This window comes from Chenopodium album, chromosome 6 (assembly GCF_948465745.1).
Source record: "Chenopodium album chromosome 6, dcCheAlbu1.1, whole genome shotgun sequence".
Classification (NCBI taxonomy): Eukaryota; Viridiplantae; Streptophyta; class Magnoliopsida; order Caryophyllales; family Amaranthaceae; genus Chenopodium; species Chenopodium album.
The window spans coordinates 77,698,761-77,973,919 of NC_137839.1; the positions used below are offsets into that span (position 1 = coordinate 77,698,761).

General features: G+C 33.1%; 27 protein-coding genes, 2 non-coding genes and 1 pseudogene across 42 annotated transcripts; 11 read left to right on the forward strand and 19 right to left on the reverse strand.

Moving 5' to 3' along the window:
- Nucleotides 1-16,856: 16,856 nt before the first annotated feature.
- On the reverse strand, nt 16,857-20,786 carry LOC145636448 (putative WRKY transcription factor 31). Its single transcript, XM_081688013.1, has 6 exons — nt 20,257-20,786; nt 19,360-19,458; nt 19,072-19,242; nt 18,403-18,801; nt 18,200-18,313; nt 16,857-17,896 (listed from the first exon to the last, which is right to left on the reverse strand). The coding sequence occupies exons 1-6, from the start codon at nt 20,677-20,679 to the stop codon at nt 17,189-17,191; spliced, it is 1,914 nt and encodes a 637-aa protein (XP_081544139.1). The 5' UTR covers nt 20,680-20,786; the 3' UTR covers nt 16,857-17,188.
- A 22,676-nt stretch (nt 20,787-43,462) lies between these two features.
- On the forward strand, nt 43,463-44,719 carry LOC145637337 (F-box/kelch-repeat protein At3g23880-like). The gene has a single exon (XM_081688795.1). The coding sequence runs from the start codon at nt 43,463-43,465 to the stop codon at nt 44,717-44,719; it is 1,257 nt and encodes a 418-aa protein (XP_081544921.1).
- Nucleotides 44,720-46,948: 2,229 nt separating this feature from the next.
- LOC145635408 (LEAF RUST 10 DISEASE-RESISTANCE LOCUS RECEPTOR-LIKE PROTEIN KINASE-like 1.5) lies at nt 46,949-50,573 on the forward strand. Its single transcript, XM_081686684.1, has 4 exons — nt 46,949-47,450; nt 47,736-48,139; nt 48,254-48,298; nt 50,214-50,573. The coding sequence occupies exons 1-4, from the start codon at nt 47,032-47,034 to the stop codon at nt 50,336-50,338; spliced, it is 993 nt and encodes a 330-aa protein (XP_081542810.1). The 5' UTR covers nt 46,949-47,031; the 3' UTR covers nt 50,339-50,573.
- Nucleotides 50,574-51,320: 747 nt separating this feature from the next.
- On the reverse strand, nt 51,321-52,396 carry LOC145635409 (uncharacterized). Its single transcript, XM_081686685.1, has one exon. It carries the CDS (start codon nt 52,318-52,320, stop codon nt 51,838-51,840), a length of 483 nt encoding a protein of 160 aa, XP_081542811.1. The 5' UTR covers nt 52,321-52,396; the 3' UTR covers nt 51,321-51,837.
- Nucleotides 52,397-56,872: 4,476 nt separating this feature from the next.
- LOC145635410 (pentatricopeptide repeat-containing protein At4g04370 pseudogene) lies at nt 56,873-61,447 on the forward strand (annotated as a pseudogene). The gene is made up of 5 exons (XR_014113841.1): nt 56,873-59,403; nt 59,517-59,575; nt 59,680-59,757; nt 61,219-61,239; nt 61,344-61,447. The product of XR_014113841.1 is annotated as a pentatricopeptide repeat-containing protein At4g04370 pseudogene (transcript).
- On the forward strand, nt 60,242-61,672 carry LOC145637338 (uncharacterized). Its single transcript, XM_081688796.1, has 3 exons — nt 60,242-60,449; nt 61,219-61,239; nt 61,344-61,672. Exons 1-3 carry the CDS (start codon nt 60,242-60,244, stop codon nt 61,670-61,672), a joined length of 558 nt encoding a protein of 185 aa, XP_081544922.1.
- A 2,019-nt stretch (nt 61,673-63,691) lies between these two features.
- LOC145635411 (peroxidase 29-like) lies at nt 63,692-68,493 on the forward strand. Its single transcript, XM_081686687.1, has 3 exons — nt 63,692-63,807; nt 66,705-67,050; nt 67,954-68,493. The coding sequence occupies exons 1-3, from the start codon at nt 63,730-63,732 to the stop codon at nt 68,352-68,354; spliced, it is 825 nt and encodes a 274-aa protein (XP_081542813.1). The 5' UTR covers nt 63,692-63,729; the 3' UTR covers nt 68,355-68,493.
- Nucleotides 68,494-75,990: 7,497 nt separating this feature from the next.
- On the reverse strand, nt 75,991-85,982 carry LOC145635412 (glycosyltransferase BC10-like). 2 transcript variants are annotated; one of them, XM_081686689.1, is made up of 11 exons: nt 85,714-85,982; nt 85,241-85,551; nt 84,324-84,440; nt 84,139-84,239; nt 83,883-83,954; nt 83,612-83,705; nt 81,874-81,954; nt 81,591-81,632; nt 76,974-77,033; nt 76,663-76,809; nt 75,991-76,512 (listed from the first exon to the last, which is right to left on the reverse strand). In XM_081686689.1, exons 2-11 carry the CDS (start codon nt 85,514-85,516, stop codon nt 76,369-76,371), a joined length of 1,134 nt encoding a protein of 377 aa, XP_081542815.1. In that variant the 5' UTR covers nt 85,517-85,551; nt 85,714-85,982; the 3' UTR covers nt 75,991-76,368. The 2 variants fall into 2 exon arrangements, with proteins under 2 accessions (XP_081542815.1, XP_081542814.1); XM_081686688.1 differs by lacking the exon at nt 85,714-85,982 and having other exon boundaries at nt 85,241-85,558.
- A 1,101-nt stretch (nt 85,983-87,083) lies between these two features.
- On the reverse strand, nt 87,084-95,704 carry LOC145636449 (leucine--tRNA ligase, chloroplastic/mitochondrial-like). 4 transcript variants are annotated; one of them, XM_081688015.1, is made up of 21 exons: nt 95,275-95,704; nt 94,070-95,035; nt 93,041-93,185; nt 92,874-92,930; nt 92,546-92,665; nt 92,360-92,464; nt 92,016-92,239; nt 91,857-91,923; nt 91,618-91,772; nt 91,191-91,455; nt 90,851-91,045; nt 90,581-90,660; nt 90,333-90,395; nt 90,136-90,217; nt 89,778-89,855; nt 89,604-89,705; nt 89,302-89,474; nt 89,002-89,179; nt 88,651-88,728; nt 88,225-88,356; nt 87,084-87,674 (listed from the first exon to the last, which is right to left on the reverse strand). In XM_081688015.1, the coding sequence occupies exons 2-21, from the start codon at nt 94,456-94,458 to the stop codon at nt 87,432-87,434; spliced, it is 2,931 nt and encodes a 976-aa protein (XP_081544141.1). In that variant the 5' UTR covers nt 94,459-95,035; nt 95,275-95,704; the 3' UTR covers nt 87,084-87,431. The 4 variants fall into 4 exon arrangements, with proteins under 4 accessions (XP_081544141.1, XP_081544140.1, XP_081544142.1 ...); XM_081688014.1 differs by having other exon boundaries at nt 94,070-95,165; XM_081688016.1 differs by lacking the exon at nt 95,275-95,704 and having other exon boundaries at nt 93,529-94,212.
- A 3,020-nt stretch (nt 95,705-98,724) lies between these two features.
- LOC145636451 (lysine-specific demethylase JMJ26-like) lies at nt 98,725-104,442 on the reverse strand. Of its 5 annotated transcripts, none has more exons than XM_081688021.1 (12): nt 104,246-104,442; nt 102,908-103,590; nt 102,591-102,806; nt 102,347-102,482; nt 102,204-102,267; nt 101,451-102,102; nt 100,212-100,541; nt 99,764-100,033; nt 99,521-99,593; nt 99,350-99,435; nt 99,141-99,272; nt 98,725-99,045 (listed from the first exon to the last, which is right to left on the reverse strand). In XM_081688021.1, exons 2-12 carry the CDS (start codon nt 103,586-103,588, stop codon nt 98,965-98,967), a joined length of 2,721 nt encoding a protein of 906 aa, XP_081544147.1. In that variant the 5' UTR covers nt 103,589-103,590; nt 104,246-104,442; the 3' UTR covers nt 98,725-98,964. The 5 variants fall into 5 exon arrangements, with proteins under 5 accessions (XP_081544147.1, XP_081544146.1, XP_081544148.1 ...); XM_081688020.1 differs by having other exon boundaries at nt 102,347-102,479; nt 102,908-103,603; XM_081688022.1 differs by having other exon boundaries at nt 99,141-99,260; nt 102,908-103,603.
- A 2,662-nt stretch (nt 104,443-107,104) lies between these two features.
- LOC145636452 (large ribosomal subunit protein eL15y) lies at nt 107,105-109,547 on the reverse strand. Its single transcript, XM_081688024.1, has 4 exons — nt 109,427-109,547; nt 109,165-109,331; nt 108,017-108,214; nt 107,105-107,549 (listed from the first exon to the last, which is right to left on the reverse strand). Exons 1-4 carry the CDS (start codon nt 109,428-109,430, stop codon nt 107,304-107,306), a joined length of 615 nt encoding a protein of 204 aa, XP_081544150.1. The 5' UTR covers nt 109,431-109,547; the 3' UTR covers nt 107,105-107,303.
- Nucleotides 109,548-110,604: 1,057 nt separating this feature from the next.
- On the reverse strand, nt 110,605-120,192 carry LOC145636453 (hyperosmolality-gated Ca2+ permeable channel 1.1-like). 2 transcript variants are annotated; one of them, XM_081688026.1, is made up of 12 exons: nt 119,846-120,192; nt 118,596-118,948; nt 117,688-117,834; nt 116,868-117,003; nt 116,071-116,172; nt 115,859-115,978; nt 115,691-115,771; nt 114,520-114,860; nt 113,629-113,874; nt 112,899-113,223; nt 112,261-112,494; nt 110,605-111,134 (listed from the first exon to the last, which is right to left on the reverse strand). In XM_081688026.1, the coding sequence occupies exons 2-12, from the start codon at nt 118,907-118,909 to the stop codon at nt 110,886-110,888; spliced, it is 2,295 nt and encodes a 764-aa protein (XP_081544152.1). In that variant the 5' UTR covers nt 118,910-118,948; nt 119,846-120,192; the 3' UTR covers nt 110,605-110,885. The 2 variants fall into 2 exon arrangements, with proteins under 2 accessions (XP_081544152.1, XP_081544151.1); XM_081688025.1 differs by having other exon boundaries at nt 118,596-118,999.
- Nucleotides 120,193-125,093: 4,901 nt separating this feature from the next.
- Nucleotides 125,094-129,606, forward strand: LOC145636454 (vacuolar iron transporter 1-like). Its single transcript, XM_081688027.1, has 4 exons — nt 125,094-125,576; nt 126,103-126,188; nt 126,973-127,087; nt 129,147-129,606. The coding sequence occupies exons 1-4, from the start codon at nt 125,341-125,343 to the stop codon at nt 129,442-129,444; spliced, it is 735 nt and encodes a 244-aa protein (XP_081544153.1). The 5' UTR covers nt 125,094-125,340; the 3' UTR covers nt 129,445-129,606.
- A 1,784-nt stretch (nt 129,607-131,390) lies between these two features.
- Nucleotides 131,391-133,258, forward strand: LOC145636457 (chaperonin-like RBCX protein 1, chloroplastic). Its single transcript, XM_081688030.1, has 6 exons — nt 131,391-131,671; nt 131,847-131,941; nt 132,374-132,491; nt 132,587-132,603; nt 132,688-132,750; nt 133,015-133,258. Exons 1-6 carry the CDS (start codon nt 131,524-131,526, stop codon nt 133,081-133,083), a joined length of 510 nt encoding a protein of 169 aa, XP_081544156.1. The 5' UTR covers nt 131,391-131,523; the 3' UTR covers nt 133,084-133,258.
- Nucleotides 133,259-133,299: 41 nt separating this feature from the next.
- LOC145636456 (uncharacterized) lies at nt 133,300-140,116 on the reverse strand. 2 transcript variants are annotated; one of them, XM_081688028.1, is made up of 15 exons: nt 139,762-140,116; nt 139,442-139,551; nt 138,879-138,969; nt 138,650-138,776; nt 138,379-138,559; nt 137,295-137,439; nt 137,116-137,206; nt 136,223-136,281; nt 136,058-136,135; nt 135,809-135,892; nt 135,410-135,597; nt 134,585-134,713; nt 134,330-134,402; nt 134,022-134,107; nt 133,300-133,437 (listed from the first exon to the last, which is right to left on the reverse strand). In XM_081688028.1, the coding sequence occupies exons 1-15, from the start codon at nt 139,834-139,836 to the stop codon at nt 133,350-133,352; spliced, it is 1,605 nt and encodes a 534-aa protein (XP_081544154.1). In that variant the 5' UTR covers nt 139,837-140,116; the 3' UTR covers nt 133,300-133,349. The 2 variants fall into 2 exon arrangements, with proteins under 2 accessions (XP_081544154.1, XP_081544155.1); XM_081688029.1 differs by lacking the exon at nt 139,442-139,551 and having other exon boundaries at nt 139,762-139,894.
- Nucleotides 140,117-140,965: 849 nt separating this feature from the next.
- On the reverse strand, nt 140,966-141,038 carry TRNAV-UAC (transfer RNA valine (anticodon UAC)). Its single transcript has one exon. It is a non-coding gene; the product is annotated as a tRNA-Val (tRNA).
- A 7,964-nt stretch (nt 141,039-149,002) lies between these two features.
- LOC145635413 (protein STRUBBELIG-RECEPTOR FAMILY 8-like) lies at nt 149,003-155,885 on the forward strand. Of its 3 annotated transcripts, none has more exons than XM_081686690.1 (16): nt 149,003-149,258; nt 150,185-150,317; nt 150,441-150,512; nt 150,592-150,657; nt 150,760-150,831; nt 150,926-150,997; nt 151,145-151,216; nt 151,309-151,374; nt 151,474-151,539; nt 151,616-151,935; nt 152,419-152,675; nt 153,115-153,386; nt 153,474-153,609; nt 154,075-154,214; nt 154,304-154,460; nt 155,213-155,885. In XM_081686690.1, the coding sequence occupies exons 1-16, from the start codon at nt 149,165-149,167 to the stop codon at nt 155,363-155,365; spliced, it is 2,148 nt and encodes a 715-aa protein (XP_081542816.1). In that variant the 5' UTR covers nt 149,003-149,164; the 3' UTR covers nt 155,366-155,885. The 3 variants fall into 3 exon arrangements, with proteins under 3 accessions (XP_081542816.1, XP_081542817.1, XP_081542818.1); XM_081686691.1 differs by having other exon boundaries at nt 152,428-152,675; XM_081686692.1 differs by lacking the exon at nt 149,003-149,258 and having other exon boundaries at nt 150,211-150,342.
- Nucleotides 155,886-157,114: 1,229 nt separating this feature from the next.
- LOC145635414 (O-fucosyltransferase 15-like) lies at nt 157,115-162,086 on the forward strand. The gene is made up of 10 exons (XM_081686693.1): nt 157,115-157,569; nt 158,363-158,452; nt 158,567-158,666; nt 158,761-158,822; nt 158,944-159,032; nt 159,603-159,723; nt 159,811-159,954; nt 160,072-160,406; nt 160,839-161,079; nt 161,505-162,086. Exons 1-10 carry the CDS (start codon nt 157,294-157,296, stop codon nt 161,811-161,813), a joined length of 1,767 nt encoding a protein of 588 aa, XP_081542819.1. The 5' UTR covers nt 157,115-157,293; the 3' UTR covers nt 161,814-162,086.
- A 598-nt stretch (nt 162,087-162,684) lies between these two features.
- Nucleotides 162,685-167,084, reverse strand: LOC145637339 (subtilisin-like protease SBT2.4; the record flags this gene model as incomplete). The annotated part of the gene is made up of 9 exons (XM_081688797.1): nt 162,685-163,097; nt 163,347-163,619; nt 163,943-164,210; nt 164,320-164,660; nt 164,747-165,029; nt 165,351-165,420; nt 165,518-165,613; nt 166,175-166,581; nt 166,878-167,084. Coding segments are annotated over 9 exons (2,358 nt in total), but the record flags the coding sequence as incomplete, so codon positions are not given.
- Nucleotides 167,085-169,582: 2,498 nt separating this feature from the next.
- On the reverse strand, nt 169,583-174,032 carry LOC145636458 (chromatin remodeling protein EBS-like). Its single transcript, XM_081688031.1, has 5 exons — nt 173,767-174,032; nt 173,298-173,640; nt 173,068-173,136; nt 171,730-171,868; nt 169,583-170,210 (listed from the first exon to the last, which is right to left on the reverse strand). The coding sequence occupies exons 1-5, from the start codon at nt 173,837-173,839 to the stop codon at nt 170,184-170,186; spliced, it is 651 nt and encodes a 216-aa protein (XP_081544157.1). The 5' UTR covers nt 173,840-174,032; the 3' UTR covers nt 169,583-170,183.
- A 9,832-nt stretch (nt 174,033-183,864) lies between these two features.
- LOC145635415 (homeobox protein knotted-1-like LET6) lies at nt 183,865-190,287 on the reverse strand. Its single transcript, XM_081686694.1, has 4 exons — nt 189,815-190,287; nt 188,813-189,095; nt 185,167-185,411; nt 183,865-184,392 (listed from the first exon to the last, which is right to left on the reverse strand). Exons 1-4 carry the CDS (start codon nt 190,181-190,183, stop codon nt 184,171-184,173), a joined length of 1,119 nt encoding a protein of 372 aa, XP_081542820.1. The 5' UTR covers nt 190,184-190,287; the 3' UTR covers nt 183,865-184,170.
- Nucleotides 190,288-194,326: 4,039 nt separating this feature from the next.
- LOC145637340 (uncharacterized) lies at nt 194,327-206,583 on the reverse strand. The gene is made up of 5 exons (XM_081688798.1): nt 206,381-206,583; nt 197,271-197,391; nt 196,586-197,204; nt 194,555-196,533; nt 194,327-194,335 (listed from the first exon to the last, which is right to left on the reverse strand). The coding sequence occupies exons 1-5, from the start codon at nt 206,581-206,583 to the stop codon at nt 194,327-194,329; spliced, it is 2,931 nt and encodes a 976-aa protein (XP_081544924.1).
- A 3,280-nt stretch (nt 206,584-209,863) lies between these two features.
- On the reverse strand, nt 209,864-214,194 carry LOC145636460 (plant UBX domain-containing protein 4-like). The gene is made up of 4 exons (XM_081688033.1): nt 213,876-214,194; nt 211,119-211,401; nt 210,912-211,010; nt 209,864-210,559 (listed from the first exon to the last, which is right to left on the reverse strand). Exons 1-4 carry the CDS (start codon nt 214,034-214,036, stop codon nt 210,185-210,187), a joined length of 918 nt encoding a protein of 305 aa, XP_081544159.1. The 5' UTR covers nt 214,037-214,194; the 3' UTR covers nt 209,864-210,184.
- A 4,198-nt stretch (nt 214,195-218,392) lies between these two features.
- On the reverse strand, nt 218,393-224,955 carry LOC145636461 (uncharacterized). Its single transcript, XM_081688034.1, has 14 exons — nt 224,565-224,955; nt 224,243-224,394; nt 223,891-224,052; nt 223,030-223,139; nt 222,675-222,819; nt 222,239-222,501; nt 221,737-221,861; nt 221,557-221,600; nt 220,518-220,649; nt 220,143-220,220; nt 219,417-219,499; nt 219,176-219,298; nt 218,873-218,933; nt 218,393-218,744 (listed from the first exon to the last, which is right to left on the reverse strand). Exons 1-14 carry the CDS (start codon nt 224,677-224,679, stop codon nt 218,568-218,570), a joined length of 1,770 nt encoding a protein of 589 aa, XP_081544160.1. The 5' UTR covers nt 224,680-224,955; the 3' UTR covers nt 218,393-218,567.
- Nucleotides 224,956-233,259: 8,304 nt separating this feature from the next.
- LOC145635416 (uncharacterized) lies at nt 233,260-234,631 on the reverse strand. Its single transcript, XM_081686695.1, has one exon. The coding sequence runs from the start codon at nt 234,419-234,421 to the stop codon at nt 233,468-233,470; it is 954 nt and encodes a 317-aa protein (XP_081542821.1). The 5' UTR covers nt 234,422-234,631; the 3' UTR covers nt 233,260-233,467.
- Nucleotides 234,632-242,611: 7,980 nt separating this feature from the next.
- Nucleotides 242,612-242,684, reverse strand: TRNAK-CUU (transfer RNA lysine (anticodon CUU)). The gene has a single exon. It is a non-coding gene; the product is annotated as a tRNA-Lys (tRNA).
- Nucleotides 242,685-243,931: 1,247 nt separating this feature from the next.
- LOC145636462 (pyrophosphate--fructose 6-phosphate 1-phosphotransferase subunit beta-like) lies at nt 243,932-251,809 on the reverse strand. The gene is made up of 16 exons (XM_081688035.1): nt 251,452-251,809; nt 250,691-250,852; nt 250,447-250,568; nt 248,589-248,642; nt 248,381-248,487; nt 248,089-248,194; nt 247,887-247,950; nt 247,655-247,743; nt 247,223-247,354; nt 246,944-247,114; nt 246,735-246,850; nt 245,591-245,702; nt 245,202-245,286; nt 244,636-244,680; nt 244,442-244,510; nt 243,932-244,322 (listed from the first exon to the last, which is right to left on the reverse strand). The coding sequence occupies exons 1-16, from the start codon at nt 251,639-251,641 to the stop codon at nt 244,246-244,248; spliced, it is 1,701 nt and encodes a 566-aa protein (XP_081544161.1). The 5' UTR covers nt 251,642-251,809; the 3' UTR covers nt 243,932-244,245.
- A 1,654-nt stretch (nt 251,810-253,463) lies between these two features.
- Nucleotides 253,464-256,536, forward strand: LOC145635417 (putative pectinesterase 8). Its single transcript, XM_081686696.1, has 5 exons — nt 253,464-253,881; nt 254,352-254,523; nt 254,667-254,873; nt 255,442-255,701; nt 256,145-256,536. The coding sequence occupies exons 1-5, from the start codon at nt 253,469-253,471 to the stop codon at nt 256,332-256,334; spliced, it is 1,242 nt and encodes a 413-aa protein (XP_081542822.1). The 5' UTR covers nt 253,464-253,468; the 3' UTR covers nt 256,335-256,536.
- Nucleotides 256,537-260,025: 3,489 nt separating this feature from the next.
- On the reverse strand, nt 260,026-263,592 carry LOC145636463 (light-induced protein, chloroplastic-like). The gene is made up of 3 exons (XM_081688036.1): nt 262,949-263,592; nt 261,398-261,593; nt 260,026-260,565 (listed from the first exon to the last, which is right to left on the reverse strand). Exons 1-3 carry the CDS (start codon nt 263,392-263,394, stop codon nt 260,254-260,256), a joined length of 954 nt encoding a protein of 317 aa, XP_081544162.1. The 5' UTR covers nt 263,395-263,592; the 3' UTR covers nt 260,026-260,253.
- A 4,220-nt stretch (nt 263,593-267,812) lies between these two features.
- On the forward strand, nt 267,813-268,839 carry LOC145635418 (uncharacterized). Its single transcript, XM_081686697.1, has one exon. It carries the CDS (start codon nt 267,833-267,835, stop codon nt 268,601-268,603), a length of 771 nt encoding a protein of 256 aa, XP_081542823.1. The 5' UTR covers nt 267,813-267,832; the 3' UTR covers nt 268,604-268,839.
- Nucleotides 268,840-275,159: the final 6,320 nt, after the last annotated feature.

Here is a 275,159-nt window from a genome sequence, read left to right on the forward strand (position 1 = left end):
TATACAATTAATCGAGCTTAATAAAAAAAAATCTCACATAACTATTTTTTTCTTACAAGTTTAAATCACCATAAATAATGATAATAAGGGTGCAATCTATATACTTAAATTTTATTTACTACATATTTGAATTCATTAATCTAATTTTAACTTATACGAAATGATTAACTCAATCAAATTCGAATAAGTACCAAAGTAGAGGTGTACTCCAAAAAAAAATTCTCGTGTAAATATTACAAAAATCAAACAATGTGTTTTGTATACATTTGATCACATATAAAAATTGGTGAAATTCAAATGTTTTAGCTATAATAAAAGAAAGGAAGTATTTTTCAACATAAATTCAATATACTTAGCACTTAAGGTTATATTAATACATCTATATTAAAATTACAGAGTCATTTTGATGAAAGTGCTCCAAAACCTAAATGCTCAACTTTCATGCATATAGTTTTTTTTTTTAAGAACAAAATAACTACCCATCCCACTACTTTATTATTATTATTATTATTATTATTATTATTATTATTATTATTATTATTATTATTATTATTATTATATTATTATTATTATTATTTTATCATTTAAAAAAAATCAATAACTACCCATTCACTATTTCCTTTTGTTTTTTTTTTTTTCAAGGAACTACTAATAATATTTCACTTTGGTACAATAGTATAATATATGTCATGCATTAGCACGAGTATACGGTTCCTTTATCAACAATTCACTATAGTACTCTAAATCCCCAACCCTTCAATTATATGCAATTTTTTAGGGACTACCCTCCAAACATTTTCCACTTCTTTAATCATCAAAAAAAAAATATACAACATGTTTTTGTGCATCTAGCCTCAACGAATAACTACTTGCAACAGAACAAAGTATGTAACTCCTAGAGCAAGACACTAACCCATATGACACTAACCGAGTAACACGAGTAACCCCTATAATACTGAATAGGTAACCTCTATAACTTTGAAAAAGTAAACCCCATAATAGCATTGTGTGGCCACCGACATAAAAGAGTAAGATCCTTTTTTTTTTTTAGCTTCTAAGCAAATCATAGAATATCATATTTCAGCATAGCACATCAAGTGTCAGCACATTATTAATACAATTATTAATACTCAATACAATAGAGCTAATTAGGGTTCAACAAAACCGGTCAGTCCAAAACCGACCATTACAGCTCAAGTCTAAATTACAACATCAAAATCAACTTTCCATATTTTAAATATATTTTTTCTTATATATCCCGTGCATTTTGCACGGGTACACTCTAGTGATTGCAAATTCATGGGCATTATCTATCACTGTTTTTTTTTTTTTTTTTTTTTTTTAACATCTAAAATTGTTTGATTAATGACGTGGGAAATAACTTTCATGCGAATTTCTACTTATCTAAGGGATTAAGTAAGTAAATTCCTACATTTTGTGGAAACTCAAAATTCCTATAAAGTTATATTTCACTTTCCCTCTTTCACTAAATTTTTGTCAACCAAACGACACACAAAACTTGCCCTTAGTCACCTGTTGGTATACATCACAATCAAGACATAGTGAAAATAGAATAGTACACTAGGGTGCGCCATGTGCGTGGTGCACCTAAAAGGCAGAAAGAACATATTATTGTTTGACAAAGAACATACCGTGTTTAACAAAGAGCATACTTATGTTTGACAAAGAACATACCTATATATATGTTTGATATTATGTTCTTTTATTCTTATATTTTTTAACATCTGTTGATTAAACATATTTTTTTGGGTTTTAATGATACAAAGTATGTTATTTGAATTTGGCTCGTATGTTCTTTGAAGTAATGAGTGATGCACATGACAAATTCTTCTTTTTATTTTTTTATAATCATATGTTATTTGAGTTTGATTTGTGTATTCTTTGGGTATGAACTATGTTCTTTACATTATAACTTATGCTCTTTTCTTTGTTTATTTTTTTTATAATCATATGTTATTTTGAATTTTGGAATTTAATTTGAAAATGAAATCTTGAATTATTTTTAGTTGAAAATAATTTTAGAGAGAGAACTTAAATTACTATGAAAAATTGAAGAGAGAGAAAACTATTTTTGAGGAAATATTATATTTGGTAAAGTTTATGTGTACCTTTCTATGGAATTTTAATAAAGTTTTTATCACGTTCTTTTTGTAATGTCTTCATGTTCTTTTTTTTTTTTTGAAATAAAATTGATTCATAAACACTACAAGAAATAGGTCGATTTCCGACGGAATTGTTCCGATGGACACGAAAATCCGTCGCAAATCGCATAATTTCCGACGGAATTAATACAGCACCGACAGAAATTTCGTGGGAAAGTGTATTCCGACGGAAAATTCCGTCGGAAATTATTTACTTTCCGACCGAAATTTCCGTCGTAAAGCCATTTGAGTATTTAAAAAAAAGGCATATAAATACCTAACCCTAAAGCAGCCCCTTATGCCAAACGTTCTCCTTTTTCTTTCTCATCCCCTTATAGCCGCACTCCCTCTCTCTCTTCATCTATCTTCTCTGTTTCTTCCTCTCTTCTCTTTATCTCTCCTCTCTCGCTGCTATTCCCTCTTTTCTCTCGCCATACTCCATATTTTTTTTTAACTTCCGGCCAAGCTAGCCCATGAAGCATCATCCCCATCATTTTTTTATATCAAATTTATGGTTTTAAGGTCAAGTTCGACCATGGAAACGCTAGATCTAGCGTTTTCATGGTCGAATTTGGCCTTATATAACCATATTCAAGGCTAAATTTGGTTGATTGTGGTCGAATTTTTGTGGTAAGTGTAGATCAATTGTTTTTTCATTTATTTTCAATTTTTTTGTTCTGAATTTTTTTTTATTCAGTTTTTAGTTTTTTTTTTAAATTTATTTTCTGGATTTTGGTTTATGGTACTGGATTTATTTGGTCTGAAAATTATTTTTTTATTTGTTTTTGGGTTTGGGTTTTGTGTTGGGATTTTATTTTATTTTTCTTTTCTTTTTGTTAATTTCTGGGTTGTAATGGTTTGTTCGGCGGTGGAGGTGGTGGCTTTAGGTGGTTGGTGGGGTGGTTCACGTAGGTGAGGTGGTAGATTTGGGCTTGTTTGTGTTGGTTAGGGACTTAGGGTTAGGTGGGTATGGGTTCTCGTGGGTGTGGGTGTGGGTGGTGGATCGGGTTACGGGGGCTGGTGATACGGGTTAGGGGTGGGCATGTGGTGGGGGGTGGTAGCTGGTGGTTTGGGCTGGTGGTGGGGGTGGTGGGATGCCTTTTTTTTGTTTATTTTTTAATAATTTTCCGACGGATTTTCCGTCGCAACTTTCCGAGGAAATTGTGTCCGTCGGAGATTTACGACGGATTTATACGGTGCCGGAAAACCTCTTCCGATGACCGAATTCCGTCGGAATAGTGTTTCCGACGGAATTTTCCGTCGGAAGGGTCCGTTTTCCTATGAACCATTTTTCGACAACCCGTTCCGACGGAATTCTGTCGGAAACGAGTTTTCCGGCGGATTTCGGGGTTCTTCCGACGGAATTTTTCCGTCGGAAACAGGATGTTTTTTTGTAGTGAAATAAGTCATACGATATCTACAAAGAGATTTAGATCTAACAAATACATGATAATTGAATCAAATAAAAACATTATGTAATCAAAGCTACGATCGTTGTTGCAAATCGTACATTCTTCATACCCTCTTTCATATCGCTGTGATTTACAGCCTTCTTCGGCGAGGGGGTCTATCGATCTGTTGTAGCCGTGCAGAAAATTTCCGTCTGATTCGTTCGATGGTTGTCGAAATATTAATCTCTTTTTCAATACCGCACAAAATTTTACCCATGAAACAATTACAACTCTATAGCAATCCATGAAATAAAAAAGCAAATCCTCCCTCAAAAGAGAGAAGAAAAACCCGGTCTTTCGAAGGAGCCAAATCCTCCTAAAGAGGAAGAAAAACCCTGTCTTTCGAGGGAGAAATATTCCTCCTAGAAGAGGAAGAATTATTATAAATCTAAAGCAAGAGAAAAGGCACAAAAGAAACAACGATTGGGGCTTTCCACCGGTAAATCCGATGGAAGCCCCTTCAAAATTCAACAAAGGAGGCTAGGGTTTTAGAGAGAGAAGAGAGGAAAGAGATGCTAGGGTTTTATTTTTGTTCTTATTTTAACTTTTATGTCTTCATGTTCTTTAGTAATGCATATTCTTTGACAAACATGAACATGTTCGTTTTCAAATAAATGAATGTTCTTTTCGCCTTTTTTTTATTTAACCGGGTGCACCATGCGCATGGTGCACCCTGGTCATGGTGCACCCTGGGGCACAGATCATGCATTAATATATATGGTATCGATCTGACTCAATCTACATTTGTTCACAATCAACATGATACTTTGCAAATAGTATATATTAATTTCATATTTTATTATTTGCAATAAAGTAATATTTTATAAATCACATATAATACCCCTTTCTTTCAAATAATAAGAAATTAAGGTAGTATATAGACCTAAGTCAATATTCATTTTGCTTATACGACACTATATATGTGGCTTTTATAGTTTTCACCTTATTTTTAAGGCCCCGATCAACATATACTTCGCAAATAGTATACAGTACTACCTCCGTTTCTTATCATTTGCAACAATGTACTCCCTTAATTTTTTTTTTATTTGCATCAGTTTTATCGGCACATTTGCCGATTCGCAACTTTGACTATTTCTATCTTTAATAGTCTATTAGTAAAAATTGTAACAAAATTATCTTATTAAATTAGACCTTATGACTAATTTAATGATATATAATAACATTTTTTTTTATTTTATAAAGGTGAAAAAATTAAGTCAACCATATTATGTGAATAGTAGAAAAATCAAAGTGATGAATTTTTTTTTTTTAAAAAAAAAAAAACGGAGGGAGTAATATTTATGTCTTACACAAATAATGCTCTTTTATTGCAAATAATAAGAAATTAAGGTTGATATTGACGTGAGTCAATATGCATGCTTATACGCACTACACTATGTGATCGTGAATGTTTTCACCTTATTTTTAAGGCTCCATTTGATTTGATGTAACATATTTTCAATAAAAATTAGTTTTCATGAAATATATATTTTCAAGGGAACCACACTTGCAAGATAGTTTTTGTTTGTTAGGTTATTATAGGAAAATTAAAGAGTCATGTTAAAAAGAAAAGTTAAAGAGAAATTAGAAATAAAGTGAAAATGTGGGATAGATTAGAGGAAATGTTTTGTAAAGAAAAATGTTTTCCACCAATTATTTTTATCCCTTTACAAACCAAACAAAGGAAAATGGGAAATAAAATCATTCCATAAAAACACTTTAAATCAAAGCAAACGGATTCGAAATTTATGAAGATAAGATAATGGTTAGTACTAGTACCAATCAAGTCCAAATAATACTTTCTCGGTTATTTTCTAATCGCAAAGTTTGGAATTTAGCACTACTTATTACCACACATTCATTTTGTGATTTATATGTTGGTAAAAAGGGTTGAATTTTCTAATCGTAAAAAGGGTTGAATTTTCTAATTATATTTAGTTTTGGTTCGTTAAAGCTGCTTAGTTTACTAGGACTAAGACTTGAGCTATATGTTCTTTGATGCTGTGCTGCGTGCTTCTTCTTTTTGAAATTTCTACACTTAATAGAAGAAAATTATCCGATATAAAGTTCACTAACAAAGTAACAAGAGTTTCTTCAGTAAATTTCTACACCTAACGAAGAAATTAGTTGCTACTCCGTACTTTTATAGTCACCTTATTTTTAGTAGATCACATGGTCTTCAATCTAGCTTTAATTATGTTAAGAGTCCTTGTGTAGTTGCTAGTTGATTTTTTTTTTTTCCTTATAATAGAGATAAGAGAAATCAAGACATAATTATTGACAAGTGTGTAAAATTTAATTGTGTCAATATTAACAACAAAATTTGGCTACTCACTTGTTTGACGCGTTAAATATACTACCTCCGTTACAGGTTATGTGCAACGATTAGACATTTTCCCTCTCTGTTTTATGTCAAATCGTTGCACATAACTTGTAACGGAGATAGTAACTAATTTCTTAACAGATAATTAAAAGAAAACCTCCCCCCTTTCATCGACCAATATGTTTGAAAGGCAGTTTATGAGTTGTATATGTTTTTTTAATCCCCAAATGATTTGAGTGCTTTTTTCATATTCTGTAACTGAATTTGCATTTCTCTATCAAGGAATGGGTGGGGGAGGGTCATCGGCGTCGGGGGATGGGAGGGGGAGGGTGGTCGCCGTACGCCGAAAAGTGGCTAGGTAGTGGCGGTACGTGGTAGTGGGTGGGGGATGAGTGTGTGCATTATAAACCGGACTCACGTAAAACGGTGTCACGCAAAACCTTCTCTTCATACAAAATACGACACACATGTCTAAAAAATCACTACTTACTTTTTAACTTTCCCATCTAATATTTTCTACTTTTTATGATCCCCATACAACATTCTTCACCTTTTTTTCTTTTCCATATAATATTCCTCTACTTTTTCCATTCTTCTTAAAATCGTACTTTTTAGAGATATTTGCTTGTAATTATAAGACGAATAGAGTAAAAAAAAAAATAAAAAAAATAAAAAATATGTATCAATTATTATTGTACAACCAGGGTAGTACATTTTGAATTTTCAAATTGGTACATCCAAAAGAATAATGACATATTCGCGGTACCAAATATAGTGACGAGATGAAAATGCAAAAAAGTTTATGTTTGTTTGAGTATTATTTGATTAACACATATGCTAATGTGGAATTATAATCAATAACTTTGTTATATAAAAATTAATTTTTCTGATTTTTTTTTTAATTATTATTTGACCTATTTCTTTTATCATGCTTGACAATTTAAAACTTTAACAATCAATAATTTTAAGTCTTCGTAGATAAAAATTATAAAATGTATATATTATGATAATATTTATTGAGACGGATTCAAAAAGACAACACATGAATAAGTTTTTCCTTACATGTTATTTGCAAAAGACAGTCGAAAAAATAGTGGTGAATAGCATAAAAGTCAAAACAGGTCAAATAAAAAAGAATAGAGGAAGTACAAGAAAGTACTACATCATTTTCAAAATAAAAAACCTTATGGTTTGTTCACTTCCCCTTAATTTCATTTTAGTTCAGTTCGGTTTAGCTCCTAATTTCCTTCTCTTATAAAATATTGATTTCATTTCAGTTTAGTTTAGTTCAGTTCAGTTCAGCTTAGTTCAATAAATGTGAATAGGCCCTTAGTTTAAATATCCTTAAGTGTAAACTACTCCCTGCTTTATTCTGATCTATAATAACTAGAGAGTAATTGATATTGTATAAGTATATACAAAAGGTTATATATATATATATATATATATATATATATATATATATATATATATATATATATATATATATATATATATATACTTCTTTTTTGAATAGATATACAAAAGGTTATATTAGTATAATATAAATACCTTAGTTTTGTAAATTTTAACGTATTAGCGGCTTTATAATGTTTGATACTTGTTTTGTAAAAAACATATAGTTGTTATGTAAAGAATTTATAGTTGTTTTGTAAAGAACATCCAATTTTTTTTTTTTAATATCTAAATAACATCTGTGATATTAATAAAGAACATGATAATATTATATAATGAACATTATTTATATATACGATACCCACCATAATTTTAAGACAAATTCACCACTAAGCAATTAACATTATGTCACAAATAAAGTACATTACACTGACAATCAAAGAACATGGACATATGATGTTTTCACTCTTTTTTGGTGCAAATATATTATTTTTACTTTAAGTATATGTTCATTACATTTTAATAATATGTTCTTTTCAATACAGCCGCAACTGTATGTTCCTTACATTTGTATAATATGTTCTTTATTTTCTGCAAAACGCATGCGCATCGTACAGACAATAGCGGATCCAAACATTCAAAGTTGGTGGGTCACCAATTATACTGAATATTGTTTTAAGAGAGCAATTTGTTTTTAAAGTTTTAAATAATTTGAACATAAAGTTATAATTGTAACATATGGGTTTGAAAACTTCAAATGTACGACAATTATGTCTATGTATGATAAAATTTAATGTCACAATCCAAGTTTCAATCATAACCAATAATTCCAGGGAACCATTGCATTGTGAAAAATTTGTTTGTTTAAAAATATATTATAAAAGTTGTTATTCTTTCATCACAAAATGTTGAAAATTAAAATTTAATTAATGTAGAAACCAAAATTATAGGAAAAGTGAAAAGTAAAAAGGTCAAATGATAAGAAAAAAAGGGAAAGATTTACAAATTCACAATGGCTATGTACCATAAGTCCATAATGGTAAAAATATAAATATAGGGAAGTGAAATTAAAAAAAAAAAAGAAAAAAAAGGGTGGTTGAAATTACAAAAACTAACAGATCGAAAATAAAAATATACGAAATTGTGAAATATTAAAAAATATTGAAAGAGAAATGGGGAGAAAAAATAGAAAAGCGAGCGCAACAACTACAAACATAGGGAAGCTAGTTAATAAAATGCCAAAAAGTAACTTGCATGTAATGTAGGTCGTTCGTTCTAAAAAGTGAATTGATCCTAGCCGTTTGATTAGGATAGAGTGGAATCGTTGTTTGAGTTGCGTATGTCACTCAGAACTCAATGAGTCGTTTTGTTTAGAGGGGAAGATCATGTGTGGTAAGGTGTAGAGTAACGGGACATTGAATTGAGTGTGATGAACGGTGAGGATGAAAGATGAAGTGAGAAGTGGGTTTGTGGAGTGGTTGTTATATATACCTGGGTGTATCATACATCTACGAATATTTGTCTCATTTTGATAATTTTTTTCATTTTATCATCAAATGAAAGCAAAAACTAACCTTAAATTAATTGGGTGTAAAATATACCCGGATGTATATACAGGTTTGTGGGGCCCACTTTTTTGGAGTAATGGATTTCGTGGGTATTGTGAGTGAACGACAAGAGAGTGCGGAATTTAGAGAAAAAGATTGCAAGAAACAACAACTGAATTTAGATTACAGATTACGTGGCTTTGAAGGGGGGTGTAGTTCGTTTTACAAACCTTTTTTGCACTCGTCATATTTCATATACCACTACCTTTTATATTGTATCAAGTCGTTTCCTTGTGTACACTTTACCTCACAATTAATATTCCTTGTGTACACCTTTTATATTATAACAAAATCGATTAGCTAAATACATGTGAATTTAATAGGGTAAAACAGTATTAAATAAGGCTTGGGGTAATTGTAAAGTTTGCATCTCACAAATCACAATATTGAGGTTGTGGGAACAAATCCCACTATTAAAGACACTAGCTTGCAAACTTCAGATGTGTGGACCTGTGTACACCTTTTATATTATATCAAATATGATTAGTCGAATACAGTACATGTGAATTGAATAGGATAAAACATTATCAAATAAGGTTTGGTCTAATAGTAAAATTTGCATCACTCAAATCACAATATTGAGATTCCACTAATAAAGATAATAGCTTGCAAATTCGAGATGGGTAGACCTTTGAAAGTTAGTTTCTGACATAATTAGGTCATTTTTCTTACCTATCGAGAATAGGATAAACACCAATATGAAATCAAATAAATTAAAAAAATAAACAGAGAGAGTATTATGGAATACTTGTAGTAGCTTAGCTAGTAGGAACGCACATATGAAACGGTTGGCATATCTTGTCATGCACATACCCAACAAAAAATGTAGTGTTGCGCTCGAAGTAAGGTGTAGAGTGCAAGGAACACGTAGTTTTAGGTAACACAATGTTGTTTGCACGCTTTGTACTTAGCAATTTGCTATCATAGCTAGTAGTGGAGCCAATTCTGATGTTTAAGCCTTTAAGTAGAGGATACCTTCTTGTTTTTCAGTTATCTTATGTACCATATTTGTGGATGTGTAAACAATTTAAATGTGTTTATAATTAGGCCACAAGACAACATCATTTAGCGTTTTAATTTTTCGCCAAGCATCGTACCACGTTGGATAAATATAGATTGACTTTGTAGAAAAAAAAAGTTAATTTATAATTCTATTTTCAATCAAATTGAATTATAATAGTATAATTTTATCTTTAAAAAAGTCCATAACTACCCGGGCATCGCCGGGGCACAAAACTAGTGCTAATATATAGGAAAACATACATTCCTTTTTTTAAAGTTGCATATGCATCGTACCATATGCCTAAATCATTTGTTATAATTATTTGCAAAATAAATAATGTCCACAATCCTTACGACCTAACCTATACAAAAAGTGGTGAATGATTTATTTTGCACACTCATCAAGTATCATTCTCTCTTCTTCCAAATTTTAGGGTTCCATTATCAACCATTAATAGCTTATACAAGTATTAATATAAATGTAAATTATGTAATTGTTAGGATTAGGTTTGAAACCAATTGGTGAGAGAGATAGTCTGTACAAAGTCCCTTACTCTTAACAAGATTTTTAAATTTGGTTAACATGAGACAAGATGACATGTGCGAAATTTTTATTAACTCCGTAGAATTTTCTCTAAAATTAAAAATAAAATAAATTTTGGTGACGGAGATGGGCTGAAAGGTAGAGTGAGTTTAGAGTTTAATGAGCCCAGTCCAAAGACTGTTAACTAAAATTTCAGTAAGAAGCCCAAAATACTAATTATTGGACTCTTAATTTATTGGCCCATATATGCATGGCCATGTAAAAGAGCCCAAAGAAAAACCAACAGAGCCATGAAATGATAATCTATAAGGCTGCCTATATCATTTTTTTTTTTTTTTTTTTTTTTTGACAAGTGCCTATATCATATGGGCTGGTCAATAGCTCATTGCATAATGGAAGAAAATTCAAATAAACATTAAACTTGTTTTTTGTGAGTAAAATGTTCTATGTTGATCCAACTTTTCATCAAAATACTACAATATCCATATAAATACTTTTCATAAGTTATGTTTCTTGGAAAAAAATAATAATAATAAATAAGAGAGAGAGAGAGAGAGAGAGAGCAATGTCCAAAAAAAAAAAAAAATATTCTTCGAGTTATTTATTGCTTCATATAAACAAAATACGAAGTATTAAGCTATGTTGTAAAAATTCCGTAAATAGCTATTTGGAATTAAATACTTCATACACTTCACATATCAATAACTTATAAAGAAATGGAGATTAGTTAATTTGAGATTGGATAGCTAAAGTTATTTAGTCATTACTTTCTTCATCTAAACTATGAGTGTGTTTCAAAATTATTTTAATTTTTTCTTATAATGTATTATTATTCGGTCTTACCAGTCTTTAGAATTTAGAGTGTATAGGCAAATATTCCCTTCAAGTTAAATGGAAAAAAAAATGTTTTTCTCCGTCTTTATTTTAGAATGGAAAATTCTATTATTAAATTTATTTTAGTAACAAAAAATCTTTTTTTTAGATATATTATAAGGTTATTAGCCCTAAGAGGGAAGTAGAAGGTTATTTTTCATTTTAGCCTTTCAATACAAGTCATATTTCTTTTGAAGGTCTTAACCATTAATTCATAACTTCAAATCTTTACACAAATCAAAACACCCCAACGCGAAACGAAAGGCTAATTCTATATATTGTAGTAATTAGCATTTCCTTAATCCTAAAAAGCCATAAATTCTGCAGACTTTTTCTCACAATTGCAACATTAGTATTATTTTTTTTAATATATAATTTTGTTTGATTTCATTTGTTGATTAGCTTTAGTAACCTTCAAGAGTTCATGATACATATCATACATTACATAAGTTTCTATTGTACGTACTCGTTTCGGTGATAGAGATGCAAATAGCGATGATGTAGAGTCTGTAAACTGTCAACGAGCTAAGTTCCGAATACAATAATTAATTTAGACTTCAACAACAAACCTAGTTGACATACATCCACGGATTGTTACGTTGTAGATATCTAAGTTCTTACGTTGTTCTATTTACCATTTTTTGTCAATTTTAGACAGTTGTAATATGATCAACCTAAGACATTAATTTAAATTGGTTAAAAATTATGACGTATAGATTATGATAGCATGATGCAAGTAAACTTGACAAACATACCAACATTTAGTCATTGCTGTGTCTTCTAGCAACGTCTTAAACCAGCTGTTTTTTTCTCAATCACTTGTCAATTACAGCTAGTTTTCTAACCATAATATAATACTACGTAGTTTATATTGTACAAGAAAGTGAGAACAAGAAAGTATATAATTAAGTTTAGTTCTAATAAATTAAGACTAATTGGAATCCTTAATTTTGATTAGGGGTGAGATATGCGTGGACCAAAGACTCCTATCGTCAATTAGATGATAAATTTTTATATTAAGCGTTAGAAACGCTCAATGTTCGTTGAAAATGTTAATGCTTAAAAGGAAGTCCTTCACATTCAGATAATCTAGCAGGCAATCTAAATGTATTTCATTTTGAATAATCGGTACTTAGCTTATTTTGAACAAGTTTAAATTATAAATAATATACGCTTGATGATATGGTTATACACGTGTATATGAGTACGTGCTAAGTTGTTCTATACTAAATTTCGATCCATACATAGATCATTCTATATGTAATAATATTATGAAACTTTTGGGCATTATTTAAGAGACAAAAAATATTCCAAAGTTGCAACTAATATTTAACGAAGGGTTATATACTAAGAGTGTTGGAGTTAATATGTTTTTGGTCGAGTATTGATATTAGTCTGTTAAAGCCTTTAAACTGTTAACTAATCAATTGATGCTTTGACGTACGTGTGAAACATTTGAGAAATTAAAGTCTCCATTGATTTATCTTTACTTGGTGATTTGGATAAAATTGAATAATTAAGCTATATTTCAAACTACACAATCAAATTGTCAACACCTTTCGATAACTCTATGAATAAGTTGTCTAAATCAGTAGTATAGTAGTCTAAATGAAACACTGCACCTTGAATAGTAGAAAATTAAAAGTTGGAAGTAGAGTACATACAAATAAATCTAATGCAGTAGTTCAATTCATGTGTTTGACAAAAGTTTGATTGCATGCAATACTCATATATTTATGTTGAGATTTCTAAATTATAATCATATCATATACGATATAAACTAGTAGGTTCGTAAATACTGATTTACACATTGTTTGACCAATTAAGTTATAGAAACGCTCAATTATGCTAACCCTAGCTTGAAAATAATTTCTTGATTTTTTTGTTGAAAGCATGTTTAACTTGTCGTTATAGTTTGTTTATTTATTAGGTTCAAACTCAATTGTACATACCGCCTTGCAACAATTCTACCAAGATTCAATATGTATATAGTATGTTTATTTGAAAGGTTCAAACTCTCTAGATCAACTGTACATACCTTCTTAATTAGCATCGATCAGATTGTTTATTTATTTTATCAGGGATTTTAAGGACTACTAAATCGTACATACCTTCATATATATATATATATTAATATATGATACCGTTTTCCATAGTCATGAAATTTGGAACATAAGCAAAAATGTTAATATGATTATTGAGGGATGAAACTAGAAAGTGGTTGGGCAGCTTATAGGGCCAAGTGTTTTTGGGCTGTTGATAATATGTCGGCCCAAACTTGAATGAAGCAAAATCTACAAGAACTATAACAATACAAGGCTTTCCTCTTTTCTTTCTTTTTTTTTTTTTTAATTGTAATATTAAAAATTATACTTGTACGTAACATTACTAATATAGTATAATTTTATTTGATAATGTCTTTAATTATCAATAGGTAAAAACTATTAAAGATGATATTTTAAAATTTATATCTTGATGAATTATAACTATATATTCCTTATGTGTGAAATCACCAAGCATGCTCCAAGCATTTGAATAATCTTGATATTGTTGTACTAGTAATTCACGTCATTAGCATATACTATGTATGTGTTTCCTATTCAATTTTCTTATATATATTTATATATGCATAAACTCCATCCTCAGCTCCTTAAATCCTTTCAATTATCACTTCCTTCATCCCTAGTCGTGAAATTTAATTATTTTTAACTATGTTCCGCTAATGAGGCCGCCACAAACTTAGATTCACTATTGCAGAGTTCTCAAAGATATAATACTTTCAGAGTTCTCAAAGATATAATACTTTCTATACGGAGTACCTTAAACTTAGGCTTATTCTTTTCAGCTTAATTTTAGTTCATTTTAATTCCTAATTTTCTTTCTCATAAACAATTTAGTTTAGTTTAATTCAGTTCAGTTCAGTTTAGCTCCAATTAGTTTAGTTTAGTAAATCAGAACAGGCCCTGAGTCTAATAAACACGAATTTTTTACCGAACATATACTTTGTATTTTATAATATTATAAATCTATTATTTATATTGTATCGGCTATCACAAGAGACACAAAACTAATTAATCCGTACTACTCCCTCCGTGTTTTTTTAAGTGATACATTTTTCATTTCCGGCCGTGTTTTTTTAAGTGATACATTTCCTTTTTTGGCAAAACAATACATTAAAATATTATATCTCTCTCCTCTCATGACCCCCACCCAAACCCACTACTACTTTTTTATTATATCTTTCCTCTCACATTCATTACTTTTCAATAAACTATTAACCCCACTATCTTTCTTTAACAATTTTTAATACTCCACTACCCCACTTACCTCTTATTTTATTTAAGTCAATTAAATTGCCTAAAATTATGTGTCGGTCAATATGTATCACTGAAAAAAAACACGGAGGGAGTACGTATATGCAACGTAAATCCACGTAATAGAAAGATGATTAAGGTAGGTATTATTGCAAAATTACCAAAAACTAGGGCTACTCGTAGTATCGAAATATCAATATCCACATGCAAGCACGTGTAGAAGTTGACTGAATGTAGAAAAAGAGACATGGGGAGATGAATGTACGGTTTGATTAAGTACGGTTTCCTAAACTCCGATCCCAATTCTTTTTTTTTTATTTTCAAAATCCTCCACTACTATTACACGTTCACCTTCAATCCAATTTTTTTCATTCTTTATTCATCACCAAAGTCCTAACTCCTACGTACTCATCATTGATTAGGCTGAGCAGGTATTCGTTAACGTCAATTCTTGCACGGAAAGTCAACATTTCTTTTCTTTCTAGCTTGCTTCTTCCAATTATATACTTTCTTCGTTCCTTAATACTCGCTCCATCGTTGGGTAACGATGTTTACAACTCGCACATATAAATTTATTGAAACTCGAAACTCAAAATACGTTCTATTCACCTGATTTTTACTTATTTAAATTTATCGTATCTTATCTTAACTTCTTTTAACTTACTTGAAATTATTTTATTATAAATTAAAGTTGGATAGTTTTGATTAACCCTTATCACAACTTATTTGAACTTATTTTTCTTAAACTTATCTTATTTGAACCTATTAACCCTTATCTGAACTAATTAACCCTATAAAAAGGAAAATACGATGAACAGAATCGGGCCTCAAACATCTGAGGTAAACAAGCTTACCAAGTGAGGTAACATTGTAATTTATGGATAGCAATTCATAATTTATCTAAAAAGAAATACTATGTATAGAAAGCGTATAATTATGCTAAGCACTCACTAATCCTAACATAAACTAATTTGGCAAGATAATATACATAAACGACTATTTTTGTGGAAAATTCAAAAATAATTTTGGCCACTTTTAATTTTTTTGAACCAATGCAAGAGAGTGTTGTACTCAATCTAATACGAAACAACTCTTGCAATTATTGAATACATATGGTTAAAAATAAAATTATATTAAAAACATTTTTATAATTAAGAGTCCATGACTTGCTACGAAACCTCCTCCTATCTACCTTACGTGTCAAAAGACCATTAGCCGGTATTGTTGACCTTGAAATTCAAGAATATACCTTAGACTTGGCCTTTTCTTACTTAAACTTTTTTCCTTCTTTAAAACGTCTACTATCTTTCTTCGTCGGTCTTCGATATTGTTTGGGACCACACATATATTATATACCATATTAAAATATTGTAATATGACTTAAAAGAAATCAAGAGATCAACATTGAATTCTGCCTCGTCTTATATCTTAATTATTTTTTAATTAATCTTGATTTTACACTAGCTAATTAATTTATTTGATTAAACAAAATAATATCTTATGTATTGTAAGAACGTGAAAGGTTCATATTTTCATACCACACGTACGTATGTAATGTTGCATCTCTCTAGTTGTAAGTTGACACTTCAACAAGTTAGTTCTTACTTTATTAATGCCTCTCTCATTCAAATAACTTTCATGACAAAAATTATACTCCCATTACGTATCTGTATAAAATAAAATAAAAAATTTATGGCAAAACATATTTTAAAAAAAAATTAAAAAAATAAGTGTCTTAAGTCGTGTAAAGACGGAACCAAAATGAGAATTTGCGAATTTATAATAATAATAATAATAATAAAATTTGTGAATTTATTGTAGAAATCGTATTTGGTTATAGGCCGACTGTTGTTATAGGTATCATTTGGAATAGCGTATACTCATCATCTATATCAAATTAGATTCTATATTCAAAAAAAAAAAAAAATTTAAACCATATTCAAAGTATATTTAAAAAAAGTAATACGAGCAATAAAAACTATTCGTAATTCTTAAATTTAAATTTCCTAATTTTTATGATGATATTCATACCTTTTTCAAAATTGCATCATCAGCTAACAAGTAATATATATACATATAAAGCTAATTAGAAGTGGAAAGTGTATAATGCGTGAGGAGTAACAATAAATAAAACACTGAAATGAAATGACAATAAACTTAAATTTGTATCTCGCCCATATATATCTATCCGAAAATGGATAAATTATTCAAAAACAAAATAATGATGTGATTAAAGAATGAACTTGTCTTCTGTAAGTCTTCTCAAAGACCTACTAGAGAAGAGAAAAAAAAAAAAGGAAAAATGAAAAAAAAAGTATATGAACATTTTTTTTTTACCTCATTCTTATCCTTTTCCTAAGAGCTACTATGATAAGTAATATACTAAACCAAAAGATATAGGCCCAAAAAAAAAAAAAAAAAAAAAAAAAAAAAAAAGTTTTAGCTAAAAACAAAGCAACATATTATGAAGGAAATAATATTTGTCTATTTGCATAACTGCCTCCTTTTGTTGCCTTTCTATTGTTGTTGCATGCTACTACTTGTAGTGACGTTATTTGCATTGTTTCCATTAGTAGTGGCATCACTAGGCCCATTATTGTTATCTGCCGGGCCACGTGCCCCACCGATGATCGACGAGATGGCAGCCGCCAGTGCGGCTGTGAAGTTCGGGTCGTTGGCGATGGCAGCCGTGGCTGCGCTTAGAGTGTCGGCGAAAGCCGGGTTTTGGTTAGGGTGTTGCAAGTGTGAAGCGTCCAACCCTTGGGGAGTCGTAGTTTGTAGACCAGAAAATTTTGATTGGTTATTATTATTAGTAGTAGTAGAATTTAGCAAAGCTTGACCAAATATTTGAGGAATTGAGCCCAAAAAATTGGGCCCCACTTGGGAAGTTTGAGGTTGAAAGGGTACTTGAAAAGGTCCATTTGTTTGAGAAACTGATTGCCTCATTTGAAGAGGGTTTGGTGAATGGGTTAAGTCCAACGTTACAGTTGGAAAAGGTGCTGATGCTGAGATTGTAGCCATACTTGATGAGCATGGAAGTATGGTCCTAGCTAGGAAATTCGGGTTCATTAACCCGTCCCCACTCGGCATTGAACCCGAGAGGAGCATGCTCGCCGCTGCTGAGGTTGTCGAGGCCATCGCCATCGCGGCTGGTGGTAGTGGGTGGTTGTGGTTACCTTCATATGTTGTGATCAGAATTGACCTGTCCTCCGCACACCTTTGAACCTATACAAAAAAAATTGTTGACAATGCTCATTATTAGTCTTCAATTTCTATGTAAATATCTATGAACGTACATGTTGTTAGTCATTATGGATTTGATAACTTAGATATGCCCATATTGACCAACATTTAAGAAGAAAAAAAAAATTAGTAACAAACAAAAGTAACTACTACCTCCATTTCATATTTTTTGTAACTGAGATATTATTTATGAAATAAAAAATATTTTAAAGTTGTAAAAAAATGTGAAACGGAGGTATGTAGTAATAACTCTTGCAATTTGGAAAGATGATGATGATTACATACTTGTTTTCGAACAGGACAACCAACAGCCATTGTGCAACGATAATAAGCTCTAGGGCAAGGGTTACCCTTTGCCATCTTTTGTCCATACTTTCGCCATTGACATCCATCGCTTATCTACAATAATTTCCATACATATATTACATTTCGTAACACTTTCAATCCATATACGTGCATGAACACTAATTAAGTAATTAATAACTAACCATGGGTGCTTCAGATCGTGCTCGAACTGATACACGAGCTTTCCTCATTGTAGCCTCGGCGGCTGCTTGATCAACAGGAGGACTAGTAGGCTTGACTACATTGTTCATCAACTTAGGCACCTTATTATGCCCCCACCCTTGCGCGTCCGAACCTTCCGGACTTTCTTCCCTTATTCTCTTCCCATTGTCATAGTTAGCAAGGTTCAACTCCTTATTATTGTTGGCCCTTGACGCTACTTCCATTGAGTTTAACGGTGAGCCAGAGCGGTCCACCGTCCTCTCGTCATCCGACAAGGTTTGAGACGTTCGCTCATCGGTCTCCGTATTTGCACCCGAAACCAAGTCTAAGAATTGACGTGGTACCATTGGCTTCTCCTCGGCCTTTCCTTGCATAATTGCCTATACATATGGAATAAAATCATATCCTAAGTAAACTTGCAAAATGATAATTAATAAAGGCGAGTAAATTGGTAATAATGATATACTACCTCCGTTCAATGTTATGTGCAACTTCAGAATATTTTATATCTCACAAATAATACCTCAAAGTTACACATAACATTTAACGGAGGTAGTAACTGATTTAGTACAATTTTTTTTTTTAAATGAACGACATAACATATAACGAAAAACAAAATCAAATGTACGATCGATGGTTGTTGTACATACCTCATGTTGCGAATTTTCGCCCTTTCGAAGGTTTTGTTGTTGTTGGTGCTGCATTACATTTACGAGGTGCAATTGAAGAGAATTGTAACTGTTGCTCATTTGATTTAACATGGATTTCAACTTTTGATTTTCAGTATTCATACGTTGTAGCTCAGCTTGAAGTAAAACTAGCTGATAATTAAAATCATACACAAATATATGATGTTAATGAATTAAGATGAAAAGGTATTAATGGTTGTTAAATTTTATACATAATTATATTATTAATGATAGTACAGTATTAATTACCTCATTTTTGTTTCTCTTGTCTTCTGCATCCGAAGAAGCACCATCATCTACCGTAGATTGATCGCTTCCCGTATTAGTGGTGAGAAGATGTAAACCAGTCTATACATTGAAATAAAAATTACTTTAATAAATATATATGAATGAACTAAAATTATTAGTTAATAAATTATAAATTAAACCAATACATGTAATTTCTTAAAATAAAATTTTACTAGACTATATGGATATATTTACGACTCCGTATTATTATGAAGATGATTAACATATTAATTATATAAAATTAAAAAAAATTAAGCATATACGGAGTAATTTTAATTTTATTAACTAAGACAAAATATCTTTAATTCTTAATTTATTATAAAATTTGGGAAAAAAAATAAATTATATACAATGGGTGTATGATATATGATAGACTATTTTCTTCAAAAAAATATATACTTGTATGTATGATAGATTAAATTTTTAACACGTATATAATATATCGCAATTCACCTAATTTTACCCCCAAAAAAAAGTCTCCCCCTTTATTGCAAATTTCGACTTTGTAATACTCGTAATAAAATGAAAATAAATAATAGTCCGTAATAATAAATACACTGTCATAACAAATAAATAGGATCTTAAGTAGTAGCTCCCTCCGCCCCTAAATTACAATTCTTCTTGTACGTCTAAAGTTTATTACTCCTTTATTTAATTTAGTGAAATTACGACCTTCGTTAAAGTAGGAAAACATAAATTTAATTTTGAGAGAAAGTAGAACAACAATTAGTTAGACAACAAGGGAGTAGATTTAACTCCGTAAAACATTTTATCATCAAGAATAAAAGATTAGGTAGGATCTGCAAATAGCAATAAATGAAGAAATTAAAATAAAATAAAAGAGAGAGAGAAAGTTACATTAACATTATTATTATCGAGAGGAGGTGCGGAATCAGGAAGAGCAGTAATAGCAGATTGATGATGATCACGAGAAGAAGCTTCCTCTTTCACACGATTTAGAGGTGCACCAGAACACGATGTACTCCTATGTACTGTATTATTATTATTATTATTATTATTATTATCAGAGAAGAAATCTACTTCACCAACAACTTTCTTCTTATCCTGATTTTGATCATCATCATCATCATCATGTCTTTGATCACGATCATGTTCGGCTGATTGACGGTGGATATTCATTGGAAAATCTAGGCTTTGGAACACCGGATTATTATTAATATTATTCTTATGTTTTTTGTGATGAAGAAGGTGGTGGTGGTGGAGAAGATCGGACGGTGACGATGATGATTCAAGAGCAAGACCCCATCCTCTGCCGTCCATTTACGAGATGATTTTAATTTGATTGGTTGGATCAGTGGATTTTTATTTTTATTTTTATTTGGAAATAGGAATGAAAATGAAAGAAATGGGTTTGGGTTTATAAGAGAGACAAGAGAAAGAGAGGAGAAGAAGAAATGTTTGGAAGTCTCAAGTCTTTTAACTGATGAGCCTATAAAAAGGGTTTGGAATGAAGACCAATGACTTTTTTATTATTATTATTATTATTATTATTTTCATTTTCTTTGTTTTGAAAAGAAAAATACTTGTATTGGTAGGTGTAATAAAAGTGTAATACACTAATACTATGATATATAAATAAATATATATGCTATAATAAATAAGTACATACGTTGGATTTTTCTAATGATTATTTATCTTACCTTGTATTAATATATACCAGTATATAAATATAAAAATGTATATATATCTAGTAGGTTTTGTTATCGTCTGAATTTTTATGGTCTTGACTGCTTTTTATTTATGTTTTGATTCGTTATATTTATATCATACAGAGTGTTGTGAAATTATATGCCCTAGTCTAATCTAATCTTAACAAGATTTAGAAATTAATGATCTGATGAGAATAAGTTAAAGTCAATTGAACAAAGTTTAAAGATGAAAGTTGGGTTATTAGATCATCTAAAAGTAAGGTAATTTATACTTTGTAGGTGATGAATTAATTACGTTGTTATCGATTAATTATTTGATTTGGTTTAGTTGGTTTGGATCTAATTAAGTCATATGTAGGTTTATTTTGTGTCAATTTAGCTTATTAAATTATGATGCATGATGCGTTATATTAAACATTGTATGCTCATATCAAGTTGAGTTAGTTCATCTATTTAAAATGTGATTTTAGGTTGATTAGGGCTCATATAATTTTTTTCTACGTTTGATATTTTTATGTTAAGACATTAGTAAGAATAAGGACAAATGATTGGGATAAATTCAATCCGTAGATGCATAGTCATTAATCAAATCGGATGATAATTTGGTTTACTTCATAACACAATCAAAATAGAAATATGATACAGTGTAGAAAAAGTCTATAAAAGTAAAAATACACGACGTATTTATCAAAAATGAAAATGAAAGATATACGACGTATAAAATATTATTATTAATAGTTTTCCTTTAGTATTATCCTTTACTGTTTAATAAGTTTATGTCCACACACTACATACATTGAAAGATTTTTAATTTAGAGAAGAAATACAAAAGAAAAAAAAGTCAATATTTAACCAATAAAAACGTCAGCCTATGCGTAAGAGTGAGAAATAAAATAAAATAATTAGTCATAAATAGAAGAAGAAAAAAACAAAATAAAAATAGGAGAGTTTCGTCTACATTTCGTCAAAAAGGAAGTTGACTCATTCTTTCTTCAAAGAAATACCACCGCCCCGTGGGATGCGGCGCCTTCCACGTGACGGTATTCAACTCTCTTCTTCACTACTCCAAAACACGACCTTCTTTCTCACCTTAGCTTCTTACTACGTCGTATTATTATACCTTCTAGTATTTTTGTACTTGATTCTATATGTATAAAAGTATAGTACACTTTTATCAAGAAAGATATCGGATAGTACACATTTATTATTGTTGAAACCCATTGTATATACAATACCCACTTGTGACTTTATGAGTGTCCTACGTTAAAAAAAAAAAATATGGTTCGATTCATCTATTTATAAAGGTAGAGGAGTTATTTTTATTATCACTAATTAATTTCAGTAAAAAGCTTCTTGTGTCTTGTTTATGGACTGAACTTTTCTTCTTTTATCGAGTAAATTGAATAGTTTCAATGTTTGGGGTGATGGGAAGATCTTATACTCCGTATATTTAATCAAAAAAAAAAAAAAAAATCATAGATAATCTTAGCTTATACTCCGTATTTAATTTCGTAGTTACAAAGATGCAAAATTTTATATTTGAAATTAAAGTGCAAAGATTAAAAAAAATAATCATAGATAAATCTTAACTTATAATTTGTATTTAATTTCGTAGTTACAAAAATGCAAAATTTTTATATTTGAAATTAAAGTGCATAAATTACAAATTTAATAAATTTTTATTTGATAGTTTTATTTTCATTTTATACTTTTTTTTTTTTTTATGCAAAAAGTGGGCAAAACCTTATAGAAAACGAAATTAAGCAATAAAACGAATTACTCCTCTAACATCCTCCTCTAACAGACAATTTATTTCGATTGGAGGCGCATCGAAATAAACTATACCCTCGCTAAAACTAATCCCTTTATTAGCAAGCCGATGTGCTACCACGAAAATAAAAACCAAAAGGGTTAATAAGAATACGACAACTATTGAGGATGTTAACGCATTTCTGGATTTTGGATAGATTCAATACATGCCTTATTGTCCATTTGCATCTCAAGCTTGTTGATACCATAAGCTATAGCCATCTTGAGCCCACGTTCTGCTGCTAGTAGCTCTGCTTTATATGTCATACATACTCCAAAGTTAGCAACAAAAGTTCTAATATGTCTGCCATGAACATCTCTAATAACTCCTCCTCCTCCTGCTAGACCAGGACTTCCTTTTGCAGCCCATCAGTATTTAGTGCAAACCAGTGTGATTAGTTGATTAGATTGGTGTACAAATAGAATCAAATTAGTTTAGTCAAATGAAAATCGAATTAGTTGATTAGGTTAAATTAAATACAGTGTAAATATAATTGCAAGAATTGATTATATTGGTTAATTGAGGTTCGCAATGGAATCTCAAGGATTTAAGTATCTAAATTCTTATACTATTATTAGATAAAAAAAAATCGTGAAGGTTGATATCTAAATTAAAATATTTTTCAATTAATATTATCTTTGATACGAATAATTACTAAATATTTATCACAAGGCTATATGGATCAATTTTCATTAAATTAGGTTGTAAGTTAGTTGTAACTAATAATATCTTAGAAATAATACTCCGTATTTTAAAAAAAATTTTATCGTCACACTTCTATGCATAACTTATTTCCTTTTCTGGAGTTTTGACAAGTTATTTTAGAGTTCAATCTAAAACATTATACGCAACTAGGTAGTATTATTTTCATACAAATGGGTTAAAGTACGCTCTCAATCCAATTTTATTGTTTTGAGAAAAATTTACATATTCTCATTCGATATATACTTTGAAAAATATGAATTCAAGCAACCATTCAAGATTCTCTTATGAAAAATGATGCCTATTCAATTTGAATATCACCTCTATAACCCATGATATCACCAACTTTTTTTTGCACAATTCAAACTTCTCTATATATATTCAATTAACAATTATGTTACAGTTATTGTTTGACTTTTACCCAATTCACATTTTAACTTTAATTTGAACAATTGATTTTGCAATATTATTATTATTATTATTATTATTATTATTATTATTTGTTAAGTATTACTTATATTTCAATAGGTTCAATTGTAATAATTTTTACAAATAAAAATTAAGATAATAATGGTCAAAGTTGTACATTTCAATTTCAATATTAGACTTTGAGGTTTGTTGACTTGGTACCAAGAGAGCGATAAACTAAAGGTCTAATACAAAAATGGTAAGAGTTGTATATATGATAATCAAATTGTTAAACTAGTAATTTTAGGAAGGATCTTGCTAACGAACGCCCCCGAAGCGTTAAATACCCCTTTAAAATAGTTCATAAATTGGTTTTAATTTAAAAATGCACGTCCAAAATTACACGTTAATTAATATAATTAATTTTAATTTCAAGTTAATATTTCTACTTTTAGTAATCTCATTCAAAACCCCCGAATGTATTTTAGCTTTTGTCAAATAAAATGGGGAAAGTATACCAAGAAAATAAAAAATAAAAATTCATGCAATAAGTGGTAGTGTACTAGATACATGTAGAAATGTGGGGAAAAATAAAGGAGGAAGAGTTGACTGGGCCCACAAAGAAGAAGAGGTGCAATGCAAATGCAAGTATGGAGAGTTTAAACAGCACGTTTTCAGATCTTGCGTGACAGGAAACAATAAGACGAGGATTAGCTGATTACGTTGACTGTTTTTACGGTTTATGCTGTGATATTTTTTTTGTTTTTTTTTTTTTTTTTTTAATGTGGGACCCGCTCATTCAAAAAAAATAAATTAAATACTGTATATTTTATTTTTTGAGGAAGAGAGGTGGGCCCATCTAGACAAGCTGTTGACTAGGGTATCATACACATTGATGCCGGTATTAATTTTTGTTTGATTTTTCTTGTATAATAAAAATTTAGTAGTAGAATATTGTAAGGGAAGTTGGTTATAACTTACAGCTATATACACGAAATAGAAAGAATAATACTATTCCCTAGTCATGTTTATGACTATATTCTTCTTGAAATTTTGTAACAAATTAAACTAATTTGACATGTGTTTTGGCTATTAAGACGGTGTATTTGTGTTTTGGCATTTTATTAGCGTTTGGCCAATTAAAACTTTACAAATTTCGGAGTCATATAATTTGACCAATCTAGATATATAAAAAAAAACTTGTAAAAAAAAATTACTCTCATTTTTCTAGGTCTTGTTATTCAATTCGTTACTAGAAAATTAAAGAATTAAGTTATATTTTTCAATCTGTTGAGATATGCTTGATATCATACGAAATATTCGCAACGATTATACCAAATTTTTGGGATCCATTGATGAACTCTAAACTTTAGTTAATTAGTGAATTCAATTTCTAAGAGGCACATATAAATAATCTAACTATTTTTAGCATTGCGTTATCTTTTCAAGCACAGTTGCACATAAGTACATCACTTGTCACTTGATGAAAGGATGTTGAATATTTGATCATACTTTATATGAAATGTCATTATAAAATCAATAATTTTCTATAAGATATTATAGTTAGGCATATAGAGTCGAACTAATTTCAACTCTTCATTAAAGTCCACTAATCTTAACCATTAGGAGAAAGCAACAGTTTTCCCTATGTGTACGCAATTTATCCCATATGTAATGACTTCCATGTTTGGCTGTTTAGGGATGAGATTTTTAATTTTCTACAAATTGAATTATTTTTAGTCCAAATCTTTTTTTTCTAAATCAGTCTATTTCATCTTTCATCATAGATGTTTACTAATTTTTATTTTCTTGCCTAGTCACTTAATAATTTTCGTTGAAATTTTTGTAAATAATACGAGATTATCAGATTAATTATCATGTGGTCATTTTAGTCCCTAATTCTATTAATAAGACGAAAATGTCATTTTAGAAAGTCTTATAATAAAATAAAATCAAATTAAAGGGATATGAATTTATGTTTTTTACTTTTAATTTTTTCATAACTTTAATAGATTGCTTAAAGAAACATAATTTATCCTTTTAAGTAAAATTAGAGGTGTACGTTCTTATCTTCTTTGCATGGCCACCAAATTCAAGTATTTGACGTCCTTTTATTGAATTCTTTCTTGGTTTGTCCACACAAAAGCTTCTTTTCTTTACCGTGAGTAGCTAGAGTCTTCTAGGAAAGAAACTTCAACATCACATACCAAAAGCATAAGAATTACTATGATAATAAAGAGTAATTGAAGAAAGGTGGCTTGATGAAATTGACCTAGTTAAAGCCCTACAACTAATATCTCACATTTATTTGACCTACTACCATTGGCTAGTTATTGTCCTTAAATTGAATTAAAGTGTCACAATTCCTCTTCGATGAGCTAATAATAATAAATACTTGTAGTATATATATGTTTGTGTTTTTTTTTTTTTTAATAATTATTATCTCAAATTTGGCCACAAGAATAGTAATTATCCCAAATTCCAATATGAAATTAAAATTGTTTTCGGACAGTATACTATATTTCTATGAAGTAATTCCTCTATTCCATAATACATGATTCAGTTAACATTGCAAATTAAACATGCTAATGCATTGCTTTAACTTTATTTTGTAAATATTAATAAAAATTTTGTAAAAAATTATATTATAAAACTTTTATTAATACCTATCGATCTAACAGTATATTTTATGATTAAATATATTTTTATTATGTTAGTAAAAAATTATGGTCAAAGCTGATGCATAAATAGCGAAAAAAGTCCAATGTCTTATGTACTTTGGGACGGAGGGAGTAATAACCATGCCTAGAGCATAGTAGAATGGTTCGCGCCAATATGCAAATTAGGCCTTGTATTAAGTTGGTTAGACACAACATGCAAGACATACACGTTGGGGCCCTTGGGGGTCATAGGCCATACATGGACATCATTCTGTATATGAAATTACTATGAGGCCAAACATGCTAATACAACACAATCTCACATTGCTTAGCATGTTAATGGGATTGTGTACGTATAAACTTCCTTTATGATAGATCAACATGAGCCTGACTTTTCCTTGACTCAAAAAAATAGGCAAAATTTGGAAATCACTTTTCATGTGAAAAATCTATCAATATAATACATGTCTAATACCATTATACCAATCTAAGACGCACAATAATGCATGTAATCATGGAAAACAGGAAAGTGTAAAGAATTAAACCATCCTCTTTATAGAAAAATGATGGAGAAATACGTAGTTGAAGAAAAGACGAAAGCAAATTAAGAGAATTCAGTCAGAATTTTGTGTGCATTCAAACAAACGGCGCCCAAAGAAAGCGGTAAAAAGGCCAAGACTCTTGGTTATATTACGTTACATAGTCTAAAGTTGAGATTCTGTTCTTACTTTTTATTTTAAACAAGTAGGAGTATTAATTTGGTCCCATGCATTTACCAAATACTGTATATACTACAGTACATTTTAGATATATATTACCGACGTGGCCTGATTTAGCTAATTTTTATGAATACTACATTTGTTAATACGGAATTTTGACCAATTACTAATATCTTTAATTATCAATAAATATAAATTATAACACTTGATATGCATTCCTTTTAAAGGAATTGTACCACATAGCAGTATTTTATTAAATGCGCCATGTCATAATACCACGTCAGTATCTAAAGTATATACGCCACATAAGCTTTCCACTTCAGTTAACAAAATAAATTATGCTTTGAGCATGTATTCGAACTCGTAACCTTCGACACATAAAGGTCATATATTACCATCTCAACCGACTTTAATTAATTTTTAAATATTACATAGCACTATATATTCTAATCATTTAATAAGCATTTTAAATTAAAGAGGAGTATAATATATTTATTTTTCACAAGATTAGAAAGTAAATACGTATGAGGTAAAAAAATAAAAGCTAAGAGCAACTACAATGGTTGACTAATTCATATAATAGCTTGTTGTGCCACATCATCTTTTTAAGCTACAACAATTCTAGCTATTTGTTGCTCCAATGGTTAAGCTAGTTATAATTTAATTTATTTTTAAATTTAAAATATTTTTTATCTAATAAATATTTACCAAGCTAATTAGCTCTACAAAGCTAATTTGCTTGCCAAAGCTAATCAGCAAGATGTGCAACAATGGTATAGCTATTGGTTTTTAAGTTTTAATATTTGCAAGTTAGTCCCTTTTTTCAACCATTGGAGTTGCTCTAACACTCGAGGCAGTGTCTAGACCACACACTATCTATACAAACAGTCGAACAGAATGGTCAAATTAAAAAAGTACAAACTAGCAACTTGGGGCATCACATGCACCACACACTGGGTATATTTAATACTTCCTCCGTTTTTTAATTATTACACTATTGGGGTTGAGTACAAATATTTTGGTAGTGAAAAAAAAATAAGAGAGAGGAAGGTAAAAATACGATATTGCACATGTGATATATTGATAAATTAAAAAGTAAGTGTGAAAAAGCAAGGGTATGTTGGGTATTTGTAGTGTGAACACAAATAACTTTTTTTCCTAAAGAGGAAATGGTGCAATATTTATGAAACTTCCTAAAAAGACAAGTGGTGCAATAATAAAAGAACGGAGGAAGTATTATGTAATTTAACTCGTTGTTAAAACTACATTCGTTGCATATTATTTGTAATTTGAGGTAATATTTATAATATATTAAATAATCTAAAAATTAAAATAATATACAATTATTATGTTATAATAAGTATGTTATATGAAAAGGAAGGGGAAAAGGCTTATTATAATCGGTGGCATGATTATTTATCATTACAAAATTTAAGCATGTACATAGATTCAAGTCATTTAACACGTGAGGATATAAGGATATTGTTAGTGGGATGATTGTATAATGAACAAAAAGTTGGTAGTTCAAATATCAGAAATCGTAAAATAAAATTTATCATGTGTGATATTGTTGGATTCGTTTTAAACATAGATTACAATAAATTTGACGTTGCTAATAAGGTTTGAAGAACTTGACTTCATTTGCTTGCACGGTTGCTCATTGTCTGAAACCGAATTTTAACAACACTACTTATCATGCTTCATTATCATAGTCAACATCTTTCAGCTGCAAATATCAATTTAGTAACTGTTAATTTTAATGTGTATACTTGTATAGTTGTATGTATTATACTACTATGTATATCCGACTCGTGCTAGTTTTTGGACCACATTGTTTCATTATTGCCAGTAATTACTAGGAAAATCAGAATATATAGGTGCAAAGGAAATTCGGAGTATTGAATCACGAGTATAAATATTTTCCAACTTTCCAAGTAATTAAAGAACAATCATATAAACAGATGATGCAATGATCGATTGAAATATCACTTCACTAAACATACAAGCACAAAGTAATTTGTAGAAAAAAAAAATATCATAACCTTTTTTATTGAGTGATTTTAATTTGTAAGAAAAGAAGTCGACTAATTTAGCCAAGCATATATAGACTAACAAATTATTGGCTCTTTTAGTAAAGTTTTTGCCTCATATAGTCATATCCTAAATTCCTAATGACCAAATCTTGGTAGAGGCTGGCAGAATTCGAACCTCAAACCAAGCCTCCGATTAGGTCAAAATATATTCTTAATTCCTTATACTTCATAACATATATTTTTTTGACATTTGTATTTTGTAAGGCTTATGGAGAAAATTCCTTTACCAGTTGATCCAAATATGTAATGGTGCAAGGTGTGATAGGGTCCACAGCCTGGTCCGTTAGAAAGGATATTTCTCAAGACTAAAATTTGGATGGCAAGGCTGTCTAATTCTAAAGCCCCGTGCAATATAGATGAATATCACACATCTAAGGCTGTGTTCACTTTATCTTAAAAAATAATATTATGTAAAAATAATTTTAGTACAATAAAATTATTTTTAATTCTGTAAAAATAAATTCTATTCAGTAAAAAATAATTTTAGTCCGGTAAAAATCAATAACTTTAAAGAAGAAATATAATAAAGAATCAGTAAAAAATAATTTCAGTTCAACAATTATATATAATTTCAGTTCAGTAAAAATAATTTCAGTTTAGTAAAGTTAATTTCATTTCAATAAAATAATTTCAATTCAGCAAAAATAAGGTTAAATACATAGAGCCTAAGACTTAAAAATACGAAGAAATTGAAATTATTAGAACAGGTGAACAAACATACTGAGTCAGCAATTACAGGTAGTATTAGCCACATGCGCAAATCTGACTCCACTTTTCATTTCAACGTTTAAAAGACAAGTACTTTTCTCCTCATAAAGGTCCAACCAACGACCTTATTAGTCACTTAAAGAATTTAGTAATTACTCTATAATTTTCTAATGATACCTTATAATAATCACTTGTGACTTGCCCCACTCATATTTGTACCATTAATCACCTAACCTAGCTACCAAATTATTAAATTATAACCTAAAAACTATATACTATACATGATGAATTATGTAAGCTTATCATTTTGTGTAGGAATTTTCAATGTTGAAATCACATATTTTGTCATTAAGTGCACAAAATTTTCTTTGTTATCACTGTATATTGTTCTTTTGGCTGCCATGATCTAGCTAGTGACAGTGAAATTGCCAATTTTAGTGATATAAAATCAATCAATCAATCAATCAAAGCCTTAATCCCAAAAGTGGGGTCGGCTAACATGAACCAAATTTGATTATTCCGTGTAGTCATCAACATAAATCTTTCTCCTCCATCCCTTACGATCCAAAACTTCATCCTCACGTAAATCCATGCACTTCATATCCTTCCTCACTCCTTCCAACCAAGTCATCTTTGGTCTCCCTCTTCCTCGTTTAATCCCTCCATGGTCCCACTCTTCCACTCTTCGCACCGGTGCACCCTCGGGTCTCCGTCTTACATGTCCAAACCAACGCAGACGATTTTCCCTTAGTTTATCTACAATGCCCGCCACACCTACTTTCTTGCGAATAACCTCATTTCTGATTCTATCTCTTAAAGTGTTTCCACACATCCACCTTAACATGCGCATTTCCGTAACCTCCATCTTATTAATATGCTCTTTCTTAGAAGCCCAACATTCTGTACCATAGAGCAACACTGGTCGTATGGCAGTCCTGTAGAATTTTCCCTTCAACTTTAAGGGAATGCTGCGGTCGCATAACACTCCCGTGGCCGCTCTCCATTTAAGCCACCCTGACTTAATCCTGTGAGTCACGTCTTGATCAATGTCACCATTCTTCTGGATGATCGACCCTAGGTACTTAAAACATTCACTCATGGTCAAATCCTTTCCATCCAAACTCACCACTTCATTGCGTGTCCCCCTCTGAGTGCCAAAACGACATACCAAATATTCAGTCTTACTCCGACTTAGCTTAAACCCTCTAGATTCCAACCTTTGCCTCCATTGCTCCAACTTGACATTAACCCCATCCTTAGTCTCATCCACCAAAACGATATCATCTGCGAACAGCATACACCATGGAACCTCATCTTGAATTGGTCTAGTTAATTCATCTAGAACCGTTGCAAAAAGAAAAGGGCTTAGTGATATAAAATATATCTTTAAATTGCTAACAAACAAAATACATATCTTTAGAGGTTAAATCTATAGATTTAAGTCTAAATAATTCACTTTAAGCTAACAAACAAATCACATTAATCCATCAATGATGTAGTTGGGCTTGAAATTGGGTCGGGCGGGTGCTCAATATATTTGGGAAAAGTTGAAAGTTAGAGCTAAAGCTGATTGTGTTAGCTGATTTTAACTAGCTGATTCTATTAACTGATTTGACTAACTTATTTTATTAGCTTATTGTAGAAAAGTGTTTGGTAAATAGCTAATTGTTTAAAGCTAATTGATTATATGAAATGACCAATAAGCTAATTGTGGGGTAGGTAGTTCATATAGGGTTTTTAATTAAACGGAGGTATAAATGTCATTTCACCATTAGAACTGAATAATTTAATTAAAAAAGCTCCTTTTAGCTCTTAAAAGAGCGAACAAAGCTTATTTTAGTGGAATAAGCTCTTTAAATAAGATTTCCACCAAACACCTTGAATTAGCCTATTTAATAGTCAATAAGCTAATGTTGGTCAAATAAGCTAATTTTGCTCAAATAATACCTAACTTAACAATTGATTATGAACAATAGTACTATTTGACAAAGTAATGGAGGATGAGAACTTTTACTTTGTGCTACGACAACAACTTACACTATTATGAATATATATATATTCGCCGATCTAGTAATATTACAAAATATATTTTGTATGTTGAGTATTTATAATTATATAAAAGTAAAAATTATAAAAAATTGATATTGTGAAAGTATTTTATGAGACGAATTTAACAAGATCTCATATGACTGACTATATTTTACTTAACATATATGAATCATATCATGTGGTCAAACAAAAGTGTTGGATAGTATAAAAGTTCAATTGATGCAATATTATTATAACTAATTTTACAATTGTAATCACATATTGTTAGAATTATACTCATGGTAAAAAGAAAATCCATTTAACAATGTGATGTGGGAGCAATATATAGTCTAATATGGATTGTCTTGAATATTCATGGAGTTTTTGGAAAGCCTACACTATCTTTTATTTTTCATTATTTAACAATGTCTAAGCAATTTTAAAAACGAGAACTAGAAAAAAAAAATGTATAATATTTTCCAACTTCCCTCATTTTGCTAACTTTTCTAACTTAGGGCCTATTCTGATTTACTGAACTGAGCTAAACTGAATATTTTATGAGAGAAGGAAATTAGGAACTGAAATGAGGTGAACTGAACTAATTGAAGCTGAACTGAAAATAAGTTGGAGAGAACATGCCCTAATTTTATAGTCTCTCACATGGACTTGCAATACTAGCCTTCCACTGGAAATTATATCACTCCAACTTTTTAATTTGTTACCTAAAAATTGAGAAAGAATAGGCCAATAATATATAAATTTGTTCTTTTGTTTGGAGGCTTGTCATCCTCTTATTAATCCATTATTGCTTATATCCTACCAAATTACTCCATAGTAATTACTCCTTTCGTCCCCTTATTTAGTGGCTTATATTTCATTTTTGGGTAGTCAAAATTAGCTACTTATTTCTATTTAAAGAGTGTATTTTTTGACAAAATCTCTTTTTTATGAGTTGTCATCATTTTTCTTTTATGTTTATGTATTTTTGACATAGTTTTCCAACATATCTCTCTCTCTCTCTCTAATACTACGTAATTACTAATAACCAACTACACTTTCTTTCTCTCTCTCTTTCTAACCCCAAATGCATATGCTTTCAAAAAAAACCTCATATGCATATTTGTACTCCTAATCATTAGGTTTAAGGAATCTACAACTTTCTTAATTCCTGTGAAAAAACCAAATAGACTATTGAATAAGGAACAGAGGAAGTATATATATTATTGATATTAGTATCTTATTCAAGCTATAAAATGTACTCCTTCTATCCCTTAATTACGTGCCTATTTATCTTTTTATTATGTGAGTAATAAATGTTATAAATAGGCACATATTTAAGGGACGAAGGGGATAACTATTTTATTTAAGTGGTCCAATTAAAACTTAGAATTTTAGAGAGGTATGGAGCTGACTGAGATTGATGGGTGTTGACTAAAACACCAACTACTCACGTGGCTTACTTGCATGATTTAGACTTTAAGTTTATTTTATTAGGTTAGGTTAAGAACTTCAATCAGTTAACTTTGATTAACCAACAAAGAATAGAAACTCCAAAGACTTCTTAGATGAGATACCTTATTATTGAAAGACCCCAACAGATAAAGCTAGATAATTTATGAATATTTACATCAATCAAAACACATTTTCACACAGTAACATACATGTGAAACATTTTTATACAATGTCTCTATTTGTGAATTGTTTTATCAACGTTGTACCTTTTTTTAGGTTTAATTTTTCAATGTAAAATATTTAATAAGATATCATTTGAACATAATTCCTAAAGTATAAATTGCAACTGCTACTCAAATTAAATTAGGGTTTGTGAACAATGACAAAGGACAAAAATGTTAAGAACTTGTAGAAACCAACGAAGTATAATTAAATTTATTGAAAGTTATATTAAACTACTAAATACGGAGTACTAAATTTTAAATCTTGAACAATGTAAAAAAAAAAAAAAGAAAAAAAGAAATTTCTCTTTTTTAGATCTACTATATACTCTACTTAACTAAACAAGTATGCACATGATTAACTCGATCCATTTTAGCTAATAACAATAAATAAAAAATAAAAAATAAAATTGCAACTTTGTAAGTACATATAAGAACATGACAAAAAATCTTTAGAGTTATCTTCATAATTAGAAAGTAATTTAGTAAGTTAACCACATATTCACATCATACTTTATATTTATATATACGTTCACACCACCTTGTATGGTGCCTTGGTTGTGGTAGACATCTTGGATACTTCCTTCACCAAAACAAGGCATCTTTTGTTGATTCATGTTGGTCAATAATAATAACAATAGTAGTAGTATGTACTAACATATTTAATTTATTAAGTGCCCTTATATTATAGCTTAGAATTTCACATAAAACTATCTTTGAACCGACAAAAAATAATTCATTCATTGTCATACCGATATATACTTGCACCTAGATATATTTTCTTAAAGTATTTATACGTATTCTAGTGAAATTAACATTTGTTGAATATAATTTAGATAATTCACAAGATTGTCAATGTAACAGCTAGCTTGTTCCTCGTCTCACGCTCCTTATTTCACTCAACTCATGCATGTATGGTAGATATTGAACATTATAATTGGTTGAATTTAGAAGTTGGAATATGACTTTGAATTGGACCTTTAACTTGTTTTGTGGTATAACCTTTTCACAAATCAAACTTATTAAGGATGTCTAACAATGGGAAATCATGGTTGGCAATGAGACTTATGAGTTTCTATTCACTCAAAGTCATTGTTTTTTAGCTTTAACTATTTGAATGTTTGTTGGTTTTAGTCAAGATATGATATTTATGACCCGTTTTGATATTATTATTTGTCTTCCTATGATTTTATTAAACTAAAACGATATTATAAATCTATTTTTTCCCTAAGCTAATTAAAATACATACTTTTTTTTCCCTAACACGCGGTTACCCTATGTAGACTATAGAGGTTCCGTCCAATCAATCAATTCCTTTGATAGGGTATAAAATTAATCATGAAATTTCATTCAACAACTATCAACTTAGACTTTTAATTGAATTGTACAGTTTTTCTGACATGGTATCAAGAACTATTACGGAGTATATAAAAGGACACAATTTCAAAGTGGAGGAATATTAATTCAGAATTGGGCTCAATAATCATCTTCCATTTCAAAGTGGAGTTCTATTAATTCAGAATTGGGTATGAGAAGGTCCATGCATCCTTTAATCGGTGCTGATCTGATAGATCGAATACGAAACCATTCTTACAACTGTAACCATCTGTTTAAAACGTTATTGGTTAATTAAATTGATCGTTTGACCTTTTATTTCTTACACCCTTTGATTCGAGTCTTTGACAATATTACTGTATTAAATGTGTGTTTTTTCTATTTAATTAACCATTTTTCATTGATCTTAAAGTAAAATTTTCTATAAGTGTGTATCATAGTACGTATAAGGCCTTGTTCTTTTGAGATTCTGAACAGAGTAGAGCAGATTGACACAAAAAATTGAGTCCAGAGTAGAACGAAATAGTTCAGAGTAAAGTAGTTTCAGCAATGCAGAGCTAAAAAACGGAGGAAGTAAGTCTAAGTGTATAACCATGTATTCTAGTGAGGGTTTGAGGTTTCCCTGCCTAGCTTACCACAATTGACCTTTGCGTTTTTGCGTTGTTTATTAAACATGTGCATGGTCATCCTATTCACATTTTCCTAGGACATGTGGTTACAGAAGTGTACATCGACTATGGTTTTGAATACTTGTAATAAAATGTTACTTTCTCTCTCTAAAATTAAAGAATAAAACGAGTTTAATCTCCTCAACTCATTTCCAAAATTGCGGCATATACGCGCGTAGTACAATATATTCTATGCTTTTGTCTCTATACAATTATACATAGTAGTATTACATTATTGTACTAGTATTGAAGTATAATTATTGAGTCTGAAACTAATACTAGGTGGCGCTTGACTTGTTGACCATTGACTTTTCATTACTTTGTCAATAGTTTAGATTACTTTTGAGCAATAATTAGTTGAAAAACATCAAAAGTTTGTTCTACTTACTTGGATTTTACTTATAGAAATTTTATTACTCCGTATATTGTAGATGTAGATATACTTGGGTGATTTTCATTGGACATTATAATATTATATAACTTATTGATATCAAGTTAAGTTTGGTCTAGTGGTAAAATTATCATCTTCTAACCTTGAGATCTAGAGACATTTTGAGGGTAGGGATTTCTTATCCTTCCCCCTCACTCTCAAATTGTTTGACCTACAAATACTGGACCAAAAAAAACCGTGAGAGTTGAGGTGCGATCAAAGTCTTTCTTCTATAATATGTTAAGGGCCGATCTGTTCTCATAAACTGAACTCAGCTGAACTAAACTGAACTGAACTGAACTGAAATGAATATTTTATAAAAGAAGGAAATTAGGAGCTGAACTGAACTGAACTGAAAATAAACGTATGAGAACAAATCCTTAATTGGTTACTATTTTGACTCCATCGTAAAACACGTAGGAAGCATATTACTATTTTTTTCATAACTATCTGTAAATTGTGAATAAGAGTTTAAAGCTTCATTTTTTTATCAATGAATTTTTTCATAAATTGAAATATGGAGCAAGAGTTTGAATATACATGATTGAATATAAATGATGAGATAATGTGTATGATATGCCAATATTAGGTAGAGGAATAGATGGTGCCAGTTGGAAATATATAAAATGAGTAATACCTTTTAAAGTTTTAATCAGATGTTTTTCGGTAGTAAATGTAAACACATAGTTGTCAAAATATGAAGTGAGCTTAAAAATCATGCATTTTAATTCAAAGATGAAACATGACATTCATCAGTAAAAATAATTTTAGTTCAGTAAAAATAAGTTCAGTTAAGTAAAATTCAATTTTCTTAAAGAAGAATTATAATATAAAATCAGTAAAAAAATTTCAGTTCAGTAAAAATAGTTTCACTTCAGTAAAATTAATTTAAGTTTAGAAAAAATATTTTAAGTTCAGCAAATATAATTTTGTTTTAGTAAAAATAATTCCAGTTCAGCAAAATAAGATGAAGTGAACAGAGCCCAATTATGTGATTTTTTTTTTTTTTTTTTTTTTTTTTTTTTTTTTTTTTTTTTTTTTTTATAGTAATTCATTTGTAATCTTCTCTTATCTATATTAATTGAGTTATTGTGAATACCCCCTCCCAGCCTTCAATAAAAAGAAAAAATTGTGAACAACATATGAAATCTAATTGCTACATGTACAATTTTACATTGAATTATTGGTAGGTCGGACTTGACAAAATGATATATTGTTTGAATACATTTCTCCGGAGATATAAATATTATATAATATATAGGAGCGGAATCACAGAGTTCACAGTTTATATCTTTGAATTCAACGAGGAAGATCAATCCTTTAAAGGATCATCAAATTTATGTTGAAAATTAAAGCTAATATGGTTTAGACAAACTTGTGACAGAAGGTTGAACCATGCATTCCCAGTTAATAAGCCAGTCAAAATACTCAAATCCAAGAGAAAGCTATAGACTTTCACGTTAATAGAAAAGGATGTTCGTGACATTTTAATTAGAATTTTAATGAATTGAAAATGGGTTTTGCAAGTAGAATGATGCTTTTCACACTCGTCAATGATCAAAGATTCAAAGAGAACAACATCTCTTTTCTTTAAAATTAATGCCAAAAAGTCTAATATTCTATAACAAATATTTTCTTTAAAATTCATGCCAAAAAGTCTATAATATCCATTTTGATGATTTGTTGAAACTCATACATACATAATTAATGAATTTCTTTTAATTAGGTGTATGTATGAATATTCAACATATTGCAGCTTTAGATTTTGAAAGTTAACCTTTTTCCCCCTTGATTCTAAATAAAGAAAAGTAAGTACCCTGATTTAATATAGTCTGATTTATTTACGAGTAGTACGAGTAGTTTACACTAATTTAAATTTAGACTCATATAAGAAGTTTAATTGGTCGAAATGATATAGATCCAAACTAACTCATACTTATTTTGATGCTCATTATTGTTGCTATCACAACCCGAAAAAGTATTAAAAAATCATAGAATTTGCCCACAAGGTTTGAAGGAGATAGAGATATACCACCTCCAAAAAGGAATGAAGACTATTTAAGTCACAAAATTAAAGTGTAAGAGAATTAAGTGCATGCATGGGCAATTATCTATCCCAATTTACACGACGACGAAGACTTTGTGTGGGTCGTAACATCGACTTTTTGCTACAAAGTTATTATTATGTCTTCTTTCTTTTTCTTCTCTCTTTCTTAGTGGTTTCCATTATTGTTGTTGTCAACTAACCTTCAAATTTAGTCCAATGCTAAATGAAATGACATTATGATTTATTTTATTGAGCATGTAATTTACTTATTGACTTGTACTAGTTATATTCTATATAGACCAGACATTTTAATACCAAATACTTTAGTCATTTAATTATTAATCTTACATAAATAATGAAATATAATTTCCTCCCTCAATCCATTTTGAAGTATTTTATGCGTTTGTTAATGTTAATGACATTGCTATATTGAAAAAATAAAGTTAAACCCCAATTTGTTTATGTATGTATAGAGTTGGCTTCAATTCAGAAACAAGGTTTTTTTTATTTTATATTTTTTTTATTTTTATTTATTTATTTAATTGAGGTTTGCACTTTTGACATTTATAATACCCAAAATCTAATCTAAATTATAATGTCTAACATCATAGTATTTAATAATTAACAAATTAAAATTAACAATTGTGATTTGCACCTTTTTTTTTTTATATTATATATGTAAACCATAAAAATTCAAACCTACAATATATAGTTAAAGAGGTAGAAAAATATACGGGAACAATTATTTCATTTATAATTTGTGTGTTACAACTCTTGTAGATCTCTTGATTCCTCTCTCCAAAGGGTTAGGTTTTGATATTTGTTTATAGTACGGAGTCTTATTGGCTTAATCCATACTATGTACCATGTTTGGTAGTAGGGAGGAGATGGGGTCTTTGTGACTTATTCCATCTGAGCCTCTTTAAACCCTATAAACGACCTTCTTTATATAGAGTGTCGTAGAGTAAAAGATAATAATCTATGAGATTCTGAAGATAAATATCTTATAATTTTTGATATTATCTCCTTATTTACATATATCTGACACCTAATAATAATTAACAAAATTTCGGTGTCAACAATATATATAGACAATCTTGCTCATGAACATAATTTCGTAAGTTGTTCATGAACTCATATGAGTGTATGTATGTGCGTGCGCGTGATTTCATGTTTACACCAATTTATTAAATTCTCAACATTTGTCATCAAGCTTGACTCATTTATTAAATGAACCAGCATAGACAAATTTTATTCAAGCTCGAGCTTGATTTGCTTATTGAGTGTCTTATTGGCTTGTTTGCATCCCTAATTTTTACAATAAGGTCCATACAATATACAATTAATATTGCAAAATTACGATAACCATCATAATAATTCATGTTAAAGTATTTTCTATTTTATCAATAATTCAAGTTGTCATAAGACTCGTAACCAACTTCCAAGGACTACTACTTGCAAGAAAAATCGAGTGAAATCAACTGTAAATCTATATCTGTATCTATACTTAGTATTTAAAAACTATAACCAAGAAACTAAGAAAGACACATGTCTCCATCCATTCTATTACACTTCTCTAACCATAGTGGCACATGTCATCTTACACTATTAATTTTTTATTATACCATTTTTTTAATTCTTTCATTAAACTTATATTTCATCTTTTATACACACTTCATCTCTCCCATTTAATTCAACATTTTCCTATTCTCTCTTAATTTAAGCCCTTCCACTTTCTATTTAAGCCTCTTTTTCGATTAAAGTTCCAAAATTTTAATTTCTTTAATCATGTTTCCGATTACATATTATACCCTATAATGATTTATTGATATTTCCTCACTTATCTCTCAATACAATTTTATATGAATAACCCGTGCATTGCACGGGCCAGAAGGCTAGTTATACTTTTAATTAAGTAGTTGAATGGCCAATTATTGGCCACTAAGTCTATATGGAAGTGATATATAGAAGAGTAATGACAATTACTATACCTCACCAATTATGCCATAATCATGAAAACGAGAAACCTTCTAATTTCTAAACAACAATTAACTGAAAACCACTACAAAAATTGCAATAAAGTTTTATTGACTTTTAAGAGGCTCGCTAAATATATCACTCTTCTATAATCTCTATTGCTCATATATACGGAGTATTATGCTATTATCTATATCATTTCTAAAATTCAAGACAAAGAAATGATATCCCATCCCTTGTCGCCGCTCTCTCTTTAACTAGGGGCTTTCAACTCTAATGATTCTTTTAAATTCGAACCACAACCTCTAATTTAATAACAAAAAAATTAAACTACATATCAATCACAACAAAACTATGTGCTTTCATCAATATTAGACAAAATAGAGCAGTAATTTGCATAAATGGTTTAATTGGTGATTGTACAATCACTAAAAGCACAGTTTCTTGTGTATATATATTCCATCTCACTACTATTCATTTTTTATTATGTTTAGCATCACGCAAGTTACCAACTAACTAAAATCCAAATTAAATTTTAATTGATTTTGATCATGGGTTGAGTCATCTTTAAATCGAATTATAAATATTCAGTTCAAACTCAGCTCGATCATTTAGAAAACTAGTCAAGATGAAACGAACTTAAACATATTTTATGTCTACAACGATTAATTTTGAAATTAGACAAAGAAGTAGAGATAAGATCTCACCTTTTTAAAGCCAATATCCAACAAGTCCATTCAAGTCAATGTAATCAACTACTACACTACATACTACTTATAAATCTACAATAATAATGTTAACGTAGCTTTCACAATTACATGCATGCATGCTTCATAACCTCAAGTCCTCAATGTAGGGATAATGTTTTGGACTTATATCATACATACAGTATCTTATTTCAATATGACATCAATTACAACGTATATCTTCCGGCATTAATTTGATTAGATGGTTTTAAATTAGGAAAGGTGAGGTCCATTATGTAGTTGCGTTGAGATTTAATGACTATTTGAAGAAAAAGTTCCGTCTTTTTAAGTCCCACCATACATACAAGTACTATATAACTTCGAGAATTCCGTGACCTTATTCGATTACAACTTGCCAATTTGAGTATTGTTTAATTGTTTGATTACCACAAGTATTTGGATTGTCACTCCAAATATTTATGAAATTAAGTGGAAACCATAAAGGTGGGCCATTTTCTTAGACTATTTTGTACTCATATTCATACTCTCCCCCGTTTCAGTTTAGTTGACACATTTTGATATTCGCCACTATTTAAATAAATTGATTTGACATCATTTTGTAATTTATGCTTAAGAAAAATATAATAAAGCGGCGCTTTGTTGTATTCGTTTCAACGTTTATTTCTCAAATATCAAATTTACTACCTTTGTTAATTATTATGAGCAACTTTGGAAATTGATCGTGTCGCACAAATAATACCTCGATATTGCACATCCTAATTAATGGGGGTAGTACTCCCTCAGCTCTGTCCCCGAAAAAACGACCTTTTTGGGTTGATTTCAGGGGTATTAATAAAGTTAAATAAAAAGAAGTAAAAGTATATTGGAAAGATAAATTTATATGGGGTTTACAAAAAAATAGAGAGAGATAGTAATAAAAGTATATGGAAAAATAAAATTTTATATGGGGAAGCTAATTTCGCACAAATATTGTTGCAAATTAGTGGGTATTTTAATGCTAATGGGTCATTCTTTTAGGGACTAAAATTAGGCCAAATGGGTCGTTCTTTCGTGACGGAGGGAGTATAAATTTTGGTTGTATATAATTGAGAAAAGCATTATTGAAGTTTTTCTTCGGTAAACTAAACGCGTTTAAAAGAAATGTGTTAGCTCATACTTCCTCTGTTTTTTTTTTTGACACATTTCTATTATCATGCTTGCCAACGCATGTTTTTAACGCTTAATAAGTAATTATCAACATTGTAAAATTATAAAAAATGGATATTAATAAAATATACATATAGACGATTCAAACAAGATCACACAACTATATTTTATTTATCATATCTATAAATCACAAAAGCGAGTCAAAGTGTACTATGTGAATAGTGTAAAAGTCAAACGGTGTCAACTAAAAAAAACGGAGGAAGTATAAAACGGAGGAAATGTTAGCGATCAAGATATTTAGTCAAGAAACGTGTGGGTCAGGTTATCACCCTGATGTTAGAACTTAGAAGGTCAGAAAGAAAAGTGTAATAATTTGAGTGTCAAAAAGTCGTGTCGTGTCATGTACGTTAGTGTTGATCTCGTGTTGTTCACAAAGCCTCTCAAAAACTATGTACTCCATATTATGTAAGACAATTGCATTATTTGACCAAATTATTAAAGCGATCGTGTTTGAGTTAGTTTGTGGCGATTTCGTGTTTTCTCTCATTAACTTTGTCTTTTTGTTTATATTGTGTATCGGTTTCAGCTGTATTGTCGTCTCAGAGATTGTTAGCTCTAGTTATGAGCTTTGAATCATTAAATGAGAGAGTTTTGGTCGATTATGATTGGATCGGCCTAGATCAAATGGACCCAAACATGGATTATTAAGGCGGGTTAGAACGTTTGTAGAGTCGTACTTGTCATTTTGTCCAATTTACAGTATTTAAAATTTGCTTAAGTGATGCATTATATGGGCCGGGTCAAACTATTTAGGCTGAGCCCAAAAAGGCTTTGACCCACCCAATTATTGCCCAATTCTTACTGTAGTCAATCCTAATACATTTGTGGGTTTAAACCAATTTTCGATTTACACGATCATAACCAAACGACTTATTTAAACCATTGACAAACTTCATACGAACTCTAATACTAAGATAATTTGGAAACTTCTCTTCAAAAAAAAAAAAAAAAAAAAAAAAAATAATTAGGAAACAACAAGGAAAGTACCAAAATTATATCCTAATTGATACAATATATCTCAATATCTTTCTAATATGATAAGTGAAAAACTTTGTGTTCTAATATGTATATGAAATTTATCCTACAATTAAAATTTTCTTATACTAAAAAATACTCAAATTAGACGCCATTTATATATACGAAGTATATTAATCAATTTAAACCATCAAAGTTGATAATCACACTTTCTCCAAATTTAATTGTATTTGTTTGCTCTAATAATCATGGCGGACAAACCTTATAGCAGTGGACGCCTTCCTTTTGATCTTGAATCAAAAATTCTTGAAAGGTTACCGGTTAAATCTCTTCTCCGTTTCAAGTGTGTTTGTAAGCGTTGGCGCGATGAAATCAACACCACTTTTTTCATAACATCACACACTCGACAAGTTCGAATAAACGAACCGAATTCTTCTACACTCATCTTCCGTTGTCTTGATTATTCATCAAATGAAAAGAGGTGGTGGTCACGGGACATTTTCTCACTAGATCTCCAATCTTCTTCATTAGAGGTCAAAAAATTACCTCATTATTATCCTTCATCTTATGAGAGTAGCTACTATTCCTCTTTTAATTACGCGTTTGTTGGTTCAAGTAATGGCTTGGTTTGTTTCCGAGAAAAAGAGTATGAGCCACAATATTCGATTTACAACCCGGCTACCGGTATCGGTTACACCCTACCTAAGTTGTATCCAAATCATCAATATTCTTCCCAACGCTATATGATGGGGTTTGGTTATGATTTTGCTAATGACGATTACAAGATATATGATTACAAACGTCATAACAAATCTGGTTCTCTTTATAGCTTGAAGAATAATTCATGGAAAATCATTGAACCTCCTCCGCCAACTCGTGATGTGCGGGAGGTAATACGCATGGTTTTTTCGAATAACGCGTTGTATTGGATATGTTATCCAAATCCTTATTATACATCTAATGCAATTAATGCATGTGTAGTTAGTTTTGATCTAGGGACCGAAAAGTATCGTGAAATACCTCTACCACAACCCTATAGTAATTTGCTGTCATGGGCTAATTTGAGTTTAGTTGAATTACGGGGACGTTTGCATTTCATAAAATATAATTTTTACCATACATCATTAGCTAATAAACCTAGAATATATAAGTATAACATCCGTATTTGGGTTATGACCGATAACAATGACGGTTCGAGTTCGAACGAATTGTGGGTTAAATTGGTTGATTGTATTTCACTCAAACAATGTTTACAAAGGGAATTGAGATGTAGTGGTTCCTCACATCCAAGTTGTTATCGTCCGCCACGACCTTGCGCTTATTTAGAGAACGGACGAGAAATGTTAATAGATTTAGGGGGAATTATCATTGTTCAATGTGATCTAAGTACTGGTAAGGTTAAGAAAGCCGAAATTCGTGGTTTACCGATTGATGGTCGCCATTTTGTAAACCCTAAATATGATCTTATTCCATGGATTAGTTCTTTTGTTTCCCCTTGTACTTAATTCTTCTCAAATAAAGAATCAAGGTAATCCCTTCTTTTGTTTGATTTTTACTTGTTTATACTATTTTCCTTTGTGTGATTAAGAGAACATAATACCATTATTATTGACCTTGTTTTTAAAAATATGTTTACTATTGTAATTGAAATTAATTGCACCGTCATATACATATCTAAGTTACAAATTTACAATCGATCAATAATATTTTCTATTATCAATTCAGGCGATTTGAATAAGTATCATAAGACTATTTTTTTCGTAAGGCTTCCGGCTAAATCTCTTCTCCGTTTCAAGTGTGTTTGTAAGCGTTGGCGCGATGAAATCAACACCGCCTATTTCATAACATCTCACAGACGACAAGCTCGAATAAACAATCCGAATACCCTTGCCCTCCGTTGTCTCAATTCAAATAATTTATTATGGTCATCAGATATTTTCTCACTAGATTTCCAATCTTCTCTAAAGCTCAAAAAATTAATTCGTTATTCTTCTACCCATAAGATGTACTCTCCCACTTACTCTCGCGGGTCTGTTGGTTCGAGTAATGGTTTGCTTTGTTTCCTCACATTTTTAAATAACGGCGTAGGCAAATCAACAACATTTTCAATTTATAACCCAATTACCGGTATCGGGTTTGGTTATGATTGCGTTGGTCACGATTACAAGATTTTTTTACTATGTTCTACGTGTAGACGGCGGTAAAACTTGTTGGCTTTATAGCTTGAAGACTGATAGAGTATAAAAACACATTAATGGGCCTCAACCATCAGTTTAAACTTTTGGTTGAATTGGTCCTCTAACATGGTATCGGAGCCAGCGTGACACAAAGGTCACGGGTTTGCCGCCCCTCCTTCAAAGTGGAATTAATTCGCACCAGGTATGGGTGGGTCTGTGTTGCATCCACATTTCATGCCCAAAGGGCCTTTCATGTGAGGGAGCGTGATAGAGTATAAAACATATTTCTGGGCCTCAACTATCAGTTTAAGCTTTTGGTTGAGTTGGTCCTTTAACATGGTATCGGAGCCAGCGTGACATAAAGGTCACGGGTTCAAATCTCATCCACCCCCCACTTTCAGGTGGAATATTAAGCACTGGGTATGAGGAGGGCCCATGCTGCATCCACATTTCTAGCCCAAACGAGCTCTCGTGTGAGGGGGCGTGATAGAGTATAAAAACATATTCCTGGGCCTCAACCATCAGTTTAAGCTTTTGGTTGAGTTAGTCCTCTAACAAAGACTAATTCATGGAGAGTCATCGAACCACCTCCACCACATTCTGGTTATGCATGTAACAAACGCATGATTTTGTCGAATAATGCGTTACATTGGATATGTGATAATCATAACCCTAGTGCATATATTATCAATTTTGACCTAGGATGTGAAGAGTATAATAAAGTACCCTTACCACAACCTAAATATAGTTTAATTATGGAGAATGATTGGGTTTTAATTGAAGTAAGGGGTTGTTTACACGTCGTAAATTACAAGATGCGTTATGGATTTTTGCCTCATGTACATGTGCCACCCGAAGTATACAAGTATAGCATGTGCATTTGGGCTATGAACGAGAATCATCATGGTTCGGAACAATTGTGGGTTCAATTGGTTGATCGTATTTCACTCAAACAAGTTTTAGATAGTGAATGGAAGCGTTATTATCGTGTCCACCGGTCATGTCCGTATAGTCTGCCACGGCCTTGCGCTTATTCGGAGGATGGACGGAAAATCATAATATTTTTAGGGGAGTGATCTTTGTTCAATGTGATATACGTAGTGGTGAGGTAAAAAAAGTTGAAATTCGTGGTTTACCTAAGGGCAAGGATGCATACCTTACATGTGATCTAATTCCATGGGATGCTTCCCTTGTTTCCCCTACAAGCTTAAGCACTTAATTAGGTAGAACCGTAGAAATAATGAATCTTATGAATGTTTTTTTACAAATGTAATTGAAATTTACCGCACCATACAAATCTTACTAAGTTATGTAAAGCTAGGCTGCTTATATTATGTGCTCACTTCTGGCAAAAATAAAGCAAAAGCAACAAAAGTTGGTAAATTAATAAAGAATTTAAACATTTGCAATGCAATAAATTAAATCTAGAGAACAAAGAACAAAAAAGTGAATAAAGAGAACTAAAGCAAATATATAACACAAATTCTTAGTACTATTAACTAATAATGGTGCTAAGATTCTTTGCTTCTAACTCTCAAACTTGACTCAAAACCCCAATAACACTCATGCTTCTCAACTTTTTTGTCACACCAAATTAAAAACTAAACCAAAATTTTCCCTTCACACAAATAACAACCAAAATGAGTCACCCTAAAAATTCTACAACCCAAATACTCACTCTCTTAATACTAACAACCTTAGTTGTGTTAGTCTCTTCTCAATCATCCCTCTGCAGGTCATCCTGCGGAGGGATTCCGATTAACTACCCTCTAACCATTGATGATGGATGCGGTAGTCCATACTACCGCCACATCTTGGTGTGCTCCGGAGATGTCCTACAGCTCCGGACCCCTTCAGGCCGGTACCCCGTGAAGTCCATTAGCTATTCGGATCCCCATATTTTGGTCTCGGACCCTCTTATGTGGGAGTGCAAGGATGAAGACCGGTTTCGGCCCACTAGACCCTTTAGCTTGGACAGCAGCACACACTTGTCTCTATCCAACCAGAATGAGTATCTCTTCTTCAATTGCAGCCCGGATAAGGTCATCATGGAACCTAGGTGCGGCTTACTTATATTTTCGACTGATCTTTATTTTTTTTTTCCAGCGTTTTGACTTTTATACGTGTCAATGCACAACGTTACATAAGTTAATAATTTGAAATTATATCATAAAAATAATAAAGTATGTAACAATTTCCATATTATTGTACATGTTTCCCTACTGTATAATTTCATATTACTAAGTATGTAAATAGTGCAAAAGTCAAAATGTTATAGTCAAATTAACAAACACGAGAAGTACATATATAGTTAATATTTACAATTGATTGTCAAAAATTTCAGGCCTATGTTTTGCGAGAGGTTCCCTGATCGTTGTGACACTACGTGTGATCCCGCAAGCTACCTATGCCGGCATTTCCCACAATGTGCCCCAAACAATAAGGCCTTAAGAGACCTCTCTTGTTGCTCTTACTACCCTAAGGCGACGGAATCCTTAAGGATGATGCTCAAGCATTGCGATACTTATACTAGTGTACATTGGAAGAGTGTTGGCGGCCTAGGCACCTCGCGACCCTACGATCAAGTGCCCGAGTATGGCGTGAGAGTCGACTTTGAGACCCCGCTCACGTCGAGCTGCCTTCGCTGCCAGGACCGTGCTAAGGGAGGAGGTACTTGTGGGTTTAATACCACTAACCAAGATTTCTTATGTTTGTGTGAGGAAAGAAATGTCACTACTTATTGTAAAGGTATGTCCAATATAGTAACGTACATAAAATATGTATCACAACAAATTAAATATATATTTTCTAACTCTTTAATATCATTAAGCATGGTTGCCTATTTGTGATTGTGGCATGCAGATCATCGAGTTGAAAGACATGGTGGACATACTAAGGCCGTCGCAGGTAAATATTTTAATCAACCACTATAAAATAAAGTGTATTATTCATTTTTATTAGATTTATTAGGTTTGATTGCCAATTTAGATAAATAAAGTGTATTATTCATTTTTATTAGATTTTGCATTATTTACATATTACCAAAACTTATATATATAGGTATAAATGTCTATCATATCAATCAATCAATCAATCAAAGCCTTAATCCCAAAAGTGGGGTCGGCTAACATGAACCAAATTTGATTATTCCGTGTAGTCATCAACATAAATCTTTCTCCTCCATCCCTTACGATCCAAAACTTCATCCTCACGTAAATCCATGCACTTCATATCCTTCCTCACTCCTTCCAACCAAGTCATCTTTGGTCTCCCTCTTCCTCGTTTAATCCCTCCATGGTCCCACTCTTCCACTCTTCGCACCGGTGCACCCTCGGGTCTCCGTCTTACATGTCCAAACCAACGCAGACGATTTTCCCTTAATTTATCTACAATGCCCGCCACACCTACTTTCTTGCGAATAACCTCATTTCTGATTCTATCTCTTAAAGTGTTTCCACACATCCACCTTAACATGCGCATTTCCGTAACCTCCATCTTTTTAATATGCTCTTTCTTAGAAGCCCAACATTCTGTACCATAGAGCAACACTGGTCTTATGGCAGTCCTGTAGAATTTTCCCTTCAACTTTAAGGGAATGCTGCGGTCGCATAACACTCCCGTGGCCGCTCTCCATTTAAGCCACCCTGACTTAATCCTGTGGGTCACGTCTTGATCAATGTCACCATTCTTCTGGATGATCGACCCTAGGTACTTAAAACATTCACTCATGGTCAAATCCTTTCCATCCAAACTCACCACTTCATTGCTTGTCCCCCTCTGAGTGCCAAAACGACATACCAAATATTCAGTCTTACTCCGACTTAGCTTAAACCCTCTAGATTCCAACCTTTGCCTCCATTGCTCCAACTTGACATTAACCCCATCCTTAGTCTCATCCACCAAAACGATATCATCTGCGAACAGCATACACCATGGAACCTCATCTTGAATTGGTCTAGTTAATTCATCTAGAACCGTTGCAAAAAGAAAAGGGCTTAATGCAGACCCTTGATGCAATCCGATTGTAATAGGGAAATCTTTTGTCAACCCTCCGCATGTCCTCACATTTGTTGACACATCCCGATACATATCCTTAACTAGGTCTACATACCTTCGTGGGATACCTTTCTTCAACATTGCCCACCAAAGTATCTCTCTTGGCACCTTGTCATATGCCTTCTCTAAATCAATAAAGACCATATGAAGATCTTTCTTCTTTACCCTATAAAACTCCATCATTTGTCTTATCAAATGGATTGCCTCCATAGTAGATCTCCCAGGCATAAAACCAAATTGGTTATCTGAAATGCTTGTGCATGCCCTCAACCTTTGTTCAATCACCCTTTCCCACAACTTCATAGTATGACTCATAAGCTTAATTCCTCGATAGTTAGAACAATCTTGAGCGTCTCCTTTGTTTTTATAAACCGGGACCAAGGTGCTCTTCCTCCAATCTTGTGGGATCCTTGTAGCCGTCCATATCTTGTTGAAAAGGTTTGTTAACCAATCAATACCAATCTTACCCAAACACCTCCACACCTCTATCGGTACCCCATCAGGGCCAACCGCCTTCTTAGGTTTCATCTTCCTCAGTGCAATCTCCACCTCTACTCTCCTAATCCTTCGCACATACTCCATGTGTCAAATTCGATTAGGACAAGAATTATTTGTGCTCGTGTTGTATTCGATTTGAATTACCATGACTAGCATCATCTCCGTTTTATGTTTTGTTTTTTATGTTGTTGTGTCGTGTTAGAGATTGTCAACAGCTCCAATTTGACCGTAGATATATAATTCTAATATATGTGTGGTGGTGTGATAGGCACGGTGACAGCAGCATCAATAGCAGGAGTAGGAATTGGGGCAGGCATATGGTACTTGAAGAAAGTAAGAGCAACTGCACCAGTTACACATGGTGTCCAAACCAATGAGAATAGAATATTCTAGTATAAATTTTAATTTTTAATAATTATTACTAGCTTTACACATTATGGTTCATGGTTTTTATTGTGCAGCAAAGAAAAAACCACATTTTTGGTCCCTTCTACATCACTATATGTACCTTTTTTTTTTTTTCTTTTTCTTTTATTTATTTATTTTTTTACTAGCATTACACAATATGGCTTCAATCTTTTGTTGACCAAACATAGGCGAAATATATTTTGGATACATATAAAGTTAAGTTAATAATGCATATCTATATAATAATAATAATATATCTTGTGATTTAATAATTTAGTTAATGCTTCACCTTATAACATTTCACAAACAATATTGTATATACCAAATCAATTCCAACCCAAGGCGTATAGTCAACGTAAAGTTGTATTACAAAATAATTTTTAGGGTCAAAAGGTCAACGGAGGATCGCATTTTTTTTGTTGATAATTCAATTGATTTAGAATGATTACAATCTAATTCATTTATCATTTATGTGCCTTTAGCTATGTTTGGCAATTTGGGGTTAGCTATTATCACATGTAAATTTTAGCTGATTGTATTAGATGTTAGCGATGGACTATGTTAGCTGCCTAGCTGGCCAGTTTTATCAAAGATTTCGTGAAAAAGTGTTTGATAACTAGATAGAATGACCAAAATATGGCTAATATGATCGATAATCACAATTAATATAGCGAAGTAGTCATAAATTTAGCGAATTGTGATATGATAAACTTGAATGTTACTATGAATTTCCTCTGATTAGAAATAGTTGCAACTTTTGATTTACATTATATTCACGGTACGCACACTATATACTTTTATTAGTTTTAGTGATTTACACTTAATGGAAAACACAATCATGTAGAATCTTTTAGACGTGTCTCAAAATATATTTTAAATATCAGTTTTATTTTATTTTAATTTTCCTTGATAATTATATATATACAAGTATATACATATTTTGAAACTATGAATTGACAAACACATACTTGTATAAAAATAAAAATGTTACAACAAATTCTAAATAGAGGAAGTATATATAAATAATACTTGTAGATGTTTAAATAAAAGAAGTACTTTTTGCTTCAAAAAAAAAAAAAAAAAGTACTTTATTACTTAACCAAGTACACATCACACTGAACAACACTTCATTAACAGAATATAGTTAACTATAGTATACATAAAAATTTTATTTAATTAATTCATAGTATATAATATAATAAAGTAAATACAACTGAAAAAAGAATATAACCAATCTTAATTATTTGCTAGAGCTTCCACCAACCTAGCTAATAGCCAGAATAGCTCGATCGATCACCTTTATTGGCTCCAAGCAATTTAACAAATCAATTAATATCCAACATGTATGAAAATTATGAACATTAATCAAAACTTAATTAATTAATTATATGCATCCATATTCTTTACCAAAATATGATATGTAGCTAGGATATAGTTGTGTTTGATAATTAGCCCTCATCTTCTTCATATATGCTTGTATCATTTTAAGCATAGCTACACATGCCATAGTAGCAAAAGCTCCCTTTCTTGCATTTATTCTTGCAAGCCCCACAATTCTTTCTATCATACCAAAGGTTAATACATCTCCCATTGCAACAAACCTCAGGAAATCTGCATTTTCGTCCACACATTCCACAATTTAGGTTATCGGTTTTGACATTAACACACCTCTTACCACAACAATCGCGCCCTGGACTCCCTTTAGTATGACAAACCCTAGGGAACTTATCACATGTCAAACGGACACGTGCACCATAAGTACCACCAATCACTTTGTATGGGCTAAATGGATGTTTTTTCTTTGAGTTGAGAAACTTACTCGACCCTTTATAGGAATCAAATCTTTCTAATTCTTCACTTTTCTTATCGTTTTTCTTATTCTCTTTTTTGGTTTGTGCCGAGGAAAGAGTGATGAGAAGGGCCATGAGAACGGCTAAGACAAGCGCAATCTTAAGGGATGACTTCATATTTTCTCGACAATTTGAATAAGAAAGATAATGTTGATGGAATTTAAGCTCTAAGAGGAGCTATTATAAGATAAAAGATGAATGTATGTTTTGTGATTTTTACAATTATGTGAACTATGTATATATAGGCAAGAGATAAAACACATGCATGCATATAAGTTGTACGCAAAGGGAAATAAATTCAAGCGTTTTAGGCGGCTTGAGCAATTAGTGGAGTGGTCTTAGTCATAATAAACCAGAAATTTGGTTTGTGGAAAATATATTTGACCTTATACGTCAAACCTACTAAAATATGCCAAGTAATTATCAATCATATAATATCATATATAAGTAGGAATAATATAATATTAATCAATATCTAACTAGTATACTCTATGTATCTATATATTTTTAGTAGAATCATAATAATGTCATTAAACTATATGTTAAACTTTGACCTATATATTATTGGTACTAGTTCCAACACAATCCAAGGAGTAAAGTAGAGCTAAATGATGCTTACAAATTTGTGGTTAGAACATTAAGAGAGGGAATAAATTTCTTGTACACTAATTAATTAAACTTATACCCTATAGAAATGTAGATTTTGATAGCTAGCAAAACTATTCTTTTCCCCGACAAACAAGGTATTATTATCTAATGTGATTTGATCATATGGCAATTTTAAAAGGGGGAAAATGTGCTTCTTGTGATTTGGAATGTGGGAAAAGTAGTGAGAATGAAGCTAATATACGGTAGATGGTTATGAAGCCATAGAATACACGCACACCAATTTAATTAATAATTTCATTAGATTTAATATCAAGTAATTAATCACACACTTAAACATGTTCAATAAAATAATTGTTAGCTGTAATAATGGCTTTGAAATAAGAAAAAAAAATGATAAACATAGCCCTAATGGTTATGTATAAGGGCCTGTTCTCTTACGTTGAAATTCAGTTCAGTTCAGCTCAGTTTAGTTTAGTTTAGTTCAGTTCAGTTCAGTTCAGTTCATTTCATCTGCTAATTTCCTTCTCTTATAAAATATTCAGTTCAGTTCAGTTCATTTTAGTTCAGCTCAGCTCAGTTCAACTGAGTTCAGTCAATGAGAATATGCCCTAAGAAGCTAAAAAGGAAAATAACGAGGATAGATTAACATTCATTATACCAACCTGCGCGTGATTTTGTCATGAATTCCCAACTTAATTCTATTTTAGGAAGTATATTTAATGCTTATACATAGCCTAAAGGCTACTTGTATCATTATCCTAAAAATATTTAATCACTTTACTATGTCAAAGAATTCAAATATAAATAGGGCAATTTAAGATATTAAATGTAACCATTCAAAATCTAGATATTTGTTAGATAACTAATTACTCGATTTTGTCACTATCTAGTTATTCAAAGCAAAGGAATATCCAAGACTTTTTGATGTGAACAAGAAAATATAATTGTCAATTGGCCAATTTAACAGCTTGGATTGAGCTACTAGTTTCACCAATGGCTATTAGCCTAATTTAATTAGTTACGTGGAAAACTCTTTTAAACTTCCTACTTAGTCGTTTTCTTAGCCGTTAGCCAAGCACTTTTGTGATGTACTTGTCAACGCTTTTTGTTTGAAATTTCATCTTTACTTTTCTACTGCTGTAATTTTATTTATTTGACTGCTAATTTTATAAACATAGATAGTCAACTCGTTAGACACTTGGTAATATTAATAAACCGATTATGTTCAGCAAAGGCGTTTATTGTATATTATCAATTAATGAGCTTATTATAATATACATTTTATAACTTAAGTTGATAAAATTAACTACTCCATAGTAGCCATGTTTAATCTAAGGGTCTATTCTTTTCACTTTATTTTCAGTTCAGTTCAACTCAGATCAGTTCTGTTCAATTAATTTTTAATTTTCTTCTCTCATAAAATATTCAGCTCAGCTCAGCTCAGTTCAGCTCAATTCAACTGAGTTTAGTAAATCAGACAAGCCTTAAGAACTACGTATAATAAATCATCATGTCATTCATGTGAGTAATGTGTTACTACCTTCCTTAAATTTATATTCTAGCTCTATTTATCTTTTAATCTTAGTAGCTATTGTGCCTATAACCAAGAGAATCAAAAAGCTAGAGAATTAAAGTATTTGAGCCCTCTTTGTTTTCAAAATTTGAAAATATAACTACTCCATATGTAAATTTAACATATATATACCAATTCAATATTGTCAAATTAAACATATTAGACATTAACTACAAAAGTTAAAAAAAATAAATAATTAAATAAAAGCAAGAGGCAAAATTCACTAAAATATCTAAATAGATAATCCTTGATCACAAGCTCGATCAAAACCTGATTGCAAATATATGTTAACGCAATGTTTGCATGATTGTAGAAGATTTGCTATACAATAATTCAAAGCTTAGTTACAAAAGCATATGTATAATTGTGATTGTGCATGCATGTGCAAATGTGCTTTGCTTAGAGTTTTTGCATACATCTCTATTTCTTTCTATTTTTATGGCCAGAGTTTGATTACGTATTTAATTATATTACATATATATCTCGTTTGACTTTATGATTCTCACAATTTTTTTTATTCGGAATTAATTTATATAAATAGCATTAGCATATCTCATGTTATGTTGCTGTTGATTGCCGTGCTTAAAAATTACAGTTGTGCTCAATTATTCATGAAAATTGAGTTGGTGTAGCGTTAAGTTGAAAATTTACGAATATCTATATAGGCATGTATTGGAGAAAAGTTTGATCGCATATGATTATTTTTTTGCTTGTTTGCATTGGACTTTCAATATGAGTTTGATTGGATACCACGAAAAAAACTACTACTGCCATAAAATATTGGTTTAATTATGCAAGTGAAATGGAAGATATGATTCATATGAACTTATATGTCTCAATTCAAGTGATCCGATTCACAATTTCACTAATAAGAAATCCAAAAAATCACGTTTTGCTTCAAATTGCTTAGAGATGAAGCTAATGGTTGGCTATAGTTTGAGCAAATTTATGTATTATTTTCCATATATTCATCTGGAAGCATGTTTGTTAAAGAATAATAAAATGTGATTTTAAGTTACTAAATTGAGCTAACCTGGTCATAAGTTTCATTGATTGACTACCAAGTCATAACATTGTCAAATACCACAATTAGAAATTGTTTCTTGTATATTAAATGATCTGAAAAAAAAAAAAAGGGTTATGATCTAGATCGAACAAGAATTTGCATTGTCTAATTTCCAAAATAATTTTCCCTCGAAAAAAAAAAATTCCAAACTAATTACTTCTTTTGTCCCATAATAAATAATTTGAACACTTGTTTGAGCACGACATATTAAGCAATAAGTTGTTGAAATGTGATAAGGGAAATTAAAAATTATTTTTGTTAAAAATGTAGATGTGATAAAAGAAGGTCAATCGTATTTACTAAAGTCTAAAACAGCAGGTCTTGTATAATGGACCCGATCTACAATAAATTATTGCAGACTCAATATTTGATACACTTAAAATAATATGCTTATATTTTGGATGATATAATCACTTTTTTAGATGCTATAAAAATGTATCGATTTTTATGCAACTATTTTTTGCCGTGAAAATTAGGCAGTTGCGTTGATTTTTTTTGCCAATCATGAGCTCAATTTGGTTCCTTAAGGCCTAAAATGACCCCTTAAACTTTGACGGAATATTTTTCGACACATAAACCAATGTAAAAATTGATTTGGGCTACAATTTACAATTTATTTTTTAAATGGTTGCAAATTACAAACTTTAAATGGCTGCAATTTGCAAATTTTCCTACAATAAAATACTTCGTATAATATAAACAATCCGAACATACATCAACGAACTTTAGGAGTTAACTAACCCCTAACAATTTAATGTAATTTAGCCTTCTGGCCCGTTCCATGTAATGTGTTGCTTATTTGTGTTGTATGAGTCGACATTGTTTTATTGTACTCTATATGTTTATGTAATGCAGACTAAGTAGCTCATTTTTTTTTTATTTTTTTAAAATAAAGTTTAGGAGATTAAAAGACTACGACTTTATTTTACTATGGTGTAATTGAAACGCTTAATATGCTTACCTAAATTTGCAATTACGAATGCATAACGACATGAACATTATTTTTTGATAAAGAAGATGGCATGTAGAATTAGCGTATGAGTGATTTGTGATGACATGTGGCAAACGAGTAATGTGTGGTTTGTGTTTTTAAATACTACTCGAAAAGTCGCAAGTATAGGTAGATATTCCAACACAATTGCGTTATTACGTTTAGGAAAAATTGATTTTTGCTACCTATCAAACACATCAAATTGAATTTTGCTACCTATCAAAACTTTTATTTTATTTTGCTACCTAACATATGCCCTTTTTTTAAATTTTGCTACCTATCAAAACTTTTATTTTATTTTGGTGGTTAGGTAGCAAAATTCAATAAAAGTTTTGATAGGTAGCAAAAATCAATTTTTCCTTACGTTTAACTACATTTTAAATTTTAACTACCGTAACTAAAAACGATCATTCTTCACTATCCTAGGCCAATGAGCAGGCTCAAAGCTCACATAAGACCGCCGCCGCAATCACCACCACTGCCGCCGTCCTCCACCGCAACAAAATCCTTCAATTCAACGATTAACCGCCTTTCTTCATCGGGTTCTCACCGTGATGTACTCACCACCTTCTCTTCAATGCTCAACTCCCACACTCCCTCAGATGCTCACACTTTCCCCTGTCTTTTTAAAGCTTGCACTTTTCTCAACAAGTTTTCACTTGGCATTTTGTTACATCAACGTGTTATCATTCATGGGTATTCTTCAGATTCCTATATTTCTTCTTCTTTGATCAATTTTTATGCGAAATTTGGTCGGGTCAAGAATGCACATAATGTGTTTGATTTAATGCCTGACAGAAATGTAGTTCCTTGGACTGCTATAATTGGGTGTTACACGCGTTCTGGGGATGTTTATAGGGGGGTTCATTTGTATAATATGATGAGATATGAGGGAATTTCACCTAGTTCTGTTACCATGTTGAATATTCTATCTGGGGTTAGTGATATTTCTTTGTTGGAGTGTTTACATGCTAGTGTAGTTCAGTTTGGTTTGTGTTCTGATCTTAATTTGGCTAACTGTATGTTGAATTTGTATGGAAAATGTGGGAGAATTAAAGCTGCTAGGGACTTATTTGAAGTGATGTTTAAGAGGGATATTGTTTCGTGGAATTCATTGGTTTCGGGTTATGCTCAAGCAGGGAACTTTAAGGAGATATTGAAGCTGTTTAAAAGAATGAGGAGTGAAGGTATCGGCCCTGACCAGCAGACATTCGGGACTCTTTTGAGTGCCTCCGAGTCTTTGCAAACTGATGTTGATTTGGGAAGACTGATTCATGGACAGATTGTAACATGTGGATTGCATGTGGATGCACATTTAGCGACTTCACTCGTGGTCCTGTACTCGAAATGTGGAAATTTCTGCAGTGCGTTTAGAGTATTTGAAAGGGTTTTAGAGAAGGATGTGATTCTTTGGACTTCTGTGATATCTGCATTTGTACAGAATGATAGTGCATACAATGCATTGATGGTCTTTAGTCAATTGCTGGATTCTTGTTGTACTCCTTCTACATCAACAATAGCTACAGTTCTTGCTGCGTGTGCAAAAATTAGTTCACTACGACTTGGGACTTCAGTACACGCGTACCTACTACGTCAAAGAATGACTCTAGATATTCCTGTTCAAAACTCACTGATCACTATGTATGCAAAGTGTGGTCTTCTAAGGCAAAGTTATGCCATTTTTGACAATATGAGTGAGAGAGACATAGTTTCATGGAACGCAATTGTTGCAGCATATGCACAAAATGGTGATCTGTGGAAGGCATTGTGCTTGCTTAATGAGATGAGATCAATGCTCCAACAACCTGACTCTATAACCATTATTTCCCTACTCCAAGCCTGTGCTTCCACAGGGGCTCTGCAACAAGGGAAGTGGATCCACAATTTTCTCACCAGAAGCTTTTCTCAGCCGAGCATAATGGTTGGTACAGCTTTAGTTGACATGTATTCAAAATGTGGTGACCTTAAAACAGCTCACAAGTGTTTTAATCAGATGCCGAAGCATGATATTGTCTCCTGGAGCACAATTATCACTGGATATGGCAGTCATGGAAAAGGGGAGATGGCTTTAAAGCTTTTTTTGGATTTTCTACACTTGGGGTTTCAACCAAATCATGTCATCTTTCTTTCTGTTCTCTTCTCTTGCAGCCACAATGGACTGGTTTCTGAAGGTCTAAGGATATTCAATGCAATGATACATGAGTTTGGAATTAAACCAGAACTGGAGCACCGTGCTTGCATTGTTGATCTGCTCTGTCGAGCTGGAAGGCTTGGAGAGGCATACAATTTCATAAAGACAATGTTTTCCAATCCCACGGCTGATGTTTTGGGCATACTTCTTGATGCATGTCGGATAAAGGGTGATGCTATACTTGGTGATATTGTCGCAAAAGATATCATGATGCTGAAACCTGCTTGTGCTGAGAATTATGTGCAGCTGGCTCATAGTTATGCTTCTATGAAGAGATGGGAGGGGGTGAATGATGCATGGACTCAAATGAAGGCTCTTGGACTGAAAAAGCTCCCAGGTTGGAGTTATATTCAGCAACAAGGGGAAATTACCTCATTTTTTAATGGTCAGAGTGATCATCCTCTCAATGAAGAAATGTTTTGGGTCCTGGAAATATTGGGTTATCAAATGGATGAACTGAGGTTCAACCTGAGTAACAGTAGTTTGAATGACAATATTTATGAAACTAATGTTTTATTTGGGTGAACAAGGTCCTATAACCAATTTACTTTTGATGATTAATTTGAGGACAAGAGTGTGATTATTCAGCAATTTACAGCTTGTAGAATCATTTTCCAGCTGCTGTCAGACCTGCATACCAAAGCCAAGGTTATAAGGCCGGAGGCCCTCTACTGGGAACTGAAATTCTGGGACCAATATCCTATCAAAGTACACTGATTGAACATATGGATGGTTAACTTATGCATATATTCAGGGGACGATTTTATTGTGTAAGTGATTCTTTGATCAGTAATTGCTACAAATATAATATGGCATGTATCTTTGTTCTACAATTTCATTCACTTTACATGTTGACATATTGATAGTTTATGCACATATGCAGGTGTGATCGCATTTTTTCTGTAACCGATTTTTTGACCATTAATTGGTACACATGAGCTGGTATGTGTCTTTGTTTCAAATAAAAACCATTCATTTTGACTGATTCTGGTGGCTGGATATGAGTATGATGGGTTATTAAATGCATCCTTTCTACACTGATGCAGACCAGCCATTGCTCTAGGCGTATGCTGGAGTGGCGTGAGTAAATGGGAGGAGACAAATGTGAACTGCTCTTCTGTGATGTAAGTATCCGTCTATCCCAAAAGCTTATGATGAAAAGAGTATTCAAGTATTATTCCTTGTCTATTGTATGATATAGCATCAAAAGTCTCTAGTGACTAATCTGACTTGGCCCAAATTTACCGGGCTTGTGCCAACATTTTCGGGTCGGCTGTACCCGGCATTGATCATTTTTAGTTAGAATCTTAGAACCAAACATAAACCATCAAGAAAAAGAAAAAAGATGTACTTTTTATTTTACTAAGACAGATTATAAAATTTTGGCTCAAGATTAGGCATTTTGTTAGCATATACATTTGACTAGGTAATTTCCCATAAATTCAAATTTGATGCCCATAACTAAACAAAAATAAAATCAATAAAATAAAATAACCGCATTAATTCTATAACAAATCCAAAAAATAACTTTTTTGTGATTAAAATCCGAAATTTACCAGTACCATCATTAGAAGAAGAGGAAGCAGCAGCATTATGATTGGTTAGAAAATGGTACATCTAAAGAGAGGAAATGGGATATTCAGCCCAAGAGTGGTGAAAATGGCAACTGGAATTCTTGGGATGTGTGTTGTTGGTTACATTGTGGGTCCCCCACTTTATTGGCAAGGCCTTGCCGCATTTTCTCACTCTTCCTCTTCTTGCTCTCCTTGCCTTTGTGATTGTTCTTCCTCTTACCCTTTTCTATCTCTTCCTCAAGGTATTTTTTTTTTTTTTGACGGATTCCTTGAGGTAATTTAATCATTCTTATAACCCTAATTAATTGGTTTGCATTGCATTAGTTTCTACAAATCATGATCGATTAGACGGTTAGGAGTTAGAATGTGTAGGTAAATTTGTGACTTAAATTGTGTCAATGTTGCCCTTGTAGCTCATTCGGACAAAAAATTAATGTCTAGGATAGGATCTACACTAGGTGCTTTATATAAACATTAAGTTCCGTATTATTTTTAGTTAATTATCTTGGCCTCCATTAATTACTCTAGTAATTAATATGGTGTAACCTTGATGATCATGAATGTTGCATATTTTTGGATTTAATGTTAATCACTATATGTTAATCATTATCATAGCTTTCTAATTTTCTATATAAATTTTTTATTTCCACACAATTTGGCTCTCTGCACCAACAGGCAACAGGCTTCTTGGACTGGCACTCCTGTGTATGAAAGAAATTGTCCAAAAACCCATACAATATACACACTGTTTTATAAATGGAATACTTTTATTTTCTATATACTAGTAATAAAATGCATCTTGTTTCAATAATGACCTAAAGCATACTTAATATTCTAGAATATGGCAAGCCACCATTTACCTAAAATTTGCTCTAAATTATACTACATTATAACCCTAATAGGAGTATTAGTTAAGCTTAATAATACATTTCTCAAGAAAACTGATTTATCTGTGACTCACTTGTAACTCGCGACTCTCTAACCAGATTCATCTGTTTGCTTTTGTTACAGGACTGAACAGATCATTTACAGGTTAGGGTTTTTTAAAGTTATGAAATTCATGATGTACTTCAAGCCAAGGGGTGAAATTATATGATGATATGCTGATATTCTTCTGGATGTTTTTACTCTTTCAGATTGTATGAAGCATGATCCTGAGGTTAGTGAAGAAATGGAGAAGCACTTTGCAGATCTTGTGGCAGACGAGCTGAGACAAAAAGAGGCCGAAGCCTCAGAAAACCAGCGAAGATCTGATATGGGGTTGCTAGAAGCTAAGAAGTTCGCGTCTCAGTATCAGAAAGAGGCAGATAAGTGCAACTCAGGCATGGAAACTTGCGAAGAGGCAAGAGAAAGAGCCGAGGAAGCCTTAGAAGCACAGAGAAAGATAACCGCAATGTGGGAGCAAAGAGCACGCCAGAAAGGATGGAATGAAACCGTTGCTAGAAGAGCTCGAGAAAAGAAATGATTAGCTTCAAGTTTGTAAGTCCTTGATTGCTTTCCTAGTTGATAGTGCAGAGCACAGTTTTATTATTGGACAAACATCTAGGCTTTAGCTAATTTACTAAATTTTGTTTACAGTAATTCTTAATAATAATACTAGTACATATGAAACATTGATGGGATGTGTATGCTGGAAAATGAGCTGGTTGAGTAGAAATCTTATTATCATCCAACCAAGAAATTGCTGCTTGGTCATTTTTCAATTGGTTGCATATACAGAATGGGGCAAGTTATTAAACATTGTCATTTATAATTACAGAGCCCACAATTCCATAAAAGGACATTCGTAAGTACATAATTATCAAGGACGCGTTCTACCACTAAGCTTATTGCCCGTTGTTTAATCTTAAAACTCGGGGATTAAGTAATGCAGTAGAAACAAATCAATTCACAAAAACTTGGCTCCTTTACACTACAGCCAGTAACTTTCGTGTTCTTGCCTTCGTGATCTATCACATCGATCTGATCGAAACAAATTATCCTTTTCACGGAAGTAAGTCTTTACCTAGATTAAATCACCAATATACTGTATTTCCTATCTTTTTCATGAACTTGTATTAGAACTTGTACTTTTAAGTTTTAAAACATGACTTCTTCAACTGTAAAAGACAAAGTTGAATGTCATGTGAAAAAGAAAGAAGGAAAATAAATGCACAACAAATCCTTTATCAGTTAAACCAACGACTAACCAGTTATAATTGGTGAAATGTGCATAGTATTGAGGCATATTGGTTGAAAAGAGGAAAGACCAAATTAACAACAATAAATTTTGACATACAATTCATAATCAATTTTGCTCAATTTGTGGGTGTTTTTGCTCTGTTTTTGGCAGGCATATTGTCAGAAGTTCTGATAGCAAACCAACCTCTAATTGTTTGAGTCGGTCACTAAATTTCAACTTTTTTTGAATACCAAAACTCTAGAAATTCTTTTGCAAACTTTGCATTGTCAATTACTACACAACCCAAATTAGCAGCCAAGTATAGTACATACTACATACAAAGGAGTAACAGATATGAAGTGGTAAGTGAAAAGGAATAACAGATATGAAGAGGACAATGGGACGAAAAACTACTTTAATACTTCGTAGCTTAAGGTCATGTTCATCGGTAACGTTTGAAGTAACGATTAGCGTTTTGAAATAACGTTTGAAGTAAATGTGTTTGGCAAGTTAGCGATTTTGTAGCGTTAATGGTACAAGTAGTATTTGGGTAGATTTTTTTAAACTTTAAAAAAACAATGAACAAGTGAAATTTTAAGGGTATATGGTGAAAAAAAAAAAAAACCCTTTAATTTATACTACGATCTTACTGTAAGTTTGTAACCATAAGTGAAGTATATGAATAAGGCTTAAGTCTACAACTATGTAATTCTAATCCTTGCTAGATAAAGATAATAGTCAAATGATTTTTTAATTTTATTGCTGTCTCATGGTTATGTATATATGTACTAATTATTAATTAGGTATTTGAATATTATTGCATAAATTAGACAAATTTTCATCACAATAACAACTACATTAGACTAGTCTTGACACTTTGACCCTAAAAAAAAAAATCATGAAACATCGAGACAATAAAGAACATGTAAAAAAAAAAGTAGTACTGTAGTTTTCTAGACTTGTTTGGGGTAAGATAATTTTTAAATGACAAAACACAAAAATATTGAATAAAAGGCATTTACTTCCCCTAAAATGTGACATAGAGCACAAATTTAATAATGTATCAATTTAAAAAATAAAAAAAATATAAATATATGCTTCATAATAATTTAACGTACCACTAGATGAATGGACTGACACCCTATATATATAATAATAATATATACATAACTAACATACCAAACTCTTTCAATTGATCTTGGAAAATAATTTTCAGAGAGAAAATGGAAAGTTGGAGAGTAATACATCTTAGTATTGTGATACTTAGTTTATGTGCTACAAAAAATGAAGCTTATAATCAGTTAGATTACAACTACTATGAAACTTCATGTCCATTTTTAGAAGACACTGTTAGAAAAGAGATGTTAAGCATCTTTGCAACTGATGTTTCTTCTCCTGCTGCCTTTCTTCGCTTATTGTTTCATGACTGCCAAGTTCAGGTAATTACATATATACCCCTTCTATATTAGTTTATTTCATATATAATCTTTTTGTATTTGCGATTGTGATGCCAAATTAATCATCGTGATATATATAGATATATACTTAAAATGCATATAACGGGAATGTTTAGGAATCTCGGGAACTTATAGAGGTCATTGTTATAGAAATTTTAGGTTAGTTGTAATTCTTGTAAATCATATACGAAGTGCGTACTACTAGCTCAATAATATCTTATTGGTTCGTTGTTGATTTCATTAGATATCTAATTGCTTAAATTAATTCAGTTGATCCACTACTTTAACCACCCCAATGTCATAATTTTTCTTACTAGTAAAAACCACCCTTTAAAAAAAAAAAAAAAGAAAAGTAAAATACACTTTGATTGCTCATAATATCAACGTACGTACTCATAGTTAGTTCACTTAGTTGTCATTGTTTGTGATATATTCAAATATTGGTATGTAGTGTTTTCCGTTTGAGAAACAAGGGTACTTTTAATGTATACTTTGTTTTTTTTTTTTTTTTTTTTTGAAAACTCAGGTTTAATGTATACTTTGTTAGTAATAGGTGATTTTATTAAAATTTAATTTATTGCAGTTATTATGATATATGCAAACTACTATTACAAATAAACAAGTACAAACTATACTTATAAACGAATGTCAACTTGATTCAATTCTTAAGGTGATCAATATCCAAAACATAGAAGCGAATCTTGTTTGGGTGCACTAGTCTATTTTTCGCGGGATTGTATACATAATTTTCAATTTCTTTTTATACATACGCCTACTTTATTTCTGTTTTTAAAAGTCTATATCCATAGTACTTTATATATATGTATCTATCGTCTCATTTTACAGTAAATATTATGTCACATACCAGGGTGAAAAGAGTAGTTAATTAAGAATACGTAATCTTTCCTGACTACGTGACAACTAATTTTGAAAGAAGCTAAGAAATATACTGTACTATGAATATAATTTTTCATTTTCTCTTCTAGAGAATTTAACCTTTCTATTGTCATGTTGTTCTTGCTTTCGTCACACTCCTATTATTATCCCTTGAAAAAAGGAATTCCTTTTAGAATTGAATTGCCAACTAACAACTGAAAAATTACAGTCTCAAGTACTCTATAGAATTAATAATGAAAGCATTGAGCTATGGGCTTATGGCAACTTAGCAAGTACTTTGTTGCTCAAAATTAATGGAGTTAGAGTGACGTGTAACTAAACTTTTATGGGTTAACTAATTGTCCTAGTAGTGTACTAGCTAGCCTCTACTAAGTATATCAATCTAGCTACACACTCAGGGCCTGTTCTGATTTACTAAACTGATCAACTGCACTGCACTGAATTGAATATTTTATGAAAGAAGGAAATTAGGAACTAAACTAAACTGAATCGATTGAAGCTGAACTGAATTGAACTGAAGCTGAACATTGGAGCTTATATTATTTGAGATAATTTATACATCATAGCAATTCAAACTTTTTCAATAATTTTAGGGTGGGTGAAGCGTAAGTAATTACAATGTTACCTCCATAATTTATTTTATTTTTGGCCTGCCATTGGCTGAAATAGACATTACATGAAATTAAACATCTTATCTACACTTAGGTAGACCTAAAATTTTCATTTATTATGAAAAGGATATGTCTCTCTAACTATGGAGTAGCAAACAAAATTAATTTTATAGGTTGACTTTTAATAAACATGTCATCATACACTTCTAATACTACTTCGTTTTCCATGCATTTGATGGCAACTCAAATAACACTTCATTTCATATATTATATGTCATCAATGAATCAATGTTAATATATTTAAAATTAATAACATAAACACGAAGATTAACACCTTGTAAATTCTAGTGCACAACCTTAAAATAATAACTTTTTTAAGGTTACCTTAAAACAATTTAAGTGTATGTTAGTGATGGCTTATTGTATTTAGTGTAAAAAAACTCAAATAAACAAAATTAAAAGATACATTTTTCGTTCTTTATAGTTACATCATTTTAACTTTTACATATTTCTAATTCCTTCTTGACATTAAAAAAACATTTATCTAAGCGGGTGAAAAATGATACGTTATGGTCATTAATTTTATTGTTGATTGTTGACTAAAGGTCGTGCTTCTGCATTAGAATATTAGAAGGTCAATTATTCAGAAGAATATATATTTGTAATTTGTGGTCCGAAAATAACAAATTAAAAGCTCCGATTTCTGATTGTTTTACGTCCATACATTCATGTACATAATTTCATAACTCATCATGCGCTTTCGGTGAATTATTAATAATAAATTATGACATTATATATCATTTATTTACGTAAGTTAGTAGATGAATGATTTCCTTTCCTTTCAAGTTTTAACCTCATTTTTGATAAATTGCTTTATGTTTTTACATTATCACGCTATTTTCATGCCATATTTAACACCGCCACTTTCATTCATTTATTATTACCTTTCACAATCAATCATGATTGATGAAGACCTAACTGTGTGATCTTTCCTCGAATAGTAGTCCACCAAATTTAGTTCTAGCTATAGTATATCACTGCTATTCTCGTGGGTTTTACGTTAAGTCGTTTTAATTTTCACTCTTGTCAATAAATTAATATACTAAAATTTTAACCGTCGTATACATTTATTTATTTATTTTTTTTGGGTGAACATTAATATGTTAGATGAAAGTACGTACGTATAATAAGATATATTACACATATGTGTTTCTTATGAATAAACCATCAATTATAGGCAAAATAAAAGAATACGTGCATAGTGTAAAAAGCATCCGTTGCAAATGAAAATATGGAGAAAGTATAATAATTTGGTTTAGATTGAACCAAAATTTTAAAACGAATAACTCAATAACTTTGAATTCTGCTTAGGGATGTGATGCATCAATTCTACTGAATTCAAAAGACTCGGAAATGAAATGTTCCAAGAACTTCGGGATCAGAAAATTTGAAGCAATTGGTAAACTAAAATTCGTCTTGGAAGCCGCATGTCCAAGGCAAGTCTCTTGTGCAGACATAATTGCTCTAGCAGCAAGGGACTCGGTCGCGCTCTCGGGTGGACCTTCAATACAAATTCCTCTTGGAAGAAAGGACTCTAGGACTTGTAGCACCCAACAAGCTGATGTTCATCTTCCTTCCACTGGCATCGACGTCGATCAATTACTTCAAATTTTCATGAGCAAAGGAATGAATCTCCGAGAGTCTGTGGCAATTCTAGGTAATCTCTTCTTATTAACTCTTACAAAATCATACGCTAATTAATTAATTAGTTATATATACATACAGCAAAACCATTGTACGGAGTATATATTTATTGTATAACTCTCTTTAATACATAACGCATGCAAAAACGTAACAAAATAAACATCAACGTTATTCTCACAATAAACAACACATTTATTTATACATTAAATATTCATAATTAGAAGTTTAGGGAATTATGAGCAAAATAATATTTGGAAGTTTTTATGTGATACGCATTGTAGTAGTACATTCCAAATTATAGCCTTACAATATGTAACATGAAATATATTGGCCTTTACCAAGTAGCGGTGCATTCATATAATTATCGTACAATAATGGATTATAATTGGTACAAGTCCTTAATTGCCTATACAAATGTGGAAATATAAATATATATATATATATATATATATATATATATATATATATATATATATATATATATATATATATATATATATATATATATATATATATATAAAACTAATAAGTGTCACCAAAATTTTAATAGTTGTCAATTTAATAAGAAAATAACATTGATTGTTGGTACGTGGATGTCATTACTATAGTTGACACGTATTGTAATAGTAGTAATACTAAATACTAAATTTCGTCAATATTTTTTTTATTGTGGATTGTGAAGTTGTGAACTAAAATCTTGTTTAGTGTAATGAAACACCTAAACCACAAAAGATAAATAATATAGACGGAAACTAATCATATGTTTTGGATCATCCCCTAGTAACATATATAACCAAGCTACGAGTAGTTGACATCCAACATGAAAAATTAATTTGTTGATTGGTGTTAGTTCTGCATTGTCTTATATATTATTACATGTTATGCCGTCATAAAAAAATTTGTTTCATCTTTGTAGGTGGACATACACTAGGAGCAGGGCATTGCATAAACATTGTGGACAGACTGTACAAGCCAAATCCAAGAGATGAAATGGATCCCAATTTTCAACTTGCATTAAAATTTGGTTGCCCTACTAAAATTCCTTTGACAAACTTAACAGCAATACCAAATGATATAACACCAACTATATTTGATAACCAATATTATAGGGATATTATTATGGGCAAAGGCTTGTTTAGCATCGACTCCACTATTTCAAGGGATCCTCGCACCATTAATATTGTCAATCAATTTGCTGATGATCAAGAGTTGTTTTTCCAAGCTTTTTCTTCTGCTTTTGTTAAGCTTTCTTCGGCTAATGTTCTTACTGGGAACATGGGTGAAGTTAGGTTACAATGTGATCAAGTAAATCGATGACATTATTATTAATAATTGTCGTATTTTAAACATTTTCATGTCTCATATATGTTTATATTATATATGTATATGAGTTTCATATGAATTAGAATTGTCTTTATAGTATTTGGACCTTTTTTTTACCACTTACTATAATGCTGTTTATCTTCCTGTGCTTTGTTTAATTACTTCGCTTGATTTTTACTTATTAAACATATTACGATCGATATTATATTGTAGATCTTAGCTACTTAAGTTGGCAAGGTCATTGCTCAATTAGAGCTGTCAAAAGTTGACCCGACCTGAAATACCGACTCAAACCTGATTATTAAACAACCCATCTGAACCTGAAAAATGGTGACCCAAACCCGACCCGAAACCAACCCGAGTATGTGAAACACAAACCCGAACATGAACTGACCTGGAGATGACCCGACCCGAATGTAACCGGTAAATTATTGACCTGAACCGAACCCAACTTGAACCGAAATTGACCCAAACCCATTTTAACCCGCCAAAACCCGAATTTAACCCGACTTGTAACTAACCTGCCCCAAATTCAACCCGATCCGTTCCAAACCCAACCCAAATTTAACCCAACCTGTTACAAACCCGACCCGAAATCAACCCGACTTGTTATTGACCTGATCCAAATTCAAACCGACTTGTTATTGACCCGACCCGAATTTTACCTGACCTATTACTAACCAGACCCAAAAATTCAACCCGATATGTTACTAACCCGACTCAAAATCAACACGACTTGTTATTGACCAGACCTAAATTCAATCCAAATTGTTCCCGACCTGATTTCAAATCATGTTAAATGCAATTTAGACCACCTTATTATTGTTGATCAAAGCATTTTATCTAGGGAGACCAAGTCGGTCCAGGCCATCAAAAGAAATTAAAGGAGCATCATCCTCAAATTTAAGAGTTAAATATAGTATATATTTGTTGTATGGTCGAAGGAGATAATTTTTTGACTTTTTTTTCGCCCGGATATTAAAATTGCCGAAATGTTTACCAAGGTCCCTAATACCCTCCGAGAGTCCATTTGGGCGGGTGGAACTATCCAATTTGCCTTTAAACGACCAATTTACTGGTTTACAACTTGCACCGATTTCATTAACTCAAGCCTACCACGAACATTTATGACAACAAATAATGATCGTATATGGTTCCAAACGACATTATATGAGCCCGAAGTGTATTCCCTAGAATTTCAAGACTTTTTGACACCGGGCTCGAAGACTCCAAAATTTCTCAAAAAGCCTGGATATAGCCTTCAATTTATGAATTTTTTGACTTTTTTCGCCCGGGAAAAAAATTCCGAAATGTTTACCATGGTCTCTAATACCCTCCGGGAGTCCAATTGGGTGGGTGAAACCATCCAATTTGCCTTTAGACGGCCAATTTACCGGTTTACAACTTGCGTCGATTTCATTAACTCGAGTCTACCACAAACATTTATGACTACATGTAATGATCATATATGGTTTCAAACGGAATTATATGACCTCGAGATGTATCCCTTATAATCTAAGGGTTTTCGACACCGGACCCCAAAACCTCCAAAATTTCTCAAAAAGTGTGGATATTAGCCTTCTTATTTGGATTTTTTTCACATATTTTCACCCGGAAATAAAAATTGTTGAAATGTTTACCATTGTCCCTAATACCCTCCGGTAGTCCAATTGGGTCGGTGGAACTATCCTATTTGCCTTTAAACGGCCAATTTACCAGTTTACAACTTCCACCGATTTAATTAAGTTAATCCTACTACGAACATTTATGACAACAATTAATGATCATATATGGTTCCAAACGACATTATATGACCCCGAGATATATCCCCTAGATTTTCAAGACTTTTCGCCAGTAGGCCCCGAAACCTCCAAAATTTCTCAAAAACTGTGAATATTAGCCTTCAATTTTTTAATTTTTTAATTTTTTTTCGTCCGGAAATAAAAATTGCCGAAATGTTTACCTTGGTCCCTAATACCCTCCGGGAGTCCAATTGGGTGGGTGGAACCATCAAATTTGCCTTTAAACGTCCAACTTACCAATTTACAACTTGCACCGATTTCATTAATTCAAGCTTAACTGGAACATATATTACAACATATAATGATCATATATATATGGTTCCAAACGACATTATATGACCCCGAGATGTATCACCTAAAATCTCAAGCCTTTTCGATGCCGGGCCCCGAAACTTAAAAAAAATCTCAAAATGCGCGGATATTAGCCTTCGATTTTGGATTTGTTTGAATTTTTCTTGCAAGGAAATAAAAATTGCCAAAATATTTATCATGGTCCCTATTACCCACAGGGAGTCTAATAGGGTGGGTGAACCATCCAATTAGCTTTTAAACGACCAATTTACTGGTTTACAACTTGCACCGATTTCATTAATTACTCAAGCCTACCACAAACATTTATGACAACAAATAATGATCAATTATGGGTCCAAACGACATTATACGACCACGAGATGTATTCCCTAGAATTTCAAGACTTTTAGACACCGGGCCCCGAAAACTCCAAAATTTCTCAAAAACCGTGGATATTAGCCTTCAATTTTTAATTTTTTTTGACTTTTTTTTCGTTCGAAAATAAAAATTGCCGAAATGTTTACCATGGTCCTTTATACCCTCTAACAGTCCAATTGGGTAGGCGGAGCCAACTAATTTGCCTTTAAACGGTCAATTTATCGATTTACAACTTGCACCGATTTCATTAATTCTAACCTACCACGAACATTTATGACAACAAATAATGATTATATATTGTTCCAAACGGTATTATATGACCCCCGATATGTATCCCCTAAAATTTCAAGGCTTTTCGTCAACAGGCCCCGAAACCTTCAAAATTTTTCAAAAAGCGTGGATATTAGACTTCAATTTTGGAATTTTTTTACTTTTTTCGCATGGAAATAAAAATTGCCGAAATGTTTACCATGGTCCCCAATATCCTTCGTGAGTCCAATTGGGTGGGTGGAACTATCCAATTTGCCTTTAAACGATCAATTTACCGGTTTACAACTTGCACCGATTTCATTAACTCATGCTGGCCTACCACAAACATTTATGACCACAAATATTTATGACAATATATAATGATCATATATGGTTCCAAACTACATTATATGACCACGCCCGAGATATATCCCCTAGAATTTCAAGACTTTTCGCCACCAGACTCCTAAACCTCCAAAATTTCTCAAAAAGCGTGGACATTAGCCTTCAATTTTAGAAATTTTTGACTTTTTTCATCACTAAAAAATAAAAATTGCAGAAATGTTTAACATGGTCCTTAATACCCTCCGATAGTCCAATTGGGTGGGTAGAACCATCCAATTTGCCTTTAAACGACCAATTTATCGGTTTATAACTTGCACCGATTTCATCAACTCAAGCCTACCACGAACATTTATGAAAACAAATAATGATCATATATGGTTCCAAACGACATTATATGTCCCTGAGAGGTATTTCCTAAAATCTCAAGGCTTTTCGATACCAATCCTTAAAACTCCAAAAAATTTCAAAAAGCGTGGATATTAGCCTTTATTTTTAGAATTTTTAGACTTTTTTCGCTAGGAAATAAGAATTGCCGAAATGTTTACCATGGTTCTAATACCCTTCGGGAGTCCAATTTGGGTGGGTGGAACCATCCAATTTGCCTTTAAACAACCTATTTACCGATTTATAACTTGCACCGATTTCATTAAATCAAGCCAACCATGAACATTTATAACAACATATAATGATGTTATAATGATCGTATATGGTTCCAAAAATCATTATATGACCCCGAGATGTATTACCTAAAATCTCAAGGCTTTTCAACACCATGCCCCGAAACCTCCAAAATTTCTTAAAAAGCGTGGATATAAGTATTCAATTTTGGATTTTTTTGCTTTTTTTTTCGCCCAGAAATATGAATTGCCAAAATTTTATCATGATCCCTAATACCCTCCGGGAGTCCATTTGGGTGGGTGAAACTATCCAATTTGCTTTTAGACGGCCAATTTACTGGTTTACAACTTGCACCGATTTCATTAAATCAAGCCTATCGCGAACATTTATGACAAATATAATGATCATAAATGGTTCCAAACAACATTATATGACCTGGAGATGTATCTCCTGGAATTTCAAGACTTTTGGACACCGGGCCCCAAATCCTTCAAAATTTCTCAAAAATCGTGGATATTAGCCTTTAATTTTGAAATTTTTGTCATTTTTTTCGCCCGGAAATAAAAATTGCTGAAATGTTTACCATGATCCCTAATACCATACGGGAGTCCCCCTGGGTGGGTGAAACCATCCAATTTGCATTTAAACGACCAATTTACCGGTTTACAACTTGCACCGATTTCATTAATTCAAGCCTACCACGAACATTTATGACAACAATTAATGATCATATATGGTTCCAAACAGCATTATATGACCGCGAGGTGTATCCCTGGAATTTCAAGACTTTTCGACGCCGGACCCCGAAACCTCCAAAATTTCTCAAAAAACGTGGATATTAGTCTTCAATTTTGGAATTTTTTTGACTATTTTCGCCCGGAAATAAATTTTGCTGAAATGTTTACCGTGGTCCCTAATACCCTCCGGGAGTCCAATTGGGTTGTTGGAACCATCCAATTTGCAATTAAACGGTCTATTTACCGGTTTACAACTTGCACGGATTTCATTAACTCAAGTATACTACGATCATTTATGACAACATATAATGATCATGAATGGTTCCAAATGGCATTATATGACCCCGAGATATATCTCCTAGAATTTCAAGAGTTTTCGACACCGGGTCCCGAATTTGCTAAAATTTCTCAAAAAGCGTGGATATTAGCCTTCAATTTTGAATTTTTTGACTTTTTTTCGCCCGGAAATAAAAATTGTCGAAATGTTTCCCATGATCCCTAATACCGTACGGGAGTCCCCTTGGGTGGGTGGAACCATCCAATTTGCATTTAAACGATCAATTTACCGGTTTACAACTTGCACCGATTTCATTATTCAAGCCTACTATAAACATTTATGACAACAATTAATCATCATATATGGTTCCAAACGGCATTATATGACCCCGAGATGTATCCCCTGGAATTTCAAGACTTTTCGACGCCGAACCCCGAAACCTCCAAAATTCTCAAAAAACGTGGATATTAGTCTTCAATTATGGAATTTTTTTGACTTTTTTCGCCAGGAAATAAAATTTGTTGAAATGTTTACCGTGATCCCTAATATCCTCTGGGAGTCCAATTGGGTTGTTGGAACCATCCAATTTGCATTTAAACGGCCTATTTACCTGTTTACAACTTGCACGAATTTCATTAACTCAAGTATACTACGAACATTTATGATAACATATAATGATCATAAATGGTTCCAAACGACATTATATGACCCCGAGATAAATCTCCTAGAATTTCAAGAGTTTTCGACACCGAGTCCTGAATCTTCTAAAATTTCTCTAAAAACGTGGATATTAGCCTTCAATTTTGAAATTTTTGACTTTTTTTTCGCCCGGAAATAAAAATTGCCGAAATGTTTCCTACGATCTCTAATACCGTGTGGAAGTCCTATTGGATCGGTGGAACCATCCAATTTGCCTTTAAACGACCAATTTACCGGTTTACAACTTGCACCAATTTCATTAACTCAAGCCTACCACGAACATTTATGACAACAAATAATAATCATATATAGTTCCAAACGACATTATATGACCTCAAGATGTATCCCCTAGAATTTCATGACTTTTCGACACCGGGTCCCGAAACCTCCAATATTTCTAAAAAAAGCGTGGATATTAGTCTTCAATTTTGGGATTTTTTTTTTACTTTTTTAGCCCGGAAATAAAAATTATCGAAATGTTTACCATGGTCCCTAATACCCGCCGGGAGTCTAATTGGGTTGGTGGAATCATCCAATTTGCCTTTAAACGGCCAATTTACCGGTTTATCACTTACACGGATTTCATTAACTCAAGCATACTACGAACAATTATGACATCATATATTGATCATATATGGTTCCAAACGGCATAATATGACCCTGAGATGTATCCCCTAAAATATCAAGACTTTTCTACACTGGGCCTTGAAACCTCCAAAATTTCTCAAAAAGCATGGATATTAGCTTTCAGTTTTGGAATCTTTTGACGTTTTTTTTGTCCGAAAATAAAAATTGGCGAAATTTTTACCATGGTCCTTAATATTCTACGGGAGTCCAATTGGGTGTGTGGAACCATCCAATTTGCTGTTAAATGGCCAATTTACCGGTTTACTACTTGCACCGATTTACCGGTTTACAACGGCCAATTTAATTAACTTGCACCGAACCCGACATGAAACGAAATTGACTCTAACCCGTTTTAACCCGTCAAAACCCGAATTTAACCTGACTTGTTACTGACCTTACCTGAATTCAACCCGACCCGTTCCTAACCCGACCCGAATTTAACCCAACCCGTTACAAAATTGACCCGTAATCAACCCGACTTGTTATTGACCTGACCCAAATTCAACCTGACTTGTTATTGACCCGACTCGAATTTTACCAGACCTATTACTTACCCGACCCAAAAATTCAACCCGATCTGTTACTAACCCGACTCGAAATCAGCACGACTTGTTATTGACCCGACCTAAATTCAACCCAAATTGTTCCCGACTCGATTTCAAATCACCTTAAATGCAATTTAGACCACCTTATTATTGTTGATCAAAGCATTTTGTCTAGGGAGACCAAGTCAATCCAAGGCCAGCAAAAGAAAGGAGCATCATCCTCAAATTTAAGAGTTAAATATAGTATATTATTTATCGTATGGTCGAAGGAGATAATTATCTTCCTAAATTATAGACTATGGTTCCCTAGTATATTGACATATATATTATAGTCAAAGGAAATAATTAGCTTGATAAAAATGATAATTATCTATTTATAATTAGTTGAACCCGAATATGACCTGACTTGGAAAGACCGGACCTGATTGTTTCCAACAAATTATTGACTTGAACATAACCCGACTTGAATCCGAGAATGACCCGACTTGGAAATGACCCAAACTGATTATAACCCGCAAATTATTGACTTGAACCGGACCCGACTTAAACCCGAGAATGACCCGAACTGATTATAATCCGAAAATTATTGACTTGAACCAAACCCGACTCAAACCCGAGAATGACCCGTCTTGATTCTAACCCGCAAATTAATGACTTGAACCGAACCTGACTCGAACTCGAGAATTACCCTAACCCCTTTTAACCCGTGAAAACCCGAATTAAACCCGACCTATTGTTCACCCGACCCGAATGTTACCCGACTTAAACCCGACCCATACCCGATAAGAAGTATGACCCGACTCAAGCATGACCCAACCCAAACCCGACCCGCATAGGTTATGAAATTAATCTGAATTGACCCAACCCGAGTTGACTTGACCCACTCTTACCCGACCCAAAGTCGACCCGATTACCCGAATTGACAGCTCTATGCACAATTTCTCGGAAGTCTAGGTATAAAATCCTGTCAACAAACTGTTAATAAATGAAATAAATAAATAAATAAAAATAAAAAATAAGTATAAAAATTCACCAAGATCAAAATATTAAGATGGTGAAATATAAATGTAAGCATTAATTCTTGGCATTAGAGGAATCATTCTCCAAAACAAGCAACGAAGTTTCATGTAAAAATGTCTTAATAACTTTGTACATTCAAAGTAAGATACATCTATTTATGTTTATTAATATCAAAATTAAATCAATAAGAAAACAAAAATCTACAACCTAATTGTATAGTTCTCCCGATAGTTGGGTCACTATATATGCCTCTATAAACTTCTCTACATAATCGTGTTGAGTATAATTAGGCATCATACTGCCCACAGCCTGCCACCAAGAGTCCAAGATCGTGTATTGTTGGAGTTTAGGTTAGACATGTTACAAGATCTACAAATTTTGCATAGGGATAACCATGGTACCCTAACGAGCAACAGAGTACTATTGTAACCATCTTTCACTCAAAAGCCGCATAGCAGCCCCCTGCGAGAATTTCCTTGCGAATAGAAAGCAAGGAGCAGCTGTAGAATTAGTTCGGCACCACTCTGTTCTGAACTCGGTTTCATAATATACATGGTTGATATCCTGTCAAATACAAAAAGTAGCAGCTTACACAAGGGGCTTATAATTCATAAGCGAAGGGGGGAAAAAAAAGTAGCCCAAAAAGAACTAAAGCTTAGGGCAATCACCCAATCGAGGGAGTAGTTTCACTTGAGCATAGAAAATAATACAAACCTTAATTTCTTGAATACGTTGGGCAGTTGCAGATGCATGACTGAAGGTGACAGGATGCCAACCTTTCCCTTCCATTTTCGAGGCAAATTCATTCCATAGAGTATAGGTCAATGTCCGACGTTCAAGTTCTTTATCAAGCCCCATCATCTATTAAGAATTAATCAATTTTAGCATGCATTTTGTCATATATAAGCAAAGCAGAAAAAATAGATAAAACAAACATTAATGACGGCAGTAGCTGCTGGAATATCACAGACTAGTTGGAAAGGGATAAAACTCTAGCCAATAATAAGATAGGAGATGCTACTCACAGTAAGCAATGTCTGCAGATAATGCTCATCTGGAATGCAATTGTGCTGCTTCTGAAGTTTCTGTATTGAACAAAATAATAGTACAGAATTAGATGATAGATCAACCCAATCAATCAATTTATAGGTGTTCGATGGGGAAAGGAAAAAGACTTAACTATATATTCACTCAATATAAAGTGGTCAACAGTCCAGTCGTCCAGGTGTGGTTCATATGGTTTTTACAAGCTGATTCTAGACAATCTTTGCACTCTGAAATGCCCCAAGGGTTCTACCATAATGTTTGACAAGGGAAATTAAGCTGACGCTAGAAATTAAATAAGTACGCGTTACAAACAATCGCTACTTCAAATCAACAAGCATTATGACCTAAACATAATGGAATGTGCAGGAGGGCTATGCTAAAGAACTAAATTGGGCTGCAAATAGAATTAAAGCATCCACCTTCCATGCCCAATTGGCCCTCGAAAATGGATTCAAATGACCATACCACAATTGAATCATTCTATAACATCCAACTACTACGTATTACTTTTGCATTTATCACATATTCACTTAAACTATCCTTGGTACTTTTTACTTGAGGCATAACATAATCGTATGGGATACTGTTAGTTTGTCTTAACATAGATTATCAAAATATTAAGTTTTCATAGTTCTTACTTATTGATAGTTAATAATATTAATGGTAGAAGTCATTCATTGCCAAGTGTGAAAGCCAAAACAATACATCCTTAAAAAGGGAGAAAGTAGAATTTAAGGTAGCACCTTGCATAAATGACCAAAAATAATCAACAAGAAAGGATCAGCCATTAAAAAGATTCTTAAGAGACCACTTCTTTAAAATCACTAGAGTAAGACTGCTTTGCTCATTAGAAGCACCAGGTACTGGTAAGTGCAAGAAATTAGCTATAATTTTGATGATGTCCTCAACTACTCCCAAAAAGTTCAGACAATCAACAGCACATAAATTGATACCAAAATGTATACATTTTGGAGTACAACAGAAATGTAATCTTAGTATTATACTTGTCCAAGATAGTCAGCAGATCATCAATCAATAAAGAATATTCTATTCTTGTTAACAACCATGAAATGAGATGAGGTGCCATTCCATTATGAGGTTATGGATACTTTTCCATCTTGAGATAAAAAGGTATTCATGTTCCAACGAATGAATAATTCTAAACAATCAAACATTAATCGGTGTTGCATAACAAACACAACATCAATGCAATATAATATAGACACCCATGTTATATATTGATGTTACTGTAAGAAATGAATTTGGGAATAATCAACAATATCAATGAAGATGAAGGGCTCCTGACGCCTCTATAGGACACCCAGGATGCCATGTTGGTTATATAAATGACTCTCTTGAAGCTCTTCACTAACAACTCAACATAATTCCACAATGGTCAGCTACATCAAACAAACTCATTCCAAGGACTTTATATGACTTTTGGTAAACTTGTCGCGGCTCCAAACCAGTTAATATGACCCCACGAGACATCCTGCACATTCACTTCAATTTTGAAAAAAATTCAAAAATTAGCCGAAAAGCGTGGATTATAGCCTTCAGTTTTGGACAATTTTTAACTTTTCTAGACCCAGAAAATAAACAAGTTGAGGTTCTTCCCATGGACCCCACAACACCTTGGGAGTCCATTTAGGTGGTTGAATCAGTCTTCTTTGCCTGTAAACTGACAATCTAGTCATTTACTACTTATGCCTCAGTTCATTAACCAAGCCACCATAGTCCACGGGACTTTATATGACCAAATAATTGTCATATACAGTTCCAAACAATATTATTTAACCTCGGGATTCATCACCTACAATCTCGAAAGTTTCGATAACAGGTTCCAAAGCCTTTGAAATGGGTTCGATTCTATATTTTAGTATATTATAGCCTTAGATTTTGGACATATTTGTTTGAACCCAAAAAAAAATAAGGTTGGGTCCTTTCCATAGAGCTCACGACACCTCTTAAGCGGTTGAACCATCCACTTTGTACAAGCCTCCCTTGATTAACTAAGGCCACCACGAGCTTTTATGTGACAAATTAGTGGTCCTAAATGGTAGCAAACAACATTACATGACCTTAGAATATATCCCTTACTGTACCATGAGTTTTCTGGTCCCGAAATCTCCAAAATTGGTCCAAAAGCGTGCATTATAATCTTCAAGTTTGGATATTTTATTACTTTTACGGACTTGGAAAGGAAACAAGTCAAGATGCTTTTCATGGACCTCATAAAACACCCGGGAGGCCATTAGGGTGGTTGAAACAGTCCCTTTTGCCTTTAAATTACAAATACAACTATGTATACAACCCAATGCCGCCATTGGGATTATGTGACCAGCTAATGGCCGTATATAACCAAACAACATTACATTACCCCGGGAATCCTAAGATGCTTCCCTTATTTTCTAACATGGATTCAGAAACCTTTGAAATTGGTCTAATTTCATGTGTTATAGCCTTCAAGTTTGGCTTCAAGATGATTTTTTTTACCCAACAAGATTATGCATCCAAGATATTCCTAGGGGTCCAAAAGGACAGTTGCACGTCAGATGCATCTCATTCATGCCTTGGCCACCCAACCCTACATTAACAAGTATTGTGATGCTTTGTCTTGGCCTTTTGGTGCCTTGTCTTGGCCTTGTGGTGCCTTGGCTTGGCCTCGTGTTGCCTTGTCTTCCTAGGCCTTGCATTGCCTTGTATTGACATTAAGGCAAGCCAAGACGCTAACCTCGAGTGCCAAAAATAGGCGTTTTTATGCCTTGTCCTATTGCACGTGCCTACAACACACGGGCATACGCATATCTTAGCTGATCACCGTCCAACGCTCCACACTTAGGCATTGTGCCTTGGTCCTTCCTCATACTCAGCATTTTTTGGTACCAAAATTGCAGTGCTACCCTCATTTAGCAAAACAAGGGTGTTTTAGGGTATACGGGTGGGGTGGGGTGGGGTAGAAAGCTACCAACTTACCATGTTTCAGGAGAGTAATACCAACGTTACATGGGACGGGATTCGATTCGAAACGTGGTACGGAAACGAATACACGGAACGCTACCCGTGGTGAATCCGGTACAATTGGGTATGAAATAATTAAATTAATAAAAAAAAATTATATAGGTGATTTTTATTGATAGATTTTTATATCTAGGTGAGTGGATTGCTAAAAAAAGTAAATAAAATAAAAAGCCCAAGTTGTTTATTTAAAATAAGCCCAAGTTGTCGATAGACAGATATATGTTTAAGGCCTTTAAGCTTTTTACCAAGTAAAACAAAACCCTAGCCGCCACCCTTAGTGTGCACAAATAAAAAAAAAAAAAAACGTTACTGCTAGGTAAATCAGGAGAGAGGAGGGAGAAAAAAGTCAAAACTTCAGAAATTAAATAAGTAAATACACGTGAAAGAAGAAAGAGAGAGAAAACTACATTGAAAATGTCGGGAAAAAAGCCATTAAAGGTTGCAGAGGAAGAACAACCGTGTTTGGTCAGCCACAACTAGGAGTCGCCACCTTCAGCGTTCTGGTTCGCGACCACCAGCGTTTGTTCCGCGTTCCGGTTCGCACGAATCAGATCGCGATTCGTGGCTCCGTACCAAGCTAAGCACCAAATCCTACCATGGCTTTCTAATTGTAGATTGCATACAACTACTATCTTCATATTATAGGATGACCTTTTGAAGTTTTTCTGTGTTGCGGTCACAGGGAAAGGGTCTCTCCATTCTACATGCCAAGATTTTATCATTGAAGCCTGTGAACTTTATATCTGGTAGGGTTGTAGGTCTTTTCATTCATTAATTAAACCTACCTTCACTCCTCAACAAACTAATTATGGCTGATGCACCATGCATCCTTGGTTTTAAAAGGCGCAAGGCGCACCAAGGCGCAAATGGTCCTTGCAGCCTAGGCGCGAGGCGCAGGGCGAAGGCGAGCGCCTTTTGTATGCAAGGCGCATGTATTTACATATTTATTTTAAATTATTTTTTACTTTGATTGTACTTAATACCAATTAAAAAGATTCATTATAAATTAAATAATAATAATATATGTAAAGCTAAGGTAGTCTAAATTTTAAAAAGTGTCCATCATTCTTCAATTTATAATATTTTCCTTGAGGCGCAAAGGCGCACCTTACCAAAGGCGCTTTGAGGCGCACGGGCACGCGCCTCCCGTAGGTGACTGAGCCTCGCCTAGCTAAAGCCCATTTCCTAGAGCCAGGGAGCGAGGCGCGCTTTTTAAAACCAAGCATGCATCAACCTTTACTCTGTTAAAGTATTAGTATATACTCATAAAAATCAATACATCTCAATTACACAACTACAGCAACATATGCCCAGTAAAGATTACCCAATACAAGGAAACCTTCCACGAGATATGCCCATATATAAAGGGCATTCATGTAGTTATTTAAAATACATCCTAGTTCCTGCATCATCACATTGAATACAACAAAGCCCACAACCCTTCAGTGAAATTGGCATAGGTCCTCAAGATCATATTAACAAAATTTTAAATGAATTACGCATAAATTTCTAAGATTTAAAACATCCAGAAAAGTTCTGAAATGGGAAAAATCAATTCATCGTAAGAAACTAACCAGATTCAGCTTTCCCTTTGAATCATCAACTGGTGGGCGTCGCTGCAAAACAACAACAGTAAAGCATTAGTCCCACAATGATTTGCGAAATATTTTAAATACACTTTTTATTTACAAAGAAACAACAGCGATCTTATGTGAATGTTAAGAGAAACCAAAAGTGATGCAGAAAGATATAAGCGAGGAAAGGAGATGGAAAAGTACCAAGATCACTAAAAGACAATACAAGGAAAATAGAGAGTGTATAAGCTATTAAAACATCTACAATTAGCATATTGTGTACCTTGCAGTATTTTCTGAAGACAGGAAAGATAAGCTCATCATCAACTACAACTTCAGCATGTTTCCGGATCAGAGTGAACCACTGAAATTTCCAAGTATAATAAGCAACAATATCACTTAACTTTCAAGTAAAATAATCATCATGACCAGCTATCCAGAAAATTCCCACTGTAAGGCACTCTAAAGAGGCCCAGCTGCCCAAGATGGCAACCTTCGACATAATACGATAAAATTGTCCAAACATGACATGAAACTGTACAGAAAGAAACACAATTTGAATAACCTGAATAACCTATATTAAAAATTCTTTGATCAACTATCAAATCAAGGCGATTGTCTAAAATCACAATAAAGACATATCCAAGCACAAAATGTTTTCTTTACCCAAATTACCACTTCACTGTGTAGGCATAACCCCAATTATTATGTCATGCACATAGGACCACAATGAGCATCATGATCCCGAATGAAAAAAAAGTTCTAAAATAATGACACATAGTTCAAAGAATATGAGTTTATTTGCTAATTGCTATGTTCGTAAATTTTTAGCTACTTGTACTGTTTGGTGTTGAAATATTAAAAGAGCTAATATCTGAAATATATGAGCTAAATGTTCATACATATTATTTGAATTTTCATAATTTATAACTAGATGTTCATATCTGTTCATTCGGGGCCACAATATGCATTGCATTGAGGTCCCAAGGTCAAGATATAATCTTAGACATCTCTACAGCCCAACTCAAGCAGATCAAATTCTCCAGAATATCTGTTAGAATTTAGCAAAGGCAGTCAAGGGGAAGCCTCCTGTGTCACTAGTTGTCTATGATCTTCTGTGACTGCTTAGGACCATTATAGTCCAACATGATGCATGGCATGCAACAACCAAATTGGCTAACACCCATTGAACCCTTTTTTCTGGCAAACAGAATCAATCAAATTCTTAATCCCATAAGTGGGGTCGGCTACATGAACCAAAAGTGATTACATAGTAAATAATTTTGGCAAACAGAATGTCTTCATATAATTTTGGCCATGATGCATAATCTGAAATCCCTAACAAGAAGTCAACTACCAAGATGAGTAGATTACATTCACATAGAACCCAAATTACAATCAATAAGACCCATATAAAGTTTAAAATTATAACATACACAATAGAGAGTCTTTAATTGTTTGTAAGACAAATGGCTAAAAGAGGCTCCAAAGCTCACTCGATGTCCTTGGTGGCTAATCAAATGGAGATGGGCATACCCATTTTAAAGGTTAGCTCCTGCTAATTAGATGTCATAATGTTATTAGTGCTAACGTAACATAAGGCATGTGGAAGATCCTTACAAAAATACATTAGTACAACATGTTAAAGGGAACCTTATTTATTCGAAAAAACTTTAGGCAAAGAATGTTTAAGAAACTAACTAAATCATTGCTCATCCCCATAAGAATAAGCCCCAAAGTCCCAAATGCTACACACTGATGTACTTCGCAATTTCACATCAATCAATCACAGCCTTAATCCTATAAGTGGTCATATGCGAAGTACATTAGTACTAATGTACTTCGCATATGACCAAAAAAAATTGTCATTAAAAGCTACTCTAAGTCCAAATTATATGACTAGTGCTCTTAGACTTCTATTAGCTAGTCACTATCATTTAAGACCCTACCAAAGATCGTAATGCAGACACAAAGTAGTAGTCAGTCTGCTCAGTCAAATAAAAAGGTAATGACTATATTACCTGTGACCCTTTCCGCCATTTATCCAACTTTATAACAGGTGCCATCTTCGGGTTAAAGCGTCCTCCCTCTTTACCTTCCTTTTTATCCAAAAAGCTAACACAAAAGAAAAGCTAGTATGTCAGTTCAAGAGCTTAGAATGATCTTTTCCACAGCAAATATCTTAAGAAATTAAGCAAGATAGACCAATAAAAAGTACTAAACCAAAAGTGACAGAGGAATAAAACTAGAGAATTCTAATAAGATCATCAGTTTCAAAGATTTCAGATTTACCTGTCTACAAAACTTTTAGGAGATTTCATAACATAATGGTATATGTAGCTAAAATTATACAGAGGAACGCAGCTGCAACAAGAGAAATCAGCATATAAGCAAACCAATCAAACTAGATATGAAATCTAGCAATGTATTCTGAAAAAGTAAGTACTAAAAAATATTTTAACTGAAAAGACAGTTGACTTGATCCTATATTGCATTAGTTATTAAAGATGCCACATCATTGTATAATACACATAAGCAGCATAGTTACCTATCTGAAAGAAGTACAAATCTCTGATTAGCAGGGTCCTCAAGTGCGGCATTAAGCAATAACCTCTCTGCTTCAATCATACTCGATTCACCCCATGCTACCTAACACCTCACTGGTTTATTAAACCAAAAAAAAGCAATTTCACCAATATATGAACTAAGAAGAGCATTATCCAAACCACAAACCTGAATGCTATTGCTTAACTGCCGACCATAAAACATAGGCGATCGCGTGGTTGATTCGTCAAATACAAAACCCGGCTCTGAGTGAATGTATATCGAATAACTTGTTGCATCAGCTTCCTGGAAATACCCCATTCACCAACACATTAGAAAATCCCACTCCCAAATTACACAATCCAGAAGCAAAGTTCTCGAATTTGTTTTGATTTTGGCATTAGTCACAAAATCAAGTTCATGTACATGCATAATAGCTGTCTAATTCTCTAATACATAGTCAAATGACTAAAATTAGATCTCCTCTACTTTGAGCAAAGGATAATTAACCACTACTGTATATATCTGTGAGAAAATTTTATGTTAACAAGTATAGACGTTTAGTTAAGCAAGTAATACATCACAAACATTCTTTTTCTTTTGCATAATACTATTGAGTTTTATAATCAGAACAATTCAGCTAAATTTGACAAAATCAAACAATATAATTTAAGCATCAGAAAGAATATCATTACTTTGAGCAATTTTACTCTTAAACACAATCCTTTCAGCAATTAAGAATCGAGACGAAAACCTCAAAAAATCATTTCAGTGAAGCTGAACAAATTATACAGCATTACTTCCTAATTCCTATGCAACTTATATCAAGAATTATACAGCATATAATCAAATTAAAATAAATTTAGATACAAGTAAGCAATTAAAGCCCAAAAACTTCCAATAATTAATTCATATCAGCTGTAATTAGAAACAATAAAAATTTGCTTATAATTAATTCTTCCAAAACAATCGGAAACACTTCTACATTAAATTAATCAACACAAGTTCCAAAATTAACCAAATTATTGAAGCAATCATATTAATAAATGCAAAATTAAACCAAAACACAAAATTACTTAAACAAAAAAAAAATTAAAAGGAAAAACCTCGAAGAAGCTACCCCAGAGAAAATCCAGAGGAAGATGCCGGCGAGTGAGGAACAAAAACGCGATTTTACGGGGACCGACGAAGAGCGTGGGACCCACGCGCCGTGATAATTGCGCAGTTTTCGCAGAAGATACAAATTGAGATTGAAATTTCCAGAATCCAAAGATGCAGAGTAAAATCGATATCAAAATTACGCCCTTCAAATTCTGTCGAAAATGGCTAAATCTAAGCTTCTTCGTTGACGTCATCGTCGCCGGTGCTGACGTCATCGTCATCTTCTTCTTCGTTGGGAGAAGAATTCCTCCTCTTCCTGCCATAATTATTTGCAGCAATTTTTTTGTTTATTTCAACAAATTAATTACACTAATTACAAAATAATTAATCAATTCAAAGTAAGAAGAATATTATAGAAATGATGAATTGAAGAAGAAGAAGAAGATGAGGAGAGAGAAAGTGAGAGAGAGAAAGTTACATTGAAGTGGAGGTTCATCAATGGAGGTAAAAGGAAGTGCATGTGATGAGTCAGTTTCTCTCTCTACTTTCTCTCTCTTCTGGTTGCTACGTGCTGTGTTGTGGGAGGATGAATAAGAGAAGAAGGAAGAAGAAATGAGAGAGTTTGAATTATTTTGGGAGTAAAGTTTAATTAATTGAATTTGAATAATAATAATACTACTAATAAGGTTTCATAAATGTTTTTATTAAGGGTAAAGAGTACTCTTTTTGTACTTTTTTTTGGCATTTGGAGTTTGACAATAGATGAATAGACATGCTCCTTTCACCAATTCACCAACCTTGCCAATATATATAGTTTGATAATTTGATTGAGTAATAATAACCTTGGTAGGGTCGTCGTTGTGGTCCGTTAATCGAAATGATACATACTTTAAGCTCGAGAGTTCAAATTTGAGCCATTTAAAATTATTGTGCTCATATAAGTTAAAATTAGGATTGAGTTTATTTTGGATTAAGTCGAGTTAGGTTAGTTTTTAACACCTTTGATTAAATTCTTATTTGTTTGATAGTGCAACATAGATATCAATGGAAGGGAAGGTTATCAATTTCAAAACAATGCTGACCAAATAAAATAGGCACATTTGTTCATGAAGTTGTCCAAGTAAAAGGAATTTAGACATCCAAAAGAGAGAATAAAGGCATCAAAGATTGTGTGAATGCTTGTATAAATAAGGTTGTCAATGACAATGTTTTATAAAACGGTGCCGTCCCACGTGGAGATCACTAATTAGAACAGTAAGGATTATAGACTATATCATACCTAATTAATTTAGTCATTATTCATTAAGGAGTAGCATTGAATCCAGAGAGTATTAGTGTGTGTTTAACCTAATAATAATCTTAACCCTTTTTTGACTTTTCTATGGATACATTTTGAGAGTGTCACCAGAATTTCTCCTACTTTTAACTTGGAAAACCCAAAATGTATGTGTGTAAGTGTGGAGTGGTCCATCAGTCAAATTCAAGATTGCGAAAATAGTTCATTCCACTATTTGAAAATAATAGTCACACATGCGATTTTTGAATATCCTAAAAAGCTTAGTCACATTTCATAAAATCGATTATACGGAGTATATCAATAAAATGAAGCAGGGAAGAGAGATCTAAGGAAAACAGACAAGTTTTATAAGATATTTCGATGAAATCATAGATAATATTTAATTACAGCTTACGGGGGTTGAGACAAGGACAAGGTGAGTACTAATTCATGATGGAGGCATAAATCTAGTAAAAGCAATACATATACAAGTATTATACGTAATAGATTTTTACACAGAAAACGTAAAATGACAGTTATATCTGAACGAGAAATTTTAAGTTCATAGCATATACACATAATAATAATCATACACAAATGAATCAAAATTTATAGTAGCTCAGCATTTGTATTGTGTTAGAACTGGAAAAGGAGAAAACTTTTGAGTAAAGAAAAAAAAAACCTTTCAAAGATATGCTTCTAACGCACCATTTGCCGTCAGAGAGCACATCATGCAGAATCTACTCAGAAGTAACAATCCCACTAAACAAATCTAGTAAAAGAAAGAAAAATTGATGAGATCATACTGTATTCCTGTGATATAGTGAGTTAAGCTTCAGACTGGCTTTGTAATTCTGGAATGTGATGCGCTTCTGCTCCAACTGAGAAGGATGTTTCAACAAAGGCCGAGGAAAAGGGGTTCATCGCTGACCAACCTTGGCGTTTTCAGGAACCACGATCACATTCAAGATCTTACCAGGAACGAAGATCTTCTTTTTGATGGTTTTGCCATCAATATACTTTGACAGCTTTTCGTCTGTGGAGGCTAATCTGAAAGCTTCATCTTCAGTACATGTTTCTTCTACTTGTATGGTTCCTCGTGTCTTTCCATTAACTTGAACGGGGAGGACTATTTTGGAGTCTTTCAAATACGCTGGATTAGCCTAGAATCAAGAACTTTCACAAGTAAGAATTTAGAAGAGCTAGTATCTGTTCACAGCTAGCTTTGTTTAATTAGGGCCATGTATAAGTCTGAAGCACCCCAGTTTACGCTAAGCACCTCTATAGCATGGAGTTTCATGAAGAAATTACCAAGAAAAAGTAACTTGTACAATGAATTCTTTGGCTATCATAAGCAAATAAGGTGCAATAAACCATGCAAAATGCAAGTTGTGAAGCATAATACTTCGTAGTTGCTATGAACTTGAAAAGAATAGTATTCCTTCCGTCTCTAAATAAAAAAATAAACATTAAGATACAAAGACTGTCCTTTCTCTGTTTTAATTTGTACATCTTCATTACACCAATATGGAAAAATTCCAAGTTCAACTAACTAGTTTCCAAAATTGACTAATATTAGGACAGCCTAAATTAACTGTGTCCTATTACTAAAGACGTTGAGAGCATTGATCATTATGTGCATCATAGTTGCAAGTAACAATGTACAGAGTACATAATTTTGAAAACTGAAGACAAGGGAAGACTTGATTTTACCTTTGGGAAAGGCTCATATGCAAGTGAATTTGAGTTTCCAAGGCGAAACCAGAGTTCCTCAGCCATATGAGGTGCATATGGTGATAGCAACAGAACAAATGCCTCAAAGATTGACCTTGGATGTCGGTCCCACTAATAAGAAGAAAACAATGAAGTCATGAAAAGGCAATAACAATCATAAATTTAACTCAATATATATCATGCTTGAAATACTATTGTTTGAAATTGGATCAAACACATCAGAACCACTTTTTTTAGGTTAGGTCAGATAAATTTTGGTTCATAGAAACAAGAAGGTGAATTTTACTTATCACATAAACGACGTCCAATCCTAAATGTTAAACTCAAAGATTTTCCACCTAAGTTCCAGAAAGAAACAGATATATGCTCACAGGAAAGAAGGGCGAGGAAGTAAACCGGTCAAACCTTGTATGCTGCATTAATGAACTCCATCATTGCCGAAATACCAGTGTTAAACCGGGTTGCTTCAATTTCCTCAGTGACCTACATGAAAGCCAATAATGCCAGTGACTATTTCATACGAATAAACAAGTTTTTTAGCCATTATCATATAGATTTCATGAGACCAGCAAACAAATGAAACTCAGCTTATAGAGTAATCGGAACAATATCATTTTTTAATATGTATTGCATGTTTTTTAATTTTGACAACATATATTCCATTTTTATCTTTAAACATGATTCTTCTGCACACTCCCATCAGAAATAAACTAATATATCCATCATTCCAAATTACAACAGAGAACAACTTTTGACCTTTTCAATGCATTTATGAAGCGAACGAAGTTGTTCTATGGTAGGATCTTCATCCACGGCAATTGTTCCATCATTAAATGAACCATCAGATAGAGGTGAGCCCACAATTAGTCTCCATACTCTCCCCATAAATCGATAAACACCTTCGATTCCACTAGTATTCCATGGCTTTGAGTCTCTGAAAGAATCAAAATGGATTTGCTAGTTAATACATAAACTTTTTATCAATCCCCTTATAAAATCCAGATTTTTGACAAATGATTAAAAAATGACTAAACAATTTCAGTGACTAAAACCAACCTTAATGGTCCCATGAACATCTCGTACAAGCGGAGTGAGTCAGCACCATATTCGGCAACCACGTCCTCTGGATTAATGACATTACCCTTGCTTTTACTCATTTTATAAGCTCGAGCAATAAGCCGAATACTTGGATTCTCTTTCAACACAAAAAATTCACCTGACTTCATAACCTTAACCCAAGCAAAGAGATTCTATCATATTCTGATTGTTTGAGGAATAAAAAAAAAAATGGCAAATATATTTTGATGAGATACTAAATTGATTGAGACAACTAGGTCTATGAATACAAAAATACATACTTTTTCCTCAGGAATTTGTTCTTGACAAAGATCACCGGACATGGTAGCTGAATCTGCAGATATAAAATTTCCATTTGTGTCCTTTAGTGCCGTATACTGGACCTGGAAATTTAGACAAAAAAATAGTGAAACACTGGAGCAACATTATGTCATTAAACCACTGAAGTTTCATACCTCTCCTAAGATAATTCCCTGGTTTATGACACACTTGAATGGTTCCTTTGTAGACACAACACCAATATCATAGAGAACCTGACAAATGAAAAAGATAAAAGTTGCAATCAAATGACACAAGGACAGAATCAGATATGATACTTCAACAAAGGATGAAACCATTTCTTCAAGAAACTTACAACACTTTCTACACCTCTTAGATATAAACATATTATTTAAGTTAAATTGGATAATATTCTCAGATCAAAGTAGTATGAAAAGAACTTTATCAGCATCTAAAATTTCAAAACAGAATTCCCAAGGCTCAATATCTAAGAATCTCATAAAGCATGAACTTAGCCAAAGAAAACCTTGACACCTTGTGCCAAAACCTCGCATAAAGTAAGTGAAGGACTGCATGCTCAGCACCACCAACATATACATCAACTGGGCCCCAATACCTGCATGTTTACAACTGCCAGAAGGTAAGGCCATGGAGTATTCTTCATGCAATTCAAAACATGCATTTTTTTTAGATTATATTTTATTAAGTACTACGTATCATAAACACCTGACCTTTCTTTTTCTTTGTTGACTAATTCCTTTGAATTTTCTGGATCCATAAATCTCAAATAATACCTGTAAATAGGACAAAAGGTTATACCAAAGAGTGAAAACATAACAGTAAAGTCACGCTAGAATTTAACATTTTAAAATTTGCTACAACTGAAAGTCCTTTCATTGTTCTCTATGAATCATATAGAATGCCAACCAAATAAGAAGGCAGATACAGAAAATAAGTGCAAAAAAAAAAAAGACATTACCAGCACGAGCCAGCCCACTGGGGCATGGTGTTTGTTTCTCTTCTGGCTGGCTTTCCTGATATGGGGTCTACTGTTTGTACCTGTTACAAATCAAAAAAGAGCTTATACCTATCAGGAATGCAAAAGTGGCTGAGACTTGTTCATTTTATGTGGAGAAAATTTCACATGAATGGAGAAAATTATAGTCCTACACAGACTATATTTTGCAAATCAAACAACTTACAAAAGGGAGTCACATGATAAATTATATTAAGGCAAGTGAACTCATACCCAAGATGTCGCTTTGGATAATGGCGGATCACCCGTCCCAGTAGGAGTAAAATCATCCAACTCAGGAAGTGTCAAAGGTAATTCACTTTCAGGAAGAGAAACACTCTCACTGTTGTCATCCAAAAATATTACAGGTATAGGCTCCCCCCAATAGCGCTGCCTAGCAAAAAGCCAGTCTCTTAACTTATAGTTCACCTGAATAACAAGACCGGATTACAAAAATTAAAAAGAAATCAAACATAAAATTTGTCTGTTTCAGCTTTCTCAGAAATGGTGACAGCTTTCCATTTATAACTACTACAAGTGACTAGGTGATCAACTTTAGAGAAAGGGAACAAACCTTTTTGTTTCCATTTCTAGTTTCCTCAGCCCACTGAATTACTTTTGCAGAGGCTTCTTTGCTAGACAAGCCATTGATATCAAGCCCTGTTGCCGAACTAGATGAGTTCATGATAATACCATCTCCAGGATAAGCCTTACCTTGACTGCTGCCATCTTCATCATCTGGCTTGACAACCCAATGAATTGGTATATCATACTTTGAAGCAAATTCATGGTCACGTGTATCATGCGCAGGAACAGCCATTATAGCTCCAGTACCATAGCTGCAGAAACGACCATGCATGGCAGCTAACAGCTAAGTATACAGATTAAAGTATATATAGCAACATTGACAAATGCACAACAAGATCCTCAACGACTGCAGTTACCACTGCAATTTAAGTGAGGCCTAAAAAATATATTATTGAAGGAAAACTCGGCCACACCTTCCTAGAACATAATCTGCCACCCATATGGGAATGGCCACTCTGTTGGCAGGGTTCTTTGCATAGCAACCAGTAAAGACTCCAGTTTTCTCTTTTTGGAGCTCAGTCCTCTCAAGGTCACTCTTTCTTGAGGCAAGCTCTTTATACTCCTCAACCTATTTTAAGAGTAATACAACTCAAACTTTAAATAACAAGTAGAAGCAGATATTTTATTCAGATAAAGAATATAACAGGCATACATATTTGGCTTGGTCTGTGGATACTAGTGATTCCAACAAGGGATGCTCCGGTGCCAGCACAAGATAGCTGCAAATAAAAGATAGATCTATCCAAATGATTATAAATCCTTATAGTATATGATTAGAACACTACTAGAGGGATAACTTCCGGATACATACGTTGCTCCAAAAATAGTATCTGGCCTTGTTGTATAAACAGTAATTCCAACCCCTCTTTCGCGTCCATCAACAGCAAGCACCGGAAATTCCAGCTCAGCCCCTTCTGACTTCCCTATCCAATTTCTTTGCATTTCCTTTAAACTTTCGGGCCAGTCAAGCTCTTCCAGATCACGAAGAAGGCGGTCTGCGTACTCAGTGATCCTGAGCATCCACTGCCTCATTGGCTGCTTGTAATAAACAATGATACTGAAATTATGAAAACATTCAAAGGAAATAGAAGTAAGACAACATAAGAAGCAAACACAAGGGAAACTTAGCATTCTCGACTTTTGTTTCCACTATACCTTTCGTATTACTGGATGACCCCCACGTTCACTGACACCGTCTATTACTTCCTCGTTTGCCAACACTGTGCCAAGAGCAGGGCACCAATTGACAGGAACTTCTGCCTGAGAATCATAGTTACCCCATAAAAATCATCTTGTGGGAGGGGGCTATACATGTGTAAAAAGTTTTGGTATGACACTAACCTGATAGGCCAATCCTCTTTTCAGGAGCTGAAGAAATATCCATTGTGTCCATCTATAATATTCTGGTTCTGTTGTAGAGATTTCACGATCCCAATCATATGAGAAGCCCAATGATTTAAGCTAAAAAGCAGCAAGCGTAAATAATAGAAGAGTTACAAACAGCTAAAGACAATGCATATTATCTAATAAACCTATTCTTGAGAATTTGCAGTGTTAAGCATCAAAATATTTAAGTCAACATTACATGCAACAACATTTGTTATATTTTCAGGTGACAACACCCTGAACAGGTGTGGTTTCCAAAGTACGATTAAAGAAAGTAACTGACCTGTGATCGAAAACGTCCAATATTCCTCATAGTTGTGATTTTAGGGTGGGTACCTGTCTGTCACACATTTAAGCTGATGACCATAATTTGTAACAAAAAGGTATTGTAAACTAACATGTGATAAACCATGTCCTAGGATTTAAAATAAAATCAAAATCAAAACATACATCAATAGCATACTGCTCCGCTGGCAACCCAAATGCATCCCATCCCATTGGATGCAAAACATTGAAACCCTGCATCCTTTTGAATCTGGCGAGAATATCAGTAGCTGTATATCCAAGTGGATGGCCAACATGTAACCCAGCTCCGCTGTAAAATGTAATATTTCTCCATGTAAAATTCAGCAGAAAATCAAGATGCAATATATTATGTCACAGGGATATTCATACATTGAAAGACAAAAGAAGTTATCTTAGTCCAAAATAACAGGTTCAAACAGAAGCCAGTCATCCTGAGTAAGAAATTAAATTCAATACCTAATAATACCATTAAGATAGCTAACCATTTATAATCTAAATTATTACAAGTGACATCAAATTTCTAACTAAGGAGATAGTTTATAAAGACAACTTATCATTCAAATGTATGAGAAATTAAGTATTTCAAACAATCTACAACTCCTCAGCTCCATATAATTGATTACTTAACTAACATTTTCCATTCCGCATTAAACCCATGTCATCATTTGTTGTTTGAAATAACAATGCACTATTACTCCGGCTCATCATTTCTACACAGTGGTAGCTTCCTAGAGCCAAAGCGATGCCCATACAGCAAATCAAGCTTCAAGGATCATACCATAATGTGAATACTTTCAATCACTACCTTAATGAACAATATTACCAGCTAAAACCAACTACAACTATTGCACCAAGAAATGTCATCAGTATCAATCAATCAATCCAAATTCTTTCCACATTATCCCAAAAGTGAAAAACAATTGTCAAAATGTAGTCTTACACCCATGTCAATTAACAATTGTCAAGTGCCAAAAATGAAACAGTATAAACTAATTAATTCAAAGTAGAAGCTCGTCCCATTTCAATTAATAGTCCAAATTACAAATTTTTAACCTTCAAACAGTCAATTAAAACTGTATATATGATCATTGCATTTACCAAAAGCATTTACACAGTAGCAAATTACAAAAAAATCTTACAAATTCAATAAAAAGATAAAGGAAAGGGTTTTACCTGGGGTAAGGAAACATGTCAAGAACATAATACTTAGGTTTAGAAGTATCAACATCATCTGGGGTTCTAAAAGTTTTATTATCCTCCCAAAATTGTTGCCATTTGGGCTCAATTTCATGAAATGGGTATGCCCTTTTAACTTGTTGCTCCTTAACTGTATCTTTCTCCTCTAATTTACCCAATTCACCTCTAATTTCACTAACACTTCTTCTAATTCTACTTCTAAGCTTCAATTTAAGACTTTTTTTACTACAAAAACCAAAATTAGTAGAAGAATTGAAGATGGGTTTATGAAAAAATTGATTTTGAGGTGAAAAAAATGGTGGGTATTTTAGAGAAGATGGTTTTAAGTGATGAATTTGTAAAGGTAGTTGAAGATTTGTCTCCATTTTTTTTGGGTGGAAGAAGGGTGGAGTTTCAAAGTAAGAAGATAATGCAACTTCCTTACATAGTTTGGTTTTTATTGGCGGGCTTTACATTGAAAGTGTATGTATGATCTTCATAAAATGGGCTTTGGGACTTTGACATGAATTTGCAAAGTTTGTAGCCCAGCAATTGTGGAGGGAGGTGAAGCATTAAGAACAAAGGTCTTTTTTTTTTTTTTTTTTTTTTTTTTTTTGGGTGAAAATGATCAGAATTTAATTAATAGTTAAACCACCCCTCTGATGTAGCAAAAGCGTGTACAAACTCAACATTATACACATAAGTTAGATTGGTGACACAGCACCCAAATAGTCATGCCATTTCTGGCCAAAAGAACTACAGTTTCCTTTAGATAAACTATCACTAGGATTGGGAGGGGGGTTACAAAGGATACATTTTGATAACCAATTGCTTCCATCTTTCCTTCTAATCTGGGTAGGAGTTAGACTCGACTTGGCTCGCCTGGCTTGGAAATCTGCTTCCCTGACTTGTGTCCTTGGAGCTTTCAGAATACTGCTGCTCCCTGATTGTGGTATTAGGTCCCTGCACCAGATTGAGAATAGGTGGCCTTCATCAGGAGGAGAATTTATATCACAAATACTGTTGACAGATCTCTAACAGTCAGATAGGTTAAGAAAGTTCATCCAATTGCTCTCCCTGGCCCAATGGCAAGCTGCCAAAACAGCAAACAGTTCTGTCATGTAAAGAGTTTGGGGCAAAACAATGGCCAACTAGTCCCTAAACCCATTCCCCATAAGGGTTCCTGCATATACAGGCTATACCTGAAGATAAGGTGTTGGGAGAAAAGGAGGCATCCACTGAGATTCTTGTCATCTGACTAGAGGGGCTGGAGAGGAGGTGGGGGGTTGGGATTGATGGTATGGCTGGTCCAGAGTTGTTGGGGGGAAAGTAGAAGAGGTCTTTGATGATGTAGGTGGTAGAGGCCCAGAAGCTAGTAAGGGGTTTGGATTTGTTATTAAAGACCCAAGTGTTCCTTCTTAGCCATATGTTCATTAGAATGATGGGAAAGGAAAAGTTCTAGGGGATCCCAAAGAGACGCTGGGAGGTAGTGTTTAAGTTATGAAGAATCCAGGATTGTATGTCAGGTTGATCAAAGCTAGAAGGGGGGTTTTTCAGTCCCCATACTTCTCTTGCCCTTGGACAATCCCTTAGAACATGGATACCATCCTCGATGGTGCCAGGACATAAGCAATAGAATTGGGAAAGGGTTATGTGTTTGAGGAAGAGATTATTGCATGTAGGAAGTCTATCCCATAAGCATTGCCATAGAAACATTTGTGATTGGGGGTGGGGGATGTTGAGGTTCCACAGTTTATCCCATGGAATAACAGGGGCTGAACTGACCTTGGTTTACGGTAGTGTTTTAGGTAGTGGTTAGCGTTTAAACCAAGTTAAAACATTTAGGAAAAAATAAGTGTATTTGGTTAGATAGGATTCATGTAACGGTTAGTGGTAGAGATAGAGTTTATGTAGCATTTGTCAAACATTAATAATATTAGTGTTTGAAAACAGGTAGCTAGTAGCATTTGACAAATTTTGTTTACTTAAAAATATTATGCCTATTTTTATTGATTTTAATGTTTCAACCGCTATGGTTGTCAAACAATCATACGAGTACAGTTCGCTACTCTAACAACTAGTAGTAGCATGATGGTCACTAGAAATTAAAAGTTTTGTTGTTTTCCTAAGCGCTAGTTATTTGACAAATATAGGTTTTGTTCACTTCACCTTTAAAAAATAATATCAGTAAAAATTATTTCAGTTCAGCAAAAAATAATTTCAGTTTAGTAAAAAAAATTTTAATTTAGTATAATTCAATAACTTTTAGAAGAAAATATAACAGAAAATTAGTAAAAATAATTTCAATTCTAGTAAAAATAATTAAATTTGATAAAAATCATTTCAATTCCTTAAATAAGGTGAAAAAAACGGGTATAGAGTAACAAACTAGAGGGAGTAAAATTTTGTCAAATGATTCCAGTTGCTTTCCACTAGGCCACTACACGTTCTTTTTTTGGAATATGGATGGTTAGCGAAATCCCCGTGATATTTATACGTAGAAGTCGGTGAGATTCCTCAATTGAAATAAGTGGTTGCTTGATCTTATCAAATTAAAGTTTTAGCTTTGGATGTTTGTCGATCAATGTTAGTTTGATGCAAAAAGACCAAAAAGCATGGTTGATGTGACATACACTTGTCATATTTATGGGAATATTCATTACTTGACAAAGGGTAATCTTGTCTTTTCACTATGAAAACCCTAAAGTTATCCTTGCTTTTGGGTATAAATAGGTTGAAATAAACAATTTTCTTAAAGGTGTGTTGAAAGAGATGGAAGGTGGCTCTAGATCTATGAGAAAGCAATTGAGAAGCATAGGATTTGGGTGGTTTTTCTTGAGAGTTGTAAGTTATTCTTCTTATTTGTATTTGTGATTGAGAATTGAAATAGTTATGAAACTATTATGATTTTTCAAACAGATCTATATATATATATATATATATATATATATATATATATATATATATATATATATATATATATATATATATTTTTGAAATTTTCAAATAAAAGTAAAAATGATTGAAAAGAGTATTGAAAAGAGTATTGATCTATGGGAATGATATAGAGAAACATTATATTAGTGTTGAAATTTATATTTCTTCTTTTTTTTTTTTATATATAAATAATTGAAAGCTCTTATTCTTTGATTTGTTAAGTCATCTAGATCTCTATCACGCTTGTCAATGCATAACTTTAACCATCGATAACTTTTAAAAAATTATAAAAGTTATATGTTGTAACACATTAACATTTAACGGAGATAGAGATGGTAATTATTTAGACGATTCCATTAAAATCTCACATAACCATAATTTTAAGCAATCAAGTTTAATAAGAGAATACATTATTTTGATATATTTTCTATATGAAGGTAGTACTATTTAAGTAATCTACTATTATTATATTTTAGTGATATTCTAAAATAGTAATGATATTCTAAGATAGTTTAATGATATTCTAAGATAGTTTTATGATAATTTAATATTATATATTGTTTTTTATAAACTATAAATATTGTCTTTATACACAAATGGTAAATGATTTCTTTTGGATTCAAGAATTAGGTTGTGCAAATGATTTTTAATCTATGCCAATCTAGTTTTCTTACTATTATTTGAAATGTGCTATTATATAAGATTAGAAAAGTTAAGTTATAGTAGAGTTTTATATTGTTTAGTTTATGTTTTGTAAACTCACAAATGGTAAATGAATTTCTTTTGCCTTCAAGAATTAGGTTGTGCAAATGATTTTGAATTTATGTCAATCTAGTTTTCTTACCATTATTTCACCCAAAACCTTTCTTTTATTTGATATACTTTTATAAATTTTTTCATCATATTTAAGTTTAATAGGACAATAATTGGTTTTTATTTTTTTATTAATACCCTAACTTTAATTTTGACCAATTTTTTTTTACTTTCTCCTGCCCTAAAAAGGAAATATGTGCTCCCATGAACCAAATAACACCCCAAGAGATCATTTGACTGGTTAGAACCATCCACTTTTATTTTTAAAAAGATCTATGAATAAAATTTTCGTTAAACATGACCAACTTTTGTCGAGCAATATACTATCAACAACTATTTCACAGCCAATCTTTATCAGGTACATACCAAGGTTGTCACGCATATGTTTGACCTAGTATAATAATAATTTGGAAGAGGTTGAGATGATGGAATAGTGACATCGCTTCCACCTCGTATTCCTGAAGTTAGGATCAAGCCTCATGGGACACATTTGAGGGATTTCCCTTATCCCCCTCAAATGAGCCCCTTTGTTCCTGTTTGTTTTATCGCATTTTGTAATTCTCCAATGCATATGTTTGAATGTTTGATTGATTATATTTGGATACCATGCATTGAAATGGTTCTAAAAAAGTTACATGTTAAGTAGCAATAGACGGTATATGCATCTTGTTGTATAAAAGTCTTAAATAAATGCATGCAACTCCAAGGGCTGTTTATGTCAATTTTTGTGAATAATTTGTGTTATAATGAAATGTAAAGTATGATTTATTTCCAATTGTATATCTCATGTATTGGAGATTTGGAGAGATGAAATTAGTAAATAGGATGATGACTTGTATAGTCAATTAGTCTTCAGAAGTAATCCGTATATTAACATGTGGAACTTTTTGAAAGAATTTATGTATGATAATGTGAAAAAAATATTCAAATCTTATTAATTTGATTTTGTTCTCATTATTCTTATAACATATCATGAAAAAGAAATATGTGTTCTTTTCTTCATTTGTTTCATCTTTACATTATTTCATGTCAGATTACTGATCAAAAATTCGACTTCACAGACACTGCTGATTGCCCCCTATATCTTCTGCTGTACAAAACTGGGGCTCGAACGCAAGGATACACATTGCTTGCCAAGAAAATCAATTTGGCTCCTGTTTTGATTGCAACTCCTCTAGATGTCTTATTGCTTGATTAGCTGCATGAAGAATCATCTTCTTGATCTGGTTAACATTGGAAGAGAAGCGTTAGTGACTTTGTATGATGAGATAATCTACATACAAACCACAGGCAATAAGAAGAAACTTGACTTTGTTACCTCCAGCTTATCTTCCCGAGCCTTGTGGAATTTTGGGAGTTTCCGGAACTCTTCTGTTAGCCGAAAACACTCTCCAATGTTCTCTGGTGAAACAAAATCTACAGCTACCTTTGTGCAGGACTGCAAAACGACCTTGTTATTAGGTACACGGTACATCAACAAATGCCTCCTGTGATTTTGAGTTAAAAAAATTGGGGCAAGTAGTTTACCTTGAGATTTCGAACCTGATGTGGACAACCAGCAGGTATGAACACTGCCTCTCCAAGCCTTTGCTCAAATGTCCAGGGTTCAATACCTGAAAAGTTTGAGATGAGCATTTGTCTATATATTCTGATAAAAAATTAATATGTAATAATATGAAAATTGTGTGGCATACTAACCATATTCCTCCTTCAGCTTTTGCTTGTGCTCTGAGGTCAAGTAGAAGGACTGATCATGAATAGGATGGATGACCTGATCACATGAAGAATTAGAACTGTCATTTCCATATCATCATTGGGGCTGGTAAAGTGGTAATGCAAATTAATGTTGTGTTTAGTGAGGTTTAAGTTCTATGGTTTTCATGCAAAGAAAGAAACACAAAGCTCGAGATTTAAGGGAATGACAGAAGTTTTGAAGATTACCTGTTCTACAGGATTACAATAAGCATGTCTGAACTCCTTGGAGTGTTTCCTCAAATACATCTCTAACTTTGGTACATCTTCCCTCCTAAAAATGTCCCAAAGAGCAGCACCCTTGTCTGTTATGCCACACGTCTGAAGATCGAATTTCTTGGAGTCTGATAACTGCAATTCTCTTCGATCTTGAGTTTTGTGTTTCTTTTTGAGCGTCTCAATCGCAGACAATTGATCCTCACTAAAAGAAACATCAGCCGTATGCATTAAGATGTTTACCTGCACCAATGAAAAGAATTATAAAAATATATAAGCATGTAAATTGTCAATTACTAGTCTACCCAAGATTTCCCTTTGACCAAATGTAGACAGGGGAACTCTGTTTCTATAGATTAACATTAAGTTAATAATATCTTTTGTTTCCTTTCAGAAAAATTAAGCAGGTGATGTAACATACCGCATCAGACATGTCACAGTGAAGCTTTGTCACGGAATCTCCTCTTCCAAGCTCTTGAGCAGTACCATAAGCTATATACGTCTTTGGTCCTAAGTCAGGTTTGAGGATGCTCGAAGGTAAAAGGGTAGCAAGGTTCAGGATACCATTTCTAGGATCAGTATACTCTTGAAGTGGTAATGCACTAATAAACTCATCACAATGCCTTGGCAGAAGATTTTCAAACTTGTCGGATGGAGGCCAATCTTTCAGCTTTAACATCTGAGGCCAGAAATTTGCGTAGTTTCTACCTTTCTTGTACCCTCTGAAAAACTCCCTAGTACTAATTTCAACCTGCATGCGTTAAAATTTGATGTCAAGACTTCATGTAGTGCACGCATCAGTTTGCTTGTATATTAGTGCTTATTTCCATACAAAGTAGGATGTATAGACTGAAAACAAACTCCGAAAGCAAACTACAGTCTGACCACAATAAGTGTAAATTTCAGTCAAGAGCACATATTAAGGTTTACATGTTTGTCTTTGAACACTAGCAGTACAACCAAAACTGTCAAACATTGCAGATTACGATGACACAGGTCAAACAGCAACTTCCATTTACTTGGGCTTCCTAGAGTCAATTACTAAATGTCATCTCCAGATCCATTTTAGTAGAGCTTTAGGCAAACTAACTGTGTTTTAGAGGTCGGACAATATATAAGCACATTTAGCATCCTCTTACAATAAGAAACTCATGTTTAACTCTAAAAGCTACAAGCTTTTTTGTTCATTTTGGTGCCTGATCTATCTGCTGAAACAAACACCAACCTTGAGCATCAATATTGATCCCAACATACAGAAACTTTCGGAACCCCTTTATTGTTTAAGGCCAAAGCATAAACTGCCAGACTCGAATATATTTTATTTATACTGCCAAGTAAAATGAAATATTGATGTTGATCGATTAATGTTTTACTCACTTATTGTTACTAACTTCCTACATCTTGGAACGTTCATTGAACTCTCTCCTGAAATCTCATACGAATATCACATTTTCGTACCTTGATTAACCATTCAGCCAAGAATTTCAGAAGGGTTGACATGAAATGCAGATTTTTAACAAGTCAGCATGGAATGGATGAAGGCAAGTGCAAAACTATAAACATAATATAAATGAGCAACCATCAAAAAGACAAAATAACAGATAGATTTAAGTAGGAACAGGAACATGAATTATAAAACTTAGATGATGTGAATTGCTACCTCACAATTAGCTAGACAATCAACTGCTTTGATCTGCGAGTCCACATTTTCACAAAGTGCTCGTGACATTACCATTGGCTCCCAACTCAAACCTAGTGTTTGAGACAAGGTGTCTTGAACAATTATTGGTTGACCTTTCCCCCAATATCTTCTAAAGTGTATTCTTCCATCATTAGTAAGCATTTCTTTAGCTAATGGGCAATATAGGTAATTATCGCCAGAATATTTTCTGGATGCTGCTTGTCGAGTAACCTTCAAATTACTTTTAGGGGTTGGTTCAACAAACTTGTCTTTTACAACCTTTTCTGCCCTTGCTTCCAAGTTCCATAACCACTGTAATGAAATAATCCTCCTTAATTCTAAAATTCCAACACCACAACCTCCTCGGTCCTTTGAAGGACAGGGAATTACATCTTCGTTAGCTGTCCAAGTACTTAATTTATGTGGTGCATCATATTGAACTGAACGGCATAATAAAGGATCGCCCCCATGAACGTAGTCATATCCCTTGTGAGTATATTTATATTGAGTTATTTCAGGGCCACCCGAGAGCCTCCCTTGACGAATTTCTCGACAACAGCTCAAACACAATTCAAAAGAACAATTAGGGCAACATCGATGAAGATCAAATATTGAAGTTGCACATTGGTTGCTGTAAGAAACAAAGAACATAAGAGTTAAAACTTATAAGAAATGGTAATGCAGCACTATTTTTCATTAATCACTAAGATATTATAAACAAAAAAAAAGTACCAATAGATCCGCTCATCATCAAAGCTAGAAGACTCTTGTATATCCTCTTCATTGAGAATTTTGCCTGGACAAATATTATAATTAGCAAGATTAAAAAACAAAAAGAGTAATATTGCCTACGAAATGTAGGTATCATTGCATACCTAATATCTTGGATTCCAATATTAATTCTGAACGTTGTTCGTGTTGAATTTGTCTTATGAATGGGAGCAGCTTTGTAACCAAGTATGTGAGGTGCTGAACCTTTTCGTGGTCAACACTTTCTCGATTTAATGTCTGCTTAATAATATAAAACTTATTAGTAATATAAATAAGTATAACAATATGTCAATATGAATTCATATAAACTGTAATGCTATAATTGCTCATAACAGCATAGGTACTCACAGTGATCGAGTTCAAGGAGTGTAGACACTCGTTACAATTGCAAATTTCCCGACAGAAGGGGCAGGACAATGCAAGTTTCACCTCTGAAATGTGAGGATACCACTGCTTGATGCATCGCATACAATATTGCTTTTCCTTACAGTTTAAGCATGGAACGACAATTGGTCTATCATTTTTTTTACATTGATGGCAATTGAGCTTCTTCTCCATTTTTTCCTGTAACACACAAAAGCAAGTGATATTATATTTTGATTATTGCCTTATTGGCTAACAGAAAGTACGGATTTAAAACAAGTTATGAACCGACTTTAACTTACCCTTGTATTTCTCTTTACATCATATTTTGCGTTCAATGTTGAAATAGGCGAGGGTTGGGAGCCTGATGTGTGGGAAGAATGCAGCGAGTTATCAGAATCTTCAGAACAAGAACTCGACAAATCAATTATGTTCTTCCCCCAATTGTTAGGCTTACACTGCCTTGCTCTACCAGTACTTCTAGTTTTCTTAACCACAGGTCGAATTTGGTTCTTCCTTGTCAAATTTCTCTTTACACCAGTAGTCCTTTTCCTCGACCTCCTACACATCGAAATCTCAAAATCCTCATCATCCGACTCTTCCTCTACTTCAACACTCGCTTCATCATCATCATATGACACTTCCTCTACTTTAACACTCTCTACATCATCATTTGACACTTCCTTTACTTCAACACTCGCTTCATCATCATCATACGACACTTCCTCTACTCTAACACTCTCTACATCATCATCTAACACTTCCTTTACTTCAACACTCTCTTTGTCATCATAACCATCATTTCCACAATCGCCAAACAAATAATTCTGTATCTCTCTACACAAACGCCGTTGTTTCAATGAAGAAACAACCTCGTCTATTTCCTTCTTTTGTTTCTCATCGGAATGCAACAGATCATCAAAACTCCTTTTAACCTTTCTCCTTTGCATACCTCTCCTCAAAGGCCTTTCGTTTGCAAACATCACTGACATTTTTCACTGAAAAAAATAAATCATCAATCACTTTAAAGTACACTAAATATCATAAAAATAAATTTAACTACTTTTACTTCATTTGTACATTAACCAGAATATAAGTCAATTTTAAGAATCCGAATTTAACTATTTTTGTATGGTACAGAAAAATAGCATATGATTCAATAAATTTATATTCTATGCTAAATTGATTTTATAAAACGACTTACATTTTTGTCAAAAACAATTATTTTAATTTGGATCGAACACAGAACATCCTAACACTATCAACATCATGAATAACAATAAAATAATATTCAACATCAAAAACAAAAATCAATTAAGATCAAATTTATATCTAATCAATTCGTTAATCATATTAATTACATCAAAAAATTCCAACTATTTAATCACAAATTATTCAATAACAGCTATAATCAACAAATTTCAATACATAAAGTTAATAAGAATTGAATAAAGATAATCCGAATTTCAATCAATAAATTTCTTCACGAATATTAAAAGCTAGAACTTGAACCAAAAATTCATCTGATATCAACTATAATCACAATAAAAAAAAAAACAAGATAATCATACAGCATTAATAAAAAAGATTAAAAAAATGTGAATTTCAATACACAAAATTTACAAGAATTGAGTTTATACCATTGAATATCAAAAATCAGAGTGCGATTACGATTGTTGTGAGTCGTCAGCTACAAAGCTGCCGCCTTAATCGGTTTTCCGACGATTGATCGGCGACTGCGACGGCGACGGCGACGGAACTCCGTTAGGCGTTGATTGAGAAAGATTATTAGATGTTAGAATAGAAAGTAGGTGAAAATAGAGTAATACAGAGGAAAACTGTGGTTTATATATATATATATATATATATATATATATATATATATATATATATATATATATATATATATATATATTAGGAATTTAGGAGAAATAAAATCGCATCACTATTTTTCCTCAGAAAAAAAATATATAATAAAGATTTTATCTTATTTTTGTTTTGTATAATTTTGTAAAGTTCGTGTATTACAAGATTATTTTGTATTTGATAAGTATCAATGTATAATATCTGAGTAATTGTAATTTTGAATAAATCTTATCTAATGTAATTTATAGAGAAATTAATAGAGTTAAGCTTCGTCGAATTAAAATCTCACGTGGTAATTAATACTAAGTTACTTCATATGAGTTATTTGTTGTACTTATTAACATTCTTGGAGTAGTCCTATATTAACAAGGATCTTGCTAACGAACGCAGGTTGTTAATATGGAGTAGTCCTATAATAATATGGAAACTTGAGAACGTGAGAAAAAGGTTAGCTTGACTAAAAAATATAAAGTCTTTGCAAGCTGTTTAGTTTATTGAATTTTCCTAGTTTGAAAAGTAAAACAAACGGTGTGATGAAAACAATGTGCATCACAAATCCTAGTCAAGAGCGGAATTGTACTAGTGTTGTTGTGTATTAGGATTAGCGTTTAGGTGAAGCTGCCTTATGCCAACATGTTGCATGTGTGCTCCATAAATAGAGCATATGTATGCATCATATGGTTGTTGCACGGATTATGAGAATTTGTATACATCACGCAGACACGCACCACTTGCATTCTATGGACGGTATATGGTATTTTCACGTGTTTTGCTTGTGCTAGCGTGTGTGATGGACTATATATGTCGTGGTAGCAATCGGGTTATTTGGATCGAGTTGGTTAATTCCTCTAATAAAAAAATTTATAAACTCAAAAAACAAAATAAAATTATACAAAGTATATATTTATGGTCAATGTGGTAATCCTCTGAACTTTGAAAGATTAGAAAGGTTTTAACATCATTTACCTAAAATCCTATGATTTTCTTCCCAAATAAAGGTTTAGTCCTTTAGGGTTCATTTGTGGCACCGGAGTACCAATCCGTAAACCCCAATTGAATTTAATTGTTGATGACTTGATGATGGTCCTAATATTGAAAACCCAAAAATATTGCCAAGTGGTAAAATTTTTATAAATCATGCAGAGTAGAAGATGCCAACTTGCCAAGGATCTTGAATAATAAAGGAAAAGATAAAAGGAAAAACAGCATTTATTCTTTTATTTATTTACTATGGAAAGCAAGAATAAGAGTAATTAATTGACAAATTAGGTTATGATCTTGTGAGAAGACATTCCTAATTTTCCCTGTATTTACTTTTTTTTTTTTAAAAAATGGAAATAATATGGAGTACTCACTAGCCTTATAAAAAGAAATATTCCTAAAAATCATTTCCTGTCAAAAAAATGAAATGTGCCAAATAATTATCAGATTTTTTTAATTTTAATTTTCAGGATAGTGTGTTCCCAAGCAATAGAAATGCAGACTACACTACTACAGAGTGTTTCCTTACAAAAATCTATAGATGATTTATGGTAGAATTACATGTCAACCAATTACCATGTATCGCCACATACAAATGTAACCCTAATACGATTATGTAGTGTTTGGATTCAAGTATTTAATTTCAAATCTGAAATTTGAAATTTGTAATTTCAATTACTTACATTTAATTCCAAATTATCTGTTTGGGAAACTTGGAATTTCGAGTAAATCATTTCAAGTTTACTTAGCATGACCATCTCTACTTAATTAACTCTTCCCTTACATTTCTCTATTTTCTCTCTCTTCCCTAACATTTCCCCTTCCCATTCTCTTTCCTTCTCTACTATTCATCCTAAATCCCCAAATTATCGACCAAAATTATGGAAAAAATAGGTCCCTAGATCTGCATGTCTTTTGATTTCTCCTTTTGTTAAACTCAATTGACGTTTATAGTGGATAAGAGAGAGAAAGTTAGCCATTATTAATGGTGACAAAAGATCGAGTAGTCGGCAACCGTTTTACAATAATTAGGAAAATCAAAATGAGGAAGATAAGTAGAGAATGGTTTAAAGAATTTGAAACGCCATCAATTGCTATTGAATTTCAAATTCTATAAACTGAACTTGATTATTGAAGGCTAGAATTTCAGGCAAATCCAAATGCAAATTCTCATAATTCCCAAACAGGTTATTTGGGACAAATCCATCATTTGAAATGAAATGATGGTTTCCAAACAAGCCATTAAGGAATTTGGCAATAGCTAACGGAATTTGCCAATGCATAATAAAATTATGTGCAGCCCTTATTCGATTAAAGGAATTTAGCAATGCATAATAAAATTACGTGTCGATGTCAAGCTTAATTTTTAACTTTTAACTTTCGCATTTTCCCTGATTAACTGATATATATATGTTGTTGCAAGTGTCAAAAGAGCAGATAGAAACACCATTTAGAACACAAATGCACAACAAGCCCAATGGGCAGTAGTCAAGATCCGCAGAAGCACAGCGCATAAGACATCTACAAAGTCTGGCAAGCCAGAGGCATCACTAACAGTCTCAAGCCTCGGCTTCTCTATTAGGTTATCCTAAACTGGTGATATGGCAACGTGAAAAGTGAGTTGAGATAAAAACAGTAAACAAGCACAAAACTAATAAGCATCCAGTATTAATATAAAATCAAGCTGAGTGCAGACAGTTTAACTAAAAGATATCAAACATAATTCTCGGAACAAAATTTTTAAAACCATTCAGAAGTCTAGAACTCAAGGGCAGAAATTTCAACATAGCTAAGAAGTTCTCCAAATAGAATTCCATATCTGATAACATAAGCAACTTTGATTGAAGACAATTATCGGTAACGGCGAAGGGAGAGTGTTTGGTTCCTCTTCCAGGTTGCACGGCGAGAAGGCCTGGCCTTGTGGTAACGGTGTCCTCTGCCACGGAGACCTCTGTTCTTCTTTCCTGCTGAGGTAAGACCACGGAGCTCTCTGTGCTTGTGCACTGGGTTGCAGACCCAGTTAACCCTTGGGTCGTTCCTGATGGCACTGTGTGCAGTGTCAACAAGAATGACTTCGAAGTACTTGTAGGTGGAATCCTGCAAGACAAAGGACATTACACAAATTTTGTAAGTAATACAAGAGCAATTTCAGTTTTAGATTGCTACTCTCGTAGATTAATACCTTTTCCCCCTATCCTGAAACGTTTTCCTTGGCAAGATAATATGGCCCAACTTTAGAGAGTTTTATATCACAATTTCAAGCAAAGTCATTCATCTACAAGCCTATGTCAAGTCTATTTTAAGTTCAGGCATACTATTACATTCTTCAGCTAGTGAATTTATAAGCACTATGAACATCATAGAAAACCTAGTTATCACATGGTTCAAGCGATAAATGGGAATCCGATTCTCAGGGGTGAACAGGAATGAAAAACAAAAATATGACGAAAAAATTACAGATCAACAGCTTACCAAAACAAAAATTCAAGCATAGATGCTTGAAATTTTACAAAACCAAAATCAATAAAATTGAGCCATAAGATTGATCAAGAGGGGGAACAAACCTCATTGATCCAGTAAGAATTGAGGACCCTGAGACCTCCCAATTTGCGACCAGCACGCTCCTCAGCAACTGACCTCTTACTGCGCTGGAACTTCAATTGGGTAACTCCCTGGTTGGTGGGCTTACCATAGACGATACCCTTTGGAACTGGCCTCTTGCGACCACCTCTCCTCACACGCACACGGTAAACAACAAAACCCTACAATTGTGACAAAAGAACTTTCATAAGTAATGATGTAAAAATAAGACCAATTCTAGTGACAATAGTAACAATTCTAGTGACAATAGTATCAACTCTGCTCAACACTAGTAACAATTATAGTGACATCGAAGCACAAAGCTATAAAGAAACAAGCTTGAGACAAAATAAGACCAATTTCCCTAAAATCAAACCATAATAACACAAGATAATGTTCAATTTAACTAATAATTCTATTGCATTGATCAAAAGGGGTAAGAAATATGATCATTATAACAAGCTTTACAACTACCCTATAGATGGTGCAAACAAACTGGTGTTTGAAACAAACTACAACAATGCAAAATTCAACTAAAGAAAATGCTTTTCTTATTAAAAACTAATCATATTTGAGTTTGAAGCAGCATTACCAACTAACATGTAAATGCAATGAGTCCATACATATTAGCTACAAAAAACCTAATTCAAAAGAATTCCTGAAAAAGCCCTTTCATTTACAATTTCTAATGGCTAAATATTACTTCGCAATAGAACAAAAATCAATTAATCTGCAAAAATGCAGCAATAAAACCAAATTATTATCACTATACTTCTCAAAAATCAGTCTTCAATGCACTCTTTTTAATCCAACCCAACATATATAATCATTCAGAAAAATGACACCTTCATCAACATCATTTCCGTCCAAACAAACTACATTCCTCCAAATCCACATTAGGGTTTAGAACACTCTCTCCTAAAACCAACTCATATTATCAATTAACACAAAAAATCGCGCTAAATCCAGACATAATAACATCATTTCCAATCAAAAAAATCAACCAAAATTCCACATTTCAAATCAAGCATTCAAAAACAACAATCATTCATCACAAAATACAACAATCAACTGAATAATCAAAGATCAACAAATTCAAAAATCATTCGAAAACAATAAAAAGAGGGAAAACCTGCTTGGCCTTGTAACCAAGACGACGAGCTTTGTCAGGGCGAGTAGGGTGAGTAACACGAACAATGGAAGGAAGCTGACGATACTCCCAACACCTAACTCTTTGAGTGAACCTCATCACATCGGATTGTTTCTTCCTCCATAGCTCTTGCATATACTTGTATGCACCTGCAATTTCATCAAATTTCCAGAATCAATAAGAAAATCATGAACAAGATTGAAGATGATAATCGAGATGAAAATGGAGGAGAGAGAAAGTTTACCCATGGCTGCTGCAACAGAGAGAGAGAGTGAGAGGAGGAAATTAGGGTTTTGGTTGTTCGGCCTAAAAATGAAAGGAGGAGGAATAAAAGGGGGTTTTAAGAGAGAGTTAGGGTTTTCTTTGTTGTTCTTTGGGCTTTCCTTTAATGGGCCAGACTTTTTTGGTCCATCCTTTTTTTTTTTTTTTTTTAATTGTTTTTGAAAATCCGTTCTTATTTTGTTTATTTACTCTTTAACGATGCCAAATGTGCTAATTGAGCCTACGAGTAGTTATTTTAAGTTTGGAGTGGACAAATTTTTTAAGGTTTAAGAATGAAAATAATTTAGTAAAAAAAATTACGAAGTAATATTGAGAAGAAAATACTTGTAGCGAATATATAAAAATGAAAAATATGTTTTACGAAGCAAGATAATACTAAGAGAACATGACTTCTTTCAATTAAAAAAAAAAAAAGAGACAACCGTAAAAATGATTACGATTGTTGACCTTACTTTTGACTAAAGGGTGAGTTTCATTATGTAACTTTTGAAGATTTTCACTTTATAGATATGTTATTGTCGGAGATTGTATATTAATATGGTGGTCATTTCATGTTAGTAATATATTACGTTAACATGTAAATGGATTAAGAATTTCTTATACTGGATTTTTATACTTAAGTAAGTAGTAGGAGTATTTATTTGTAAGCATTTTTTTAGCACTTGTGCATAGAAGTTCTATAAATCATTGCACCAACAAAAAAAATTGAAAAACATAGCTAATATTTGATATTTATTTGTTTTATGCATTTACTAAGACAAATTTTTATTCTAATTATTATTAAAGTAAATAAATGACAATATTGAAGACAGTCAATAATAGGAGTTTTAGGCAATGTTGCAAGTTTATTTCTATCTTTTTACTCAATAATTCAATATCCATGTTCTTTTGCAAGATTAAACCACATACTCCCTCCATATTGTTCTTACTTGACCATTTGTCTCTCAAAAGGATTTCAAGTAGAAAATAAATAAATAAAAACGAAGGGAATACCATAATTGATTTCATAACACCAGTATATATAAGGTGTTTGATGGTAAAAAATTATCATTTTAACCGCTAATTAATCATAACATTTGTAGATTTTAGTGCTTCACAAATTCAATTCAGGAGTATATCACATAAAATAGAATAAAAAAATTGCAGCAGAAAATTACCAGCTTGAAGCAGGTTTTGACATTAATAGACCAGAACAGCTGAAGTAATTTACATGCAAGAGACAGTCAGTGCTTTACACATGAACACGAGTGAACGAGCAGGGAGAAACAACGATAGAGAACCATAAGATCTACCATACTACATTCCCTCCCTAAAAAGTACAAAAACAGACCTACTGGTGCATTTGCCTGCACAATCTGACTACAATGCTGTAATTCTTTGCTATGAACTAAGCTCATTACCCATGAGTTTTCTCACACTCTTCATAGATCGACGTGTTTACTTGGAGAAGTTGAAGATGATTTGCTCATTTTGCTTGGCACTGGAGTGTTTCTTCTTGACTGGCGTCTAGTAGGAACAAGCTCGGCTTCCATCTCCAACTTGTTCTGAACAGCATCATCTTCATCACCCTCGTCTTTAAACACAGGATGAATATAGGCATTCTGAAGGTAGGCTTTCAAGTTGAAGCCGGGATCCCTTGCACGTTCTAGCGTATCTTTCATCATTGCTTCCTGAAAATTCCAGGAAACACAGTATTAGTCATTCTAAAATAATGAAAAGTGTGAAGACTACTGACGATTGAAACATATCATATGAAATTGCCATAGTAAACAAAATAGCTATTTGAATTACTCTTTCCTAACCAGGGGTTCCTGCAGGGAGGGGAGAGGGTGGGAGGTAAGTACAAAAGTACACAGATGAAGGGGACGGGCCAAAAGGCAGGGAAGGGGAGCTGTTGGTTGGACACAGTTACATCTCTAAGCATCAGACAGCTCTTTTATGACAAGTTCTCAAGGCTTTGATATTTAATGAAGAGTGAAGTCTCAAGTATTCATACCCATGTGCCATGTCATAGTCTCAAAATCTGACGCGAACACTTAGGTGAAATGAAGGGTCGACTGTGCCCAAGACCCTGACCATAACCCAATAAGTGCCCAATTTAATCATGTCATACAAACTCCACTATCCGCACCAAAAACCCATGACAGTATGTGCCATGATACTTGGATGCCCTAGCTCCTAACTTAGACCAATATATATAACCGGCCGCAAATATAGAGGAACTTAGAACCTTTCTCTCAATTCTATTTGTAGCGAAGTCCAAGAGCATTCTTCATTCAAAGTTAGTTTTCCATTCAAAGGAACTTAAATACTTACAGCCAGTTCAATTGTTTGCAGTTTATATGAAATATATTGTTTGGCAGAGGGGTTATAAAAGTACAGCTTCTTTGAACATTTAATCCTACACTTTATTAAAAGAGAGGGAGTAGAACTTAGTAATTTACGCATGTGCCTTCCTGCTCTAATTGTTCTAGCTTGCACTTGTGCAAAGGTAGATTTCTATGCAGCCAGACGATGCTAATTGATGAGCTTATCCAAACTCTAATGAGTGTTCAGTAGGAAAACGAGGAATTGTTGAATATCCCCGCCTAACCAATACCACACTGCAGACCCAGATCAAACACAACTACCTAGAAACTATTAAAGAGTCCAGAGTTTCTTAAGCCATTAAAAAAAATTAAAAACAAGTTAAATGAAGGATGTGTATTATATATTGGCTTAAATCATCTATGTTAAGCAAAAGTGGCGCAATCGATTATTATATCATTAATCAATTATCAATGTTCTCTGACTGACCTGTAGAGGATAAGTCTTGAATGCTGGCTCGAATCGACCCTTGCAGTACCTATGAAACCATATGGTAAGAATTGGAAGTGCAATGAGAAATGGTGTTGATGAAGCAGCCCTCTTAGTGCTCAACAATCCCATCAGAAGCAACTGAGAGAAAACCATTGCAGTAATAATTCGTCCATGGACAGCAGGCCAGAAAGCACCAGCACTTTCATACTCCTGGTTGTAAACGTTTATGATCTGCAATCATGCAACCAATCACTTAAAATGACACATTAAAGATTTTGTTCTTTTCACCTAAAGAAAACTCTGAACCACACCCAATTTGAGCTGGTAACAATTAAGTGCATGCTAAAGGGATAAGCTCACATCATACCACACATTAAGGATTATGTTCTTTTCACCTAAAATGTAAGCTTCAGGAGAGACGAGTTTACCACAAAAATATGTAGAGACATGAGTTAACAAAATAAGGGCTAATAAGCTCATTAAAGCAGCCTTCAGTTTTTTTAAAAATAAAATGAAGCCTAAAACACAGTGAATCTGACAAAGCTTTCATGAAAAAGTTTCTTGTAAAGAATAATACATGAATTTGTGTTCACTTAATGTTACTGGATTTTAAGAAAACAATAATAATCACTAACCTGATGTCTGTACACAAGGTAAGAGAAGCCAAAGAAGACCAAAATGAACGGCAATATAATTGGAGAGACCACAGCATAAACAAAAGCCAACAATATATACAATTGTATCTGAGGCTCCCCAGTGTCAAACCCAATGCTTCCTGCATCCATTGCTGCCTCCCTGTCCTTCTCAGTCTTCACCAAGAACCAATTCTTCAAGTGGTATATAATCAAAGGTTTTAATCTCAGTATCTCACCAGCAACACCAGCCCACCCATCAATCATTATGTAAGTTATGAAGAAAGTTGCTTTCATTGGAATCCCGATACCGACAATCTCAAAGATCCTGTTAAGTCAGAGCATCAAATGGAATTTCACATAAGATGATCTACACTACATAACTGATTCAAAAGAATCTATATAAGCAACCAATAATATTATTGATAGGAAGTTTCAATAAGGTAATAGGGTCAATTATCCCATTTAATTCTTGTACAACTTTGTTACAATCAATTAAAAGATGAAAAAACAATTAAATTACCAAACACAAGGACAATATGCAAGTTCGATCTATAAATTTAAGGTACACAAATTTATATAGGTTTATAAATGTATACATGCAGGATTATATGTATGTGGAATAGATTTGTAATATATGTACAGATATAATATATTAGTTACGATATTCTGCATTCATCCACAGGATCACAAAAGAACAAGTCGGATAACACATAGATTGAAAGTCACATACTTATTTGGTGGCGATTTAAGGAATGTCTTCAGTTGTTGCAATGCAGTACCAGCTAAAACACTAACAAGGAATACATTGACAAAGTTGAACAAATAATATCTCGAAGCCGATCTTCTTTCTAGAATGGATAATGCTTCATAGCCTTCAAATTTAGACATCATCATCAATATTGCCGGCAGGAAGATGAGGAAAAGCTTTAAAACAAGTCCAGGTAGGAAGCCCTGAAGGAATGACTTGATAAAGTCCCTGCATGGTGAATAATTCCCTTAATCAGCGAGGAAGGAATAATGGTTTTCAGACAACAAGTCATTACAATCAACATTATTTCTTAATCAGAGATGAAATCAATCACATGTAAAAATTCATACAAAATCAAAGATGTTAAACGGTTCATACATGGTACGGTGGTACCTTAACAATGTTTGTGCCTATTTCTATAATACTAAATTTGTTACTTCATCAATTTTATAATAAGATGTGAGATATCACAACTATCAATATTATTAAGAGTTCAAGAGAGAAGTACTATAGGAAGGAGAAAGATGTTTATTGATGCAGAATTCAAACAAAACAAGAAGCTATTCAGTCTATCAGAGAAACAATTTTGCCTACCGGGAAATAATTTGAAAAGGCAGCAAGAGAAGTACATAAGGTAATAATAAGATAACACACGTACAATGAGCAAGAGGGTAACTACAGCAATTAGCATCAGACCAATGTTATCAGGTAATAATCAATTAATAAGATAACACACGTACAATCTATGTCGAACTGGTTGAATTAAAAAATTGTTATCTTTTAAAAAAGAGTTCATCTCTTTCTATCAACATGGTTTAAATCAATTTAACATATTCACAGAACGTAATTAATTTACAGGCTAAGCAGACTTACCGCTTTACAATAAAATTTAAAAATGGAGCATATTTCTGAATTCCCTCAATGCTTGCCAGTGATTGTACTAAGGCAATTGGGATCATGAAGAAAAATGTCAGAAAGAAAAATGCAACAGACATTATCAGCCTTCGGATGCTGAGATGAACGTATGGAATAGCTAAGTTGGGCCAATAGACATCACGTGGCTCTGGGGCCCATCCAGTCAACCAAATCGTTGGATTTCTGGTTTGATGAGTCTGTGCACATACAGCCGCACCCCATCGAGTCTTAAAGGAAACAAAAGCAGCAGGCATAATAGACTTTGCATCATTTTCAACTCTCTCTCTTTCTTCAGCAATCTGGCATGAAGAGATTCAATCAAAACAAGTGAACTCTATGAAAATACGCGATAAAATAGGGTCCATTAATCATTTTAAACAAACTTATATTAACTTATGCTGCAAGAAAACATGGACAAGCACCAGCGATAAATCTATCAATTAAAACTGCCAGATATAAAATGGCAAAGGCAATTAAGCAAAGGACGAGAAAGAGAGAGTTAGGGAGACTCATGCCATGGAAAGGCTGACTGGAAAGCTAGTGATCCAGCCCCATGGAGCTCGGTGAATCAGCCACTGGCAGTAGATTTACAACCGATTTGCAGCTCCTTCTACTACTTTCTAAAAGGGAAGGGAGTGCACAACCAACACAAGTGAGGGCATTGCTGTTTCCGATATGTCCCCTAATTTTCAGTCATCCCCTTCCAATACTTACTGTCTCCTGACTTACTAAGATGTTCCCAAGCCTTAATGACCCTCCCACCCAATACTAGGAAACATATCAGGTACAGGGAGGAAGCACTTATTGACTTCACTGGATTCCAAAAGCATATTTCAGCAAAAAATTTCTCTGTTTGGTACACAATTTTCTTCACACAAATAATATTCTCTCATCAAAAGCAGAGTGGATAGATAATAGCATGGTACAACTAATGACAATGTTCAAGCTCATGTGCCTCGCTTGTGTGATTGCAAAAATTACTATCCTTTATTAAGATTCTTATTGTAAAAAACTAAAAAATGAAGAGCTTGAAAGTAGAAATCATATTTGCTTCATATCTTGTATAATTTTATTCAAATGTACAAATTAGACAAACAAAAGAACCAGAAAAGCTAAAAATGGAACTCACTTCTTTATTTAGTCTCTCAATTTCAGAAGCATTATAATCTATGGCATCAACTTTTTGTCCAAATAGGCCAAGAAATCCAGTCTGCAATATCAAGAAAAGAATTTGCATTAGATGTTAATATGTGTGTTAAACGAACCATTGCATGGCTGCATATTGCAGTAATAATACCTTCGTCATGGGCCGTTGATCCGGCTTTCTAGAAAACTTTAGTTCGTAGTAATCCAGCCAATTTTGCTTCTTTTTCCTCTGTTCAACTAAATCTGACAGCTTATTTGCATTATGAACCACCTGAATTTCAAAGTTGACCCCTCGTGAGCATTAACACTTAACGTGCATAGATTCAATAAATAAAAGGGAGCAAGAAACTGAAGATGCCTGACCTGATGCGTGAGATAATGATCAGGGTGATTGACCAGAAAAAAGTGCTCCACAAGCTCACTAATTGATTCATCAGCATCAGGGGGAATATTCCGTACAAGGACCTGGAAATAAATCAATCAAGATATCATCACAGAAAAGGAAGGTTGACGAAGATAATTGGTGATAAATGGTTCAAGTTACAAATCAGATGCATGTATTATGCTTGAATAAACACAAATCAGCACGGCACTAATTGTAAATCATTTCTTTCACTTCTACGAGTTCTACCTTCACTCACTTTCATTTCTTTCCACAATGCAAGTAAAAACCTATTGATGTTACATTCTACAAATGATATCATTTTCAAAACTAGAAATTAGTTATCTATAGAACATGGGAACATAATTGCATCCTATTCTAAACTCAATGAATCGTCATTAGTCTCGTTACACAAATATTCAGTTTACAACTACAGTGACTATCAAAAATTTAAATGTTCCTAAAGAATGTCTTATAGCTCTTGTTTATTAGGGAGGAAGACCGGTAGTCAATGACTATTTCTCAGTCATTTTATAGTAAGAGAAGTCTCGCTGCAACTGTAGGGATCTGGACATAAGGAGGTGTGACTCACATAAGTTAAGAGCTAAAAACCGAATCGCAAGAGACTGAAGATGCTATACATTGCTATACATGCTAGTCTAATCCTTTAACATCATATACATGGTATATATCCACGTTGACCACGTAGTCCACATCATGACACACAGTCAAAAAGGCTAACAGCTAGAAATTTCATCTTGACAAAAGATGATCTTACTGTAAACTGATCAGGACGACGTTTTTCTGCTGCCATAAACTGCAGTCGCATAGCTGTAACCTTTGCATACTCTTTATACAGAACATAGCATGACCAAAATGTAATGGCATATTCCACGACTAAATGAGCCCAAAACCTGTAATTTAAAAGCAACTAACAGGTGAGCAAAAACAATCCATGAATATAAGATCTAAGGTTTTATTTATGATACGCCACTACTTTGATCAAGCATTGTATTTTATCCAAAATAATTCTGCATACATCTCAACCTCAACAAATCTGTCAGCAATGAACCCCATAATATGTGTTGTTATGATCTTGATTTAGCAGATGATAGACATCCAACCCCCTAACACCATGGTCGATGGCTTATTTGAATATAGCACACTAGCACCCACTATCTTACCCCTTTTTTGTTTAACTTGCATTCCATTTAAGACTTTTGTTTTTCCTTACCCCTCATACCCCAAAGTATTTACACCTTTCCACTCACTCTCTATTACTATATCCACCTTTTCTTAAACTTGCACGCCTTATTACTCCATCACTCATACTTAATCAGTTTATTCACCATCTTTTTCGAACTACAAGTCTACAACCCCTTTCAATATTTCTTAATCTATATACCTCAGCTCTTAGTAGAACCCAAATAGAAGGAGGTAGTAATGTAGTATGTCATTATTATAAACCATTATAGTCAAAGAGGAAATATATTTGGGAGCAAAAGAATAGAATTACAGGTCAGACAGCATAACCAAAGTAATATGAAGTATACGATAATCTCAAGGAGATAGAGCCCAGACTTAAAAGAGGTCCAAACCTTGGAGATTCAAGCGGTATATTTGAAATTGACAGCTTATCAATGCCGTTGAAGACTGCTTTTGATACTTGTAATGTATCATTTGTAAAATTGACTGGAAATAAAACCAACATTGCAAACACCGTAACAGGGACAAAAATCTTAAGTCTGCAAACAAACAAACAAACAAACAAACAAAAACGAAAGGAATCAAAACTAATAATAATATAATAGTAATTAAAACAGATGCATGTCTACAGACAAAAGCAGCATGATTAATTCTTCTAATATGTTGTTCTCAGCAATTGAATAAAATTTTCTCCAGTACTGCTTTCTCAAATAAATGAAACAGAAGATGCTGAACATCCACAGTTACATCCTTACATGGCTGGAAGCTCATAAGCCAACAGTGCTAAGTGCCGACAGACTGAATTAAATTTCCCGACTCAAACCTTGACATGCAATATCCTAGATAACTTCACCCACTGCTTTCCCTACTATCATCTCAAACATATGAATAAAACCATCATTCTTAGGATATGTGCCTCTCAGACATTGGTTTTTATCGATCACTTTAAATTATTTTGACTTCAAGAAATTTACATCACCTAAAGAAACTTCAAAGTTCAACCCTATCTAAACATTCTTGTTTAGCTAAAATGCATGACAGAAAGAAAACATTAAGTTGATCTTAATAGCTGCCATGTCAATGCCATCTTATACAACCTCCCATCTAAGTTATTAGAAACTCTTGTTAAGAAAGAAAATCAAACCTTATGTTAAACTTCAATAGCTAATAAATAAATCTGAGTGATCTCATGCATGATGCATCTAAGACAAACCAAGAGTTTTGAGTACATTGCTACAACAAACAACAGAATGCAAAGATGGTGCACCAAGGAAGCACTAATCTACAAGTGGCTGCATACCCTATCAAATATATCCGCAAGTAAACCACTGAATCCAATCCAGCATGCTCAATGAGCTCCGATTCAGGCATTTTGATGGCATCTGGCATCCAATTTAAGAATTTCAAGTAGGACTTGAAGTCCACATTGACAAATTTGCTCACAAATGCTCCTGTGTGAAGTGGGCTGTTTCTTAACCCCCTGAGATACCATTTTGGAAAGTAAACTCTATCGTTGAAAGGTTGAATCCTCAGAAGTGCAAACGCCAACAAGAAGACGAATGCACTTAAAATATTAAAGCCGGCAGAAACCGCTATATCAGAGACGGAAGCCATCCTATTTCTTCAGAAGTTCGGCGCCTCCTAATAAACTTCCTATATGTATGTGATCAGGAAATGTCACCCACAAATCCACAAGAACTATATCTACATCAACAAAATTTCACTGAATCATGTTAACACTTGAACAAAATTACAGTAAATATGCAGCAATGGGTTCAAGCAAGAATCACAATGATTATTACATCAGAACACCACATAAGCTATGAAATATTGCCTCAAAGCTCAAACGAAACCTCGTTCGAACACATTGGAATTTCGAAGCTTAATCGAGTAATTCTACCTAGTTTGCAACCATCAATGATCTATATGATTAAGAGAAGGGTCAATAACATATAATGCATCTTCAAGATATAGGCCAATTTGCATTGCCTATGATTTCCATATATCAACATAAGTTTTTTCAAGGTTTATGAATTGATTCAATATTCAATATTTCACATGAAAGTGAATTATATCCTAAAAAAGACGCAGCTTGAACAACTAAAAACCAAAGACATTAATTTCAATTAGAAACAAAATATGAATTGATTCATAAATCAAACCTTTCAACAATACATTTCCAGAATAAATAATACCCACGAAAATAAATTCAATTCACATAACAAAAGCATAATTCAAAGTACAAACTGAATAACTGGTCAAAATTAAGAACTGCCATATCTACACAATTTCAGCACATTTTAAGTGAAAAAAAAAAAAAGTTGAAATTAAAAACCCAAAATTGCTGCCATCACATGAAAGAATCATTCATATTTCCACGGAAAAATTCAAACTTTCAACAGAAAAAACATAAAATTAGAACTTTATTTCAAACTTCCATCTTTCTCACACAATAATTCCAAATTCAGGTAAAAAAACAGCATATTCATAACAATATTTTAAGCAAAAAAAATACAAAATTGATTAAAATAAAGAATAAAATGAACTTACTTGTGGGTGAATTTCCCCTGTAATTGACCTCAAAATCTTCAAAAAACAATTAAGAAAATTCCCAGAAAATGAAAGATTTATTAAAGAGTAAGGAAGACAAAGATAGAAGCTTTGTTGAGAAGGGTATGTTTTGATTGCTTTAAATGCTCAATCAAAGAAAAGAAAATTATTCCCCCTCTTCTAAAAGCAAAACTCCCACTTTTTTTTATTATAAGATTTTGAGTAATTAATTAAAATTAAAAGACTATAAATTTTAGTATTAAATAAAACTCTTCCCTCTTTCACACAAGAAGAGTGTGGCAGATTTGAGGGAGGAGAGAGAAAATTGATGATGGGAGATGAAACAGAAGTTGCAGAACAATGAAAAAAAAAAATTATAACTCCTGGTTTTTTATGGGGAAATTGTATCGTATAATAACTGTATAAGTGTATAAATTTGTCAATTAATCATGTATTTACTACTTAATTAATACTACGTGATTAATTATTTCCTTTTTACAACTAACTAATGTAGAAGGTGACAAAATATATTAGCTGTCCACCTGTCCTAATTAAGCTTATTTTCAATTAGTACATGATGGTAATGACATGAGGTAAATCCTCCTAATCCTAACTTCCTAAAAGTGTCTTAAATTGTCAAGGTATCAAAAAGGATGTATGAAATTGCTTTTGTTGTTGTTGTTGTTGTTTTGGTCTCTCCCAACGCTAGACAATGAAAATCGGTCTTAAAATCTTCTAAAATTAACAGACAAGCTTTTATTAAGTTTATATTACGAGTATATGTTCTTTTAAATTTAGTTTCTTTAGAGTACTTCAGATATGTGGGAATCGAGTTAAGAAAATAACAATGTGCACTAGTGTCCGACTGTCATTAAATGTTTAGTTTGAGCATGGTATATTTCGTAAATTGAATTTAATATAAGAACTGCATGGAATTAGGGATTGTTTTGTTCAGCTTAATTTCAGTTCAGTTCTAATTTTCATCTCACATAAACAATTCATTTCAGCTTTATTCAGTTCAGTTCAATTCAGCCTCAATTAGTTCACTTCAGTTTAGTTGTTTCAGTAAATCAGAACAAACCCTTATTATGCATCTTATTCTAATTAATTTTGTAATACCACACATAAGGAAGTGCATTATTATGTGAAAACTTATTTCAAAAGGTGAATACACATTTATTTGTATCATTTTTACTATAATAATACATTAATTGTGCGTAATTAAAGACAATGTTATTTAATATAGATATGTATTATAAGCCCCAATAAAGAAATTGTGTATTAGCATTTAGTTAATATGGGGAGCTACATTTCTATTTCTTAACTATGCTATATATATTGCAGCAATCAGTTAATACGGACATCCTATAAACTTTGATGAAACTTGATTTTGCTGAATATAACTTTTCAATTTCTTGTTTGATATGCAAATTCCTTTTTTTTTTTTTTTTTTTTTTTTTTTTTTTGTTAAAAGAGGTCAAATTGAATTGAATCAAATCAATTTTGATTTTTTTGAACATTACATTGGTTATCATTGACTCGAGCTAACACAAGTTACACAATTGACAATATGATGAACGAATTTCGACCCTATTTTGCGTGTGTTTGTTTTTAGCAAAACTTTTAAACCTATATAAACTAATTTAAACTTTTAAGCATATTTTAGTTATAAACTGAACTTAGTTATTGTACGGAATGTCAAAACCGGCATGATAATCAAAACGCTTAAACCACGATAGTGATTATATATATAACATATTAGGCGAACTCCATCTTTTATCAATTTTTTCACTAGATTATATTCCTATACAAGTGGACAATCTCCCTTATCCACTTGACAAACATCAAGGGTGACCATGCCCATAGATGGAACATACCTTGAGCTCCTTGCATACTAAAATATCCCCACATCACATCTCAAATTAAGGTAAATAGCTTATACTCTTCAGTCTTTACAAACACTTTTGATCCACTGGTACACTATGTATATACGCTACTTTATACACACGGACTATGTTTTTGAAATTAGTATAAATAAAGTGAAAAGAAAATAATGTTAATTACGCTAGTTACCATCATAGGAAAGTCTAAAATAATTACTACGAAGTAGTTGAGTTGTTGACTACATAAAAGGATAATGTATGACCTATTTTTGTCAAAAAAGTGAGCTATACTTGTTACAAGTTAATTAATGAAAAAGCTAACAACAAAGCTAATTTATTAAGATTATATTACATGATGGTTTTAAAATACAGAGTACCAAGTTAGTTGAAGTTGATAGATCTATACGGTGGTGTTTAATTAAAGTAAAGTAATAGAAATTCAAAAAATAATAATCAAAGAAATTTTTTTAAAAAAACAAACAGTTAATAATTGTCGGCAAGTTCCAACGGTAGCACACATGATGCATACAACTCTGGCGCAATCATATGAGATGAGATTATCAAATAAGACAAAGGTGGCGCGTGAGAATTGTGTTTACTACGTGTTCAACTGTTCATTTGTGTTGAGTAGATTATTATACTATAGGTTTTTATTATGGCCCACTTTATTTTGGACATGTAACTAATACTACTGTTGTAGATCCATCTCTTCATCTTCCGTTATTTTCATCAATTTTAGGACACATATACCCTTATAAATATCTCAATCCATTTCAACCTCGTTTTGCTATTACAATACTCGTATTGATTAACTAGTTTAACTAGCTAATTATTATACTTGTACATAATTAACATGAATGGTAGAGACTTGATGTATGTCTAGCCTTTATAAGATATACGGGAAGAATCGGATTGTAAGGTTGAAAGAGACAATATTAAAAATCTTAAATTATAAAAAGATGCAATAATTTATAGTGTTACAATCTCTTTGATATGATTATAATCAAGATACAATACCAAGAGATATAAAATATATCAAAATATCCCTAGTAATTTTAGTATAACAGAAATTATATGATTTGAATATGGATAAGCTTGACTTTAGATTGTCACTCAGACTATTGATTTATCCCAAATAACATAACATAATATCCAATGTGAAAGTATTTTTCAACAAAAACAATATGATTAAATTTTTAGTAGATTTTGTTATATACATCCGGATTTGCCGTACACCCAGGGTCATTTGCTCATTTAATCAACAAAGGAGTAAAAATCTGTACATAATAAACTTTCTTTTTGTGTACTCTTGAGATTTAAATACAAATATTAAAAGTGATTAAAGTAGGTCAAATATGTACGAATTGTACCCTCAAGTACAATCAATTAGCTAGAAAGTCTTAATACTTGCAGTATAAGAATAAAAAAAAAAGGCAGTAAACAACACAGTAGAAATTAGTTGTGCAAGAAAAATGGTGGCAAACAAATACTCCGTATGTCAATAGCATTTGGTGATACGAGTACATGTGTTATGCGTTGATGCAATTAGTGGCTATCCACTAACTTATTAGACATCAATTGAAAATTGCTATGATTTGACGTTGATTAAATTTTATTGTCAAGTATGGAATGTCGAGACTTAGTCAATGCTACTAGAATCATCTTATTTGGTGATGTTCGACGTTGCAAATATACATTATTATGCAATTATTCTCATCCACCTAATATCTTATCCGAGTATCTAATAAATGCTATTCTAACGTAACAGAGATATGACAAAACCAAATTTCGGGGTGCTGAAATCAGTTTTTAATAATCGAGTAATATAATACAGGCTCTGAATTTAACACGGTGTGATAAGTATAAAAAAAAAGAAGCAAAAGTTACACTTTGTAAAGCTAAGGAAAGGTGATGGGATTAAATCCCGTAATCATCTTGTCATACTAGTTCCAATAGCAGCATGTCATTGGACTAACTTAATTAAAAGTCTAAGTTAATGGTTGAAACTCTTAGATGGGTTTTAAATTCCCACCAAAATCTAAATTGAACAATGATATTGATTACTGTAGATATTAGCACGCTCGATGCTTATAAACTGGCTCCACCGTATTCACCTCTTATTGCAGTTATTATTAATCATAGTCGTCCCTTGCTATGGAGTTCAAAATGGCCAAAAGTAGTGTTTATTCCTTCTTTATCGCGAAGCCAATCGATCCGAGTTGCATATTAGCAGACAATTTATATGTTAGTTAGTTTTCATATTACTCCGTATAACTTTATAGCCAAGTTGTTATCATTTTGTATTAATATTTCTAAGGCCTTATTATATATGATCACCTTATTTCCACTTACCTTATTTCCACGATTTAAAAATAGTATAAACGAATAAGTTTACTTAAGTTAAAATAAGTTGAATTATATTGATTACTTCCTCCACTTTATCCATCCAAAGAGGGTAAATCGAAAGCAAACTACTTCCTCGTATTCTATTTCCCAATTTGATTCATGGTATATGTTTGCTTTGAAGCAAAGCAATAGCAGGTCCAGTACTTTAAGCCACCCTTCTTAGGACTTGGATATCTAAATAAATACTGTACAATAGAGCTTCTTTTAGATGTTACACCCATTTGTTTCCTTCAATGATATGCTTTTGAAACATTCGAGCCCACATTAAGGTTTAAGTCCAAAAAGAATGAAGCCCAAATAAGGTTAGTCCATACTCCATACATTATGCTAATTTCTTATCAACAAAAGCTCGCTATCATCCAAGTTAGAGAGATTATAGGCATATACTACCTTCGTTTTATTTAGTTGACACCTTTCTATTATCACGCTTCTCAATGCATGGTTTTAACGCTTAATATCTCCAATTACGTAGTATAAATATTGTAAAATTATAAAAATGCGATATTAATAAAATATATATCGAGACGATTCAAACAAGATCCAAGATAACTATATTTTATCGTATCTATAAATCGCAAAAGTGAGTTAAAGTGTAGTATATGAATAGTGTAAAAGTCAAACAGTGTCAACTAAAAAAACAAAAGTAATACTTTTTTTTTTGGTGTTCTACCCGGTTCACCCTTTGGGCTAATCCGGATTCGGGGATCAGTTCTGGGTGGTTAGGTTCAGTCCCCTCCCGATTGTTGTTGCGGGGGATCGAACACGAGTCCTCCCTACCAAGTGTAGTCCCAATCACCACTACACCAACAACCAATTGGTACAAAAGTAATACTTGTATACTATAGTTAAATGCAATGAACCACAAAAAGTTATTTAGGCAATAAACTCTACTAGCCTTTTTTTTTTTTTGGGAAGCAATATTAGATTTGATGAAATTTATCAGTTGTGAACACATCTTAGAATATGAAAGATTCTCTAACAATTATGCAAAACCAAACAAATAAAATCTCGAGTGACTGACTTACCAACTTCAGCCAATTCACCACACTCTCCTTTCCTTTTTTCTTTAATCATTTTTTTTTCATAAAATCTTCTGCCTTTTCCTTTCCCCCCTTTATAAACCACCCCCCCCCCCCCCCAAAAAAAAATCACATTTCAGTAATCATTCATTTTTATCAAAAAAAGAAAGGAAAGAGTGAAATCGAAATGGCTTTTACAGCAACCTCAGTGTCCCAAAAAACGGCACTCTTAGACCAACACAAAGAGAAGCATTTTACCGCAGGAGAAGTTGTGCGTGACATTATCATTGGTGTGTCCGACGGCCTTACTGTCCCTTTCGCCCTCGCCGCCGGCTTGTCCGGGGCTAATGCCTCCTCCTCTATTGTCCTCACTGCCGGCATCGCCGAAGTCGCTGCCGGCGCCATCTCCATGGGCCTTGGCGGGTACGTTACTTTTTTTTTATTATTACTTTAAAGTTTATACGTTTTGACTTTAATACTATTCATACAAGTTACTTAGATTTAATACTTATATGAATGTATATTAGGTATCTATTTCAGATTTCAATTTATTTTACAATTATTTATCGTTAAAGATATTAATATCTCCAGTAAATTAAAAAAAAAAAAAATTGATATTTGAAATCATGCCAAATTAAACTCCATTCCCTTCCCCTTATTTTTGCGAAAAATAATTCGAATAACTTAGACACCCTGTCATTTTACGTAGTATTTTTGTTACATATTAGTTGTAACTTTAGGGTATCATTTGCCAGATATGTAACAGAGGTAGTACAACTTTTTAAGGTATCTGGTCAAAATGGATATGATCCTATGACCCAAGTTTGTAGGAGAATATCCATGAAATATTTGACCAAAGTACATTACAGCATAAGATTAGCAAATATGTTGATTTGTTAATTATTGATTAATTCTCTAATGAATTAATTTAATTAAATTAATTTTGAAGGTATTTGGCGGCGAAGAGTGAGGCAGATCATTATGCAATGGAATTGAAGAGAGAACAAGACGAGATAATATCAGTGCCTGATACAGGTGTTTACCTTATTTGCTTTGGTCATTATCTTTTTGTTTGTTAGTTTTTGTTTACGAGAATTTTGTGGTTATCTTTATTCCACATTATCACAATCACAATAATTAAAGTATTCAAAGATAATATACAAAACGTGATGACATATTTGTTGATAGTGGGAGTCACATCTTGCATTGAATAATTAAATGTTGAACTAGGATATCGCTAAATTAAAGATCTTGACCTACCTATATTTCAGTTACGTGATATGGATTATTGACTCTCGAGTGTACGAGAGATTCTTATATATACTCGGGTGCAAAGATTGGTGTATTTTAAATTCGCATATAATGTTTGAAAACATGGAGTATTAAGTGCATGTTAAAAACGAGTATTAGTAAAATGTGTAATGCGTGTTGAAACTCGAAAATGAGTATTAGTAAAATGTGCACTATGACTATTGCCTAAATGGCTCTATATTCATATGGATAGGCAAGATATTATGTTGATGTATTGTGTTACGAAAAAAGTACAAGTACTGCATTTAAAAATAAATATTTATTAATGAAATGTTGACTAAAGGACTAAGGTTACATTTTCTTCAACTTAATTTCAGTTTAGTTCAGTTCAGCTCCAATAGCTCAGTATATCAGAACAGGCCCTAGATGGGTCTAAAAAATCTAAATCTAGTTGTCTATTTAATTTAATTCATCTATTGCATTTTTTTTTTGGGTTGGAGATAATATAAGCATGTATACATTTAAAATTGAAACATGATGAAAATAATAAAATGGTTGATAAATGCAGAGGCTGCTGAGGTAGCAGAGATATTGGCGCAGTATGGAATAGAGCCACATGAGTATGCTCCTGTTGTAAATGCTCTTAGAAGAAAGCCTCAAGCTTGGCTTGACTTTATGATGAAGTTAGTCCTCTTTTTCTCTACCCTCAAAGTTAGTAGATAATTGCACGTATTTATACGGCCCGTAATCTTCGTTTTATATCTAATAAGTACTCGTATTGGATGCTAGACACGTTATAGATATAAGCATTGAGTCATTGACGCTTTTCATAAAATGGTTGGTCCATCAAAAATGAGTTGTATCTAAAATTACTAGCACAATTTCCTCTCCATATATGGAATACAAGAGCAGGATAGCAACAAAAACAATAGCAACATTAGGTAATTCACAAAAGGCACATTTAGTGATTTAGGTAGTGTAACCATAACTCTAGCTTGCTTATAAATCCCTAATTTATTAATTTAAATCGTTTGAATTATTGTTAGTTAAATTGATTCAGATGACATCTTTAAGTGCATTACAAGTCACAAAGTTTTGTAGTTTTTCTCTTTAAAGAGATTCACTAATATTCATAGTTAGGAATTGGACAAAATTGTGATTATGACTAGACGACTAGGTTGTCAACGCAGCATCATTGTCTTTTAATTTGTTTTTTGTATTTAGTTGGATTAATATTGAACCCCTAGTAATATTTGGCATCTTGTATGTAATTTTCATTTTTATCCCATACGAAGGATTTCGGAATTATGTGGAATAGTAGTAGTCTGACTTAGGGTCTGTTCTAATTTAATGAGCTGAATTGAACTGAACCGAATAAGAAAAAATAATTAGCTCAAATCAATGAGAAATTGCTCACTAAATATATGCTTCATACAAAGTGTACATCTATTGACACTATTGTGTATTCCCTTTGTCTTATAAATTATCGACCAAGATTATACATGTTTTACCACTTTGATATCAAGGCCAATTGGGCGATTTGGCCTAGTGCTAAGCATAATTTCTACGAAGTATTATCTTGTACACGTACACCTATCCTTAGAAGGGGGAAAGGGATGAGGTTCCGCTGGTGGTAAAGGGGAAGAGGATGCAAGACAAGTGGATTCTTGTGGAGGGTGGTGGTTGTCGTGCAGAGGGGGGCATATTGAAACTACCAATGCAATATACTACCTCCGTTTCACATTATTTGCAACGATTTGACATGAAGTAGAGAGAAAAAATGTCTAATCGTTGCAAATAATATGAAACGGGGATAGTAACATCTTTAGAATATTAGTTATTATTATCATTGATGGCTAGAGTAGTTATTGACAAAAACTTTGTTGAATAATAAAAGTTCGGAATCTTTATTTGTACACTCAATCCATGAGATTTGAAATGTGTGACACCATATAAAAATTGCTAGAAAGAATTATAAACTTTGATTTATGGAGAATGAGAATAAGCATAATGAATGGATTCTCTTTTACCTTGAAAATGATCAAAATACAAATGTCTTTAGCCTGGCTTAATTGTATTGGTCTCTCATGTATATGCATGCTAAAATAAATATTTGGAAAATGGAATCTTACACAGAGGTATAAGCCAGAATCTGAGCATCAAATAAGCTTAGGTCCAATCTTTGAGGTCCCCAAATTAGCCAAACTCCTGAATTCTGACTTTGCAGCTTTTTACATACCCTATATTATACGATATATCAGACTGACTTAACCTTGAGACAATGCCTATTTTCTCTCCTAGATTTACCAGCATTTTCTCTGTTTCTTGGCAGTGCCCTTGAGCTTACATATAATGTTGGTCACGGTTGACTTTCTATTGCTACTTGCCAAATCAACACTCGGGTTTGGGTACTGGGTACGTATTCAAGTGTCGGATTTGGCTATATTGTGAAAAATCGTGACTTTGATCCAAAATGAAGTGTCCATACTCTATATTGGTTGGAGGTTCATAGGTTGATTATGTGGATTGGCTAATTTTATTGATCTCAAATTTTGGTCATAGTAAACTCATAATTGGAGTAATTTTACATACGATTACACGACATTGATTATTAAAGATACAAACCGAAGTTATATCATCACGATTCTTTGAAGTATGTTGTAATTTACATTAAACGTACTGCCAACATTGAATTTGATGATTTTACGCGGATTATACTAATTGTGATGAACAATGTTGCAGATTTGAGCTAGGTTTGGAGAAGCCAGACCCAAGAAGAGCCCTACAAAGTGCATTTACAATAGGCATAGCCTACATAATTGGTGGTTTAGTCCCCCTATTTCCTTACATGTTCATCCCTGTGGCAATGAAAGCTATGGTTGCATCCATTATTGTAACCTTAATCGCGCTGTTCATCTTTGGTTACGCGAAAGGCCACTTCACTGGCAGTAAACCGATCAAGAGTGCTCTTCAAACCGCGCTGATTGGTGCTCTGGCTTCTGCTGCTGCATATGGCATGGCTAAGGTTGTTCAAGGATAGCACATATGCAAAGTTGCAAACCTTTTTTTTTTTAATAGGATTTTGGATTTTGTTCTAGTGTTTTGATGTTTGGTAGAGAGTTTTTTGAGTTTTAGTTTCCTTTTAATTGTACTTTTGCTTTAGATTAGTCTTTTAGCAAAATTCTCTGTGTATGATTTCAAATGACTGCATTGGTATCCATATAAATCTTGTCTCTCCTCCCCTCCCACGGCCTTGCTGACCATCCACAATCGATAGTCTAAACTGGTTGGCGGCCAAACAAAAGACACCCTAGCTAGTAGGACATATGTAAAGTGAGCCTACACTAACCCCTTACTCCCTTGGGGAAAAAGTGGTGCTCGTGGAGGTGCGACAGTGGTCTAGTGGTACTAATGGCTGTGCAGTGTTCGATTGGTGGTAGTGGTCAGATAGTCGTGTTAGTGATGATGTTAGTGGTGATGCAGTAGCCAGTAGGTAATGTTAGTGGTGATAGAGGAGAGAGAAAGCGAGTTTTTGCTTAAGAATTTATCAAAAACTCCTTGATATTAACAAGTTTTGATATTGGATACCAACTTGTATTTTCTTCTATTATCAGTAACCCCCTAGATAATTCACTATTTGTATTTTGGGGTGTAGTTTGGTTCGATATTCTTGTGATAATTATAAGGTTTTTTTAGAAAATAACACCACAAATTTTTCGAAAAATGGATTATAACACCACAAAATCTCAAATTTTTATTACAACACCACATAAAAATACAAAAATTTGATTTCACCACCACTTAACGGATTCTTGGATGGAATCCGTTAGTGGGGCTCACTTTGAACACGTGTCAATGCTTTATTGGTTTTAAAAAAAAAACTAAAACCTAACCCAGCCATACTCCTCCACCGCCGGCAGCCCTATCTTCCACCGCCGGCAGCCGAACTCTCTCCACCGCTGCCGAAACCCGCTGCTTTCACGGGTAGAACCACTCAGCCACGCCCTTCCCTTTCTCCAAATCAACAAACCCTTTCCTAACTCTTTTCCCCCTTGCCGAAAACCACCACAGCAGCCACCTCCACCCCTAAAACAATCGAAATCGACAAACCCTAAAACCATAATTGCTTATAATTGAATCCAAATTGCTCTCTTGAGTGCGCGAGGTCGATGTGGAGGTGTAGTGCGCCAGGTGGTTATGTAGGATGGTGCACTGCGCGAGGTAGTAGCGTGGGTCGATGCGGTGCGCGAAGTGCTGCTTTGCTTTGGTGGGTTGATGTGGTGCGTGAGGTGGTTATGGGGCTGGGTTGGTTTTCGAGGATGGAGAAGGGGTTGAGTCGCTGGTTTTGGTGGGGGCAAGGGGTGTGCTGCGGCTGGGTTTGGGCTGTCGGTGGCGAGGGCAGGTGGTGCCGGTGGTGGGGCTTGGTTAGGTTAAGGTTTAAGGTTTTTTTTTTTTTAAAAAAAAATTTCTTTTTATTTTTATTAGGTTTTTTTTTAAACCATTAGATTATTGACACGTGTAATTTGAGGGCCCTACTAACGGTTTTCATCCAAAGAACCGTTAAGTGGTGGTGAAATCCATCTTTTGTGTTTTTTTGTGGTGTTATAATCAAAGTTCTTTTTTTGTTGGTGTTATAATCCACTTTTTGCAAAATTTATGGTGTTATTTTCTAAAAAAACCTAATTATAATAGAGTAATTTTGAAGATAAATTTATACGAGTATAAAAATAATAATAAATAAATAAATAAATAAAAGATACGAAGTACTAGTATATTGTATGGTCATAATAAGACTTCAGTCATTGAAAATCCTCCAAAACCAGAAAAATAAAGAGCAATAATTAAATCATTTATCTACTTCACAAATCATTACTCATTGATAATTTGTCATCACAAATGAGTTGATCATATATTCTACAAAAAATTTACTTTGCAATTTTTAAATTTAATGACAACAAGGCTTTAGATTTTATTTATTTATTTATTTATTTTTCTAGAATGGGACAAAGATATTTTTTAGTTGAACTCAATATCAATATCAAGTCAATTTATGGATGATATTTAGCTTTGCATTTGTGGCAGCAAAACTCAGTTTTTTTTTTTTTTTCAAGTTTCATCAATGGAATCCTCTGCTATCTTTAGGCTTTGTTCTCCTCCCTCTTTTCTAACACCAAAACCAAACATCACTAAATCTCACACATCAATTCCATGGAAGTTCAGAACTTCTTTGCCTACTCATCTGCACTGTGGCAAGATGTTTGTCCCTGGTAAACTTTTCTCCTTTACTCCCTTCTCCCTCTCTTTTGAGGTACGAGTTTTCGACCCTGTAGGCTACAGGGTCGAAATTCATGGGAGACTTTTCGGAGGCACGAATAAGGAAAAAAAAAACATGAACTGTTTTGTTCTTGCACTCATCTGTCACTCACTTTTCATTTCCTGCAGGATTTGGAGAAGCATCTCCGGAAGCGCAGGCAGCAGATAATCTCCACCAGTTCTTCACTTACATTGCAGTCAAGATAGTTTCTGCCCAACTTGAGGTAACTCAACAATTTCTGCTTCTTACATTTCTTTTCAGACTTTCCTACTATGACTTATGATCATTACGATGAAATTTTTTATATACACCCGCGTGCAAGATGCACCAAGGTTATTTTTCTGCTCATTTGGTGATTAAATGAGCGATGATCATCCTCATTTAATCATCAAAATGAGCAAAAAATACCTTGGGTGCACTGTGCACCCAGGTGTATATAACAACCTTTGCATTATGAGAATGTGTGTATAGGCGTTGTGCTGTGTGTGTGGCCGTGGTGAGTAGACCTGACAACAGCACCCCATATCCGATTATCCGATCAGAATTACCCAACACAAAATATCAACTGTGCCAGAGAAGAGACATTACACTGATTACAGTTCAGAATAATGTGAACTTAAATTTCAATTCTGATAACTTTGTATTGTCAGAGCAGAGCTATAACCCTGAAGCCTACAAGGATTTGATGGAATTCTTGGATAGACACTCTCTGAAAGATGGAGACAAATTTTGTGCAGATTTAATGAGAGAATCCCCAATGCATAAAAGCTTAGGTATGTTTCTTTAACCTCAACAATAATTCTCAACATGATTCAAGCAACTAACAAGTGACTTGCTTTGAAACGAACACAAAACATCACTGTTTCAGCACTACGAATTCTCGAGGTCAGTCCTTAACATGCTTCTTTAAGGTTATCTACTTAAGTAGTTAAGTTGTGAAAATCCAGTTCTGATTCGTACTTTATCCAGGTTCGCTCTGCTTACTGCAAGAACGACTTTGAGTGGGACAACTTGAATCGGCTGGCTGTCAAGGTACCAAAATAAACTCCATCTTAACTCAGGAATCCCAAGCAAAACTTTTTAGTAAATGTAACAGATTTTTCCCAATAAACTAGTTAATGTGACTACTAATTCTGGATGAAAGGAGTTGACCACACTACATACTTTAGCAGTACCACGGAAAATCACTAGTTCTCCAATAGTGACATCCCAGAAAGGCTTTCTGGTGTTTATCTTAAACTATCTTACAGCTGTTGTTTTCTATCATCTCATTAAATCACTGACCTGTATATGCAGATGGTTAACGACTCGAACACAAAAATCATGAGGGATTATGTCAAGGAAACAAGTCAGGTCGAAAGCTAGAAGTGGGACAACATATCGAGTATAATCATAATGGCCAGCACACTAAGAAGAGCAGCATTTAACAAGTGAACCAAAATATAGGATTTCAAGGCATTTACATGATGGATTCTATTTGATATGTATAATTTATACATTTTTACCAGAAAACTTGAAGCATTTAGTTGTTACAGGAAAACTTCAACTTGTTATGCCGTGCTTGCTGGTAGAAGAAAATCTGCACATGTATAAAGATCCAAGTGATACTAGTGTAAATTAGTATTCTACCTTTATTCCACAAGTCTCCAAAGGTCTGAAGCAGCATTAACATGGCCCGAGCTGAAATATGATTGGGCATTTTCTTCAATATTGTCCAACCTGCAGTACCATTGAAAATTTTCAAGCCTATACAGAGGTGAGAATGACAAATTGACAAAATATATGTGTGCGGGAGATTAAAGATCCATTTTGGTTGGGGTTTGCACTAAAATTATTCTAATTGCAAAATGTTTCAACTGAACAAAAGAAATTTTCTTCATTTTGCAATTAGAAGTTGGTTATGGGAAATATCCCTATGTTCTGCTTGTATGTTTTACAGTACAAACTATGAACCTTTTCGGCGAGGGAAGGTACAAAACTACAAAGTAAGGTGAAGTGAAAGGGTAAAAAGAAAATCCTACAAGAATAGACAGATCGATTAGGCTCAGAAAAATATGAAAAAATTATCCCCCCTACCCTCCCACACCAATATTAAACAACAGGAGCAGAGGGCGATATATCCTTGTAATCAAACTGAGCCAACACGCTGTCATGCACCTTAATCTGAGATTAAACTTCAGATGAAGGATGCATGCCATCATACCAATACCTCCTAGGTTATCGAAAATAAGAAACCCAAGATAATCCTTACTACTTTCGGATGGGCACAGATAAAACAAGCATGTTTGGACAGGTATATGTACCTGTACATATAATTAACCATGATACCACTGCTTTGCGAGAGTCCTTTCTCTGATCTGTCAGCCATCCAGTTTAACCTCTCGACCATCTGTTTCATATTAGCATGATACAGTGTCAATGCTTAGATATTATTTCAACATAAAATTAAGCACCCTGAGTTTCAAAGTTCAAACTCTAAAACCTGGAAAGAAAATGACCAAAAAAAAAAAAAAAAAACTCATATTGTTTATTCATATTGTAAATTCCTTCTTTGACCAGTCTTAAAATTAATCAACTTCAGGAAAACAAAACTCAAAGTTCTTGAACCTACCGCCCCGTTCTGCAAGTGAAAGTTTGCAACAGCATCTAGAGCTTTTCCTCTCTTTTTTTCTTGAAGAAGGTACCTGAACAGAAATTCAATAATATTGAAGAATCAAAACAACTTGAATTGATTGCCTAGAAGGCATCATAGCAAATTTCTATATCATTCACGAGACCATATTCGATCATGTTCTATTACTAAACATTATTTCTCATTATGTCAAATACTCTGAAGATTTCAGAATCCCATAAGTGCATCTAGTACCTGGCACAAAGTCGCATCAAAATAGGTTTCAGCACTAACAAAACCCTATCAGATTTGCTCCATTCATGGTTTGGAGATTTCAGCAAATTCAGTATGATTTCAATGCCCGTTTTTCCGGATGTAGATTCCCTGCAACTTATAAAGTCAGAATAACAGCCTAAGAATCTAACAGGTCTACTAAGTATACTCTTTAAACAAACAAAAAATGGTTATGAGAAAATCAAACTTTGAAAACATCATAACACAGAGAACCAATGGCAACGATCTCATCAATTAAAGGCATTTGCAAGGCATATTTTCAGGATTGATCAGCACTCGGCAGAGCTTTAAAAACAACATAAATAAACCAGTAAGAGAGGATTAGAGGAGGAGAAGAGAACTCATATCCTTTTGAATTTTTAACTCCTGATTCAGTACAAAGACAAATATATTTAACCTTCTCTCCCACCCGCCGAATAAGGGAAAGAAAGCACTCAACTTTTCTTACATGTCCTGAACACCAGATAAATTCAAATATAGAATTTGAAATGTGATGACCATTAGTTGAAACAAGAATAAAATCAATAAAGATTTCTCTAAAAAAATATGACATGCACCCACAAGGCCGCAACATCAAACACGTTATCGAAGAAGTTGCACCTTTTAATAATAACAATTCCTCATCTTTCAACATAAATTTTGATGATACCCTCTCGCATGAAAGCCTCATATGAAGCAGGAATCATTTATGGATAATTGCATATTAAAAAGCTAAGGAAGAAATCCTTAGCTTGCTGCTATTCAGTTTGCACATTGCACAATACAGAGTAGTAAATAAAGGCTCACCCCAGTTTATCTAGGACTTCTCTCTCTTCCTCTGCTGTTGGCACATCTTCTCTGAATGTAGAACCTGTACTTTCCTTGGAAGAACCTGACATGTCTATAGTCTCTGCTTCTGCAAGCTTAGATTGTGATGCCAACTTTGATATCAGCCAGCTCATGAACCCAGGGATCGGACTAAGTGTTGCAAATGTCTTCACAAGAACGGGAAATAAAATACTATGCGTCAAAATCAGGACAGCTTGATTTAATTCTATATAATGCCATTGCAAGGTTTACTAAGCTTAGCATCACTAGGCGCTTAACACAGAAGATCTAAGAAATTGTAAAAGGCTACCTAATTTATGAAAGTTAAGTAGTAATATTCCATTGTATGATGATACAATGGGTGCCAGAAGTACTCACACATATATGTGGCATATCTTGTTTAACCAGTTCAATCACACGTTTAATAAGGAACTTTCCAAGGTTAATTCCTGCCAAGCCTGGCTGCCAAATTTGAGAAGCATATTAAGGCATAAAGAATAAGACCCAATAGTTATAGATTATTAAAATAAAATAAAATAAAACTTAAGATTAGAAGCTTGATGGATTCTATACTTCAAGATATCATCATTAGGGGGCAGAGAAAATACAAGACTACTCGTATTTCACCTGACTAGATGAGATTGAGTAAAATAATGCGCAAGTTGCATCACATTCAAGTATTGGAGGATCATCCCAAAGAACTTCCTGAATAATTAACAAGCATTAACAAATACCCACACTATATGGAAGAAGCTGAAAAGATGTTGAGATCTGCATGAATATGAAATGTACCTGTATAGTCTGAGCAACATTTTTTAATAATGCTACCTCGATGAAGATAAGAGGTTCACCTGAAATTTGATTATTCCTTCCAAGATTAGCGATTTAGAGCTAATACAATTGTTATTTATCATATATCATAAAATTAAAGATTTTAATTTGATAATCAAACTCAAAATACAGTTTTTTCATGCATCAAAAATCATCTTCAAAAACAGAAAGTATTACTCCATACATGAAGATGCAGAAAACACACCGTCACAGGACTCACAGCCATGTACTGAAATTTATTGCATTTCACATTGACAACTAAAATTGTAAAACACACTGTCACAAGACTCAAAGCCATGTACTGAAATCCATTTCCTTTCACGTTGACAACTAAACTTATTACATAGAAGAAGTGTGGTAGGTTATTTAGCCACAAACTTGCAGCTTCAATATTGATGCTTGAAAGTGAACATACAGCCCCGCCCCCCAAATCACCACACACACAGAGATAGATAATAACAAAAACAAAAATAAAAGGACACAGAATGATGGAAACAGGCAAACATTACATTATATAAACACAGGTGAATAAGTAGGAAGCAAATAGTAGGGACAAATAAAAAAAACAAAAAAAAAAAAAAAAAAAAAAAAACTAGCCAATGCAGAAGAAAAAGAAATAAAAGAAAAATAGCATAAAGATCAAGCAGTAGAGCAACAGCATACGCCCTCACTATACACAGAGTATGCTATTAGGAAGGCAGCAGAACTACACCAGACCACTGAAGACCAGTCATCCAGTCAACGAGAAACTCATGAATTCAACAAGGTTATAATAAAGCAGTTTGTCTGCGGCCATACATATAGGGATTATTGGAAGGAAAGGAAGAAGGTAAACAGTAAGGAGAGGGGCTAACCAGGAATTGCAGGATGCAAATACCCAAAACAACGACGACCTACTCCTAGTCTCCTCTTAAGATCAAGTAGGCTGCTGATAGGATGAACAGCCTTTACACCAGAACGACCAGATCTTTATTAGACAATTGGCCAAGCATTTTAAATTGCCATCTAAAAGCATCAAGGAAGGGAATAAAACCTCATAAGCAACAATTTTCTCCAACAATGAAGCGGGATCATCCCAAGTTATGTGGTGAAGCTCCAATGCAGCTGGACTTAGCCATGTGATAAGCTTCTCCTTTAAGTAGGAATCTAGTGCTCGCAAAGATGGAATGTTGTGTTCCCTATAAAGATGATAAGGCCAATATACTGTTATAGAAGACTGAATTCTACTGATTTAATTAAGCATAATTCGTATTTAATTAAGGCTAAAAGCTTGAACGTTTGATTGATTAAAGGTTGGATTACACAAGGATAGTCATAACTTGAGGTTATGAATCTCTCAGTAGCTTTAGGCTACAAATCTCTCTAGTAGCTTGAGGCTACAAGTCTCACAAGAGGTTCACTCAATTTCTGCCTACCTTCTATGTTACACATACTAACTTACTTATACTAATGGTCAAGGTTGACCTTAAAGCTTACATGTGACTACTAAACGAAAATGGAAAAACCATAATAAAACATACTAAAAGCTGATTGCTTTCTTTCCTTCTCTTCTTCTTAATTAAATTTGTCTTTTACTTAATTACCCCCTAAGTTGGTCTATTACATATACACAGGTTAATGTTCTTCTTCATGTCTTCATTACCAATAGACTACAAGCAAAAGAAAATGTATGATCACAGCAAAACTAGTGCAAATTTGTACCACACTCTAATAATCAATCAGAAAGGATTGTAAGTTCCGAAGTAAATTTTACCCAGCATGAATGTCAAGAACTATACAACATTTCCCTAATCTTGATTTTATCATTGTCAAAGCATATGCCCAATCCACAATGATTAAACAACTGAGATATGTTGGCTGTAATGGCCAACAATCATCACCATCCAAGGTGATGAGAGGAGAAGAAAATACCTATTATCAAACTAGGGAAACTTCTTCAAGAAAGATAGCTCTTCACAACATTAAACATGTACTTTCCATGCATCAAGACATTTTATTTCCTCAAGTTTACATAAGCTTTACATAACGATGCCAATCTAATAAACATAGTGACTTTGAAAGTTGCATATAATTATTCGGAAAAGCAATTGTGATATATGATAAGCACGTGTTCTTACTTGATTGTAGAAAGAATATCAGCACGAAGTACTGATAAGAATTTTAATCCTCCAGGATGGGTATTCAACCTTTCAAACAGAACTTCATAAGTTGGCTGTAGTGCATGCCTCAAATGCTTCTCAGTGCGGTAAAAAGTAGAAAGTGAGCCATCATCCTCAACACCAATTTCACCTTTATCGCCTATCAGAGAGCTTACAGTATTAAAAACTCCTCTTCACTTGACAATACAAATGCACCAAAAATTAGTGTGTATGAAGTCAATAGACCAACCAGCAGGAAGCTGAAGGCCAAGATATTGCTTCATAAGATCACGAACATAGGTCCTGTTGAGATCGTACTCTTTGGCAAGTACCATAAGTAACTCTCGTCGGTCTTCAATAGAAAGACCATAATAACCCTGATTTATATAAAAAGTGATTATAATGATAAGCCTCATAGGTGTTATAAGAACCCATATAATGATACAATACAACATATAAGAAAGTGAACATAGAATCACCTCAGAGAAATCACTTAGAACATTATCCTGAAGTTCAGTCTTGTTCATTGATATAGCTGTGTGCATTCTTTCACGCACAAGCTCAATTCCTCTGCGTTTAACAAGTTATCATCCCTCAATGTCACGCAACAAATAAACAGCAATATCGATATCATAAACTGAAATCGGGAATACTTTATAAACAACCAGGGCATAACTATGAATTCCTTATATTACATAAAATTAGGATAAGATAAATTTAAGAAAAATAAGTTCATAAGTTGGTAATTATGCCCACTGATATTCATAGTGAAATATTATTACATTGATATTCTAAACTCTAAAGTGACTGTTACCATATTCTAAAAAGAGCATATATTATGGAAGTACTAGTATAAACTAGCTATAATATTATATATACTGTACATTAAGACAATGAACCAAAAACCATATATAATAATACTGTGAGCTCATAAAATCACTCAAATCCAAAACTAACAGAACAAAACCCTAAAACATCTAAAAGAATCCAGAATTCTTAAGAAATAAAGAAAGGACCTTTCATTAAGAAATAAAGAAAGGACCTTTCATGAAATTCTGGAGAAATGAGCTTGTGATCAAATTTTGGGTCTCCACCATTTGCTGAAATTGGTTTTCTGGGTTCATTACCCTCTAAATTTGCTGACATTTTGTTCTATAAAAACACAAAATTAACAATAAATAACAGCAAGAAAAACAGACAAAAATCAATTGATAACCCAATATTATTGGAGATATAGATACATCAATAAATTTAATTAAGAAGCTTAATCAATAAAATCAAAACCATTCTTACAAAAAGAAAAACAAACAAAACCAAACCACCCAATTAAATATTACGAAAGAATTGAAATAGAAAACATACAGTATCAGGAGAAAGAGGAAAATTTGTGGGTTTCATTCGTGTTCTCATCAAAATTGCAAGGCCTTTTTTGTTCATAATTCAGCTGGGATTTTCTCCAGAAAAGTATTCTGTTGTTTACATATCACTTTCCTTAACTGCCGGTTGTTTATTAGTTGGTTTTTCTTGCCTTTTTTTTTTTCTTTTTTTGATTGATTGGGTTTGATGAGGTTTGTCTTCCTTAGACAGGCCCAATGGCTGTTGCAGGCCTTGCAGCATATCAAATTCAACCCGGTTGCGCAGAGCGCTTATCCGTAATTTTACACCCTCTTACATTATTTCCTCACTATTTGCTCGATGATGGTGTAGGAGTGTAGGATCAATCAACCAAGTGACTAATCAATGTAGAGGTGATAAAAAATCGGGTTAAGTTGGGCCCATGCATAAGATCTTGTGACCTGTAAAATAATATCGAGCTTGTTAAGCCAAAACGAAATTATGTGCTTTTTTGGATCGGGGTTGGCTTTGGACTAAAAATGCATTTTTATCCTGGCCCAAACCCTTACTTTTTTCAGGTGCGGGACCATTGATGATCACCTCTAAATCAGTGCTTAGACAAGCCTAATGGTCTTTGGCCGTGCAGCAAATCAACCCCCAACCCGCTTGTGCTTAGCCACTCTCGTTGTAGATTTACACCTTCTTACATTCTCCTCTCTATGTGCTCATGGTGTAGGATTGACACCCTACCATGATAGCATAACCAAAGCATATAAATATTAATAAAAAAACATTGTGCAATCCAATCATAAACTACACTCTATAAATATAGAGTTACTAAGTCGATGTACTTATATTCAAAATGTATTTAAGATAAAAAAAAATTTAAATTATATATAGCTATTATGATAATATATATCCCAAACATATACTTGTACATTATCATCTTAAGAATTGTGTTTTAACAAATTCCTAAAGGAGTCAATACACTATTTAATAAACCTTATGTACAAACTTGTTAAGATTGTTAGCTACACATTTCTCTTAATTATGAAATTGACAATTGATAAACATTATCAAGGAGATAAACTACAAAATTCCCAAATAAAACATCCCCAAACATTTGGTACTTAAGGTATGAACAGAAGAATTGAAATCAGCTTCCTTCTTGCGACTATAAAACAAAATTCTAAAACAATTTACAAAAAAGTTAATGAGTATTAAAACTAACTGTTGCTGCCCAGGATCGAACTGGGGACCTTTAGTGTGTAAGACTAACGTGATAACCACTACACCACAGCAACCGATAGTACTTATGAAGCAATTAATATAATTATGATTGTTTAATTTGCTTCAAATAACATACACGAGTATTTCCTCTGTTAATTATTAATTGGAATAAAAGAATATTTTATATCTTACAAATGATACTCCTTTGTTGTAATTAATAATTAACAGAGAAAATAGAAAATTTGCTTCAAATAAAATTAGAAAAATCATCAGCATCTGAATTTTAGCATATATATTCTCATATCGTTATCATATTACTTGTAGCAGATACAAATTAATTCACTACTTCGTATTATGTAGCGCTATGCTTGGTACGTAGAAGTCTAAAACAGATCTCAAACCATCCTATATCTAATTGAGTGATTGCTTTAATTTAGGCAAGGTGTATTTTACACCAGATTATGCAGTTTTATAATCTTACCAAGTTATATCCAGAACTTATTTTATTTTATGAAATAAGTGAAAATAAGGTAAATATGACCCTATTTTCACACGCTTTTATGTAGTTGTTATATATTACGCCTATTGAGCCTTTCTCCAGGCCAATAATACTCCTTTGTATAATTGAAAATACATCACTCAAATAAATGCATGCATCAATAAATGTACAAGTTCCTGTTTGTATGTGCTCCCTTGTCTTCATTCTCGCTTTAAGCTAAAAATTTTAGTATTTGTATTTTAATGACTCACTCATGCATATTTCTTGAATTGTATAATGTAGCATTAGTATATAAGCTAGAAGCCAAGAACAAATAAAGGTTTAAATAAGACAAATTAGCTTTAATATTAGTTTGTGATAGATTAATTTATTAATTTATATGAACTAAAACTTTACTTATAAAGTCTTTGAAATCACCAATAATTTCCTTGGAAATTCACTTAATATCAACCTGCTACTTCATTAAACTAAAATTGGACCTTGCATGCAGCTTTATTATTAGTACATTATTATTAACTACTTTATAATTGTACATATTATTAATACTAATAATAATATTATATGTGCCTTACTTCAATATATTAGTACTAGATTAATTAATATATTGAAATAAAAATGCGTGCCTTGCTTAGGATTGAAGAGAAAAATAAATGGAAAAGTTATAAAGTTGATCGACTAGGCAGGTATAGAAATTCAATTCCTTGCCTTAACGTAGAGTTAACCCACTACAAATTATTCTTTGCTGCTTTCAATGCCAAATTGTATTGTACTATAGTACTACAATATTTGGTGCTTTGCCAAAAGAAGGTGCATAGAATCATCCAATAGGATTTTTTGAAACGTATAATTCATATGAGTATTTTTATTACTCCGTATCATATTATGTTACTTTCTCTGTTTATCATTTGTTAGCTAAATATGCTCGATCTTGCAAGTCTAGCTCATTTTTACATAAAAAGATTTATTTTGGTTGTAAGAGAAGGAATAACATGGTTTAATTGATTGTTTTTAGCTAGGTTTAATTTATACGGCTTTTTTTTTTAACCCTCTTTAATGTAGGAGTTGCTGCATGTACATTTCCTCTATTGTGAACCATGTATGTATGCATGCATGCAACAATGGAAGCTAAGCAATCACTCTATGTTAATTTAAAAAATTATAATCTTTTCAGAATATTAATTCCTCCGTAATGAAATGTATGTATGAACTCCATTGGTATGAAGTCTTTTACGAAGATGTTTGAAAACAATTATGTGTGGAATAGGTCCAAAACAAACAATATTATATTAAATTACTCATCATCTAATCAGAGACAATGTGATTAGAGTCAAGGTGAGCATGTGGCCCAACAACTTGAGTGAAAAAGATTAGGGTCCAATACAAGTGGTAGCAGAGCTAATGGTTTGGCTAGGACAAACATACAAACCAGGCCAAATGGGTAACATGGTGCTCGAACATATGCAAATGTAGAGTGGTGTGCTCGATGACATGAGCTAGTACAAATATTTGGCAATGGTGTGTGGAAGCCCTCAGTAAAAGGAAAATCCTATATTGTACAAGTTAAGAGTGAAAGTGATCGGGCTAGAAAAAGAACTAGAGAATGTCCATGATATTGAACTAAACTACATGCTTAGTTGTTTTCACAAGATAATTAACATAAATTTCTTTATTTTATTTAATTAATGAATGGCATCTTATAATCATCAACTAATGCACGTTTAGTTTTACACATGATCAATAATGTTTTCTCAAGCACATTAGTCAATTAAATAAATAAATAAAAAGTCGTACATACCTTTATATTGTTGTGTATGAAAACAATCATACTTTGTCTAAAAAGATTATAAAGTTACAAATTCATGAAAGACATGCAAATTCTCCAACTTTCTGAACAATTGCTAATATAGTTTGCTTTTTAGTGGAAATTGGAATCCCCTTTTCATATTATTCCATCACGTAATTCTCATTATAATCACACAACGTTGGATTTATGGTCAATGCGATCCAAAAAGAAAGAAAAAAAAAAGGAATGAATTTAATGGAAGCTCTACACAAGTCATTGAACCCTTTAACCTTTTTTCCTTTTTTTTAAAAAAAAAAAATATATTTTCTTCCTGTTTTTCATTACTTGTAAAAGGTTGCCTCTCAATGCAAAAAGAATGGCTACATATCACTTATACCTTTGGAAATTAAAGTAAGTGTTGCAATATTATACTTCTTTTTTCTTTTATTATTATTATTTATTATTATTTTTTTTATTTTTTATTATTTTTTTTTAACAGTGTGAAATATAATGGTTGCACTATATATGACATGTGCAAACTAGCTATATCTATTTAACCTACATAGTATGTCATTTTTAGGATAACTTTTTTAGGGGTAGGGGACGGCAAACTACGTAACTTGTAACTTTTAATGTTTAGCTAACTTTACTACTAACCCCGTTACATATTATTTGTAATGATTAGACATTTTTTCGCTCTACTTTATGTCAAAGCGTTGCAAATAATATGTAATGGAGGTAGTATATAAATTTGTCTTATCGCTCTTGCCGACAAGACATACTTTCAATAAGGTGAAACTTCTTAATTGAAGGTCGATCAAAATCAAGGTCAGTATATATAATCCATATAGAGAAAATATAATACAAAGTATTTTTTTTGTATGCCTTGTAAATTTCTTTATTATATATAATTATGACTCCGATCCATTATGTAATTACATTATAAAAATATCAACGAAAATAGATCAATTTGATTAGAGAGTAACTCATTATCTTAAACGTAAACATTTGCAAATTACGTAAAATTTTGGAGTAAACCAGACTAAATTTCTTAAAGGTCAATTAAATAAAGAAATTCCTACTACTACTAATATTAGTATTAATACATTGCTTCTACTCAAATACTGACTTTGAATTAACATTGATTTGGAAAATTAATGCCTTAAATAAATAATGTACTAGCATACTTTTAGTATACTTTAGGTCATTTGTAACAACATAAAGCAATATCTTACTAGCTTAGTAATGAAAATGTGAAATAAATCTTCCTAATTATAGGTTTCTAGTTAGGTAGCTGTATTCATAGCTTGCTATATTAGTACTCGATCGTATTAATTCATAATTATATTGGACCATGCAATTTGATGAATTTATTAATTACGGAGTAATAATTAAACACATACTGACAATAATAGACCTACTAATTATTTTAAAATTATAATTAAAGAATAGTATGGGATCTAGAAAGTTGTAGCAGGTGATCTACCAGATTCTAATTTAATCATATATTGTCGTACAATTATTAAATACGGAGTATTTGATTGTATTTGACGCCAAATTAAAGCTTATTAGATCGGATTTTAGTAATGCTAATCTAATTATGGATCACATTCTTCTGTTTAATCTCATCTCTTTTATATAATATGAGCTGAGAGTTGTAGGAAGAATTTTAGATGTTAGTGTTAATAGTGTAAATCTGTAATACGGATTTAAGAATATTACACTACGTTTTATTTCGACTTTTTTTTTTTTTTTTTTTTTTTTTTTTTTGTGTTAGAGAGCCACAAGGGCGGAAAATGAGAATCAATCCCAAGATCTCTTGGAATCGGGAGGGGAGCTCTAACCACTTGAGCTATCCCTCACTCTCTTATTTCGTCTATATATATACATAATATTGTTAAACACGAAGTACATTTATTGACCATTAAAACGTATGTATCACTAAATAGATTTAATTTTGTAACGTGATAAGCTACTACTACTACTACTAGATTAACCTAGTTACTAAGGAGTAAATGTTTTCAATATCTCGATTTCATATTACATGTGTCCCTATTTTTTTTTCTTTTTTTTTTTCAATTTCTATTATCTCCAAAAATTATCTGTTAGTGGGTCATCTCAACCAAAAGCTTAAACTGATGATTGAGGCTCAGGAATATGTTTTATACTCTATCACTCCCCCTCACACGAGAGCTCGTTTGGGCTAGAAGTGTGGATACCCAGCGCTTAATATTCCACTTGAAAGTGGGGGTGGATGAGATTCGAACCCGTGACCTTTGTGTCACGCTGGCTCTGATACCATGTTAGTGGACCATCTCAACCAAAAACATAAACTGATGATTGAGGCTTAGGAATATGTTTTATACTCTATCATTATCTAACATTTTATGATTTAAAAGTGACATATCTAAAAAAAAAAAAAAAAAAGCAAAAGTATATTTTTATTTTAACCAAGCGGCCTAAAGTATAATTAATCACTTTTTTTTAATTTCCTTTTTAATGTTAGAAAGATAAAAAAAAAATATTATGAATGCCACCCAAATAATGATTCATGATCCACCAAAAAAAAAAAGGTGAAGTGGGGTTTTAATAGATCACGAGCAAAAGACAGCAAATATTATTGAAATTTTTCATGAAAAAGTTGCACATAGTTGCCAATAATCCTAATATTGGACGATATTGTCGTTTTCAGTCCATTTCTTGTAAAAATAATATTTCCCTAATTTTCAATTTATGCATGAATATAGTGCTAAGAAAATCTCTTGTTTTTTCTTTTTATACCGAAGTTTGTTCTAGGAATAATAGTACTTTTAATATTCAAAGTGGTCCATTAAAATCTAATGGAATGAGAAACTTTAAAATTACCACATAATTAAGGTGTCTTTTACCTAAAGTGCTAATGGAGTATATTCTTTTTAATTGTTTCCAAGAAAATTTGTTTTTTCACTCCCATGCTTTTTAATTGGTGGGTACCATGTACCAATGCATGTTTAAACGTTAACATAATTATCACTTTACCCTCAATAGTAGTGAGTTAAAAGAGATTTACCCTACCAAATGTAATAAGTTAATAAAAAAATGTTAAAAAATGTTGGGTATAGTAGGTGGATATAAAATCTAAAACTTTGTAATAAAAAGAAAATGTACATTCATAAATTACTCAAAGGATGTATTTTCTTTTAATTCTTATTGTTTGTTCTTATTTTTCCGTATTTAAAACACTTTTAATGAAAAGTATTGGAACATGCTTTAATTTGATGCGTTTGCCTCTTACATTTTTCTCATTATTGTTATAGTAGAAGCTAAGGTTTAATAAAAGTTACGTGAAACCTAATTTTATTCGTATTTTAAGGAATATAAACGTGGTCTCATCATTTTACATGTTGTACCTAAAATATAATATAATAACTAATTCTTATACTAGTATGACTATTAATTATGATCAAACGTTAATTTCCCTAAAATGACATCGAGTAGAACTAATAAAGTAGTTAACTCATGCGTCCATTGGTTAGTGGAGCATACCTTTTAAATGTGGCTCCTACTCTATGAGAGTCCTTAGTTGATCATGATTATTGATTGGATTTAATGACCTTTTTCTCATGTTGTAATTAGGAAAGTCAATAAAAAGACACATACAAATATACAATGGCTCATCTCAATCCAATTAAATACTCTACAAATGAGTTTGTCCATCACTAGAATTATTACTCGTAGTTCCTTTATCTTATCTAGGTGTTTCACTATGATTATTTATGCTATTCATAATATTCACTGTGATTATAATTTTACTTATATGAAAAAGAAATAAGATAATATATTAAGGCAAAAGCTAACGAACGTCCCGGGGGCGTTGGATATCTCGATATATGTTTTTCAAAATATTTTTTTAAAATTAATAATTCATACCTAAAAACCAAAATCACATTATAAATAACTAAAAAATAAACGGAGTGTTAATAAAATTTAATTTAATTGTCTTATAATATCATTAGCTAATTATTATCACTAGATTCTTTCAATATTCAACTACTCCATTATTTGTTAAATTAAAGGATCGTCAAATTAGACAAATATGTAGAAAATATATGTAAAAGATAGATGATGATTTCCAAATTCCAATACAGATAAGTCGAAAAAAATGAGGGGCCTAACTTATTTAATCCCTCAAAAGCTTTGTCCCAATGTTGTGAGTTGTGACACCATCTCCACATGAAAATTTATTGACACTTAGCATGGTTTGAGCCTACCAAATTTTCACCGACAACCTATAAATTCATGCTCCATTGCACACATATTTGTAGGTTTCCAGGTTCTTTGCTTGATTGACAAATTAGGAACAATGACCTAAACTCACAATGTCCTAAACTCGTATTTGTCTATTTAAAGAAAGAGACACTTAAGGGAGCACTCTTAATCTAGTTAGTTTTAGTTTTTATTTTTATTATTATTTATTTTTATTTAGGATATGCGCAATATTAGGGGTTTAGAGCCCGTTCACTTCAGCTTAATTTCAGTTCATTTTAGTTCAGCTTCAATCAGTTCAGCTCAGTTCAGTCCGGCCATTTCTTAATTTCTTTCTTTCATAAACAATTCAGCTTAGTTCGGTTCAGCTCCAATCAGTTCAGTTCAGTAAATCAGAACATGCCCTTAGAGTTGCATATGTATATGTAAGAGGCCTAAAGTAAAAGTATAGGCTAAATTAAATATTAGGTAAATTGACATGATTTTGTCATAAATTTTCAAAGCAATATGGATTACTAATTCAACAAATGTGCTATATGCCTATTTTAGTGAAGTGTAGTGTAGCGTAATTGAATATATACTCCTTATGTTTTTCTAATCCAAATAAACAAATGGAACAACATAATTGGATTCAATTTAACTACATTCTTGATTTTTGTGTTGTACTGGAACATAAATAATTATCTACTTGCATGAAAGTAATTAATAAAAAATATTTAATCATTTTCATATTTCAAATCATTACTCGTATTTGATTTCACGTATAAATAATCACGTTGTTAACACAACATTATTGTTATTCTCAATGCTAGAATCATTGGCAACTTTTTCCGGTAATATCAAATTCTGACCATTATATTTGTGACTAGTGCTTCTTAAATCATCTTATATAACCATCACAAACTCCACAAGATAGCTATATATGGTTTCACTTCTATAAGAATGCGATCAATATATTTTATCAACCACACAACATAAACTTCATACTATTGCCCGTAAAAAAAAAAACTTCATACTATTGACTATTGTAATAGAACTCAATAGTCAAAATTTCAACAAAGACAATGACTAATTATAATTATAATTAATTGAGTTAAAAACTTAAAACAAAAAATCAAATAATTTGACCACATTTCACCCTAGTCAAGAACTACCCTACATAACATAACAACCCCATTTCCCAACTCCCACTTATTCCTCCTGATTTTGATGCCGACAAAATACAAAGTCATTAAAATCCTCAAATATCCTAAAAAACCCAACTTAGTACTAATACTAAAATAATTAACTTAATTAATTCTCTTCAAAAAAAAAAAAAAAAAAAAAATCAATTTAATTACAATAATAAATAAAATAATAATAAATCTCCAACTAATCAATCACTCACTCACTCTGTCACTCACACTCTTCAATTCCCTCCTTCAATTCAATTCATATTCATTTACTCCTCTCTCCCCTAACCAAAGCTTCGAATCTCTCTCCTTTCTTTCTCTCTCCTCCTTTAATGGCGATCAAACTCACTCGCCTTCACTTTCTCTCTCTACCCTTTTCTTCTTTCTCTCTCCTCCTTCTACATCTTTCAACATCTTCTTCTTTTTCTACAATGTAATGTAACCATCACCCTGCATTTATTCATCCTCTGAAATCTTAATTTGTTGTTCAATTGAATAAAAATGGTGAAAATTTATATCTTTTCTTCTTTCTATATCTTTATATTGCTCTCTGTTTTATTGGGTTTTGTCCAAGCTAATACTGATGCCAATGATGGTAAGAATTTCATCTTTTTTAACGAGTGGCTAATTTTTTTTGATCTTATCATCTTATGTGGTTAATTTCATAAATTTTTGGTTTATTTCAAGTATTTTTTGCATCTGGGTATGTTAAAGTTTGAGTCTTTTTAGCAATTTTATTACCAAAAATTGAAAAAAAAAAATTTCTGGAAAATTGCACATTATCATGATTCATAAAAAATGAACAGTTTTTCTGGGTTTATTACTATGGAGTAATTTGATTTTCTTGAAGTGGGTCCAGATTATTTGTTTTGTGTTGTTACTTTGAGTTTCTGAAATTTGTAACTAATGTGGCCAAAAATTAACCTTTGATAAGGTTAAAAAGTAGAAGAGAATAATAAGAAGGGGGACCTTTTTTTTTAAAGGATAGTATTAATTTTATTTTGGATTATTTTGAAGTTTATTGTTGGGGACCTTTTTAAGGAAAAATGTTGCATGTTGTTGTACAATCTAATTTCAGTGTGCTTAGTTATTTTGTTGTTAGTTGATACTATGTTTAAAAAATTTGATTGAATTTATGAGTTTTTGTGTGATTGTTTCATGACTAGTTGTTGAGGGTTATGATTGTGTATACAATTGGACCTCACTAGACCCTTGGCCATGATGGATTGATGGGTATTGGTGGAGGATTTTTTGTGGGGTTTTATACACATGTTCAAACTGTACTAGTTTATGAGCTTTTAGGATATGGTTGCGTACATCTGAACCTCTCTATGCCTCGTCCTTAGGGGAACTATTCCGGGTTGTCGTCTTTGTGAAGATTATTGAAGGGGAGAAAGGAAACTGAATTCCTTTCTTCCCTTAATTGTTGTAATTTTTAGGGAGCTAAAGGCAGCTTTTTCTATGCAAGCAGTTAATTTTTTGGTTAAGTAGAATATAGAGTAATGAATTTATGGTTTTCAGCTCAAGCACTTCAAGTTTTGTATGGTGCATTGAATAATCCTTCTCAGTTGACGGGATGGAAAACGAGTGGCGGTGATCCATGTGGAGAGTCTTGGAAAGGGGTTAAGTGTGATGGTTCGGCTGTTGTTTCCTTGTATGGTTCTACAATTCTACTCATGGTGTGCTTTTTAAGTGGTAATGCATTGTTCAATGGTTTTATTCTTGTGCATTTATGTAACTTAATGAGCCTATGGCACCATTTTTGTTGGGTTGACAGGGATATTTCCGGTTTAGGAGTAGGCGGTACAATGGGATATTTGCTTTCAAACCTTGCCTCATTGAAGACATTGTGAGAAAGCTTTTTGAATGATTCTTTACTCTTATTTGTCATTGCTGAACAGTTACTGATAGTTTAATCTTGTTGACAGGGATATGAGTAATAATAACATTCACGATCCTATCCCATTTTCAATGCCACCGAATCTAACATCCTTGTAAGATTTTAGTTGTGTATGTATATGACACTCTTTTCGTTTGAGAAAAGATTAATCGAATCATCATCAGTTGTAAAATGCCTATGGTTCTTTGTTTTGCAGAAATCTAGCACACAATAATCTGAGTGGAAGCCTTCCATACTCCATTGTGAACATGGTTTCACTTTCTTATTTGTAAGCAACTCTTCTCTTGCTTTTCAACACTTGTTCGGTCATATTGTGGTTCACTTACAAGTCTGCTACCTGCTATTCCACACATCCATTGCAGGAATGTGAGCCGTAATTCACTTTCTCAGCCAATTGCAGATGTGTTTGCTAATCATACAGCCCTTGCAACCTTGTAAGACTACTAAAGTCACACAGTTATTGTCGGTATTGTATAATACCATTTCTTTTTCGTAAATTTATCTAGTCGAGTTGCTCTTTAAGCATTACAATATGTTTACTGTTCTGAAAGAATTACCTGTTAATTTGCAATGTAATGCAGAGATCTATCATACAATAATTTCTCTGGAGATATCCCAGCTTCTTTTAGTGCCTTGTCTAATCTTTCAACGCTGTGAGTTCTTGCTTAAGCCAGTTCTTTTAGCCATTCCACTTATTAATTTATTTGTTGATCAGACATCTCATAGTATCCTGTTAATTCTGCAGTGAGCTTCAAAACAATCAGTTAACTGGTTCTCTTGATATTCTTGTTCCTCTGCCTTTGGATAATCTGTAAGTTTTTCCCTCAAATTTTCTTTTCGGATGCCTGTGGTTATGATTATTGTACAGAGAAAGTTACAAGTTTTTTTAATTGATCACGGTGTTGAACAGAAATGTTGCAAACAACCACTTCACTGGTTGGGTACCACAAGAGCTCAAGTCATTACCCAACTTTATGTAAGTTGTAGTTCTCATTTTGTTTTTATTACTGTTTCTGTGGATTATCATCCTAAACTTGGCTGTCTTTGTACAGTTATAATGGTAACTCATTTGATAATGGCCCAGCTCCTCCACCGCCACCATACACTCCACCTCCTCCTGGAACACCTTCTAAGCGAAGGCACAGAAATTCAGGAGGTACTTCTCAGTCGCCTGAGAGTCCTGATAGCCAGGCCTCCCATGGAAAGAAAAAATCTTCGCATGTTGGAACTGTCATCGGGGTAGTATTAGGTGTTGTTTTCTTGCTATTGTTCGGCATCCTGCTTGCTCTTCTCTTCTGCAAGCGAAAAAGGAGAAAGAAAGATGATGGTGGTCGAATGTCTGCACGAGGTGCCTCTAATGGCAGTGAAAAAGGTATAGAACCTTCAATGTCTAATAAACTTAATAAATCTTTTGGATCAGAAAAATGAAAACATAAATATTTTTGGTTAATGATTCCGATATCAGTCACAGGCTCGTCCTTATTCTTGGCTACAGTTTTATTCAGCATTCGTTAATCATTAGTGATTTCTCTTGGATAAATCTGCAACTTTGCATGCTATCTTATAAATTAGTATCTAGACAATATAAGTGGGTGAAAGAGTCTGAAACACATGTGCTCAACTGCTAAATCTTTCTTTTGGTAGTCTTTTTCCATGCTAAACAGACTTGCCATTGTTTCTTCTATTAATTATATTTCTAGCTTAGCTCATGAAGTACTATTGGATCGACCATTGATATTTAGAATTTCGATGTACTTATTTTCATGATTTAAATTTAAAGCTCTTTGGTCAATATCATGTAGTGCTTGGATTCTCCTTTGTTTGTTGTAATTGTGCTGTTGACTCGAGTTTTCAGTTAATACAGAGATGCAAGAACAGAGGGTCACAAGCACGGCTGCAGTTGTTGATCTGAAGCCCCCACCAACCGAAAATTCGGTGGTTGAGAAAATGCATGGGAAAAATGGATCTTTGAGACGAGCAAAATCCCCTATTACGGCTACTTCATATACAGTTGCTTCTCTTCAACTTGCAACTAACAGCTTTAGTCAAGAAAATATTATTGGTGAAGGCTCACTTGGTCGGGTTTATAGAGCAGAATTTTCTAATGGCAAGGTACGTTTTAGAACATCGTGTTTTGGTTTTGAAGTAGTAATTGATAAGAAATCAATTCAGCTAGTCAAGCAATATTAGCCTATGTTTAGCTACCGCCTTTTCAAATTTGTGGTGGCTGAAATTCTCATTATGCTTATGGTTATGGTTAAATAAACTCTGCGCCATGTCCGCCCAGGTCTCACATATCCCCATAGGTGCTCTTGGAAGTTATTGCTTTAAGTATCAAAATTCTAATCGCTAGATTTCTGCCTGAGTAGAAGCTTCAGATGCAATGACATCCTCATTTCAGCATTTCCATCTCATATTGCTGCTTGCATATTAGTGTCCAGATTAATTGTTTTACACAACATTCACCAGTGAGCATGGAGACTATGGACCTGGCTTGTAATTTATGTGCCCGTATTCCTTCTATTTACGTTTAAGTTGTGTGCTAGTTCAGGTCTTGGCTGTTAAGAAGATTGATAATTCAGCATTATCCTTGCAAGAGGAGGATAATTTTCTTGAAGCTGTGTCAAATATGTCGCGCCTCAGACACCCGAACATTGTCTCACTTGTAGGATACTGCACAGAACATGGGCAGCGTCTTTTAGTGAATGAATACATTGGGAGCGGGAGTCTGCATGATATGCTACACTTCTCTGATGATGGAAGCAAGAGATTGACATGGAATGCACGAGTCCGAGTTTCACTTGGAACAGCCAGAGCTCTAGAGTAAGCTATATTGCATTACCTTTGTACAAACTCAACTTTGTTCCTATTTGTTAATTATATTGTACTAAAGACCTTGATCTTCTGTAGGTACTTGCATGAAGTCTGTTTGCCATCTGTTGTACATCGAAATTTCAAGTCAGCAAATATTCTTCTTGACGAAGAGTTCAACCCTCATTTGTCAGATTGTGGACTGGCTGCTTTGAATCCAAACACAGAGAGACAGGTACATAATTAAGGCTAAAAAGGCTCTGTTGTCTCAATAGTAACTATGATAGGCATAACCTTTCCTTTGGACTTCTTAAATGGTGTGAAAAATTTAATTATCTGTGCTGTGATAAAATAATAAGCAATCACATAGTATTCTCATGGTTAAGTCATCATTGCTCTAAAATATTTCAGTGGATGTTGTCATGTTGTTGCGTTCAACTCTCCCACTCACGGATGTTAGTACACTTTTTGGATCCATTTTTTTACTAATCATGTATTAAGTTCTTAAACTTCTAATTATAGAGCATGGATTTGAAACCCTATATCATAAAATTATCATTTCTTTCAAAAATTTAATGTTGATTATCTATTTTTTTACTTGAAACATGACATTTTATAACGGTGAATGTTTTGAGTAAAAGAAAATCTGGTATATAGTACTCAGGAATCTAATATATTTGCTGGTACATCCCCAAAACAGGTGTCAACCCAAATGGTAGGTTCGTTTGGTTACAGTGCTCCAGAGTTTGCTTTGTCTGGAATATACACCACAAAAAGTGATGTATATAGCTTTGGGGTGGTGATGTTGGAGCTTTTGACAGGGCGTAAGCCTTTAGATAGGTGCAATCTTCCTCCGCTAAATTTTCTTGTTTCATAGTTCGTTTATGTTAGCTTGCTCTTTTTTCTAAAGAATATCCTGCCCTTTTCAGTTCTAGACCAAGGTCCGAACAATCACTTGTTAGATGGGCTACACCACAACTGCATGATATAGATGCTCTAGCCAAAATGGTTGATCCCACTCTTAATGGCATGTATCCTGCAAAATCCTTGTCTCGGTTTGCTGACATCATTGCTCTCTGTGTTCAGGTAACATCTTTTGACTTTCTTTGCTGATTATAGATGGTGTACAACCATTATAAGTAGCCAAAGCATAAATCTGCATATTTATACTAGCGTCTTAAAATAGGATTTTTTTCCTCTTTTGGAAATAGGACTATCGCAACCTCTTACTGAGCTGAAATTTGTTTATGGAGTATATGTTAGTCTCTTAATGAGCTGAAATTGTGGGTGTGTTTACCTTCACCTTGAGCCAACCAGGGTAGGATTCTGCTCCTATTCAGACACTGAACATGAGCCGTGATCATCTGGTTTGACATGTTATCTCTCTGTGTTGACGATATCTGTCATGCATTATATGATACACGAAGCATTCTACTCCGTACAACTTATCCATGAACAGTTTAATTTTACCTTCTTGATTTCATAACCTAGAAGGTAGTTCAACTATTTCAGAGCGGCCTGGTAAACAAAAATCCAATATTTGTGACAAAATTTAATACTCCTTATATATATGGGACATACATTGGGCTGTTTGGGGTTTTAGTGACTAGATAGGAGGGTATTTTTCAGAAGGATATCGGATAATATCACCTTAGAGATGGATTTATTGTGCCTCAGTTGTTTAACAAGGATATATTGTTCGTGTGCTACAGCCTACAATAGTCTTTTTAGTTTTTGTACGGAATCATTGTGACATGATCATAACTCACAACCATTCTTCTATCATGCAAATCTTGTACAATTAAGCTTACATCAAAACCATCTGTTTCTCTTTATAGCCTGAGCCAGAGTTTCGACCACCAATGTCAGAAGTTGTACAAGCATTAGTCCGGCTGGTGCAGAGGGCAGGTGTTGCAAAAAGGCGATCCAGTGATGAATCAGGTTTTGGGTTCAGGACACCAGATCATGAGGCAATCGACATGTCATTTTAAAAAGTCCGGAAAGTGAGATTAATCGGCACCAATTTTGTTTTTAAGTCCTAACTGAGTTGTATTACTGCTTCCACCTGTGTTGCTCGAAGCCTTGAGGGAAGACATGGAGACTGCGAGAGTTGATCATAATCGGAGTTTATCGAATCTGTAATTAGTCTCTAAGCATGTAACAGAACTTGTCCTGAGTACATATATTATTTCACTGGCAATGTAATTAATTTTTTCACCCAATAGAAAAACCGAGTGTAAAGTCAGAACGTTCGCCGTCTACTGTTTTGGAAACACTTCACCTGTTTCCATGGATCTATACACCTTATTACTCCGAGCTGCAAATATGAGCTGCATTTCTGATACCTATGTTGCTGATTTCCTGGTGTACTCCCATCTCGAAGATATTGTCTTAAATATTTTATATATTCTAGGTCAACTATCCACTTTACTCCTTGATCTCAACTTCTTGAAACCATCCTAACTTTCAACTACGAGTAGATCAACATAAAAATGTATCTCACATCACATAAAAGTTACCCCTTTACGAAATTTTATATTGAAGTGATTATCATTACTCGACAATGAAAATGATTATTGATGATGTAATATAACCTGCTTTGATGTCCTTTTCTTAAGTCACGATAACACCACTTAAGAGATGAACTTAATTATTGAATCTCAGATGTTTTTCTTACAAAAATAAAATCAATGCGTATTTTTGGTTATACATCATAAAATGTTTCTATACATAACCAAGAATACGCATTGATCATCTTTCGTCTCGCTCTTGAATACAGGAGCTGTGGCATAAGAGGCAGCCAAAGAGGCCAGAGACAAAGGGTTGGCAATCAAGCAAAGTGAGAGTATGATATTGTATTAGTACAGGCTGGTCACATGGTATACCTTTGTAAACAAACATGTAACATGAGAATACAGAGTATATTGCTCAACATAATATAGGGTTGTTACTATTCACATGCCATGCATTTTCATGATATAATTCTTTTAAATTCTTTTTTTCTTACCCTTTTTTAGAAAGATGCTGAAGAGCATTGAAGCCTTACCATTAAAAAACATGAAATTGCTGGTGTTATAATTAGGCCAACATGAAAAACATATCAAAAGAAGCAACAAAATAAGAATGCACTATCAAACAAGTAACATATGAAATTAAAGTGCTAAATTCTAAGAGCTTTGTATTATAAAGAAAAAAAAAAAAAAAAACTGGATTATGAAAAAACACAAAATTTTAAAGGGAACTCACTTTTTTTTTTTTTTTTTTTTTTTTTTTTTTTATTATTTTCTCTCATGACATGGCCAAAAAATATGATAATGATGAATTACTCACTGCTGGTACAATTTTTATCAATTTGATTTTCTTGTAACTACAACGGTCTAAAGTTTTGCTTAAGCCACATTCGAAATAATAATTTTAGGGATATATTAAAACATGAAAAAAACTATATCTAATACTTCATGTTATTCCTAGCAAAAAAAAAAAAAAAAAAAAAAGGGAGTACTTCGTATTATGAGTATTATGGAGTATATTTCCATGTTCGTACACTATATTTGTCCCTTTTTTTTTTGCTTGCTAAGAATATTACACTGAGAAATTTTTCTAAAAAAAATTAAAAATTCATTTGCCAAAATAAACTGTTTTTTTTTTTTTTATAAAAAAAAATTAAAATACAATTATCTTGTAATAATAATGTAATTAGTCAAATATAGTCATAATAATATTCTTACTAAAAGACGCAAGTCATTCTCCTCCCTCCAATTTCTCCCTACTTTCTCCATCAAAATTCCACCTTTTTAACCATTGCTTCAATCTTTCCTCAATTAATTCTTCCCTAAATTAGTAAATCCGCCATTAATTAATTTCTTCAAGCTCCCCTTTTCCCATTTTCTCTCTCCTCACAAAATTCAAGCTCAAAACAATGAATTTGAGCTCCATTAATGGCGTTTCAAAGAATTTCTCTGATTCAGATCAATCCTTGGATACACCCACTTACCACTCCAAAAAACGGGGCTCAAAGAAACGGGTAATTAGGGTTTCACCTTGGAAACGTTTCAAAGGATTGGGATTTTTGATTGGATTATTGGGTTTGTTCTTTCTTGTCAATTGGTGGATGCTTTCCCGCCTAAATCATTCTGGGTTTGTTCCCAAAATTAGTTCTTCCTTCAAAAAATCCAAGTCTCCCGTGATTATCAAGGTATAAATCTAATTGAATTGTGTAATTATTTCTATTTTTGATAAATGATATGTTGTTTGATTGCCAATGAGTAAAGGAAGCATGACCTGGATTAGTCGGAGTCTAGTAGGTTTTGAATTAGCGGGCCAGGTATCCGCCTAAGTTAAATTATCTTGTGATCCTCTAGGCAAAAAATGAAAATTTGGAGGGAAAGTGTCAATTTTTATTCATGTGTGCTTTTAAGGGAATTTAGCTTTCAAATCATTGAATTTATTTGACATTTGTATTGACCTGATGTTGTAAGCTTTTGCTGTACAAGTGCAACAGAAAAAGAAGGCAAGTTTTATAAATTTTTGTATGATAATTATGGAATGTACTAAAGAAAGCTATGCTTTTCACAAATGCTGGAAAAATCACATTGTAATATTGTATGCTGGTTGATTTTTTGGTACACGATTAAAAGTTTATGCTATGTGATAGTTAACGGTATTTGAAGTGTGATTCCGTACTAGTTTCGTTGATTTTGGAATTGTGTTGTCGATTTTGGAACCAAGGGAGTAGAAAGTTTAGTTTTTGTGAAACAAACTAGGTATATTTCTCTTGTAGTGAAGGAGAAGTTTGGCTCAGCTTGTCTTTATTTAATTAATCTTCTGTGAATTCGAGGTAACTTTTGTTAAGTGGCTGCAAATAATGGATGATTACAGAACAATATCAATTCTTTGTTCATTGTTGGTATAGACTAGTCTGACAACTGCTTGAGCCATTTTGAAAGCAATTTTTATATATATGTACTGATTTTTGTCACTGAATGCAGGAAGACCTGAGAAAGATAATTAAAGTGAATAAGCCTCAAAAGACACCATTTGGAAGATTGTTGAAGTTAGCTGCCCATGCATTAGCAGAGGTATGCCTTCTTTCTTGCATTGACCACTTAGTTAAGTGTTTTTATCTATGCGAGTATGTGCATTGTCTATCTAGTCTTTCAGTGTTAAATGTTCACATCCTTCACAATTTGTAGGGACAGAATAAGCCGGAACCGAAAGGGCTGTGGGAAGAGCCTTATGATCGTGCTTCCAACTGGAAGCCCTGTGCTGAGGAGCGTGATTGGGAACCTAGTGGTAAGTAATACCTTTCATGGTCCTATATACCCTATTATTTTTTCACCTCTTAATTCTTTGTATTGACACTGCTTTTTCTGTGTCTATTCATCAGAAGGAAACAATGGATACATAATGGTTACTGCTAATGGTGGGCTGAACCAGCAGAGAGTTGCAGTAAGCAATCTTTCTCCCTTGTTTTTCTAAAGAAATTAAGCAACTGTGGCCCTGTGGGTGAGCTACTCATGATTATAGTAAGGGTTCTGAGTAGTATGCTTCTTTACTTTTATGACAACAGGTATGCAATGCTGTAGCTGTTGCACGATTACTTAATGCAACTCTCGTCCTTCCAAAATTTATGTTCAGTAGCGTTTGGAGAGATGTGAGGTATCATCCTGAATCCTTGACAGCTTAATTCTTTTTCCATCAATCTTATCAATATTTCAGTTAATGTGTATGGTTTTCTCCCTACTTTGATGTTTTTCTTTTCATTGTCAGGCTCAAATTGTCAACTGGTTTTTTATTTGCTTGGGGAGCTTTTTTCTTTTTTTTTTTTTTTCAAATCTTATGCGTTATATATGATGCCTTTGGAGTTTGTTGTTTGGTGAATGTAGTGACCTTAACTGTGGGCTGATGGCTTCTACAGTTGTAAAATGTCCAAGATATCTGAAGTATTTCTGTACTGTTCTTGTAGAGAGTTTGCTATTTGCTTGATTATCATATAGCACTACTAAGTTTGCTTAAATTGTTTTTGTTCTTGTGTTCCTAGACTTGTCCTGCTTTTGGCTGATGCTCTTGTCCATGTGTGGTTGTGTATTGCATCTTGCATGCCGTTGAATTGTTCTCTTGGATTATTTTGTTTAAAACTTGATAAGGGTATACTGCTTTTTGTAAACTTGTTATTTACTTGTGATCATTCGTAACAATGTAGTGACTATCATATTCCGTAATTCTTAGTCAATTCGGCGATATCTACCAGGAGGAGCATTTTATCAACTACTTAAAACCTGATATCCGGATAGTGAAGGAACTTCCTGAAGAACTGCAGTCTCTAGATCTAGATGCAATTGACAGTGTGGTCAGTTTTCCCAAACTAATAATCAAGAATTATTTGTAGCAAATTTGGGTTCAGCTTCTTGTGTTGCTGACTAGAAAGCTTCTTCAGGTGACTGATGAAGACATCATGAAGGAGGCCAAGCCAAGCTTTTACCGCAAAAATATCCTTCCGCTCTTATTAAGAAACAGAGTCCTCCATTTTCTTGGATTTGGAAACCGCTTGGCATTCGATCCAATTCCATCTCAGCTTCAGGTAAATTGTTTGAGAATGAGGTTCCTTTAGAGCATCTATGATCTATAATCTACCTTTTCTTTTCATTATGTATTTTTGCTTCAACTGTTATGCTTCCTGATTGAGGATTACATTCAGAGACTCCGATGCAGATGTAACTTCTATGCTCTGCAATTTGTCCCAAAGATTCAAGAAGGTGGTGCATTGATTCTTCAAAGAATAAGGCAAAACTCTTCTCATGCTGGACTATTGGATAGTTATCTTGTGGGCCCATATGCAAAGAAAGTGGTGAAAGGAAAAGGAGGTCATTCTGTTAAAGGCCCAAAGTACCTAGCTTTGCACCTGAGATTTGAAATTGACATGGTGGCTCATTCACTTTGTAAGTTTGGTGGGGGTGAAGAAGAGAGGAAGGAGTTGGAAGCATATCGCCAGATTCATTTCCCTGCATTAACACGTCTTGAGAAGAGTGACAAGTATGTGCTATGATTGTGTTTGTTATTCCCTAGCAAGTTTCCATTTAACTAGTATGAGTCAGACACGTTGTCGTGTTTTTCCCTTGATATCTTGGTTCTTCTTTGTCACAAGCTACCTATAAGTTAGGCCTTACCTAAGTTTCCTAACTTAGAATTTATAGATTGAATCACTTGACTCTCTTCCCTTTTAATTTATGCTGGACTCATTACATCAAACCTTGTTTTGGGTGAAGGCTTGGATTGTGATAGGGATAAGAGGCAGAGGGAATATCTAATAGGGGCACTTCATAAGCACTTTTCTCTTCTGAGTTGAGTATACTGATTAATATCTCCAGATATATCCTCAGCTGGTCTCTAGTCAGTGATGGCAATTTTGTATTGTTATCAATTTCTTAGTGATTTCCAACATTAATTTAAAAAATTGTATTGCAGGTTACCTACTCCTGATGAACTAAGGTCAGAGGGTCTTTGTCCATTAACACCTGAAGAAGCAGTACTTATGCTTGCTGCTCTGGGTTTCAACCGTAAGACACATATATTTCTGGCTGGTGCTCAAATTTATGGAGGACAATCAAGGCTGGCTTCCTTAACTAGCTTGTATCCTCATTTGGTTACTAAAGAAAATTTGCTTTCACCATCTGAACTCGAACCATTTAAGAACTTTTCATCTCAGGTAATTGCAGTACAAAATCTTACCGCTTCGTAATTTTAGCAAATCTTTGCGAGTAAAAAAGTGGCCTGATATTTGGTTACGCAATGAGCATGATTGGTCCCTTTCATATATCACTTCAGCCATCTAGTCTTGATTTAAAATTGGGAAACTCTCATTGGTAGCCCTTTATTTGTGGACATAAGTTTTGGTAGCAGGAAAAAATAAAAAAATTCATGAAATGGCCTTACGTTTTTGGTCGGTGTCAATATGTCATCCATCCATGGCACCAACAAGGCCATTTCTCATAAAATTTAGTTGGATAAGTTAACCACTGTTATGTTTAAAATCTTCTAAACGGTTTGGTTCCAATGTGTTATATACAGTAATTGTTTTGTTCATTGGTTTGCTAAATTATGATGATCTTGTTGTTTTCCCTCCTTTCTTAGCTGGCAGCACTGGACTTTATAGGTTGCACAGCATCCTCAGCCTTTGCCATGACAGATTCTGGGAGTCAGCTGTCAGCTCTAGTGTCTGGTTTTCGAATGTATTATGGGGGAGGACAAATGCCAACAATAAGGCCTAACAAACGAAGACTTGCAGACATTTTCTTGAAAAATAATACAATAGAATGGAAGGTTTTTGAGCAGAGAGTGAGGAAAGCAGTGAGACAAACTAAACAAGTTCACCGACGGCCAACAGCGAGAAGTATATATAGGCATCCTCGTTGCAAAGAGTGTATGTGCTTGTTGGAGTAGAGTCTTGTAATAGCAAACATAGAATAGTTGTTGTATATTGGTGTTTTGTCAGGTTATATTATCCACCATTGTTTATGCATAGGTTGTGATTGACGAGGTTTTCTGATTTTTTCTACCCATTAGAGGGAAATTACATAGTACAAACTGATGGCTTCCACTTTGGCAAGCAACGGGTTTTGATTGTAATGAGTAGTAGTCTTGTAGTGTTGTACCAATTCTTGTACGATACACTAATACAGAATTTTGTAATGCCAATGCTATTTTTTTTTTATTGCTGCGTCTCAACATATTTCTATTCTCTTTGCTCTCCTGCTAATTTTGATGATGACAGTTTCAGCCTTCGGTGAAACCCTCAAAAAATCCATTTCTCGGATATCTGTGCAGACTGCAATACTGCATTACAGGTAAACACCCCTTCCGCCCTATCTGAAATTCCATCTATTCTGTTTCTACTCTACATTTTTACACTGCTGGTGACTAAAATAATTACTTCCTGCATCCCACATTATTTTGCACCTTTGTCTTTGGCACAAGATTATGAATTGGGGTTGGAATATTGGTAGAGAAGCAAGAGATTATTACTTGAAAAGTCGAGTGTGCAATTATTTTGGGACTCCAAAAAAATGCAAGTTTGCAAAAGTATCATGAATCAGGTAATGTGCCTCTAAAAACTGAGCTTTGCTATATTGGTATCAACTACTTTCAGTAAAGAATCAGGACTATAACTTGACCCTCAGCTATTGAGGCATGTCACAATTAACAATGCATATTTCTAATTATACATTTTTTAGTATAAACTGAAGTTGTTCTAAATTCTAATAGCTCATTTTGACCATCAGTAAAACTATAATTGCTCATTGGTAGTGATTTCTTACGATACTGAAACAGGTAAAACTGACAAGGGCATCCTCACAATGTGATCCAAGCTTCCTGTTAGAACAATCTCTCCAAAGCTGAAGTCCTTCTTTGCCTGGGTAACACTCAGCTTTATATCCAAATCTCGGGTCTCTGTAGGATCAATGGTGAACCAAGTTGGAGATACATCAACTTTGACCCCATTTGGTGGAAGCACAGCACACAGGTATGTTTCTTGTTTGCTTCCCACGTTCATCACAGTCCGCCTAAGTATTTTAGATCCAACAAGAGATGTTATTGTCACTGATGGTAGGTTCAAGTCCGCTGGATGCGCGAGTGGATGGTTGCATGAGCCACCTGTTGCAGCTTCAACCTCTGTTTTGTTGACGTTAGGCAAAGAGCACAGGAAAGCTACATATTCTCCTTCTCCTGAACAGCAAGTAAACATCTTCCTACTTAACATGGGGTTAACAGCTCAGTCTAAGAATTAATTTTCAGGAATGCACAACTTTTCTATCACTAGTAAAAACTTTAGATTGTACAGATATTAATTTCATAAACCCTCTTTCTAAATTAAAACAAGAAATGTGTGGTAGAAAATTTGTGGATCATGGATTCATAGTTTTTTCATAAAAGTGTTCCTATTTCTTCCCATATTCTGGTTTTATGACAACTTACTCGGGATGAATGTTAAACCAGGATCTACTGCTCTTGCCGGATTCACCAATCCACCACCTATGTCAAAGGGAGTAGAAGGATAGAAGGTACCAAGATCATATCCTTCAGAGAGTATTACTTCTCTAGAATTGTCGTATTTAGTGGCTGTAGTGGAGATTGCTGATGCAATCATGGGCGGAGTCCATGAAGGGTTATGTTGCTTGATCAATGCAGCTATTCCTGCAATATGAGGTGCTGCCATACTAGTTCCAGATGTCAAAGCAAAATCGTGCCCTGTGATTAGATACTAAGAATATTACTTGGATTTTAGAAAAAATCAAAATTGTGCAATCCTTGCTTATACTCCCTCTATCCTTTTAAGAAGTATACATGAGCATTTTGCATGAGATTAGGGAGAGCGAAAAGGGGAAATAAGTGGGAAGGTGGGTGTGGAGCCTAACTATAGAGAAGAAATGGAGGAAAAACTTTCAATGAACGAAATGTATACTTAAATTTGGGACATCCAAATACGGTTATGTATACTTAGAAGGATGGAGGGAGAACCGGAGTATATTATTTTCTGCATGAAATCATGAAAAATTCTTGTTTTTACTTACCTTCAAATATGGGCTCTGAGACACTTAGAGGGCTCCAAGCTGCCCATATCTGATGTCCAGGAGCCACGAAATCAGGCTTGAGAACATCTGCGGGGTTTCTAAGGCTATCGATAATATCAGGTCCCCTAGAAGAGAATCTGCTTATAGCAGGCACTTGTCTGTCAAAAAAAGCGATTCTCCCTTCACCTATGGAGGCTCTCCCCCTATATTTTGCTACACATCCTTGTGCAGTTTTCTTTGTTTGCTCTTCGTAATATTTAGATATGATCTACGAAAAGAGTCATCTTTAAAAAAGAATTCGAAAAGATTGTAATATTATGGTTGATTAGATTTTGAAATTTTTACTCTCTTTTTGGGATTGAGGTAATGTATCTAACCTTTGCATCTGCAGTTTTGGGGATCATGATCCCTGGCACCGGGAAAGGCACTGGTTCTGCAACGAAATCACCATAAGCAGGATTCGCAACCAGGATAAAACCCATGAATCCCAAATGTTTTGCTGTGTTGATGATGGAAGTGAGAGTGGAAGTCTGGTTATAAAATCCAGCAGAGAAATTGCAGATCACTATGCTGCCTATCACTATTGTGGGATCAAGAGCTTCCGGAAACTGGCATTCCTCTATGTAAGGTGGAGTTCTTGGGAAAGAACCATTAATATAAACAGCATCTTTTGCTAGCACCAGTTTATATTTCAGTATTCCATTTCCAAAGGTTGGTCCTGCATTCGAGTCGAATCATATTTGCAAGTCAGCAAATTTGGATTTACAGCTTTAGAGAACACAAGAATAAATTCGAAAGACTTACCTGATAACCCTACTCCAGAAATGTTCTGACCATTTCCAAGAAAGAGAGTAGCAGGGTAACTTCTGTCAGTGCTGCAAGCAGCAACTCCAACAGACCAAGGACTGTAGGAAACCACAGAGCTCGGGCCAGGTCCTTTGTTTCCTGCTGCTTGTACCACAAAAACCCCAGCTCTTCTTGCTAGCAGTGTGAAGATTTCAAATACATCAAGGAAAGTTATAGTATCTTCTCCTGGTTCATCTGGTTCCACTGACAAGTTCAGGATGTCTACTCCATCTTTTACTGCCTGAAATAATCGAATGGACCTCAAAACTCTTAATTACCATGGCAATCATCAAAAATTCAAAAGGAATCATAGATTCTTTTGCTGAGTACATTACACAGAAAGGAACAAAAGCGTATACAAACATGATATTCATAGTTTGGTATTCAGATACAGGACATGCCATCTTTTAAAAGTGTTCCCGCTACCTAAATGCTGATTGTTGAGGAGCAAAACCATTTGAAATTCAGTTTGCAAGAACCGTATATACATATTGAGATTATTTACTGTTAACTGAATCATTCACGTATAATCAAGGTGCTCCAACTTCAGAGAAGTGCTTACTTGATCAATTGCAGCCAAGACATCAGTCAAAGTACCAACTGTTGGATATATAGCTTTGTAAACTGCAATTCTGGGAGGAAATTAGTTTGCCTCCAAAAAACCTCTTATACACGAGAAAGGGTTTAACCCAAAAATCAACCGCACACAGTATATTTTCTAGCACTCACCGAGCACGTGGAGCCATCCCGCTGGCTGTTCCATAGAAATAACCATTCACCACCACTGGAACTCCTGAATTCCCAGCAGCAGTTGACGCAACATGACTGCATCAAAACATACACTGTGTAAAGAGTACAACTTTATTTCTAACCAAACTAACAAGAACAAGCCAAGTAAAATCTATTCATGACATATTAACATGCAGATAAGTTGTGTACTTGTGTAATTCAATGAAATAGTATTAGAATATGGAATAATTTGTTTTTCTGAACAAGACTAATTAGATGACATAATTGGTTTGGTCTATATGATACGATATCATAACATTTGTGTAAGGACAAAATAGTCAACTATTACATTCCAAATAATTAAATATCCTAATGCATTCGAGGGATGATACACAAATCTCTTAAAGTAAATATTTAAATTATTTCGGCCATTTGGCGTGTCTAGGAAAAAAATAAAATCAAATAAATTTGAGATGGACTGGACATTTTAGACTTTATATTATAAGATATTTTATTTCAAGTAGGATAAATCAAAACAAAACAACAAAAAGTTACTACCTCCGTTAAATGTTATGTTCAACTTCGAGTATTATTTGTGAAATATAAAATATTCCAAAGTTGCAAATAATATTTAACGGAGGTAGTGTGTAACTTTACCTCCCATGACCAACAGCATCAAAGGGAGAAAGAAAATCAAGAGAAGAATTCAAATGAGCAGCAGCTTGAGCTCCAGCAGCAAAGAACCTAGCAGAAACTATCTTCCCATTACAAGAACTCGCCGGGAAACGAGGGCCCGTCTCACAACCACCACAAAACCGACTCGAATTCGAGCAAACTAAGCTAGTGTTGATGAACAAGTCATCATTAGCAAAGCTTGGATGAAAAGGGTTAATCCCAGAATCAACAAAACCTATTACAATCCCTTCTCCTGCATTTTTTTTGTCACCTCCTTTTTCATCAGTTTGTGCCAAATTTAGGAATTTAGGAGTGTATGTTGTCATTAACTTTACTCCCCTGTCTCTTTGCACCAACTTCACTCTTGGGCTCTTTCTTAGCTTCTCTGCCTTTTTTTTTTATATAAAATTAAACAAAATAAGTTAAAGTCAAATAAATTATGGGATGATGTTTTTTAAGGCACAATATGAATGATACACACATTTTGTTTTTTTTTTTTTGCATTTATGAATAATATATGTGTATGGAAAAAAAAAAGTAATTGTTTTTAAGAATGTGATTGAAAGAGAAGGGGTGATCATATAATATAATGTGAGGGGTGTGATAGAGTATATAAATCGATCCTGGATTTATTTCAACCATTAGCTTAAGCTTTTGATTGACTTGGTCTGTTAATAGTGTGTACCTGAGAGGGAGTGGTGTGGACGGCGAAACCGTTAGCAAGATGGGTGAAGCTATGGAGTTTGTTGTAGGATCCGGAGTCTAGGGTGCTTTGGAGAAGTTGGTTTTGAGACTTCTCTAAAAGCTTTGTATGTTGTTGGTAAGCTTCACTGAAAATCCTTGTAAAAATGAAAAAAAAAAAAAAAAAAAAAAAAAAAAAAAAAAAAAAGGAAAATTATTATAGGTCAATTAATAATGAATTAAATTGATAAAAAAAAAATGAATTAAATCATGAAAAAGACTTAATCCCTAAGTGATAAAAAAAAAAAATAAATAAATAAAGTTTAAGAATGGTCTTTGAACTCTTTGTGCATGCTACATAATTTGCGGGAGGCAGTAAAAGTTTGAAGTTAAAAAGGTGGTAAAAAAATGAAGAGGAAAGGTATAAAGGAACAAAGGGGTAGTGATATAAAAGACAAATTATTACATGCATTCAGAAGCATCGAGAATGGTGTTTTTGCTTATGCGTCCTAATTACGTAATAAACATGATGAGGTTGATATATGTTACAATTAACTCTTATGCAAGGACATATCATGTGTTACAATTAACAACATTGGCATAATTAAAGGCTTTTCCCAAATAAAAAAATTCTTACAATTTTAAAAAATATTACTTCATTGGATTATTTTGTTTACAGTCGCACATACACATTAAAGTACAAGAAATGAGAAGAGAATAGATTGTTTTGAGTAACTAGAAGTCTCACATTCTAATCTTCATGCGATCTCTTTTTTTCATTAACATATTACATAAATACCAAATAAAATGTTAATATAACCTTCCTATTTAAAATTCATATATAATAAGTAAACATGTTTTCTTAAACTCCTACAAGCTAACCTGTTGGGATAAAACCTCGTTTCTTCATGAGAAGATTTTTCATCAAGAAAAGCTAATGAATCACCTTCAACCAAAACAATGTACAAAGATCTTTCTTGTTTAGCATAGGAAGGAGATATAGGACATGGTTTTAATATGATGATTAGAAAAAATAGCAAAGGCAAGACAATAACCAAGGTAAACAAAGACAAACATTTCATAGTTTTCATTTTTTTTTTTAGGGAGGAAATAAATAAAATGAAATTGAATCAACTTATAATTTATTTAATATAGTGAAATGATTAAGTAACCACCATCACATTTGTAATGTGAATAAAGGAAATTATATAGAAAATGGCCGTTTATTAATTTCTTTTTGGTATAGCTTAAGCATGACTATAAAAGTTTTCTAAACTCCCTTCAAAACCATGAGCAATAAGTTACTATAAAGTGAAAGGGAAATTAATGGTTAACTTCCTTTTTTGAATAATATAATAATGATAATGATTTGTAAGGAATTAAATAATTTGACTTAATTATGTTGATTTGTTTCTTAATTTATTGATCTTTGTAGATTTTTTAGGAAAGCAAGATACAATAAGGTGTCCTCCACTCAATGCCTAGTTCTTGTTTTCATGAGTTCAACAAATTGCTTAAAGAAGAAATGTTGATAATTACTTTACTAATTGTTAGAATAATAGTTTGTTTAATGATATGTTTTTGTAATTTTACTCTCATAGCGCATAACTAGCAAGATAATTAGACTTTACTCTTCAAATTTAAAATATATACTTGGTAACAAAAGGATTGTAATTGAAATTATGACCAAAACTTGCTAATTAGTACTCCTTCGTTCTTTTTTGTTCTAATCACTTTACATTTTAGGTGGTTCTTTTGTATTCTACCCACTTTGCTTTACTCTATTTTCAAGGCATACTCCTTTTACTTTTACCTTCTCACCCTTTCAATCCCGTAACAATTACACCATTTCATACTCTCTCTCTCTCTCTCTTTATATTCACTTTTTTCTTACACTAACTCACTTTATATAAGCCCAGGATGATTCCCTTACCATCACTTTAATTTTCGACATCATGTTTCAAAATTTCCAAATTGTTCCAATTTTGTTCATCTTAGTCTTCAAATTTAGTCTTCAAAGAACTTAATTTGATCTGACATGGTTATACATCAAGGTGCTCTTGGAATTCCCAAATTCTTCAAGAGACCTACTTTGTACTTGGAACCATCTAATGTATATTTTGGCCCACCCCTCATTCTCATGCCTTAAGATGACTTAGCTTGAACTTGAGTTGCTTTGCCTTAGCCTTGTAGGCTTGTAGCTTTGAGTTGGCATTGCCTAACCTTTCCTTAGTCCTGTGGCCAGTCAAAATGCTACCCTTAAATCACATTTTTAAGTGTTTTCTAAGGGATGATAAGGTGTTTTGATGTGTTGTGGTTTGGTAGTGCCATCCGGCATCAGCAGCTGTCCCAAATCCAAATGCCTAGGCAGCCCCAACCATACATGTTTTAAGGGATTAGGGTAGAAAGGGAAGGACAAATTGTTTACGACATAGGGCTAAATCTCACCCAAGTCGAGACTTCATGACACAACCACCGCGCTTGCATAGCCTCAACACATGCCCATAGGAGCCAGAGCATCTAATGTAGGACAACAATCAGGTGACAGGCACATACAATCAGGTTATTAAACATCAATGGAAAGCTTTGGCTTCCACCATTCTATTATTATTATTTTATTTTTTTTCAATTTAGAATACCGTGGACATTTGAAGTCAAAAGAAAATCCGATTATTGTTTCAATCAAAAGCTCATCTTGACATTCAAGGGAGGAAGGAATCACAGAACTAATATATTCAGAAAGGAATTGTTAAGCTATCCAATTACACGCAACTAAATAATTTCATTTGTTTCCTTCCAATCTTCTTCAGCTTTGCTCATCCTGTGAGACTTCGACCCAGATAACTAACTAAAACCGGAGAGCTTAGTTTACTACATTTATGCCTAAATTTCTACCTTCCAGGCAACATACCTGAAGGCTGCATCAAAAAACCATAAACTTTACCTTAATGCCGAACTTCACCATTTGTCAATGGTTAAACAATGATATCGCCATCAGAAAGAAGACTTGGACACTAGCAGCAGAAAATCTGGCACCGAAATTGATCAATTCAACCATGGCTAGAGGAGCCTATAACTGAATTATCCTTCTGCACAGGATTTTAAATTACAGAGAAGTCATACATGCATCAGCTCAGGGACACAAACACACAGAAAATTACAGCCCCATGCTAGTTTTGAGCACAAGCATGGCATTAAGTTCACAGCTGACAATACAACTCTCACAACAGTTAGTTCTACAAGGTGACTTCAAAGTTCGGCAAGAGTAAGACAATGCAAACTCCAGGTTTGTAAATCACCTCTAAGGATCTTATCTCTTTCTCCGCTTGTTATCCGGCTGCAAAAGAAAACTTTGCAAAATGAAATCTAAGTACAACAGAATAATTACATGAAGAGCAGAAAGTAGAATATATTTTACAGAAGTCAACAGCTTCTGACTGGATTGTTATTACCCCTTTAAGAAAAATGATGGATTTAATGCTCCAACCAAAACAAGTAAGGACCTAAAGATATGGAGCAAATGTCCATAGTCCAGGAATTGATCTGAACCACTCAGAAAATAAACCTTGAAATGTATTTCAGTCTTCGAATATTAAATTTGTAAGAGTTCTGCAGACTAAATGGTGCAGATTCAGTCTTTAATTATCAAATCGCATATTAAATACAAATACTCCTAGACCAGATATTATTAGAGAGACACAAAGTGGACTACATCTGATTTACACTGCCTTTTCCAGTAATATAAAGTTATAAACAAAGGCAGGCATAAAGAAAAAACTAAGTGTGAGCAACATCAAGAGTCAAGACACACACAACATCAAGATCAAGATCACAGGCAAACACATTGATTTCTAAACCACACACAGTATCAAGTAACACACACCAAATCAATAAACCAATTCAGGCATACAAAGAAAACAATGTTAGTAATGATGATATCTATTTATAAGCAAACTTCTACTTTGGTACTCCCTCCGTCCCTAAATTACATTCCTCCTTTCTATTTTTGTTATTCCAAAATTACATTCCTCCTTTCTATTTTTGGTAAGTTTTTTTTTAGTAAATCAACTCTCTTTTTCTGTTTTATATTTAATGTTTTCTCACTCATCCTTACCTAATCTCACTCATAATCCTTGTGCCAAATTACAATGAATATGATTGGTTAAAAAAATTCAATTAGGAGCATGTGATTGGTCCTTTTTTTTTTTGCAAAGGATTGAAGACATGTCATGAGTAATAACTAATCTATCTTTGTACTTCTCATTGCATAATCTAATTATTGTTATTTGTCTTATTCTTTCCTCCTTAATTCCCGTGTAAATTTCCAAAGAGGAATGTAATTTAGGGACGGAGGGAGTACCCTATTTCTTACATGCATATAGCTACCCAGGAACACCAAGCCATGATAAGAATAAGTAACATTTCATCAATAGCCACAAATATTGCAAACTAGATTAGTAACAAATGACAGCTTCTTCATCTACTAGAGATTGAAAGTTGTCCAATGTAATACTAGTTGTCCAATGTAATACTATGTAACTACTGTCACATCACCAGCAAATTAAAAAGAGCAAGACAGTAAGTACAATCTAGGAGTAAAGAAGAATGAAGCCGCTGCCAAAGCCCAAGCTCAGTATGTCAGCTTAACACTAAAAACAAACCTTAACCCATCAATGGCTGCAGATTTCAACTGCAACCAGTGGGACATCAGATAAGTAAGAATTTTCATCTACCTAGACCGTCTACCCAACGTAAACCAAAAGTTAATGATCAGCATTCATGCATGCAAAGAATAAGAAAGTGTGAGCAAACACAAGCAAGATGAAGCCCAAACATCACAAGGCAGAACTTTTCACCTTGCCATCAGCTAGCGGTGATGCAGAGAATGAGTTGCCCCCCTTCTTCGGATCATCTTCAGCAGCACAATCAGAGCATAAAAAGTGATCCAACTTCTTTGCTTCTTCAATAGTCATGCCCATGCAAGAAGGATGGAACCTACATGAATCTTAAATCGTTAGAGTGACAGAGAATTTCATCCTCAACTACATCTAATTTTGTCGTTTACAAACTAAAAGAACAAGTTAATATACGCATCACCTAATTACAATAAAAGGAAGATTGAAATTCAGAAGAACAAACAGCAAAGCTTTTACAAGAACTAGTGCTAGTGCTAATATCATAATGCATCTAGTAGAAAAGGATCTAAGCTAAGATCAAGCAAAATTAATGCTCCACGCAAGATTTGAAAAAACAAAACAAAAAGCAGGCTGGTAGAACTCGTAGTTCTGGTGGCAGAGCATATTCAATTTGTATACCAAAGTTTCCAAAGAGTATAATCCCGCAATTATCAGGAAATACTGTATGGTATTTGGTCGAATTTGGAGTCCCAAGCATCACTTCAAATCCAAAACTCCAAAGATAGCATATGGATAGTACTTCTGTGAATAATGCAGCATTGAATAACCATATCAGGCATGACAGAGATGGTAGCCAGCAATCACAAAAAAAAAAAAAAAAAAAAAAAAAAAAAAAAAAAAAAAAAAAAAAACCTACTATAAAATATCAAGACCTAAGTCATGTCTCATATTACCAAATAAAGCGTTTTCTACGTACAAAAAGGTTCTTAGAGCAACTCCAATGGTTGTAGCTAGGGACTTGCTTGCAATTTTAATAATTCTCTACCTACTAGCTTGACCATTGCAGCTAAAAAACTCAATTAGCTTGGCTAAGAAAATTAGCTTGGCAGGCTTTGCTAATTTGCTTGGGAAATAAACTTGCCAAAATAAAATGCTCATTGCACCAATTAAGCTCTTTCCATATATTTTCTATCCAACAACTACTACGCTAATAGCTAGCCATTGGAGCAAAGAGTAGCTAAAATAATAATTAGCTTAAAAGTTTATGTGGCATGGCAAGCTAATTTGACAATTAGCTTGCCATTGGAGTAGCTCTTAAACAGGGCTGCTTAAAAATTAATAAGCGAGAAACAACAAATTATCCTTGATACAAGCATATGTGGTTACGCCTAAAAAAACCTAGCAAAAACAAAGAATGGAGCCACGCATTCTCTAATAAGCCGTTCTATAGTGATAACACAACAAATCGTCCCTAAAAAGAAACATAATCCTATGAAATCAAGCTGAAACACATAAAAAACGAAATGCTGCAATACTAAACCATAATTAAGAACTTACCAGTCCTTACAGCCCTCACATTGCACCATAAGATCATCGGGATTATACGGCATTTCACACTTGCAATACCTACAAAACACAACACCCACCAAAAACAAACAAACACCCAACAAAACCAAATCAAAACCCACATCAAAAAACACAAAACCCAACTCAAATTCACCTCAAAATTCCAAACCCACCCAACCCCTCCCCTATCGAAAAACCGAAAGAGACGAAATCAAACTCACACAGCAACACGATCAGGAGTAAAAGCACCAGTGGCAGCCTTATACTCAAATCTACAAAAGTAATCATCAGCCCCAACATTCTCAAGCTTAGTGTAGTTCTTAAATGAGTGAACAATACACTTCCCTTCAATTGTATGAGCACTTTGTACATCATGGTGGTCAGACAAGAACAATTCTTTAGCACCATGAAATTGCCTTCTTCCTCCCATAGATTCTTCAGGTCTATAATACCATCTAACCCTAACTTTCACATTGTTCCTGCTATCAGCTTCAATCTTTTCAACACGAGCAACATAGGGTGGTTTGCCCACATCAGCAGGTCTCATCAAAACACAATCTCCAACTTTAAAAAAGCAAAAAAATTCAATACAAAATTTAGCGAATTAATCAATTGAAAACAAGAGAAACCCAGAAATTTAATTTGATTATACAAAAAGGGTTTGAATTTTGATGGGATTTTTGTACTTACCTCGAACAACCTTGTTGGTGCCTTTAATGGTGTATGAATCAAGGTCCCGCTTTCCTGGGCGAGTCTTCGCCATTGAAGAGAGATAAAAGAGGGATTGAAGAAGAGAGAAATGGGGAATTTAAGGAGAAAATGGAAGGCGCAAAAACCCTAGATTTTGGGGGAGAAAACCCTAGAGATTGAAGGTGTTCATGGGAAGAAGAAGAGAGAGAAAGAGAGTAACTTTTTTGACTTGGGATTGAGAGGAGAGTGTGGGGAATGACTGACGGAGTGAGGTGAACGATCTAACGATAGCCACAAAACACACTCCCAAAAAAAAAAAAAATTAAAAACAAAATGTACTTGAATGAATTTGATTTTTTTTTTTTTTTTTTTTTTACTTTCTTGTTAAAAATATGTGACCTAAATAAATGAATTACAACCACCATTAATGGAGAGAAGTAATTAGTAGGGGAGGGGTAGTTGTAAGCCCAAATTTTGACTTTCAAAAATACTTCGTAGGTAGGAAATTATAAAGGATACAGTGGTAAGAAATGTTAATCTCGATCTGGAATATCTATAAATGTACGATGTTTTATTGACTTGGGTGATCAGTTGAACCGGATTTAGATTTCGATGAATTTAGGTTGATTGATCAGCTGGATTTGATGACTTAGGGTCTATTCACATTTGCTGAACTGAACTGAACTGAACTGATTGGAGCTGAACTGAGCTGAAATGAATATTTTATGAGAGAGGGAAATTAAGTAAATGTGAACAGACCCTTAATTTTATGAGTCAATTTCAAGTCTGAAAAGTCAAATTGGATATTTCAAATGAGTTCGGTCAGACATTATTCAAATCATGTGAAACTATTTTGTGGTCGTATATGGTGAGTGGGAATGTGAGATGTCAAATTTGGTCAAATTATCCATATAATTTTTTTTTTCTTTTTTTTCTTTTTTTTTTACAAGGTATATGCAAATTTAATTTTGGCAATTCTAAAGGTATAACAATAGGTTTCAATAGTGGATTCGAAATTGATACCCTAAATTAGATGGAAAACCATTATCAAATTTGCCCTTTGCTTAAAGTAGAAACTTAGTGAAGCCCAAACAAAAATTAAAGGCCCAAAAGAGGCTAATATATTATTTGGGCTTACATAGTTTATCAAAAATTAATGAGCATTTCTATTAACTAATATTAAAACAAAACATTACTGACATCATTCCTTCCCCAAATTGAACACATGCACTCTCACATGAATTTTTTTTCCTACCAATTTGCTATGAAGATGTCATTATTCTTTTTTTTTACTTTTACCTTTGTTTTTTTATCTAATAAACCTTTCATATGTTCTATCCTAGTTTTGTCCATACTGAGTCCTTTTTTTTTTTTTTTTTATGTTAATATTTCAATGTTCAAAAGTGTTCATTGTGATTTTTTTTTTTGGTATTGCGCAAGTAATATCCTACTGTAGAAATACTTATCACGTATACAAAAAAATAATTACGGGTAGAAAACTTTCTTTCTCCGTATAATGAACAAAAATCTCAAAATGTATTTGTTTAAAACCGTGCATCACACGAGAAACTAAACTAGTATTAACCTATAATAAAAGAAAATTCGTTTGTCATTGTGAAAAAATTTCTCGCCTTTTTTTTTCCGTTTTTTTTTTACAAAATCTTTATGTAAACGGTTTATACCTTATGATATTTTATTTCCAGTTTAACAATCATATTCCATATATACTCAAATAAAATATTTCTATATACTCCCTCCGTTTTTAAATACTTGCTCCACTTTCCTTTTTCGGCCGTTTTTAAATACTTGCTCCATTTCCTTTTATAGAAAACTTTTACAATATTTAATTCATTTCTCACACTTAGTGGACCCAACATAATACTCTCTCTCCTCCTATTCTTCCACTACTTTTGCTTTTTATAATTTTTTATTTTCTCAACTACCCCACTACCTCCATATTTTATTACTTTCTTCAATTTCTCCTAAAACTCCGCGCATGGAGAAATGGAGCAAGTATTTAAAAACGGGGGGAGTATAATTTATATTTTGTAATATTTCTGTTAAAAATATTCTAATTATAAAACGTTGTTAAAGTTAGTAATTCGTAAATGTCAATTTTATGTATTAACAAACGTGAAAATCAAAGTGATACAATTATTATGAATTACATAATCATTATTATTTTATTCTTTATTTTTCTTTTTCACTATGAGGTTGTTTGGTTAGGTCCTAATTACGCCACATTACATTGCTACATACTCTTGCCATTCGGGGCTTGTTTAGTTCACCTTATTTTTGCTTTTTTGATCTGGTCTAGTCTGAATGTTAGATTTAACCAAACATTAACCTTAAATATACAATAATCTATCTTGTTAAATTCGTAATAATGTGTATTTTATTAACATGTGATTTTCATAGTTTTTTTCAATAAGTAATTAAAGATATTGAGCGATAAAAAATTGCAAATAAAACGATGATCTGATCTAAACTTATTTCTTCTGACCTGATCTGATCTGAACTTTACTTTATTTTATAAGAAATAAATAAAAATAAGGTGAATTAAACTAGACCTCATTGTGAGTGCACACAATAGTTGTTTTTGTGCACATTTTAGAGGGTGGTCGATTAAAGGTCCTTGTGCACGTCGTGCAACACATAACTCTCTTTTAAAATTAAGGTAGTTTTTGACAAATTCTCCTAACAAAATCTATAGTACATACTGAAGCTATCAATTTGGGTAAACGGGTTGGGTTTGGGTCGGGTCAACTCAGGTTGGGTCAATTCAGATTAATTCCATAACTTATGTGGGTCGGGTTTGGGTTGAGTCATGCTTGAGTCGGTTCAAGTCGGATCATACTTCTTATCGGGTTTAGGTCGGGTTAATAACAGGTCAGGTTACAGTCAGGTCGGGTGAACAATAGGTCGGGTTTAATTCGGGTTTTCACGGGTTAAAACAGGTTAGGGTAATTCTCGGGTACGAGTCGGGTTCGGTTCAAGTCAATAATTTGTAGGTTGGAATCAGGTCGAGTCATTTGCGAGTTTGAGTCAGGCTCGGTTCAAGTCAATAATTTGCAGATTATAATCAAGTCAGGTCATTGTCGGGTTCGGTTCAAGTCAATAATGGACGGGTTATAATCAGGTTGGGTCATTTTCAAGTTGGGTCATTCTTGAATTCAAGTCGGGTTATGTTCGAGTCAATAATTTGCAGGTTAAAATTAGGTCAGGTCATTTCCAAGTCAGGTCATATTCGAGTTCAACTAACTATAAATAAATAATTATCATTTTTATCAAGCTAATTATTTCCTTTGACTATAATATATATGGAAATATAATAGGGAACTATAGTCTATAATTTAGGAAGATAATTTTCTCCTTTAACCATACAACAAATATATACTATATTTAACTCTTAAATTTGAGGATGATGCTCCTTTCTTTTGCTGCCTGGATCGACTTGGTATCCCAAGACAAAATGCTTTGATCAACAATAATAAGGTGGTCTAAATTGCATTTAAGGTGATTTGAAATCGAGTTAGGAACAATTTAGGTTGAATTTAGGTCGGGTCAATAATAAGTCGTCTTAATTTCAAGTCGAGTTAGTAATAGATCGGATTGAATTTTTGGGTTGGATAAGTAATATAGGTAAGGTAAAATTCGGGTCGGGTCAATAACAAGTCGAGTTGAATTTGGGTCAGGTCAATAACAAGTCGGGTTAATTTCGAGTCGGGTTTGTAACGGGTTGGATTAAATTCGGGTCGGGTTGAATTCAAGTCAGGTTAGTAACAAGTCGGGTTAAATTCGGGTTTTGACTGGTTGTATCGGGTTTGGGTCAATTTCGGTTCAAGTCGGGTTCGATGTAATTTAATTAAATTGGCCGTTGTAAACCGGTATGTCGGTGCAAGTTGTAAACCGGTAAATTGGTTGTTTAAAAGCAAATTGAATGGTTCCACACACCCAATTGGACTCCCGGAGGGTATTAGGGACCATGGTAAAAATTTCGGCAAATTTTATTTCCAGGCGAAAAAAAAGTCGAAATTTTCCAAAATTGAAGGCTAATATCCACGTTTTTTGAGAATATTTAGAGATTTCGGGGACGGTGTCAAAAAGTCTTGAAATACTATGGGATACATCTCGGGGTCATATAATGCCGTTTGGAACCATATATGATCATTATTTGTTATCATAAATGTTCGTGGTAGGCTTGAATTAATGAAATTGTTGCAAGTTGTAAACCGGTAAATTGGTCGTTTAAAGGCAAATTGGATGGGTCCACCCACCCAATTAGACTCCCGGGGGATATTAGGGACCATGATAAACATTTCGGCAATTTTTATTTACACACGAAAAAGTCAAAAAATTCCAAAATTTAAGGCTAATATCCACGCTTTTTGAGAATTTTCGAGGTTTCGAGGCTCGGTATCGAAAATCCTTGAGATTTTAGGGGGATAGATCTCATGGTCATATAATGCTGTTTGGAACCATATATGATCATTATATGTTGTCATAAATGTTCGTGGTAGGCTTGAGTTAATGAAATCGGAGCAACTTGTAAACCGGTAAATTGGTCGTTTAAAGGCAAATTAGATGGTTCCACCCAGCCAATTGGACTCCCGGAGAGTAATATGGACCATTGTAAACATTTTGGAAATTTTTATTTCCGAGCGAAAAAAGTCATAAAATTCCAAAACCGAAGACTAATATCCAAGCTTTTTGAGAAATTTTGGAGGTTTTGGGGCCCGTTGTCGAAAAGGTTTAAGATTTTAGGGGATACATCTCGGGGTCATATAATGTCGTTTGGAACCATATATTATCATTATATGTTGTCATAAATGTTCGTGGTAGGCTTGAATTAATGAAATCGGTGCAAATATTAAATCGATAAATTGGTCGTTTAAAGGCAAATTGAATGGTTCCACCTACCCAATTGGACTCCGGGAAGGTATTATGGACCATGGTAAACATTTTGTTAATTTTTATTTACGAAAGAAAAAAATTTAAAAAATTCAAAAATTGAAGGCGAATATCCACGCTTTTTGAGAAATTTGGAGTGCATGAGTTAATGAAATCGGTGCAAGTTGTAAGCCGGTAAATTGGTCATTTAAAGGAAAATTGGATGCTTCCACCCACCCAATTGGACTCCTGGGGGGTATTAGGAACCATGGTAAAAATTTCGGCAATTTTTATTTCCGTGCCAAAAAAGTCAAAAAATTCCAAAATTGAAGGCTAATATCCATGTTTTTTTAGAAATTTCGAAGGTTTTGGGGCCCGGTGTCGAAAATCCTTGAGATTTTAGGGGATAACTCTCGGGGTCATATAATGCCATTTGGAACCAGAAATGATCATTATATATTGTCATAAATGTTCGTCTTAGGCTTGAGTTAATGAATTCGGTGCAAGTTGTAAACCGGTAAATTGGTCGTTTAGAGGCAAATTGGATGGTTGCACCCACCCAATTGGACTCTCAGAGGGTATTAGGGACCACGGTAAACATTTCGGAAACTTTTATTTACGGGCGAAAAAAAGTCAAAATATTCCAAAATTGAAGGTTAATATCACACTTTTTGAGAATCTTTTGAGGTTTCGGGTCCAGGTGTCGAAAAGGCTTGAGGTTTTAGGAGATACATCTCGGGGTCATATATTTCCGTTTGGAACCATATATGATCATTATATGTATTCATAAATGTTCGCGATAGGCTTGAATTAATGAAATCGGTGCTAGGTGTAAATCGGTAAAATGGTTGTTTAAAAGAAAATTGGATGGTTTCACCCACCTAATTGGTCTCCCAGAGGGTATTAGGGAACATGGTAAACATTTCAACAATTTTTATTTCAGGGCGAAAAAAAGTTTAAAAATTCCAAAATTAAAGGCTAATATCCACGCTTTTTGAGAAATTCTGTAGGTTTCGGGGTCCGGTGTCGAAAAGCCTTTAGATTTTAGGGGATAAATCTCGGGGCCATATAATGCCATTTGGAACCATATATGATCATTATATATTGTCATAAATGTTTGTGGTAGGCTTGAGTTAATGTAATTGGCGCAAGTTGTAAACCGGTAAATTGGTCATTTAAAGACAAATTGGATGGTTCCACCAACCCAATTGGACTTCCGGAGGGTATTAGAGACCATGGTAAACATTTCGGCAATTCTTATTTTCGGACGAAAAAAGTCAAAAAAATTCAAAAATTGAATGCTAATCCACGCTTTTTAAGAATTTTTTTAGTCTTCGGGGCTTGGTGTCGAAAAGTCTTTAAATTCTAGGGATTACATCTCGGGCTCATATAATGTTGTTTGGAACCATATATGATCATTATTTGTTGTCATAAATGTTCGTGGAAGGCCTTAATTAATGAACACGGCGTAAGTTGTAAACCGATAAATTGGTCATTCAAAGACAAATTGGATGGTTCCACCCACCCAATTGGACTCCAGGAGGGCATTTAGTACCATGGTAAAAATTTCGGCAATTTTTATACCTGGGCGAAAAAAAGTTAAAAAATTGCAAAATTGAAGGCTAAGATCGACACTTTTTCTGAATTTCGAATGTTTCGAGGGTCCGGTGTCGAAAATCATTGAGATTTTAGGGGATACATCTCGAGGTCATATAATTTGTTTAGATACATATATGATCATTATATGTTGTCATAAATGTTTGTGGTAATGTTGAGTTAATGAAATCGATGCAAGTTATAAATCGGTATATTGGTCGTTTAAAGGCAAATCGGATGGTTCCACCCAGCTAATTGGACTCCTGGAGAGTGTTAGAGACCATGGTAAACATTTCGGCAATTTTTATTTTCGGGTGAAAAAAAGTCAAAAAAAATCTAAAATTGAAGGCTAATATCCATGCTTTTTGAGATATTTTGGAGGTTTCGAGTAGAGCTGTCAATTTGGGTAAACGAGTCAGGTTTGGGTCGGTAAGAGTGGGTCGGGTCAACTCGTATCGGGTCAATTCGGATTAATTCCATAACCTATGCGGGTCGGGTTTGTGTTGGGTCATGCTTGAGTCGGATCACGTCGGGTCATACTTCTTATCGGGTTTGGGTCGGGTTACATTCGGTTCGGGTGAACAATAGGCCGGTTTAATTTGGTATTTCACGGGTTAAAACGGATTAGGGTAATTCTCGGGATTGAGTCGGGTTCGGTTCAAGTCAATAATTTGCATGTTAGAATCAAGTCGGGTCAATCTCGGGTTTAGTCGGGTTCGGTTTAAGTCAATAATTTACGGGTTATAATCAGGTTGGGTCATTTTCAAGTCAGGTCATTCTCGGGTTCAAGTCGGGTTTGGTTCAAGTTAATAATTTGCGGGGTATAATCAGGTTGTGTCATTTCCATGTCGGGTCATTCTCGGAGTCAAGTCAGGTTTTGTTCAAGTCAATAATTTGCAGGTTACAATCAGGTCGGGTCATTTCAAGTCAGGTCATATTCGGGTTCAACTAATTATAAATAGATATTTATCATTTTTATCAAGATAATTATTTCCTTTGACTATAATATATATGGCAATATATTAAGTAATTATTTTTTATAATTTAGGAAGATAATTATCTCCTTTGACCATACAACAAATATATACTATATATAACTTTTGAATTTGAGGATGATGCTCCTTTCTTTTGTTGGCCCGGACCGACTTGGTCTCCCTAGACAAAATGCTTTGATCAACAATAATAAGGTGGTCTAAATTTCATTTAAGGTGATTTTAAATCGGGTTAAGAACAATTTTTGTCGTGTTGAATATTTGGGTTGGGTTAGTAATAGGTCTGATAAAATTCGGGTTGGGTCAATAACAAGTCAGGTTGAATTTTGGTCAGGTCAATAACAAGTCGGGTTGATTTCGGGTCGGGTTTGTAATAGGTTGGGTTAAATTCAGATCGGGTTAGGAACGGGTCAGGTTGAATTTAGGTCAGGTTAGTAACAAGTCGGGTTCAATTCGGGTTTTAACGGGTTAAAACAGATTTGGGTCAATTTTGGTTCAAGTCGGTTTCGGTTCAGGTCAATAATTTACGGGTTACATTCGGGTCGAGTCATCTCCAGGTCAGTTCATGTTCGGGTTCGGGTCTCACATACTCGGGTCAACTCGGGTCTAGAGTTGGTTTTAGGTCGGGTTTGGGTCACCATTTTTTTGGGTTCACATAAGTCGGTTAATAATCGGGTTTGAGTCGATATTTCGGATCGGGTCAATTTTTGACAGCTCTAGTACATACAACCAACAAACAATATAACCTTCTTGTGGGGAGCTTATCTTTTCAATTGTTTTCAATCTCTTAATCTATAGCGAATTTCATATATACTCCTTCTGTCCCTTAAATCTTGCTCTCTACTTTCTTTATTGGGGTGTCCCTTTGATAATTGCTCCATACCATGTATAGTAATAGGAACCACTATTTTCCTTTCACAAACAATATTTTGGACCCACCATTATTCTCTCTCATCAAATTTACACATTTTAAAATTACTAAAGTGAACATTCAGTATGAGGCAAAAATAAGGGGACCGAGGAGGGAGGGTGAATACTTTAACTTGATTGTATACATTACTTGAAACTATTACACATTGTAGAGCTATATTAACTACGGAGTATTTTTTTGTGGAGTTCATGAATAAACGCATAATTGAGTGGAAATCTTGTCCCATATTAAACTAATGTAATGGTGGGGGAAAGTGTTGGGACGTGTATCCCACATTAAGGAAACAAGAAACTCATGTACTTTTTGTAAGGCTAAGAGGCTACTCCCCTTATTGTCATATAATTTTAAGACGAAATTTCATTAGACTTATAAAGTGAACACTCGAGTAGGTGTAAGCCGTGCAACCCAGACCCATTTAACATTCTCCCTAATGTTAAAAAAAAGCCTAATATATAATTTAGTTTTTTTTTTTTTTCCCTTCTTCTCTACCCTTGAAATAACACATTCTAATGTAAATTTATTATGGTCTGATTTGAATTAATTGTTAGCATATGGCTTATTCTCTTCAGCATAATTTCAATTTAGTTTAGTTTAGTGCAGTTCAGTTCAGCTCCAATATGTTCTGTTCAGTTCAATTCACTTCAATTTATAATTTCCTTCTCTTATAAACAATTGAATTCTGTTCAGCTCTAGCCAGTTCAGTTCAATTCAGTAAATCAAAACATGCCCTTAATTTGGTATTTTGGTATAATGTAATATCCTGGTCTGGTCACTAAAACATTGTTGTAAATTTACATATTTATGAAGTATTAAGTATAACAAAAGTATAATAAAAAAATTTGTGAGACAAGAATAAGATGAAGAGAACAAATGCATAATGTAGTGCTTCGTTACGCGAGGTCAAGATCCACAACAATACAAATCTTAAGTTACAATCAAAACTAGGGAATACTCCTAACTGCTTATTACTCCCTTCGTTTTTAAATACTTGTTCCACTTTCCTTTTTCGGCCATTTTTAAATACTTGCTCCATTTTCTCATTTGGAAAACTTTTACAATATTTAACTCATTTCTCTCACCTAGTGAACCCAACAAATATCATATTTTATTAATTTCATATTATCTCTCCTCTAATTTCTCCACTATTTTTGTTTTTTACAATTTTTTATTCTTCCACCAACCCACTACTTCCATATTTTATTAGTTTCTCCAATTTCTCCTAAAACTCCGTGCATGGAGAAATGGAGCAAGTATTTAAAAACGGAGAGAGTACGAAGTGGAAAATATACTAGTAGTTGAATTTGCCAATTGAAGTGTGTAAATGTGCAATTTTACGTGACAGATAACAAGAGAGTAAAAATATATTGCAATTATCAATGTAGATTTACTTTTACTGTCACCCCATGCATGCATAAACCTGCATAACTTTTCCTTCTAAGCAAACCTCACATTTGATTTAGACAACTCAAATTTGCCAACAATAGACATAGAAATTTGGTTCAAATACTTGTCTTACAAGTTACAATCTCAGTAAAAAATACAACTGACACTCTTTAAAGAAGCCATTTTTATAAACACATTTCATATTTCCAATTTTCCATACCAAGTTAGGAAATACCCGTAGTTAGGCTCATATTGACCTGTGCAAAATTCCGACACAAATATCTCTCCTCACGAAAATGAACGAAAAACACACTTAGCTTGCATGTCCATAATAATTAATGTAACATAATCTCTAGATTCTATCATATATATTCATAATAACAATACATACTCGAATAATACGAGTACTCCATGATTCTAACTCAGCTAGCAGTACACCACACTATTATATGATAATGAGCCATATCATATCATCTAAGTGGTACGGATCCATAATTGATCGAGTTTAATTAAGCACAATATAATAAATAACTCTCAATAACATAACCATTAACTAAGCAGATATCAGAAGCGACAATATAATATAATTGTCGATGATCGTGATTTGGGCTATTACATAAGAGTTGGGGAGACGTCCATGGGAAAAGGGTTCCCAAGGACGTTGTCCATGTAACCGTAGTGAGAATGAGCATGGGAGTGTGCAGCAGCATCCATTACCACAAATTGCATGTCCTCCGACGGCTTCCAATGCCTTTTCCTTTGGTTGATAAACCAATTGTTTATCTGCTTTTGGTCCAATCCTGTTGATTCAGCTAACGCGAGCTTCTGGGACTCCTACGATTAGCAAATAAACAAATACACGACGTTAGATTAAGTCAAGTCAAGACAAAAAAACGAGGCAGCTCAAGGAATAGTATGATAGCTACACAATGAGTTCCTCAATTTACAACAGTACGATTTTTGTTACCCGGTTTCCCTTCAATAATCAACCCTAAGTTTCATGTTATAAGAAAGCGACTATATAGTATCCTGGGAAGTATACAGAGAAGAAACACGATGACAAATAAATCACAAACATGTTTTATACTGGCTGGCTGTTGAGTATGATGTTACTACCAAACTACCAATTCCTCGATGTGGACTCTAAGGAAAACGATTCCTAGGAGGAATATGCAAATGAGTGATAATGTCTATAACGGAGCCAGAAGGTAGAAGATAATATAATAAAGAGAAAATCTCGATACACCAAGACCAAGTAAAATCATCCTCCCTAAGAATTGAACTTGAACCCAATAAAACAAATGCGTAAAGCTAGCTGCTTAAACAATTTAAAGAGCTAATCATGCACCAAACAACGATTATGAAGTTATGTATTGAGTTATCCATGGATCAAATCCGATCCATACAATCGAAACAAAGCCAACGCTTAGATTATCTGGCTAGTTGTACTTAGGTGAGGCCAACAAATTTAATTTAATATAATAAAGATGCAAGTTACTCATATTTTTATAAACCACTTACTAATGTAGGATCAATGATATTTAGCATGTACGAGTAATTTAAACACGATAAGTGGCAAGTAACGAAGTAGATAAGAATGTAACGTACTGATGGATACGGCCATTTGTAGTGTCTACTCCACCAATCAAGCAATTGTTGCCTGGCCTCCTTCGGCAGCTTTCCCTTCTTCCTCTTCTTCAAGAACTCTTGCCTCAGACTTCCCAAATATCCGCTATACTTGCGGAGCAGCTGGCCTTTCAACTCCCTGTCTTCTGCCGAAGGATCAATAAAATTATTGTTCACGTCAATGTCTTCTTCAGATGATCCATTTCGATCAGGGATCTCCCCACAAGCTGCCATAAAAACATTTTGCATCACGAAAGAAGTTCCAAAAAATGAGAACGCTTTTTTTAAAAATCTAAACCAAGCACATGTAAATAGGGATGATATATGTACATAATTGGTAATATGATACCCGAAAAGGTCACACAACAAATAGACATCATATAAAGCCATGAAATGAAATGCTTTACAAAAATTATATAGATGTAATACATGAAAATATATATAATTGAATGTTATGACTAATAAAATAAACAGACAAGACATGTAAAAAAAAACTCAGTTTGCTAGCGGAAACTATCATTTCAGCTCAAATCTACATTTGATAGTTTACAAGATACTTGATATGACAACATTTATGTCACATTTGATCTTCATCCTTGCACGATTACTATGTTAGAAACTCGGCACATCACAATGACATGAGACACTTGTGTGTTTCAACTAAACCAAAATCTATTAAAGCAAATCTTTTTCAAAAACGGACCAAATTAAAACCTAGCTCTCCCCTCCACATATTCTCGTAAGAGCATTCCCAACAATGAGCAAAAATTGGTTTCCTCATTCTCTCTCTACCCACTTTATCTCTCCTTCAAGCCATGAGCATTTTTGTGATCATATTTTTATCCCACCAATGATCAAAAACAAAATTTCTTCCTCATTCTCTCTCTAGTACATCTTCTCTCTTACTTTTACTAATACCCTTTTATATTTCTCTCAACAATATTATTTTTAATTCTTTTTTTTACTTGCATTGTGGACCCCACATGATCACTATTCATCTTAAAAAATGCTCATCCTATGAGCAATTTTCATTTTGCTCATGAGCATTTTTCAATATGCTCATTGATGGGGAACATCTTCTACCATTTTTGCTCATGAGCAAAAAAATGCTCATTGATGGGGATGCTCTAAGATTCATCATTTCACCCCAAGTACGTACCAATGTCGGAGATTCAACACACCGACCAAATTAAAACATTCGCACGATTCAATTCAACTCAACTCAACGTAGTCTGGCCACGGCCGAGTCTAATTCCTCGACACATACCCTATGACAAATAATGTGACATTGATGTAAACATGTAGCTAGTCTAATTCCTATGACCTTTAAAACATGTAGCTATTCTTTATTGCATGTCCCACAAAGTTTAAGAAGTGACATAAATTCAGACCATAAAGTCTAAACTATAAACAAAGAGAAACATGAACAAAGTACCCTTATCAATCAAATAGACTATAGTTGTCTCTATTACTAATAAGTTACATTTATCTAGTGCATTCTATAATGTATTTTTTTTAAAGGGACATTCACAAGTTTTGTTGTCATATAGTACATATTATTGAGAAAACTTTTCCGATAAAAACACAGTATACCTAAGATTCCTAGCAAATGAATCATTCAAACATACATTCACTGCAGTTTTACCTTAGTTTTATTGGACTAGAATATCACTAGTCAACTTATTGTCTTCATTATTTTTCCTAGACACCATTTAACTAACACCATATACTTCCTATCTAAAGAAGTAGAAGGATTATTGATGGTTCGAAGGGGACGAAATAATGTAGGGCGAAAGGGAATGATCACGGAAAAAGGGTTGAGCAAATAAATAAAATTAACATGGAACAACATTAATCAACTTCAATGCATGCTATCTTATGGGCTTGGTTTCTATGTCTATAATTGTCTTATGTGATACATACAATGTGACACATACAAAGATAAGGTGCACGCAGAACGCAATTTGAGACTTTGAGAGTGAATGGTTGACAGATTTATGATTTATTACTAATTCATAGGGGGGAAAGAGAATAGAACCACGAACAACCTAGCTAGTAAATAATTGAGAGGAGACTATTATAAAGATCAAAGAACTTTTAAACAACAATTTGATAACTTGACTTAGCTGTATTACTGAAAACTGAATGCAGAAATTAAGCATATACTTAAGTTCCAATTTAAGCATTATCCTTTAATTAGCAAAAAAAACTAAGGTCATGCTCTCTTTGCCTTACATAGGCTTAATCCACATTATATCGTGTAATTTTAGTTTGTTGAATTTAATTATAATGTAATCATCTCTTTATTTGACTAAATTTTATTGTATATGTGTCCTAATTAACAGTTTAACACCTAAGAAAAACATAATTGAGATCTTGTTACATTCATCAAAGAAAATTTCCAAATATCTTAATTCATAAATTTATACAGAGTAGTAAAACAAAATTCTAGAAATTTGGCAATAAGCAAACACAAATAATAAGATATAGCCAGGTTTTATTTGAATGTTGCTAGTATGATCTAAAGTGGATTAATTCTAATAAGAACATGTAATTAGTATGTACAATGAAGTAATAATAACACAGCCTAAACATGCATGCTAGTGTGAGTAGTGGAGTTAGCTAAATTACAAAGCGGGCTCAAACCGATCAATCGGGCTCAAATTAAACCATGATCTATGAACATGTATCTTGATCAATACCAACAACCAAAAAGCCGTAAGTTCACAAATTAAACCCACAATGTGTAAAGATGTTAACCATAGCTCCAGCCCTTGGTAGCACTACAATGGGAAAAATGTCCACAATGTTTATGCACTAGTTGCCCTAGCAAACTAATGGGATAAAACTTAGAAGATGACTCCAACAGCAAGAATAGCGATACCCGGTTAACCCATAGAGACACTACATATAATAATTCACAACCGGAAAATGTTCAAGTAACAAAGTGCTAGAATAAGGTAGACTTGAAAATAAACATTGATCCTAAAAATCTTAATTTATGTGCCATATTTATCAAAATTTAAGACCTCTCTATCTCTTGTAGTTTAATCTAAGAGAACATTATTATTATTATTACGGAGTATTATTAAAACAAAAACAACAAAATATGTGTATGACTAAAGAGAGACACATTGAGAAGATTCTTCAAAAACATCCCTTGGGGTTATTCATTACCAAAATGATTTAAAGTTAGTAGAATAGATTAAAAATATTCAACAACAATCCAAAACAAAAGCATTAACAATATAAAAAAATCATAATTAGCCATACATATGGGCCAATAATGAAAAAAAAACCCTATTTCCAACAAGACATACATAAAATAAACAAAGATTCAATAATTCAAGATAGATCCATAATCATTCTGATGATGAGAAAGAATTTTTCAAAAAATTTATTAAAGTTCCAAGATCTTATCTTGGAAACATGCACCATGCACCATAAAATAAAACATAAAAAAAAAAAAAAAAAAAAAAAAAAAAAAAAAGAATTGAAATCAAATTAATGCAAAAGATATACAAAATCATCAAACTCAAACAATAATCAACCAAATTCTTGTTCAAAAATTAAAAATAATCTAGAGAGAGAAAATAATAGAAATTTTAGAGAGAGAAAGAGACATCACCAGAAGAGGGAGAGTCTGAAGGAGAGGAGAGAGTTAGGGCTTTAAATTGACATTCAATTCTTGATAAAAAAAGCATAGCTTCTTTAAAGGGTTTGGTTAATTCTTGCTCATATTTTGTGAGCATCTCACAATAAGCTTCCATAAATTGATCCAAAGCTGGATCTTCACCAATATATCCTCCTCCGCCGCTGCCGCTGCCGCCTCCGCTTCTTCCTCCTCCTTGATTCATTACCATTCCCTCTGCCTCTTCTAGTCTTGCCACCACTTCCGGTGGTGCTCCGACCTACAATTCCAAAAAAAAAAAAAAAACACCCCATATTAGTATAAAGATCAAAGCTTTTTCACTTATTTTGATTTTTTTTTAAGAGGACTTATTTTGATTTCTTGAAGTTAACGTATAAATTACATGCACCTCTATAACATTTGCATCTTGCAAAGTTTTAAACTTTGTCAAAGATTAGAGGGTTTGAGGGTTTTTTTTTTTTTTTTAAAGAAAAAAAAAACTTCGTGTAAATAATCTTGAACATCTACTTGTTCAAGTTTTTTTAGAGGTTTTTTTTTATTAAAACCACCCCAATCTAAAGAAAATTTTAAACACCAAACAAAGATCAAAACTTTCTCCAATTCATTTTTTGTTTTTCATAAGAAAAATTTGAGAGTTTCATTAAAATTGTAAAGTATTCAAAGTATATTAAAAATTAGGTTATATGGTGATTAAACTTCACTAGCTTGGCTAAATCTTCAAAAACCCTTCAAAGATCAAAACTTTCTCCGAATGATTATCTCAACCCTTTATATATAATTGAAATTACTATTTTTTTTATATAAAAATAAAAATCCAAAATGGGTTTTTAAACTTTTTTTTTTTTTCTCAAAATTGGGTGTATATTTTAATCCTTTTTATAATTTCTTTCCAAAAATCATTTCAACTCAAAAATTGTCAAAATGACAAACTAATATTCAAAGAGGAGAGAGAGAGAAAGAGAAGTTTATTGTTTATACCTTTTGACAGCTAACAAAGGCAGATAAGAGACGAGGATAATGAGGATGAGACATAATCTTAGCCTTAATAATATTCCCACCTGAACTACTACTTCCATCACCACCATTGTTACTACCATTATTATTATTATTATGAATATTCTGATTTTGATTATGATGGTTACTCTCCATCACATGATGATGATGATGTTGATGATCATCAACATCATAACATCCAACACCAGAAGAAGAAGAACAACAACAAACTTTGTTGCTATTGTTGTGATGATGATGATGTGAATTACTATGATGATGATGATGATGAGAAAGAGATGGTTGCATCATAATCATAGGATACAACCCATTACTATTATTCTCCATTCCCTCCATTTTTTTCTCTCCTTTAAAATAAAAATGTGTTCTTTCTCACTAAAAATGTGATCTTTAAATAAAAATTGGATCTTTATAAATAAAAATTTGATCTTTAATTTATAAGAAGAAGAGGAAGAAGTAGTGGGTTTTTTGTTTGATAGTGGGAGTAATAAAGGAGTAAGAATAAGATTTGTGGTAAAAATTAAAAAGAATAAAAGGGCAGAGAGAGCTCCCGGAATTTAAGCTTACACAAAAAAGAAACAGGCTTTTTACAGCAAAATCCTATGAAAATAACCCACTGGTTTATTAAGTGATAGTTGTCGTCATCTTTTTCTTTTCTCTTTCTTTCCTCTGAACTTCTTCAGAAGCTTTTACTAAACTAAGCAGAAGAGAGGGTTGAATTGATTTATTAATTACAGTATGTTTATGATGAGTATTAGTATTTCATTTCCGGATACGGATATGATATATGCAGCTCTAAGGGTGATGATGGCCGATTTAAAATAAAACGGCGAAAGTAATTACGGAGTACTGTTTGTAGGGAGAGAAAAGGGGGATGAAGGAATTTTTGTTTGGGTTAGGGAGCAGAGTGCACGCGATAAATGCAGAGGAAGAAAGAAAGAGAATAGTGTGAGAAAAATTGGGTTCCCAATGAATTGAAAAAAAACTCTTGCTAGTTCTCCTTTTCTTTTGTGTTGCAGTAGCAGTGGCACTCAGGATTTCACTGCCATTTTACTGCTCTGCTTAGCTTACACTTTCAATGTCTTTTAATTTTTATTATTATTGCTAAGTAAAGATTATTTGGAGCACTACGGAAGTATAAGTAGGGCCTGTTATCATACGTTGAAATTCAGTTCAGCTAAGCTCAATACAGTTCAGTTCAGCCGAGTTCAGTCAATGAGAACAGATCCGTACTATGTTAAGTGGTCGTTTGATTAGACGTAAGAAATTTTTTTACAGACACTACTCTTTAGAGTTGTTTCGCTGAAAACTATTCTACTTTGTTGAAATATGTTATGCTCTGCCTAAAAGCTCAAAAGATTAGGGTCTTACATATAGTTAAAGTTCAAATGGAATTATTTATTAAAGTTCGATAATAAATTGTTGAAGTGTATTTGCTCTTACGTATAAGATTAAGGCTTTGATTGATTTGCTCTTACATGCCAACAACAAATCAAGTAAAGATCGAAAATTTAAACCTTCAAACGAATGGGGATATGCTTGAAGAAAACTTCATTTTCCTTTGAATGTATTACCTGAAAACTTTGCATCAATTATACCATGACATAAATGAACGATCACTCTAGCACAACTCAAGTTGAACACACCCTCTTCTTTGAATAATCTGTGATTATTTATGTGCAATTAAACAACAGTATGTACCTTCTTAACAATGATAATCATAGTTTACCCCCTTTTATGTTTACTGGCTTAACAATTAACACCGTTATGTCTAGATCAACTTATTATGAAGCTATATTATGCTACCTTATATTACTAAAACTTTTACTTTCTTTGTAACATAATTTATATAATATTTAAGTGTGTCAAAACAAGATCGAACATGTTGAAATAAACCCTAATATGATCGACATATTTCATCTTTAGAGAACCTCTACTTCCTTTTGTGCCAACCAAATGTTTTGATCATTAATACCAATTACCAAGGGTGTTAAAATTTTAAATTAATTACACTAATGCATGCATTTGATAAGTACTTCCTTTGTTTTCTTTTAAATACAACACTTTTTTTTTGACACATTTTTTTAGAAGATAATTAGATTAGATAAACGAGCTGATTTATCAAAATAATTTCAACACCAACATTATAAAAGGGCTAAGTACTACGTGTACAAATTATTTTGATTAATTTATCCGTTTATATTACTTAATCTCTTTTTCAAAGCGCATATCGAAAAGGTGTGTCGCAATTAAAAGAAAAAAAATAAATACTCCGTATAAGAAGTATGTATAATACTACTACGCCTGTTACCTCCATTTTATATTATTTGCAACGATTTTACATAAAGTGTGAGTAGAAATGAAGCAAGTATCTAAAAAACGGAGAGAGTAACAAATAATACTCCTATGAAACAGAGGTAGTATTACATTTTACAGGTTAATTATTGCACAATAGGTATTACTTGTATGATTGTATCAGCATATATTCCTGTGATGAGAAAGAGAGAGATTTGAAGATGATGAGTGATCAAATCGAGAGGAGAAGCTAATAGAGCATAGGGGAGGTCTATAACCCTATTTGCGAGCTATAACTATAAGGAGGTAAGATTTTTTGGTGGCATGGAATCAAACTCTATGTCCGCCTATTTCATTGCCAAACTACAACTTATCTTTACTATTGCCCATTTGTCCACGCATTCCCACTCGTTTTCCCTTCATTTTTTGTGCTATATTTTGCAAACGGCTAAACCAACCATGTTAAAAGCGGTTTTATAAATATTACTCTACTTTGTGTTTGATATTACTTTCTTCGTTTTATAAATATTTCTTTACTTTGTGTTTGATTTTATATGGGACGATTTTAGTAGGATAAAATAAGATGAAGACTGTAAGTATTGTTGCTAAAGAGTATCCCATTGTTGGAACCTCATACATACACTCATTTTCGAGTCATCAACTTGTTAGATTTAGAATCTTATTCTTTCATACATTTTCGGATTATTATCTTATTTAGCCATTTTGTGATTGGAAGTCTAAAGCAAAAAAAATAAAAATCTAGGGCTTTTGTTAATTAGATTTGTTGGGTCTTTATTAATGATTGATTTAATGACTAAAGGTCTGTAATGAGGACTAAAGACAAGAGAGCTTTTGACCTAAATTTTACTAATTTTGACATAAGTTGACCCTTAGGCCCTTAGGTACCATGTAAGTCATTTAAAATTAGTCTGTAATATAGAAGTCAATAACTTTTTAACACTCTTAACCTTTTTTAAGAGGGACAATTATAATTTGTAGTATAAGATTATTTGATAATACATTTTGATGATGGATGCATCTCTCTATATATACAAGTTCCTATAGGTTCATTTTCTTAAATTGTTAGCATCATGCTTTCTTTTGATAATTCTAAAATAATTCAAAATTAGCTTTAACACAATAATACTCTCATTGTCTCATTATAATTGTTCGCATTAATTTAAAAACGATCACATTATTTGTTAGATGAGATAAGTAAATTAAACTTAAAGTGGAGTAGCATTCTCACATCTCCAATAGCCAATTGACACCATAAGTTAGTTTAAGTAGTTGATCCAAATATTCCACCACATAACAAATTATTCAAATATAATGAAAGAGTTTCATAAGTCTCATCAATCCTATCTAATCGTAATTATTTTAGCATTTGCAAAAGTGGGTTTCAGCTAATAAAAAAGGGAAAATTTTAACAAAAAAAAAAAAAGGCTGAAAAAGTTAGTGGGACACTTCGAATGTCTCTTCTTTAATTTATCTCTCTAGGTTATGAGGCTATGTTTGTAGCCTATTTATGGAGTACTACAATTTTTCTCTTCCAAGGTGGGTAACGTCTAACTTTTTAGTACACTAGAAAAATATAATTCCAAAAAAATATTGCTCTTCCAATTTTAATATTTGATCCGTGACCAACTATGTCGCCTTTGTATTTGTCTCCTTTCGTGTGCATAAATTCAATTATTATTATTATAAGAGTTTAATTAGTAGTAATTTATATTGCCAAAAAAAAATTAGCAGTATTTTATGATAGAGCATAAAACATTTTTTTGGATTTTAATTTTTAGGTTAAGCTTTTAGTTACAATGATTTTCTAACACGGTATTGGAGCCATGTTGCATCCACACTTCAAGCTTATATGTTTTTTACGGAGTATTAATCAACGTTTAGACAATGAAGTGATGATAAGGGCATGTTCTCTTCAGCTTATTTTCAGTTCACTTTAGTTTAGTTCAGTTCAGTTCCTAATTTCCTTCTCATAAAAATATAAAATATTCAGTTCAGCTCAGCTCAGTTTAGTAAATCAGAACAGAACTTAATCATAGGGATTAAACTACCTTTTATAGATATATAATCAATTAATTTAACAGTAATGTCTAGAGAGGGAATTTGTTATTACATTTTATTGAAGTTGTTTGTTTGGCTAGTTAAGGTGGTTTTAGTTGCGTTTAATCATGCTTTCTAGTTAAATTTTAGAATGATTGAGTGAGGGAATTGTGATCTTCCAAACAAAAGGAGTGGCTTGATTCGATTGCTCGAGCGAGTTCAATGTATAACATTCTAACCCATGTTATCCGTCTTTGTCATGTTTGAATCCTATATTGTTTTTTTTTTTTTTTTTTTTTTTACATTCGACAAAGTAAGACGACATCTTCTAGCCATGTCGTTAGCCCGTTTTACCTGTTCTCTAGGGACCTTTAGAATCGCACACTTAAGAAAAGAGGCCCCTGTTTCCCTAATTTCCTGAATTATCCAACAAATCGAAACATCCTTACCAAGGTTATCTTGTAGATTGTTCAGCAGGGAAGTAGAATCCGAAAGCAGGAGGATACCCTGTTTTCCCTGAGATTTAGCCCATTTCAAAGCTTCAAGACATGCCCATGCTTCACATTGAACCACTGATGAAGCTGAACCACAATTTCCCCATTCTTCCAACATGCTTGTCGGCCCATTCCCAACCACTGCCCATCCCACCCCGGCCCTCGAAGTCTTTTTATCCCATGATCCATCAGCTTCCATAATGAAGTTGTCAAAGCCGTTCTTGTCTCTCCCCAACTGCACATGATTAAAACCTGGGGGAATGACTGGATCATTGCTCCTTAACTCCCTGTTAGGGTTGTCTTGATTGCACTTATGGGTGAAGACCTCATGTTCTTGCATTGCTTGGTTAATGAATTCCGTAACCAAGCTAGCATTCCCATTGGCATTCTTGAAACACCTCGCATTTCTAGACTTCCATAGACCCCAAAGAGTTGCTATGAACAAAGCATTACGAGTACTAAACTTACCATCCTCGCTATGAAAGAGCAGGATATAGCTCTGGATCCATTTCCTCAAAGAGCTGGAACCAGTCGAATCATGGATAATAGAAAGTGGGGAGTTTCCCCAGACTTCCTTTGCCAAAGAACAATAACGGAAGAGGTGTTGGCTGTCTTCCGGATCCGAGCCACAGAGGTCACAAATTTCATCAACCTGTAAACCTATTCTTGCTAGGTTGACTTTGACAGCAATACTATCATGAAAGAGTCTCCAAAGGAAGAGTTTCCATTTCGGTTGGATGTCTAATTTCCAAATCAGTTTTACGTACTCTTGGTCATTCGAAGAAAACGAGTCGGGATTTAACCCCGCATCCTTCAAAAGATAGTAGTATCCTGTTTTCACCGAGTATCTTCCTGAAGGGTGAAATTTCCAATAGATGAAGTCATCCTCCCCCCTCTGCGGGAGTTCCATAGCCAAGATAGCCTTTACACTATTCCACTCAAAACACCCTCTTACCTTTCTTGCGTCCCACGATCCTTTGTTCCTATCAATGAAATCCTCTACTTTCCAACCTAGAGACGCTCCCAAAGTCTTATTAGCATTTACCATTGGAATATGACCTTCCACCCAAGGCATACTGATGGCCTTAACTTCTTTCCCATTACCAATTTTCCAAGCGAAACCATCCTTGAATAGACGGGAAACTCTTTGAAGACTTGATCTTCCTAAGGAAGGATTCCCCATTCTTGCATAAGGCCTAGCCATATTGCACACCCCACATGCCTGTAACCCTCCATGGACCCTAGACAGCAAAAGTTGAGGGTTGAGGTGCATCCTTGATGATTGTTTGAAGAGGAGTGCATCATTGAGGACAGAAGTACCTTTAATCCCCAAGCCTCCCATGCTTTTGGGGGTCTGTATGATATCTCTGCTAACCCAGTGCATACCTTTACAACCTTTGTTGGACCACCAAAACCTTGTGATGAGGGAATCAATCTTGTTGGCAATACCTTGTGGAAGTTTAAGACATTTCATAACATGAGCCGAGATACTTACTAGAACCGTGTTGATAAGAACCAGTTTTGCCGCTTGTGACAGGTTGAGGGAAGCCCAAGATACCACTTTATCAGACACTCTATCCACCAAGAATTGAAAGGCCAAACTCTTCTTCCCCTGTTTATCAATCAGAGCCCCTAAATGAGTTCTCATATTATCTGTCTCTGGCATAGAGAGGATACTCTTCAATACTAACTTTTTGTTATTGTCAAAACCCGGAGAAAACTTAATAAAGGATTTTTGAAGGTTCAATTGTTGCCCCGAAGCTTTACCAAATCGAAGGAGAATGTCATTAATACATAAACATGACTCCTCGTCCGCCTTAAAGAACAACATAGCATCATCTGCAAAAAAGAGGTGGGAGATAGAAGGAGACCTTCTTGACACTTTTCAAACCTTTGAATTGGTTGATATCCTCTGCCAATGATAACATTCTTGAAAGTATATCCATACAGAATATGAAGAGGTATGGAGAAAGAGGATCACCTTGTCTTAGGCCACACTTAGGAACAAAGTGTTCCGAAGTTCTCCTGTCAATGACTGCTTTGAAGCTCACAGTTGAGATGCATTGTGAAATCATCCTTATCCAATGGCTGGAGAACCCATAAGCTTGTATGACCTTTAGGAGAAATAACCAATCCACTCTATCATAGGCCTTCGACATATCAATCTTGATCGCAGTGAAATTCGACCCTTTTTTTGAATTAATCAAATGCATAAGCTCATGGCTCAGAAGAATGTTATCCTCCATGTACCTACCAGGTATGAAAGCATGCTGGTTTTCAGAGATGAGGCATGGGAGCAAGTGCTTTAACTTGTTGACCATACACTTGGAAATGCATTTATAAACTGTGTTGCATAAGCTGATGGGTCTGAACTGACCTGCACATTCAGGAACCCTAACCTTCGAGATCAGAACTAAAAGAGTCTGGTTCCACTCTTTTAGCATATTCCCTGTCCTTAAGAATTGTTGCACACTTTCCACCACTAGCTCCCCTACATCTTCCCAGTAGACCTAAAAGAAATCCGCAGTGAACCCATCCGGACCTGGAGATTTTGAACAGTGCATGCTGAACATTGCCTTTTTAACCTCTGCAGCAGAGAAAGGTCTGTCTAGTCTCATCCGTTCCTCATTCGAAATTTGGGGAATTTCAAGCTGTCGAAGAAGAAGATCAATATCCTCCCCGTGCACATTCAGAATCCTATATTGTTGAAGCAAATATCAAGTGTTTTTGAATAAAGATGATCCTTTGTGGAGATGCAATGCAATCTAAAACGTACCTTTTTTGGTATAGTGCTTAGTCAAAATTTTCAACACCTAATTTGGTCTAATCTAAACTTTATTATGATTTTGGTTAGAAAAGAAAATACTCATATATAATATGACAAGTATCAGAATATTTATCTTCTAGTTTTGTTTAGTTTAAGTAAGTCTGTATCTATTGATATAATTGAACTATTGGTAATGCGATTTGATTCAAACAAAATTTAACAATTAATTAAATTCATTCAATACGGAGTATAATATTGACGAAAGTGAAAAAAGATAGATTGATTGGAGCCGAAGTAAAGTAAACTGAACATTTTATAAGAGAAGAAAATTGAGAATTGAAGTGAACTAAGGGCTTGTTCCGATTGACTGAACTCAGCTGAACTGAACTGAACTGAACTGGGCTGAACTGAACTGAACTTATTGATTAGTGATTTTTAACTACGGATTAGTGATCTTTGATTATTTATTGATTATTTATTACTATACATATGTGTATATACAAATGTATATATTATTATTAATAATAATAATAATAATAATATTATTATTATTGATGATTATTATTATTATTAATTGAACTGAACTGAATTTCAACGGAAGAGAAGAGGCCCTAAATTAAACTGAAAATAAACCGAAGAGAAAAGACTTTAAGTGAAATCCAGATTAAAGAGTTTTGATTTTTTGAATGAAATAAATGAAAGAAGATGGTTGGCAACAGACAATGTACGTGTATGAAAATAGTTGGACAGGCAAGAGAAGGATGTGTCTAATCTTAGTCTGCATATTTTTCTAATCTACAAGTCTATTTCAATGTCTTTCACAAATATATTTTTAAAAAATTTATTTGAAATAGACTACGTTCAGTTTTCAGTATAATTTGATATGTATATTCAATTTGTCATCTTCCAACTACTACCTCCCATATTTCTAGCTTCTTCTAATCTAAGTACTGAAGTCTGAAGTAGTAGTACATTTTATATGCCTATAATTTATTTTGAGTCTCCTGCATGCCTGGATTATTGCAATTATTTTATTTTCATTTTCCGTTACCATGCATGATATTGATATATTGGTGCTATCAATCGTATCAAACTTGGAATCAAGTTCGGATACAAATTTAAGGTTTCGTTTTGTTCAACTTTATGAGTATTAGTTTAAACAAGGTTAAATCAATTATAGTAGTATAATAGATAAAATAACAAGATGGTAGGAACAAGTTTGATTTATTATTTTCAAATTAAAATTTACGTATATGTTAACTCCCATTAGGTTTCTATGAGTATTTGTTATATATTGTATGCGAAAAAGCTTACCAAGTAATACAAGTATTTAAAAGGCATTTAAAAGTTATTTAATTAGTACTACGGTAAGGATTGTATATTTCAATCTTAAAATTAGGGGTTCAATCCTACAACTCAATTATGGTACAAAGAATATGTAAATTCATCAAGCTATATCTCCCCCTATTAATTAATAATGCATGCTAAATTAAATCATAAGGCTATTCTTTTATACTACTAGCGCAAAAACTGTGTAAATTTAATGTGATTATTAAATTTCAGTCTTAATTTAGGGATAAAATAAAAATGGGAAAAGATCCAAGGGACAAAACACAAGTCTCAAGCCTGAAGAACACATCCAATCACTGCGATAAATAGATTTACCGTACGCAGAAAATCAGATGCTCCATCGAATATTTTTACTATTTTCATTATTTCACTCACACCGTCCCATCATTATTATTGATATAAATATTTTTTAATCTTTATTATTATTATTATACAACACTTAAAAAATAAAAATAAATAAAGACAAAGTGGATGCTTCTCAAAGTTCTCTGCGATTATACATATACTCATAAACAAGCTTATAGCTAGCCTGTCCATATGGTATTTTTTTTCACACATAGCTAACCTTTTATTGTTAACTAGCTATAGGTTTTTGAGATTTTATATATTGCACATCAACATCACCATAATGGAAAATTATTTTGCACTATTTTTATACTTCACTTTGATTAGTATCGATGATTTATGCATAAAATTAAATACGTAGTATTACATATAAATATTTGTGTACTTGTTTGATGTATCTTTTAATGTGTAATTTCGTATATTAACTTTTTATTACGATGTACTCCGTATTATTTATTCATAGTGGTATGTGGCCTTGGGACCCCTTTGAAAATTTGGTTACAACACGTGGTTCGTAGGCCAGGCCTAGCCGATTTCAAGGTATGCAAACTCAAACACGATTTAACTCAATATACACCAAACTTTTATGAACAAGAAATGTGTAATATAACCTTTAATTTTATAGAATTTTTTACCTTTCCAATCCCAAAATTGATATAGATTGAATACTTCCAATTGATCCATGAGACCTTCCACGAGAGGCTACTTGTGTGGTTAGAATAATCAACTTTGCCTCCTAGATATTAATTAAATTTTTACTTCAAGAAACGCTGCCCCCCCCCCCCCCCCATCAAATGTCAACTTGGGTCCATCATATGGCGGATCTAGGGAGGTATATAAACTATAGAGGTACAACTGTTCCCCCATTCCGCCAAAAAGAAAAAACTGATAACAAAAGAGATTGCATGTTTATAATAGGGGGTCTATTAGGTTATGTAACTGACCAAAACAACGAATTAGCCCCACCTTTTTGTGTTAAATTCTAAGAGACAACCTATTTAAAAACTGGTCTCTTAGGTTATATTTTAAAATTTTTTTAATGCCAAATCAATACTTTTAGATCAAAGAGACCTGTGGCTGTTGCAAATAACTACCGAACCTAACCAGCCTCAAGACACAAAAAAAAAAAAAAAAAAAAAAACTCGAACGTCCCCACACAACATACTATTGTTGTTGTTGTTGTTGTTGTTGTTGTTGTTGTGAGGGCCGAGCAAAACTATTTAAAAAACTGAAAGCTTGATCCGTAACAGATTTGAAAATTAGGGTGCCCTATCCGATAATCATAACGGTCTGGTATTCAATTCGATAATTTGTTATCGAATACGGTTATTGGGTATCATTTTAAAAGTAATGGTAACCTGGTTCGATTCAGTAAGTAGCTAGTTCTTTTTCCCTCTACTTAAATCTATTTATCTAATTAAAATCTAGACACTTACTTTACTTTTAAATCACTTTATAATTTAAATGATTAATAATATTATTAATAAGTAATTTGATCATGATAATCATGTAGCATTGTTGCTGATAAGTGTTGAATGATATCATAATAACTACATTATTAAATTTAATTTTTATTATTGAATATCATATTGGACACTCGATAACTAATCCAAACACCAGATACCCAAACTTATCGTTTCAATTAATGAATATCAGTTCGTTATTGGTTACTCGAACCAATAGTGTTAATGATTCAAGTACCCAATTCATGCTCACCCCTACTAATACTCCATAGTTGTTTGTTGTTATTGTTTAAGTAACTAGGGAGATAAAGGTGCTTAGGGTTAGGGTTAGGGTTAGGCCGCCCCAGCTAGCTCTTCTGTGGTACGCGAATCCGTCAAAACAGTGAAGCTTAAGAATTTATACCTGCAATAATATATAATACTACTGTAATTGCATAAAAAAAGTTTATACGTAGTATTATAAACTAATCTTACTAGAAAGCTTTTGTGAACGTCGTCAATTACTTGCATCGATATTACATAGAATTTGAGGGGCCAAAACAACCTGTTTTTCTTACTTTCTTTTTCTCTTTCGTTGTAATACTCCTAGTTGATAACTTTACGTCATTTCTATGAACAGTTTACTTGCATATAAAAAAGTATAATGTAGAATCATGAGCTAGTGAATAAAGTAAGAGAATATTTTATACTTGTACAAAGCTACTCGTAATAAAAAGTTTAGAGCTGATCAAAATCATTCCGACCTGATTTTTGGTGAATTTAGGGCATATTTATTTTGCTATTTAAAATTTAATCAAATGTTTGGGCATGCATTTTAACGATATTTAGTTTTTTTTCGGATCAGTTCAAAAAACGTAAAAGTCGGTTATTCCAGTCTTATTTTACAGGTTTGGGCAAGCTTTTTTCGGCTCAAACCTCTGCCCGGCCTAATCATGTGGATTGAATTTTCTTGCCTTGACCCAGACTAGTCCGTCCTTTGATCACCTCTAAATAATTTAATGCATAAATATGGATACAACAATTTAGTCATGAGTAAAAATTGATCAATTTAGGGTATGTTCACATTTGTTGAGTTGAACTGAATTGAATATAGCTGAAATGAATATTTTATGAGATAAGGAAATTAGGAGATGAACTGAAATTAAGGTGAAGTGAATAGGCCATGTCACCTAGTTAGCTCGTCGGATGTAATTTTGAACCCATATTGGGATTTTAAAGAATAATCAAAGGTTTAGCTCTTATTTATGAATTTCAATTTCGAGAGGATGGAGTATATAATCTCTTCTTATTGGTATATACCGAAGGTTTAGCTCTTATTATTAGGGCATGCCACTTAGTTAGGTTTCTTAAGTGGGATTAATTATTCTAGCATGATCCGAGAAAGTTTCATGCCCTAACACAAAAGTCATTTCATTTCTCAAAATAAAAGAATTAAGTCGCCCGTGATCTGTAAGATAAGCATAGAATTTACTCGTAGATCAATTTTGTAAATAGTCATATACATCTAATCATACAAGTACGGAATTGTCTTAAATAATAATTACTTAGCTGAGTCATACCTTCTACAATAGATAATCTATTGACACGTAAATAATATAAAAGAAACATGATTAAAAGGTGAGTGTCACAATAATCATGGATTATTCAATTGGGGTCACTTAACCAGCCAAATTGATGATTTATGTACCTACCTTTCTAAAGATTTCAATTAATTATGACCTTTATCAATCTCTTTATAAAGCAATTAATTAATAAACCACTTTAATCAATTCAATAGTGTGCTAGCTAACATAAACTAGTTTATTCTATGTTCAAGCATGTGATGAACGATCATTAAAAAGTATGGATACTTTTGAAGGTTAAATAAATATATACAATGCAAAATTAATCGTCTAGCTAGCTTAAGTGGACCTAATTTGTACTTCAGTTGTCCTTAATAACAACCAAATTAGTGGATATTTTCATAATAGTATATCAAGAATCTTATGCTTTATATTTTATAATATGCACTTTTTCATGCATTATTTTTATCTATATAGACCAACTTTCTTTTACTCTAGTCAATTGACTTACTTTACAACATTGTGGAATAATTTGTATGTTTTTATTCTATTCTAATTTATGATAAAAGATTGTAGTTTTATGATATCATATCATGCAACACAAAAAGGTTGAGAAGTTATTAATAAATAAATTAATACACAAGCTTTTATATACCAGGGAGTACGTTTTCTACATGTACTGTCACATGCATATGACAAGGCTATGAATTGAAGTGGATAACGTATAGGAGAAAATTCCCTATACAACTAGCTTAATGACATGAATATAAGCATATGCTGTCAGTACATCTTACTTAGAAAGTTAAAGATAAATATTGTATTCAAATTAGCTGGATACTCTTTTCGTCCCTAAATAAAATTTGTACTTCATATACTCTTGTATATGATTATCGCAAAGGTTAACATACTTAAAAAAGTTAACAATGGTAATCGTTAAATTTGGAATAATGATAAATTGAAATGGATAGAGAGTAGATAAAGTAATGAAAATGTTAATCAAGAACTTAAGATAGCTTATGCTTTTTTTTTAGATGGAAAGTGTTTGGTTGATCCAAAGAATAATCCTGACCAAATTTCAATAGTTAGAGTCTATTCTCATTACTGAACTGAAATGAATATTTTATAAGAGAAGGAAATTAAGAGCTGGACGGAACTGAAAATAATCGTATGAGAATAGGCGCTTAAGGTCTTTTTGATCAAGTATTTGTGGGTAAAACGCTAAGAATTACTTTTTCTATCTATAATAATTGACATATTTATTAAGTTTAATTAATTATACCAATTATTTTAGCACGAAGGAAGTAGCCAAATGGAAGGAAAGAGGTAAGCGGATCCTCCACTCCACCTCCAAGTGTATACTTATGAGTTATAGAGTTAGAGGCCCCCCATACAATAGCATATTGTTTAGAAATTCAAGCTATCTCTCTATATCCATGTTAAAATTATTGCTATCTTGAGTCTTGACATAATGAACAAGAGTGGACAAATGATGATATTATTGAATCAATCCATGGAAAATTTAACACACATAATTTCGAACATCATTGTAGTTTAATACTATTGTGAGCAAAAGCACTTCCTAAATCCGGGGGAGATCTTTTGATTAATTAAAAATAAAATCAAATTTTAAGGTATAGTATTATACTAATAGTACTTTAAGACGAATAAGTTACATTTTATATGCCGATACTTTTAATAGCACTTTCTCGTTAAAAAAAAAAAAAAAAAAAAAAAAAAAAAAAAAAAAAAAAGATTGCAAGTGGTTTATATAAACTTGTTTGAGTTTTTACTAGCGTAGATATTGGTTAAGGGTCTGTTCTCTTCAACTTAATTTTACTTCATTTCAGTTCCAATCAATTCAGTTCCTAATTTTCTTTTCTCATAAACAATTCATATTAGCTTACTTCAGTTCAGTTCCAATCAATTCAGTTCAGTTCAATTCAGATCAGCTCAATTCAATTCAGTAAATCAGAACAAGCCCTAAGAGGTGGTAATAAAATTTACAATCCTATACATCATTTAGGATATTTTGTGAGATACAAACCTTACTATAAAAAAATAACTAACCTTATATTACACGGTACTCCGATGGGTATTATGTAATAGTCATTAATATTAAATCATAAATTCATAATCCATTGATTTAGTCATTCTCATAGGGTCCTATGAATCACGACGAATGAAAAGCAAAAACGTAGAAGACAAAAAAGATTTGGAAAGCCTGACGTCATACACAGTGTCATTATCCTTGATCAATTGGCTATAATATAAGCATGCCAATATAAATAAAAACAAATATAAATAGCCCTTTAAAAAAAAGGGTTACCCTTATTTTGATAAAGAATTTCATGTTTAGAGTATGGCTTGCACATTTGAGTAACAAGGGCCCCTACATGTCCACCAATTTTGCCCAACTCTTTGAAAATATATATGGAATAGTATATTTATAAAAAAAGCCCAAAAAAAAAAAAAAATTAAGTCATAAATTTATTTTTATATAATTTGGCCGACAAATTATGCTTTTGCTAGTCTAATCTAAGGCACTATGAATGGAGGTAAAATAATTTAAAAATAAGATGCTATCCTATAATTTTAGCCTTGCCAAATTCTTCCATTAATAAAAGATTGTAAGGCTATTTTCCATTTAGCATATTATCCAATGAGATGTTGATCATTTGAGTGAATCATTTTATGTTGTTTGATTGTTGGAGATTGACAAGAAATGTGTGTATCATTTCTAAGGTGACTTTTCCTTGTCTCTCTATCCCTAGCTTTCACATGTTACATTGATATAATAGAATATATGCATGAAACATCTAAATATATTATGGTCTAATCAAGGTCTTTTTGGGAAAGTGATTAGGTAGTTCTAGTTATATACCCTTTATATTTAATATGTATGTTCGACCTAGTCAAATTAGTTCAATGTTTAAATTTGGGATATAAATAACTAATTTGGATAAACTCGGATTCTCTTTCGTTTTCTTGGGAATTAAAAGAGTATCATTTGTAGGAAGTCAAACAAGTGTGCATCATGATGGGAAACATAAAAGAATTAATCTTTTACGGTTTTTGCTAGTTGAGTTGTTCTAATGTGAAGATTGAAGTGGAGGAAAATAACAAGAGAGGATCTTAATTCAATTAGAAATATGGAATAATGTTTCATAATAGAAATTTGTTTGAAGATATGGAAATTATTTATTAGAACCATTCTTTTACATCTTTTTTATTCAATGTTGTGACTTGTGAGGTTACTTAGTAAGTGGTTCTGTGGAGGATATATTGGCAAAACTAAACTCACAAATAAAAGCTAAAATTTTGATGGCACCTTTCCAGGCTATTTCGATGTACTTTTTATAGCACTATTATATCAATGTATTTATGTGTCAAAATTATTGACATTTTTTGTTCAAAAAAATAAAATAAAATTATTGACAATTTATAAGCATTGGAAATTCACAATAGTTCAAAGAGAAGAAATATCTTAAAAAGTGTATGGTTATAATTATTACATATAACGACACAAAAATAAATATATAGGTAGTATATACCTTAAAACTGAGAGTGAGGAATAGCTAATATAAAGTAATTAGAGCTTTTCTCCCAATTCTAGAATACCTTGGGAACAATTCTCATCCCCACCCTTGTGGCTCTTTTAAATAAAATAAAATAAAATAAAAATTAAAACTTTGATGTATATATATATATATATATTCCAATACTTAAATTGAATGATCATTTGTTCTGAAAGGACCACCAGCAATCTTAAGAAGACTTCCCCCTAAACAATAAAGTATATTTTGTTTGCTTTGGATTTGTCTCAAGAGCATAAGACCTAAGGGGGAATTGAAGGCTGCATAGGGGAAGAAACCTGACAAAATTTCTGAGGATGTTGTTGGGCGAACTGAAGATTGCATAGGGAAAGAAACCGGCGTAATTGCTGGGAGTGTTGATGTAGCTTCACATGATAACTCGTGACTTGCCAAACCTATGGGTGAATCTTCTTGCATCAAATCTAGAGTTGTTTCACACCTATCGTGCCCTTCCATAGGGGGTGACTAAACTCCATTGGTGCAGAAACTTCCTAAGTTTCACCATGATCCATCTTCCTCAAAGGGTTGACTACTCGGATGGTAATGAAATTCTTTTGGAGAGAACAATAAGATTGTACTGTTCGACCTTTGGAAATCACTCCATACATTGTTGGAGTTAGATGCAAATAGGAATCAATTCGCTTCCGGCTTGTAAACCAAAAACTTGATCCTGTGAGATTTGGTTTTTTTGTTTCTAGAGTTCCCTCCATGACACAATTGTTATCAATAACGTCAGGCCTAAGATCTTGGTCGGTAGGGTTGACTTTACCCTCCAAATCCAAAGAATTGCCATCAACGTTCTTTTCCATTTTGGTGTTGTCTTTCACACCTAAACACCTTCAAACATGACCATCTCCTTTCTTTCTTTTCCCCTTTTTTCCTAACTTCCTACAATTATCTCCCTTCCCAAAATGAGAATAATCTCTAAACTTCTCATCCCCCCTTGTTACTACAATTGCCTCATCAACGAACTTGGGAGACCAACCCAATATGGATATAACCTCCTGTAGTTTTTTTTGGGACTCATAGTTATTGGGATCTATGTTTAAGGCTTGTGCAAGATCCATGAAAGCTAAGGAAGGTTTATTAAGCTCTAACGATGCAATCGCTCTTCTAAAGTAGGCTTTCATTAGTGGTATCAAAACACAAAGCCGCTGAACATAATTGACCCACTCTATCGTAGTCTTTCACCTTGATGAAGCAAGCACCCAAGTTTAGATTAAGGAACACATCTATTAAAGCTGTCAATTCGGGTAAATGGGTCGGGTAAGAGTGAGTCAGGTCAACTCGGGTCGGGTCAATTTAGATTAATTCCATAACCTATGCGGGTCGGGTTTGGGTTGGGTCATGCTTGAGTCAGTCACGTCGGGTCATACTTCTTATCGGATTTAGGTCGGGCTAATAACAGGTCGGGATACATTCGGGTCGAGTGAACAATAGGCAGGGTTTAATTCAGGTTTTCACGGGTTAAAACGGGTTAGGGTAATCCTCGGGTTCGAGTCTGGTTCGGTTCAAGTCAATAATTTGCGGGTTATAATCAAGTCGGGTCATTCTCGGGTTTGATTCGGGTTCGATTCAAGTCAATAATTTGCGGATTAATATCAGGTCGGGTCATTTTCAAGTCGGGTCATTCTCGAGTTCAAGTCGGGTTCGGTTCAAGTCAGTAATTGCGGGTTATAATCAGGCTGGGTCATTTCCAAGTCGGGTCATTCTCGGATTGAAGTCGGGTTATGCTCGAGTTAATAATTTGCAGGTTACAATCAGGTCGGGTCATTTCCAAGTCAGGTCATATTTGGGTTCAACTAACTATAAATAGATAATTATCATTTTTATCAAGCTATTTATTTCCTTTGACTATAATATATATGGCAATCTACTAGGGAGCTATAGTCTATAATTTAGGAAGATAATTATCTCCTTTGACCACACAAAAAATATATATTGTATTTAACTCTTAAATTTTTGGATGATGCTCCTTTCTTTTGCTGTCTGGACTGACTTGGTCTCCCAAGACAAAATGCTTTGTTCAACAATAATAAGGTAATCTAAATTGCATTTAAGGTGATTTGAAATCGGGTCAGGAACAGTTTGGGTTGAATTTAGGTCGGATCAATAACAAGTCGTGTTAATTTCGAGTCGGGTTAGTCACAGATTGGGTTGAATTTTTGGGTTGGGTAAGTAATATGTATGGTAAAAGTCAGGTCGGGTCATTAACAAGTCGGGTTAAATTTTGGTCAGGTTTATAACAAGTCAGGTTGATTTCGGGTCAGGTTTGTAACAGGTTGGGTTAAATTCGGGTCGGGTTAGGAACAAGTCGGGTTGAATTCAGGTCAGGTTAGTAACAAGACGGGTTAAATTCGAGTTTTGATGGGTCAAATTCGGTTCAAGTCGGGTTCGGTGCAAGTTAAATAAATTGGTCGTTGTAAACCAGTAAATCGTTTCAAGTTGTAAACCGGTAAATTGGTTGTTTAAAAGAAAAATGAATGGTTCCACACACCCAATTTGACTCCCGAAGGGTATTAGGGAGCATAATAAACATTTCGGCAATTTTTATTTACGGCCGAAAAAAAGTTAAAATTCCAAAATTGAAGGCTAATGTCCACGCTTTTTGAGAAATTTTGAAGGTTTCGGGGCCCGTTGTCGAAAAATCTTGAAATTCTATGGGATACATCTCGAGGTCATATAATGCAGTTTGGAACCATATATGATCATTATTTGTTGTCATAAATGTTCGTGTTAGTCTTGAATTAATGAAATCGATGCAAGTTGTAAACCGGTAAATTAGTCATTTAAAGGTAAATTGGATAGTTCCACCAACCCAATTGACCCCCTAGAGGTTATTAGGGACCATGGTAAACATTTCGGGGATTTTTATTTTCGGACGAAAAAAAGTAAAAAAAAAAACCTAAATTGGAAGTTAATATCCATGTTTTTTGAGAAATTTCGATGGTTTCGAAACCAGGTGTCAAAAATAAAATGAGATTTTATTTGATACATCTCGCGGTCATTTAATGATGTTTGAAACCATTAATGACCATTATATGTTGTCAAAAATGTTTGTGGTAGGCTTGAGTTAATGAAATAAGTGCAAGTTGTAAACCGGTAAATTAGTCGTTTAAATGCAAATTTGATGGTTCCACCCACCTAATTGGACTAACGGAGGGTATTAGGAACAATATTAAACATTTCGGCAGTTTTTATTTTCGGGCGAAAAAAAGTCGAAAAATTCCAAAATAGAAGGCTAATATTCACGCTTTTTGAGAAATTTTGGAGGTTTCGGGGCCTGGTGTCGAAAAGCTTTGAGTTAAAAAGATATATCTCGGGGTCATATAATTTCGTTTGGAACCATATATGATCATTTATTTGTTGTCATAAATGTTCGTGGTAGGCTTGAGTTAATGAATTCGGTGCAAGTTATAAACCGGTAAATAGGCTGTTTAAAGGCAAATTGGATGGTTCCACCCACCCAATTGGAATCCCAAAGGATATTAGGGAGCATGACAAAAATTTCGGCAATTTTTATTTCAGGGCGAATAAAGTCAAAAATTTCCAAAATTGAAGGCTAATATCCACGTTTTTTGACACATTTTGGAGGTTTCGGGGTCCGGTATCAAAAAATATAGAAATTCTATGGGATACATCTCGGGGTCATATAATGTCATTTGTAACCATATATAATCATTATTTGTTGTAATAAATGTTCGTGTTAGGCTTGAACACGTATGAGTAGCTAAAAGTAAACATTTCATATCGTCGCAGAATATCATATCTCTGGTTAATCTTCGAAAACCAATGTGTATTGTATTACAAATTCATTCTAATCATGGCCTACGGAGTACACTTGGTTTTCTAGACGTAAGAAGTTTTATGATCCGACCCCTAATGTTCTATCGTGTAATTCTGCTTTCTTTACCTAGTTTAGGTTGTAATCATGCTTTTCATTAATAGTACTCTTTATCAAAAAAAAAAAAAAAATCATTCTAAAGTTCAGTAGGGCATTATAAATTGCACAGAAGTTCCACGGGAAGATGGACATGCTCAAGCGTCAACTCGACTTTGTAATTTTTGCCATTAAACCTGATAGAAGCATTGAATTTGGATGTATCCCCTTTCACTAAGAAAATTTCAAAGCATTTTACAACTATATAAAAATACTGTAAGATGGTAGAATGTAACATCAGGAAAGTGCAAAAAATTAAAAATGCATAGACAATTACCAGCTCTAAACTGTCATATAACCATATACTCATCGTTTCCCACACAAACGACTTGATTCACCTTTTCGACAAGGATGATTCAGCAGTTCACCCAGACGCATAAAAAGTGCACAAAAAGGCCAGGTATGTTCATATTTGGCATAACATGTCCATTTTGAAACATTTAATCCCAACCGGAATATGCAACGCTACCTTAGCTTAGTTTCTGCATAACAACTGAATTAGCAAGACCAGCCTGCTCTATTGTCTGGTTCAGATCACTGAGTGGCTTGGGAGGAAATCCGACAGTTTGGAGCTGGTAAGTTCTACTTCCTCCTGGCCGTGAAGCATCAATGAAGGCGCGGATATCATTGATTGTGTGGTGGTAATTAAAATGGGCCACCATGCGAGTCCCATCTGCTAACCTGAGCTGAATGGGGGTCGAAGGTTGGCTCTGATCCACAACCAGGCCAGCAGAAGGGGGTGGGGCAGAGTTGAGAGGAGCAGTTTGCTCGGATGCTGCAGAGGAAGTGCTGCCGCCAAGGGTTCTTCCAACACCTTGAAATGCAACAGTCCGCTTCTCAGGTTCCTGCAAGTAAACAAGAGAAAATCAGGAAAGTGGTTATTCACTCCTTCAGTTCCATATTCCACAATATATGGGATTAATGGGAAGTCCAAAAATAATCTACCACTTACCAACCCCCCTCTTACAACCTATTTTTCAATTTTCTTAATTAAATGACAGCCCTACAAGATTACTTTATATGCACGACATAGCCTAAATTGAAGATTAAACTTTGGCAGAGGGATTATCAAACAACAACAATATGCATGGTGCTAAAAAAGACAGTCATTATATTCTACATCCTAAGCTAACCAAAAATATCAATCAATGAGTATTAAGCTACTTAAAGAAAGAAAAAATTTAACTGAGAACTCACAGGACAGTCGACTCCCTCCCTTCTGATGAGATTTACATGCACTGAAGACCTTCTATCTGCAGGTTCAAGCTCTTTTGGGCACTCAGATTTTCCAATGCTCTGCATTGGAGAAAAGTATAATGTAACTGAAAAACACGAGATACAAAACAGGATGGGGGACCGTACCGGGGGGGGGGGGGGACATAGGCTCTGAAACTGATTTATTACCTCTATGAATGATGCATTTTCAGGGTCGTCCAACCTTCTGAGGGGACCATCATTTACAGTGAATCCATTCTGCCAGAAAACAATGTTGTGGACAACTGGCTCAGCTGGCTGAGAGCCAGCAGCTACTGCCTCCCCAGATGCAAGTGTTCTTCCAGTACCCGTGAAGCTTGAGCTAGAAGGGCGCAGGTTCTCCAGAGGACCTTCAACAGCACCTAGTTGCCTCGCTTGGTTAAAAATCGCATCCACATCATTACCCTTGGGTGGCTCTTGGACCAGCATTCCACTGCAAATGTGCAATTTCAAGCATTAGGCAAATCATTCAAAATATAATACAAAAAGGTTTTCCAAATAAACTCCCCGACAATCAACTGCATGGCTTTTGTTCATAGTGCTTTACAGTTATGACTGAAGTATCCAGGAGAGAGGGAAGGTGTTGGGGGGGGGGGGGGGTATCAGACACAAGCATTCGAATCTCTTACCTCGTCCGCAAGTTTTGCGACTCAATGACCTCATAAAAGAAAACACAGGAACTTGACCAGCTTAGTAAACTAAAGTTCCCTTTCTTAACAATACTAGACCTCTTAGACAGAGCAGCAGATTAAAGTTGGAAAAGACAAAAGAGGAGAGGAGAATAAACCTCTTTATAAAGAAATTAAAGTACCCAAAAAAAAAAAAAAAAAAAAAAAAAAAAAAAAAAAAAGCACCCCTACCCCCGAACTGCCAAAGCTCATTAGCTGGGTGAGAAAACATCATCCATGACATGAAGTGCTATTCACTACAATTAGGTCCATACTTTACTACTCCACACAGAAAAACTTTCCTACAGCCAAACACCGCTCATCCTGTCACATTACAGTGTGACTCAAGAATGAATTGCTCACTGTGGTATTACGAGAGCCTTCAAATACAACTATTCCTTTCCCTCTCCTCTCACCCTAATTCTACTATCTTTCTCAACCGCTAGTTCTCTTTCTATTTCCAAACATCTCATTACAAGATGATATAAATCAATTCTAAACATTTCATCAACTGCTTTGGGTTCTAGCACGCAAACTCACACCTCCCACGTTCGTATTTGACAATCACGAATAATCAGCAGACATCCAACTTATGATAAGTGGAGTATGACCAACACCTTATACATGGGTATCATAGGCAAGAGGGAAAAAAGTTAATGACTTAAAGGGAACTGACGAGTATCCAAGCTCGCGGAACCACTTTTCTGACTTTTATCCAAGAGAATGCCTTAAGTCCCTTAACCCACCAATGCCGCGTCTGGCTAGCAGTTAGAAAAGAAAAGACTTATCGAAGGGCAAATAAAACTAATTCACACATTTCCAAGAGAGTGCCGCTAACTAAGGAAATCAGACTGCAGTCTTACGATTACCTCTCAATAAATCAAACTTGCTCTATCATTCACTGTCAAGTGTCAACCACCACCTATAAAGATAGGATAACTAACCTTACACCACACCCTTGAAACAAACCAATCATCCTTGTGATTTCCTACTTCCCATTCAATCACTAAAAAAAATCGAACTTTCGTCCCTTTCATTTGCCCAATATCCATTGTCTTTAGAATGCTAGATAACATTTAATATAGGCAGAAAAGTACGTCAGATTTTGACACTTAAAAAGCTAGTCCACTGTAATTCGTACATAGTGCCGCAAATTCCAAATAGTTGACACCAACAATTAAAATACTACCAAACAGAAGTACAAATGCAATCATGGCAGGACAACACTTGGTAACAACATCATAAACAACAAAAAAAATCTAAAAATGTACACTAAAAATCAAGCATTAAGAAAAGGATAAAGGTGCAACCCCTTCTCACCGCCATTAAAGCATTGATTATTATTATTATTATTACACACCAAAATTTCTAGAACAAAAAAAGTATTCAACAACACAAGGCAATTCTTGACACAAACAAGCATTATTTAGTTTCACTAGCTTCAATAGACCTAAGTTCACAAGTTCGGTGTATGGTAAGTTCAGAAAAGGGCCAATAAGTACAATTAAAGTTAAGTTCACGACTAACCAAGTTGAATAACTACAATAAAATAAGTAACAAAGCTACATACAGGGCTAATAATTTAAGATATGATCATACTCGTATAAATTTAAATAAGTGAACTTCAAGTGAATGGAGCGCACCCTTGACTGTAACAAAAAGGTTGTTCTTGAAACTAACAAGGTTATCCCATAACTGTCTCAAACCAAACCAAAACATACCCAAAAAGCCGAGAGCTTGACAACATCTTACAACAAAGAACATGAGTTATACACCTCGATTTCATAAAACCAAGCATATTATAATAACTAAATCACAAAATTATATATTATGAAGTATATTATTCCGTACTATATTAACAGTCCAAAAAGAACTAGCAAAAGGGGCTGTTCTTAATAATCTCAAACTAAACAAAAACATACCTAAAACCTGCAATTGACAGCATTAATAATCAACTCTATGATTCACAATAAAAAAACCTCAATTCAAATTACCAACAAGGGCAATCCTTAAACATCCCAAACAAAAACATATCCAACAACGATTAACCACAAATTATCAAATTATACAATCAAAGCACAAAACAACAAGCAAATTAACCTCAATTACATCAAAATTAACAAAAGGGTAATTCTTAAAAATCAAAAACTAAACTAAAACAGATCAAAAACCCAAGATTAACAAGAAATTATCAAGTGGGTAACAAATAAATTAAATTAAAAAGGGTAAAAGCGTAAACCTTTTTTCACCACCAGTGTAATACTCTTGTGGGGCGTTATCAGAGTCGCTATCAGAGTCAGGACTTGAGCGACGATTCAAGTCGGCGAGTGTTCGAATCCCACCAGCGGGTCGACTACCACCGCTAACAGATCTCGTTGTTTTCTTGTCTTTGGAAGCCATAAAAATTATTAAGGTTTGATTGAGGTTTTTTTTACAGTTTTTTTGCAATTTCTTCTGCTACAAACTTTAATAGTTTGATGTGTGAGGAAAGAGAAAACTGCGTGGATGGCTGGATGCTTTGTGTGTATATGTGTCAATGGGTGTATTTCCGATATTTTTTTTTGGTCAATGCTACTGTAATCCTTTATCTGTTTCTTAATCCTCGTTTGGTATTAATCGCAACATTAGGTATTCACCAAGTTTAAAATTTATAAGATGGGTCCAAAAGAGAGTTTTTTTTTTTTACTACTCCGTCTAAAGTACTCCCTTTCTTTTTATTATGTGAGGAATAAATGCTAGAAAGAGAAATGTAATTTAGGGACGAATGGAGTATTGTTAGTAAGACAGAGAAATAATTTTTTTTTGGAGAAGAGAGAGAAATAATAAAATAATAGTGGATCTTTTTTAAATATAGAAATATTGCAATTAATATGAAATGGATGTAAAAGGAAAGTGTTGCGATGAATACGAAACGAATAGAGTAATATATATAGTACTTTGTATATTTTTTTATGTTTAGAGAACCACGTGGGCAGATGATGAGAGTCGATCCCAAGATTTATTGAGACCGGGAGGGAAGTTTTAAAGACTTGAGCTTATCCTTACTCAACCTATTGCCTTAATATTGAAGCGTGGAAACCAAGCATAGTTTAATCTAGTGGTAAGATTTGCATTTCACGAGAGAGAAGAAAAAAAAGTGTATAAATAGAGAAATGTTGCACTATTTGTTTTATATATCATAAAATGATAAGTGTGACAATTAAAAACATACCAAGGGAGTACCCGTATATATTTGTTTTTTTGGTAATGTAAAATACTCCATTTATTTTTTTAATGCATCATTTACTACTTTTGGGTATATTTCAATTTTATGATGGGTATTTGGTACTCCCTCCGTCCCTAAATTACATTCCTCCTTTCTATTTTTGGTATTCCAAAATTACATTCCTCCTTTCTATCTTTGGTAAGTTTAATTTAATAAATCAACTCTCTTTTTCTGTTTTATATTTAATTTAATTTAATGTTTTCTCACTCATCCTTACCTAATCTCACTCATAATCCTTGTGCCAAATTACAATGAATATGATTGGTTAAAAATTTTCAATTAGGAGCATGTGATTGGTCCTTTTTTTTTGCAAAGGATTGATGACATGTCATGAGTAATAATTATTCTATCTTTGTACTTCCCATAGCATTATGTAATCATTGTTATTTGTCTTACTCCTTCCTTCTTAATTCCCGTGTAAATTACCAAAGAGGAATGTAATTTAGGGACGGAGGGAGTACCAATTACAAAGTGTATACAGTCGATACAGAGTATCAAAGTTCATTATTTTTCTCTCTTCCCTATTTATTTGATTTTTTTTTTTTTTTTACCATTTCTTTCTCTTTTATGATCCAACTTAAATAATTAATAACTATTATTTCTCACATGAAAACCCCTTATTTTTAATTTTTTTTTTTTTATCATTTCGTTATCTTTTATGATCCTACTTAAATAATTAAGTTCTCACATGATCTCTCTTTTATGTTCTCATTGTAAGTTTATTAAAATACTTGTATACTATGTACATTTTTTGGGAGGGTTTCCCATCACACGGCTCACCAACTTGATTTTCTGCGGAAACCGCCTATTTAGTTACTTTCTTTGTTTGGATAGTAGTATACTATGTACTTAAAATAACATCTACTTGAACCCAACTACAATAGTTGGGTAGCCATTATATTTCAAAAAAAAAAAATAGCATCTACTTGCCTCATTTGTATAACACTCCGAACTAAAAATAGATAAAGCTATGTTGTTTAGAGTTGCTTTCCTCTGCCATGCTCTATTTTATACTCAAAAACTCGAGAGAGAAGGGTCTCTCTCTTACAATTTTTTTAGTAAATACAAGTGATACATTTAAAATTAACAGTGATACTCCATATATATCTATACAATAGTTTTTTTTTTTTTTTTTTTTTTTTTTTTGGGAAAAAATCTATACAATAGACAATAGTAAACATAACTAAAACAACGTATCAATAACAACAACCGAGCAAACAGATAAAGTGAGTAGACTGTAATAAGTTAAAGTGTAGAGTACGAATAGGACTAAAATAAATTATTTCTTTGGTTGTTGTACCAAAGTAAATAAATAAAAATTCCTTGGATTGTGGATTGGACCCCCCATGTTCAAAAGTTGTATACCAAATGTTTGTACCCCGTGATATCAACAAGACAACACAACAATAGATCTTTGCCTCTTGAGTTAATAATCAACTAATCACACAACAATTATTCCCATAAAATAACTTTAAGTTTGATTAGTTTTCCTTACACTAATGAGAGTATAGAGAATCAAGGATAATCACTCAATTCATGATGTTTATGTGTTACATAACCTCTTCTTTTTCAATAGATAAGATGAATGATCCAATTAGTTATAACTCCCGAGATATCTAAATTTAATTTATGCTACGCATGGAAAAAAGGGGCAAAATATCCCAAAAGAATCTTTATCTATTATCATTTATGCCTTGATCTTCTCAACTTTTTAATAAAGCGTATAAAAAAAAATTGAGTTATTTAAAAGCCCGATTAAAATCTACACTGACAAAGTAACTCTTATAACATTGATAGAGTAATTTCATATACAAAGTATACTTGTTAAACTGTTGAGTAACCCTAAATATTGACATAGTAACCCCTATAACATTAGTCGAATAATCTCTATATTACTGACCGAGCAACCTCATGGTTGCTGGCTTCATTGTATAGTTAACCACATCTAAAGTTTAGTGGTCTAAGGGCCTGTTCTCTTCCGTTGAAGTTCAGTTCAGTTCAGTTCAGTTCGGTTCAGTTCAGTTCAGCTCTTAATTTACGTCTAATGATATTGCTAATAATATAAAGCCAAATTTCATTCTTTTAAGCTCTTATTACAACGACGACAACAACAACAACAACAACAACAACAACAACAACAACAACAACAACAACAACAATAATAATAATAATAATAATAATAATAATAATAATAATAATAATAATAATATTAACAACAACAATAATAATCAATAAGTAATAAATAATAATAATAATAATAATAATAATAATAATAATAATAATTATAATAATAATAACAATAATAATTGAAATAATAATACTAATAATAATAATAATAATAATCAATAAATAATAATAATAATAATAATAATAATCAATAATTAATAATAATAATAATATTATTATTAATAATAATAATAATAATAATATTAATAATAATAATAATAATAATATGTACATTTGTATATACACATATGTATAGTAATAAATAATCAATAAATAATCAAAGATCACTAATCCGTAGTTAAAAATCACTAATTAATAAGTTCAGTTCAGTTCAGTTCAGTTCAGCTGAGTTCAGTCAATCGGAACAGCAAAATAAGTTAAACTCCTTGGAAAAAAAAAATCTAGAATACAGTTTAAACCGTTGTGACCAACCTTGTATAAAATCTAGAATACAATCTAAACTGGTGTGGCAACCAACGAATTAAAGCTAGTGGACTAAATATCAAGAATACAGTGTAAACTAAAGCAATAATACGAGTATGAATATTTTATGTCGGTAATGGAGCTAAATACGGAGTATATACTAGTATTTCCAAGAGAAGTGACTGTGTTGTGGAATGTGGATAGAGTATATTCAAGTTGTATTTTGTCAGCCAAATTTTTTTTAATATAAACTTCTTGAGTTTAATTTAATTAAACTTATTTTGTTAGATTGAACTTATTTGAACATATTTAAATTAATTAACTTTAGTTATGAATAAAATCAAGTGACGAATGTGGTTTTGGTGTGACCGTTTGTAAATAATAGAGTGATCTCTATAATAACTTGCCATACCGTGATGACTAGTCATATACGTAGTATAAAAGTTAGTGATAACCCAACTCTTTTATTTTTTATTTAGATTGATTAAACACGCGTTAATTATCAAAGGTGGTTCCACATAAATTCGAATCTTTTACCAAATTGTCAAAATTCACATGATCAGATTCTTTGTTCTTGTCTTGGCTCTCAAGTGTCTGCATCTCTTTTGATTTTCGTTTCTAACACGTTTTGGATGTTTGCCCTTTACAGGAAATGTTGTAAAGAACAAAGAAGCGATGTCCATGCAGTACAAATTCATGACTTCATTGTTACATGTTGAGATATACTTCGTTGTAACCGAATCGACGGTATTTAAGCAAGAAAATGTGTATGCACCGTAAAAGTCATGCATCGTGTTAAGCTAAACCTTTTCGGGAAGGGGATACATCTTCGGGGTCAGTCATTCATAAAAGTAACATGATACGCTGTTAAAACTTAAATACAAAAGTCAATTTTACATGTAATTCTAATAGAAAGTCTATTGGGGCAGACCATTTTCCTATGTACTTTGTGTAACGAGTCAAAAACAAGATCAATCTATTTCACTCTATGTTTGATGTCAAATCTATGACCTCCCATCAGCTCATGTCCAATGGCCGTTTATCAAGGCGACGACTCTGTTTTTGATTCCTTAGCTCTTCAATGTCAAAAAGGGTTTTCTTCCGAGATATTGCGCTTTCGATATACTCGTGTACAGGGGGAAGGGATCCTTCTTTAGCGTCTGTAGAGGTGTTAATTACTTTGTTCCGAATAACCTGTTGAAAGTAAAAGAAATTTCTTTTTGATTATATCACATTTACAAACATCAACAAAGGTGCAAATTCGCCTCAAGGCAAAGAAGTAATTTAAGAGGAAGCAAGGAAGGGGGAAAAAGAAAACTTACCTTGGATGCCCAGCGACGCTCTGCCTGCTGACATACATCTCTGATATCCCGTCCAGACAAGCTGGTTTTGGAAAAGAAAATGAGAACATTCATAGCAATGAGCATCACTATAAACAAAGTAGTCGTATTTTGCAATTTTTGTTTTGTTCTTTTCACTTCAAAACAGCCTTATTAAATTTGTTTTAATTGTAAACTGGACTTGGGTAGCCTTTATTTTTAATGACCATATTTATCTATAACTCCATAATCATTGATCCATGACCACAGGTCAAGTCAGTGCAAACACAGTTGAACTTTGCTTACCCTTCGGTAACTGAAGCAAACTCGTCAAGTTCAGAATTAGCAAGGTGCTTTGCATACTGAGCTGCTATTTTCTGTCGATTCTGGTGATCAGGCAGACCAAAGAAAATCATCGAATCAAATCGGCTGAAAATAAAACAAAGAGTTGGTTAGTTGAGGTCTTAAGACTCTTAACTCGCAAGTAGGAAAATGCAAATAAGATCTGAAGATAGCTTCTTAATTAAATTAGTAGCATATGCTGTACCTAATGAGAGCAGGATCAATATCCTGCTTTCTGTTTGTTGCAGCAATCACCACCACCTTCTTATCTTGTTCAAAACCATCAATCTGTACCAAAGAAGTTATTATATAGAACTCTGGTCTCGGTCTTATGAACAAGTATAATATAAACTACACGCTAATTGTAATTTTTTTTAGAATCTTTACAACACTTTAAGGCAGAAATTTAAGTTCAAGATTTTTCAACTAGCGCACACTAAATTTTTAATCCACAATAGATTGTAGATAATTTCTAGACAGGCTTAAGAAGCAAGATGTCATTGAGTGTCAATAGAAGGCTTGATTTGGACCGGGTATGAGAGCAGAGTCCTGGCTTGACTAGGCCAAACTGGATGATCATGAGGGGTGGCTTGGTCTGAAAGTACTTTCAAGAACAACAAAGCTAAGAGGAACTATGAGATGCACAATACACACAAGAGAGATGCCTAGTTGGAGAAGACTAAGCAGCCGATAAAGGCAAAAGCAGAACATTCATTTAGTTCAATTGGCCTTGAGATGCGAAACAACAAAGCAATTTTAAGTTTGAAGGAGATTTGAAACACATTGTGCTGTTTTCATTCTCACTCCTCAAAAAATTATTTTCATACTAGTCAAATTCCAGGCCCAGAGGCATGGTCAAAGTACTTAGCTAGCAACTAACATATAAACAATATCAATCTTTCAACTCTTGCCATGTTGAAGACTGTTTTACCTGCCTCAATAACACCGATAAAATTCTTCTAGTAGCTTCATGTATCTCACTATCACGGGCAATAGCAAAAGAATCAACCTGCACGGGTTAAAATACGGTCATGTTAGTAGATAATTGAGACTACACTTGAGTGGGCTGTCCATGAAATGCTAAGTCAGCTGCAAGAAATTAAGTACATCCTCTATCACAACATATTAAGCCACATTTCTATTTTAGATTGTCCCAAAATAATACCCCCACTTTCTAAACTTTGACAAGTCAAATTTTGAACTTCCCAAATTAACCCTTCATGATACCCTTATAAGAGTTCCAAATACTTTGTTCATACAACCTTAGTATGATGAAGATGGAACTTTTAAGCATGGTGTCAAGTACCTCGTCCAAAAATATGATTGCACCATCTGGAAGCTCATTGGCAAGAGAAAAAACCTTCCCAAAGAGACGCTCACTTTCACCGTAATACTTGGACATGACGACCTCCAATGGCACATAAAGAAGAGGAACCCCCTAGAAGGCACAGTAAAAGATAGCTCAGTTGAATTTGATAACTTATAAGTGACATGAAAATACAAGGCGCTACTGCAATTATAATTCTAAGAACAAAAAAACTTTCAGCAGAGTATACAAATTATTGCAATCCAACAAGCATGTCTACAATTGGATATTCGGAATCATAGTATTCAAACCTATGACATTTGTAAAAACCAAACTGCAAAGCAAGAGTGGTGCTACATAAACAGCTAGGTTAGTAAGGTTACTCAATGCATTTCAATTCACCACAAGTAACTATGTTGAGTCTTTGATAGTGAACGCGGATATGGACACTTGACACTTCAATTTGGTCTTTTGGACCAATAACACGGGCTAACTCTCAGGTGTTTCATTTGATCTCATGCTCATATAAGCAGCCTAGTTTCTAATCCACATTAATCTATAAGTCCATTGACTGGAATTATATGCTGCATTCAACTGCAGGGCATAGATATTCATTCTGTTTCTGAAAACTCGAATAAACAAGAACAGTATGACTGAATGACACACAATTATGTATGCGATTAGAAATTCAGAACCACATATAGCATGAAACCACATTAGTAAACCAACCATATGTAGCATACATTCTTCAACAAACTGCATTTAGTTCTTTTTCTTTTTCTTTTTAATAAACCTGCAAAAAATACAGTATCACAAGTAACAAGCTCGGTGACAATATAGGATTGCTCCTGCATATGACATATCACATGTAAACAAAGACCGACTGATCAAAGTACAGCTGGAAAGGTATGAGATATCATTTGTCCAAAAAAATAAAGGAGCAAATTTGACACTCATATTTTTTACGTAGTATATATCATTCTAAATGTAAAGTAACAAATCCATCAATTAAAGATCATTACAGAGAGTAAAGGCTTACCGCTTGATTAGCAATAACACGAGCACAAGATGTTTTCCCAGTACCTAAGCACAAAGTATATGCATGTCTTATTCGAATGGTCTCAAGATGGCTAATAAAGTCTATCATTTCCCTAGTAAATATTGACATTTACAAGACAAAATGTGGACAACATAGTTTCAGTTATTTTGGAAGGAAAACCTGGAGGGCCTTCAAAAAGAACAGCTCTGGGTCTATTGGACTCATATTTTCGCCGAGTTCCACGGGCAATATCATCATATACTTCAGGACTACGCAGAGCCAACAGCACAGTATCCTCTATTTCCCTGTAAAAGAGAAAAAGAAGGGAAAAAAAAGGTGTATTAATCCTCTATTGTTGGTCAGGAAGAATTTTAGGTATTGCATACAAAGTGTTTAATAAATCCATAAAATATTGTCTCTTATATACTTCGAATGAAGTATATCCAGTGGGACACTGCAAACGCAGCTATTAGATAAAAGGCACACATATAATAAGGTCAAGGAGATCACTCTTCCCTATTTCACAATTACTTTCATCACCTCCTGAGCCCAATTATTTGACATTCAATGACAATTACATTTGATACTTCACAAGTACGTGCATTAAAAAATCAAAGACCTCTAAAATTTAAGTCTACAATCTTAAATAAGCCAATTCATCAAAGACCCAAATCTCAAATACCTCTTTTGCTGATCATAGCCAGCAATGGTATCCCATGACACCTCTTCATTGGCATTACCAACAAGTGGTGCATCAAGCCCGAATACACGTATGCCCATGGCTTCTAAGCTAGTAATTGATTTACTCGTCGAAGGTGTTCCTGCAGAACTACTTCTTTCTCCGGCTTTGCTCTGCCCTGGCCTTTCACCAGCTATTTGCATGATCGACACCAGAGCCTCAAGCTCTGCAGGACTAAAGCTTCCTTTCTTCAGGAACTCAACCTCCTGAAAGTTTATCATCAACAAAAACATCAGCTCGATGCTAGATGCCAGCAATACTCACTATGATTTTTTTTTTTTTTTTTTTGTGGGGGTGGGGGGGGGGGGGGGGGGGGAGGCCATATAGCATCTACAAGGACAGTATCAACTATCAAGTTTGAATTAAAGGCGATAATTACCGGCTTATCAGGACTTATCAGTGACCTAAATATTAAAACACAGAGATCACTGTCATTTGAAATGTTTTCTCCTGTGCCAACACTACTCCCTCCACTTTCTCTCTTTTCATTCGGGAGCCTGAGAGCTAGCTGCCAAGCAACTGTGCTGAAATTATACAGCGTAACAGAAAAAGAAAAAAGAAAAAAATATAGAGTTAACTGATAAAAGCAGATTCAATCACAATATATAACTGAATTGATTACTACTAATGGCAATGAAACTGAAATAGCATAATTGCAGAAATAAATCTGACTTACAAAACATGTCAAAAGAAAAGCCAGAAAAAGATTGATAGAACTTAAGCTTCGAAATTACCTGTCCCAGGATTGAACTTCCAAAGGTGAACCACCATTGAGGCTTGCAGCAAGGTTTGCTATCAATCTAGGGATTTCACAATATGCAGGTACTGGGAACTTGATAGCAATCTACGCATATCATAAAGAACCATTATCATAGCTGGCAACAATGCCAAAAAAAAAGAAGCTGATAACATAAGATCAAACAAAATGTACAAACTACAAACACTTGGGCTGCACAAAGCAAACAGCTTTCTTTGAATAACTAGTAAGTTTGTTCTTATCTTTTGACTTTGTCAGCCTTAAGATGATTATACTTAATAGAAAAGTATAAGTAAAACCTCACAAGAGAAGCCTTCAGTGTTGGACCAATTTTGACCTTTTTAGGCCCAGAAAGAAAAGAGGCCGGGGTTCTTCCCATGGACCCCACAAGACCCCGGGAGGCTGGATGCGCCACCTTATTATCTACCTTGAATATATATTCACTCTAAACTTAAGTTTAAGGTATGCTTCCAAATTCTATCACAATCTTATTAAAGCTATGGTTTGTTATGTATGATTTCTACTAAATTTTGATCCCGATTTCCTCAATTAGAATGAAATAACAAAATTGTGAACATCGGAGGACTAAAGGAGTAAAGGACCAATGATTCATTTAATTAATCCCTAGGTTGACTCCAAATAGGAAGGAACCGGACTAGCCTCTTTTCTGTGCTCCTCGCCTCTTGTAACTCTTGTTATATCGTAATTAGATTTGATAGTAAACAAAGTTTGGAAAGAAGGTGATGCAGAACTATACAAGAAACTCTATAATCTGTCTCATCAGCAATAAATATGGTATTTGATGCAGAATTTTACTAGGGTGATAAGGTATGTGTACCTTTTGGCCCTTTACTGCAACAGTGAATCGTGGATAAGAACCATACTTCAAGCTTTTGCTTCTTATAAGATCCTCCAACCTACGTCGTTCATTTTTCGCTATTTCTTCCAGGTTATCATAACTTGAAGGGATATCAGACGGCAAGGGAGATTCTGAAGGGACCTGCAACGGGTTCAGCAACAATGAAATGCTCTTCAATATACTCAGTATGCAGTTCAGTTTAGACTTTAGAGTCCAATTTTCCAAAACAAATCATACGGAACAAGAAGCAGGCAAACTAGGCCCAGCGCTAGCAATGCATGAAAACATGAATCGCCACACAGAGTAGTCAATCTAGATAACAAGCACAAACCTCATTTGTATCTGCATAAGCCACATCTACAATCCCAAAACCAATAACACTAGCTAGCACAAGCGGAATGCAAAGTGACCGGGTAGACTCGAAACTAGAAAATGGAATACGGCCTTTAAACGCATTGGCTAATTGCTGCTGGGTTCCATAACCTGCACATCACATAATTGCAAACCTGAATTGATAAATGTTCAAACTATAAGCTATAACATTAACAAGACTAAATGTAGTTATTATTATAAAACCCAAAAATAAAATTAAAGGGATGAACTAAAAAGAGTAAAATTCAAAGATAACCCAGAAATTAGAAAGAAAATATTACCATGATAAAGACGAGTTTGAAGGAGTTGAGGAGATGATGAAGGGTTTATGGTTTTAGAAGAAGAAATTGCACTGCGCCAAACTCTCCTAGTTAATAATCGACTGAATGTTGCCATGATAATTCCAATTTTTGATCAAAATTCGAGGGTTTTTGATGAAATTGAATTTTGCTAGAATTACTAGGAAATCGGAGAATTGAATTCCAAGTCAATTTTATTCATAGTCCCCCACCAATACTACAGTTGGGTCGAATAAGCATGAAGAATCTGATTCTGGTAGCTTCAATTTCTTGAAGGACAGGTTATGTGATTTTTCTTTGGAAGGAGAGGTGGGGAGTTTTTTTTTTTTTTTTTTTTTTTTTTTACAACCGCTCACGTCAACCTGATTCAAGTTAACGGGCTAAATGCGTTTGGGGATAAGGGGATCTCCAATTCTCCATTCTTACATGCCTAGTGGGAGTTAAACCTCGGGTCGGAATATTCTTTCCATATCACTAGGCAAACAATTGGTTGGTAAGAGGGTTGAGGAGCATTGTATATTGCTTTTAATACCGTTCTATACTTCTATTTCATAGATACCTCATATAAAATAGTACTCGTAATTTCTATTGTACTTTATGTTACATGAGAAAGTAAGGGCAAAGAAAGATGAGAAGGATGCCAAACAAAAATGGTTTACACTATATCCTCAAACATTTTTAAAAACAAATTACGTAATTTTTAAGTACATTACACTTACTTATTGTTTTAGCTTGAAAACAGAAAATTAAATGTTTGATAGAGTGTTACTTCCTTTAACGAGACATTATGTTTGTCAATTCATCATTAGATATCGCTATGTTCTATACAACACGTGTAACACGTTTAGGTCGTTTACACATGTTGATCTAGGTATGATGTGCATAGTAAAATCTGTTTGATGTTAAGTAAATAGCGTAAACATAGAGAGACATGCCTGTTTGTAAAGATTGTCTACAAGTAAATGGGAATATTTCTTGGAGGAGAACCTTGATGCTAAATGCAATGAATATTTGTGGACTGATCCTTTGGGGTCGTTTTAAGGATTATTTGGGGCCTTGGGCTTGGTTTAAGATCAACTATGGGCTGTTAGAAGAAGTGTCTCTGTTGGGCTAAAACTGGGGTTAAATCAAGTCTAGTAGGATGACATTAGCCCAAATGATCCAACTGTTTTATTTTTGTTTGATTCAGCTTTAAATTGTCAGGGAATTAAGTGACAATTACTACTTTTACATTTTTCATCACAATTCTAAAGCTTATTCTAACATACATAAGATTTTTCAACCTTTCCAATTTACAACAATTTGTCACACAAATTAGTAATCCATGAGTTGGTTATAAAACCATATTCGAGAAAGCAAATTACATTTCAACACTAATCAAAGAGAAAGACCTCTTGGAGCATGCAGTGGCCTAGAGGTCACCTTGCATCCTTGAGGTGCGAGGTTTGATTCTCATCAGGCACAATGCCATCCCCCCCCCCCCCCTCAGAACATTGCCAGCTAGGCTTTCTATGATAGGAGTTTTCGGTTGGCGTCTAGTTGATCTTGCCATGTAAAAAAAAAAAAAAAAAAAAATCAACACAAACCAAAACAAATTAAAACTATATAGCACCGACCTAATATAGTTATAAAACCAACCAAGTAACCATCTTAACTAGTTAATTTTTTATAGGATAGTGTTCGCCAATAATTAAATCATGTCTACATCATTTACCTATAATGTCGGTGTAAGAAAAATATCTTGTATTATATTTACTTGAAGGTCTTGTTCAAATCGCTAGTTCAGTACTATTGTCTTTATATCATGCATGCATGTATATAGTACGTACGTACTGTTGAAAGGCATTGGATTATAATCCAACAAAATTGACGTCAACTTTCTGCATGCAATTGTATGTCTTTAACTCATTTATCATTTTATGACTTTATATTATGTCATGCATTCGATCTGTATGTAGAAAACCATTGGATTATTATCCTACAAATTTGCTTTCAACTTTCTTCGATAATTTGGCCTTTTCTTTTGAAGGGTCTCTTAGATGACACTGCTACTTTCAACATTGTGCTCCATATCCATTATTGTCAATATAGTTTAATAATATAGATATCATCGATATAATTAATATCCATGATTTATAACATGATGATCACTTGTAGAAACTCACCCAAAACATCGTTGTATGTGTATTGTATATTATGGTGTTTAAATTAAGCACAAATTATGTATTCGTATGTAATATGTATAGTGTTGCACTTTGTAGCATTATGTGCATGGTGCATCCTTCAAACAAAAATAGTCATTATACCAAATGAATTAAACATATATAATTGTTAGACTAAATTTTTTTAAAAAAAAATATATTCACTCAATTCATTATGTACAAACGCATTGTAAATCAGATTGTATTTGTATTGTGACCGGACTTACAGTGAGTCCAGTGTATAGTAATAAATTAATAATATCATATTTTAATATATTTATATCGTAAGATTTTGACGTTCTAATATCATACGGAGTACAATAATAAATATGAGCTACATATTCATTTTAAATCATTCACGTACTGTCTATATTCATATTAAAATGCGACTTCAATTTATACGTCTTCTTATACTTTGTTTTATTATATTTACTTTTTTTTTTTAATTGCAAATCTCTATCCTTCCAAAAAAAAAATTAAAGACTATTTTAACATAAGGCTACTTTTTATATTAGATGAGTCATAAGTTATACCGATGATTAGCCAAACATCACCACATAAATAATAAGCATATATTCCATATAAACCATCCCCTTAATTATCCAATTAAATAAAGAGCTATCCAGCCGTCCCATTAAGCTAATTTTCATATGTTTGGTAACCTTGTTATATGGAAGAAATAGCAAGGTTAGTTCCCACAATAAAGTGAAAGTATATGGATTATTTTGTTTATACTTGAATAAGGGCATAATTATTCAATATTATAAAGATTAAAGGTAACGAAAATTATAGTAATAGAAAGTACTTATATACCAAGAATAATTAATGTTAATTAAGTATTGTGACTTGGGTTATCTTCTGCATAGAGTGCACACAAGTTGTCACCCACACGTGCAGCTCTGGCTTGATCTCGTGCCATGCTTTAGATTTGAGGAACAAGAAAATCAGACAAACAGAAGAAAAGGAATAAGAAACCACAAATAACTAGGAGGAGCTAGACTGGGCATTTTATTACCCGTAATATAAATCAAGTTCCGTCAAAGTTAACACGTTGGAGGTGATAGAGACATAAAGCATATAAATCAATTTTAAACTTCAACTATTAGCTTACGCTTTTAGTTAAATTAGTCCTCTATTATGGTATCAGGAGCTGAGCTAACATGACAAGAGGGTCACGAGTTTCAATCTTATATACACCTTCCCATTAGTTAAAATTCTTTAAATTAGTTAAATTGGTCTTCTAACATTGGTCAATATATAGGTTATACAAACCATTTCTTCAACTTATTAGGGTATGTTCTCATTGACTGAATTCAGCTGAACTGAACTGAACTGAACTTATTAGAGTTAAACTGAAGTGAACTGAATATTTTATAAGAGAAGGAAATTAGGAGCTGAACTAACCTGAACTGAACAATTTAAATCTTCAAAATAGAAAAACATAAACTATGTCATGGAACCAAGAGAGTAAACATTATATGAGCTACTATATTTCCCGCCCTCTTCAAATTTACTTGCGGGTGGAGAGGCAGACAATGCAACAAGATGCGAAGGAGTTGGTGCAGCAATTATGCGGTAAATGCCAGAAATTTTGGCCCTGTCATCCACTAGCTTGTTAGAGATCTTCAGCCAATCCCAAACTAATAATGATTTTATAAATTAGCAATGTACGTACGTGATGAGAATATTTGGTTTGGCTTAATTATTAGATTAATTGTTTGGTATCAACTAACAATAATTATACTTTGTTTTTTTTTTTTTTTTTATAACTTTGTCATTCTAAAATTAAACTATACATAGATTTGTGAATTAACATAGCAAGGATATCTTAAAATTATAAATTATGTCGGTTGTTATGATATAATATTGATCTTATCAAAGTTTGTATGTGTATGAATGTGACTATCTATGTGAAAATAAAAGGCATGATTAGCTTATACGAAGCATATTAGTTTGAAGTAGATATATGTCCATTTTTATTCCAAATAAATTGGTGTGCTACGATTGCGATATTTTAAATTAAATGAAAAAGAAATAATATGTGTCACCTATTATACATTGAGCTAAAATAACATAATAATCCTTATTTAGGTAAATATTTACATTTTTACTATGTCACAAGACATTGTAATTTCATTTAATTCAAAATCGGTTTGTATTATACTTCCTAAATTCCTTAAGATCGAATCTCCCCATTTGTACTTTACGCAGCATCATTAAATGACCTAGAAAGTTGTTTAGGAAACGGAGATTGATAAAGTATACAACATAATTTTTGGGGCTCAATCATCAGCTTAACCTTTTGATTGAGTTGGTCCTTTGAAATAGTATCAGAGCCAACATGACATAAAGATCACAAGTTCAAATCTCATCCACCCCTCTTTCAAAGTGAAATTAAATCGCGCCAGGTATGAGTGGGCCTGTACCGCATCCACGTTTCAAGCCCAAAGGACCTTTCATGTGAGGGAGAGTATATCTACGTATGTAGGGCATGCAAAGAGCAAATTATTATTAGTTTTGAAAGTATTATACTATTATAGACACTATGGTTGAATAAAAAAGTTCATACAAATTTTATTTTATTTATATATTTTTGTAAGAAAATTATGTTATATTAGAATCGATCCAAATTATGTCATAGGAGGAGATAATACAGAGACATATCATACAATATTGGTCATAATATAATCTCTAAATTTATAGGAGATGGCGAAAGCTCCCAACTAATCATCTATGTCATTGGTATAGAGCATGCTATAATATGTTAGGTAAAACGGATACTTCAATTTTTATGACTTTTCATTAAGATTGATCGACCGACTGCAAATCTTGTAAATTAGTTCAAGCAATTTGGCAATATATATAAGTTAATTAAGGCATTAAGCTAACACATTGCAAATCTGTATTAGTACAAATTAATGTACGATTGTACTCCGTAGCATTCTACTTCATACGAAGTAGCTAGTATATTTTGTGTAGCAAGTTAAATGTCTAGGGTTGAAATAATTAAAAAAAAAAAAGTGAATATGCTCTTTAGCTAATCACATAACATTAATAATTTTGGGTAAAAATTGAAATAGAGAAGGTAAAATTTTGTTTAATTAAGTGTAATGTAAACAAGCCTTAAGTGAGGTAGGCTAGCTCATAGCAATATCATTGTGAGACATTGTTATGGAGTAGTATCCTTCAAATATTAATTACCGTCGTCCATTAAATTTGAAATTTCAATTTAACTTCACTTTAAACCAATACAAGATTATATACTGAACAACATTTTTCATGTAAAGAATGTCTATATCATTTGTTTCATACTCGTATATATAAATGAATGGGGATCCTCTATGCTGTAATAAATTTCCCTTTTTTTAAAAAAAAAAAATTATTCTATTGGCTCTAATCATATCGAGAATGAACATCTAAACAAACATATATAGGAATAACTAAAGGCAAAATTCTCATATTTATCCTCATCAATTCATCATACACACCGTAAACCTTATCCTTCTCGGTCCATCTAAGAGCTAGCTATTTGCTAGACGGATAAACTCGATTTATAAGCTATTTGCTAGAAGGATAAACTAGATTTAAATTATATAAAGTTAACCCCTTAAATCAGATACAAATCCCTATCATATGCAATAACAATTAGCATTCAAACCAATGAAGATTGGATCGATTTATGTATCCAAATTACAAAGCAAACATAAGTGGGAAGGCAAATTAATTACATAGAAAAAGATTAAAAAGGACATCAATATAAGTCATAAGATAGAGATTAAGGGAGCTTAATGCTTGAAACCCTAAATTGAGCTGTCAATTTAGGATTTGTTCCCTCCACTTACTTTTACAACCTCAACCCATGTGCCTTGTCTCATCTTAGAACTTCCCCAATTACAAAGTTATCACTATAATTAATCAATTAATTAATTTTACTTTTTAATTAATTAATTTAAAGCACATCTGAAAAATTCTTTTTTCCAAGTATATTATGTCATTTTTTAATTACCACGGATGGAGAGTTTGTCACCACTTATCCTAACTAGTTAACTGCCAATAAAAAGTTGTATTTTCTTAATCTAATTTTGTGTACTTTTGATGAACAATGTTGGAGACAAGTCGAATTAATTATCAATTTTTATGTGGTTCGTTTGTAGAGGATTAATCATTAAATTATTATTGTAAGTAAGTTTTATTAGTTGCATAATTACAAAATTTACAACTATTATTTAAGGTCATAGATAGTGCAATTGGATGTTTATTGGTGGCACTAATTTTCTAAGAAGGCTCCCTTCCATTCAAGGGTAGCTCTCACTTATATATATACTTTAAATTAAATTAATATATTTTATCATATCGTTGAATTAAATTAATAGAATTTACGAGGTTTATTATTTTTGTTGGACGAGGGCACAACATATACAGTAACAAGAAAAGTACTGAGTAGTAAACATAGTAATATATGTAATTGAGAATTTAGACGTAGTTCTAATCAAATAATCAACTATTTATGTAAAAAAAAAAAAAAAGTGTGTAGGTATGAATCTAAATTTTGGATATAGGATATCATACGTTCAAATAGTATAAATGATACACTTTTTAATTTAGTCATTCTTTGATAATATTCTCCCTATTAAAACTATAATTAGATCACAAAGTTCCTATTTAACAATAATGATTATTGACTTTTAGCAATTTTGATGTGAAGGAGCATCAATTTTAGTGGTGTAGGACCAAGGTAGTTGTATAAGATTTTTAACATCTTGTGTTTGTGATTATATTACTTAGGATTATGAAAGATGTGACGATTTTAAAGAAGATAAGTTTTTTTTCCTACGTGAAAAATAATAATGGAAGATGTTGATATGAAGTGTAACGGGCAATAACTTTGACAATGATTCAATAAAACAAAGAGTGTGACAACCCATTTTGTTTTTTAAAAAAAGTGTGAACCACATACTAGGTTCAACTTCAAGTAATGAACTAAATAGTGAAGATATTTAGGATAAGAAAATAATCCAAGAGATTATTTGATAGTAATTAAAATCATTTTTACTAGAACATAAATATCGGCTTAATTTGATGGATGAAAGAGGGTTTAGTAGAAAGGATATTCCTATCTTTGAGATTAAATTCTATATTGTAACCATTATTCTAGACATGTCTTTTGAATAATATTTTTTAAAAAATTATCTTTGAGATTAAATTCTATATTGTAACCATTATTCTAGACATGTCTTTTGAATAATATTTTTATATAAAAAAAAAATTCCTAAAATGACACTGACTTAATACACTAATTGGGACTGAACTGAACTGAATTGAACTGAACAGAAATTAAGCTGAAAAGAACAGACCCTTAAGCACAACCTCCAACAAAAATACTACATTCTTATGTTAATTTAGACAAATAGATTTCCTCCACACATTTTTAACATTGTGCAAAGGTTCTTAATGATTATTGCTCTTGAAGCCAAAAAGAAGTATACTTGTATAACATCCAAAAAGCACTAGGGCCAAGGGTATTTTTTACATTCTCCTTAACATATGCTTAATTGCTTATGCTTTAAATCTCAAATTTCAAGGGCCCTCTGATTATTTTTCAGTGAAGAAAAGGAGGCAAAAAAAAAAGTCCAATATTTGTACTCTCATTGTCAATCAGAAAAATAATGCTCAATAATTTAATATCGACCCCTCAAGTTCAAATTTTGTACCGGATATAGAGACAACTTTAGTTTAGTAAAAACGATCCTTGTATATTATCATGTGATATGTTAAGAATTTTCTTCGTGAAAAGGTTAGAGCTTCCCAATAATCATACTTCAAAAAAATTACAAAGTAATGTAATTAGGAGCAAGTACTTTAGAAGTTTAAACTAAATAAGTATGCAAGAGCTCTTAATTAGTAGCTTATGATTGTAGCTAGCTTGTGTCAAACACTAGTACTTTTACTTAGTCAAGCTCAAACTTGTATTTGAAAAAAGTCAAGCAAAATCTTCAATTTGAACAGAGTCAAGGAAAATCTTCTGTTTGAACAAAGTCAAACGAGCGAAAACTTAAGGGATACTTAATTACTTATGCAATACTCTTATTATAATCTTAGAAACAATCATCGAGAAATACTAGTGCTATAAACTACATCCCTAAGGCCTATTAGTCCATAAAAAATTACCACTATCATCAATTAAGTAAACCGCTAATATTCACTACTTTGTCAAACACTATATAAAATGATACTCGTAAAGTTAACACCTGATTCTCAAATAAAAATATAGGCTATTATGAAATTTCGTCCTAAGCAGTGTGAGAAGATTACTTTTTATTCCCCATTTAGTGTTAATCAATTAAATCATCTAAAATAATGTGTCGATCAAAGTGTAACACTTTAAAGAAAAACACAAAATGAGTAAATCAATAAAATTGTCTAAAATAATGTGTCGATCAAACTATAACACTTAAAAAAAAAACACACGAAGGGGGTAATAAATTTTTTTTGCATAATTGCTAGTGTATTCAACAATAATAATAGTGTAAGTAATACATACTCTCTGAATATGGAATAATATTTACAAAAAAATTTAAAATTAAAGGATGAAGAATAAAAATCTTATCCAATAAACTATACTTCCTGTTAAAAATTTCACTCATTCCTACTACACCTAGTAATAAAAACAGTTAAAAACATAACTTAAACCGTTAAAACAGTACTTTTCTTACTAAACAACCCACGCAAACTAAACATATTATTACCATTACCACCACCACCACCACTACCGCCACTTCTCATCCCTCCTCCGCCACCGTCACCACCACCGCCACTTTCTTCGCTTCGACAGCTCAAACTCTGTCGATACCCGATACACACCGGAACATTCAGCTTCAAAACCCGGCCTTTACCCGAACCACCACCGTTGGGTGTTCGGTTCATCGAAACGGGCTTCCTCACTTGCCATACCGGGCTGGCCCGGCCCAAATGAACCCCGGCCCGACCCGGACTACTGGGCCAAGATTTTCTCGATGTTTTTGACTCGCCTGATGAATTGCTCCTTGAACAAGGCGCGCTGCTCACTTTCCGGTTTGATTGAACCGCCGATCTGGCCCGACCCGAATTATTTCCCGCGGATCGGCTTCGCGAAAACGGCCAAATATTTATATTCAGCTCCGCCGAACTATTATTATTACTACTACTATTACTATTATTATGAGCGTTTTTCCGCTCTTTCTCTCTCCTCTTCTCGGATTTCTCCACCTTATTTTCGGGTTCATTCCCCGGTTTTTTCTCGGCCCGCTTGAAAATCTCCCTCCACCGCTTCGAAGCGGTTAAAATCTTGTTATTCGAAGTGATCAAAGCAGAGGGTTCGGGCTCAGGTTCAGAGTCCGGTTCGGAAGGAGACGGGTCCGGGTCGGTCGGCCCGGTATCCGGTTCAGGGACAACTGATTGGTGAGGATGAAGGCGGTGAAGAGGGAGTAGGAAACCATCGGAGAAAAGCTCATCAGCTGATAGAAGAGTAGCGCTTTGTGGGTCGCAACCCGTGTTCGAGAACTCAAATTCGGGGGAGTTTACTGAGTCGCTGCTGCTACGGCGGCGGCGGAGAGAATGATTGGGTTGAGAAAGTGTTAGAGTTCTTGAAGGTGATTCCATTTTGTGTTGTGTTTTAGAGAGAGAAAATGGGTGTGTGTTTTAGAGAGAGAAAGTGTGAGAATGTTGAAGATTTTGGTGGTTGGAATGTGATGAATTGATGGAAGGTGGGATGCAATAAAAGAGAGGAAAGAAGAGAGGAGTTAAATGAATGGAGAGAAAGGTGGGAGTGAGTAAATGAGGTGGGTGTAAAGATCATCGATAAACAAACACATACTTCATATCCTCTACCTTTCTTTTTATATAAGCCGTGTACGGAGTATGTTCTGTACACGTATTTTATATTTTTCCTTACGTATAAATTAATAAATGGAGTTAATTGATACTGTGTGTGAAAGTCAATATGATTTTAAGGAAGAAAGAATTATAAGCTTAGCTTTATGATTGTATTATTAGCATTGAATTAGATTGATATTGCAATTATTTACTCGTATTTAAAATAATTTTTTTAAGGTAAGATAAATTAAAGGACCCTAGTGAATCACCACCTTTCACGTGTTAAATCAACCCAAATTTACAAGTTAATGCTTGAGAGTAGATATAAGGTAAGGGAATTCATCTACCCCCAAGTAATTGTAGTTGGTGAGGCTCAAACTTGTAAGTTGTAACCTTAAAATCACGAAGTTTTTTTTTTTTTTTTGGTAAGATAAAGGACCATACCCGAAGCAATTGTTCTTGAAAGGTTCGAACTTGTAAACTCAAAGTCACAAAGTAAGTTTCCCATCAACTCTACCAAGGTATTTAAAACAATTAAATTATGACACAATATTTAATATGTATCTAAGCTTTTTTCGTTGTTATTTACTTGTAACACAACATTTTGACGTACATTAGCTACCCATATATATTGCTAAATGTTCCACTTTAATGGAGGGCTAAATGCAATTTGAATTTATGACCTTCTTAACTTCTTATCATCAAAAAGCCTAATTTAGTAAAATTTGGTCTCATGACATTCAATTCACAAGTCCAAACCCATTAACACTAGACCAAATCTTGCTTAATTGATTTGTGCAATATAATAGAAATCATAAATTTTTACATACATGTGTATGTTTTTGTGTGTAAGTTTAAAACTTTATTGATTTTGAAAACTCAAAGTCTAAGGATGTCTCCCACTACTTTTTTAGGCTTGTATTTCTTGCACTTTGAGAATGCAACAAACATGGTACACCTGTATTTTTTTGGTTTCCATAATATATGGCCTTTTTATAAAACGAATAATATAGTGTCAATACTCAATAGTGGTATCATTATTAGCCAATTATACGATCCTAAGTTACTACACAAACTTATTATATTTTGATTTTAATTTCTTATTTTTTTTATTATTATTATCGTATAATTATTTGGTATAAGTGTTGCTTGATAACAGCGCATCTCCTTTTGAATGGAGAGCTACATGTACTTGATTTATACTTTAAGAAATGATCTTATACGATCGACTAGTAAGTAATCTTGAGATATTGACTTTAGTTATTGTTGGTGTTGATTTATCTTACTCAAATACTCAATTGTCCCCCTTTTTAGGGTAAAATGGAGGGAAATGCCAACAACTAACCACACTAATTTAACTTTAGGGAAACTAATCATAGACAATAATATACAATTAAAGAGATAGTAAAAGTAATTACGTTAGTAACTTAAATTAACTTCTTTGAATTGAATACTTTAATTTGAATGGTGTATTTGGATAATGCTATGTGGTCAAATTTAAGAATTAACATACTCCATACGTATGATATATGAAGACTATACATTAGTATGATATAATGAAAAAAATAAAATTAATTTGTATTATAAACTCACCTAATAATTCAAGATGACATTTAATTTTAGATGCGTACTTTTCACCTTAAAAAAATAAGGCCCTGTTCTTTAGAGCTGCTCTCTGCTCTGCTATGCTGAAATCTACTCTGCTCTGGGTTAATATCAATTAATAATATCAATAAACCAATAATTAATAATACTTAATAATTAAAGTACATTTTTTAAAATTATAACAATTAAAAATTCACAATACAGATTTTTTATTATTTATTAATAATAATGTCTAACAATTTCTAAATACATATTGATCTTTATAATAACACATAATACATGTTTTTTTTGGGAACAATAATACTACATTATTATAATAATAGTGAAAAATAATGATATAAAAAGGAAGATATTTTACTAATTTGTTACCTTTTTTTATTTAAAGAAAATAAAAAAGTAAATTATAACAATTAAAAATTCACAGTTTGGGTGATCCAAAATTTAATTTCCCTCATCCACCTCCGGGTAAACTCTGATTCTTCAATTACGTATTAAATATATATTTTCATTTATTATGTGTAAAATACTCTTAAATATATATATTTTAGGAAAATATTATTTGGCGGAATCGGCATATCCAAATACTCTTGGATATATGACGCCATACTTCGGGGGAGTAAGAATACATATGCCTGATTTTAGAATACTGCCACCTAGAGGATTAAAAGAACATTTTAATAAGCTTCATTCATCGCTAAGAATGAAGGTGGAATGTTCATTTGGACAGTTAAAAAAAATGTGGAGGATACTACATAACATGCCACAAGTGTCACAAAAGAGTCAAATGTCAATCATTATAGCCACTTGCACACTACATAATTTTATTCGGATGCATAAGCTTGGCATACCAATCATTCAACGTGACGCAAGTATAGGAGTAGCAGATTCAACTATGTATGCACAATGGCGCAAAGTTAGTATGGCCAAAGTGCGACATCGTATAGCACGCCGAATTTGGAGGGCTAATCGCTCGGAAAGCGACAATGAAGGTGATGACAATGAATATCAAGATGGCAGTGAAGATGATGAAAATGAAGATCAAGATGACAATGAAGATGATGAAAATGAAGATCATATGGAAGTAGATGGTTAATTCACCACAATGTTTTAATAATTTGAATATGTAATAATTTGAATATTTTAAACCATTATCGTCTTTTATCTATTTAGTATAAACATATGTTAACGTGGTACACATCTATTTATGTTTTCATTCACCCATCAATTATAATAGTGGTAGTAGTAAAAATAATAATAATAGTGGTAGTAGTAGTAGTAGTAATAGTGGTAGTAGTAGTAGTAGTCGTAATAATAATAATAATAATAATAATAATAATAATAATAATAATAATAATAATAATAATAATTAAAAAATAATTCTAATACTACTAATAATAATGGTAGTACAATGCGATAATGATAGTAATAGTAGTTAAATTAAATAGTAACAACATTAATTAATAATAATAATAATAATAATAATAATAATAATAATAATAATAATAATAATAATAATAATAATAGTAATAATAATAATAAAATTTAAAAATAATAATAATAAAATAAAATTAAAAAAAATTAATAATAATAATAATAATAATAATAATAACAATAATAATAATAATAGTAATAATAATAATAATAAAATTAATAATAATAGTTGTATTAATATTAATAAAAATAATGCTAAAATCTGCTCTCTACTCTGCTCTGCTTTGCTCTGCTGAAATCTGCTCTGCTCTGCTTGCCCCTGCTCTGCTCTGCCCTGCCCTTCCCAAAAGCTCAAAAGAACAGGGCCTAAGTTACGAGTCCAATAGATGCGGATAAGTTCCAAACAGGTTCAATTAAGGAGCTTTTTTTTTTTTTAAAAAAAAATGTATTCAAATAATCCCTCTATCAGTGTACTATTCATTGATGCATTCAAAAATTGCTACAAGACAAACGGGACACATAATACATACAAGTGATACAACTTTATTAAATTCACTAATTTATCAACTAGCATAAATTTTCTGTCAGATAATATAAACTCCTTGATTAGAGTGATTTCCATTGATCAATATTTATAGGGTTACAATGAGAAACCTAATCATATTAGGTAACTATAAGATATGTACAGATATAAAAAATAATCTTATACAAAATATATCCTAAACCTAGGATGAGAATATTATATGGATATTCTCTATCATTTTCAAGTCCTTCTAATCCTTATGATAGTTTTATCTTCATACTCATTACTTGTATAGTCAATCAATTAACGGTACAACGACCTAAGCTACTTTATAATTGCATACATCTAATGATAGGTATCAACCAAATATGAATAAACAATGTAGGATCACAATTTTTTTGTAATTACATTGTTGTGTACATTATTGGAATTCATGGAAGTGACTAGACCGTCTAGACTATCAACAATAATGCAATTGATAACCAGAATTTTCAAAAATGATGATCATAATAATCCAAGAAATTTTTAAAAAATTGGAAAATAAATAAAAATAAATAAATAAATATGAAACTCATCAGGTGATCAGTCTGTATTACAACTATGTATAAAGGTTCAAGTGATGTCATATCAAAAGGGTACGTAACATAACATGTGAGGGTTCATGCATGGTGCTCACATTTTCATAAGATCATCAAACTTTTATTACTAGTATTTGACTTCTCTGATTTTTTTGTTATGGAATAACTAAGCGTTGACTTCCTCCATTTATCTCTTTTTCTAAGTTTTTTCCAAGAAGGCTATATAGGAGTAAATCAAAGGATAATCAATTGTATATTATTGTGAGTGTAACCTCTCAAACATAGTAAAATCGTAGGATATATTAACCAGTGATATATTGTCTCCCAATCGATTAGAGGTTAGCGTGTATAATATTTGAATTCAATCAAAAAATATTCTCAATTGACTAAAGGTGGTTAGCGCTTATTATATTTAATTGTTATACTGTTCAATCAAAAAAATATTGTATGTATTCTTTAATAATAATAATAAAAAAAAAAATTCAGTCTATATATATCAGAGGAAATGAGTAAGAATAAAAAAGTAAATTATCAAACCTAATTTTCAAGCACAAATTTTTATACATGACTGGTCACACCGTGTGACTGGGATTATTCGAGTTATTTGGTCAAGAGTTCGGTCAGGGTTATTCGATCAAGGGTTACTTGAGGGGTTACTCGGTCACGAGTAACTCGAGTAACCTATAATTGATTATCTCGAGTAACTCCAATCACACATTGTGGCCATTCACATAGAAATATCCTCCATTTTCAAGTAATATGAACCAATTCAACCACTCGTCTGATCTACTAACAATATAATAGTGTTTGCCAAAAAGAAAAAATCCTATCTAGTTAGGTTACCTTATTAATTACTAAGCTTAAATAGCTACGTATTCAATCACAAGAAGGGACGAAGAAGTGTTGTACAACTGTACAAGACTTACAAGTGTATGTGCAACAACTGAACAACATTATCTAAAATACCATATTTGAGACCCTAAGTTGCTTGTTTCATTGGCCTTTATTAATTCAAAACTTCATGAAGTTACTAATCTTTATATCTAATAAATTAAGATCATTATTGTTGGGAAAATTATTAATTGCATACATGCATATTATTGCTCAGTACAATCTAATATGATTTAAATTTAAATCATATTATTTTTTTCATAACTCCTATTATACAAATTTACATATAGCATAATTCAAATTAAATAATGTTGTTAGATGAATATTCGTACGTGCTATAAAACTTATAATCGTTATATATTGTATTTTGTATAGGGAAAACCTAGCTTGATCTATCACAAAGTGTAATAATCACACTATATTATACTACTAATAAATATCCATAATTGAATGCCAATAATCATAAAGACCAATTCAATAAAAGTGGAAAATATCACAAAAGGAGATTAATATATATACATTATACTTATCCTTGACAAAATATTGAATGGCAAATCATGGCTCACCTCAAAATTATTATAACCAACCAATCACATGTAGGAAGTTTCTTTTTAAGAACTTAGCTAAAGATTAAAGTATGTGAAGCCAATTCTCATAAATAAAATCAGTAAAAACCAAACAATTCCATACAAAGTCATCACTATCGTTGTTGCACATGCATGCTTACAAAATCCCCTTTATTATTTATTTTTATTGACAGAAATTGCTAATTTAAAGGTCCAACCTTGGAAATTATATTTTAATATATGGCAAGAATCTTAATAATTTAGCTGTTTGGTCTCAAATGATCAATCTTGTATAGTGTAAAAGCAAAATTTGCACGGTTGGATTCAACAAAATCAAATAATTTAATAGATGTTCCCTCTGCTTCTTATAAATCGTCCTATATTTAAATCCGCACTTTATTAATATTGAACAAAATTGTGTGAATAAGAAGAGGAAAAGAGAGAAATGAAGTGAAGAATACATATCAAAAGAGGTATTCCATACGTGATAAACTTAATCCGTATGTGAATGTGCAGTAAACTCTAAGAGACAGTTCAAAATAATATACTGGACAGTTTTTAATAAGCAAATAATGAAAAAATTATTGTATAAATACATGAAAAATATCAAAAATTGACAGATTGAATTATAAAAACTAAATTATCTAAGTATGGGTTGGAAGAAGATTGGAGAATTAAAAAAATAGAAGAAAAAACAAGGTTGGTATGTACTCGTGGGGACTAGGAAATAGGAGGTAATGAAGAAGAATTGATAATAAAAGGAGTGATTTTTGTCAATTAGGAATTTGTTTGGTGGCTAAATGATGAACCATGTGTTGGCTAAAACCAACATTTTTGCTTTTAGTGCATTGGGCCCCTTCCTCTAAACTATCCCTTTCTCTAAATATATTACTTGATTTTTAGAGGTTGACATTGGTTTATTACATTTATATTCACACAATTGTACCGGGTATATCAACTTTGGGGGAAAAAACTAAAAAGTATATTTGGCATATTTTTGGCAGTTGTCATACAATTCAATTTCGGAATGCACTAGTAAAAAAACAATATTAGCAACTGGCAAAAAGTGACTAGTGGTGTGAGGAAAAAAAAAAAACATGGTGAATTTTTAGATTACATGCGTTGAAGTATTTCATGTTTATAGTGAAAGTTTTAGATGATTGTAGAGGTATATTGTTACCAATTAAGTTTGGTAAAGTTAGTGTTTGGGAAACTCATTTTAATTTCAAGGTCATACGTTTGAGCTTCACCAACTACAAGCATTTAAGAGTAGGAGGATTCCCTTACCTCCCGTCCTTCGATCCGCTTCCTCTATTATAAAAAATCATATTTCAATAGAAAGCACCAATGAATAAAAGAATTGATGGAGGAAATGAGTAAGACACAATTTTTAAAAGTGATATTAAAAAAGTAATTAATCAAGAGCTACAAGAAGTCAATACAAAAGAGTCAAAAAGTAACAGTAAAGATCAGTCCAATGGAATAGGTTTAGTCAAATACTACAAAAATGTGTGAAAAGGAGAAAAACAATTGTATATTTTTTGAAATTTGTGTTTGTGTGTTTATTTATATGGGGGATGAAATGTATGTCCTTATTGAACTCCATGAACAACGACCCATAAAGTTGCTTAAACACGCAAAGGAGTTCCTAGTTTATTGTAAGAAAATATGTAATTGTTCCCCATATACATATAGTCTCTTTCTAGGAGGATGGATCCCAAGTGGAAATGTACTAATTAACTAAACTATTAAAGCCATAGTTTATGTTTTTATAAGATTTATAAAAACAACTTTCGGTACATGAAATTATGTAGATCTATATCAATCAATTCAATTTGTGTCAAATTATGTTGGAAAGGGATGACCTTAATTTGTGACTCTTGTGAGATTAAATAATTTTATTGTCAAATTATGTTGGAAAGGGATGACCTTAATTTGTGACTCTTGTGAGATTTATTTTTAACTTGTTCTTTACATGTGAAGTTCGAATATAAATGAATTAGATGATAAAGTTTTTTCAATTGAAATTACAACCCATAAAAATAGTTTTACAAAAATTATCTATGCTACATAAAGTTAGAACATGCATGCAACCTTTCCAACTAGAGCTAGAGGGGTTTATTTCAAAAAATTTGTACGTAATACTCGTGAGAATGATAATTATTTAAATAATTTAGTAAATGTACACGAAACATTAACATCAAAAGCAATAATATTTTTTTTATTTTTTTTGAAGGGGCAATAATCTTGCATACATGTAATAAATAAAAACTGGATTAAAATAGGAGAAATTGTAAAAAAAAAAAAAAAAAAAAAAAAAAAAAAAAAAACTTATTCAACTAGTAAAAAGCAAAAGAGCATAAATAAAAAATGAAAAATAATACGCCCACCGTGGGGCTCGAACCCACGACCACAAGGTTAAGAGCCTTGCGCTCTACCAACTGAGCTAGACGGGCTTATGCATTCTAATGTAAATTTTATATAAGTGTCTCTTGAGACGTAACATTCACTAATTCATTGTTTTGTGGTATTTTGGGAAATTGGTTTAGTGTGAATGTGTGATGTGTCTTGATGCTTACCCTTTACCAACCTTATATATGCCATTTGAGTCCTTTTCATATAATTTGCAAACATCCAACACATTCACTAGGTTATTATATGCCATGAATGCGACTCATATCGTTCATAGAATTGCTTTGATTTTTTAAATTTAGTGTATCGCTGTCGATTAATAATTAGAGCGAAGCAAACTTGGTTAAGATTCAACGTCGCCACAGCTTGGCTCGTTTCGGATGTGAAAACGATTTTAAGCTAATTAACACAATGAATTTGGATCAAATAAGTAGTGTGTACGTTCGTTTTTATCTATTATGACAATTAACATAGCTTTTATAAGTTTTAAAGATCATGGGGCGAACTTTATATTGAGAAATGAGATACATTTTTCGTCACATGGTATGAGGTTTTTTCATGCCATAATGTGCTACAAGCCTATGAGTATTTCGAATGTAACCACTTGGTTGTACTAAACCTATTGACGCGTTTTATCTTTCCAAACAATTTCTCATTTCTATCTGTTTATCTTGCTCTCGTTATATATAGGATAATTATTATGAATTGTTGGTAAACAAAGAAGAAAATCATGGGGTGACAAGCTGACAACAGACAAACCCAAGCAAAAATGTTCATGAAAGGAATTGCAATCGTTTCTTATGCAATAAGGTGGATTAATCAAAGCGCTTGTCTCACACTACATGGGAAAATATCACACAACCTTTAGGATTATTAGGTCTCGAAATTAGAAGACTTCGAGATTGGATCATGAGCTAATCTTATGTTCAGATCAGGAGAGCAAGCAATGACTTGTGTTAACAATGTAGTCATACTAATTGTATCAAGCTTAGCCGACACTTTGGCGAATTATTTGAGTTTATTTGGCTAATCGTCAATAATTCTAAGAAAAATTAAATGCTTAAGAGCAAGGGGGATTGAGCAAAGGAGAAAAGAAAATTACATTTCAAAGTTACTTTAGGTGAAAAAATGAAGTTATTTTTACTATTGTTTCTTTATTATGTTAAAACTTCCCGTTTATAAAAGTTATTCAATTGTAACAAATGATTTAAGGGTGTATTAAAAATTGGACATTGCCAACATAGAAGAAGCACCCAACAGTGGATAGCTCCATTCTTATGAGTAAATCATCTCAAATATAATCCCGCAAAGTTCGTACACAAAACATGTATAGTGTTACTAACTAAAATTCGCCAGGACATACGACAATTATTCTACACACAAATTATTTCCAAACACGAGCGAAGGACATCTAAATATCTAATCATACAAGTCTGGTCATCAATGCTAATGAACTCGAATAAAAATAAAATCATCTAAAAACCTAGTCATGACCACGTATCAAGTTGAAACTTGTGTAAAGCACAATGCACACAAATCAGACACTATAAAGCTTTACTTGAGTCGAATGTCCTAGAAGCCTAACATCGGGGGATAAAAAAAAAACTAGACTTGAGCTCCGAGCTCCAGAAGCAGAGTATGACAGACGGCATTTGATGTAGGACCAACGAATTGAATAGGACCTATATGATGGAAAATATTTAGAACAAATATGATAACACACTTGATAAAGGCAATGAGCACTTGCACTAATATCATAGGACAGTCGTGATAATATACACAATTCACATTCACAACTTACCAGGACTAATGTACCGATTGTTGATGGCCCAGTCATCTCGCATAGATACAAACTTCTTAAATGGTGCACCTACAATAAGAAAGGAAAATCGATCATTTCACATAAATTACTGGAATTTTCTAACAACGTAGAAAGCATCTATAAGAAACTCCACTGATAGTATAAAGTGAGATATGCGAATTAAGAACACATACCTTCGAGTTCAACCATAGCCTTCTTGATTACAGGCTTGAACTTACCTGCAAGTAGAAAAAACAGCATCAATGTTATAATTTTTTTTAATTTTTATTTCAATAACAGCTAGTGGTCTTTAAGAGGGATGATAATTTTTTTTGTTAAAAAAGGAAGAGAGCAACTGGAAAATAAACATATTACACAAATTTGGGGACCTCAACAAAAAAACTGATGCCAATCAAGTACTCCCACAAGTTACATGACTGAAAACACATTGCACACAAACTATCTTCTGGCGCTTCAATGAGAAATTCACAATTGTGTATGACCGAATAACAACCCAGGACAGGTACAGGGTTTGGAAGGTCAACATCATGGTTCCCTTCCCCTCTGTTTAAAGGATTCACGACCCTCAAAGAGATGGCTTAAAGATTGCTTAAATTTTGCTAATATAACCAATCTTTTAGCACAATCCTGAGGTTGTTACTTTCTTCGCCAGGAGATAGCAGGTTATTTAACGAGGGCTCAAAATCTAGCCAATGTAGATTGTAATATGAAAAAACAAAACAATGTAAAACAAATGTACCATGTCTCCTCTCCACATCCATTAAAGAAGTCAATGCTGTTCCACCAACAGTCCAATCCTCAACAGGTGCATCAAGGTTTCCCACCTACAAAGGAAAAGACAAATAAGGCACAAACATATTGGCATGCACAGCAAAAGGTAAATGATGCCTTTACTTTTAATGGGTTTACAGAACAATCGAAAAAATAAAATTTGTAGCAGAACTGAGATAGTTTTGATTTGCGATACAAATATCTTGGTTAGCCTATTGTTACCAGCCTATGTAAGCACAAAGACATAAAAATATATGGTAGCTCAGGTAATATGGACAACAAAAAACAGTGATCATTAAAACTTTTAAAATATAGTGTCCAAAATTTGTCAATTAATATCATATAAGAAAAACATACTGATGATATCAATCCAGTCCTTCCAGCATGAAGTAGAGCTCCAGCAGCATATCCCAACGCATAACAATATGAAGAATCAAAATTGGTGGGCAAACCACATCTTCCCTCATATCTGTACACAATAAGAAAACGTTTAGTTAGATATGGTACTAAATATGCAAGCAAGGTAAGAAATAAACTTTAGTTGAACTATTGAAATACATTGTCAACTTTGACAAGGCTATTAACTAGGCTAACATGCATATAATATCATCTACATATCCAACTTGGCTACTTGCCAATTATACTTCACAAGAAAAGCATTAACCAACACTTCTACATTGCCACAGTATCCAAACTTTAATCTCTCAACCAGAATCTATTCTCATCACTAATGACACCAAGAGGCCAGAATTTTCAAATTTATGTCTGTCTCAAAACTCTCAATCACACAACGAGAGAAGTAATCCATACTGACACTAAATTCTCTCTATTTTATATTAAATGTAACAATTGGTTTTGCTATTATTATAATGCACTCCTGTGAGCATGATATAGATAAAGCTTGCAATTGATGACCTTTCTTTATAACTGCATGTTCTTTAGTTCATACTTTCATTAATCTTATTTTGAAAAGCATGGATGTTGCTTTATTCTGATTCGTATGATTTTTCTTTAATGAAAGCAAGAAGATGCAAGTTTTTTTCTTAGGAATGATATGTTTTTCTTGGAGCACTAAGTTATTTCCGGGATCATGGTGTGCATTTGTAATGGTGGCTACTTCAAGCTATATCCATGATATTAAATATGAGCATACAGGTGATGCAGCAAAATTAAATTCATGTGCAAGCACAGCATAAAAGACAGAAACTTCTGTCTTCACATTCATTCTCTTGAACTGATACTCTGATAGTCCAGTTCTCATAAATAATAACTATCAACAATCAAATAAGAAGGCTTGTTGTACATGCATATTCAGCAATTGGCATGTAAAATGATGGATAAGAACCCAAAGGAACAAGAAAGTTTTGCAAATTATGTGCACCGAGTTTCTCATTGTCAATATGTGACTAGAATATCGCTATCATCTACCCCTAATTTGCCAAAACTTAGTAAAATTGATGGGTATTATAAATAAATTCCATGCTGGCTTAGTGATAATTACCCGAAAAAGTGAGATTGTCCTTTGAAATCCCCCTTGTATACACCTTGTTCCCTCCTCTTCTCCAGTTCAGTCTCAACCATCTGGATAAGCATCTTTTCTGTTTCTATTTTGGCAACCTACAACAAAAGCAACCAGAATATATTTACTGCACACAAATGCCAGAAATAGGCAATTCCATCAACATATAACCTACGAGGAGATGCACTCACCTGGACATTTCCATGAGGATCTCGCTCAAGCATTAGTTGCTCCTGAATGGCTTGTGGTAGAAATTCAAAAAGTTCCAAAGACTGAGATGTCAATTTCTTCTTCCATAGACCAGCTTCATCGACAGCTTCATGAGCCAATATCTCATTTAGCTCACCAATAAGCTTTTGAACCTGTAAATTCATGAAAACAAAGTATTACTACTAGGATATGTGACTGATAATGAATGTTATACCACCCCATCAGCATATAGAGCAGCTCCTAACAGACTAGCTTTGTACCTCAGGGATAAAATCAATCAAGCCTTCTGGTATCAATATGACACCATAATTGTAGCCACGTTCAGCCCGTTTGCAGATTATGTCTACCATGTAGTCTGTCACATTTTTCAAGGTCTGTTTCTTGGCATAAACCTGCAGTAAAATTTTAAGTTAGATTCACTTCTTGACATGGAAACAAACATGCTGGGTTGGGGGGGGGGGGGGGGGGGGGTTCATTAGGCATTAATTCTAGGGTAACTAAAGGGTGGAACTTGCATATGCTCTTTCCTGTTTGGTAACAAAACATTGTAACTATTTAAAGAATGAAACTTGGATGTTAAGTTATCTAGAAAGAAATATAGAGCTTAAATTTCACACATAACACAGTATGTGCTACACCGAAAATAAGCACTTAATTTAACAGACTTTAAAGGTCAACTGATAGCAAGGTACCTCTTCTCCAATAAGAGAAATGTTTGGGTGAGTCTGCAGAGCACACTCCAAGGTGATGTGTGAAGCTGCACGACCCATCAGCCGCACAACTGGATATGCACACAGGAAAAACAAAAAAAAAACAATATTAGACATGTTCTTGCAGTGTGTCACCAGACAAGTCAAATGACCTACATACAGGGCAGAACAGAAACATCAAACAGAGAAATGATCTTGTTATCCTTGTACTTACAGTGATAATACTTTCCAGTTGAACGAGCATCAATCATAACATTTCCAATCATCTCAGCATAAATCTGCATATAGTAATGTTGTGTAAATGTACACACCAAAAGACAAATTGCACTATACTAAGCCTGAGGAATAAACTTGCTAAAGACAAAAGGCATACAAAGGAAGAAATAAAAGAGTTTCTAGCCGCCTCTTAAACTCACCTTGCAAGCAGTATCAAACCCAAAGCTTATTGGGACTTCTTTGGATTTCAAATCACCATCAATGGTCTTTGGGCAGCCAATGACACGAGTCTTCAAATTTTTACTCCTGTTCAATACACCAAAAGAAAAGGTTTACAGGATACAATTATATTCCAATTAGAGACCAAAATGTCTGGCATAATAAACAATTGCTGCAACTGTCAACAAGAAGTTGGCTAGGTCATGGCTGTAATAAATTGATCCTAACAGAGCTAACACAAGCATAATTCATAACTACAAATTTTTTCTATACCTGAAGTTCTCAGCAAGAAGACAAGCATTGGTATTTGAGTCATCTCCACCAATAACAACAAGCCCATCCAAATCTAGTTTCAGGGCTGTCTCTTCTGCTTGTTTGAACTGAAATCACCCAAATTGTTACCAAATAGTCAGTATTCAGAATGAAACAGCAAGCCAACAAGGATGGAAGGGAAGAACAAAGAAGAAAAGGAGCTACTTGCCTGTTCTGGAGTTTCAATCTTGTCTCTACCACTACAAATCATGTCAAACCCACCCTGAACAAAAAATTAATAACGTGATAAAATAACAACATTATGACACAAATTATGAAGTAATTAAATTAAATAATAGATTATACTTCCACTGTTTCTTTTTACTTGCAACACTTTGAATTATGCAAAAAGCTCAACCATGACTAGTTTCGATGATTTATTATTAAGGAAAAATAGAATCATGCAAGATCTTGTTAGATTTGCCTCAAATTATACTTTCATAATATCAAGTTTTTACAAATTGACAATTAAAGATATCAATGGTTGAAATAATTCATTGACAAGCATGAAATGAAAAGTGATGCAAGTAAAAAAGAAATAGAGGAAGTACTGAAGTATATATTGAGAGCAACATGCATATCTAGAAAGGGTTTCCTCATTTCCAACTCCTTTCGATTGGCATTCAATGAACTTTTAACAAAGACTAAACAACACCAATATATGAAACGCACATTTGCACAGTCCAGTTGAGTTCACGTGTGATAAAAATGATATCGTTCACTAACAGATATGTAAGAAATCATCAATCATTTACATTAAGGATGGTGATAGCTTCAAAATGTTAAAGAAACCTTCAAAATCATGAAAGCTGCTTGGGCTCCAAAATATTCTAAGCAGAAGATTTGAGCACTCTCACTTGACCTAAGCGGAACATAGACCAATGGTAAAAGGATTGGGAGCTTTCTATTTCAGCAATGGATCTCCTTTTTTTAGCTTCAAATGGATTGAGACCCAACATATTTTCTGGACCCTTTCAGGTTTAGTTAGGTAGTCACAGTTCCTAGGCTATAGGCACAAAAATATTCAAGTAGGCAACAGATTCTATAATAAATGGATAATGATAACCGTAAATTTTGGCTCAACGGCCAAAACACAAAGTACTAGCAGTTCCTTCAAAAGACTCCAGGCACTTGCCTCTATTACATTTGGTTGTAAATGATCGCGTAACAGCTTAGTGCTATCATAAGACTAACCCACATACCTTGCAAGCACATTGTATATTGGCAATTGGCAAAAATTCTGTAGACCTTTAATTTCTCCAAGTGATTAAATGACCTACATCCTTGACAAACTTATTCTGGGTTTTCTTGCTCGGAAAATTTATCTTACGATAAAAGCTCTTTTCTTTGTGTTGAGTACTTGAGTGACAAGAATACTCTCTCCAATAATAAGCTCAAGAACTACATAATTTTTTTTTTAAAAAGGAATAAAGAAGAAGATGAAAAAGGACTAAGAAACTGCCGAATCACATTGAGCAAATTTCTTTCCAGCCTTTGTCTTTTGCCCATGGAATGAAATATATGTGGAACAACAATCAAACAAGAACTGCAATGTAATGACATTCAGCTATCAGCATACAAGACAAATTAGATTATTATTCAGTTGTCAGCATCGTCCATATCTTTGAATTCATTCATTCTGGGGGGCACCAGTTGTATGGGGTTTGACTTTTGAGATAATGTTAGGAGTTCATAGCAAGTTGTAGGTTGGAACACTTCTGCAAACTAGGTTGAACAAACAAGTGCTTCTAACTACCATAGAATATCATGTGTTACACGCATCAGTGATACAATGTTAGCAGTTCATTGCAAGTTGTAGGTTGGTTAACAATTCCACAAACCAGGTTAGATTTAAAAGTTCTACTAACTTAGGCTATCATATGTCACACATATCAGTGAAAGAATTACCTAAAAAAAACACAGACTTCCATTTTCTATCCAAAGGTTGATTGGTAACTGAACCAAACAAAAAATTACTTTCAAAGTTTAGCCCACTGTAATCACTTGCATTCCTCAACAAACCTTACCTGATTTCTGTAAGGATGGACAAAGTCCCAGGTCAACTCTACATATTTGCCCTTCATGATCCCAGCAGGACCACCCCTGAATCCATACATTACACTGCCCTTAGCACGAGCTTGCAAATAATCTGCCACCAAATACCAAGCACACCCAAATACAAAAACAAATCAATCAATAACATCACTAAATTTCGCTTGATCAATTAAAATGCCAAAGTAATGCATTATTCTAAAAAGGTGAACCACATACCAAAAATCCCACAAATGACATTGTGACCTCCTGGTGCTTGTCCTCCAGACAATACAACACCAATTTTGAGCTTCTGGTCTGATGCCAGTCCTTCAGTGTCACTCGGTACCATTACCGATGATGGTTGTCCAAACAAGCTAGGAAAAAGCTTCGCGATCTCATCTACAAACACACATAATATAATCACAACCATGCTCCGTAACAACTAATGAAACAACAATGTAAATACATTCAATCCTCCAAATAGTTTAATTTTATTTTGTGCACATTGAACTCAAAAACACAAAAGGCTACACTTTTTTAAGAATCTAAAATTAATTCATTGATTTAAATCTATATGACACTTAATATTACATTATGCAATTAAATCCACATCAAATATTCTCGAAAAGTTTTAAAGCAATAAACTTTTCAAGAATATTCCCAATCAAACAAACGGATCCAAAATAATAAACAATTTAAATATCAGACATTATAGAGAAAACTTCGGATCAAACACTTTCCAGATTAAATTCTTACTACAAAACATTCAAATCATAATCAAATTGAATCCTTCAGTTCACTCGATTAGGTAAAAGTGTCAAAACTTCAAGCATTCAAAATATGATCAAATTCAAGCATCCTACAATTTCTATTTAATCGATCCAAATATATGCAACAAAAATCATAACCTTAATCAATACGAAACAAAAATTCACCAAAAAAAAAAAAAATGATATACTTCGATTAATCAAGATCAAAAGTTAAAGAGCGAGAAATACCAGGATTTCCGGCAGCGGAACTGTTGGGACCATTAACGACGGTGAAGTTTCCGGTGAGAACACTAGGAAGAGGAAGAGAGTGATCGATGCGACTCCTCTGAAGTTCACTGTAAACATTCGAGAATCTTCCGGCAACCGGAGTAGATTTTCCGGCGGAGGTATTGCCGTTAGCAACTGCTACTGCCGCCATTGTTAGGGTTTTATTGGATTGATTTCAGCAAATTGAGTAGAGATTATTTTCGAGTTCACTTGATTAACAAGAAATAAGCACTTTTATTTTTTTCTCTCTCCTAAATATAAATAAAGAGGGAAAAAGAGTTGGTGAAGAGGGTAGATTTGCGGCTTCGAGGTTTCCGCCCGCAAGTGCAACTACGCAAGTGAGTGAAAGAGGGTCGTTGTTGGTGGAATTCTTTGTGACTTGTGTGGACTAGAGCCCAAATATTAGTGCAACCGTTGTAAATTCGATGTGTCACGAGGGTCGTACGACTAAGCAAATTGGATCTCTATTGATCAATTGGTGAAACTAGAATGTACTCGATAGTCAAAGTCTTGTCAATGCTTGCTCCAAGGTTTAACAAATTTTTAAAGGTTCGTTTACTAAACAAGCTTACTCGAACAAAATCGTGGTTGGCTCGTTAGTATTTGTTAACATCTTTTTTATCAATCAATAATAGCTTGTTTACCCTTGAATTAGACAAGTGAACTAATACGTACCTTATTATGAATTTCTTTGAAATAAAGTAAAATAGCAATAGTGAATCAAGATTTGCCATTTTGTTAAGGAGCCAATCAAATCCTCATTCTCCTCTTTTTAAGCAACAAGACATTTTCAACTGTTTTACACTTTTGGATATAGTTACTTCATGATAAATCTTCAAAATTTTATGGCCATGAAAATTATCCACGACTTTAATAAATACTCAATTAGTCTCAAAATAATGTAGGTATTGTATAGTAGTCTTAGTTAACTATAGTTATTTTTTGCATGATCTCCAAGTAAGTCAAATGTAATCAGATAAGAGTAATTTCACGATATTGTTTCTTCGAAGTAAAACTACAAACATAGAGAATCTCTTCATTAGCCCAACTTTTTAGATAATGAGGGGTTGGAAGAGTGGTAATTAAACTCTTCTACCTCCATCTTGAAGTTAAATCAAGGTTGAATGTATGATCCTCAATTCTATCTACATATACTTATAATTTTAGTAAGTAACCTAGCGATTCCATTGGACCATAATTACACATTAGATGTTTAGGTATGTTTAGAGTTTAGATAATTATTGGGTTTGGTCTATTATAAGTGTCTCTAAATGTCTTGGAAACACATGCATGAATTCATTTATAATTAAAGTAAGCCAGAGTGAAAATCTAACAGTGGTAAGCTGGACTAACTGGTAACTCAATCAAAGGATTTTGAAATACCCTGCGTAAAATTCAAAATTTCATCAATTACATTAAGCTACTTCTACAAAAGCTCGGGAGTGGGGTTCCTATCTTATCTTATAAAAAAAATGACAATATATGTCATATTTTAGTTAGAATATTGGGACCTTGATAGTTGATAATAACACTAAATCAAACATGAAGTGGGCAAAAAAGTTTAGTTATTAAGTTAATTGCACGATTATTAAGCAAACATATGACCAAGCTTCACCCCAATTAATTTGATTTCCAAGAAGCATGAAGAGTATGACTAAATTGTCCCAAGAAAATTGTATATAACACTTATTAAATAATTAGCTTAGGGTCATTAAGAATTTTAGTTAATAATTGTGTTGATTAGTGGAACAAAGAGTTATTAATATTAGCTTATAGGTTTGGTATGTAACTTAGAAATTCCATCACGTATATAAGATTGAATGCATGGGTAATTTGCAAGGCATGCCATAAAATGCTTACACTTCAAGTGCATCTCATTATAGTAAACTTTATCCTAAATTTTCCATCAATATTAATGCATACCATCACGTACATTTTTCAAAATTATTTTCTTTCTTCTCCGTACATTATCACAAAAATGATCACTCTCAAATATGCATCATTTGTCTTGTTAATCTCCGTAGGTTTATCCTTAACGACCACTAATTACCTTACTAATTCTCCCTTGCTACCATCCTTCAAACACGTCGAAAATTACAACCCTAGCTTGAAATTAAGCCATCATAACCATCGTCATGGACACCATGGTCATCACCATAACGATAACAATAATCATCATCATCATCGCAAAGATCATAATCAAAATGTGACTGTTAATATTTGTGATGATTTTCCACCAGATTTTCCTCCTCCAAATACGGATACAACATCAATTTTATGTGTTGATAGTAAAGGATGTTGTAACTACACAACGGTTCAATCTGCTGTTGATGATGCCCCTCTTCTTAGCCTAAAAAGAGTCATTATATGGATTAACTCAGGCTTATACTAGTAAGTTTAATGTTTTTCTAAGTATTTTATCATCAATTTTATCATACAATTATGGTTTCTTGGTGCAACACATAACAACATATTTAAAGTTTTGTTATCCTTTATAAGTGTCCTAATTTGACAAGCATATTTGTAATAATTGTAAACGCGTTACTTTGACCAATATAATATTTTTAATTCAGTAGTAAGTTATATAAAGTATGAAAAAGTTAATATTCACAATAAACTATACATGGAAAAGACTAGTTTCTAATAAGAACTTATGCCAGTACTTGTATGTTTAATTATAAGTGGTACACCGTATACCTGGGTAATGCAAAAGTCAAACTGGGACACTTATAAAATAGAGGGAGATGATAGTTGAGTTATCAATGGTCGTATGTAGATCAGCTAAACTAAATTACACTAAATTATTTTGAAACGGAGATATTACTGTACGTGTTGATGGGTTGTTATTGAACAATGATCAGCGAAAAGGTGACGGTCCCTAGAAACAAACCAAACATCACCTTCCAAGGGCAAGGGTACACCTCGACCGCCATTGTATGGAATGATACAGCATCTTCCGCACATGGCACATTCTCTAGTGGCTCAGTTCAAGTTTTTGCATCAAACTTCATTGCTAAGAACATTAGTTTCATGGTAAGACTATACAAATATATATATATATATATATATATATATATATATATATATATATATATATATATATAATATACTCAACACTTAACTTATGCTACAATATAATGTACATGGGTTTAACACCAAGTTGTTTTATCGTATAGAATGTAGCACCAATACCTGCACCCGGTGCTGTAGGAGCACAAGCTGTGGCTATTAGAGTCGGAGGAGATCAAGCCGCCTTTTGGGGTTGCGGTTTTTTTGGTGCACAAGACACACTTCATGATGATCGAGGCCGCCATTACTTTAAGGATTGTTACATCCAAGGTTCCATTGATTTCATCTTTGGCAATGGAAGATCATTCTACGAGGTAATGTTTATGTGATTATTACTGTATAAATTGCTAATAATCATCCTACATACCTATTATAGTATTATTACTAACACTACCTACTATTTTTCCTAATAATTCTCTTTCAACTTACTCAATCCCACCTTATCGCTTAAAGGCACCAACTACAACTTGATGTGCATGCACACTAAGAAAAAATACTCCCTATGTTAGTTCCTAAAAGTTCGATATTTGCACAGTTTTCAACATTCATCTTTGACCATTAATATCTTCAACTATGTATAAGTGAAAATAATAAAAAAAAAATTTTGATATTTTATAAATTTACACATAGCCAATCTAAATAAGATCCCCATGCTATTTTTTTATTTTATTTTATTTTTTCATTTATACAAGTCAAAAATCGCGGTCAAAATTATTTTGACCACATGAATAATAAGTGAGTTGGAATTTCATAATCCGATTTAGTATGTAAATTAAATTCTGTAGTTATTTTCCTAACATATATGAGCACCGACTCACAAATGTCTAATTTACCCATAGAATGTATCTAATGATTTACGTTCAAAATTATTGATTTATTCAGAATTGTGCAATGATCTCCATAGCAAGCCCGGTTCCACCAGGCCAAAAAAACATAAACGGAGTAGTAACAGCAAGTGGAAGAGCTTCACAAGACGAAAATTCAGGGTTTGTATTCTACAATTGTAGCATTGGAGGCACCGGAAGAATTTGGCTTGGACGTGCATGGCGCTCATTTTCACGTGTACTTTTTGCTTACACCTCCATGTCCGATATTATTGCTCCTGAGGGTTGGAATGACTTTAACAACCCCAACAACGACGAGTAAGAAATTGTTTAAATTAACTATCTCTTTTGCTTATATAATACTCGTATGATTTTTCAGTGAGAACAACTTAATTGTTAACCACTTTTGGAAACAACTACCTACTTACTGTAACAAGTTTAATGTTAAACTAAGGGCCTGTTCTCGTAGACTAAACTCAGCTGAACTGAACTGAAATGAATATTTATAAGAGAAGGAAATTAGGAGTTGAACTGAATTGAACTGAACTGAAAATAAATGTATGAGAACAGGCCCTAAGGTTCTCTTCTACTTTATTAAACTGAATTGAATTGATTGGAATTGAACTGAACTAAAATGAATTGTTTATGAGAGAAGGAAATTAGGAACTGAACTGAACTGAATGGAGCTGAACTGAAATTAAGTTGAAGAGAACAGGCCCTAACACTAGCTACCAATATAACGGAAAAATATTTTGTTGCAGGACGGTGTTCTATGGGGAATATATGTGTTCGGGACCAGGCGCGAGTTTGAGTGCAAGGGTGTCTTACGAGCAAAAGCTTAATGAAACTGTAGTGGCTCCTTTTCTTACCATGACATACATTGAAGCAGATCAATGGTTGGACTCTTATACTACTAATCTTGTCGTCCATTCTACTAAACCTTTAATTTAATCTAGTGTAATTAATCTATATGGGATGATGATGAACATGTTAAATTACTAGCTGTATATATTTTGGGGATTCTTTATTACGATTATATTTTGGGTAATCCCGCCAATAATGTATGTGCTACACATTTTCAAAACTGTATAACTAAACTAAGTGAAATACATATTTCACTAGGCTTCTGAACGAAGGAATAAATAATCTTTAAACATATTACATATATATGTGTGTGACGTGCAAACGTGGTTTATCCTATCAACCAATAAAGATTGAAGGTAGAGTACCTAATGAAGGACACTCTACCTTACACTGATGGTGATGATTATGATAATATTGTTAATAATTATGGAAAGATGATGTTCAATTAGGGAACCAAATCAAACAAAAAAGGAGGGATATCAGGGCTTTACTAATTACATCACATGCTAAGTACTTTGTAATTGCATGAATTTCTTCTTCTTGTGCAATAGACTGAAGTCCAAGTCTATAACTACTATACTTATATTTAACCCAAAAAAATAAGGCTTTATTATCCACTACTCTTATTTTTTGCTGTCCAGAACACATAAAGCACATATATATTTACAAGCTGTTTTTTCTTCTTTTGTCAGATTTCTCATAATTAATTGATCTTGCTACTTACAATTATTTTATTTTCAGGTAATTAAGGCTTAAGTATTAGCTTAGGTTATGATATTATTCTCATCTTATTTTCATTTATTTTAGGTCTAATGAATATAGATAATGTAAGTCGTTCAATGTTAATAAGTTAAGAGTTTATTGCATGTCAAATACGAGTAATAAGTTCAAATATTCCGTTATATGAGTTTAGAGTTTAGTTCATAGCCAATAAGTTCAAGTAAGATGAATCCGAGTCCAAATAAAACAAGTGTTTAACTAATAAATTTCAATAATATAAGTTCAATGCTAATAAACTCGGTAAAATAAGTGAATTCAAGCAAAGAGAACACTATCATATACAAGTATAGGTTAATTCTAAGGAAAAGTTTTGCTTAGTTTATGTTTCAACAAATTAATCAAATAAGGAAGTCCTGTTTCATTGAATCTGCACCTACTCCTGGCCTTCAAAATTTCAGGTGCTTATACTAAGAAAAATGATTATTTATCCTGATTATGATAAAGTTAGATAATTATTGACAGGACTTGTTGCTAATATATATCAAGTGCTTTATATGCATGTGATGAGTTTCAAGTTTCCTAAAACAAGAAGCAAAAGCCTTGTTTCAATGAATCTGCAACCTCTTAAGCCTATCCTACCACCCTCTCCCCCACCCTTTTGCATACATTGTGCTCTATTTGATGACCTACCAAAAGTTTTGTAGGTAAGCCAATAATAGATATTAGATAGAGCATGGGAGATTACTATTTGATCCAAAGTTGGTGGTTCATTATAAATTCTTCATTAAGGAATAGTTAAGCCGCGAATGCTAATTATTACTATCATATGACACCTAGGTTTAATTTACTCTAACAAACATAGAAGATTACTCACGTACGGACAATGAACACACTTAATATGTCGAAGTGTCTCAAAATGAGAAAGTCTTGATCCAAAATTAGCCTTCATCATCGTTATGTTTGTTGTTTAGGAAAAGTAAGTTTGATAGAAAGAAAGAAAATAAGTTGAGAATAAATCATTAGAGATTTTATTTTGTAGTGAACCCTTTAACGACTAGCAATTCTATATTGGTCATCTATCATAACGAACACACAAAACAATGCACCAGTCATGATAAGTACATACACAAGCACCTATATTCAATCACCTAAAACAAGATTAAACTAAAGAAGCATGGCAAATTGACATGTAAAGTAAATCAAACCTAACCTTTAACCATCATATTCAGCATTACAAGCCTACTAAGATGAAAACTAAAACAGGGTCCCCTGTTCTAGTAGCAATAGATCAATTTTTTCCAGCAAAGTGCCAACTAATGTAAAGGTACAAAGGTTAAGATAATCACATTAAAAGGTGAACAAGACATCATAATCACATCATTAAATAATACCCTAATGTACAATAATATAGTCATGCAAATAAAAATATTCAATGTTTCCTGTATGCCCTCCTGATACTCCTCAATATCCTGAGAATCAGAATTCAGAACATAATCATAATTAGCCAGACCCCACTTGCCATATATTGCTAATTAAGTCACTAATTATGTAATTAACATCATACTCTACTTAGAAACATAAGAGTGTTGTCTCACAATAAAATGCAAGGTAGGAGGAGCAACAAGTTTAAGGGTACAGGAGGTTGCAGGGCTTTATGCTGTACTAACTGCAGAACATCAACAGAAGGTGGTGAAAGCTCTGGATCGTCAGACAGGTACGCATCAATCTCAAGCCTCGCGCATCACATGGTTCAAGAGAGATTAGATCAAATGATTAAGGAAAACGAGGAAGAAAAAGCAAGAAGCTTAATGGAGGCAAGAAAAAGGAAGCAAAAGAAGGTAGTAAAAAATGTAACAACTAGCAATAGCAGTAGCAGTAGCAGCAGCAGCAACAGAAAGTTGCTTCTGATGCTTGCTATGGAGAAATCATCTCATGATCCAATGGAAGATTTTAGGCGCTCAATGGTGGAAGTTATACTAGCAAACCGTATAAAAGAGCCTAATGATCTCCGGTATCTATTGAAGTGCTACATTTCGATGAACTCTGTCGAGTATAGAGGGATTATACTAGAAGCCTTCCACCAGGTTTGTACTGATATTTTCTTTTGCTGTAAATGCCACTAATGAAATCATATTGTAGACAATAATACCTTTCATGTTGGCACCTTAAAGATGTGAATCCCTCATGCGAATTGAATTACAGCAGGAGTAAACAAATTCTTGCGCGATTTTTAATGAAAGTCAGTACTTCATGTTACCTGCATACAATACTGTTATAGTCTTAACATTATCAATCATGTAGTGGAATTTGGAGTAGTATTACCTGCAATGGAATAAGGGTGGAGTAGTCCATGCAAACATAAAAGGTAATTAGGTAAAACTTCCTGCATATATCACTATTTATCCTGAATGAAGGAGTAAAAGCAAATTTCGTATAGTCTATAGTATTAATGTCTATTCATAACAGTAGTAGTATATGACTAAACTGATTCAGAAGTACTAAAGTGATTCAAAGTTAAAATAGGAGGATTTTCATTCATATACTAGGAGTATCTAGCTCATAAGCAGTAGACTTCATATTTTCTAGCAGTCATACTGAGAAGTTCAAAAAATATTATAATAAAAGTTGCCAAACTTAAAGTTGCTAGACTGTTTTAGTGCAATCAAAAGAGCCTTAAAAATGCTTAAGACTCCATGAATGATGCAACTCATGCAAGTGGCCAGCTAGCATTCGTCGTACCACTGGCACCATTCAGCCATGTATATGATGAAGCATCGTATCTAAGATCAGATAGAACTCTACTCAGGATTGATGTTTATTACTTTCCTAGGACATTATGTCATACTATATGAGACAATCAATACTTTTGATTTACAGATCCACAAGAAAATATACAAATCTTGAAATGGAAACGTAAGACTTACAAATACAGAGCAATACTAACCTGTAGAGTTTAGTATAACATGATAGTTGCTCTCTCCGTCCTAAATTTAGCTGCCACATTACTAGTAGCAATTATACGTGTGTGACAGTTGATTCTTAACGTTAGAAACAGATATAACTTGTAATATTCTTGGATTTTACTTTATATCATCACTGAAAGCATATTACATCATCTTTTTGATACAGTATGTGAACTACAATATACAAGTGGCAATACACCTTTCTTACCATTCTGTATATTACGAGTATTAGCACCAATAACTGGTGGTTTTATTGTGACAACATAGTATTAAACCCCCATCTAGATTGCAGTATATACTAATTAAGGGATATTAAGCTTCATTTAGGGAGACAAGAGAAGACTGCCTTCCTTAATGAAAACAAACACACTGCCTGCATCACCCCTTGAGATTCGAAGCTCTTGATCGAGGTAGGTGGTAAGCAACCACGAGCCTTCATTTTGACCTATGTTGAACTTTAACGGTGGTTGGCTGGAAATTGTCCTAGCAACTGATGAAGCGGTGTCCTGTACTGAGTTAAACAGGCCCTTCAAAGGTGTGAGATCAATGTTTTGCCCCAGAAACTCTACATTCTCAGGTAAAACTACACTGTCTGTTATCTGGGGAGTGCCAATGACTCCTTCAATAAATTTGATCTGCAAGGGATGATGGAACATTTAGATCTAAGCAATTTATAATATGAAAAAAAAAATTTGAAAAAAATAAATAAATAAACAAATAAATAAAATCAAATCAAATACAGAAATAAAGGAGTGCAATAGGTCAATAGGATTCAGGAATAATTGAGTATCAAATGGTAAAGTTGAATCTAACTTTGTGAGATCAGTTCTATTCTCAACTTGTTCTTCATTATAAATTTTTATTCACTTCTAGAGGTGGTAATGAGTCGATTGATCCATTGAGTATTAATGAAAGAAGCAGACAAGCATTGCCAGGTACATTGATAAGAGATTTTTCCTTTCAAAATTACATATTACTTATTACCACAACTTACGGTCTACGAAATAAGACTTCGCTACAAAGCTTGCAAATTAAGAGTGAATGATCGATATAAATCTGTAATTATTGGGCAAGCAAGCCTAGGAATGGTGAATATTAGTGAAACAAGGACACTTTACTAGGTATACTTGGAAGGGAAACAGGCAAGATCTGTGAAGTCATAGCTTTACCAAGTACATGATCTAGATTCCAAATCCATCAGTGCATCTTTTACCACCGAGACCCAAACTCATCAGCAGTTATATCCCAAATTCATCAACCTCTTCAATTGTTCTCATGTAACTCTGTCAGATACTACTCACACTAACACTTAGGCATGAGTAATTAAATATGAGCTCTTGGAGCTTAAATTTAGGCTAAACGTAAGGAATTTTTCAAAAACAACCAAGTGCATCATCAAAATGGTGCATCTATGTTTGACCAAGTTATATGTCTCTCAAAGAGCCAGAAGAAGCATCTAAAAGATACCTGAACACGCTTGGGGCTGCGGACTTCAAACTTCGCATTGGTACTAAGAGAAGTGGTGGCCAGAGGACCCGAAAACTGCACAGAGTTCTGGACAGTGAAATTCTCAGAATCAATAGTCTGTGAGATTTCGTCCACTTTGACCAGTGGTAATCTTCCTTGGGAAAGCAATGGGAACAAACCAGAAAACGATGTGTACCTGCAAAATGAAAGATACAGGATAAATTATTCCATTATGACGATTCATGTTAGCCGGCACCAAACCATTCTGGGATTAAGGCTTTGTTGTTGTAACACTAATCAAAATGCGATTTACTATCAGTAATTCCAGAAACAGATTGCAAACCGAGCAAGAGATGAAGATTCATTCTAGACATAGTTGTCTGCACCACATAACAGAAACTATAAAAGTTTACAAAATTATAAAAGATATTGACAGGAACATACAGAATGGTCTTCAAATTATTGACATGCAATGGTCTGCGGCTCACCTTGAGAGTACTGAACAACAAACTTAGTAATACAAGCATTATTCTCACATATTTTCATCGGACTCAAGAGTTAATTAAGCAAACAGAATGAAGTACCAGGAACAGCATCCAGTCAATCTCCTTAACTGATATTCAAAATCAAACAAGAATTTGCAACTGTATATCCATTATTTTCAACTCTACTACCAAATGCCACTTGATTAATTAACTTAGTCAATCACTGAGATCAACCAGCAACTTCCCAGGTGCATGTACATTGTATATTCATTATTTACAAATGTATATGCATGTAGATTGTATATTCAATCATTCCAATTGAACCGAAGTTTCAACTCTATCACAAAATGCCACTTGATCGATTAACTTTAGTCAATCACTGAGATCAACCAGCAACTTCCCGGGTGCAAGATTACATTAGTATATAAACTCACTATCAAATGACAATTTAGATTGAATTAAGCAAGCTTTTGTTATATTTCTTGTCAACAAAATTAAATCTTTCTTCACATATAGTTTTCCCAACCTCAAAATATTATCAATTCATAATCAAATTATAAGATAATATTCACTTATGTAGAGACTTAAGAGTGTGTAAATCATCAAGCGCTTATAAAAGATCTTTCACATAAGTAGTTGCATATCCTCATTCATTTCCAAGTTAAATTCCCATATAATCTTCTAAAACCTTGATATACACACACAGGGAATACATCAAATAGCAATTCCACAATAAAACCAAATGATATATACACTTGAAATGATCAAATATATAATCCACTTTAAAAAAAAATCAATTTCATGAAATATACCATCACAAAATCTTAATACAAAAACACAAAGAATAGCATATATATGGATTTCTCAACTAGCTTAGTCACTTAAAATTTGCAGGGTTTTTAGTTTTTACTCAATACCCGAGACAAATCCCGTCTACATCATATTTTCGGGGTTTTAAGATTTTACCCAATACCCGAGACAAATCCCGTCTACATCATTTAACCCGTAAACTTAAAAGCAATCAAAATAAAGAATTAGAGAGAGTGAAAAGAAGAAAGAAACTCACGCTAAAATCCACTTGCCATTAAGAAGAGGAAGAGCATCAGTAGGAGCAGGAGTTGGATTCTTAGCTTCTAATTGCGTAATCAACTCCACAATTTCAGCCCTAGTTTCACTACTTGCTTTCAATCCTCTATCAGTTCCATAAAACGAATCCACTAACCGCTTTTTCAGCTTATATATCTCCTCCGCCTCAACCGCCGTCTCCTCCTCCGCAACCGCCACTGCTCCGCCGCCGGAGCTGCTGCTGTTGTTAAAGCTCTGCTTCTCTGGGCCCCACTCATCGTCTAATGAGGTTGCTTTGATTTTGATGCTTGTAAATTCCCTTTTTGCCCCTGTTGATTTTAGTGGGGTTGAGGAAAAGAGAGGAGATTTGGGGGGAAATTGCTGGATTTGTGAGGATAATTTGTGGGATTTTATGGGTAGTTGGCAAAATTGTGAAATTATCGACATTTTTTTTCTGACGAAAAATTAGCGAGATTCTGGGAAGTGTAGCGTCGAAAATTTTGTTTTGTGTGGAAAAAGTGTCGAAAATTCAAAGAATTGATGATTTTGTTTTAGCGAAATGCCGGGAATGCACTTGGTAGCTGGTACTGTGTGAGGAGATGATATTTTATAGTGGTGCGTATTTTTGGTGTTTTTGTTGTGAAAGTTTGGTGATTTGAAAAATTTATCACCACCCAAATAATTGCTAAGAATTTAATGGACTGATTTTAGCCACACATCACACATGAAAAATATGAAATTTAATTATACTTACAAAAATTGGAGTATTATTGAAATTGAATATGCTTGTGGCCTAATAATCGGTCCTTTTAAAATTAAGTGTACGAGTAATAATATAACCAGCTTGCTAATCTACAATTATAATCGTTAATGTCTTTGAATTTCACTTGTACCTACAAATATTAATTACACTGAATAGAACTATTGGTATGGCCGTATGGATTATAACTACTAAGCTAGGCTTGGGGATGGATTAGAAACAAAAAAAAACATATTGCTAGAGCTTTATTAAAACAGGACAAATATTTTATGATTGACAAATGAGGGGTCATCAAGCTTTGTTTGGTTTTAACACAATCTTGCTAGTGACATTTAGCTAAAAAATAAATTAATGAAAAACTGTAGTAGAATCTAGATGGTTCTTTCTTTCAATGTTCCAAGAAAGAACACGTAATTTGCTATGGGCTGGGCCCCTGGGGTGTTCAAGTGATTGGCCTACTTTGACCCTGGCATATAACAGTATAACACAACCCTTGCATTTGTATGTAACTATGTATACATAAGAAGGCCTTAAAGTAAAATGAATAGACTGCTGATAACATAATCTGTAAATGAAAGTCCAATATATGTTGTCTTGGCCCAAAGTATATCGTATGTTTAGAAGGATAGAAATGACCCTTCAAGCTTGACCGACTAATTTGTTACCTCTATTTTAGATATTAGGTGGGCACAAACATATGTCATGTTAGTTTACCTCGTATTTAAAATGGCTAACAAATACGGAGTAATCATGTTGGATAGGAATTGTGACGATCATTTATAAACAAAGTACAGCACGGGCTGACTCACATGTCATGAACTCATGGCGTGCCAACAAGCCTCTTAATTTTTTTTATTTTGGTAAATTGATCAAAAATAAAGGCCAGCATGTGAATTGGCTCGTCGTGGTGGTGTCAGATCGTGCTATATTTTGAAAATGATGTTCAAGCATGACCCATAATCCACCAATGTGTATTTCATGTTGTATCGGGCTTAATTGACCCTCTTGTCGGTCCAGTCTTAGGCTCTTTGCCCATCTCTAAATGTTGTCCTGTTTTATGGCATGATGTACATCATAATGAACTTCATACTCCGTAGAAGATTAGAGTTGGCTGGTTAACTATGGGCCTATGAGTCTGATCAGATCAAGCCAAAACTCATCTTATGTAGTCTTAGTTAATTGATAATTAACCAACTTAAAGTCAAGTTGTGGACTAAGACAATCCAAGTCAAGGTTGTATTGACATAAGATTTTTCTAGCCTAATTAGGTGCATAACTCTAAATTGAGAAGCTCTAAGCCTTACGTTAGGTGCTTAACCCTAAATTGAAAAGCTCCGAGCCTTAGGTGGATCAAGTTAACCGAGATTTAGTTCGAATAATACTCCGTATAGTCCGTGTTTTTGTTTAATATTTCAAATTCGTTAACATTTCATGAATATGCTAATTTTTTTGGAAATGTTGACGAATAAATTAGCTAACATGTCAAATCAATTAGCAATAGTTAATGAGCTTTAATTAAAAAATTCAACTCCATCAATAGGTTAGTGATTAATCAATAAAGAATAATTAATCAAATCTCTATCACAAATTTGAATAATTGCAACCAAGAAAGTCACCGAAACAAGTAAGGCTCGTGATTCATCACCATTGCGTCAATAGGTTGGAGCTACTTCATGTTTAGGTGATCAAAGAAGACTCACATTATTTTAATTAATTTTTTTAGTAGAGTTGGTGGCCTAGCTATCCGATTCATTGAATCTTTATATAATTTGTAAGATGATAATTCAACAATTTGTTAATCAATCCTCAACAAAATAGTCAAATTATAACAAAAAAACATAATTAGCCAATTGAAGGACTCTAATAGACTAAATTTATCATTTTTTTTACTAAATTAGGTTATAAATTGATGATTTTTTTTATTTACATATCGGATTATCTAGTAAATATCACTTTATAATATATACCAAATATGTAATTTTGAGTGATTAAAATTAATGAATACAATATAATTGTGTGCAGAATAACATTTTAAAGTAGATATAGATATTATCGTATTAGGTAATGCAAAGGTCACAATATTTAGAATTTATGGAGTAGAAGTGATGATGAAAAGTCGATATATGCCCAACTAGTCTTTTTGTTTAATTTATTTGTTGGTTAAATTATAAAATTCCTTTGGATGTTTGGTGACAAAAGCTTGAACACCACTGATATGATAATATTGTATCCAAATGATGCCTTAAATAACAATTTTATATACAATGTACGTATTTAAATTTGTAAGCTATATATATACTGGTACTTGTTATTTTATTTATTATTTTTTTCTAAATATTTTTACAAAAGTAATCTATAATTGGTTGAAGATAACTTTAAAAATGGCGTAAATCATCGAAAGAACATAAGCATCTGGTAAAAGGTGAAATAAGACAAAACAAAGCTTCCAAACCAGATAAAAATGCAAAAGGTTCTTCATAATTGAATGTGATGATAAGGTAACACATGATATTTGATTGTAGCAGTGAGCAAGTGACAACTATAAATAGGCCTTAAAGATTTGTTGAAATTAAGCAAGATTTCAAACAAATCACTTGCGCGGGGAGTTGTTTTCTTATTTCGACTTTTCTATCCACTCGAACACTTTTATACACATATACAAACGCGAAATAACACCCCTCAACAATTTTCGTCATGACTCGTGAGGATTTAAGTAGACGAGAAAGGCATGAAGTATTTGGTCAAATTGTAAATAAATCAACAAAAATGCCTAATCAGTATGATATTTCTTAATTATATCAATAATTGTAGCCTCGTAGGACTCATAATTAATGAAAAACTTGTTGATCTATTTATCGTTTAACCACAAGATGATAACCTTTGTTTCTCAAAGTAGACTATGGAAAATTAAATTACTACGACTTCTGAGGAAAAAAATAAGGACTTTCGTTAGTTTTACCTTATAATAGTAGCTGAAAAACCGTTGAAGTGATGTAAATACCGAAAAACTGAAGCATGGCAAACATTAAAATGACAGAAGTACTAAATCAAGGCAGTATAGCACATCATTAATCTATCATTATTCATTAGCATAATATAAATGGTGTATCATAAAATAACCCTAAAGTGGCAAATTAGATCTATGTGTTAGTAGCATTGAAAACGAATTTCTGGCGCGAAATTTGTACGAATATCCCACCATCAATGGCCTACACCTTTTCCAACTTTCCATCACTATTTTCTTTAATTTTGGGGTCTAGTAATCCTTTTTTCTTCTTTCTAATTTGTCTTTTGCTCTGTCCAATGTCTCTAATCTCAATAATTTATCATCAGCTGGCAATTCCTTCTCCCCCACATCTTCTTTTGACTTCCCCTTTCTCTCCCATTTTGGGGTCCCACTTTAGAGTAATTCTCCTCCTAACTTACAAAAATATAAGTTTGATTAGGGTTGTTAAAAATAAACTTGATCCTACTATATTCGATTTAAAATGAAAATAATCTGTTTTAGAGTCTGTTTTGATTTATTGAATTGAGGTGAATTAATATAAATTGAAATGATTGGAGCTGAACTAAACTAAATAAAGATGAAATGAATTGTTTACGAGAGAAGAAAATTAGTAGTTGAACTGAACTGAATTAGTTGGAGCTGAATTCAATTGAACTAAACTGAAATTAAGCTGAAGAGAACAAACCCTTAGTTTTCAATTAGTATTATAATATGCAAATAATGATTTACAATGATTCAAATTCAACCCAACCCAACCAAACCTAATTTAGCGCGACTCAATCACTCAAATTACTCCCACCATATCAAGTCAATCACAAATTCACAATATTAAAGCAGGAGAGTAAATAGGGTAAGTAGTGTAACAAAACATAAGGTGTCGTTTGGTTTTCAACCGTCTTATACAAGAATTTGCTTTAACCATTTTAACATCGAAGTACGTGATAATTATTTTATTTTATTTTACAAATACTAAATTCTCTGTCACGAGTATAACATGTAGACACGTCTTTTCTCAAATTAAATTAAACCTTGTACAACTATAAATACAAACAACCTTCTTTGTTTTTTCACTCTTTATTTTCCTCTCTTCAACTTCTCATTCATTTGTAGATACAAAGATGAGTACAGCAATAACTCATAGTCCGGCAAATCAAGACCGTCCATTACTTCTACACCCACCTTCACAACAACCGTCCGATCAAAGAAGAATCAGAACTCTTCTTGATCTTCTCACCGTCGAGAAAATGGACGGTGTAGATCGCACCATGAGACGAGAAGATGGAAGTAATAACAGCCGTTGGAAGATTCTAAGGGAACGGCTAGGATTTAACGGCATCGGTTGCTGTGGTGTCGCCACGTGGCGGTGCGAGGAGAATAATAATAATTCCTCTCCACTAGAGGAAGAAAACGGCGTCGTACAAGAAGAGTTTGAGACACGTCAGCAAGTGGGACCCGCTGAAAGAGGGATGAATTTGGGTGCTGCGTTGGCCGCGGAGAGGGAATTTCGTGCGGCCGAGAGCACCGGAAGTTACGGTGCGACCGTGCGAAATAATAATAATAATAACAATAATGTTGATATTAATAATGATGAAACGACGCCGTATAATGGCGGAACGACGCCGTTAAGGGTGTCGTTGATGAGATTATTGGAGGAGACAACGGACGGTCGAGATTTAGAGAGAGAAAGATCGAAGGGTGGGGAAAGAGAGGGAAATAATAATGAAGGGAGTGATACGGTGTGTTGCGTGTGCATGGAAAGGAAGAAAGGAGCTGCGTTAATACCATGTGGTCATACGTATTGTAGGGTGTGTTCTAGGGAGTTATGGCTTAATCGAGGTTCTTGTCCCCTTTGCAACCGTCGAATTCTCGAGATCCTCGATATTTTCTGATCTCGAGTTCTTATACTCCCCTGTTCTTTTAAGTGTTACACTTTTCTTTTTATTAATGAATATACAGTAGTCGGGATTACGAGAAGTATTCATTGCTATGCAATCCTAGGATCCTTGCGATTATTGATCTCGAGGTTTTGTATAAATATATCGTTTTATGATTGGTAGGGATTACTAGTGAAAAATGATATACTCATGTGGGAAACAAAGGAAAGCAAAGCAAAGTGAGGTGGGTGTAAGGTGTTCAACTTTAGTGTCACTTTCTTTTGCTTTTGTTGAATTCTTTGGTTCAAGATTTGTGAGGTGTAAATCATATATATATTTGTATGTGATTTTGATTTGTTTCTTGTGTGAAATGGTACAAATTAATACATCATATAACTTGCATTATACTTATAACACCTATTCTGAAAAGAGAACGGAGTATTATGTTGCATTTGCTACTTTGTACTTTGTATATTATTTGGTAATTTGGTTCCTAACTATGTCTAAATTTTAGATCAAAGTGTTGTTTTTATGGATATGCAAATTCTAAATAACGAGAACACACATGAATAATAGGAATGGAAATGAAATTTCATGGGCATGCAGCAAATTTGTAAGTGATAACACAAATAATTAATGAAGTTCCAAGCTAGGTTTAAATTTTCCCTTTACTAGTACAACATATTGTAACTTTGTAAGTTTAGTCAAAGCTTGTCGAACAACTTAAATTTTACCCTTGATTTCATAAGAGGTTTAACTGTTTAAGTATCATTAATTAGTCAAAAGCCAATGTGATTCAATTAGAAGTGAGGTCCCGTAAATTCTTGACAAAACTCATTCATTAAGCAATATGCTAATTAGACTTTTTCATACTCCCTCTTAAATGAATTACCTCTCACACGGCACACGTGACCTACAGAACGACGATGAGGCCAGATACATAATTAAAAAAAAAAAACATATACGTACTTAAATAACTAAAACTCTTAAGATGTTTATATGAAGTATTATTCAACAAATATACATAATACATACATGGGAAAAATACCGAATATGAGAAATAATACATGTATCTTTAAATTTGCCTTTCTAAGGGCGGGAAGAGGGTGTGTTTTTCTTTCCTTAGGGGGGACTACGAATTTGATAATGTATGCATGTATCGTACGTGGTAGCATGTACAGTGCTAGGTTGTTGGTTCATAACTTCATATTCTTATCATCAATGTTTGACCTTAAATTATTTCGACTCTTCTCTCAAAAGTCTATGCCTTATTATTATTTTTAATTTTTTTGGTTTCTTGTTGGTGAATTTGAGCATATCTATCTCTTTGTTCTTAATCTACTTACGATTGATTGATTGGTTTGGCAGTTTGTTCCTGCATCATTCATCAATTTGTTAGATTATTTTATCTTAAAATAGTCAAATATCATAACGTCGTCAATGATAAAATTGATTCGAACATAGAAAATGACTTATTTTTAAAAAAATAAACAAATGGCATAGTTTTATTTTTTAAAAAAATTATATTAGATCCTAGATATTTAAATATGATGCTCATGATACTCTTATAAGCGCATTTAAAATTGTCATTTTTTAACGCTAGACGTACAAACATATCATTTAAGTAAAATAACATTGTATACAATGAACATAAAAGCAAATAAAAGAAAAAAATACGGAATAACTAAATTTTTTTTCATTCATTACACCAATAAAAGAACATATATACTACGTATGGAGCATATTAATAAACTTATGCTTTTATAAAAATTGTTAACCATTGCATATCTTTAACTGTATATCTTTAAAATATCGTGTTAAGTTTTTGCACAACGATCTTCTATAATTGGGGCCTATGCACATCCAAAACAATACGTTGTGATTGACTTGTCGTGATCTTATTGTTTTGTGTCATGTTTCGAAAATGATGTTCAAGCTTGATATATGGTCCATTGGCATACCTATTGTTTTCGGACGCTCCTACAATGTGCTCATGTCAAGTTGGACCAATTTCATGCCACTCTTGCCCATGCTTAACTCTAATGGGGAAGTATAGCACACATATAGTAAGTATCATACTTTCAGGATGGACCTGGGTTTTATTGGGCCTTCATGGGCTACCAAAATTCCACCATAAAGTTGATTATTATTGAAATAAAGGGATACTGTCATACACTCATACTTCAGAAGAGCCCAAGAAAACCTTGCTTTCTTTCCCCTTTTTTTTTTTTTTTTTGAATTGCAGCATATATCTGTCTAGTGATGCAAACTTAGGGCAAAGCCCAATGATAAATCATGAATTATAATTGGGCTTCATCTCATGCTCTACTTATGAACCTAGCTCTGTTATATCATCTTAGGGCCCTTTCTTTCTATCAGATTTCCCCCCTAGTTTTCCTAATGAAAATGGTCTTTAATTTTTTATTTTTTAAAAAAAAGGCTCATGATTGGTTTCTAGTGGAATAGGTTAGTACAGACTACAGAGTACTTCGTACAAGATATTTCTGCACACAATGCATTCATAATTTTTTTTTAAAAGAATGGACAACTTAAAAGACATCCATTGACGATTTACATTTGCGTATTAAAAATTTGGACATCTATTTCAATTCTTAAGAGTTGGCGTATGTTACAGTGATGTTTGGACATGTTTCGTACAATATTTAAGAAATTATTAATTTTCCTAAATACTTGCGATCAAATAAATATGAAAATAAAGAGATTACTCAATATCGCTTCCCTTTATGTAGTCACTTTTGCAAACAACTTAATCCTCAATTTTATAAAGAAATTATTCACCTTCAATTCTATGGTTATGAATCTACAATACTCTAAAAAAAAGCACGAAAGATTTTGTAATAATCTGAACTGAGTCACACCTAATCCGACTTGGTCACTTTTGAGTCATATGGACTCATATAGTCATATCCAATCCAAACAATAAAAACAGCAAATGGTCCATTCATATATATATGTGTGTCTACTCTGAAAAAGATTTTGAGTCATTTATTAAGGTCACTATAGAAAAAAGGTACCACAAAAAACCATAGCTATAGATAAAATAAAAATAATTATACCCGCCTACATTTAAATGAAGTGGTGATTAATTAGAGGACAAAAAGAAGACAACTATTTTTTTTGGTGTTCAGAAAGCTACAAGGGTGGGTGGTGACTGATGAGAATCGATGCCAAAAGATTTTGGAATCGGAATGAGAGCTATAACCACTTGGGCTACGCCTCACGTCTTCACTCTCAAAAAAGAACGAGACAACTATAAGAGTATTGAAAAACCATGCTGAAACCTTCATGATTCATGATTGAGATAATATGACACTTAATTTTACGAAAGGAATATATGCAAATAATATTTTCCAAAATAAATGGTATAAATTGTATAATAGAATATCGATCTCTTTCGAGGAACAAACCAAAGGTATGGACCAAAAATGAACATCAAGCCAAATAGAAAGACATAAAATGTCAAATGATGCTCATTGTTTAGCTAACTTGCATTTGTGGGCGGATGAAAGAAGGAAAAAAAGAAGAAGGATTATATTCTAAGTTAATTGATGTGTATGTAACTATTTATGAAAACGAAATGATATTTTAGCTTCTTTTGTACATCCAAGTCATTACTTTATAATCTTTTTTGGATTTAACTTCCCAATCATATAATGCGTTAATTAATTAGTGTTGTGTAACGCATGATTTGTTACAATCAAACTCCCAACTTTTAATAAAGTTATTTCTTTGAGATATGAAATGAATCTAATACACGTACGCTTTGAGCTTTAATTGATTGGGAGATCTAGGACATGCAGTGCTTATCTTGCTTTCCACTTTCAATATTTTTTAAGAAAATGTGAATTGACTAGATAATCTATAGAATTGTTGGAATATTGTGACAGAGATGTGCTAATTAACTAGTAACTCTCAGAAAATAGTAGGATCGACGGTGAATGGACATGCAAAAAAATGTTGTATCGGAGTGGATATAAACTAGCGTGTGGCATGGACGATGCGCCAGGTTTACTTGAATATCGATAACTATTATTTGAGCTATAAAATATAAACTATATAATTAAAAAAAAAAAATTGAACAATATAATAATAATAATTATGAAACTAAACATATAAATGCTCTCAAAATGATGTTTTATACAAAGTATTTAATTAGTATATTCTAATTGACTATGAAACATAATTAAAAGATTAGAAAGATGACTAGAATATTAATTCATTTCTTAGAAAGAATAAAGTATCTAGCTTAGCTTAGTGTTACAAATCTTACAATAACTATATTAATCCGTTGTCGTCTAATATAATTTCACAACGCTCTTACACATATACACTCGATCTATATTATTTGAGATTATACATAAATATATATACTAGATTTCATTTGACACTAACACAGGCTACTGAATACAGATCAAATCATCAAATTAAAAATCACTTGCGTAAAGTGTCTAGTGTGAACAAAATATAATAGGAGTTTTGTCAATGAGTTTGTATGTGAGTTATAAATATGCTCTTTATACTTCGTTTGAGTGTAAACAAGATCGTATTAGTTTACTTAACTTATAAAAACATCACTAGGGTTATGCCCAATTTTTCATAAGAAAGAATATAATGACAATAATTTACTTTTTCTTTTTCAATAAGAAAGTATGGGAATAATTATTTTAGTAAAATGAAGTCATATGACATCCACGACCAAAATTATCTAAACATAATCATAACCAACCATTAAAACTAATCCCTCTCCAAAATTTCTAACTGACAAAAAAAAAATAAAAAAAAAATAATAAGCATTCCGAAATCCTGATATTTATATCATCATGAATAAATTTCATTCTCTTTCTCACAGCTTTACTTGAAAATAATCTTTTACATACAACATATAATAATTACATATTTACATCATTCGCATGTAGATGCATAGAATCATGCATGGCAGATAACATATATATATATATATATATATATATATATATATATATATATATATATATATATATATATATATATATATATATATATATATATATATATATAGAGGCATTCATATATACGTAGTACAAGTATAATTATTAGCAAAATTGTCATCCCTCATTCAATCATTTCTTATGGAGGCATATAATTTAATTATATTATGAGTAACAATATAGGGGAAAATAAAATAAAATGTTATAGAGGTAGGGTTAGATCTAGGAAAAAGATTGAATAAATAAAAATTTGATGAGTTGACAGGTAAAGGATAGATGAAGTTAACTTTGGTGTACATAATTGCGGTTGGGTCATTGCCAAAGCATGCATAAGGCATGCCAACGATACCTCCACCACCATTACACCATTCCATTATTAGTGCCTTCCACAACAATTTGGGGTACGGTGGTCGGTGGTCCAATTTTTTTGGAGTGCATGGCATAACTACATTTTTTGTACTTATTATTACCAAATTAAGATTCGTATATTAATTATGAATAAATAAAGTGAGTTATTAGATTCGTTTTTATTATTAGTTTTAAATTGCATGGACAAATGGGGAAAAAAAATGGTATTGAAAATTGTTTCTTTATAGTTGTAACACTTCTCTTTTCACGCTTATCAATGTATGATTTTAATCGTTAATATCTTTAATTATTAATATTAAAAATTACGGAGTATAAATATTTGATATTAAAATAGTATAAATCGAAATGAATTTAACAAAATCTCACGTGATAATATTTTTTCTTTAATATAATTATTAAAGCTAGCTTAGTCAAAGTAAAACAACGAATAGGGTAAAAGTCAAACTCTTGCAAAAAAAAAAAAAAAAAAAAAAAAAAAAAAAAAAAAAAAAAAAAAAGGGTTGTATAAAGATATGAAATCTAACATAATAATTTTAAAATATAATTAAAGCACCATCATTTCTACCCAAGGCATAATTTTGGCACACTTGCACGCACCTCATGATTAACAACAAGATTAACAACTAGTCTAAAGAGTCTTTTTCAAGTTACGGAGTACCTTTTTATTTATTAATTTATTTATTTTTTAAGTGAGAAATCAGTGACTATTACTGTTCATCAAATTATCAAAAGGAATAAAATAAAGTTGAATGCATACTTAATTTAAAGCTAAGCTTGAACTTATCATATCTTTGCTAATTGTTTGCATTAAACCAAAGATTTATAATGTGGTCCCATGAAAATTAAACCTTCATCAAAAGCATAGTTTCCCTCTTTTTGGTTTTGCTATCTAACTAATGACAATCATCATCATCACCACCTTAAATTATTATTACTATATTTCATAACAAATTAAAAATAATGTAAAGATCGAGATATCTTAATTAATTCTTCGTAGGAGAATTTTAAACATATAACAAAGTAATTAGAAGTTGAACTATGATCGTCAAAAGATATGTTCTTTCATTAATTTTATGAGATTTTGTTTGAACAATTGCGATTGAAGATCTTTGCAAATTAAGAGACATTTTTGTGATAGTGATTTCGTTTTTTTACTTTGATTTTGGGGTATTAAATTAAAGAAAGCTACCTCCAACAAGGTGACAAATTTAGCG

Bases quoted from the DNA above. Each gene is read 5' to 3' on its own strand.
- LOC145636448 (XM_081688013.1), bottom strand. From the start codon at position 20,679: ATGGACGGCAGAGGATGGGGTCTTGCTCTTGAATCATCATCGTCACCG. The intron at 19,243-19,359 runs GTAATTAATACT...TTTAATTATCAG, and splicing joins ACAAGAGAAACAAAAATGAG to CTAGTTTTACTTCAAGCTGA. The intron at 18,314-18,402 runs GTTAGTTATTAA...AAATTATTGTAG, and splicing joins CACGATCTGAAGCACCCATG to ATAAGCGATGGATGTCAATG.
- LOC145637337 (XM_081688795.1), top strand. From the start codon at position 43,463: ATGGCGGACAAACCTTATAGCAGTGGACGCCTTCCTTTTGATCTTGAA.
- LOC145635408 (XM_081686684.1), top strand. From the start codon at position 47,032: ATGAGTCACCCTAAAAATTCTACAACCCAAATACTCACTCTCTTAATA. The intron at 47,451-47,735 runs GTGCGGCTTACT...CAAAAATTTCAG, and splicing joins AAGGTCATCATGGAACCTAG to GCCTATGTTTTGCGAGAGGT. The intron at 48,299-50,213 runs GTAAATATTTTA...GTGGTGTGATAG, and splicing joins ACATACTAAGGCCGTCGCAG to GCACGGTGACAGCAGCATCA.
- LOC145635409 (XM_081686685.1), bottom strand. From the start codon at position 52,320: ATGAAGTCATCCCTTAAGATTGCGCTTGTCTTAGCCGTTCTCATGGCC.
- LOC145637338 (XM_081688796.1), top strand. From the start codon at position 60,242: ATGGTACATCTAAAGAGAGGAAATGGGATATTCAGCCCAAGAGTGGTG. The intron at 60,450-61,218 runs GTATTTTTTTTT...CTTTTGTTACAG, and splicing joins TTTTCTATCTCTTCCTCAAG to GACTGAACAGATCATTTACA. The intron at 61,240-61,343 runs GTTAGGGTTTTT...TTACTCTTTCAG, and splicing joins ACTGAACAGATCATTTACAG to ATTGTATGAAGCATGATCCT.
- LOC145635411 (XM_081686687.1), top strand. From the start codon at position 63,730: ATGTTAAGCATCTTTGCAACTGATGTTTCTTCTCCTGCTGCCTTTCTT. The intron at 63,808-66,704 runs GTAATTACATAT...AATTCTGCTTAG, and splicing joins TTCATGACTGCCAAGTTCAG to GGATGTGATGCATCAATTCT. The intron at 67,051-67,953 runs GTAATCTCTTCT...TCATCTTTGTAG, and splicing joins AGAGTCTGTGGCAATTCTAG to GTGGACATACACTAGGAGCA.
- LOC145635412 (XM_081686688.1), bottom strand. From the start codon at position 85,558: ATGGCAGGAAGAGGAGGAATTCTTCTCCCAACGAAGAAGAAGATGACG. The intron at 84,240-84,323 runs GTTTGTGGTTTG...GTGAGGTGTTAG, and splicing joins AGTTAAGCAATAGCATTCAG to GTAGCATGGGGTGAATCGAG. The intron at 83,955-84,138 runs GTAACTATGCTG...CTCTTGTTGCAG, and splicing joins TTTGTACTTCTTTCAGATAG to CTGCGTTCCTCTGTATAATT.
- LOC145636449 (XM_081688015.1), bottom strand. From the start codon at position 94,458: ATGGAGACAAATCTTCAACTACCTTTACAAATTCATCACTTAAAACCA. The intron at 89,475-89,603 runs GTATGTATTTTT...GCTTGGGTTAAG, and splicing joins AACAAATTCCTGAGGAAAAA to GTTATGAAGTCAGGTGAATT. The intron at 89,180-89,301 runs GTTGGTTTTAGT...TGATTCTTTCAG, and splicing joins ATGTTCATGGGACCATTAAG to AGACTCAAAGCCATGGAATA.
- LOC145636451 (XM_081688018.1), bottom strand. From the start codon at position 103,597: ATGTCAGTGATGTTTGCAAACGAAAGGCCTTTGAGGAGAGGTATGCAA. The intron at 99,436-99,520 runs GTTAGTATGCCA...CAAACTTTTCAG, and splicing joins AAAGCTGAAGGAGGAATATG to GTATTGAACCCTGGACATTT. The intron at 99,046-99,140 runs GTAACAAAGTCA...AATGTTAACCAG, and splicing joins CTCGGGAAGATAAGCTGGAG to ATCAAGAAGATGATTCTTCA.
- LOC145636452 (XM_081688024.1), bottom strand. The intron at 108,215-109,164 runs GTTTTCCCTCTT...TCACAATTGTAG, and splicing joins TTGGTTACAAGGCCAAGCAG to GGTTTTGTTGTTTACCGTGT. The intron at 107,550-108,016 runs GTTTGTTCCCCC...TTTGTCTTGCAG, and splicing joins ATTCTTACTGGATCAATGAG to GATTCCACCTACAAGTACTT.
- LOC145636453 (XM_081688026.1), bottom strand. From the start codon at position 118,909: ATGGCTTCCGTCTCTGATATAGCGGTTTCTGCCGGCTTTAATATTTTA. The intron at 117,835-118,595 runs GTATGCAGCCAC...GTTTGTTTGCAG, and splicing joins TTGCGGATATATTTGATAGG to ACTTAAGATTTTTGTCCCTG. The intron at 112,495-112,898 runs GTTAGTGATTAT...GCATGATTGCAG, and splicing joins ACCTTGTGTACAGACATCAG to ATCATAAACGTTTACAACCA.
- LOC145636454 (XM_081688027.1), top strand. From the start codon at position 125,341: ATGGCTTTTACAGCAACCTCAGTGTCCCAAAAAACGGCACTCTTAGAC. The intron at 125,577-126,102 runs GTACGTTACTTT...TTAATTTTGAAG, and splicing joins ATCTCCATGGGCCTTGGCGG to GTATTTGGCGGCGAAGAGTG. The intron at 126,189-126,972 runs GTGTTTACCTTA...TGATAAATGCAG, and splicing joins AATATCAGTGCCTGATACAG to AGGCTGCTGAGGTAGCAGAG.
- LOC145636457 (XM_081688030.1), top strand. From the start codon at position 131,524: ATGGAATCCTCTGCTATCTTTAGGCTTTGTTCTCCTCCCTCTTTTCTA. The intron at 131,672-131,846 runs GTAAACTTTTCT...CATTTCCTGCAG, and splicing joins TGGCAAGATGTTTGTCCCTG to GATTTGGAGAAGCATCTCCG. The intron at 132,751-133,014 runs GTACCAAAATAA...CTGTATATGCAG, and splicing joins TGAATCGGCTGGCTGTCAAG to ATGGTTAACGACTCGAACAC.
- LOC145636456 (XM_081688028.1), bottom strand. From the start codon at position 139,836: ATGAACAAAAAAGGCCTTGCAATTTTGATGAGAACACGAATGAAACCC. The intron at 138,560-138,649 runs GTTGGTCTATTG...GCTCTCTGATAG, and splicing joins TGGCCTTCAGCTTCCTGCTG to GCGATAAAGGTGAAATTGGT. The intron at 136,282-137,115 runs GTTAGCCCCTCT...ATCAAATTTCAG, and splicing joins TTTGCATCCTGCAATTCCTG to GTGAACCTCTTATCTTCATC.
- LOC145635413 (XM_081686690.1), top strand. From the start codon at position 149,165: ATGGTGAAAATTTATATCTTTTCTTCTTTCTATATCTTTATATTGCTC. The intron at 152,676-153,114 runs GTACGTTTTAGA...GTGCTAGTTCAG, and splicing joins CAGAATTTTCTAATGGCAAG to GTCTTGGCTGTTAAGAAGAT. The intron at 153,610-154,074 runs GTACATAATTAA...TCCCCAAAACAG, and splicing joins ATCCAAACACAGAGAGACAG to GTGTCAACCCAAATGGTAGG.
- LOC145635414 (XM_081686693.1), top strand. From the start codon at position 157,294: ATGAATTTGAGCTCCATTAATGGCGTTTCAAAGAATTTCTCTGATTCA. The intron at 159,033-159,602 runs GTATCATCCTGA...CGTAATTCTTAG, and splicing joins AGCGTTTGGAGAGATGTGAG to TCAATTCGGCGATATCTACC. The intron at 159,724-159,810 runs GTCAGTTTTCCC...AAGCTTCTTCAG, and splicing joins TAGATGCAATTGACAGTGTG to GTGACTGATGAAGACATCAT.
- LOC145636458 (XM_081688031.1), bottom strand. From the start codon at position 173,839: ATGGCGAAGACTCGCCCAGGAAAGCGGGACCTTGATTCATACACCATT. The intron at 173,641-173,766 runs GTAAGTACAAAA...GCTTTTTTAAAG, and splicing joins CACCAACAAGGTTGTTCGAG to TTGGAGATTGTGTTTTGATG. The intron at 173,137-173,297 runs GTGAGTTTGATT...TGTGTTTTGTAG, and splicing joins ACTCCTGATCGTGTTGCTGT to GTATTGCAAGTGTGAAATGC.
- LOC145635415 (XM_081686694.1), bottom strand. From the start codon at position 190,183: ATGGAGGGAATGGAGAATAATAGTAATGGGTTGTATCCTATGATTATG. The intron at 189,096-189,814 runs GTATAAACAATA...TTGGAATTGTAG, and splicing joins CCTTTGTTAGCTGTCAAAAG to GTCGGAGCACCACCGGAAGT. The intron at 185,412-188,812 runs GTGATGTCTCTT...TTTTTATGGCAG, and splicing joins TTCAGACTCTCCCTCTTCTG to CTTGTGGGGAGATCCCTGAT.
- LOC145637340 (XM_081688798.1), bottom strand. From the start codon at position 206,583: ATGGAAAAGAACGTTGATGGCAATTCTTTGGATTTGGAGGGTAAAGTC. The intron at 197,392-206,380 runs GTATGGAGTGAT...TCAACAATATAG, and splicing joins TTGCATCTAACTCCAACAAT to GATTCTGAATGTGCACGGGG. The intron at 197,205-197,270 runs GCAATGTTCAGC...GATTTCTTTTAG, and splicing joins CTGCTGCAGAGGTTAAAAAG to GTCTACTGGGAAGATGTAGG.
- LOC145636460 (XM_081688033.1), bottom strand. From the start codon at position 214,036: ATGGCTTCCAAAGACAAGAAAACAACGAGATCTGTTAGCGGTGGTAGT. The intron at 211,402-213,875 runs GTTTACGCTTTT...GCACATTTGCAG, and splicing joins TACACTGGTGGTGAAAAAAG to TGGAATGCTGGTCCAAGAGC. The intron at 211,011-211,118 runs GTAATAAATCAG...TCTCCAATGCAG, and splicing joins AAAATGCATCATTCATAGAG to AGCATTGGAAAATCTGAGTG.
- LOC145636461 (XM_081688034.1), bottom strand. From the start codon at position 224,679: ATGGCAACATTCAGTCGATTATTAACTAGGAGAGTTTGGCGCAGTGCA. The intron at 223,140-223,890 runs GTACACATACCT...TGATATGCGTAG, and splicing joins TTGCAGTAAAGGGCCAAAAG to ATTGCTATCAAGTTCCCAGT. The intron at 222,502-222,674 runs GTAATTATCGCC...ATAAACTTTCAG, and splicing joins TGATAAGTCCTGATAAGCCG to GAGGTTGAGTTCCTGAAGAA.
- LOC145635416 (XM_081686695.1), bottom strand. From the start codon at position 234,421: ATGGAATCACCTTCAAGAACTCTAACACTTTCTCAACCCAATCATTCT.
- LOC145636462 (XM_081688035.1), bottom strand. From the start codon at position 251,641: ATGGCGGCAGTAGCAGTTGCTAACGGCAATACCTCCGCCGGAAAATCT. The intron at 247,744-247,886 runs GTAAGTACAAGG...GTGCATATCCAG, and splicing joins AACTGGAAAGTATTATCACT to TTGTGCGGCTGATGGGTCGT. The intron at 247,355-247,654 runs GTACCTTGCTAT...ATTTTACTGCAG, and splicing joins TTTCTCTTATTGGAGAAGAG to GTTTATGCCAAGAAACAGAC.
- LOC145635417 (XM_081686696.1), top strand. From the start codon at position 253,469: ATGATCACTCTCAAATATGCATCATTTGTCTTGTTAATCTCCGTAGGT. The intron at 254,524-254,666 runs GTAAGACTATAC...TTTATCGTATAG, and splicing joins CTAAGAACATTAGTTTCATG to AATGTAGCACCAATACCTGC. The intron at 255,702-256,144 runs GTAAGAAATTGT...ATTTTGTTGCAG, and splicing joins AACAACCCCAACAACGACGA to GACGGTGTTCTATGGGGAAT.
- LOC145636463 (XM_081688036.1), bottom strand. From the start codon at position 263,394: ATGTCGATAATTTCACAATTTTGCCAACTACCCATAAAATCCCACAAA. The intron at 261,594-262,948 runs GTGAGTTTCTTT...TTCATTTTGCAG, and splicing joins AATGGCAAGTGGATTTTAGC to GTACACATCGTTTTCTGGTT. The intron at 260,566-261,397 runs GTATCTTTTAGA...CATCCCTTGCAG, and splicing joins GCAGCCCCAAGCGTGTTCAG to ATCAAATTTATTGAAGGAGT.
- LOC145635418 (XM_081686697.1), top strand. From the start codon at position 267,833: ATGAGTACAGCAATAACTCATAGTCCGGCAAATCAAGACCGTCCATTA.